At 40.5% G+C, this 288,358-nt stretch overlaps 4 protein-coding genes, 1 long non-coding RNA gene and 1 pseudogene across 9 annotated transcripts; 2 read left to right on the top strand and 4 right to left on the bottom strand.

Moving 5' to 3' along the window:
• Positions 1 to 48,535: 48,535 nt before the first annotated feature.
• cep131.L (centrosomal protein 131kDa L homeolog) lies at positions 48,536 to 113,520 on the bottom strand. 5 transcript variants are annotated; one of them, XM_018235070.2, is made up of 27 exons: positions 112,219 to 113,518; positions 108,105 to 108,284; positions 107,918 to 108,000; positions 85,459 to 85,570; positions 84,048 to 84,169; positions 83,553 to 83,666; positions 83,254 to 83,403; positions 83,022 to 83,139; positions 82,751 to 82,867; positions 81,858 to 82,017; positions 80,297 to 80,394; positions 79,971 to 80,147; positions 79,631 to 79,825; positions 79,383 to 79,520; positions 78,455 to 78,580; positions 74,844 to 74,960; positions 72,296 to 72,325; positions 69,320 to 69,422; positions 63,561 to 63,762; positions 62,768 to 62,875; positions 61,875 to 61,992; positions 60,919 to 60,993; positions 54,552 to 54,694; positions 53,987 to 54,164; positions 53,474 to 53,670; positions 50,710 to 50,770; positions 48,536 to 48,769 (listed from the first exon to the last, which is right to left on the bottom strand). In XM_018235070.2, exons 2-27 carry the CDS (start codon positions 108,276 to 108,278, stop codon positions 48,698 to 48,700), a joined length of 3,288 nt encoding a protein of 1,095 aa, XP_018090559.1. In that variant the 5' UTR covers positions 108,279 to 108,284; positions 112,219 to 113,518; the 3' UTR covers positions 48,536 to 48,697. The 5 variants fall into 5 exon arrangements, with proteins under 5 accessions (XP_018090559.1, XP_041432163.1, XP_018090560.1 ...); XM_041576229.1 differs by lacking the exon at positions 79,383 to 79,520 and having other exon boundaries at positions 112,219 to 113,520; XM_018235071.2 differs by lacking the exon at positions 72,296 to 72,325.
• Positions 89,779 to 93,240, top strand: LOC121397936. The gene is made up of 2 exons (XM_041576231.1): positions 89,779 to 91,743; positions 92,428 to 93,240. The coding sequence occupies exon 1, from the start codon at positions 90,484 to 90,486 to the stop codon at positions 91,534 to 91,536; it is 1,053 nt and encodes a 350-aa protein (XP_041432165.1). The 5' UTR covers positions 89,779 to 90,483; the 3' UTR covers positions 91,537 to 91,743; positions 92,428 to 93,240.
• Positions 113,521 to 122,429: 8,909 nt separating the features above from the next.
• On the bottom strand, positions 122,430 to 144,738 carry LOC121397944 (annotated as a pseudogene).
• A 145-nt stretch (positions 144,739 to 144,883) lies between these two features.
• Positions 144,884 to 158,486, top strand: LOC121398192. The gene is made up of 3 exons (XR_005964171.1): positions 144,884 to 145,007; positions 155,187 to 155,297; positions 158,310 to 158,486. It is a non-coding gene; the product is annotated as an uncharacterized LOC121398192 (long non-coding RNA).
• A 4,144-nt stretch (positions 158,487 to 162,630) lies between these two features.
• Positions 162,631 to 260,056, bottom strand: LOC121398040 (putative sodium-coupled neutral amino acid transporter 10). Its single transcript, XM_041576523.1, has 13 exons — positions 259,928 to 260,056; positions 257,852 to 257,915; positions 246,355 to 246,479; positions 219,842 to 219,944; positions 217,857 to 218,039; positions 217,624 to 217,735; positions 216,199 to 216,305; positions 204,362 to 204,518; positions 193,160 to 193,318; positions 192,250 to 192,696; positions 187,151 to 187,207; positions 171,508 to 171,672; positions 162,631 to 165,691 (listed from the first exon to the last, which is right to left on the bottom strand). Exons 2-13 carry the CDS (start codon positions 257,906 to 257,908, stop codon positions 164,661 to 164,663), a joined length of 2,703 nt encoding a protein of 900 aa, XP_041432457.1. The 5' UTR covers positions 257,909 to 257,915; positions 259,928 to 260,056; the 3' UTR covers positions 162,631 to 164,660.
• Positions 259,471 to 272,130, bottom strand: slc38a10.L (solute carrier family 38 member 10 L homeolog; the record flags this gene model as incomplete). Its single annotated transcript, NM_001093960.1, is given in 5 exon segments — positions 259,471 to 260,071; positions 263,424 to 263,517; positions 266,128 to 266,173; positions 270,557 to 270,674; positions 271,667 to 272,130. Coding segments are annotated over 5 exon segments (516 nt in total). The 5' UTR covers positions 271,757 to 272,130.
• Positions 272,131 to 288,358: the final 16,228 nt, after the last annotated feature.

The raw sequence follows: 288,358 nt of genomic DNA, 5'->3' as shown, positions 1-288,358 counted from the left end.
ACACAAGATAACAGCTGCCTGGTAGATCTAAGAACAACACTCAATAGTAAAAACCCATGTCCCACTGAGACTTCTTCAGTTACATTGAGAAGGAAAAACAGCAGCCTACCAGAAAGCATTTCTCTCCTAAAGTGAAGGCACAAGTCACATGACCAGGGGCAGCTGGGAAATTGACAAAATGTCTAGCCCCATGTCAGATTTCAAAATTGAATATAAAAAAATGTGTTTGCTCTTTTGAGAAATGGATTTCAGTGCAGAATTCTGCTGGAGTAGCACTATTAACTGATGCATTTGGAAAAAACATGTTTTCCAATGACAGGATCCCTTCTTCAGGCCTATTGTAGTTGACATCAGGAGTAGGAAAATATCCTTCATCAAATAGAGCTTCTCCAAAGTCATATATAACAGGAGCAAGACGACTTGCATTTCATATGCGTCCATCAGACAGTTCATATGTGTATGGTCCTCGCTGGCATCTCACTTCAAGTGGTGTAGTAAATTTAGATTTTCCTTGTTTCAGTATTACTGGTTTCTTAATTCTGACCAGGTTGAACGTGCACTTCTCTTGCACCACGTTTTCTGTCAGTATAAGCCTTGCATTTGGCTAGTTGACGTTTCACAATGTCAGCAGTAGTCTTGAGCACAGTGACATCAGGCCATTTGTATAAACACCACATATTCCCCCTATAGTAGGAAAGCATTGGCCAACTATAATAAACAGCAACAATTGAACAGTATGCATTTTAAAACAATATTATACATTCTTCAGATCACAAAGTCCTTGGTCCATGCAGGTTGTTTTCTGATTCTCTCAGTATACCTTATAGGTTCACTTTCTTCAGGCCAATTGCAGTTGACATCAGGAGTAGGAAAATGTCTTTTATCAAATGGAGCTTCTCCAAAGTCATATCTAACAGGAGCAAGACGACTTGCATTCCATATGCGTCCATCAGACAGTTCATATGTGTATGGTCCTCGCTGGCATCTCACTTCAAGTGGTGTAGTAAATTCAAATTGTCCTTGTTTCAGTAGTCCTGGTATTTTGTGGAAGTTTGATGTCTGCAACATGTAAGTTAGTGCACATCTGTCTGCCATGTAATAATTCAGTGGGAGATGATTGGGTTGTTGCATGGCGCGTTACTCTGTAGTTATGTAGGAACTCTGTTGTAAATACTTTCCAAGATTTCCCAGTAAGATTTGCTGTCTGTAGAGCTTCTTTCAGACTTCTGTTGAATCGCTCGATTTCTCCATTTGCTTGTGGGTAATACACTGAAGATTTTCTATGCACAATATTCCTCTCTCTTAGAAAGGATTCAAACTTATATGAGACAAAATGTGGTCCGTTGTCTGATATTAACTCCTTTGGATTACCTTCTCTGCTGAAGACTGTAGACAGAAATGTTATTACTGTAGCTGATGTTATATGAGACACAAATGCAATTTCAGGCCATTTAATGTAATAGTCTATCAAGGTTATAGAAAATCTACAATCTATAGGAGAATCTGTAAAAGGACCAACAATATCAATAGCAAGTTATTCCCATGCTGAAGTTACACAAGAATGAATGGCAGTTACCACATCAGCATCCATTGCTGGCCACCAGTATAGTTCTCGTAGTGTTTGTTTTGTTTGTACAATTCCTTGATGACTCTCACGTGCAAGTTGTATGAGCTTTTCTCGCAAGGTCTCTGGTACCAGTAAACAATGAGCTCCACGGACAACATAGCCATCTACAAAGGACAGTTTGTGTCTAATCCTGTAGTAAGGTTGAAGATCAGGACTGAATTTCTTCTCAGCATTTGGCCATTTGCTTTGTAAGATGTCCCATAGTTTTACTTGAATTGGACATGTGAGGTAAACTTGCTTAAAATCAGCAGCTGTAACTGTAGATGATAGTAAATCAGTAAATGCTACAACTTCTATGTCCTCATCCAGTGTATCAGAAGCTGCAGGTAAAGGTAAACGTGACAAACAATCAGCAGTAACATTTTTCAAACTTGGTTTGTATTGCATTTTGTAGTTGAAATTCAGTAGCCTTGCTGACCATCTAGCTCAGGGGTCAGCAACCTTTACAATCAAAAAAACCATTTTGCCCCTCTTTCACTAAAGAAAAATAGTCTGGAGCCTCAAAACATAAAACAGCTTATAAACTTTTAAAAGTTTTAACCTTTTTTTTACTTGTTACAACAAAGGAATACAACAAACAGAAGTGCAATGTGTATGTGTAGGCCTACTTTGAAATAAATTAAACACTGAATAGCCCTATTAAAGGGGATGTAAAGGCAAAAAAATAAAATCCCACTTTTACGTTCTTTAATGAAAAAGAAATCTATCTTCCATATACTTTAATTAAAAAATGTGTACCGTTTTTACAAAAAACTGTATGCAGTGCAATTCCCCCTTCGTTTTACTTGCTCTGACTGCTGTGGATAGGAAAGGTCAGACGGTCCCTAACTGCTCTGCAGGGAAATGATCACACTTTCAAACAGCAGGGGAAGCTCCTCCAACTTACTTCCCTGACCTTGAGCAGCTTTGTTTGTTTCCCTGTAAAGCAGCCGGTGGAGATTTGTATCCACAGACCCATTGTAATCTGCATATTCGGATTATTAATCAGTCTTGGCTTCTATGGCAGATATTATTTGACTTGTGCTGTTTTGATAATTTATAACGATTCCTAAGCTTAACCTCCCAAATGAAGCCCAAACCACACTGAGCATATGCGTAGTCTTGGTCTTTCAAAAATGTATAACAAAGTTACAAGATGACAGCCCCCTACGTCAACTTTGAAAGCATAAATTATTTGTCTTATTAGGCTTCTGATGCAGTAAGTTCATGTTTATATTTTGTATACAACATACAGCATTTCTAGCATTATTCTATTTTATACTTTAGTTGCCCTTTAAATGTTAGTGTTCTCATCTGTTTAATGTGACTTCTATTTCTGAAGCTCCATGCTGATCTTCCCTCTCTTGTCTTGAGTGTGTGACCGCAGTAAGGACCATGATGAATCATCTTGCTGCAGCTCGGTCTTGCCTGTCACTCCTAGGACGTCTATAAAGCCCTCGCACCTGCTGGCCGCTTCCTGAATGTGTGACCATGGTAAGCTAACGGTTATCTTACCGCAGTTGTACTCTCAAGAAACCGACAGCAGGTGTGAGGGCCGTATAGACGATGTGTCAGGCAAAGCCGCAAGACCGAGGCGCAGCAAGCAGGATGAAGAGCCGCATGAGGCTCCGGAGCCACGGGTTGCCTACCCCTGATCTAGCTATACGCATTCCAACTCTTCCAAGTCCCTTTGTTGTAAGCAGTGTAATTAAAGGGCTATGATCAGTGCATAAGGTAAATGAAGCATAGTTGGGAATAAACTTAGAATACCATGAAGTAAGACCTAAGAAAGCTCGTAAGGTCTGGAAATCAGATGGAGGAGGTGCTTGTGTAACAGCATTGACATGGTCAGGGTCAGGCAGTAATCCATCTTGTGAGATTATATGACCCAGAAATGACATTTGAATTTGTCTGAAGTGGCATTTGGAAAGGTTCAGTTTCAGTCCTGCAGAATCAGTGCATTTCAGAACCTTTTCTAGGTACTTGTCATGAAGATCCATAGTTGGAGCATAGACAATTATATCATCCAAGTATCATTCTACACCAGGTATGCCATGGAGTATAGAAGACATCAGTCTTTGAAAACAACTCGTTGCTGAAGCCAGTCCATAAGGTACACGCTTGAACCGAAACAAACCATCATGGGTGATAAATGCAGTGAGGTATCTGCTTTCCTCGTTACATAGTTACATAGTTAAATAGTTAAATTGGGTTGAAAAAAGAAAAAGTCCATCAAGTTCAACCCCTCCAAATGAAAACCCAGCATCCATACACACACACACCCCTCCCTACTTTTAATTAAATTCTATATACCCATACCTATACTAACTATAGAGCTTAGTATCACAATAGCCTTTGATATTATGTCTGTCTTAAAGGCATTAACTGAATCAGCCATCATGACATCACCCGTCAGTGCAATCCACAACCTCACTGTCCTGACTGCCTTGACAGTCTACCCTCATAATTTAAGTCTTCCATCCCTCTAACCAATTTATTTGCATGTCTCTGCACTCACTCCAGCTCATTTATATCCCTCTTAAGGACTGGAGTCCAAAACTGCACTGCATACTCCAGATGAGTAGATCCTTCTCATTTAAGGAAACTCCTAACCCCCTGCCATTTAGTGTATAACTTACATTTATATTATTTTTGCCAAAGTGCATAACCTTGCATTTATCAACATTGAACCTCATTTTCCAATTTTCTGCCCAGTTTTCCAATTTAGACAAATCACTCTGCAAAGTGGCAGCATCCTGCATGGAACCTATAGTTCTGCACAATTTAGTATCATCTGCAAAAATAGAAACAGTACTTTCAATGCCCATCTCCAGGTCATTAATAAACAAGTTGAAAAGCAAGGGACCTAGTACAGAGCCCTGTGGTACTCCACTAACAACACTGGTCCAATTAGAAAATGTTCCATTTACCACCACTCTTTGTAGTCTATATTTTAGCCAGTTCTCTATCCAGGTACAAATACTATGTTCCAGGCCAACATTCCTTAATTTAACCAGTAACCTTTTGTGTGGCACTATATCAAATGCTTTAGCAAAGTCTAAGTAAATCACGTCCACTGCCATCCCAGAATCGAGGTCTCTACTTATCTTCTCATAAAAAGAAATTAAATACAGCGAAAGCAGTATTTTTTATTTGTATTTGGTGCACAGTTTTGCAGTGTAGGTGAATCCCTTTCCTTAGCACTGTATTTTGCCTGTGACTGTGCATTATTAGGCCACAGTGTTGAATTCACAGTTCTCCCAAGTGACTTGCTTATCTTAAATAGTTACAATTGTATGTTTGCTTATCTTAAATAGTTATAAATGTATCTAAATGCAGGTGCTGAGTATTCTGGGCTCTCTGCCAAAAAGCCTCTTATTTAATTAAGTTTTAGAAAATGTATATCTTTTTCTGGCTGTTCAGTGCAATAGATCAAAAACAAACTAGGGTAATTTCAGTACAGTTCGAAGGTATGAACAAGTTAGGGTGTGCCAGCAGGTGCAGACCACAATAAAGCCCTGTACTTACCAATATTCAGCTTAGAGCAGTGTGAAGAGTGGTAAAAGACATGCCTTTTGCAAGTTTATTTTCTACAAAAACTAAAGATCCTTCTCCATTATGGATTTGTCTAGTGCAGTCCCATTAAGGGTACAATTGACTAGCATATTTTTATATCCAGCTGCAAAAGCTTAAATTTATCTACACTCAATCACATCTGCCACTTAGACACACAAATTGCCAGCAAAAATTCCACTGCAAGGATGCCACATTGCCCACTAAAAAACCTACTCCAATTTAAGAAATCTCACGTGATGAAACTTATTGCTTTATTTTCACTGTTTGGAAAAGGTCACATACAAATAAAGTCAACATACAGTAGGATAATACAGCACACTATTATCCTACTGCACAGTATGGTGTTTGATATGTTCCCACCTTTGTTGATTTTTGCACTACACAGTACATGCTGGTATACTGGGAAGAACTCTTCAAGTCTTGATTTTTGCACTTTTTCCACCTTTGGTAACAAAGGCCCTGTGTCTGTTGAAAAATTGTAACAATCGATATTTTGAATTAGCAGAAAGCAGCTCCAGAACTGCTAGCTGCAGAGACCTGTATACAAGCTCCAAATTTGCTCTATCATTGGATAACAGTAAATAAACTGATAGCTTTACTCCAGCTCCACATCTTAGGGCAGGTATCTACTGTATGTGCATATTTATGCACCGGGCATTTTTAGAGTATATCTTCTCATTAGGTGCTCTATTTCGTTTTTATTGGCTGCACCATCCGAACATTGGAAATTATTTAAGAAAGAAATGTAAGGGGGGAAAATGTTTTCCTCACTTTCCCCACCATTAATGTCTCATGATCTCATTAATTATACATACCCACTTGCTTATTACCTAGTTTTTCCCTTTTTTCTCTCCCGTTCCTTTCATTCCTCCTAGCATTCTCCTCTTTATTGTGCCACCTTCTTTCTAAATCACTCCTTGTGGCATTCATACCTTCTTTTAATCTTATCCATTTCCTCAATTTTCTACTCCTTCTCATCTCCTACTATTCAAGTCTTTATGCCTTCATCTTTGTGCCATTCTTTCCTCCTTTCATTTGACAACCAGATATCCTTATTCCAGATGCCCCATCTTATTCACCTTCATATTACTTTAAAAGTTTTTTTCATCAACAGGAAAGAGGCAAATGGACATTTTTCCTGCACATTGAACTTGCCAGAAGGATTTTCTAAAGACCTGTGCTAGGTAGCCTTTTTAGTCTGTGTAACTATGAATTACCAATAGTTACCTGTCAATGTGTCTATATAGAAAAAAAAACAAGTCGATAGAACCACTACTACTGTTTCTGTATAAGAGTACTGAGTACTTCAGGTGGGGGTTTAGTAACTATTAAGCATTTGATCTGGCTGGCTGACATAGTAAGCACTCTACCTGGTAACAGGTAAACCTAATGTTTCACAATTGACTGTCAGCACATTAGATAAAAGCCTGTGAAAGCTGAGGTTATATAATGGTTTTCACCTGAGTCATCCTGAGTCTGGACAGTGCTGTGTGAAGATCTCCTCCACCTACTTATTATTTAATGTATTCTATTTAAAGTAGTGACATTATATAAAAAAAAAAATTTAATTATATATATAATCCTCCGATGAAGAAGCCGCACTCACAGGTGTTACAAAGGTATAAACGATTTATTCAAGAAGCACTAACGTTTCGGCTGCAACTCAGCCTTTGTCAAAGTTACACAGTGCATTATAAACTACCCCTAAGTGAATGGCGTGAAATTCAAATTCCCTCCCACTGTGACGTGTCTCCCCTCAATCTACATCTTCCCAGATCTATTCATTCAAAAGATCGTTAACCATATATTTATAACGTTGCAAATAAAATCCTTGTCAACTTAGTGACCATATTCTGTATTCGATCAAAGTCCATAACTTTACTGGTCAGTCACATCGTGCATAAGCAACCCATGCGTGTGAACCACCCACCGTGTATATATGCTATTTTCTATGTCAAAGGCAACACCCGTGCCATACTTGTGCGTATTGCCCCAGAGTGTGTCAACCCATCACCATTCGCTGGGCGATCCCTACATCCAGCTTGTGTCAGATCTCTTTCTCACTCGTCACCGTTAGATGTGTACCGTGGTTTATCCCACCTCCCCGTGTATACCGTATTTTCACTCACCTCTCCAAGCCGCATTCCCACCATGTGGGTTCCACCGTGCTCACCCAATGCAACGCTTATAGTTAGGTTTGCCACCTGGCCGGTATTTTACCGGCCAGGCCGGTAAAAATTATGGTTGATCCCAGTTTTATTAAAGTGGACCCGTCACCCAAAAAAATTATTCAAAATCCTATTTTATCACATTAGTCAAGCAAAATGAACTTTAATTACACTATATAAATTATTAGAATCTTGTTTCCTTCAGTCTGGGAATTCATAATTATAACAAGCAGGCAGGAGCCATTTTGTGGACACTGTTATTAAGACAAGCCTTGTATCATCTCAGAATCTTGTTTGTGCACCAGAATAGGGGACCTGAAGTCCATCCCCATGCCCTGGCTACACAATTAAACGGTGAAGAGAACGGGGGAATGTGGGGAGAGCAGTGACATCTAGAAAGTGCTGAATGGAAAGTGAAAGCAGTTGTCTGCCCCGCCTCTATGCCTAGGCATAGAGGTGGGGCAGACAATATTTGATTGACAGCTGAGATTTTTAAATGAGTTTACAACAGTTATGAATGCTTTAATAAAAAATCGAAATTGGATTTCATGTTTAATTTGAAAAGGACTTTTATTATACAGATTTTTGTGTCTGGGTGACGGGTCCACTTTAATAGGGAAAAATGATAAACATATAGGAAAGCCAGTGTTTTTTTCCGGAAAAGGTGGCAACCCTACTTTTAGTATCAGTAGAAATCCTCTGTCCGTGCCCAACACCTGTTCAGTGTCGCTCAAAGCCACATCCCCACCATAGGGTTCCTCCATGCTCACCCAGTGTGCTGTCAGTGCTGATGTTCCATAAGGGTTCCCACCCTCCCGTATACTGGAGACAACATCACTACCCAAAGTATACAATACCCCACATAAAAGTAAAATTAAAATCACACATTATCTATGATGACTAGACTACATGTTATAATAATTTATTATGTCCCAATCTCCCTTAAATTCACTCTAAAGTCCATCAAGGGACTGTGGAACATTGCCTCATATAAATATATAATAAATACATAATGAGTTATGTGAGACATCCTAGTTATATCAACCCACTCCTTCATATCAGAATTATTCACCACTTCTCATTATTGTCAGGATTGCCAAAGACTAAATAGAACCTTATCCGGACAGCCCCAGTAAAGTTAAATAGACAAAGTTATTTGTATCACCCTCCTCCATTCCTGTTGATTTTCATACACTTCTTCCGAATTAGTAGAATGGTGTATAGGAGACCACTTAATTGAGTCCAAACGGGCTGAGGGTATTCATGTATCCACCTAAGTTCAGCTTTCAAAAGTAGTTTTTCCTGATCCCCTCCTCTCACTGGAACAGGTATATGGTCTATAATCATGCAACGAAAACTCGTCAGAGAGTGTTTATTCCTCAAAAGGTTCAGAGCCACAGGGGTATCCACCTTTCCAGTTTCCAATGCCTGGCATATCGAACTCCTATGGTTTGCCATTCGATTCCAAAGATTAGTAATTGTCTTTCCCACATAAAATAAAACACAGGGACATTTAATAAAATAAATCAAAAATTTTGAGGTGCAAGTCAATCTATATTTGATCTCAATCCTCTTCCCTGTGTGTGGGTGGATGTTGGTAGGCCCGAAACGCTGCCTATTTGTATGATATGGTCTTAATAAATTTTTGGTGCACTTTTGCAATTTAACACAGTGTGCTGCTGGTTTCCTTTTTACACTGCTATCAGAACGTGACACCTAATACTTGGCTTTCCACATCTAAGAATGGATGCTATAGGTGTCCTTTGTGCATTACGTGCAGCCACCTAATGGTGGGACCCATCTTCACCTGCCTGGAGCGGTGAGTGAAAATACGGTACACACAGGGAGGTGGGATAAACTGCGGTACACATCTAAGGATGACGAGTTAGAAAGAGATCTGACACAAGCTGGATGTAGGGATCGCCCAGCAAATGGTGATGGGTTGACACACTCTGGGGCAATTTGCACAAGTATGGCACGGGAGTTGCCTTTAACACTTATAATGGGATATATACACGGTGGTTCTAACTCCGATAACACGCACAGGTTGCTTATGCACTATGTGACTGACCAGTGCGTTACAGGCACAGAGTTATGGACTTCAATCGAATACAGAATATGGTCATTAAGTTGACAAGGATGTTATTTGCAACAATGTTATTAATATATGGTTAACAATCTTTTGAATGAATGGATCTGGGAGGATGTGTCCAATTAGATAGATTGAGGGGAGACACCTCACAGTGGGAGGGAATTTACCATTCACTTGGTATTTAGGGGTAGTTTGTAATGCACTGTGTAACTTTGACAAAGGCTGAGTTGCAGCCGAAACGTTAGTGCTTCTTGAATAAATCGTTTATACCTTTGTAAGATCTGTGAGTGTGGCTTCTTCATCTTCATGTTCAATTGGTAGCGTGCACCCAGGCAACAGGTGACGAGTATTCGTGAGTGCTGTGATTTTTGGGATTTGAGATATCAAGGCCTTGAGAAAGGTCCCTGATGGGACCAAAATGTCACGTTGGCTGTACATGCACCTTCTAATACATTTATTTTAACCATAAGAAATCTCGGTGTTGCTTGTCTTCTTTAGTATATATATATATATATATATATATATATATATATATATATATATATATATATATATATATATATATATATATATATAGTTGCAGCTGGTCGGTGTCACCATGAAAAAAAAGTTCATTGTCCAAGAACCTCTTGATCTGAATATGTTCTGTGCAATCGGGAGTGTGCATGAAGATCCTCTGGGAAGCAATTCTCAATGCTAGTCGTTTGTGAGGGGAAGAGTCTTGCATTAAGATGAAGGAAAGGAGGAATAATGCTTACCAGACTAACGGGAGTGAATATTTTGTATGTGGTAGAATGGTTGCACCACCATGTGGTTCTGGAGGTACTCACTCAGTTCCTGTGTCAAGCAGGAGTGACGGAGCTGCAGTCACAGGAGAATCCATCTGAAGCTGCACCCAGTGCGGATCTGGAGAGTTCTGTTACTTGGGCATCAGTTCTTTTTAACACTTTGTTACAAAAGAGCATTCACCACCTCAACTGACTTGTTGCTGTTGCTTCAACTGTGGTCTCTCAAAGAGCCCTAACACATACAGTACCTGCCTCAGAACCTTCTGTTTTTCTGCATGAGGATAAACAGATACCAGACATTCCTTCTAGTTTGCAGCAAGCTGGTAATGTATCTAATGTAAATGGCATTACTATAAATAAGGAAGACATGAAGTCACAGTCTACTACCATTACAAATTACAAAATGCTGTATCCAGTAAAGGCAGGGTAGTACCTGTAGGAATGCCAGAAACATGTTTAAGGTATGTGACATCTTGTGACCCTAACCCATTAGGACTTCACCTCTCAGCATCCATTAAGGGCAACATCATTATAGAGGAGTATATTGATCTGTTGTCTTTGTTACCATCCTACAACAATTTTATAAAATCAGATGAAAAGGTTGACAGTGAGGAAAGCAGAAGGAAGCATGTAACTTCTATAATTGGTTACCAATTTTTGTATTTTTGCTAACTTATTATGCTCTAAACAAAACACCTCTTACCACAATTGTTTAAACACCTGTATATATTGCTAGAAGCATACTGTACATAGTAACATAGTAATATACATAGTAACTTGAAGAAAGTTGAAAAAAGACACACTTCCATCAAGTTCAACCTTTTAACACAATTTTAACCTGCCTAACTGCTAGTTGATCCAGAGGAAGGCAAAAAAACTCATTTGAAGCCTCTCCAGTTTTCCTCAGAGTGGGAATAAATTCCATCCTTACTCCAAAATGGCAATTGGACTAGTCCCTGGGTCAACTTGTTTGATTCCGGGAGAGAATTCCACATATTTACAGCTCTCTGTAAAAAACCCCTTCTGAATATTTAAGTGAAACCTCCTTTCTTCTAATTGGAATGGGTGACCTTACATCAGCTGGAAAGACCTACTGTAAATAAATATAATATTTTTATAATAGTTTTGGAGACCATAATCCCTTTAAGCATAAAATAATATGGGTTTATAGATATATTGATGACTTTATAGGGGTATAGGATGGGGGTGAACTATCCTTGACATCCTTTATAGATTATCATAATCATACTGTGAAGGGAATTCAATTTACCCATGAAACTAATTTATTTGATTTGTCTTTTCTGGACGTGATCTTTCAGGTCCAGGTGTGAGGACTCACCTTAGTGATCAAGTGTGCCAGCGGGGACGCCCACCACTGTGATCCTTCTCCTTCGCTCGCCAGTTCTCCTATGTCGCGCATGAAACACACATCCTGGGTTTTATGCATCGCAAGCGTCATGATGTGATTGTGTTTGGCACAAATTTTGAATATTTAAAGGGGCTTTGAATTCAAACTCATTGCCCATTGGGTGTGATTTCTGTCGTTTGATTCCAGTTTTGACCCTTTACTCTAGGATCTTTGTACCTGTCATTTTGTTCTGGCTTGGGGGTTCAGTTAAAAACTCTGCCTTTGTGGATTCTGGGGTGGTGGAGAATTTCCTGAATGCTGCCTTCGCAGTGAGGTATAATATTCCCCTTTTTCCCCTTATACCTCCTATGAGAATTATGGCAGTTGATAAGAACCCACTCGGGTCAGTTTGTGTACAAACAATATGCATGTTGAGCACGTGGGGATCTTTCTACATCATTGCGGGTTCTTTTTCTTCTCCTCTAATTTTGGGGTTACCCTGGTTATAGGTACACAACCCCCACATAGATTGGGTAACTGGGGAGATTATTCAGTGGTGACCTAAGTGTATAGATTCGTGTCTTATTTCTCCTCAAATGGTGGCAGTTACCTCCTTGGAGGGGTTACCTGCTTCCAATGCTGATTTTGCGGATGTAACTTCGGGTGACTTCGGAAAATGAAGCGCCGCAAGTGCCATGCCACAGGCGATTTCTTATACTAGCAGACGGAAGACAGGGGGAAGCCGTTCGTGGAGATTAGTCGCCCCAAAGAAGAGGCGAATCCGAATCTCCAGGTGTGACCTTACCCTTAGGGTCAGATTTTGCCACATTTTTATCTCAAGCGCAGTCATTGGCTCCAGGTGATACTCCTTCTGTTCCCAAAAAATGAGGGAGCAGGTACTCAGTAAAGCTCACAATTCTAAAATGGTGGGGCATCCAGGTATTACCAAACTACTGATCTTTTTTCTCAAAATTTTGGTTGCCTTCATTTAAACAAGATGTGCAAAATTTGTCAATCCTTGTCCTGTTTGTCAAAGGTTAAAATCATCTAGGAATTTATCACAAGGGTTGCTAAGGTCATTGCCTATTCCTAATAGTCCCTGGTCCATTTGTAAATGGATTTTATAGTGGACCTTCCTTCCTCTCTGGGTAAAACTCTGATTTGGGTGGTGGTTGATAGATTCAGCAAAATTAGTCATTTTATTCCTCTTCCACACCTCCCTTCTGCTAAAACTTTGGCTAAATTGTCTATTTCTAACATTTTCAAATTGCATAGTTTTCCAGTCAATATTGTGTCTGACAGGGGAGTACAATTAATTTCTAAGTTCTGGCAAGCCTTTTGCTCTTTGGTTGGGATCAATTTATTATTTTCCACTGCATACCATCCACAAACCAATGGTCAGACAGAGAGAGAGTTAATCAGTCCTTTTAACTATTCTTAAGATGCTATGTTGCTGATAATCAATCCTCGTGGACTGAGTTTTTGCCTTGGGCAGAATTTGCCTATAATAATGCACCTCATGCATTTTTTATTGTTAATGGTTTGCGTCCTAAGGCATTTTCGTACTGTAGTTGTTTATCCTCTGTATCTTCTGTTAGTTCTTCTGTAACACATTTTTCTAAGATTTGGCTGAGCTCCATTATTACTATTTCCATGTTCTCTTATGGCAGAGACAAACGCTCTGATTCAGGGAGATTAGTTGGCCAGCCACAAATCTCCTCTTCTTCAGGGCGACTAATCTCCAGCTAGAATGCAAATCGCCAACAGGATGGCAATGGGTGCGCTTTGTTTTCCGAAGTCACCCAAAGTTGCCTCACGAAGAAATTTTGGGTGAAAACGAATCGACCCGAGTGCCATGCCGACGATTTGGATTCTAGCCAAGGGAGGCAATTTGTGGTGATTATCGCCGGGTGACTAAATCTCCCGAATCTGAGCGTGTCTCTGCCCTAAGGGAACATGGAAATAGAAATAATGGAGCTCAGTCAACTGTGCTATTTTGTTCTGCATATAGTGTTGATGTTTATTCAGAGGAGCATTTGTAAATACTGGGGGGTACTCCTTCAAGATTCAGTTTTAGGAAAAATACGGGATAAAACTCCATTGTTCATTTTCAATACAGGCAAGGATTTAGCAGCCCATATTTCTGAGAGTCTGTATACCTCGAGAGAGAAGGAGAAGGAAACTTCATGGTTAAAGTTTAACTGTACATATAAATGTGGAAGAACGAGGTGTAAAACCTGTTCCATCATTAGACCCTCTAAAACGTTTCAGAGTTCAGGTACTGGTGTGACATATAATATTAACCAGTATTTCAATTGCACATCTAAAGGTATCATTTACTTTGCAACATGTGTTTGTGGTGCCCAATATGTTGGCAGGACCATACGAATGGCTAGTACATGTTTTTTAGAACATATATCTGCAGTGGATAGCAGGGCCGCCATCAGAAATCACAGGTCCCCATACAACACAATTTCCTGGGCCCCCTGGGCTGCGCCCAGCATAAGCCCCACCCACAAGGCCGCCCTCCACACCCCACAGGTCCACCCCCTACCACACAGTAAAAAAAAAAAAAAAAAAATTGGTGGCTAGGGTCCCCACATGTTAATAAAAAATATTGATGGTCAGGGCCCCCCATAAAAAAATTGTGGTCAGGGCCCCCCATGGTAAAAAAAAAATTGTGTTTAGGGCACCCCCACATTATAAAAACATTGGTGACCAGGGCCCCCCACACAACAGGGACCACAAAGGGTTACCTTTAGGGGGCCCTGCCATGTTATACTTACTTCATTAGTGTGGCCCACCTGCTGTCAGTGAGCTGCTGTGGGGAGCACAGGTGTCTGCATCTTCTTCCAGTGACAGCATATTATTCCCTCAATGGTCACAGAATTTCAAGTCCCGGTAAAGCTGCATGGTGATTGGATGAGCTGGAGGGGAAGTTCAAACCCCTGCTATCCAATCCCTGAGCAGCTGAACCGGGACTTAAAGTCTGTGACCAATAAGGGAAAGGAATGAAAATTACCTCCCCCTGTGCTACCACCCTGCCTTCCCGAAGTCGTCAGAAAGCAGTAGTTGGTGCATTGCGGCCGTGCCCCCCTTACCCTCCGGGCCCCCTACAACTCTCCCCCCTGTCCCCCCCTGATGGCGGTCCTGGTGGATAGTAAAGACTTTAAGTCTGCAATAGCTAAACATATTGTGGAAAAACATTAGCAGAGGCATCCACAGAAAATATTTCAGGGGGGTGCAATTATACCGACTATATATATAAATACTATAGGGGGGGCAGTTATACTGACTTATCAGCAGGAAGACAGGGGCAGCTTCAAGGTCCCTGTATTCCATAAAATATTTGCCATGCCCGCCAGACAGCGACTACACAGGTGCCCACGCTACCTTCCCCCCTTATCATCCTAAGAAGCACACTATACTATATAACAAGGACAGGTCCGGAGTTCCCCCTTTGCCCCTATCTGCGGACGCCCATAAACATCAGAAAAATGTTTTTATAACTTTCCAGATCATTGATAAACCTCCTTGAGACATTAGAGAGGAAACTTAGATAAGAAAAATGATGGTGGCTTCAATAGGGAATAGGAGATTTTGTGCTATTGTTAACTAGTATAACTTCTGTTTTTTATATAATTCATCATTTATATATATTTATCAATTTATTAATTGACTAAATTAATTGATTTACAATTTGATTTACAATATGAATGAATTGCATCAATGATTCATGTACAGCATATACTGTATTGTTATTATATGACAGAACCCTTAATTGTATTGATCATAGTTGGTGTTTACTATGATAATTGGACATTATTTTTTTTATTATCAGATTTTTTTTATATAATTTTCACATTATGTCTATGTGTGGGTTAACTTATAGGGTTACATTTTCTAAATGGGTGGGGCTTGCCATGGTTTAAAAACTGGTGTTAGTGGGTTAATACCATATGCTTCTGTGGAAGTTGTGTGAGGCCACAAAACACATCAATTGTAGGGTATGACACATGTCTTTAATGGATTTAATAAAATTAACTTTTTATGATTCAAGCTGCCTGGTGCTCTGTGAAATCTGCACATTGACTACTGGAAAATAAAGCATTAGAGAGATAATTAAATCAGGGCCTTCCTCAACTTTTATACCTGCATTGATTGTGATGTATGTAACTCCATATGTTCTATGTATGTAATTCATGTGATTTAGTTGTATAAACGCATTTACTTTACAGTGCTACAAAATATGTTGGCGCTATATAAATACATGTTAATATAATATAATAATAATAATAATAATAAATCCTCATATATTTATACATAGTTATCATATAACCCCTTTAAGGAATTGTTCAGTTTAAAAATAAAAACTGGGTAAATAGATAGGCTGTGCAAAATAAAAAATGTTTCTAATATAGTTAGTTAGACAAAAATGTAATGTATAAAGGCTGTAGTGACTGGATGTCTAACATAATAGCCAGAACACAACTTCCTACTTTTCAGCTCTCTTGGTTTACACTGACTGGTTGTAAGGCCAAAGGCCTCAGGAGTAGTGAGGACCAAGGGAGGAAAATAACAATGTCCAAGTTCGCAGTACAGTAGAGGATGAGACAGAAGAATGGTCAAAAACAGGCAACAAGATCAGTCCAGGCAGAAGAGGTTCGAAGTCGAGAATTCCAGGCAAGGGTCGGTACACAATAGACAAGAAGTTCGCAATGAATCACACCCAGGAGTAGAAAACTAAACCTATAATTGGGCACAGGTTACAGTCCGGAGTTCCCTTATAAAGGCCCAAGTTTGGCGCCAATTTCGGACGCATCGGCGTCATGACGTACGCGCGGACGCGCTGACGTCGGCGACTGACGCGCTGACGTGTGCGACGGACGCCGGCGCCCATTTTTGCCGCCGACGTCCATTCCGTCGCCGGCGACCAACCAGGGTGTGGGAAGAAGCTGACATCATCCGTCTGCGTCCGTGAAGACCCAGGGAGCCACCATCTTGGTTATCTGTGCCAGATTCCATTACAGTACCCCCCCCCCCTAGGGGGGGCCTCCGGACCACCTGGGTTGGAAGGAAATTGCCGGTGGAATTTTTGGACCAGGAGAGGGGCGTGGACGTCTGAATTTCTTACCCAGGAGCACTCCTCCGGGCCGAACCCCTTCCACTCAATGAGGTATTGTAGGGTGCCCCTCGAAATTCGGGAATCCAGGATTCTTTTAACCTCGAATTCCTGATGTCCATCCACCAAGACAGGAGCTGAGGAAGAAGAAGAAGAAGAAGTACCTGCAGGTTTGAGCAAGGAGACATGGAATGCATTAGGAATCCGCATCTCTGAGGGAAGTTGTAGACGAACAGCCACCGGGTTGATGATCTCAGAGATGGAGAAGGGACCAATAAATTTGGGACCAAGCTTCGGAGAGGGGACTTTAAGACGGATGTTTCGGGTGGATAGCCAAACCTTATCGCCAGGTGCGTACAAAGGGGAAGGGATTCTTCTTTGATCCGCGAACCTTTTCTGGACCAGGGAACTTTTTTCCAGATTGATGACCGTGGCGTGCCAAATGGCCGACATGTGGGCAGCTTGGTCGTTGGCGGCAGGGACATTGGTAAGTAATAAATCCTGGGGAAAAGCCAAAGGGTTAAGACCGTACATACAGAAAAAAGGGGGCTTTTCGGAAGAAATGTGTAATGCATTGTTATGTGCAAATTCTGCCCATGGAAGCAGGTCCGCCCAGTCATCTTGGCACAGTGATACATGGCATCGAAGAAATTGTTCAAGGGCCTGGTTAACCCTTTCTGCTGCTCCATTAGACTGGGGATGGTATGAAGATGAAAATTGAAGAGAGACACCAAGGGCTTTACACAGGGATCTCCAGAACTTTGAAACAAATTGGGAACCACGATCAGAGACAATTTCGGCAGGGAAACCATGGAGGCGAAAAATGTGTTTAATGAACAATGAAGAAAGTTCAGGAGCAGAGGGAAGTTTTCGAAGAGGAGTAAAGTGTGCAACTTTAGTGAATCTGTCAATCACCACCCAAATAACAGTGTAGCCAGAGGAGATAGGGAGGTCCACGATGAAGTCCATAGATAAATCAGTCCATGGGCGGGAGGGAATGGGTAGTGGTAAGAGTAACCCTTTGGGAGGGGAACGCCCAGATTTGGATACAGCACACACAGAGCAAGAGGAAACAAAGTCTTTAACATCCTTTCTTAGGGACGGCCACCACACAAGACGAGTCAGAAGTTCTGTGGTTTTCTTGACTCCAGGATGCCCGGCCTGCTTGGAGCTGTGGGACTGGACCAACATGGAATGACGGAGTTCAGGAGGAACAAAGGCAACACCAGGAGGGGTTCCTTCAGGAGCAGAAGATTGAACAGACAATAACTGGGAGGCCAAGGATGGAAAAAGAGCAGCGATTTTTTTTGTAGGAGGCACAATGGATTCAGGGTCTTCGGAGATGGGATCTTCAGGAACAAAACTTCTGGAAAGGGCATCCGCTTTCTTGTTTCTTGAACCAGGACGAAAAGTTAAGATGAAGTTAAAACGTGAGAAGAACAATGCCCACCTGGCTTGTCGAGGATTGAGGCGCTTAAGAGTCTGAATATATTCAAGATTTTTGTGGTCAGTGAAGATGGTCACAGGGATCGATGATCCTTCAAGAAGGTGTCTCCACTCGTCCAGAGCAAGTTTGACGGCCAGTAACTCACGGTTTCCAACATCATAATTCCTTTCGGAAGAGGAAAATTTTTTGGAAAAGAATGCACATGGATGCAGTTTACCATCGGCAGAGGATCTTTGGGATAAAATTGCTCCTGCTCCGATATCCGAGGCATCTACTTCAATGAAGAAAGGTTGGAGAGGTTCAGGGTGCCTGAGGATTGGGGCAGATGAAAAGGATTCTTTAAGGGACTTGAAGGCTTCCAAGGCTAGAGGAGGCCAATGTTGTGGTTTACCCCCTTTTTGAATAAGAGCAAGAATTGGAGCAATTTTAGAAGAAAAACCTTTAATAAACTGTCTGTAATAATTAGCAAAGCCGATGAATCTTTGAACAGCCTTGACACTGGTGGGGAGAGGCCAATCTTGAATCGCTGAAACTTTGGCTGGATCCATCCTGAAGCCTCGTTGGGAAATGATGTATCCTAGGAAGGAAATGGAAGAAACCTCAAAGGAACACTTCTCCAACTTGGCAAACAGATTGTTCTTTCGAAGACGAGAAAGTACTTCTTGAACTTGAAGACGATGTTGAGCAAGATTTTTGGAAAAAATGAGAATATCGTCCAGGTACACTACTACATACTGGCCCAGTAAATCTCTGAAAATGTCATTCACAAATTCTTGGAAGACCGCGGGGGCGTTACAGAGACCGAAAGGCATGACAAGATATTCGTAATGCCCGTCCCGAGTGTTAAACGCGGTCTTCCATTCATCTCCCTCTCTGACACAAATTAAATTATAAGCCCCACGAAGATCCAACTTGGTGAAAAGACAAGCCCCCTTTAGTTGATCAAACAGTTCAGAGATGAGAGGAAGGGGATAACGGTTTTTGATTGTGATTTTATTCAGACCTCTATAATCAATGCAGGGCCGCAAACCTCCATCTTTTTTTTCTACAAAGAAGAATCCGGCTCCAGCCGGGGAAGAAGAAGGACGAATAAAGCCTCTTTGCAGATTTTCTTGAATGTACTCCTTCATGGCACCGGTTTCAGAAGGAGACAGTGGATAGATGCGACCCCTGGGAGGCATGGTTCCCGGAAGAAGTTCGATGGGGCAATCATAAGGACGATGAGGAGGCAGGATTTCGGCAGACTTTTTACAGAAGACATCGATGAAGGCTTGATAAACAGGAGGCAAAGAAGAATTAGAAGAAACGGATGAAACTTTAATAATAGACTTGGTAGGTAAACAGTTCTGTTGGCAAAAGAACTCCAGCGGGAGATCTGAGAGGAAGCCCAATCGATGACAGGGTTGTGAATATTCAACCAGGGCAGACCAAGTACAATGGGAGTAGAAGGACAATCGATAAGGAGGAAGGACAATCTTTCCAGGTGCATGGACCCCACAATAACGGAAAGTTCATCGGTGGAGTGGGAAATTGTAGCGGAGGATAGAGGACGATCGTCAATCGCTAATGCTCGAAGAGGAACAGCCAGAGATCGCAGAGGAATGGAATGGCTTTCTGCGAAGACCTTATCGATGAAATTCCCAGCTGCACCGGAGTCAAGAAAAGCCTTAGAAGAGATTGATTGGGTTCCAAAACGAATCTGCACAGGAAGGAGGAAGCGTTGAGCAGAAGAATGGGGAGAGGGACCAATTCCACCCAGGTAAGTCTCCCCAGTCTTACCTAGGTGTTGGCGTTTCCCGGCTTCACTGGACACTCATAGGCGAAGTGGGATTTTCCACCACAGTAGAGGCAAAGTCCAGCAGCCCTTCTCCGAAGCTTTTCCTGTTCGGTCAGACGAGCCCGTCCAATCTGCATTGGTTCTTCCGAAGGCAGGGAAGAGGAAGCAGGAACCGCAGGATTTGGAGAAGACTGGATGGGAGCCGGGTTGGGAAGGAGGGGTCTTTGGAAACGAGGAGCCAGAGTAGGTTGGAACCTGTGGAATCTTTTGGTTGGGGAGCGCTCTCTGTCGAGTTCAGCTTGAAACTCCCTCTGCCGAGTATCCACCTTTATGGCCAGGGCGACTAGATCTTCCAACGGGATGGAATTTCCCTGGACACCAGATCAGACTTTATACGTATCGCCAGGCCGTTGTAAAAGGCAGCGTGATACCCGTCGTTGTTCCACGAAGTCTCTGCAACCAGGGTGCGGAACTCAATGGCATACTCCGAGACTGAGCGAGTTCCCTGTTGAAGGTGGAACAGGCGTGCGGAGGCAGCAGTAGCACGACCCGGAGCATCAAAGACCACTCGAAGTTCCCGGATGAAAGCTCGGGCATTATCAATAATGGGATCCTCCTTTTCCCATAGAGGCGATGCCCACTCTAGTGCCTTCCCTTGCAAACGGGAGAAGATGAAGCCCACCTTAGCACGTTCCGACAGGAATTGGCTGGGTGCGAGTGCAAAGTGGACCTCGCACTGGTTAACAAACCCACGGCAGGCTGTAGGATCACCACTGTAGAGTGGGGGAGCCGGAATGCGGGGTTCGGTGGCGTGAAGCGGAACCACAGGTGCAGGGGCTGGAGTAGGATCGGCAGGTGTTAACGCCGATAACTTGGCAAGAATGGTCTCCAAAGCCTGACCAAAGTGAGACTGCTGTACCTCATAGGACTGCATACAGGATGCCAGACCACGAAGCGCCCCACCGACATCAGGCGGCGCAGGATTCTCCTCCAACGGGTCCATGGCCCAATTATAATGTAAGGCCAAAGGCCTCAGGAGTAGTGAGGACCAAGGGAGGAAAATAACAATGTCCAAGTTCGCAGTACAGTAGAGGATGAGACAGAAGAATGGTCAAAAACAGGCAACAAGATCAGTCCAGGCAGAAGAGGTTCGAAGTCGAGAATTCCAGGCAAGGGTCGGTACACAATAGACAAGAAGTTCGCAATGAATCACACCCAGGAGTAGAAAACTAAACCTATAATTGGGCACAGGTTACAGTCCGGAGTTCCCTTATAAAGGCCCAAGTTTGGCGCCAATTTCGGACGCATCGGCGTCATGACGTACGCGCGGACGCGCTGACGTCGGCGACTGACGCGCTGACGTGTGCGACGGACGCCGGCGCCCATTTTTGCCGCCGACGTCCATTCCGTCGCCGGCGACCAACCAGGGTGTGGGAAGAAGCTGACATCATCCGTCTGCGTCCGTGAAGACCCAGGGAGCCACCATCTTGGTTATCTGTGCCAGATTCCATTACACTGGTTACCCTGGTTAGTAACTCAGAGACTTGAGGGGGGCCACATGGGTCATATCTGTTGCTTTTGAATCTGAGCTGAATGCTGAGAATCAATTCCAAACTCAATAAACAGATATGTACCATGTGGTCCCCCTTCAAGCTGCTGACTAGCTCAGATTTATGGAGCTGAAAAGCAGGAAGTAGTGTTCTGGCTATTATGTTAGACATCCAATCACTCCAGCCTTTATAAATTACATTTTTGCCTAACTTTATTAGAAACATTTTTTATTTTGCACTGCCTGTCTATTACACAGTTTTTATTTTCACACTGAACTGTTCCTTTAAGCGCCTCATGAACAACCCCAATTTGGCCAGTCTTTCCTCATAATTAAGATTTTCCATACCATTTACCAGCTTAGTTGCCCTTCTCTGCACCCTCTCTAATTCAATAATGTACTGTTTGAGCGCTGGAGAGCAAAACTGTATGGACTATTCTAGATGGAGCCTTACCAGTGCTCTACACAGTGGAAGAATGACCCCTTCCTGCCATGAATCAATGCCCCTTTTAATACAGCTCAAGTCTTATTTGTCCTTGATGCTGCTGGCTGGCATTGCTTGCTACAGCCAAGTTTATTATCTACAAGGACTCCAAGGTCCTTTTTCATTATAAATTTACCTAGTGCAGTCCCATTAAAGGATATAGGTATACGTGGCTTGGATATTTTTATATCCCAGTTGCATGACTTTATCAACACTGAATCTCATTTGCCACTTAGCTTCCCAGATTGCCAGTTTGTCAAGATCCCATTGCAAGGATGCCGCTTCCTGGGATTCATTGGAATAGTTTTGTGTCATCTACAAACACTGATACATTACTTACAATACCCTCCCCTAAGTCATTGAACAAGTTAAATAAAAGTAGACCCAATACCAGGCCCCCTAAGAACCTTACTCCAAGTAGAGAATGTACCATTAACAACTACCCTCTGTACCCTATCCTGTAGCCAATTTCCTATCCATATGCAAATGACTTCATTAAGCCCAATAGACCTTAGTTTAGAAAGCAGTCGTTTGTGGGGCATGGTATCAAACACTTTGGCAAAATCCAAATAGATCACATCTACTGCTCCCCCACTGTCCAGCATCTCACTTTCCTCATCATAAAAAGCAATACAATTTGTGTGACATGACCTATCCTTCATAAAGCCATGCTGATTGCTGCTCATAATGCCATTCACTAGGACAACATTTTGAATGTGATCCCTTAATAAGCCTTCAAATAATTTGCCCACCACAGATGTCAAATTTACTGGCCTATAATTGCCAGGCTGAGATTGTAATCCCTTTTTAATTATTGTAAATGGAAAGCTGTGTGCAGATATAAAACAGAATGTGTCCACACAGCATTTTAATGTGTGTGAAAGTTTTCAGCACACAAGCCCAATCCAAAGGAGCAACAGGAAAAATCCAAAATCACCAGTGAATTTAGCAAAAATGTTGCCTTGGCTAAACATGTATCCTGACAAACGGATGGCAGATCTAATCTGATCTGGCTTCCAATTCAGTTTCTGGATAGCAGTGGAAAACATTAGGTCATCAGAAGCCATACAATCTGAAATCCCTATGTCAACACCTGCAGGTATTCAGGGACAAAATTAAAAATTAATCAGGTAGAGTTGGGTCCTGTGAGTTGTTTCTAAAAATTAATTCAAAACATTTAGATAATTCATCAATAGTCATTCCCTTCAGGAGACTCAGTGAATAATGCCATACTGTATATATATATAGAACTTTGTGAGTAGAGTAACAGAAAGTTATCAATGATGATTTGTTAAACTTTATTGTGGAGTTATAGTCTGACAAGAGTTCACTAGATTCCTTGATACTAGGGACTCACACACTGACCGTGACGCACATCACAATGGTAGTTAGAATAACTGTAAAGTAATAATTTATTTAACTCGTCACAAATTCATTATGGACTAATACATTTAAAAAAGGGTTTTTTCTTTTGTGCCCTCTAAATCAACTAAAAATTAAAGATCTATAATTATTTGCACCGAAATTACTTTGTTAGTTACAATGGTCCAACAATAAGGATTGCAACAATTTTTAAATTAACTACCGAAGTGTTTTTTTTAACTATAACTCATTCAATTATATTATCCAATATTATCTAATAGAATCTGGATATAATTACTATAATCGGGTTATACCATGCCAACTCATTTTAGCACTGTATATATGATATGATATATTCTATCATATTAGTTAGTTCTGTTTGACTAAATTATTTTCTAATATGATTATTTTGTTGCAAGACTTTCTGTAGAATAGTATAAAGTTATGTGGTTAATTTGACCTTTAGCTGATTTACTCAAGCTAATTTGGGTCACCACAGTAACCAACTTGAAATCACAGTGCTTTTCTTTTAAGTAATTTTCACTTCCTCCACTTTGGTGGACAAAAATACACTGGGTAGGGAAACGGCTGTTGAGAAGTGAAGACCCCTGTGGAAGGGGGGCCCCTCTCAGATCCTGTGCACAGAACTCTCCCAGGAATTATTTCTCCTCAGGTGCATATTGAGTGAATCTGAGAGATATGTTGCTCATTGGATGTAATAAGCTTAATTGAAGTTACATTGGAATAGTATTATACGGTATAGTTGGCGTTCAATATCAGGTTTATCTATATCACATCTGGGAAGGCGGATAAGTACTGGCACTACATAATTTGATCTGATCCAATAAGCACTGAACTATAACTCACACGTCGCTAGCAAATCCATGCACCTAAGGATAGAAGCAACACACTGTTCTGTGGAAGTTGACTTACATATTTAGTTACATAGTTACATAGTTAAATTTGGTTGAAAAAAGATAAAGTCCATCAAGTTCAACCCCTCCAAATGAAAACCCAGCATCCATACACACACCCCTCTCTACTTTTAATTAAATTCTATATACCCATACCTATACTAACTATAGAGCTTAGTATCACAACAGCCTTTGTTATTATGTCTGTCCAAAAAATCATCCCAGCCATTCTTAAAGGCATTAACTGAATCAGCCATCACAACATCTTCCAGCAGTGCATTCCACAACCTCACTGTCCTGACTGTGAAGAACCCCCTATGTTGCTTCAAATGAAAGTTCTTTTATTCTAGTCTAAAGGGGTGGCCTCTGGTACAGTAATCCACTTTATGGGTATAATGTCCTCTAATGTACTTGTAAAGTGTAATCATGTCCCCTCGCAAGCGCCTTTTATTCCAGAGAAAACAAACCCAACCATGACAGTCTACCCTCATAATTTAAGTCTTCCATCCCTCTAACCAATTTATTTGCACGTATCTGCACTTTCTCTAGCTCATTTATATCCCTCTTAAGGACTGGAGTCCAAAACTGCACTGCATACTCCAGATGAGGCCTCACCAGGGACCTATAAAGAAGCATAATCATGTTTTCATACCTTGAGTTAATGCCCTTTTTTATGCAAGACAGAACTTTATTTGCTTTAGTAGCCACAGAATGACACTGCCCAGAATTGGACAACTTGTTATCTACAAAAACCCCTAGATCCTTCTCATGTAAGGAAACTCCCAACACACTGCAATTTAGTGTATAACTTACATTTATTTTATTTTTGCCTAAGTGTTGCATTTATCAACATTGAACCTATATTGAACATTGAATCTATAGTTGATAATCTCTCCTTGAAATCTTTTATATATATATATATATATATATATATATATATATATATATATATATATATATATATATATATATATATATATATATCTCTCTCTACACGTCAAGGATTCCCACGGTACCAGTCCAGTTCTGCCAACTCCTCTTCATACAACAGCCCAGAGGAGGATGAGTATTTACCTACCAAGCACCCTGCTGATTTTTTAGAGCAACAACAGGCTCGGAACAAACCAGGGTCAGAAAGGAGAAATCCCAGATATCCCATCCTAAGAGAGGCTTACCCCCAGAGGGACTGCTGCCACAACAGCAGGAGGTAACCAGTCTGTTTGTTAATCTTTCCTCCCATTCACCCACCAATTTTGAACTTTCTGTGTTGAATAAAGGTTTGGGTTTTGTTCCAGATTACACCAACAAATTTTTCGATTGGGAACTTGATTTCTTTAAATTCATTAGGTCTGTTAAGCTTAAGATGTGTTTTTTAGGCTCCGCTATGGTACAACCTACATTTAAAAAGAAAAGCAATTTTATGCCTGAGGTCTCTAGCGGTTGCCTTGATACTTTTATACACGATATGACAAATGAGGTGAAAGGAATATGGGATAATGAAACTAAATTACCACAATACCCTAACCTTTCTAAAATGAACTCCTTGCACTAAGGTCATTAAGAAATAACCAAAACATAATAATCAAGAAGGCGGATAAGAGAGGGGCTGTGGTAATTATGGATAGAGACAAATATGATAATGAGGTGATGCAGTTATTAAACATACCAGGCTACTACTGCAATAATGACTCTGACCCTACAAATATCATCAAAAACACTATCGATACCATGGTCAATGATGCCTTTTTTCAGGGCACCATTGATAAAAATGTCAGAGATTTCCTCATCATATTATCCCCAAATTCAACTGCTGTATATATTGCCCATAACCTAAAACAACAGCTGAAGGTAGCATAACCGTTGGTATGATGATAGGCCCAGGTCTTCCAGCCCCCCAAGTAAACATACCTTTGTGTATTGAATGCTGGGGTGGGCCAGACTCTCATTAATATACTTTAACACAGGCAACCAAAAATGATTGATGACTAGACATTCCCAGAAAACATGAATGGAAAGAACCTACCGCAACATTACATTTAGAACATGTATCTGATACTTGGGGGTACAATTTAGCCAGCATGTATGGTATTAGGTAAGCCCAGTTAATGAATTTAATTTGAATGAACCTGTCACTGACTGACTTTGTAAAATCTGGGAATTAGGATGATCTGTAAAAGGAAAATTCAATTCAAGTGTGTTGCCAATAAGTTGGATATTTGAAACTTGCATCTACATTTTTAATTTTTTGTATTTTTTTGCTTCTCTCATAGTTGCTAGGGTCAATGAGCAAATGGAACAGTTTGTGATTGTGATGCATAATATGTTGTACTTCATAAATTTGGATTTCTAAAACTAATAATATCATATTTATCGTATTTATCTTGAATTCTTCTGCTTGGTTCCTAGCAACCAGAAATCATTCTAAACTCCAAACTGGCAAGCTGCTGTGCAAAACAGTTGCATCATTTAAAAGTCATAAAACAGAGACCAAATGTCATTAAATTTTATTGCTTATATTAGAGTCAAAGTTCATTTTAAGATAATGCTTCTCTTTTCATTCCTATTTATAATGTGGTATAATAAAATGTAAATGATTAATAAAAGTGTCTTATGTCTCAGTATTGTTATATTGCGGAACTAGAATCCTTATACCCATCTATAAAGTTAAATACATAGTTACATAGTTAAACCTGGTTGAAAAAAGACAAAGTCCATCAAGTTCAACCCCTCCAAGGATACCCAGCATCCATACACACACCCCTCTCTACTTTCACATAAATTATATACATACCCATATCTATACTAACTATAAAATTTAGTCTATCCAAGAAATCATCCAAGCCACTCTTAAAGGCATTAACTGAATCAGCCATCACAACATCACCCGGCAATGCATTCCACAATCTCACTGACTGACTCACTGTAAAGAACCCCCTACGTTGCTTCAAATGAAAGTTCTTTTTTTCTAGTCTGAAGGGGTGGCCTCTGATACGGTGATCCACTTTATGGGTAAAAAGGTCCCCTGCTATTTGTCTATAAAGTCCTCTAATGTACTTGTATAGTGTAATCATGTCCCCTCGCAAGTGCCTTTTTTCCAGAGAAAACAACCCCAACCATGACAGTCTGCCCTCATAATTTAAGTCTTTCATCCCTCTAACCAGTTTAGTTGCACGTCTCTGCACTCTCTCCAGCTCATTTATATCCCTCTTAAGGTCTGGAGTCCAAAACTGCACTGCATACTCCAGATGAGGCCTTACCAGGGACCTATAAAAAGGCATAATTATGTTTTCATCCCTTAAGTTAATGGCCTTTTTTTGCAACACAGAACTTTATTTGCTTTAGTAGCCACAGAATGACACTGCCCAGAATAAGACATCTACAAAAACCCCAAGATCCTTCTCATTTAAGGAAACGCCCAACACACTGCCATTTTGTGTATAACTTGCATTTATATTATTTTTGCCAAAGTGCATCACCTTGCATTTATCAACATTGAACCTCATTTTCTAGTTTGCTGCCAGTTTCCCAACTTAGACAAATCACTCTGCAAAGTGGCAGCATCCTGCATGGAACCTATAGTTATGCATAGTTTAGTATCATCTGCAAAAATAGAAACAGTACTTTTAATGCCCATCTCCAGGTCATTAATAAACAAGTTGAAAAGCAAGGGACCTAGTACAGAGCCCTGCAGTACTCCACTAACAACACTGGCCCAGTTAGAAAATGTTCCATTTACCACCACTCTTTGTAGTCAATCTTTTAGCCAGTTCTCTATCCAGGTACAAATACTATGTTCCAGGCCAACATTCCTTAATTTAACCATTGACCTTCGGTGTGGCACTGTATCAAATGCTTTAGCAAAGTCTAAGTAAATCACATCCACTGTCATCCCAGAATTGAGGTCCCTACTTACCTTCTCGTAAAAAGAAATTAAGTTCGTCTGGCAAGATCTATTACGTATAAAACCATGCTGGCACAAACTCATAGTATTATGATTTGCTATGAAGTCCAGTATCTTATCCTTTATTAACCCTTTCGAAAAGCTTTCCTACCACTGACGTCAGACAGTAAGACTAACTGGCCTATAGTTTTGAGGCTGAAAACGGGATCCCTTTTTGAATAGCGGTACAGGTATAGGATCCCTTATCCGGAAACCCAATATCCAGAAAGTTCCGAACTACGGAATGGCTGCCTCCCATAGACTCCATTTTATCCAAATAATCCAAATTTTTTAAAAATTATTTCCTTTTTCTCTGTAATAATAAAACAGTAGCTTGTACTTTATCCCAACTAAGATATGATTAATCCTTATTGGAAGAAAAACCAGCCTATTGGGTTTATTTAATGTTTAAATGAATTTCTAGTAGACTTAAGGCATGAAGACCCAAATTATGGAAAGATCCGTTATCCGGAAAACCCCAGGTCCCCAGCATTCTCGATAACGGGTCCCATACCTGTACCACTTTAGCAATTCACCAGTCTCTCTGCACTATGCCAGACCTCAAAGAATCCTGAAAAAATAAGTAAAGAGGTTTGGCAATCATAGAGCTAAGCTTGCTAAGTACCCAGGGATGAGTACCCATCTGGCCCCAGAAGTGCAGTTACCCCTTACATTAAACTTGATAAAGGGCTGGAAAAGCTTGAAACGTCGCTTAGCTTGAGGCACGAATAAAGCTAAAATGTTTTCACCATAATCGGATTGCTGCTGAAATAATTTCTTGTACATGAATCAGACCTGGGCAGACAGAGTTACAGACGGCACACAACGCTGCAAAAAGCAGTGAGAGTGTTTGTGTAGCACTACTTTGTGTTTGTTGGTTACCCCCTTACATTTATATTTTAAATTGACACATTGAAATTAAAGGTGCTGCTGTTTTAGAAGAATCAGTAATGATAAATGATACCCAGCTCTGAAACAACAGAAAATTTAAAAAAGTGCCGGTCGGCCCTGTTCTTTCCAAATATTTGTTGCCGTAACGATCCCTAAAGCTAGGGATCTGGGGCTGGAGCACCTGGACCACATTTACTATTCGGTGAGTCATTTACAATTTATTCTGGTGCACCACCTTCTTCCCTATTTTTGATAAATAGTATCTGTCAGTAAGATACTGGCAATAAATAGTATCTGTGCGTCTTGTTCCGAAGGAAAATAACCTTATTGTTTAAGGTGAGAAGAGGAATCAAATAGCCCTTCATAAATGCAATACATGCTCCAAGAGCATTAGAACAGGATGTATTTGTATGCCTCATGGTACACACATAACACTTCCTTAAAACAAAAATGAGAAGTGTTAACCTTAATTTAAGGAATTTTAGGCCCTGAGTCGGACTGGGCTGGTGGGCCCTGGCCATCATGGGCCCCGCCAGCCCAGACCCACTCCCCGTGCCAGCCTGAAAAGATACAGGTAGAATTCTATTGTTTCTACCTGTATATCTGATGATTTAGCTCTACACATGTGTATTGAAACGAACATTCTTTCTTGGAAAGATTGTAATTGTTACATCCATGGCCACTGTTGTTTTTCCGTCAATGTAGAAGGCCAATAGGACATACAGAACCAAAATCACTAGGTAGATTTAAAGCTACCACCAAACTAATGTTTAAAGCAAAGATGACAGGAATGTTGTGTAGCAATAGCTGAAAGACAACCTTGTTTTTTTATTTAAGGCAATATACTTGAAAGAGCCTTATAGTATAAAGGAAGAAGTAATACAATACTATAATTAAATTCCTACGTACCTCAGTGCAAAATTTCAACCTGAGCTCCCTTCTTTGTCACTCCCAACTTCCACACCCTTCAGAAGCATTTTACTAATCTCAGGTCCTCTACTGTAATTTCACCCTTTAATACAGATTGAATTCTTTGTACCTCTTTGAGGACCACTGAACTACTGTGTGCTGTCACACCGACTTCAGTTATACTTATATAGTATTGTACCTATATAGTTTGGCATGACTTTGTCCTAACTCTTTAAATAATTTTCTTGATGTTGACTGCAAGTTTGAGAAAATATTGCTGTTATCCTTTTTTTTCTACATGGAAGCAACGTTCCCCAGATTATTCATAATCTACTCTAGTAGGTTTTATAATGCAAGGGTCCCTATCACATTGACTAGAATACGTTTTGTCAGGAGCTACAGGAAACCATACAAAACATTTGCAGTGAGTTAAAGCTGAAAACAGTAACCCAGCATTCAAGTAAAGAAAACAAACCACTAAGTCACCATGCCACCCTTTATACAGAATATTCATCAAAATTAAAGGGGTGCTTCATCTTTAAAGTAACTTTTAGTATGTTACAGAATGGACAGTTTTTAAGCAGCTTTACAATTGGTCTTCATTATTATTATTTTTTATAGTTTTTTAATTATTTGACCTTCTCCGATTGTTTACATCTTTAACATAGAAGTCAATGACCTCATCTAAAAAAGAACTGCTCTGTAAAGCTACACATTTATTGTTACTGCTACTTTTGATTACTTTCTTTTCAGGTCCTCTCCTATTCATATTCCAGTCTCTTATATAAATCAAGGCCTGGTTGCTAGGGTAATTTGGACCCTAGCAACCAGATTGCTGAAATTCCAACCTGGAGAGCTACTGAATAAAAATTAAATAACTCGTAAACCCCAAATAATACAAATTGGAAACCATTTGCAAATTGTTGTAGAATATCACTCTCTACACCATAATAAAAATTTAGATCAGAGTTGAACAACTCCTTTAAAATTTAAATAGATACTCTTGGCCAGTGCTGTCTAACGCCCCCCCCCCACATGAAAGGTGGCCTGCTGTGACTGCTTACCTTGTGCAAGATTTGAAATGCATCAGCACGAGATTAACTGGCCCCTGCATTGTTTACACCTCAAATTCAGATTTGTAAACTCTTGCATTGTTCACACCTGTAATACCCCCCTGCCTTGTTCACACTTGTCACACCTCTATTGTGCAAAGCCCTGTACTGTTCACCTCAGACCCAGACTGAAAGTGCCCACTTTGTTCACATCTCATACAAACTGCTGGAGGAGCACCAGCAGCGGCGTTTCAGGGGCTGCTGCCACTTGCTGCACTAGCAAATGGAAATCCAGCTCTTAAATTCACCCCTGGTAACTAGGGTTGCCACCTTTACTGAAAAAGGTTACCGGCCAGTGGGGGGGCGGGCACAAAAAGGGACGGGGCCACATGGCGTGCCACAAAAGGGGCGGAGCGATGTCCACAGCACTGGAAAATAGGTAAGTTCTGCGTGAATTGGGGGCAGGCCAAGGGCTTTTTTTAAGGGGTATTACAAATTACCTGCAACTGCATTGCCGGTAAATTTGTACTACCGGCCCCGGCCTTGGCAGGTGTTTTACCGGCTAGGCCAGTAAAATACCGGCCGGGTGGCAACTCTACTGGTAACTGGCCTGCTCCAAGTTTTCTGAGGAAAAGTTCTCATTGTTACATTGTTGCTAAAACTTAACCTTTAATTAATATTACTCTAAAACATGTTGCCCATTATCACCAGGACACGATGCCCTATAAATACCAGGCAGTGCATGAGCTTGTCCTTAAAAATACATATAATTAAAAACTGCACAAGGTGGAATGGTGGATTCAAAATAGAATGTATTGCGCTGTTATTACAGTGCCAAAGTAGGTTTTGCTTAAAGGGATACTGTCATGGGAAAAAAATGTTTTTCAAAATGAATCAGTTAATAGTGCTGATCCAGCAGAATTCTGCACTGAAATCCATTTCTCAAAAGAGCAAACAGATTTTTTGATATTCAATTTTGAAATCTGACATGGGGCTAGACATATTGTCAATTTCCCAGCTGCCCCAAGTCATGTGACTTGTGCTCTGATAAACTTCAATCACTCTTTACTGCTGTACTGCAAGTTAGCGTGATATCACCCCCCTCCCTTTTTCCCCCCAGCAGCCAAACAACAGAATAATGGGAAGGTAACCAGATAACAGCTCCCTAACACAAGATAACAGCTGCCTGGTAAATCTGAGAACAGCTCTCAATAGTAAAAACCCATGTCCCACTGAGACACATTCAGTTACATTGAGAAGGAAAAACAGCAGCCTGCCAGAAAGCATTTCTCTCCTAAAGTGCAGGCACAAGTCACATGACTGGGGGCAGCTAGAAAATTGATAAAATGTCTAGCGCCATGTCAGATTTCAAAATTGAATATAAAAAAATCTGTTTGCTCTTTTGAGAAATGGATTTCAGTGCAGAATTATGCTGGAGTAGCACTATTAACTGATGCGTATTGAAAAAAAACATGTTTTCCGATGACAGGATCCCTTTAACGCAATAGCGTTTATACCAAAAAGTACCCGAACCATCCCTTCCAAAGTTCCCACATGCGCAAATACTTGCTTATCTATGTGGGGAGCAAGTGGGAGCTACTCTTGCCACCATCCACCTATGCGTTTCGTTGACTGCTCAGCTTCTTCAGGGGCAAAAGTAATGGGCGCAATATAGTTTGAAGTTTAAATAGGCTTTGAACGCCGTCTCATTTGCCGCATTGTTCCGGTTTCTCCTCTCAACGTCACTTCCAGTAAATGGATTGCGTCATCAGTGTCTTCCGGAAGTGCGGTGCCATTCAGTCTCAATATATGTTCTTCACATGATTAGATCTCACATTGCTACTTACAGTTGCCGGACCTGCTGGTGCCTTTAGCGCTTACCCGTATATTTAACCCATACTTCTATGGCAAACTTCATTAGCTACCTTAATATGAGTTAATGCGTACTTATGTTTTATAAATAAACAATTGTTGTAAGCCTAGATTAATTGAATAAATGAATTATTACAATCTGATTTTTTATATATTGTGCTTTTCCTATTTATTATTTGTGTGAATATTAAGTAAAAAATAAATAAATTGACTATTCATTTATATATATATATATATATATATATATATATATATATATATATATATATATATATATATATATATATATAGACAAATACAAGATTCCTCTGCACTCAACCCATTATCAATATATTTAAGACAGAGACATTTCGTGCATCCTGCTACTGAAAAATGCCTTACCCTTTAAACAAAACAGGGATTGTTTGTCCATATATTGCAATATATTTAAGCTGGCCAACTACGTCAAAGTCATCCCATATCTGGCCAGTCCTATGCTCAATTTTCATTTGATTCATTAAGAATTCTATGGTTTCATTATACATTTTATAAAAGGGACGAATACGTTTTACCTGCAACTTACTAGCTGCTTTCAAAGTAAAACTCCCAAACTTGGCTGCCCTTTTATTAGACACCAGTGGGATCACCTGACTATAGTTGGAGGGGGTGGGAGCTACAACATAGAGCTGGTCACTGCTCTTGTAGAACTATAACAAACAAGGGAAAGTTGTGCTCACCACTAGTTTTTAAAATCATTAGGCGGGGGTGCAATGAGGGTGTGACCACAAAATACATATAGACAAATACAAGATTCCTCTGCACTCAACCCATTATCAATATATTTAAGACAGAGACATTTCGTGCATCCTGCTACTGAAAAATGCCTTACCCTTTAAACAAAACAGGGATTGTTTGTCCATATATTGCAATATATTTAAGCTGGCCAACTACGTCAAAGTCATCCCATATCTGGCCAGTCCTATGCTCAATTTTCATTTGATTCATTAAGAATTCTATGGTTTCATTATACATTTTATAAAAGGGACGAATACGTTTTACCTGCAACTTACTAGCTGCTTTCAAAGTAAAACTCCCAAACTTGGCTGCCCTTTTATTAGACACCAGTGGGATCACCTGACTATAGTTGGAGGGGGTGGGAGCTACAACATAGAGCTGGTCACTGCTCTTGTAGAACTATAACAAACAAGGGAAAGTTGTGCTCACCACTAGTTTTTAAAATCATTAGGCGGGGGTGCAATGAGGGTGTGACCACAAAATACATATAGACAAATACAAGATTCCTCTGCACTCAACCCATTATCAATATATTTAAGACAGAGACATTTCGTGCATCCTGCTACTGAAAAATGCCTTACCCTTTAAACAAAACAGGGATTGTTTGTCCATATATTGCAATATATTTAAGCTGGCCAACTACGTCAAAGTCATCCCATATCTGGCCAGTCCTATGCTCAATTTTCATTTGATTCATTAAGAATTCTATGGTTTCATTATACATTTTATAAAAGGGACGAATACGTTTTACCTGCAACTTACTAGCTGCTTTCAAAGTAAAACTCCCAAACTTGGCTGCCCTTTTATTAGACACCAGTGGGATCACCTGACTATAGTTGGAGGGGGTGGGAGCTACAACATAGAGCTGGTCACTGCTCTTGTAGAACTATAACAAACAAGGGAAAGTTGTGCTCACCACTAGTTTTTAAAATCATTAGGCGGGGGTGCAATGAGGGTGTGACCACAAAATACATATAGACAAATACAAGATTCCTCTGCACTCAACCCATTATCAATATATTTAAGACAGAGACATTTCGTGCATCCTGCTACTGAAAAATGCCTTACCCTTTAAACAAAACAGGGATTGTTTGTCCATATATTGCAATATATTTAAGCTGGCCAACTACGTCAAAGTCATCCCATATCTGGCCAGTCCTATGCTCAATTTTCATTTGATTCATTAAGAATTCTATGGTTTCATTATACATTTTATAAAAGGGACGAATACGTTTTACCTGCAACTTACTAGCTGCTTTCAAAGTAAAACTCCCAAACTTGGCTGCCCTTTTATTAGACACCAGTGGGATCACCTGACTATAGTTGGAGGGGGTGGGAGCTACAACATAGAGCTGGTCACTGCTCTTGTAGAACTATAACAAACAAGGGAAAGTTGTGCTCACCACTAGTTTTTAAAATCATTAGGCGGGGGTGCAATGAGGGTGTGACCACAAAATACATATAGACAAATACAAGATTCCTCTGCACTCAACCCATTATCAATATATTTAAGACAGAGACATTTCGTGCATCCTGCTACTGAAAAATGCCTTACCCTTTAAACAAAACAGGGATTGTTTGTCCATATATTGCAATATATTTAAGCTGGCCAACTACGTCAAAGTCATCCCATATCTGGCCAGTCCTATGCTCAATTTTCATTTGATTCATTAAGAATTCTATGGTTTCATTATACATTTTATAAAAGGGACAAACAATCCCTGTTTTGTTTAAAGGGTAAGGCATTTTTCAGTAGCAGGATGCACGAAATGTCTCTGTCTTAAATATATTGATAATGGGTTGAGTGCAGAGGAATCTTGTATTTGTCTATATGTATTTTGTGGTCACACCCTCATTGCACCCCCGCCTAATGATTTTAAAAACTAGTGGTGAGCACAACTTTCCCTTGTATATATATATATATAGTAAATCAATTGTTCTCCATTTTTATAAAACGGCCTGCCTGTACAACTTCGTCAGTAACTTAGAAAGTCTTTTTATTGATGAATTTTAATGCTTATATTTATTATGCGTAAATTCTACAGAAGTTAGACGCCACTGCTCTAGTCTAAACTGGAAGAGTGTTTCCAACTATGTGAGTGTATTTTCTCTTATCTAATGTGTCTGCAAATACTTAAACACCTGCTAAAGTTAGGAACAGATTAATAGCACCCACTCAAAGAAAACCACACCTGTAATCATAATGTTTACATTTGGGGCAGATACACTTTGTGAAAAGAAGCTCTTGGTTTTCTGATCCAAGTGATGAATGTTTTATCTAAATAACAACGCCATAGGGGTACATTACAAAGTGCAGGGCAGAGTGCATATTGCAAAAAATGGCAGAAAACACTGTTTTCTGCATACTTGCTCCCTGCTCTGCACTATTATGGTGCCAGCATGTCTTATGACAAATCTGTTTGTATACGTTGTATACGTTTTTGTGTGTGCCAGGATATGTCAGTGATTTATTATGTCTTCAGTTGTCAATATATGTGCATAAAGATGTATACCTCAGTTTGTGAGGCGATCGCATGCCTCATGCAATACATTTAGTACTCTATTGTGGTACAATAAAATGTAGAACTTAAATAAAAGTATCGTATGTGTCTATGGTTGTATTAGTAGGGCTGTAATCCTTCCAATTACACCCTCCTATAAGATTCAGTTACCCATAAATTTATATTTTATACTCTCACATCGAAATTAAAGGGGTTGTTGTTATTTAATGGAGAATGATAAATGATAACCAGCTCTGAAACATTAGATTTAAGACAGTAGGTTAGCCATGTTCTGGCCAGTGCACAATAGGATCTGTTAATCTTGGACCATATCAAAAGAACCTTATTGGTTAGGGTAAGAAGGGCTCAGAGGGGCCAAAGAGCCCTTCTCAAATGCAAGACAAGCATCAAGAGCCTTTTTATGTCTCATGATGCACACACATAACACTGCAAAAATCAGAGTCTTTAACCTTTACTTAAAGAATTGTAGCAAGATATATAGAAATAACTGTGCCCAACAATGCCTCCACAAGTTTTTGTGTATCATATCAGAAACATGTTATATGCTAAGATTGGGAATGCCTATACACTGAACTATGCATGAAATTTGAGAGAAGTTGTTTTTTTTTATCCTGACCTGTAGTGCCAGCCACACAGAGTCAGTTCCCCTTTTCTAAAGGTCAGATACAAAGCAAAATATTACATTGGTGCATTTTATATTTTGTGTTGTGTGGGCATTGCCCAATATTGAGGAAAAATTGCCCCATGCACATGTATAGCCTGCCCTGCCCACTACCCCACCGTTGAGCCCTAGGCACATGCCTCTTTTCCTAACCTTAGCTTTGGCCCACATTGGATATAACATGTATACTCCAATAATAAGATATGCAGCAAATAACAGAAATATTCTTTTGTTGGCTCAGTTAATGATGTTTAACCCCCATGGGAGAAGCAGCAACTTCAACCAATAATTATGTTTGATTCATATTTGAGAGATACACTGCACATACTGGATTTGCACTTATGTTGAGATATTACCTCCCTGTATAAGGACTGATTTAGTGTGGGCTAGTTATAAGAGGAAAAAACAGATGCAAAGTATCTGTTTTGTTCAGAGGTGTTACGCTTTCAATACCAAGTGAAAGGAGTCGTGCCTCTCTATACAGTGCTGCCTATGCTTGCCAGTGTCGCATCAAGAGGGTACAGTAAGTGAATGTCCCCAGCCTTCCCCCTGAACACATCTTAGAACCATAGCAACTCAACTTTTTTTTAATCCCCCTCTAGTGAACTCTATCTTCACTCTTTGATAAATATGCCTAAGCGTTGCTAGGTGTGGTGAAACAAGATGGAGATTGGATTAAGTCAAGTGTACCTGTCAAACATTTACCCAGACAGCAAAGCTGCACTTATGTGGCATGAGAATAAGTTGTAGATTGCTAAACATTATACCACTCCCTTTAAAAACGAGAGATTGGTTTTTATGAATGCCTCTCCATTTGTAAAGAAAAAAACACCCTCACAATAAATTCCAACAGGACAGAGAAATGTTGAAGTATTTAAAAGCATTTTAAGTGGATTGTCACTGCCCTGTATTTTCATGGAAACCGCATCTGTGCCAATCAAATGGCTGTAGGGTGTATGCAGTATGAGTGCTCACTTTTTTTTCATGTCTCAGTATTGCTGGAATGTCAGCATACATCCATGTTATTAAAATTAAAATGTTTTTATTAACCTATGGAAAAAACAATAACGGCAGTGTTTGACCCAATATGGCCACCTTTGTGATGTTCCAAATAATGTTGATCGATCACTTGGCTTCAAGGGCAATACAGTTCCCACACAATAATATCCGCACAAAAAAAAAATTTGGATAAATACATGGACATTAAGGGACAGATTTATTAAGGATCGAGTTGTGTTTTCCATGAAAATTCAAGTTTTTGAGTTTATGTTTTTGGTCAAAACTCACATTTTCGGGTAAAAAAAACCTAAAATGTTTGGGATTTATTATACCCCGAACCTAGAAATTGCTAAAATCTTTAAATACATCATGTAAAACAGGGGTCCCTAACCTTTTTTACCCATGAGCCACATTCAAATTTTAAAAGATTTGGGGAGCAACACAAGCATGAAAAAGTCCCTTAGGGTGCCAAATAAGGACTGTGATTAGCTATTTGGTAGCCCCTATGTGGACTGGCAGCCTACAAGAGGCTCTACTTGGCACTATACTTATTTTGTATGCAATTAAAACTCGCCTCAAGCCTGGAATTCAAAAAGAAGCCCTGGCTTTGAGGACACTGAGAGCAGCATCCAATGGGTTGGAGAGCAACATGTTGCTCACGGGCTACTGGTTGGGCATCACTGATCTAAAACATATTGAGGTCATATAGGAGTCAATGGCAGAGGTTCATTGAACTATTTGAAGATGGTGATAGCCTGCATGATGCTCGAGTTTTTTTCCCAAGGGGTTTTCCCGAAAACTCCTATAATTCGATCTATTTGCTTTTTTTCCCCACAGAAAACGTAATTAAATCACATTTTCAGATTTTCACAACTCAAACTTGAAGAATCGGGTTTTTTCCATTTGAGTTTTGTCTTAAATAAGACACCATTCGAGTTGCGAGTTCATTTGAGGTATAAAAAAAAAAACTAACATTTGACCTTTGATAGATAACCCCTATTAAACAATTTTCAGGGCCAAATGATTGATTCAAATCATGCTCTTTATAGTCAAACAGACCTAACAGATTCAGGGTTTACAATTGCATAATCCAGGATGCCAGTTGTGTCCCACAATACTCATGAAATTTGAAAGTAGGTAGCAGTGTTTTGCTTAGAATGAGGTGTTATTCTTCCACCATGCAAAGTGCTTTTTATGACCAAATAACTCAATTTATGTCTCATCAGTCCAAAGCACTTTGTTCCAAAATGGCTGTGGCTTGTCTAATTAAGCTTTCGCATACAACAAATGACTCTGTTTGTGTTTACGTGAGTGCAGAAAGGGCCTTTTTCTCATCACCCTGCCATACAGATGTTCTTTGTGCAAATTGCGCTGGATTGTAGAACAATGAACAGATATACCATCTGCAGCAATATGTTCTTGCAGGTCTTTGGAGGTGATCTTTGGGTTGTCTGTAACCATTCTCACAATCCTCTGCATATGCCGCTCCTGTATTTTTCTTGGCCTGCCAGAACTGTGCCTGTGGCCTTCCATTTCCTGATTAAATTCCTTACAGTCGAAACTCACAGTTTTGAACATCAGCCTTCCCCTAAACCATGATACTGAACAATCTTTGTTTTCAGATCTTTTGAGAGTTGCTTTGAGGATCCCATGCTGTCACTCTTCAGAGGAGAGTCAAACAGAAGCACAACTTGCAATTGGCCACCTAAAATACCTTTTCTCATGATTGGACACACCTGCCTATGAAGTTAAAGGCTTAACAAGCTAATCCAACCAATTTGGTGTTGCCAGTAATCAGTATTGAGTAGTTACATGCATTCAGATTAGCAAAATTACAAAGGTACCGACATTTTTGCACAGCCAGTTCACAAAAATCTTTGTTCAGAAAACACCCCAGTACTCAAGATATCCTGTGAAATGAAAGCCATACCACTGTTATCTTGTAGAAAATGGAGTAAATTATTATGCATGCTGAGAGGGTTCCCAAACTTTTTCATATGACTGTATATGTATTGAGTTAAAAAAATTGGATTTTTTGTGGTGATTCACATGGACACAGATGCAAGGGTATTTTTGGTTTTGTCACCTGTGCTGCAGGAGATCTGCAAGGTCTATAACAAATAAGTGACTTTTATGGCTTTGCCCTGTGCTGGATCTTTCATGTGTTCAAGGGAACACAAAGAAATGCAGGCCTAAAACAGGTGGGAGGACGTAACTTGCACCATGATGAGTACAACTTGTTTGAAAAGAAAGGGCAGCATTTAATCCTACATTCCCTTGCGGTGGACCTCATGAAACTACCGTGTGTAAGAACCCTAAATGCCGACGACAAACTGTACCATGTGCCATTACCTGGTAGCTGTCTACCATAAGGGGTGGCTTGAGTGGAGAATAGTGAACATAGAGCACTCTCTGAATGGAGCTGGGTAGCTGTGATTTCAAACCTACTGGTAATGAACAGGGTGCTCATTGATTTGTCCCCTGTGGGGGGATAAGTAAGGAATTCAGATGAAATAGTTAGCTTCTCACAGCTTTCTTAGTTCTAGGAACTACATATCATTATTATTGAACTGGCATATTGGGCCTGTGTATATTGGGCATCATGGTGCAGAGAAAAACTCCAGTTACAAAACTCACTGAGGCAACTTCAGGCGACTATAGAAAACGCATCGCCGCGTGTGCATTAGCGCAGGTGACTTTTCATTCTAGCCTATGGGGGGAAAAAAGCAGAGGCAGTTTGGGGAGATAGTCGCGCAAAAGACGAGACGATTAGTCGCCAGGCGACAAAATCTCCCCGAATCTCCTCGTGTGGCCTTACCCTAAATGAAGTGGGAAAATAATCATTGATGTTTAAGATAAAGTGAAGGTAAAACCATTTGCTGCTCCTGTATAGGTTGGATACACTATGGATGGAAAGAAGTTAATGCACCTCTAAGTTCTGTCCAACAGCAAACAACTGGCAAATCATTTTAACCCTTTCCCTGCCAGCCGCTTTGTCCTAAATGCAAACATCTACTGCCAAGCGGTTTTTAGACTTTTTGTACTCTTTCACTTTATGGGCTTTTCCTGGGGGAGGGGGGGGGGGTAGTTTACCCAGAAAAACAATATATTGGTTTTTTTTCGGGACAACATGAGTTTTCAAAATATACTAGAATTTTGGTGCAATTTCACTTCTGTAAAATGATATAGTCTTCAAAGTGTCTAATAAAATGAAAAAAATAATGTTTCACAAAGTACAATCACATATATCCGAAACATAATTTATTTTATGTATGACAAAACACAGCCGATTTGCAAAGTTTTATGTCTCCTGAACACACCAATACTAAATATTTATAGTTTCATGGAGATTTTTATTCATTAGCAGAAAGTTGTTTCCAAGAGAACAGAAATATTCCACTATAGAAAAGGAATGTTTGGCCATTAAGTGGGCCATAGAGAGTTTACGTTATTATCTGACCGGAAAGGAATTTGTTTTAGTTTCCGATCATCATCCATTATATTGGTTGAACCAAATGAGAAATAACAATGCTCGTTTAGCAAGATGGTACCTGGCGTTACAACCTTACAGTAAATTACAAACCAGGGAGTCAGCATAAAAATGCTGATCACCTATCTAGGTTTGGTACTGAAGTCCAGGAAGAGTTTGTGGAAGAACAAGCTTCTTTCCAACAACTGCTGACTCCTGATACTTGATGAATGCAGGAAGAACTTACATTCCAACAATCTCCCACACATCATTAGGTTCCACTGTAAAATACCCTGAAAATGATTGCCAGGAGTCCACTGAACAGTTTGATGCCCAATATGTATAGGTTTACCTAAGCATGTGGCATATAGGGGGCCCCAAAATGTAGACACCCATTTGAGCTATCAGTTCTGTAATTCCCGATACTGCAAAATCAAAACATCTGCATAGATTTGGGTGGGGCAAAGGTAGAAAAAAGTAAGGTCACCCCAGAAAACCGTATATTATATGTCTTTCTACTCCAAAGCACCAAGCCGCAAACCTTTCCTAAATTTGGCGATTTTGGTGACATTTCCAAAAATCAACTCAAAACTTCTACCCTGCAGCATCTTATTTCCAACATACTATTAGGTATCAAGATAAATCACCCCAAATATGAAAGCCTGGAGTTCTGCTGAACAGTTTTATTTCCAATATGTATAGGTTTACCTAAGCACATGGCATATAGGGGCCCCAAACTGAAGACCCCCATATGTTCTGTTTTTTCAGGTACTGCAAAATCAACGCATTCTATCCAAAGGTAGAAAAAATGGATGTTCACCCCAGAAAACGATATATTTTCGGAAACTACACATTCAGCCAAATCCAAATTGGGTATGCATATCTTTCTACTCCAAAGCACCAAGCCGCAAACCTTTCCTAAGTTTGTTGATTTTGGTGACATTTCCAAAAGTCACCTCAAAACTTCTACCTGCAGCATCTTATTTCCCACATATGATTAGGTATCAAGATAAATCACCCCAAATATGAAAGCCTGCGGTCCTCTGAGCAGTTTGATGCCCATTGTACATAGTTTTATCGAAGTACATGGCATGTAAAGACCCCAGAATCTACCTTGCGCATACTTATTTGATGGTTTACATTTAAACATTTATGCATAGATATACCAAAGCAGGTGGGCATGTTCGGACCCCAAATAAAAATAGCACATATGAGTTTTCTCGGCTGCCAATTCGCCTTCTGTTAACAAAGACTCGTAACTGCGTATTATGCACTGCAAGACCCTGTAACTGTTCAAAGAACCCCCAAACCCATATATTTATGTAAAGTACACATTCTAACTAATCAAAATTGCAAAAAAAAAATTGTACTCCAAATGATCAAAGTGCAAATGATGCTAAAAATACGTAAGGAACAACAATGCAAGCATAAAAACGCAATTGTATCACAAAAATCAAATACAATTAGGCAAATCAATGAAATAACTGATCTGACAGCATGGTTATCTGTTATATGTATGTCCAAAAAATCATCCAAGCCACTCTTAAAAGCATCAGCCATCACAACATCATCCAGCAGTGCATTCCACAGCCTCACAGTCCTCACTGTGAAGAACCACCTATGTTGCTTCAAATGAAAGTTATTTTCTTCTATTCTGAAGAGGTGGCCTCTGGTGCAGTGATCCCGCAACTTGAGAAAGGTTTTATGCCAAAATATCGGGGTAATTCTCATTTTCTGGCAAGGGTATCTGCTTCCTTGTATTGCTTGTATATTCTGGTTACAATTTGGTAGTATGTATTTAAATATCATTATTTATAATGTATGAAGCAAAGTATTTTTGTATAATTAATGAATTATAAAGAGACCTCTTTTGCAGTTCCACCTCCATTTATCTGTTTTTATGTATGTGAATAGGAGGTCCTGAATAGAAAGATGAGTAATAAAAAGTAGCAATGCATACATGCGTAGCCTTACAGAGCAATTTTTTTAGATGGGGTCAGTGACCCCCATTTAAGAGCAGGAAAGAGTCAGATGAAGAAGGCAAATAATTTAAAAAGCACCCTGTCTCACACACACAGAGCAGTTACAAGCAGACCCAGGTGCCAAGACATGCAAGCAAATGTTTTGGTGCCAAGGTCCAACACATCACTGCTGTGTATGTGTTCTACAAGGCCATGTCATTCTGTATTTTTTTTTTTTTTTCAATAATGTTTTTTTTATTTATTTATATGCGTTACATGTTAAATGGCATATTGCAGGTAAAATAATGTAAATAACAACAAAACAAAAAAAGAAAAAACACAAGTAGAACAAAATAAAAGTCAAGTGAGGTAGTAGAGTTGTGACTTCACATGTCATGATTAGGTAAAGATATTAGGTATTACCAGAATGACCAACAATTGTATCTTTGGTTCCCTTATGCAATCATATCATACAACCGTAGTCCTTTTCCATGTAGGTGGCAGTACTAAATCATAAATCGGTATTTTGCAGGTTTGATGGTTGACTCGATAATATTCTATTGAGACGGTGACTCCTGGGGGGTTCCGTTAAGCTTTGACTTACTGAGGTGATGAACAGTTGTTCAGCCTCATGGACAGATGCAGATCCGCATAGCAGTTCAGTTTCATACCAGGTAGTGTGTTGAAAAGTCTGTATTGTTAGTTGTCTGGTGGTTGGTGGTAGTGTGTCTATGTATGTTGACCATGTGTTAATAAATTTTTCTGTGTGTTTTTCTTTGTCCGTGAGGGTTTTCAATCCAATCCATGTGGAAAATGTGTTGCAGCTTTTGTAAAACTAGAGATATGGGTGGGGGGGATTGAGATAGCCAGTTGTGGAGTATGGCCTTTCTGGCTGCTGCGGCTAGGCGTACAGCTAGGATTTTTCCCGGTTTGGGGGATTGTATGTCTGACGGGAATTTGCTGAATATGGCCCATGCGGCTGTGATGGGCATCTTTTTCCCGGATATAGATTCCCAATAGCTGGCGATTTCCTCCCAGAATATTTTGATTTGTGGACAAGACCATAAACAGTGAATTAAATCTGCTCTGTCAGCACCACATTTTAAGCATCTGTCCGAGGTGGCAGTTCCGATGTGGAACCTCTTTACAGGTGTGAGATAAGTTTGATGTAATATTTGTAGTGCCATCTCTTGGTATGTGCTGGCGGGCAGACTTTTCATGACGTGTGTGTGGTAGTTTAAGATGTCTTCATTCTCTGATAGTGGGATTACCGTTTTCCATTTTGTAAAGTTGAAAGTGGATTGGTCAATATCTAGGGCCGTCCTGATTTGTCTGTAGATTTGGGATGTTGATTTAACTGCGTCTTGTCTCAGCCAAAGGGAGTCTAGGGGATTATTTTTGTCTTTTTCAGTGAGTTTGTTCAGGTGCTGAGTAGCGAAGTGGGTTATTTGTAGCAATGCGAATTGATGGGGTTGCAGGAATGGGTATTTTTGTATTAGGTTAGAGGTAGTTAGTAAGGTGAATTTGTCCGTGACCATATCTTTTATGTTTTGTAGGCCACGCGTTTGCCATATGTTAAAGACAGTATTGGAGCGACCAGGAGTGAAGTTTTTATTCCCCATCCAGGTCAAGTGTATGGAGTTGAATTGAGAGATGTTGATTTTTTTCCGAATTTTGTGCCAGGTATTGTATGTGTGGATAAATAGTGGATTATCTTTCATGTTTTTTGGGATATCTTTGAGAGGTGTGTGTAGTAGACAGTTAAGTGATATTCCCTCTGAGAGTGTGTCATCTAAGGAAATAGTGGTGAAAACGTTTCTATGGTGGAGCCAGTCACCTGCAAATCGGAGAAGGGCAGCATCGTTGTATTCTATTACATTTGGGAAATTAAGTCCTCCTTCATGTTTTTGTAGTTGAAGTTTAAAAAGATTGATTCTGGGTCTTTTTTTATTCCATATGAATGTTCTAATTATGTGTTGTAATCTTCTGATATCCGTGGATAGTATCCTATATGGTAGTAGTTGTAGTTTGTAGAGAAGTTTGGGAAATGCAATCATCTTTATTAAGTGGAGTCTGCCCGCGAATGACAAGTTTGTGTTAATCCATTTGCGGGTTTCTTGTTCTATCTGGTCTATTGTATGCCTAATGTTTAGGTTGTAGAGGTCCTGATGGCGTTGTGGTAATTGGATCCCGAGAAATTTAATGTGTGTTTTCGCTTTTTTAAATGGGAAGGAGGTGTTCCAGTCTGCAGGGGAGGTATGTTGTAGACGCAGTGCTTCCGATTTATCTAAGTTGATTTTAAATCCTGCTATAGTGCCAAATGTTTCTATCTTTTTTAGAATATAGGGTAGTTCGGTTTGTGGTTTGTGTATAAATAGAAGGATGTCGTCTGCATATGCCATTAGTTTGAGTCTTTGTGTGCCTAATGGTATACCTTTGAAGATATCACTATTCAATAGATGTTTTAGGAGGGGGTCTAGCGCAATGTTGAAAAGCAATGGTGAAAGAGGGCATCCCTGTCTGGTCCCTCTTTGGATCAGAAATCTAGTTGAGTTAAGGCCATTTGCTGTGATATGTGTGTATGATTGGGAATATAGGGTCTTAAAGAGGTTTAGCATTTGTATGCCAAAATGTTGGAACTTAAGAAGCCTTTTGATATGTGTGTGAGTTATCCTGTCAAATGCTTTGTCTGCATCTAAATTAATTAACATACCGTGTTTTCTTTTTTCCAGGGTACATTGATATATTGCCGCTATGACCTGTCGTATGGCTTGGACCGAGGTTCGTTGTTTAAGGAATCCTACTTGTTGCGCGGTAAGTATTTGCGGGAGAATTAATTGTAATCTGTCAGCCATGATCTTAGTTAGTAATTTTAAGTCCTGATTGAGTAGGGATATTGGTCTATAGGATGAGGGTAAGGTAGGGTCTTTTCCTTCTTTTGGGATGAGTATAATCCTGGCCTCATTGGCTTCATTCCATAGGGGGGAGCCTTGCAAAACGTCATTAAAGATTGTGGTAAGTATGGGGGTGAGTTCTACTATGAGGGTTTTATAGTACTCTGCACTGAGGCCATCAGGGCCTGGTGATTTCCCATTTTTTAGGTGTTTTATTGTTGATATGATTTCTTGCTCCGTTATAGGTGCGTCGAGTATTTCTCTGTCCCGAACTGAGAGCTTGGATAAATGGGCATCGCGTATGAAGAGGAGACCCTCATCTGGATGATCTTGGTTTTCCTCATAAAGTGTTTTAAAATGTGCTTCCATTGTCTTCACTATTTGTTTTGTGTCTAGGGCCCATCCCTCCGCTGTTTTCAGTTTTTGTATAAAACTATGTTTGGTTTGAAGTTTTGATATTTTAGCTAATAATTTCCCAGGTTTGTTTCCCCATCTATAAAATTTGTTCTTCATATGAGATATTTTATATTGTGCATTATCATGTAATAAAGTGTTGAACAAATTCTTGGTGTCGGTGTATTTTTTCTTATCTGCTTCTGAGTTTGTGAGTTTAAATGCCCTATAATGATTAGTGAGTTCTTTTTGCAGGGCTGAGTATTTTTCAGTAAAATGCCTTTTCTGTTTTATTAGATATGCCGAAATATGTCCTCTCAGGACAGGCTTAGATGCGGCCCATAAGAGGTTTTGGTCGTCCCAATGCGACAAATTATCGTCAATATAATTTGCCCATTGTTGTTTTAAGAATGTTTGAAAATCAGCATTATTATTTAAGTAGGAAGGAAATCGCCAGTTATATGATGTTGACCTTGTAGCCAATTGCATCAGGGTTAATGTTACTGGGGCATGATCAGAGACATCAATATTGTTTATGGTGGCCAATAATATCTTAGAGAGTTGTGTGGTTGACAGAAAGAAGTAATCTAATCTGGAGTGTGTGTTATGGGCTCCTGAATAGAAGGTGTAGTCTTTGGGATCTGGGTTTGTGTATCTGAAGGTATCCTGAAGATGTAAAAACTGTCATTCTGTATTTGAGTGCAATGACAGACATGGATCGGCATTTTGTCCCCTGCTGTTCTCCACCTAAATAGTGAGTTTTCGCCTTGGAAGGCTCCGCCACTTGTCAGACATTAATTCACAAGCGCATACAATAATTCATCAGAATGCGAAGTTACGTCTCGGCAGACAAACGTTGGCAAGGTTTCGCCAGTGATACTTCGGGACTGTGAGCATTTCTTAGCATTTGCATAACATTTGCTACCATTCATTTCTGTCCATTTCTGCCTAGGAAACTTTTCTTATGTCAATTTAAATAGGGTGGGTACAAATAGGTCATATATATATGTCTTTATTATGTTGGCGAAATGACTACTTATTATTGAAAATGTGCAAGGAAGCAAAATAAAGACAAAAGAGATCCTCTAATCTCCTAGACATGAGCCCACCCTAAAACAAATGTGGCATGCCCCTCAAATGGTTTAAAAAAAATTAACAGTTACAACTTTTAAACACAAGCCCACTTTAAAATATTAAACGCCAGAGTTTTAACTTTTTTAATGACTTTTCGGCATTTTGTGTAATGATCATTTGCCTGAGCGAAAATTCGCCTGGCCAAAGGGCATGAAACTTCATTAGTATACTCTTTCGCTAGCAAATTGTCCTCTACGCCTGTAAATTGGCCCTGCATATTGGATTTCTGGCGAATTTTCGATAGCGACCGCCACTTCTCCCTTTAGTAAATTTGGCCCCATGTGTTATAGGTTTTAATTTGGAATCTCTCAGAAAAAATTCTTAGCACTTTTGCAAGACACTGTATAGCGATTGGTTTGAGAATCTGTGTACTCCCTGACCTTATGCATTGTGAAACCTTTTACACTTCTCAGTGTATTTATAAAACCTTACTTTCTCTAGAAAAACCTACAATACTAGTGTATCCAGTGTTTGGTGTCTCAGTGGCCTTGAAATGCCTGAAATGTTTTGATCTGATGATAACTGTAGAACATGGGAAGCAGGAGGGAAGTGCACTCCCATCACTTACCCTCAGCGCAGATGAGTTGGTTATAGCCCAGAGTATTTAGCTGTGATCCTATGGGACTATAAAAAGGTTGCTCATAATAGGACCTGCTTCACTATCACCCCAATTGTGGCCAGTTTAGAGACTGATGAAAATGGCAACTTAATGACTCTTGGTTTCCCACCTTATTTATGATATATATTTAAGGCAACCATGTGGACTACTGTATATTACCCTGTTAGTATTCTGTGTAAGTAACTGAAACAAATACACGAGTCACATGGAGGTAAAAAAAGAAAAAATGCTTGTTTTACTGTTAAAAACAATTAGGGGAACATAAACATGAAATCGGATGGAAACAGAAAACCCAGAGAATAAAATCCCGCAAAGTATCACCTTCAGCCACAAGACCCCAACTAGGGAGGGCGCGAGTCCAATTAAAGGGACAGCTATTTTGCCAAAAGCTGTTTCCGTTGCTGATCCAGTAAAGCCTCCAAGTGATCTGCTCTCTTAACAGCTGCCTGTATGACATAAATGATCACAGTTAATGGAAAGCTTGGACATTACCACGAACTCCATTGGGCTGTCTGATCTTTCAGAAAGATGGTCAACCATCCTAGGAACTTGATAATGATTTGAAATTGTACACTAATAAAATGTAAGCACCACAGTAAACTAGCGTTTTGGTTGCCAGGGTCAGATAGTATTTTAAAGGTGTGAAAAAGTTGCTATAGGACGCTTACAGCTGAGATTTCTCAACAGCAGAGCTTAAAGAACAGCAAGAAAACAGAGGGCCCCAGCCTCAGGTTTGGTGTGTGTGCAAACTGGCTGTTATGGATACACCTGCAACTATAGACATAAGAACAAACAGCAGTGAATATAAATATTGAAAGTGTCAATGTTTTCTCAGTAAATATATTTCTAATGGGGGCAATTGACATGAAATGTACTCCAGATGTTGGTAACAATCCAAGTAATCAACACATACAAAGGAATGAAAACAAGTAAATCCATAAATTAAGTTAAGTGTAATAGAAAAAAGTGGAATGACACAGGGAACAAGTATTGAACAGATGAAGAAAAGGAGGTGCAAAAAGGCATGAAAAGCCAAGAAACTTGCTGAAATCTGTCAGTATTTAGAAAGCAATCCTGTCCCCTATCAGTGTCAATAAATATCAGCTGGTTTAGTCCCAATTGATGTCCTATAAAAAGGTTTCTCATTACCAAGGTATCACACAAGAAGCATCTCATGATGGGTAAAAGCAAAGAGCTCTCTCAAGACCATCGCAACCTTATTGTTGCAAAACGTACTGATGGCATTGGTTACTGATGCATTTCTAAACTTCTGAATGTTCCAGTGAGCACCATTGGGGGCCATAATCTGGAAGTGGAAAGAACATCATTTCACCCTAAACCGGTTATGACCAGGTGCTCCTTGCAAGATTTCTGACAGAAGAGTCAAAAGAACAATCAGAAGAGTTGTCCAAGAGCCAAGGATCACTCGCGGAGAGCTTCAGAAAGACCTTTAATTAGCAGGTACAGTTGTTTCAAAGAAAACAATAAGTAATGCACTCAACCGACATGGCCTCTATGCACTCTCACAACACAACACTCTTGCTGAAGAAAAAGCATGTTGAAACTTGTTTAACTTTGCTGCACAACATTTGGACAAGCCAATGAAATATTCTGGTCACAAGCGACCAAAATTGTACTCTTTGGATGTCATTGCACACACCATGTTTGGAGGAGAAATGGCACTGCACATCACCCCAAAACATCATACCAAAAGTGAAGTTTGGAGGTGGGAACATCATGCTGTGGGGCTGTTTCTCAGCATATGGTACTGGCAGACTTCATATAATTGAAGGAAGGATGAATGGAGAAATGTACTGGGACTTCTTGATAAAATCTGCTGCCAACTACCAGGATGCTGAAGATGAACATTTAGAAATACATTGATCCCAAACACACAGCCAATGAAACTCTTAATTGGTTTCAGAGAAAGAAAATAAAGCTGCTAGAATGGCCCAGTCAATCACTCGACTTAAATCCAATTGAAAATCTATGGAAAAAACTGAAGATCAGAGTTCATAGAAGAGGCCCCCAGAACCTTCAAGATTTTAAAACAGTGTTTGTGGAAGAATGGGCTAAAATCGCACCTGAGCAATGTATGTGACTAGTTTCTCCACACAGGAGGTGTCTTGAAGCGGTCATTACCAACAAAGGCTTTTTAAATCAATTTCAGTAAGTGTTCAATACTTATTCCCTGTTTCATTCCAATTTTTACAGACAGCAAATTCCATATTTACAGAGAAAAATGTTGACGTGTTCAATACTTATTTTCCCTGCTGTATGACTAGAAAAGCTATGGTCTACTAAACTATGCAAGATTAGATAACTTGGTGTACTTGAGGATGAGATGTTTGAGGGTGTATAAGATTAATCAGTATGGAAGGCTGACCTCGCATTGCTTTCGTAGACTGTTTACAGTTTCTTCTTTTTTCACTATGGCTGTCTTCACCCTGCATAAGAAGCACAAATCCAGTAAGTTTTATTTTATATTTTCCAGAAAGTCAGAAATTCCTTTTCAGCTAATTACAAAATATATACAGACACCTACCTAAGCTATTCAGAAATACACACCCAAAAGTTAGAAACACAAAAAAAAAAACCCTTCTAAATGTACTAAAATACAACAGAAACACCTGCACATTTCTACAGAAATAATGCACATGAATATACATGGATTGAAAATGTAATATTGCTTTAAGGTTATTTGTAAATGTAACTTCTACTGAATGCAGAGTATGTCTGTCCTTTCTATTCTTTGCACCACAGGTTCTGATTTCTGCTATACTTCAAGAGTCAGAACCAATAGGGAGGAGAAAGGGGCAGATACTGTTTTCAGTAGCAAATACATTTACAAATAACTGTAAAAGCATTAAAATTGCTACTTAAAGGAGAAGGAAAGCTACCGAGGCATTTTATTGCCAATAGATTAGCTGTAATAGTGAAAGCTAGAATGCAATATTTATTCTGTAGAATGTTTTGCTATACCAGAGTAAAAAGCTCTAGAATCTCTCTGTTTGTTTAGGATAGGAGCTGCAGTATTAACATGGTGTGACATCACTTCCTGCCTGAGTCTCTCCCTGCTCTGGGCTCAGATTACAGTAGAGAAGGGGGGGGGGAGAGGAGCAAACTGAGCATGCTCTTGCCCAGGGCAATGAGGTTTAAGCTGAAGGCAGGAAGTCTGTTACAGAAGCCCATGTGTACACAATTGAAGGAAAGAAATGCATTGTTTTTTTTGACAGGGGACTCAGAGCAGCACTACTTTGGGGGTTTACTGGTATATTAAGATGGACCTTTCTTATAAGGCTTACTTAGTTTTAACCTTTCCTTCTCCTTTAAGTGTTTATTATACAGTTGCTTTTTCTTTCATTGGGTAAAAACATCTTGTTGCCAAGGTTATTGGTTTTACAATTAAAATAAAATGTTTTCTTCTGCTGAAAACAACAATCATAGAAGTATGGGAAAAAACTGATGGCCAATTTGCAATTTTTTCCATGGCATGAGCCAGTTATTCCATATGTTTCATATTCATGGACCAAATTATTATATATTAATGTTGTGGGCTGGGGCTAATGAAGTATGCTATTATGATGATTAACATATTCCAGGGTCACACAAGGCTTATGTGTGAGCTTGAATGCTTATTATTGCCACAATATTGGCACAATTCTGCACCCTAAGCTCAATATGAACTCTAACACTGTAGACAGCAATGCACAAGCAAAGGATTGATGATGGCTTTAAACAAAATCTCTACTGTGTTGGGTTTTCCCAGAGAGATATTTTTCTTCTGCAAACTTGCATATAATAATTTGTGAGGGATACCACACTGAATGTGCTACATACATAATGTTGTGTAATCTAAAGACACCAACACAACAGTCCCAAACAGCCATGGAAAATAGCATGCAGCTTGCAATGGATTCTTTATTTTGTCTGATGACAAGGAGGTTAACCCCAGCATAACACAATATAACCCTTCCTGTTAAGCTCTGTGCAATATTGATTATGTACCTAGTGCTGGGTGATTAAAAGACTAAAGGTTGCCAAACGAGCGGATCTTTCCCCAATATGCCATTAACGAGCATGGCTATAATCGGGCCGTACTGCTGAACAATCCGATTATGATGCGCAATGGGCTTCTGGAGGGATCGGTTGGGTCAAAATCAAACCTGTCCGATCGACCAAAGAACCGATCTCCGCCGGACGAAAGATGTTCCGCACTCACCACACACGATCCGAAAATTGTATGAATCCTCGATTCATACTATAGGATCTGTGTGTCTATGGCCAGCTTTACACTCAAGCCTTGAACAAACAAACTCATTCTTCGTTAACTGGGCCATACTTTCAAACCAGCATGACCTGATGCTTTCCCTATGTCACATCATAACCTGAGCTAATTTTAAGCATAAACTAAAAAAGTACATAGCAAGCAGCATAATTACCATATATTGCCCTGAACTAGTCCAATCACAAAGACATGGGTTACTTCCTCCACAGGCACAAAGACCAATATGCAGGGGATGGGCACACAGAGAGCTGCTGCTGCCAATAAAACAACCCCACCACCCACCTAAAATACCCCCTGCGCTCATAGCCGTGTCTGTTTTTGTAAACAAGTATTTAGGATTATGTCAAATACACATAGTAATTTTTTCACATGATACTTTCTCCTGTATGGAAAGAAGCTGGAAGAGCAACTCTATCCATGTGATAGAGGATGTTCCAGCATGTTGTGGTGTGCTTCAGCATCAGACATTACACAGTTCTGTTTTGGAAACAGTGAATTTACATAGGCTTGAACTAGAAAACTACTTTTTAAAATATGAATGTACATTAAAAGTTAGCTATAGGTCATGTTGATCGTTTTATGCTCAGGTATGTTTTTGTAAGCAATTGATAAAGTTCCTAAACCTGACTGTTTTGTCAACCTGACTGTCCTATCTCAATCTGTCAGTTGAAGTTTCTAATGCTACCGAACTCCTGCTGCATAAATATGGCAAGAGAGTTGCTTGCTTTGCTCTGTAAAAGGTTGACAAAAATTCCTCAATTACCGGTCTAATATATACATTATAGCAGAAATGCAAAAACATTTTATCCATAATCTGTTATTTGAAGCTATTATTGAAGACACTAAAACACACACTACTTGCCTCTTATGCACCTCCTCCAGTTCCTCATCTTTCTCACGGTTGACTCTTTCCAGCTCCAGGCGATGTCTGGCTCTTGCTTCTGATGCCTCAGTTTTTAGATGCCTATTCTCTTCCTCTGTCAGTACAAGTCTATCTGCAAACTCCTGACGGATTACTTCAGACAGGCTCTTTCTTTCCTCACTTAGGCGGTCAGTAAACTGGAGAAGGTAGTAAAGAAAATCTGGTGAATGAGATGTTACTGAGATATTACTGATACAGGGACATCTCATGCCACATTTTACCTATAAATCTATCTGAATTACAGCCCTGCAAGAATAGGTGAAAAGTGATACCCCACATGTACTACTTGGAGGCTGAGTAGTAGGTCAACACAGAATAAATGTTTTATGTAAATATTCCCATAGCATATAATCCATTTTGCAGAGTATGGTCACTTGCTCTAACATTACAAATATTTCTCTATCATCCCCTGCAACAGAGAGAGCCCTGTATATTCTCTTTTGCCCCGCTCACCTTCCTGATGTCTTCAACCTCCTGCTCTTTCTGTCTTAGAAGCCCCTGAAGCTGGATCTGTTCTCCCTCTAGCTCCGTAACTCGCTCCTTCAGCTGATTACAGCGTTGCTGCAGCTTCCTCTCTGATCGCTCCAATTCTTGCAGCTCTGAATCATACTTATCTCGTATACGTTTAATCCTGCAAAAGAAGCACAAAGGCTTGTGTAAACAGATACATTTTAATTTAATACCAAAAAGTGCTTCCTTTGCAGATCACTATACAAACAGGGAAGTAAATATGTTGAGGGATGGAAAACAATCAAGATCACAGATGTTATTCTTCTGAAGTTTTTCAAAATGCAGGGCTCTGGTGTGGGGGAATTCATCTTAACTGATTCACATCCACTGATTCCCTTAGTAAGCAAGACGAAGGTCAATAAATTAAGTGCCACTGTTAACAATACCTGTCCTATTGTGGTGAAGTATACATATTATGTTGCAATGAGTCTCCCAGGATGATAATGAACCTCCTTCATAGGGCACTACTAGATTGCTTTGGCTTTATGAGGCAAATTTCTGCTCTCACCTATTTTCACCGGCTCTCTCACATTCTTCTTTGGTTGTCGACATCTCTGACTCCAGGCGCTGGATGACATGTTCAATTTCTTTGTCTCTCCCTTTCCTAACTTCTTCTTTCAGCTCTCTCTCCCGTGACAGCAGCCAAGCTTCCTGAATGCAAGAGAATGCAATGAGTTGTACAGATCTGTTCATGTACTCACATACATAAATCATAACTATTCAAGAATAAAGTTATCTTGTGATTTCTAAATGCTGGTATTGTGGATTTCGAAATGTATGAAGGTGTTAGGCTTTATTTCTTTGCCTTGAAAAGACTGTTTAAGAAAATATTTGATAACATTAATAATACTGATCTGCAATATATAAAATAAATCATTAACATAAAGACTACAAACTGGTCATTCATAGGAAAGCTCAGTTGGCAATCTATCCGTGCATGTAAAGATGCCACTTGGGAATCAGATAGTAACATCACCCTTTTCTTTTTTTAATAATTATTTTATTAATTTTAAATGTACACATTGTTACATTGTATAGCAGGTCATCATTTGCTTATTGTACGGTAAGTTGAATATAAAATAAACATCAACCACAAATCAAAAGAAACATTGCAGTGTCATTAATCTCATACTTGAATACAGTTGCCATTTGTCCTTCATTAGTGTGCCTTCTTAATACTAAGCTCCTGAGTACTTATCCTTTTAGGACCATTTTGTTTGGGGGACATATCTAGAAGAATAGTGGAAGTTTTGTCTCCAGGCTTTTGATTTTGTTAGGGGTCCTAAGAGGTTCAAGATCTTAGGGCATGTGAGCTTATATAGAGGGATGGCCTTGTCAATCACTGCCTCCCAGGTTGTGAACTTTGGACCTGGTTAAGTAAAATTACCATGGGGTCCAGTGGGAGAACCAAACCAGTTTTGTCCTGTATACTTTCCACTACATTCCCCCAAAAGCATCGTGCCCTGGGACAGTTCCACACTAAGTGGAAAAAGTCAACTGGGAAGTGTTGGCATCTGAGGCACTCTTGTCTGATTTCAGGATCAATTTTATGTAACCTATGGGGATGTATTTGCGATGGAGGTATTTTAGTTGAGTTAACCTGTCCCTACTGCAAATGATCCTGTCAAAAATGGCCTCTAGGACATCTTCCCATTGTTCTAGGGTAAGTTGTAGGATGTCTCGCTGCCACTTGGTATATACAGTAGATTTGGTAAAGATGTGCTTCCTGCTAGCAACAGTCTGGTACCGAGAGGGGTTTCTTGAGATCCTCAGTATGCCCAAGAGTTTCAATTTTATTGGGGACGGAAAAGGAGATTTTGTGTACTCACCGTTAAATCTTTTTCTCTTGGTCACTTGGGGGACACAGGGACAGTGGGGTATAGCTGGTACATCCAGGAGGGCAGGACACAACAGTAGGAAAAACTTAGCCCCTCCTCTACTGGCTATACCCCCAGCAGGCGGAGCTTAGATCAGTTTGTTCCAAAGTCAACAGGAAAACTTTAATTAACCGTAAAACTTAGTATTAAACATGTCTAACGGAAAAATGAGGGCCTCAGTCCAGGGAGGGAAGCCCTGTGTCCCCCAAGTGACCAAGAGAAAAAGATTTAACGGTGAGTACACAAAATCTCCTTTTCTCTAAGTCATCTTGGGGGACACAGGGACAGTGGGGACATACCAAAGCTGTCCCCTTAAATCTCCGGGAGGGAGAGTGAGGCCTAGGTGGAAGTAGCCACGGCGGCTTGAAGCACCCTTCTGCCAAAGCGAGTGTCAGAAGCCGCAAAGGTATCGAAATGGTAAAACTTTGAAAAGGAGTGGACAGAGGTCCACGTAGCTGCCTTGCACAGCTGTTCTGCTGATGCTTGGTTCCTGAACGCCCAGGACGTACTCATTCCCCTAGTAGAGTGGGCTGTGAGTCTAGATGGTGGCGTTCTTCCACGTGCCACGTAGGCTCGTTGAATCGCTTGCTTGATCCAGCATGAAATGGATGATTTTGTGGCCGCACCTCCTTGGTGGGGGCCTGAAGAAATGACAAGTAAGGAGTCCACTTTGCGAAAGTCCTGTACTCTGTGCAGGTAAAACTTTAAGGCTCTGACAGGATCCAGGGTATGTAGAGCCCTCTCCTTAGGATTGGAAGGTGAGGGACAAAAGGTCGGTATAGTAATCTCTTGGTTTAAGTGAAATTCAGATACAACTTTAGGCAAAAAAGATGCAATGGTGCGTAGAACCGCCCTATCATGGTGAAAAACGAGGAAAGGTGGTTTGCATGACAGTGCGCTGAGCTCAGAAACACGTCTTGCAGTGGTAATGGCCAGAAGAAAGGTAATTTTCCAGGTAAGCCAGAGAAGCGGTACGGATCCTAATGGCTCGAAAGGAGGGTCTTGGAGAGCTCGTAGAACTAGGGTGAGATCCCATAGGGGAGCTGGTGCTCGAACTGGAGGAGCCAAATGTGATACTCCCTGCATAAAAGTCTTGACGTCAGGTAGGAGAGCAATTTGTTTCTGAAAAAGAACGGATAAGGCAGAGACTTGTGACTTTAGAGAACCGAGGGATAGACCCATGGAAAGGCCCTCTTGCAGGAACTCAAGTATGTTCGGAATAGAGAATCGTTTGAACTGCTTCCTATGACTTACACACCATTGGTGGTAGGTAGACCAGACTCTATGGTAAGTCCTTGCCGAGACAGGCTTTCTAGCTGCGCACATGGTATTAGCCACTGACTTGGAAAACCCTTTTTGGGTCAGGATTTCGATTTCAAGAGCCATGCCGTCAAACTTAGATTTGTTGGATTTGGGTGGCAAATCGGTCCTTGAGATAGAAGATCGGGGACTTGAGGTAGGGTCCAAGGCTCTGCTACGGACATGTTGAGAAGATCTGTGTACCAGGAGCGTCTCGGCCATCTTGGAGCTATGAGGATGAGAGTGGTCTGCTCTCGCTGAAGCTTCCTGAGAGTCCTGGGTACTAGAGGTAGAGGTGGAAATGCATAGGCCAGCTGGAATTGCCACTTGGCTGTTAGAGCATCTGCTGTTATCGCCAGTGGATCTCTGTAACGAGCCATGAACGCTGGTACCCTTCGGTTGTGCCTGGTCGCCATTAGATCCACTTCTGGAGTGCCCCACATCTGTGTTATCTCCTGGAAGATCTCATCCTTCAACGACCACTCTCCTGGGTCTAGGGATTGTCTGCTTAGATAGTCCGCTTCCCAATTTAGCAGGCCTGGGATGTAAACGTCTGACAGATGGGTCTGGTGAGATTCGGCCCATTTGAAAATTAGATTGACTTCGTCTAGTGCACCTCTGCTTCTTGTGCCCCCCTGGTGGTTGATATAGGCAACTGCGGTGGCGTTGTCGGACTGTATCTTTATGGCCTGACTCCGTAGAATTTGTTGCCAATGGATTAGGGCTAGACGGATTGCACAAATCTCGAGCAGGTTGATCTGTAATCTCACTTCCAGTGAGTTCCATTGACCCTGAGCAAAGTGGCCCTCTAGAACTGCCCCCCATCCGAAGAGGCTCGCGTCCGTCGTTAGTATGCGCCATGACAGCTCTCCCATGGGTTTGCCCAGGGATAGATGAGTGCTGTCCAACCACCAGAGGAGAGATGTCCTTGTCCTGCCGGACAGTCGAATCTCTTGAAAAAGGGATTTCCTCTTCCAAAACCTCAGAATATTCCACTGGAGCTCCCGTAGATGGAATTGTGCGAATGGTACTGCTTCTATGGTGGATACCATGACCCCTAACACCCTCATGCAAAACTTGACTGAGTGGTGGGGCCTCTGAAGAAGCGACTTCACTAAGGCTTGGAGATGACTGATCTCTTGAGGTAGGTAAATCCTCTGTGTTTGTGTATTGAATTGCATGCCCAGGAAGACCATGGATTTGCTGGGTGTTAGGGAAGACTTCTCTAGATTTAAGACCCAGCCTAGTTCCTGGAGTTTGTCCATGGATATCTGGAGAGATCTCTGAGCTTCCGAGAAGGAGGGTGCTTTGATTAGCAGGTCGTCCAGATAGGGTGTGATGGAGACTCCGGCATTGCGAATCACTGCAGTTGCTGCTGCCATGATCTTCGTAAAGACCCTCGGAGCGGACATTAACCCGAAGGGAAGGCTTGTGAATTGGTAGTGGCAATTTTGGAAGGCAAATCGCAAATATCTCTGATGCGGAGGGAAAATGGGAACATGAAGGTAGGCATCCTTTATGTCTAGAGAAATCAGAAATTGCCCCGGGGACATGGCCGCAATTACAGATCTGAGAGACTCCATCTTGAATCTTCGATGACGAAGAAATTTGTTTAATTCCTTGAGATCCAAAATGGGTCTTACTGATCCGTCCTTCTTGGGCACTACAAATAGGTTTGAGTAGTAGCCCTTGAAGAGTTCTGTGACTGGTACGGGAATGATCACCTGCGCCTTTGAAAGTGTTGATATTGCACCCAGGAAGGCTGTCTTCTTGTCTAAGTTTTGTGGCAGTCTGGACATGAAGAAACGATTGGGGGGGCTTGAGGCAAATTCTAGATGGTAGCCCTGGGTTACTACCTCGTGGATCCAGGAGTCTTGAATGAGTGCGGTCCATACTTTGGAAAATTTGCTGAGCCTGCCCCCTATCGGACCTGTGACTGCCGAAGTGCAGCTGTAGTCATGCTGAGGCAGTCTTGTCCCCCGCCTTAGGGGGGACTTGTCTTGTTTTGCCAGGAGGATCTCTGTTTACTACTAAAGCGTCCTCTGTTTGCAAAAGACTGTCGAGGTGGAGAAGATCTCGAGTGCTTGGCCTGGGAGCCACGAAAATTTTTTCCCTTGCGGAACGAGGGACGAGCCTTAGGTTGTGGTAGTAGGGTGCTCTTGCCCCCTGTTGCTTGGCTGATAATCTTGTCCAGGTCAGGACCGAACAGAAGCTTGCCTTTAAAGGGAATGGAGGTTAGAGACTTCTTTGAGGAAAGGTCTGCTGACCAGAGTTTCATCCAAAGTGATCTACGGGCTGCTACAGAAAGTGCCGATGATCTGCTGATGACCTGTAGTGCATCCAGTGAAGCCTCACATAGGTAATCATTCGCTTCCTTAATTTGGGAAGCATATTGAGAAAGCTCATGGCGAGGTGTCCCGGAATCAATGGCAGTAAGTAGGGAGTCTGACCAGGACCGGACTGCTCTGCTGACCCATGCCATGGCAAGGACAGGTCGTATCGAAGTGCCTGAAGCTGAGAACACGGAGCGAAGAAGACTTTCCAGTTTCTTATCCATCGAATCTCTGAAAGATGAGGCATCCGGAACAGGAAGAGCGGTGTTTTTGGAGAGCCTGGATACCGGAGGATCCACTGAAGGTGGCATTGACCACCTTTCTATAAGCTCCTTAGGAAATGGATAGAGTCTTTGAAACTTTCGATTTGTCTGAAAACGTCTCTCTGGAGTGTCCCATTCCTGTTGTATGATCTGATCAAGTTGAGCATGAGCAGGAAAAACAGGTGAGGTCTTACTATGACGTTTAAACAGGCTCTTAGTGGTGTCAGATGATGCCCCTGAGTCCTGAAAATGGAGCGTCTCAAGCACAGAGGTAATTAGAGCATCTACAGACTCGGAGGAATTCCTGTGTGAATCCTCATCCTCCCTTTCTGAGTCAGATAAGAGTTCGCCTTCTGATTGTCCAAATTCATCACCGGAATCAGGTAGGAATGGCGAAAAACCTCTAGGAGGAGAATCGCTCTCTTCTTTGGATGGGGAAGGAGCTCTGCGTTTTGAAACTTTCCCCTTTGGCTTATCAAGGCGGGAAAGCAGCTTATCTAGAGACTGTGCCAACAAAGGTATCCCAGAAGCTAACTGTGATGCCCACTCTGGAGTGGAAGGCAATTTATGAGAGGGCCCTGGAGGAGGAGAGCTTGTAAGTGGAGACGCAGGCTCCCCTTGAACACCTTGGTCTACCTGGGGGGGAGCAGGTGCTGGAGATTCAGGACCAACCACAGGTGGCTTGCATTTATTACATAAAGGCTCTTTGTGCCCAGGAGGCAAACGTTTGCGGCAGGTGGCACAGGCTACATATCTGACCTGAGAAGGTGCCCCCCTAGAAAAAGGCCTGTCACCAGTTCCCTCAGACATGATAATAGTAGTGAAATAACACTATAAGTATAATATGGATATATATATCTATATATATATGAAGAAAATCTTAGCTGAACCGTGCTGTGGTAGGGACCAGCAGAGGAGGCTTTCCCTGGGGACTTGCGGTGAGCTACAGCGTCTCCCGCAAAAGCAACACCTCCACCTTTTATTATGGAAATTTAAATATTTCAATATATTTATAGCATCCTAGGCCTTAATACTTTATAGTTGGTAGATAAGCATTACTTGTATACAAGGATATTTTTCCAGGGGTTGGGGTAGAATAATACCTCCTTCTTTATGTAGTTCTGTTCCCAAGCTTGCTTCTCAATATCCAACCGCTCCTTTAGGGCTTTTATCTCAGCCTGAAATATATTAAGCAATCAAAAATTAATGTTTTAGTCAAACTCCAAAAGGAGCAAAAAGCAGGGGCTATTATGAACTAGGCTTGAACCATTTTCGCTGTCACTCGGAAAACAATTTAGATCTAATTCTTGTTGTCGCTCTATTATTAATATAGAGAAAACACAGGATTGTTACAGTAATGCTAGGCTAATTATGTTAAAAATTAAAGCACAGCATGGAGGAATTAACATATTTCTAAAATAAAAAAGAAAGGATTTAAGGGACATTATACTGAACAAGGATTTTAAAAAATAAATGTAAATGACAGTCAAACAAAACAGCCTAGCCAAAATCATTAGACACATTCTGGGGTGGCCATGGATACTGATCTTTCAGATTATCATGTTTACACTATAACTCCTCCTTCTCATCTCCACAGGACAGGACATTCCTCTAAATACACACAAAGAAACAAGCCCAGACACACACAAGAAGCAATAGAATTCTTAATGAATCAGATGCACTTTGAGTGTAGGACTGGCCAGATATGGGATGACTTTGACGTAGTTGGCCAGCTTAAATATATTGCAATATATGGACAAACAATCCCTATTTTGTTTAAGGGTTAAGGCAATTTTTAAGTAGCTGTATGCACAAAATGTCTTAAATATATTGATAATGTGTTGAGTGCAGAGGACCTCTTGTATTTGTCTATATGTATTTTGTGGTCACAGCCTCATTGCACCCCCACCTAATGTTAATGTTAGTATATGTTAGTTAGTCTCTCCACAGTGATGACATCTGTTCTTATCAAAATTGTAACATTATAATATTTTGAACATTCCTGTTACCAAACACAAAGTTTTCTGCAGAGAACTCCACAGATAAAGAGGTTGCTTACCTGGTGCCTTCTCTCCTGCTCATCCTTGCTCTTTTCATATTCTTCCTTTAGTACTCTTGTGGCCAGTGCACAGTTATTCTCCAGCTGCTTTCTTAGTTCATCCAACTCAGCTCTCTGCCTGTATAAGATACCCCGTATCCATCACCACAAAACAGAAGTGTAAAGTACAGAACAAAAACAAGCACACAGCAGTCACTGGTGCAAAAAGATGACAGCTGAACACACTTGTTCTTTCACAGAATACAGCATGCAGTTGTGACAGGATAGATGCAATAGTAGGCCTGTGTAGGTCTGTGTTTGGCAGATGGCCACATACCAAACTTTCCTTTTTAGCCAATTAACTGTGTTCCTGTCCAACCTCATGAGCTCAGCCAGGAAGGACCATGAATGCACTGAAGTGTGTGTGTTGCCAGCTTTACTTGCCTCAATAATGATAAACATATTTAGTTGCACATTTCCTGGACTAGATCATGGAGTAATTGATTTTTCTCGATTTAGTTTAAGTGTTGGACTATACTATCAACAAGGATGTGCTTTTTATTATAGTTTATTATATATTACATGCACTTTATTTACAAGTATATGCTCATTTTCGCTTTTTGTAGCAAACTGCCAAGGGAACCTAGCTCAGTCTCCATGGTAACATGTTACATGAAAAAGAATAGATGGTATTCAATTCATGGTTTCTCTGTTCTACTTCATTTTCTATACTGTAGAAAATGTAGACAATGTTCCAAAATGGCAGAGTTTATCTAAGGACACACAATTTTTATATAAGTACACATCTGAGATCAAAACAAAAGAGCTATTCTTATTATTCGTATGTTGTTATTGTGCTGATCTATTTTGAATACTATAACATTTCCCACCCAATGCTAATGCAACGCACTCACCTGGCTGCCTGCTGGTTGAGCCTCTCCTTCTCTTCCGATACCTCTTGGAACAGACGCCTTCTCTGATCCTGCAGTGATTGCTCTTCCTGAACAAGATGCTTCTCATACCTGTGCACAAACACAAATGGTAACGTCCATGTATGTTGGTTTAGGACAATAAATACAAAAAGTAAAAAAGACAAAGTGCGAAAAATACTGGAACTGATATAATTGTTTTAGTCCCATCTAAATTTTATTTAACAAAGCGTTGTTCACCTTCCAACACTTTTTCAAGTTTAGTTGGTTTCAGATAGTTCACCAGAAATAAAGACTTTTTCAATTACTTTCGATTTCCTATTTGTGAGTTTTTTTTAATATTGCAGTTTAGTTTCATTTTTTTAACAGGGGGGGGTTCAATGACTCTGTAGTAACTGTTCTAAATTGATACATTAATTGATACATTTCTTATCTTTGGCCCTGATGAGCAGCTGTTATAATTGATACAATAGTTGCTAACATGCCACATATCCTGTTTAGAAATGTACTAACTAATCGTAACAGTTCAGAATCTGCATTGGATACCGAGATGCTGGACTGAAACATGAGACAGTAATGTAAACATTTAGACTTCAATTCTGGAAAAATTATGAAAAATAAAAACATGGAAAGTAATTGAAAAAAGTCTGAAAAAAAGTCTGGTGAACAATCTAAAGAATTGAAAAAAAAAAAGTGTTTGGAAGGAGCACAACCCTTTAAGTTGTGGTATAATTGGTTCTACATGGTGCCATGTTACCAGGTGTCCCTGCCAATTCACCTTTGCTTTGCCAGCTCCCGTTCCCTCTGGCTGACTTCCTCTTTCTCACGCTCAAGGTTCTGCCGCATCTCCTCTGCCTGACATACATATCGCTGGGCGGCTCGCTCATCTGATTGCTGTAGTTCTGCCTCGTGCAGTGCTTTTAACTTACGGATTTCTTGTTTATGTTTAGAAATGAGTCGCTGAATTTCAGGTTCCAGCCCTGTAAAGTCAAGGGTAACAAACTTAGCATCCTATTGCTATTAAGTAGAGTTTGTCTCACATATCCTTAGGTATAAATCTGTGTATACAAAACAGTGGGCAGGTATTTACATTTACGGTAATACCATTTATACAAACAGAGCAGAAATAGAAGTGTGTTAATGTTAACAGTCATATCAAAAAAAGAAAGTGTTTTAAAGTAATTAAAATAAAATGTACCGTTACCCTACAGAGGTAAAACTGGTGTGTTTGCTTCAGAAACACTGCATAATCTGCTGTGTAGCCATGGGGCTAGCCATTTAATTTGAAATAGGGCATAATGGCACGGGTTAAATAGCAGATAACAGAAACCCTATAGACAGTGGGTTTAATTCACTTGAATCTGCACCCATTGTATTCTACATATCTTAAAGGACCAGTAACATCAATTTTTTTAAAAAAAAAACCATTTGTTAGTATACATCAAAAAAAAAAAAAAACACCAAGACAAATTAAACTTTGAAATTGCAAAGTCTTCATTAAGAAATAACTTACTGAAACTCCACTTCCTCTCCTCTTCAGAAAAGGCGACAGGGCAACCAATCCATAGTGCGGCGACTGACAGCATGTATCACACTTGATAAAGGGCCAACACCCGAAACATGTTGTGGAGCACTTTTCCCCAATAAAAGCACTTTGCAGTCATAGCTACTGCCTTGGATTTGTCCTGCTTTCTATTATAATACTGAAGGAGCCATGGTCCTTGGTAAGTCGGATGCGCTGGTGGGCCCACAGGCAGTTGTCGCACAAATCCTCCTGGCAGTCCGACAAGTGCGAGCTAGTCCCATTGCCCTCGTCACAAGAGGAATACTTGCAGGGGGTCGTCCTGCGAAGAAGGCTGGAGGAAGAACACGAAGCTGACCTGTCAGTCCTTTCCTCCATGCAGAGCAGCTCTCCAGACGAACCTTTATTCTCCTCATCCCCATCATCAAGCAAGATAATATATATCTGCCGAGCAGTACACACAGAAATCGACACAGGACAGACATCTCGCACTCCTCAGCCTCACTGAAGCCCTTTCCGTAACTCGATCCCTACCAGCTGCCTCTTTGGGAATGAGCTTCTCCCCCAACACAATCATAAGGCTGGCTGGATTTATATCTCCCTGACTGACATTCTCACAACCACTGTGGCTGCGAAGGAGATCTCAGCTTATCCTGGCAGTCAAGCAGCAAATCTAACGCAGAATGAGGAAGGCGACCCCCTTACCCAGTGTCTCAGCCAGGCTCCCTAGACTCCCTGTAACGGGCGCTCACCCGAGGAAATCTATGATTAGTTCGGCAAGATAAAATATCTGCCGAGCAGTGCTGCTTGTCTTTGCGGTAGTAATTGAGCACATAGTAGAAGATGCGCCTACTACAGTCTAGGGAGCCTGGCTGAGATGTTGGGTAAGGGGGTTGCCTTCCTCATTCTGTGTTAGATTTGCTGCTTGACTGCCAGAATAAGCTGGGATCTCCTTTGCAGCCACAGCGGTTTATTCTCCATGCAATTAGCGCAAGATTGTCAATCAGGAAGACTTAAATCCATCCGATAGACATCCAGATATATTGCAAAATATCAATATTATTGACAAGAGAACGAATACAGAAATTCAAACAAATGAGTGATAACAAAAAACATAGAAATTATATTTTGTCAATTAATTAGTTAACTTATTGCTCTGCTTTGAACAAAAAAACAACATACAGTACCAGAGTATTATATATGTGGAAATTTGAAAGGATAGTAATGCAATTATGAAAAAGCAGAGGTTAAAAAAAAATCAAATTGTACATTAAAAATTGTACATACCTAATATTAATACAAATGCAAGAATTTTGATATTTGGCATCAAAAATTACAATAGCTAAACATTGGAAATCACACTTGGTTCCGAGTTCCCACTTTAAGGACAAACTGAACTGGATAATGGTTAATGAAAGTCTAACCAGTATACTTATAGATAAATATGAGAAATTCAAAGAAATATGGGAACCATGGTATCGATATTCTTTCCCGACCACAGGAACCCCCTCGATCCTTTTGTAATTGCTACATGATAGAAATATATGTTGGCATCTATTATGTAACACTTTATACTTTTTCAGATCTGGAATAACTAATACTTAATAGGTGTATTTCAAGTAATTCAGTCAACTGTAAGCCCATAGAATTATTCTCTAACATGGTACTCAAGGGATCTCGCGGAAACCCCCTTAGAGCATGCAATGCTCAATATCAATGATTTATAACACTTAATATGCCATCAAAGTTCATTTTGGTTCTTTTGTTTTGGTTTCTTCTTTAATTGGCCTATCCACCGGATCAAGACAGGACCGATTCCATATTCATTTTTCTCTATCTTCACTCCTTTTCTCCACACAGATCTTTAATGTTATTATACAACTGTTATAACTACAAATTTTTCCTAATACCTATATGTTAAAACTCAAATAAAAAACTATTGAAAAGAATATGAAAAAAAAATTGTACATACATTTTTGAACTTTTTTTTTCTATCAGCAGTTTGTGGATTATCTATGTATATGGACCAACTATCTAAGCATTTTCTCATTTTTAGATCATCACATCTAAATCTAATCACTTCCTGAAAGGCAAAGAGATCTCATGACATATGAGATATGACATAATATCTATATATACAGGAGGTTCCTCTGTAATACAATATAAAAATAAGGATTTCGTCTTTCAAATTTCTGTCAAATTCTTATAGTCTCATAATGTGTTTCCCTTTTAAATCAGGTTTAATTTTACCTTCTTTATATGAATCCAACATAGCAAAATGTGGGAAGACCTGTATTTTAATTTAGGTGACTTTTCTATTAATAAGGGTGATGGCCGATGGGGAGATTTGTCGCCTGTAATAAAAATGCACAACTGTGAGCGACAAATATGTTAGGGAGATTTGTTGCCCACAGTCATGCATCAGACATGACCCTGACACTGAATAGTTTTCTCACATGGCTACACAGCAGCTTATTTATATAAAGTACAGTAATGTTTCTTAAGCAAACACACCAGATTTACAAGTGCAGAGCAACAGTACAAGGTTGGTTTAACCACTTAGGTGCCAGCAGAATTAAAAATTTTGGTTACGCGAAATGCCAGCTGTTTTTGAAACATTTTGTGCTCTCTCACTTTAGAGGGGAAACCTATAGTTTACCTATGAAAACATTGTTTTTTTCGGGAGAAACTAAGCTTTCTAAATCTGCCTGAGTTTTCATGTATTTCCACCTCTGCAAAAAGATTTATAGCGCTAAATACCAAAAATAAATGAAAAATTCCTATTTTTCATTGTATATGAACTTATACCAGAAAAATATTTCATTTTACACATGTAAATCGTCTCTTGAATGTGCCAATACCAGATATGTATAGTTTTATGGAGATTTAAGACTTCTGTACAGCAAAAACTCCCTGCAGTATATTACCGAATTTTGAAAGCACTAAGGCAGAAAACGGCATACTTTAGATTCCAAGGCAAAACAATTCTGAAACAGTAAGTTTACCCCAGGAAACCACATATTTTTGAAAAGTACACATTCTGCGGATTCCAAAATAGGTCTCTCAACTCCTAACTACCAAACATCAAAGCTTGTCTGAACATAGCCTTTTTTATAAAAAAAAAAAATTAAAAATTGGGTACCAATGCCTTTCTGCTCCAAACTATTGAGTGGCAAGGTTTTCCCAAAAATTACAGTTTTGGTGAAATACCTGAAAATTGCCTCATAGATTCAACTTTCCAACATGGTATGTTTTTTTTTTTTAACAATTATTTTTATTGAAAATTTTCCAAGTGCACATACAACAGTTTCATGCTCAATAAACAATGACATATTCAGACAATAGTATCCTTCAATCCCTGACAGTCATTTTACAGATTTCAAAGCATAAGATGTGTATACATTGAAAAAATAACTCAGGTAAACTTTGTTCATGCACATGCATGGTTTCGCCATTAGCCATGAACTTACATACATTGTTTATTCGCCTGTATATGCACTTAAGATCCCTTTTACCCCATTATACCCCACATTTTGTAACGTACCAGCAAAAGTCATCCTAAATATGAATGCCAGGGGTGCACTGAACAGTTTGATGCCTGATATGAAAAGATTGACAAACTAGGTGGCATACAGAGATCCCCAAATGAAAATAGTACATATGAATGTTCACGTATGACACTCTGACTGCTACAATACAAGCACCAGCTATGTGCATTATGCACCATAAGACCCCCTAACAGTATGGAGACCGTAGAAAACCATATATTTTCCGAACGTACACATTCAGACGAATCTAAAATGGCTAAATACGTCTTTCTACTGCAAACTACCAAACTGCAAAGCTATGCTAAACATAACGCTTTTTTTTTTAAATTTCTGAAAATAGTCACAAAGCTTGCATTTTTCCCCAATATAAACCCTGCATTTTGTAACGTACCAGCAAAAGGCATCCTAAGTATGAACGCCAGGGATCTACTATATATATAGCTGACAAAATTTCCATGGCCAAAATCAAGTAACAAAGAACAGAGTGAAATGGTACAAAATCATTAAATCCAACAAAACCACAAAAATCAATGCTTTTTTTTTTGCCTAGTGTAATCAGCAGTCAGAAAGCTGAAAATGTAAAAAAATGGCTAAACATGCAATAAAATGGCTAAATGGCGAAATTGCAGTATAATCCCCAAAATAAAATGCAAAAGGTATTGCGCAGTGCAATTAGCGAATACACTATCCAGCAATGGCAATAAAACAGACGATGCGATAAAAAAAAAACAAAAAAAAAAAAACACGACATAGTGTAAGTGTATGTGTACAATTGGCAGATTGCGTGTTGTGTGCGTGTGACCCCAAAAATTGTGTGTGTGTGTGTGTGTGTGTGTAAGTGGGAATGTAAGTGTGTAAGTGGGAATGTAAGTGTGTAAGTGGGAATGTAAGTGTGTAAGTGGGAATGTAAGTGTGTGTTTGGGGGGGGGCACTAACCTGGGGTTGCAGGGTCCAGATCGTCCAGGAGGGCTGGATGAAGAAATGCCACTGTCCTCTGCGATGATCCGGTAAGTGGGCGGGGCTTGCGGCTTCAGGAATTGGAAGCAGCAGCATGGCACGCAGTTTGCACGTGCCTGCTGCTACCTTTGGGGCCCCTTGGCGATCGTGCTTCAGGGGCCACTCGTTCCCGGCCCCTGCTCATTGCCTGTGGGCTGGGGAACGAGAAGGAACGGAGCATGCGGCTTGAAAACCCGCTTCTCCGTTCCCTAACCCTTTAATATTGCAGAATGTAGAATCTACGTTCTGTGGCATTTAAAAAAACGTTCCCTAACCCTTTAATGCTGCAGAATGTAGAATCTACATTCTGTGGCATTTAAAAAAACGTTTCCACAGAACGTAGATTCTATGATAATTGAGGCAGGAGTTTAATACCTCCCATACTATCAATGTATGAGAGTAACTCACACATGCCAATTCATAAAACAACAGCCGAAATGGGGAAGGAAGAGCAGGAAAACTTAATTTTACCCTTTACAGTGATCTCTTTAATTTTCTTTGTTTTCTCATCAATCCATTTCTCCCGTCGCACTCTCTCGGTGGCAGACATCAGATCCTGCAGCTTCTTCATTTCCTAAGAAAACAAATTAAATTAGTATTGAATTAAGCCTCCTACCTTTTGCATTAGCATACATTCTTCCCTATTAAGCAAGCCATACACTTGGTCAGGATGATCCAATCATTTGTCATTTGTAGAGGACAGCAAGTGACAGCCTGATGAGGTCCTTGCCCATCAAAATGTTCAGCCCTACCTGATATCTACCTAAATTCCAGTCTGTTATCAATGACACAAGCAGTTGCTATGGCCCCCATACATGAGCCCATGCCATTGTTCCCTTCCAGAAACAGGACTGCCATAAAACAAAGTAAAATGGGAACAAAACAAAAAATGTTATAATAAATGGAAAGTTTTCCATGTTTCATATAATGTACACTATTAAGTTTTAAATCCAAAAGCAATTCAAGTGAAGAGAGGTGCCCTCATTAAATAACACACGAAAACCACAACTTTTTTGGATTGTCGTGCAAAAAAAAAATCTAAATTTTTGTTTGGATTATTGTATGAAACCCAGCGCAGACCATAATATCTTCAAATTGCAAATAGGACCTCTGCCACTGACTTCTACAGGACCTTGACAGGTTGAAGGTGGAGTGTTTTTGGATTTGCAGCCTTGGGCTATAATAAATCTTAAAAAATTGGATTTTTTTTTCCACCCATGAAAAATTCAGATTTTATAGTAAAAAAACAAAATTTTTCAATTTTTTAGCATTCAGACTTTTATAAATAACCCCCTTATTATAACCCGATGCTGCAAAAAGCCTGATTCCGAAAATCTGCCTTCTCAAACCTGTTGAGGTCATATAGAAGTCAATAGCAGATGCCCCAATCCCAATTTGAAAATATATATATATTTAAAATAAGCTATTTTAAAGGGATACTGTCATGGGAAAAAAATGTTTTTTCAAAATGAATCACTTAATAGTGCTGCTCCAGCAGAATTTTGCATTGAAACCCATTTCTCAAAAGAGCAAACAGATTTTTTTAAATTCAATTTTGAAATCTGACATGGGGCTAGACATTTTGTCAATTTCCCAGCTGCCCCTGGTCATGTGACTTGTGCCTGCACTTTAGGAGAGAAATGTTTTCTGGCAGGCTGCTGTTTTTTCTTCTCAATGTAACTGAATGTGTCTCAGTGGGAAATGGGTTTTCACTATTGAGTGTTATTCTTATATCTACCACCAGGCAGCTGTTATCTTGTGTTAGGGAGCTGTTATCTGGTTACCTTCCCATTTTTCTTTTGTTTGGCTGCTGGGGGGGGAAGGAAGGGGGGTGATATCACTCCAACTTGCAGTACAGCAGTAAAGAGTTATTGAAGTTTATTAGAGCACAAGTCACATGACTTGGGGCAGCTGGGAAATTGACAAAATGTCTAGCCCCATGTCAGATTTCAAAAATGAATATAAAAAAATCTGTTTGCTCTTTTGAGAAATGGATTTCAGAGCAGAATTCTGCTGGAGCAGCACTATTAACCGATTCATTTTGAAAAAATGTTTTTTCCCATGACAGTATACCATTAATGATAACTAAAAAATAAATAAATAAATAAGTAGGATTTTAGTAAATAACCTCCATATGTTCATTAACTCATATATTTTATGTTTTCTGTTAACCTACAGCATGAAGAAATAAAAGTAATGTGCCTAGGTCATCAGTGTTCCTCAGGAACTATTGAATTGTTAAAGGCACAGAAACACCAAAAAATGTAAGTAAATTTAAAGTAAATAACATAATATACTGTTAGCATGCACTGGTAAAAGCTGTGAGTTTGCTTCAGAGAGATTACTATAGTTTATATAAACAAGCTGCTGTGTAGCCATGTCAGCTGGAAAAAAGGTACAGGTTACATTGCAGAAAACAGATAAGCCCTGTCCAATACAATGGTGTTTTATCTGTTATCTGCTATGCAACCTGTGCCGTTTCTCTTTTTCCCCCCCAACTTCAATTGCAGCCCCCATGGCTATGATCAACACGAGCTATAGGTAACGTTTGACGTACATTAATATTTTGAATAATAATTTTTTTAGTGTCATTATCACTTTAAGACCAAAGACTTCAGCATGGGCGTCCGCAGATAGGAGCAAGGGGGCACTTGTTCTCCCTGTACTTGTAGAGAACACATTTGAGGACATCATCAGGAGAACACAGGCTCCTGCGTGCGCTCTCCTAAAAAAGAAGTATGCAGACTCGCCTCTTACTCACTGATCCAAAGAGGCTGCAATCACACCTCCGTGCTGCCCACACTTGCTGTTGCAATCTCCCCCCTCATGGCTCGGTTCTCCCTCCTTAGCCCTCCCTTCTCAGACCTCTTCGATCATCCCTCCCTCCTCAGCGTTCCGTGTTCTGCGTTCAGCTCGTGAGCTAGGGTTGTCAGCCTTGAGCACGGAGGCAGGCTGAGGGCTGAGGAGGGAAGGCTAAGGAGGGAGGACCGAGCCACGAGGGGGTAGTTTGCAACAGCAAGTGTGGGCAGCAAGGAAGTGTGACTGCACTTCAGTGAGTAAGAGGGGAGTCTGCATACTTCTTTGTAAGGAGAGCGCACGCAAAACTGTGTGTTCTCCTGATGATGTCCTCAAATGCGTTCCGTAAATGCGGGCCCCTCATGGCCCCCCCCTCCCGGAAAAATTATCTGTGGATGCCTCTGAGCTTAAGCATTCTTAAATTGGCCCAAGTGTATAAAGAATCAGTACAAAAGTGACTGTGTCCTATCGAGTGCCCTTTATTTTCACAAGGCTGTTCTATTCAGCTCCCATGAGCTACTTCTCTATGCAAAATGCTGGATTGTACAATATACAAGCAAACCAGAACCTATTAGAGCTGGGGTCAGCAGTGAAGATGAAAAGTTATAGGAGTGAGCCAGTGTAAAAAGAAAGCATGCAGAGGTGTGTTACCTCACACAGGGGGCCCAAAGTTTGCCAAATCTGGAAAAAGGAAAAAAAAGAAGAAAAAAAAACAAAAGAAAAGTAAAAATTCAACAGAGAAAAGAAGAAGGAAAAAAATTCAGCAGCTATCATCTACTGTGCAAGTTGATTTACTTTATGATTCACATGATCATAGGCTCTCTAGTGCCTCACACTGGCAAGACTGTATAATCATATGGGAGACAAAATTCTACTGATTCTGTCAGTTTCAGGTTTTAAAAAACTTGAGCATTAAAACAAATATTCACCTATGTAGCCAAACTATACTGTTACAATTGGAAATGTTTCTGATTTCTGTTGGATATGTTGGATACTAAGCAATTAAGTATGATGCACGATGTATGGCCATACATGGGCAGATCCGCTTGTTTGGAGCGGTTGCCAAACAAATGTATCTTGTCTTGGATATGCCCATCCAAATTGTGGGCCCAACTATTGGGTCCTCAGGATTTTTAAACCTGTCCAATCGACATCTGGACGATTTTCGCGGCCAGAGGTCCCATATACCGGCCAATAAGTCCGTTGGCAGCTTTTAGAGAACACAAATTAAATCAATGTATTAAAGTATTAAATCAAAGTACCGTATATACTCGAGTATAAGCCGACCCGAGTATAAGCCGAGGTACCTAATTTTACCTACATAACCTGGGAAACCTTGTTGACTCGAGTATAAGCCTAGGGTGCTGGTTAGAGAGGTGTGCAAAATTTTCCTTAATAATAAATAGCAACCCCTGAATGTTAATGGGTAGTTTCTGAACCAGTAGTGCTTAGCGTCACTGCTAGGACGAGAGAGAGAGAGAGAGATTTATATTATGTTTGCTAAATTAGGGCAAGATTGAATCCACACTAACACATATATAGTATATATATATATATATATATATATATATATATATATATATATATATATATATAGTATATATATATATAGTATATATATATATATATATATATATATATATATATATATATATATATATATATATATATATATATATATATATATATATATATATATATATAAATAATAAAGCAATAGAAGGATCAGTTGGGATGTTTTTCATTTACTTGAATGGTGACAGATAAACAGCATTTTTTCTAACTCCCTCTCATCAATGTGTGACTGGGGCTACAAATCTCCCAATAGGCCATTACTTTTAAAGGGAAATGCTGTTTATTCGTGACCATTCAAATAAATGAAAAACATCCCAACTGATCCTTCTATTGCTTTATTATATATGTATATATACCGTATATGTAGCATTGATGTCTCTCTTCAGTATAGGGGCCACATGAAGTTGTGCCCGTTATGTGTAGGGGAGAGAGCAGTGAGATGAGCTGAGATTGACTTATGTGGGAGCTGCCTCTACTCACAGAAAGTAGTGTCGTATTCTCCATTTGCTTAAGAGCAGCCAGGGGGGAGGGAGACAGCGAGAGAGACTGGATCGCATGTTAATTTACAGCATCTGAAAACCGGCACAATCAACCTGCGTCTGCACCGGAATATGCGGAAGGGGCCATGTGATCTTTTCTTCCATGAAGGCTCTGCCGCCCCAGGTCCTAAAGCCCCCCTGGATCGCATGCCAATATACAGCAGGTGCTGGACGCCCCTGCAGTAACAATAATTACGGTAATGCATCGAAAATAGCTTCCGGCTGAGCTAATGCATACAGCCAGGAACTAGGCAGCTGTGTGGGCCACAGGAGGAACTTTCATGGGCACAAATTGATGCGGTTTTGGTAATGACTCCAGTATAAGCCGAGGTAGACTTTTTCAGCACATTTTGGGTGCTGAAAAACTCGGCTTATACTCGAGTATATACAGATTATAGACATGAAGTTAAATTTACCATAAATTTTAAGAATTTATTTTTAAAGTTTTATACATTTGTTTGCCTTAAAATATGTGACATAATATGTCATCGTTGAACATTCCTTCTCTGGAAAATTGCATTTCTTTTTTTAACAGAAGAAAGTTATCAGTGCTTGTGCTTAAGCTGCTTTCAGTGTCACAGTCCCAGCCACGGCGAGCACCACAGAATATCTGTATAGTGATATTTTAGTCAATGCAGTAAGGATGCATCAAATTCAGAATTTTTTGATTTGCCAGAATACCAAATTCTCCACAAAAGATTTGGCCAAATACCAAACCAAATCTGAACATTAATTTGGATATTCAAATCTAAGAAAAAAAAAATTACACTTACTATTTACAAAAAATTGTTGTGCTCAGTTATCCCAAGTCACGTGACTTGTAAGGTTTGGCTTCAGCTGAAAACATAGTGGACATTTTAGACTGAGATTGAATATAGGCCCAGTCATTTCAGGTTACCAGCCCCAGCCTGCATTTAGGATTCAGACAATTTGGACTAGTCCTGATCCGAATACTGGATTTGGTGGATACCTCCTTTAAAGAAGGGCTGATGCTTTTGAGAACCACAATAACCAATTGCTAGCTTAATCTGAGGCTCTAAAAACAACAAATATCACAACGCTTTCTATTGTGGTCCCAAACTCACCATTTCATGCTGTTCCTGCATTTGGCTGATCTTGCTTGAGTATTTTTGATCCACCTGCTTTAGCTCTCTTACTAGAGATTCACATCTTTCACTTAGAGCTTTCTTGTCATCAATAAGCTGCCAGAAGAGAAATAGTATAGAGTATAATGGACACAAAGGCAGGCACAATTCAGGATTCATATATCCGAAATACAACACTGCAAGAACTCTCTTTGGCTTCTTGGCACATGACAAACTCCATTTTAAGAATCAATGAAAACCTACAATTACTGTGAACTCAAAAAAATAAGCTGGCCTTACACCTAAATATTGGCTCATCTGGCAAGGTTGCCAATCGACCATATAATTAGCCTATGAGCTTTCAGGATAAGACTTACAGGCCTGATGGGATTTTTAAACAATTCCTTTAGATGTTTGCACAATTTTCAGACAGATATTGGTCATGCAGGCTGTACGCATGGAAGTATACTAAATATCATATTGTGTATGGTCAGCTTTTGAACCCAGATGGATGGATCAAATTAACTAGTTGTCATACTTGATAGCTAGTTTAATCGTTGTCAATCGCAGCATACGTGGCAATACAAGGATCCTCCTAAAGCTTAACATCTTGTGCTCCTGCCCAATGCACCAAGGGGATAATCCAAAAATGAAAAAAAGAGGAAGCAGAGGAGCATAACTATGCTGCAGTGTTTATTTACTTGTAATGCACCATTATGGTGCATTATAAATAAATGAACACTACAGCATAGTCATACTTGATAGGATAACTATGTTTATCCAATCAAAGAATCATCTCTTTGATCTCAACATAATCTCTTTGTCCTCACAACAACATATACAGATGGGATGGGCTGAAAAACAGAATCACAGTGATTCTGAAAACAGCTGTCCCTACAATTATAGTTGCAACAAGTGTTTTTGACTATTACAAAGGTGAGCGATGCAATGAAAGGCAAAGACTAAGAACAAAGATAGCCATGTCATTTTGTTGGTAATGCAGCAAAAGTTACATTACCGACAACATTACAGCTTGGTATAATAATCCATGCCTGCCATTATTCAGGTAACATTTACTGGTCACTATATATTAAATAAATATCGGATAGGTCTTTATGAAATCAAAACAGGGCCGAACCAGCCCGGGTAGGAGCCCCAGACAACCCGGCCTCGTCGCCCCCCTCCACTGAGCGCGCGTATGCGCAAACAGAAGCAACATTGCGTGCCACACTCCTGTCACATAGGAGCGCGCGCATGCACACACAGAGCAGGACTGAAGACCGGACAGGGGTAGGCAGCAGTTAAATGTATGTGCCGGGCGCCCCCCAAACTTTGCGCCCTAGGCACGTGCATACTCTGCCTACCCCGAGTTCCGGCCCGGAGTCAAAATGTTTTGATATGTTGCGTGTGAGGTATTTACTCATATTTTGCAAACTTAACTCTAAACTTAAGTCTTCAAGTTAAATAAAAATGTATTTCGTCATTTTCTATTTTCTCCTCAAATCCTTACCCTCTTTGCATGTTATACTTTTTTAAAAGTATGTTTGTGTCAGTAAACTCAAACATTTTGTTTCAGGCTGCATTAAATAAGGATCTAATGATTGGGAAGAGGAGAGAGTACAGTTTGGCAATATTTTTTTGGTGGTCCCAAAGGGCAAGTTCTGCATTGGTATGAGAACTAGGGGAACATTTCTTGGGTTTGGAAATGCCTAATTTGGTCTCTGGACAACAGTTCCATCCCCAACCTTTTTTTTACCTGTGAGCCACATTCAAATGTAAAAAGAGTTGGGGAGCAACAGAGTCATGAAATACGTGCTGTGATTGGCTATTTGGTAGCCCCTATGTGGACTGGCAGCCTACAAGAGGCTCTACTTGGCACTATAGTTCCAAGCCAAGAACTCAAAAATAAGCACCTGCTTTGAGGACACTGAGAGCAACATCCAAGGGGTTGGAGAGCAACATGTTGCTCATGAGCTACTGGTTGGGGATCACTGCCCTAGGGCGTGGGTTGACATTCAATAACATTTTTAACAATTCAGTGATTCTTCATTTGTGGCAGTAGTTTGGGGAAGACGACTCTATTCTGTTTCAGAACAATAATGTCCCATTGCAAAAAGGTCTGTACATTATGGGTTTGCTGAGATGGGAGTGGAAAAATAACCTTACTGCACAGAGCTTTGACCTCAACCCAACTTAAAACCTGTGGGGAATTCCAACCTTAGTCAGGCTTGGTGATCGCAGTGACCCGCCTCACTAAGGCTCTTGTGGCTGACATTCTGCCAATAATGTTCCAACATCTAGTGAAAAGTCTGCCCAAAAAGTGTAGAGGCAAAGATAGAACCAACTTCCTTCTACCATTGGTTTGGGAATAAGGTCTTGGACAGGCAAATTTCCAGATACTTTTATTAATGTTTGTTTTACCTACCTACATCCTACCAGATTTAGCAATGACTTTACACAGTTGATTTCACCTCTCTCGAATAAAAAACACATTCTTATTTCAGCTTTCATGAATTCCATTTCATGAGTTCCTATATAGATTTTTCACTGAACACAGATATTAATTTAGTAGCTCCCATTTTGGCTCTGCTTCATTTCACTTTTGCACAGCACTCTACCACTGTAAAAACGACAGTCTCCTGCAGAAATGTAATAATTAATGCTGACTTCAAAGCATCCTTTTTGTTTTTCACTAAAATCAGCCACATGTGCCTGCACCCAGGTCAAAGCAGTGGCTCCAGGTGCAGGCAATGAAGAAGGCTGATGCCCAGAGTGAGCCCCATGTAGCATTAGTCTAAAGAATCACAGTCTTAACCAAACAAGACAATAGATCCAGTCAGCCACCATCAGAATGACATTAACAAGTCTATTAGTTACAGAACTTTTAGAACAGTCTGCATTTGCTGTAAATATTGCAGGCATTCACAAGAGCAAAATAAGCCTACCAATGATCCCTCTAAGCTGTCCACTCATGTGTGCGCACACAACAAATTGTGGTGTGCACAAAGAATTTTGTGTGAAAATAACAACATTATGGGGGTAATATAATAAAAGACACTGGGGCTCATTTATCCACACTGGGCAAATTTGCCCATGGGCAGTTACCTATAGCAACCAATCAGCGATTAGCTTTTTAAAGCCAGCTGCAAGTAGAACAATGAATGCAGCAATCTGATTGGTTGCCATGGGTTACTGCCCATGGGCAAATTTGCCCAGTGTTGATAAATGACCCCCACTAAGTTTGTCCAGGAGCAGTAACCGATATCAACCAATCAGCAGGTAGAATTTACTGGTCACCAACATCCTATTGGTTGCTATGGGTACTGCTCATGCCCAAACTTAGTGCCTTTTATTACATGGGGTTTGTTTTCACAGTTTTATACATACCACTTTTAAAAATACTAATACGTTTATGAGATATGTTTGTTTTTTTTTGCCGACATAGCCAAGAAGAAATTAGAGGGAGCATTGACTTACATAATGGACATTTAACAAGACTGAACATAACCAACATTTAATTGAGCCATTTTGAGTTAGTTTTATTGTTGCAGAATGAAGAGCTGTTTTACCCCCTTTAGTTGGAATTGGAAAGGCAAGACCAAATACACTACCTGATCAATAAATGACAGATGTCTCTGGATAGTGGCCTCATACTGCTCACTCTGCTGTTTCAGCTGTTGCCCTAGTTCTTTCTCAGTCTGTTTCACATGTCGTACTGTTAGCTCTCGCTGCTGGACCTGTGAAAAGTAGAGGCAAAGACATTTTTCAGTTAAGATAACCCAGCCTGTCAGCAAACCTCCTTCTCTATGTTAATCTGGCCATACACTATGAGATCCACTCATTTGGCAAGCTGGACGATATCAGACTAATCAGATCATTTGGCCCTAGGGTGGGAATTCGAGCTGTCGAAGCAAGGACTGCATCAATGAGCTGATGCCATCCTTGATCCAACATGGAAATTAAAGCCATGTGATCTACATCTGCCCAATTTACAGGCAGATATTTGTCAGGTGGGTTCATCGGAGGACGCCATATGAGGTCAGATAAGCTACCAAATCGGTCTGAAGAGCCCAAATTGGCCAGTGTATGGACACCTTAACTCTTCTGCCCTCCCAAAATTAGTGGATACTGAGGCAGACTGTGGTCATTCTTTCAGCCCTCATTCCAGGTACTGCTCCAGTATTTGTATATAGTGTGTTTACATTTAGGCCTCCTGTTACCTGCCAGTAATTCATGTAATAGGTGACTGTAACAATAGGTGACAAGGAGAAAATGGAGGGAATGGAAAGGAGACATTTTAAAGAAGAAATATATATTTTTATACACACAGATCTATTTATTTATATGTAAAAAGTGGAGGCGGGAAGGTAGGTGTATAGAACATAGTTATTAAACTCATGTACCTAGGCCTCTTAACGGCCTGTGGCACCTCAGTCTACCATGGTACAGAAACACATCTGTGGATAAAATTCTGCCTAGCATCCTACTGTGCACATAGATGGCACATAAAACTGAAGTCACAGATATATTAGCCCTTACTAGAGCTGTCTGTAATAGGTTCAAGGCTCTTGTTTTCTCCTGCACTTCCAGGCGCAGCTTTAACATGGAACTTGTCACCTCCGTGGCAACAGCAGAGGCTTGTTCCAGATGTGTGAGCTCTTCTTCAGAAAGCAAGGCCTAGTGACAGGAAAACCACAGGGAGGATGTAAGTATAATCAAAGCTTCAGTGAAAGATAAACTCTATGTATGTGCACACATTCACAAAAGAGAAATATATATACACATACCCCCTTCTGAGTGTTAGAGGCTGCTGACTGTGGTCTTTCCTGTTCAGATTGTTCCATCTCATCCAGAAAGCTAATAATGCTCTGTAGTTTTGCTTCCGATAATAAAACACCATTGATCTCCTCCTTCTTCTCCCCGTTATGTGTAAGCTGACCAAGACGTTCCAGGTTGTCAACTGTAAGTGAATTGTCTGTATCCTAAGGGAAACAAACATTTAAATGTTACACCATTTAGGAGAAAGAAATCCATCTACAATCCCATAAGCATATATACCAGTATATAAGACAAAGAGTACATAAACTATAGTTGGACAGTTCCTCTACTTTGTTAAGCTTTTCTCACCCCATCAATCCATTGATATTTGTCCTTGGGTTCAGTCTTGATTTCTGGCAAAAGCTCAGGCTCTTCGAGCTGTCTCAGGGTATCTAGCAACTCTGTCAGTGTGGTTTTAGATTGGGCTCTGCTGGCAGACAACTCAATATCCAAATCTCTAAATGTCTGTTCAGCAGTTGAGGATCCCTAAAGGGTGGGTAAGTAAATAAATGAGGGAAAAAGGAAAACTGGTTAAAACGAATAAATAATCGTTGAAAATAATTATATAAAAATAAGGCTTACACCAGTCTAAGAGGCCAGTGGTTCAAAAACAGGGTATTACAACAGAAACCTACCTGTATTTTTTGTTCCTCGTCCCTGTTACTTTCTGGAACTGGACTGAACATTAGAACTACAGCATCTTCATGGTTTATGTCTGTCTGAAGCCTGGACTCTACAAGATTTGGGAAACAAAATTTCTAAATGGATAGTTTCAGGAGGTGGCTTAGTTAACATGTACTGGACCTTGCAGTCCTTGTATATAATGAACTTGGCATTAATTACTCAAGAAAAATGTATCCCGGAAGCTGGTACATACTGACCCTCCAAAAATCCACCTTACGTGTTTCTTACCCGCCGGTACTTAGTCCAAGACACTTATGACTAAGTACTGGCGGGTACGAAATGCGTAAAGTGAATTTTTGGAGGGTCAGTATGTACCATTTTTTTTACTGTGTGAATTTAATACATTTTTGACTTTTATATATTGCAGCTTCTGGGATACATTTTTCTTGAGTAATTATTCCATAGGAACTTGGGTAAAATCTTGGAGCTACTGTTGCCCTATATGGACTGGCAGACTATGGAATTCCTATGGAATAATTACTCAAGAAAAATGTATCCCAGAAGCTGCAATGTATAAGTCAAAAATGTATTAAATTCACACAGTAAAAAAAATGGTACATACTGACCCTCCAAAAATCCACTTTACGCATTTCGTACCCGCCAGTACTTAGTCATAAGTGTCTTGGACTAAGTACCGGCGGGTAAGAAACACGTAAGGTGGATTTTTGGAGGGTCAGTATGTACCAGCTTCCGGGATACATTTTTCTTGAGTAATTATTACATAGAACCTTGGGAAATGGGGCAAAATCTTGAAGCTACTGTTGCCCTATATGGACTGGCAGACTGAACTCCTCCCAATTTAATATTTTTTAAATTTGGAAAAGACTGGCCAAATTGGGGTTGTTCATGCTGGAGAAGAGGCGCTTATGGGGTGATATGATAACTATGTATAAATATATATATAAGGGGATCATATAATAATCTCTCTAATGCTGTATTTACCAGTAGGTCTTTCCAGCTGACAAGGTCACCCATTCCAATTAGAAGAAAGGAGGTTCCGCCTTTGCCATATTGAACAGATAATCTTTAGGCAGAATAACTCATGTCCTTGTTTGATTAAAAATGTATATTTCTTTTCCTTCCTCTGAATCAACTGGCAGTTAGGCATGATATAAAAGTTAAAAGGTTGAACTTGATGTAATGTGTATTTTTTCAACCTAACTTACTATGTTACTTACTATGTTACTATGTATAGAGCCTTAATGTGAACCTTAAGTGTGGATAAATTACATTTTACTTATCGATGAGAAATAGCATGATAAATACTGATCATTGCTGCCAATTACTTACCAATAGGTTTAATGAGAACTGTGGCTGTGGGTTTATTGCTTAAAGAATCTCAAACTGTCTGAGATGCATCTTAAGAATACCTAAACAGAATTGTTCCTGAGATCCCTGCACTTTAGCATGAACTGAAAGGTAACTAGCACCTCACCTGAGGGTTGGTTTTCTGGGCCCTGTAATTGAAAGAGGTGAGATACTGGTGGTAATTAATCCATACACTATTCGCACCTGTGTTATTGGCTTTTGTTCTGTTCCCTAGTGGTGATGATACAGGATTCTTCACAGTCTTTTTCCGTCCAACTTTACCACTCTGCACCAATCGCTGTGTCTCCTCTTCTGCTAGCCGTTGGGTTTCTAATGCCTTCTGTGATCTCTTTTGCTGCAACTCCTACAAAAACATTACAGGAAGGTAACAAACAAAACTATAACATAACTGAAGGAGGAACAGCACATTCACAGGATCATAATCCATGTAACATATTATATATGTTTAGAGTGCTAAATCAGAAACCTTTGAATAAGGTGTATCAACAAGAGGTATATTTCAACAGTACTTCAAAAATGAGTGGTACTAGTAGTGGAGACCAATGATACAAAATGGACAGTGACAGTAGAGTGACAGTAATTAAATTCAGCCAACATGCCTGACTATACATACACACCACCCCTCTTTCAGAGCAAACATGTTATTCTTGCAGTGAGACATTGATTTGTCTATCTAAAAGAACTTACTCATTAACTAAGATCAGAACAGAAAACATCTAACTACTATGCAACAGAACAATGCGGGCTATGTATCCACATGGCATAGGAGTTACCTAGCATAAGTGCTTTCATTTTATTTTATATTCTTTCCCACTTATTTATACCATATACAATTGTTCTTGAACGTTTGTGAACACTTTACAATTTTCTCTATTTTTATATGATGGCAACCACTTCTGTGTAGGGAACAAAAGTCATACCAGACATACCAGAGGATTTGATTTATATTTCCCCAGTACACAGAAAGTTAGTTTAAAGCCCTTCCTGCCTTCTGTCAACCTGAAAAAACCTTTTGCTATCCCACCAGTATCCAATTTAAAGTGCTAACGGGACATTTGCTACTTGGCAGTATGTACCTGGATCGCTGCCCGTCTAGCTTGACGAGCTTTCTCTTCACGGACTCGCCGGCGTTCCTCTTCTTTGCTTTGCTGAGGAGTTAAAATATTACCCTCCTCCATCTTTTGTTGCCTCTCCTTTAGAAAGCAATGGGACATACTGTAAGAGTTTAACTACTAAAAGCCACCTGATTTTCAAATCTGGTTGAATTGTACAGAGCAGCTCAGTATACACATTTTCAAAATTGAATGTATATTCATTTTGTACACAGTGCTACAAATCGATACCTACCTCCTTTTTAGAAGCCAGCAGATGCTTCAGAGTTTCTTCCCCAGATCTGCGCTTCTGCCACAGGCGTCTGTACCATCTCTGGATAGTAACAGCTGCATTATTCACTTGCTGGATAAATCTGCAGAGATTTTATACATGCATTGTAACTTGCTTGAAAATGGTTTCTATTTACTGCCAAATAGTGCACAAATGAAAAAAATAAAACACGAATAAAGGTTTTATTGCCACTGACATCTCTGCCTCCTCAGCAGTCACTTCTTTCCTCTTTTGGGGATTACCACCTCCAGCATTATTACGTCCCAAATTATTTGCATTTGATAAATTCTTCTGGAATTTCTGGAAGTTGCTCCCAGAATCTTCCACACCAGGGCTTCTCAGGTTACTAAAGAAATAGCATAAAGAAAATAAAATGTTTACCAGTCAGCTTGCATAAAATCTAGCCACTATGTTGTGTTATGAATAAAAAATAATTGAAATTAAATATTGCACATCACTGAAAGTAGAAATATTTTCTACTGCATAGTTTCTTACTTAAGTGATGCTGGACGCTGGTTGGAGCTCTTGTTGCTCAGTCCTCTCTCTCCAGCTCCATAGTTATTGTGCACCATTGTGGTTACCATATTACCAACTGCTCCTTTGTTGCTTCTAAAAGAGAAAAGTAGACTAGGTTGGGGTCTTGATCTGAATACAGAAAATATCAGCTTGTTATCTGGCTAAGCAGCTAAAGAGCTTTTTTCCTAGCAGTATCAGAGGAGATGCAATAAAAATGTAACTATGCTAGTTGGCATTGCAACTTATAAAGCAAACAGAGTAACTAGGAATGATAAAGGGTTACAGCAGCCAAAAAGCCCTCTGTTATAAAGAATTATAGTTAAAACCATTATGAAACACAATGTATTCCTATCACCCAATAACTGCCACAATCAACTTAGAGAAAAGATCTCTGCTCTCTGGAGCTAGAGTAGCACATAAACATTTTAATCACTAAAATGATACTGGAAAATTCCACCTGATAATGCACTATACCTGTTGTTGGCTGTAAAACTTGGCGCCAGAGCGAGGGTGTCTCTTTTCTTCAGACTTAAGCTTTGTGCTGAATTGGAGCTTTGGGCAGTAGAGGGCACAGGGAATACCCTGGTCTGTTCATCCTGAGACAGTGGCAGAAGAATAATGAGCCCAAATATTGTAGATAGATCATAGGACTAGAACAACCAGAGGCAGAGTAGCCAACTCCCTGCATTCCTGGCTTTTCCACCTCTTGACAACATTGTGAATTTCTAGTTTCTTCTGGGACACAAAACAGACTAAACATAAACAAGCTTCACAACTACAAACCCTATTATCCTTGTATCCACTGTTGAATGAAAACACAGCTTACCTAGGCTACTAAATTAAGCTGCAGGCAAAACCCAGGTAGAAGGCACTATGCAAGGTAATGCACTTTGGCAAAGATAATATAAATGCAAGTTATACACTAAATGGCAGTGTGTTGGGAATTTCCTTAACTGAAAAGGATCTAAGGGTTTTGTAGTTGTCTAATTCTAGGCAGTGTCATTCTGTGGCCACTAAAGCAAATAAAGTACTGTTTTGCATTAAAAAGGGAATTAACTCAAGGGGACAGGATTATACTTTACAAGTACATTTGAGGACATTATAGACAAATAGCAGGGGATCACTGTACCAGAGGACAGCCCCTTCAGACTAGAAGAAAAGAACTTTCATTTGGAGCAGCGTAGGTGGTTCTTCACAGTGGATAGTGAGGTTGTGATAGCTGATTCTGTTAATGCTTTTAAGAGTGGCTTGGATTATTTCTTGGACAGACATAATATCAAGGCTATTGTAATACTTAATTGTATAGTTAGTATAGATATGGGTATATATAATGGATGTGAGGGTATGGAGGGGTGTGTGTATGGAAGCTGGGTTAATTTGAAGGGGTTGAACTTGATGGACTTTGTCTTTTTTCAAACCGATTTAACTATATAAATATATGTTGGCCAGCTCCCCAATATCCTATGACTTATTATTTACATACATACACCTTCAAAGGTGCTTATTTTGCAGTTTAGGACTGCAGTGACTACCACTCCATTATATAATCCGAATAACCAAGGTGCACCTAAAAAATGAGGGCATCGCCCAAATAAAATGCATGCCAATTTACCTACCCAGGCCCGGATTTGTGGAAAGGCCACCTAGGCCTGGGCCTAGGGCAGCAGGATTTTAGTGGGCGGCATGCTGCCCAAACACACGCACATTGATTCAAAAACACTGGGGATGCGCTGGAGATACAATTTTTTTTACATTTCCTGTGTACCAATCCCCATTGCTCCAGTCCAGATGAAGAAAATTTGCACTAATAAAGAAGAGGGTACAGGGGCGACGAATGGCAGTGGGCCTAGAGGCGCCCACTATGTAAATCCGGCCCTGTACCTACCAATACATTCCATGTGGTTTTCTTCTCAGGTGAAGCTTTAACGAGACTGTCGAGTTTCTTTCTTCCAATGGAGCTGCTCTCAAAAAAGGCCAGGAACTCATCTTGCGGATCCCTGCTCATAAAAAAAACAACAAATCAGCTCCATATACACAGATGTTTACGGTTTTATTTGATTTGATTTAGGGTGTTAAACAGGACTTTCACATTACTGTCATAGAAGCAATGGAGGTGCCACGTTTGAACTACAAAAAACTGTTGCGGGCAAAATGTCCAAATCAGATACAAATAAGAACATACCTGACCCAGCCACAATTTATTCTTGGCACTACATATTCTCCCTGGGAAACTCTAAGCAAATCTGTCACAGTCTGTCATATTAATCCTGGCCCCTTCTGGTTTTGTCATAAATGAATTCTTTACTTCACCTGGTGACTTCATAAAAGCCAGGTTTTGAGGATGCTATATCCATAAAGCATGTTACAGGTTATATTACATTCTTTTTATTATTTGCCTCCATTCCCCACATCAAACAGTCCCATTCCATTTAAAAAAGACCTGGTGATTTGCACCACCTACCTTATTATTCTATGTCGCCCAGATCATTTCTAATTATAGGTCTCAGCATACACATAGGGCACTGCCTAAGGGGGACAGGGGCAGGTGCAGTACACCCTTTATCAACATGAGCTAAATGAATAAGGCTTGCACTGAACAGTGGTATAACAACTACAATAAATACAGTGAAGCAGTAGGAAATTTAGCCCCAGATACATGAAATACAAAAAGTACATTGAGTAGGAGCAACGATAGCTGCTTGAAAGTAGTTATATTGTGTAATGCTGACTCCTTCTGAAAGCTCTGAATTAGGCACAATGCATTGAGATGACTGCCTGCACACAAATATTACAGCTAAAAACTACATTTGTTGGTGTAAGAATAACTTTTTAAATGGTAGGGTGAATTTTTTGCAATGTAAACAGTGTAATTTAGAAATAAAAAAATACAACATAAAAATCATGATAGAATCCATTTAAGCACTGTCACTTCCTGTTTCTGATGAGCAGAGGAGAAGTAGATATAACTAATTAACAGTCCGAAAAGAAGTCCTCTTTATAATGATCTGCCCTATATTTAAATGCCTAACAAATGTGTCGGCTTAGTATATGTTTGCTTGTTCATTCTCATCTACTTATCCACTTAGAAATCATCTTAGTAAATTAGTTTTTTCTTCAGTGCTTTATACAAAATACATTTCAAAACAAAATACATTCCAAAACAAAAAAAAAGTCCCATTTATTGTGCTCATTCTTAGCAAAGGTGGCTTTAAGTATGTACGGCCCCTTTAATACTCAGCAGTATGGCACACTGTGCAAAGGGGTTTAACACATGCACTCTGCCCAAGTATTGGCCAAGAAGGTGGCCGTACACAGTCTGACATTAGGCAATGACTATCACCCTGGCAGCTTATTGGCTCATCCATAAGGCCATCCATACTATAGTATGCCACCAATATCTTTCCAGGAATTGACCAGATATAGTATATATTGGTCAATTCCTAACGGTTTTTCACTAGTCTCATATTTGGTTAGACTAATGACCTGGTGGACAAACAAATAGTTATAGCCTGATTTGGTCCAGTACATGGGTCAGGGCTGCAAGCAGGCCCAGGACCAATGTTCACACACACAAATTTTGAGGCTGGTGAACACAACAAAGTGTGAAACACAACATTTTGTATTTATTCTGACCTGCACAAACAAGTTTAAAATATGGGCACAAAATATTTTTTTGTGCAAATTGCTGAGAAGGATTTAAAGGGGACATTGCCCAGGGCAAAGATCTCATCAATGGGGCTGCTCCAATAAATTTGTGATAGTGTTATCCTCATGCAGGTGAACTTGAATATAATAGGGCAAGCAATACAGAAACAGTATGGCTACCCAAAAAAAAACTGGGTTCAGGTGCACTGTCCTGGACCAACAGTCATGGTGGCAGATGAAACATAATTACAAAGTAGTGAAACATAATAAAACGTGGAAATTTCAAAACTAGACTGCCTAGAAGACTCCTCTTATTTTAATTTGAGACTGAACAGGGGGGTTTTCTCCCTTAAATTGTTACATATTGGAGAGGGGGATCTCTATCATTTGATTCATTTTATTTTTGCATACAGATAAATACTGAGCACTTTAGGGAAATTATGTTATTCCACCTGTATCTGGGTACATAGGACCAGAGATTTAGGAGGGCATTTGCTATTTATCCCTTTTGCATGTCTTTTTAAAATTGTGTTTATTTATAATCTAAGGCAGGGATCCCCAACCTTTTGAACCCGTGAGCAACATTCAGAAGGAAAAGGAGTTGGGGAGCAACACTAGCATGAAAAATGTTCCTGGGGTGCCAAATAAGTGCTGTGATTGGCCATTTAGTAGCCCCTATGTGCATTGTCAACCTAAATTGAAGCTCTTTTTGTCAGTACACCTGGTTTTTATGCAACTAAAACGTGCCTCCAAGCCTGGAATTCAAAAATAGGCACCTGCTTTGAGGCCACTGGGAGCAACATCCAAGGGGTTGGAGAGCAACATGTTGCTCACAAGCTACTGGTTGGGGATCACTGATCTAAGGTGTTGTAAGAAAGTGTGTCCATTTTTGATTACCATTACTCCTACGTGAGCCCTCATTCCGGGATTTCTTCCGTTCTTGTGCTGGTGTCACTCATGGATAGCCTTTTGCCATAGGCTGTCATAACTATTTCTTTTCCAAATTTTTCTTAGGATTCAGCACAAAAAATAACTTACTGAATGGGGAGAGACTTAACCTCCCCTACCATGGGAGTGCGGCAGCTCCCCCCCTTTTTTCTGTATCGTTTTTTTTTACTTACCTCGTGTATTTTCTTCTGTTTAAAACGTACTTCACTTCCGATTGGTCAATTTTCAATCCCAGGCTTCTGATTGGTCGATTCAAAAAAAAAAGGGTGTGGCTTCGCGGGAAAAGCCGCGAAAGCCGGCTATAAAAGGACAAGCCGGCGAACGCTCTTCATTCTTCATCGGCAGCCGACGCGAGAGGATCGTCTGGAAAATGGCTGAAGAGAACCCCGACGGCAGACTTCGCGACATCCTTCGTTGGATCCAGGCGGAGGCGGGACATGAAGACATCCAGACGCTCCTTCAGCAGTGCCAGCTTGCATCATCGTCGACGACAGCGGTGACATCACTTCCGACTGCAGAGCCTCCAGGATCGCCGTCAGAGGAAGCTGCGTCATCTTCAGGAGCTGACGTCGCCATCCAGCGCACCCCAGCTTCGCGCGGACCAGGAAAGAAGCGGATCGTCGCCGTCAAGAGGAACACCAGAGGGAAACAAGCGGCGAAGAAAATAACCCAGGTGACGTCAGCGGTCTCCGCCAAGAAGAGGATCGTCGCTGACCCGCCACAAACAGGAGTTTGGCCGTCGGCTTCCCCCCCTTCATCGCGAGTGAGTTCCGCCGCTGTTGCAAGTGGTGGGCCGCTCCAGCAAAAGCGCTGTAACGCTTTAGGGCCCTTTCCTTCCACAGGGTCCGGGGGAGGTCCGGCAGCCGGCAGCTCCTATGTGGGGCACCAGGTCGGCAGGGGACCCCAAAGCCGCCCAGAACCGGGGCCCTCCAGCTGTAACACTATAGGGCACCCGGTTCTGCCACCTGCCAGCGTGGGTCATGCATTGCCATCATCTGCCATTCACAGCGCACCCCAGCCTGCTGGTTTTACCCCTCAGGAGGAGAGTCAACCCATCCAAGTGATTGGTAACTATTCTGCCAATGATGTCATAAAATCTTTGTTAGCTTTGTTAACCCCTGGTGCGGCGTCAACGCATATAAGCACAGGGCTGTGTCTTCTCAAGTAGCTGAAACTGCTTTTAGAGATTCAATACTCTGTGATGCTACACCTTTGGGTTTGCACTTGCCACAGGCCATAAAGGAAAAAATCACAAAAGGAGAGTATATTGACATGCTCTCACTGTTGCCATCATCAAAAGATTTTTTAAGCAAGCAAGTTAAGCAGTCAGATCCTGAAATGGACAGACGTCGGCCTGTGGCAAGGACATTCACTAACTGGTTACAGGCATTTTGTATTTATTCAAATGTATTGTGTGAGAAACACCCACAATTAGGTCCAGGCCTATTTAAACATATTGACATTATTCTTGAAGCATATAAAGCCTATCAGAAGATGTCCATTCAGAAGTCAATATCTTGGGGTTCCAAGGATATTGACCTTTGGATGGGAATGCTTATTCCTAAACAACCATCAGTTCCATTACCTGGGAACAAAACTCCTGTGAAATATAATGCTTGCTGGGCATTCAATGAGTCAACTTGCCGCTTCCAGGCAAGCTGTAGATATAAACATGAATGTGCTCATTGTGCTGGCAACCATCCTGCCTTTCGTTGTATCAAACGATTTGTCACAAAACCCAGTGGTAGGGACTCCAGTAAGTCGGATAACCCCGGTGAAGTTACCAGAAATGCGCCACTACCTAGAGCTATATCCAAAGCGCCAGATGGCGTGCCTCTTAGAGAGGGGTTTTGAAGTTGGCTTTTGGATACCATCAGCAGATCCTGTAACCCTCATATAATTTCCAAAGAATTTAAAATCAATAGATCTAAACCCAAAGGTAGTTAAAGAAAAAATTGAGAAGGAACTTAAATTGGGCAGAATTGATGGCCCCTTCGATGATCCTCCATTCGAGGATTTCAGAGTTTCACCGTTAGGACTTGTACCCAAGAAGGAGCCAGGAAGCTATCGCTTGATTCACCATTTATCATATCCTTTGGGGGCATCTGTCAATGATGGAATTGGTCCGGAGTTATCTTCAGTTTCATATACGACTTTCGACCAGGCAATATCGATAATTCAAGAATTTGGTCAAGGTTCATTATTGGCTAAAAGTGACATCCAATCTGCTTTCAGGCTACTGCCCATACACCCTGACTGTTATAAGCTTTTAGGCTTTCATTATGAAGGCAGTTTCTATTTTGACAGATGCCTCCCAATGGGCTGTTCCCTTTCGTGCTTTTATTTTGAAGCCTTTGCATCCTTTTTGCAATGGGTAGTTCAATGGGAAACTGGTTCTAAAGGGGTTATTCATTATTTAGATGATTTCCTATTTGTCGGTCCTGCAGGTTCTAGTTCATTTGGAATTTTGTTAAGTACTTTTACGTGGTTTGCTAGGAAATTTGCCATTCCACTAGCTCTTGAAAAAACGATACCCCCTACTACAACCTTGGAATTCCTTGGTATTCAGATAGACACTGTAAATCGTGAATTTCGTTTACCCGAAGAGAAAGTAGCTAAGCTGAGAAGCATTCTAAACTCAACTTTAAAATCCAAGAAGGTTAAATTAAAACACATACAATCCTTGATTGGACATCTGAATTTCGCTACACGGGTTATTCCTATTGGTCGGGTTTTTAACAGAAGACTCATTGCACTAACGTCGGGTCTAGATAATCCTAACTGGCACATAAGAATCCCTCAGGTAGTTAAAGATGATCTGATTGTTTGGCAGGAGTTTCTAGAGAATTTCAATGGCATTACTTATTGGCAAGGAGAATTGTTTGAGAATGCAGCGTTGAATCTGTATACAGACGCAGCTGCTTCAGCAGGGTTTGGCGCTATCTTTGGCACACATTGGATTGCGGATGCATGGCCATCTTTCTGGGTTGAACTCAAGCTTACCAAAAATCTAGTGTTACTGGAATTTTTTCCACTGTTAGTTGTTTTGGAAGTGTGGGGCCCTCAATTGGCTAACAAACGTATTGTTTGGCACTGCGATAATATGGGGGTGGTTCAAGTAGTTAATAATCTCTCTTCTAACTCCCCCCCAGTACTGAGATTACTTAGACAGGCAGTATTCCGAGCTCTTAAATTTAACATTTTGATTCAAGCAAAACATATCCCTGGTTGTACCAATGTTGTGGCTGACGCATTATCTCGATTTCAGTTCAACGAGCTCTGGGAAATCGCCAATTATTTGGACAAAGAAGGAACACCATGCCCCCAACATCTGTGGAATTTAGTATTGCCAGAATTTCAAAATGGTTAAGTATGTCATTGGCAGACAAAACCTGGCATGCTTACATCGCAAGCTGGAATGAGTGGATGAAGTTCAAAACAAGTTTTCCCAAAGATCATTATCAAGGGGACAGTGACGTCTTATTGTCTTTTGTACTGGAGCAAGTTGAGGCTCAGTACTCTCTTTCAGCTATAACAAAAAAGTTAGCAGGCATATCCTTCTTTTTAAAGGTTCAAGGTGAGGCAGACATAACTAAATCCTTTTTGGTCAAACAAATCCTTCGGGGTGTTGGTAGGATTACACAATCTGTTGACATTAGGAGACCCATCACATTATCATTGTTGAAAGATTTAGTTTCGGTCCTACCTCATATATGCTATTCTCAGTTTGAAGCAATGTTATTTACTTTGTTATTTTCGGTGTCTTTCTTTGGTGCCCTTCGGGTAAGTGAGTCGGTCTCTCATAGTAAGAGATCCCCAGGGGGTATTGGGAGTGAAGACATTCATCTGGTTGAGGGCAAATTAAAAATTATATTAAAAAAATCAAAAACGGATAAAGTAGGAAGAGGGACAACCCTTTGGCTTGGTAATAGCACGGAACAGTCAATATGCCCAGTATTAGCTTTTAGCCGTTATCAGCAAGTCAGACCCTGCCTTCCTGGCCCTTTCTTTATACACAGTGATGGCTCTTTTGTTACAAGATTTCAATTTGTGAAAATTCTCAAAGGAGCTGTCAGTAAGTTAGGTATACCACCTGACCATTATAACACACATTCTTTCCGCATTGGAGCTGCCACACAAGCCTCATTGATGGGTTTAGGAGAAGAGTTCATCAAAAGGCTTGGCAGATGGAACTCCTCTAGGTATCAACTTTATGTTAGACCTACCCTTGTTTAGTAAGTCTTATCTTTTTTCGTTACAGTTTCTCCTCCTTTGGTCTGGATTATTGGACACTCTTTCGTCCACAGAGCAAGAGCTAGAGCAGAACAGCGAACCTACACAACTAATTTAGGCATTAAAGATGTTAGAATTGTTTGGATGGGCATTCGAGGCCTTAAATGGCCAGATTTATTGCCAATAATTTTGCAAATGAAATCTCGTTGGGGTTTCCCAGCAATTATTCTGATCCATCTAGCTGGAAATGACATTGGAAAGGGTAGAAACATTGATTTAATTCGTAATATAAAAAGAGACCTTGCTCAGATCAGATTTATTTTTCCCAATACTGTGATAATGTGGTCGGAAGTTGTGCCCAGATTAGTCTGGCTTCAAGATGCAGGCTTTCACCCCCTTGAGAGATGCCGTAAAAAACTTAATTTCGCTATCTCAAAATTTTCCAAGACAGTTAATATTTTGGTTTATAGGCACTACGAGTTGGAACAAGGTTTTGAAGGCCTGTATCGCGCGGACAGGGTACATTTGTCAGATATCGGTTTTGACATTCTGAACATGGGATTCCAAAGTGCAATAGAGAGAGCTTTACATGTGTGGGGAATGGCCAAGGCCAATGTAATGGTTTAATTGGCCTTGACGTGGAGGTATGCTCCTGGCTAGGTGGAAAATTGGCGGGGCTTAAGGATATTTGTTGTTAATCTTTAAGGCGGTCCGCTGCAGAGATCTGATGCAGAGGCTGGCTGGGAATATATGTATGAGCAGGTATTAGTATCATTAGCAATGGTTAATGTTCTGATTGATATGATATTTAATAAACAACAGCTGCGGCCATTCTCCACCATGCATGTGTCCGTGTCTATAATTGGTTGTTATAATTGGGTTGTGTTAAGTAAGTAATGCTGTCTGCAACTCCCATGAAACTATGCTGCTGCTCCTCTTCAGAAAAGGCGACAGGGCGACAATCCATCGCACGACGCTCGATTTATCCTCCCTGTATATCTCCTATAAGGAAGACAGGGAGGAGAAATAGAGCGCCGCACGATGGATCGCATCTCTGAAGAAGAGTTTCGGTAAGTTATTTCTTAATAAAAACTTTTTAAAGTTTCATTTGTCTAGCTGTTTTTTTTTCAATGTATACTATCAAATTTTTTAAAACATTTTTTTTGGTGTTACTGGCAGGCTCGGATTTGTGGAAAGGCCACCTAGACCCGGGCCTAGGACGACAGGATTTTATGGGGGCAGCATGCTGCCCAACCACTCCCATATTGGTTCAAAAACACTGGGGATGCGCTGGTCATACAATCATTTATTTATTCAATTTTCTGTGCGCTAATCCCCATTGCTCCAGTCCAGATGATGAAAATTTGCACGAATATAGGGGAGAGGACAGGGGCGACAGACGGCAATGGGCCTAGGGGCGCCCACTATGTAAATCCGGCCCTGGTTACTGGTCCTTTAACTCAAAGGTGCACAACCCCATTTAAAAAGAAATGTTATTATCACACAAAGAATTTGTTATGTGTAAAACTTTATTATCTAGAAATACTTTTTTTTCCTTTTTTTTTTTTTTTTTTAAATGTGGAGGACTATTTATTAAAGGATGCATTTTAGTGGTTTTAGAGGTTTTTGAAAGAAGGTCTAAACTAGCTTTCTCAAATTTATTTAATAAATTAAAAGATGCAAATAAAAAAAGTACAAATGGAAAATAACGCTGAATTATGCAAAAAAAATAAAAATAAATACTACTACCTCTAAAAATGCCAGTTTTTTGGACAAAAAATAAATAAAAAATGTGTTAAATGTTCAAACTGATTTAAAATGGTCCAATAGGATTGACTTCTATAAAACCGTGACAACTTTTACCTGTCGCGTGACGACTTTTACCTGTCAAAGTTTTACTGTGTATTGGAGGTTTTTTTTTTATACAAATAATAAATCTCGAATTTAAGAGCTTTTTTAAAAAAAAAAAATAGAAAAACCACTAATTTTTTGAGATTCGTGGAATAAAAATCTAAATTCGATTGTTAGTAAATGGGCTCCTTAGTCTGCATTTTATTAAAAAAGGATAATAGTACCTGAATTAAACCAAACAAAGGGGAAAAAAGTTTTTTGAAGGTTTGCTCTGCTATTCATATGCAGTAACATCTGGTGAATGGGCTGTTCTGCACAGAATGGAAAGAAAAATAGATTTTTGTACTTACAATTAAATAATTTTCTCCACCATGGGGGTGAAGATCCTGTTGCTTGGAGAAAGGACACTACAGGGTTAAAGTGGCTCCTCCTCCTGCTCTGGGCTTCATCCCCTGCCTATTTCCTCAATCCTCAGTTTTTTGGCAGAAGAAGGATGACTAGCCCTACATCGTAGCCCAAAGTAACTGGAGAAGGAGCTCCACCCCACGGCAAGCTAAACACACATGTTTTACACCATTTACGGTTAAATTGCCCTGCTGGCAACGCCAGCTAGGATGTAACTTGTAACTGAACTATAAAATAATTTGTATAGTCTTAGATATGATACAGGGAGGGAAGGCCTGTATCCCCCAATGTAGGACAAGATAAAAGGATTTAACGGTAAATCCTACCTATGGATTTCGACGAGGCCCTTGCGATTAGCTTTATATATATATCTATATATCTATCTATATATCTATATCTATATCTATATATATATGCATTTGCGTCTGCGATTTGTGCAAGAATAATGTCTGTGGTGAGATCCTCCGAGTCAATGAGTTAGGCTACCTGCTCCACCCATACTTCCATTGCTCTGGAAACCCAGGTTGTGGCAAAAATGGGGCGTACTGCCCCCCACCGCTATGAAAATTGCCTTGCAGAAAACCTCTAGTCGCTTATCTATGGGATGCTTGAAGGATGCCGAATTGGCGACTAAGATAGTGGTCGTTTTGGAAAGTCTAGAGACCGGCGGGTCTACCACCAGGGGTGAAGACCAGAGATCCGTGCATTCTTGAGGAAAGGGAGATTTTGTGTGCTCAACGTTAAATCTCTTTCTCTTCAGTCTCTTGGGGGACACAGGAACAGTGGGGTTAGCTGGTACCACTAGTAGGCAGGACACAACAAAGTAAAACTAGAACTAGCTCTTCCCCTGCCAGCTATACCCCCCCCAGCAGGTGGAGCCCCAGTTCAGTTTGTACCAAAGTCATCATAATGTTACTAATAATCAGAACTTTTATCATGAAATATTTTAAATTAACTTAATGACAGAATACTGAATATAGAATATTGAACAGATCACATCTGACTGGTAGAGAAACCCCCTATCCAGGGAGGGAAGTCCTGAGAAAGAGATTTAACGGTGAGTACACAAAATCTCCTTTTCTCCATTGTCATCTTGGAGAACACAGGGACAGTGGGGACGTACCAAAGCTTACATGTAACTAGCTACTGCAGCCTGAAACACCTTCCTCCCAAAGCGTGTGTCAAAGGTCGCAAAGGTGTCAAAATGGTAAAATTTTGTGAATGAGTGGACAGATATCCATGTTGCTGCCTTGCACAGCTGTTCGGCTGAGGCTTGGTTCCGGAAGGCCCAGGAAGTGCTCATCCCTTTGGTAGAGTGTCCCTTGAGTCACCGTGGGGTAGAATGTCCCTGTGCTGTGTATGCTCGTTCTATGGTCTGTTTTATCCAGCGTGAGATGGTAGCCTTAGAAGCTTGAGTGCCACGTTGAGGCCCCGATGGAAGGACGAAAAGGGAGTCCATCTTTTGAATATCGAGCACCCTGTGAAGGTAGAATTTGAGGGCTCGGACCGGGTCCAGGGAGCGAGAGCCACTTCTTTAGGATTAGAAGGTAAAGGACAGAAAGTAGGAATGGTAATTTCCTGGTTCAAGTGAAAAGAGGAGATCACCTTCGGGAGGAAAGAAGGCACTGTGCGTAAGTACTGCTCTATCATGGTGGAAGACCAGAAATGGAACTTTGCATGATCCCCATGGACAGCCCATTCTGCAAGAATTCAAGCAGATTTGGAATGTGAAAACGTTCGGGATCCTTGTTGTTCTGATAACACCAATTCGGGTAAGTTTTCCACACCCTATGATAATTCTTGGCCGAGACGGGCTTCGGGCTGTTCACATAGTTTTGACCACTGCGTCAGAGAACCCCTTGTTCTTTAGAATTTGTGTCTCAATAGCCACGCCGTCAAGTTGAGACTTGCTGGCTTTGGATGATGGGACCTTGCGAGAGTAGGTCTGGTAGAGGAGGAAGAGACAAAGGTTTGTCGATGTAAAGATTTAATAGCTCGGAAAACCAAGTTGTTCTAGGCCACTTGGGAGCAATGAGGATGAGAGTACTCTGTTCCCTCTGCAGCTTCCTGATCATTCTCGGAACAAGTGGAAGTGGAGAAAATGCGTAGTCGAGTGTAAAGTTCCACTCTGATGTTAGGGCATCCACACTCTGTAGAGTGATCCCTGTACCTGGCGAAGAAGTTTGGCACCTTTCGATTCTGACGGGCGGCCATGAGATCCACCTCCAGTAATCCCCATCTGTCTCTTCGAATATTTCCTCTTTTAGTGATCATTCTCCCGGGTCCAGGGACTGCCTGCTTAGGAAGTCTGCTTCCCAGTTTTCGATTCCTGGTATGTATATGGCGGACAGCATTGTCTGATTGCTTTCTGCCCAGTGTAAAACGAGCTTGACCTCGTTCGGTGCCTTTCTGCTCCTTGCTCCGCCCTGGTGGATTATGTAAGCGACTGCCGTGACATTGTATGATTGGACCTTTTCGGCTTGGCCTGTGAGTTTGCGTTGCCAGTGAACTAGTCCCAGACAGATTGCCCGAATCTCGAGTACGTTGATGGATAGTTTGCTCTCTTTCATCGACCAAAGGCCGTGGCCTGTTCTGCTTTCCAGTATCGCTCCCCATCCGAATAGGCTTGCATCTGTTGTTAGAACGCACCATTGAGGATTTCTGAGTGTTCTGCCCTTGTTGAGGTTGCTTATTTTCAACCACCAAAGTAGGGCTGTTTGGGCCCTTGAGGAGATTTGGATCATCTGAAAAAGAAATTTATTTTTCCATGAAGATAGTATGTTCCACTATAGTTCCCTGAGATGAACTGTGTGAGAGGCACCGCTTCTATTGTCGGCACCATAACCCCTAGAACCTTCTCTTGACCAGAGATTGTAGGTGGGGGATCTTCTCGTGAACTAAGGACATCCTCTGCGTCAGTGTATTAAATTGCATCCCTAGAAAAATTGTCGACTGAACCAGAGAGGACTTGTTCCTGTTAATACACCATCCCAGGTCTTGTCGTGTCATGACTGTGACCTGAAGGGCCTGCTGTGTTTCCGTGACTGATGGAGCCTTGATGAGAAGATCGGGGTGATTGAGAATGCCCCTCTTGCGGATAACCTCTGTGGCCACCGCCATGAACTTCTTGAACACCTGTGGAGCCAATGTCAGACCGAACGGAAGTGCTGTGAATTGGAAGTGTAGATTTTTGTAGGCAAATCGCAAAAATCTCTAATAGGGAGAGAAAATAGGAACATGCAGGTATGCATCCTTTATGTCCAGACATACCAGGAATTCCCTTGGAGACATCATTGCGATGAATGAGTGAAGAGATTCCATCTTGAACTTGAGTGGGTGAATAAACTTGTTCAGTTCTTTGAGATCTAGAACTGGACAAAATGATCCATCCTTTTTGGGCACTATGAAAAGGTTTGAATAATAGCCCTTGAATCTTTCCTCGGATGGAATGATCACCTCCTTTTGGAGCAGTTTGGAGATGACTTCCTGGAATGCCACGCACTTGGAAGTCTGGACATGAAGAAATGCCGAGGGGGAGGAGCGGAGAACTTCAGGTTATAGCCCGGAGTCAATATCTCGTGTACCCAGGGGTCCTGGGTGAGAGAAAACCAGGAGCTTGAAAAGTGGTGCAGTCTTCCCCCCTATGGCCCGATATTGGGCCGTCATGCTGAAGAGGTCTTATCTGTGGTCTTGGTAAAGGGTTTGCAGCTTTGCCAGGAGGATCTGGTCTTGCCCCCCCCCAAGGGCCTCTCCCTGAGGCCGTATGACGAGCGGCTGATGATCGTGATGTCTGGTTCAGGGTGCCTCGAAAAAACTTCCCTCTACGAAAGGAAGGACGTGTTCTGGGTTGCGGGAATAAGGTGCTCTTGCCACCTGTTGCTTGGCTTATGAGTTTGTCGAGGTCTGGACCAAAAGCAAGTTTTCCATTAAATGGAATGGAAGTCAGGGATTTCTTGGAAGACATATCAGCGGACCACAGTTTGAGCCACAAGGACCGCCTAGCAGCCGCCGTCAATGCGGAAGTGCAGCTGATGACCTGGACGGTGTCCAGAGATGCTTCAAAAATGTATTCGTTTGCTTCCTTGATTTGTGAGGCCAGAAAAGATAGTTCATGGCCCCAATAGTCCCCCGGAAGTCTGAGTGATTTGAGGATGAGCAGTCAGTCCCTGGGAGATCCGAACTAACAGCCGATCGAGCAAAGGGGTTCCTTGTGACCACTAGTTAAACGTTTGTGACATTTAGCACAGATGTGGCCCCCCTAGTTAAAAAGGGTCTCACTAGCCCCTTCAGACACGGTAACACAATACCTGGAAAGCCTAAATGGCTTGAAGTGAACAAGCCTTATACTCCGAGAGGAGTGATGGACTGCTCTGAAACCTTCCTGTAACAGAGGGTAGAGGAGGCAGGCAGGAGGAGAAGTGTTCCTGCAGAGTATATAGAAGCAGCTACCCCACTGATGCACTCTTTATTCTTCCCGAGCAACGTGGTGACTTTTGTCGCCAGCTGGAGTGTGCAGTGAAGGAAGTGCCCGAACCCGGAAGAATCGGCTCTTCATGATAGGTGCGCAATTTTGAGAAGCGCGACTCAGTTCCGGGTGCCGGTATCGGTATGCCCTTGCGGCGCGAACAACCAGGGGCTAGAAAGTACTCTCCCTGATCCACCGTCCACCATAAATGCACCCCTAACAAGGATGTTCCCTCTGCACTGCAGAAGTACCATGCCCTCACTGCAGGTGCAGTGATTAGGGCTACGGTCTGCCAGAATCTGGGAGATAGAGCTAGCTGCTCATACTTACATGCTGCAGTTCTGTAGCTCCCCTCCTTGTCATCCGACCAGTCGTATACATTCCATCGGTGGAGGAATACACAAGATAAGCAGACTGGGGGGTTGGTGGCAGAATAATCACATAGTACCCCGGAGACATTCCGACGTTGGAAGAGTGCCTACAGTGACCAACTACTCAGTGAAGGGGACCTGAGCCTCTCCAAGTAGAAGTTACAGAGTTACATAGTTAAATTGGGTTGAAAAAAAACAAAGTCCATCAAGTTCAACCCCTCCAAATGAAAACCCAGCATCCATACACACACCCCTCTCTACTTTTAATTAAATTCTATACACCCATACCTATACTAACTATTCCACAAACTCACTGTCCTGACTGTGAAGAACCCCCTACGTTGCTTCAAATGAAAGTTCTTTTATTCTAGTATAAAGGGGTGGCCTCTGGTACGGTGATCCACTTTATGGGTAAAAAGGTCCACTGCTATTTGTCTATAATGTCCTCTAATGTACTTGTAAAGTGTAATCATGTCCCCTCTCAAGAGCCTTTTTTTTTCAGAGAAAACAACCCCAACCTTGACAGTCTACCCTCATAATTTAAGTCTTCCATCCCTCTAATCAATTTAGTTGCACGTCTCTGCACTCTCTCCAGCTCATTTATATCCCTCTTAAGGACTGGAGTCCAAAACTGCACTGCATACTCCAGATGAGGCCTTACCAGGGACCTATAAAAAGGCATAATTATGTTTTCATCCCTTGAGTTAATGCCCTTTTTTATGCAAGACAGAACTTTATTTGCTTTAGTAGCCACAGAATGACACTGCCCAGAATTAGACAACTTGTTATCTACAAAAACCCCTAGATCCTTCTCATTTAAGGAAACTCCCAACACACTGCCATAAAGTGCATAACTTGCATTTAGATTATTTTTGCCAAATAATATTTTTGCATTTATCAACATTGAACCTCATTTTCCAGTTTGCTGCCCAGTTTTCCAACTTATACAAATCACTCTGCAAAGTGGCAGCATCCTGCATGGAACCTATAGTTCTGCACAATTTAGTATCATCTGTAAAAATAGAAACAGTACTTTCAATGCCCACTTTCAGGTCATTAATAAACAAGTCGAAAAGCAAGGGACCTAGTACAGAGCCCTGCGGTACTCCACTAACAACACTGGTCCAATTAGAAAATGTTCCATTTACAACCACTCTTTGTAGTCTATCTTTTAGCCAGTTCTCTATACAGGTAAAAATACTATGCTCCAGGCCGACATTCCTTAATTTAACCAGTAACCTTTTGTGCAGCACTGTATCAAATGCTTTAGCAAAGTCTAAGTAAATCACATCCACTGCCATCCCAGAATCGAGGTCTCTACTTACCTTCTCATAAAAAGAAATTAAGTTAGACTGGCAAGATCTATTTCGCATAAAACCATGCTGGCACAAACTCATAGTATTATGATTTGCTATGAAGTCCAGTATTTAACCCTTCGAAAAGCTTTCCTACGACTGATGTCAGACTAACTGGCCTATAGTTTTGAGGCTGAGAACGGGATCCTTTTTTGAATAGAGGCACCACATTAACAATTCGCCAGTCTCTCGGCACTATGCCAGATCTCAATGAATCATGAAAAATTAAGTAAAAAGATTTGGCAATCACAGAGCTAAGCTTGCTAAGTACCATGGGATGAATACCATCTGGCCCTGGACCTTTGTTAATCTTAACATGTTCTAGTCTCTTTTGAATTTCATCATGTGTGAACCATGCATCATTAGTTGTATTACTAGAATTGGGACTATTAAGAAGGAAACCTTCACTTACAGGTTCCTCATTTGTGTAGACAGATGAAAAATAGGAGTTCAGAACCTGCGTTTTTATTTTGTTTCTGATAGTAAGGGTCCGACTCCTTCCTGCTTTATTTTTTACTATTAACATATTTAAGAAATAATTTTGGATTTTTTTTACTGCTTGCTGCAATGTCCTTTTCTATATCAATTTTAGCTTGCCTTATAGCTTCTTTGCATGATTTATTGGCCTCTTTGTACCTTATAAATGATTCGGCTGTCCCAGCTAACTTGAAAGCCTTAAAAGCACGTCTTTTCTTACCCACCTCAACACCAACGCTTCTACTGAACCAAAAAGGTTTTGTTTTGCAACGACGTTCCTTTCTTACAAGTGGAATATACTGACAAGTATATTTATTAACCAATGTGTAAAAGAAACGGATCCGCACACACGCCGATTAGTGCAGTTGGGGATTATCCCCTTTTATTCAGCCACCAAACATCAGAAGCAATTCTATAAGGGAGTAACTAAAACACTAAATTTCAGACGTGCAAACTTTGACAGTATAAGGGCATCTCTGCAAAATATTAAGTGGGAAAGACTTCCCATTTTTGTTCTGTGTTTAACCCTGTGAAACGCATTTCCCACTTAATATGTTGCAGAGATGCCCTTATACTGTCAAAGTTTGCACGTCTGAAATTTAGTGTTTTAGTTACTCCCTTATAGAATTGCTTCTGCAACAGAATCTCAAAGGAGACCATGTTATGATCACTATTCCCTCAATGCTCACCCACACAAATGTTAGAGATGAGTTCAGTATTATTAGTTATTACAAGGTCCAAAAGAGAGTTATTCCTAGTAGGTTTTTGAACGAGCTGGAATAAAAAGTTGTCATTCAGCAAACCTACTAGCTTTTTCTGTTTTAGCAACCCCATTACCCCAGTCAATGTCTGGATAATTGAAGTCACCCATACCAACAACTTGACCCAGCTATGAAGACGATTGTATCTGCAAAAGTAGCTGGGCTTCATACTCGACATTTATACGAGGTGGTTTATAGCATACACCAATGATAATTCTTTTTATAACTTTTTGCCCAGTCAAAATCTCTACCCAGAGGGATTCTACACCCTCACCAGTGCCAGCTGTGGTTATTTCTATGGCTTTAATTCAGGCTTTACATACAATCACACTCATCCACCCTTTTTAATCCCCCTGTCCCTCCTAAAAAGGGTGTAACCATTTAAATTCACAATCCAGTCACATGTTTCATCCCATCAGGGTTCAGTGATACCAATTATATCATAATTTTTAGAGCATGCAATTAATTCTAGGTCTCCCATTTTACCTGGCAAACTCCGTGCATTTGCCAGCATACAGCGTAGGTTACTACTTTCACTTTTGAAATTTGCATCACTTGGTGGAGAATTATATGTTAAGTTAGTATTTCTCTGTTTTCCTTGTAACAGAGGGACCTCCTTAGCTGGTTAACTGTATGCCCCTCTCACTCCATCCTCATGACCCCTTACTAACCCCACTGCCCCGTCTACCCTAGCTTCCCCATAATTCTTTATCTCACCCAGCTAGCTGCCTCAACATCCTGCTGCTGTTCTGTTCCCCCCAAACTATATGACCCCGCTAGGTCCTGCTCAGTGAGCAAAAGACTCCTTTCAATATTGTCAATCGACCGCATTGTCGATCTAGTGCTCTAACTCGAGCCTCCAAAGTGGGAATTTTTTCACAACCACCACAGAGGTAAGCATTTTGGATCTCTTGTTCCAAATCTGCATACATATGGCAGACTGTGCACTGAGTCAGACCTTCAATCTTGCTAGCACTCATTATCCCAGTTACAAATTAAAACAGGAATAATAAATAAATAAAAATTAGGTTTTAGAACAAACTTTTGACCTAGTTTGAACCTCCTTTAGTTTGAAACTCCTGTATTTGTAACTCCACTTACAGATCCCCCACTAACTCCTGTATTTGTAACAGATCCCCCAATTAAAGAGCAAACACTTAAGAGAAGCTAACACTAGAGCAAGCTCCACTTGAGTCCCAGGGGTTCTATTTATACAGTCTGTTCAGGTGCAACTAATTAAACCCCACCCCCCTCAAACGGAGGGAAAACTAACTGCAAAGTAAAGCAGGTTGTGACAAACTTGCTGTAAGCACACTAGCACACCAAACTTTGCTGTTTAGCACCCAAGACAGAAAAAAAACTTTAAAAAATAAACCACAGTAGTTAAATATAAACCTTAATATAAAATATCAGTTAATAACAAATACTTATTTTCAGTTGATTTGTTTGCTTTAAGTTGCTTTTTTCCAGTCAGCAGCCTGTTTCAAAAACAAGTTGATTGTAGAAAAAATAAATATTATGTCCTCCCTCCTGAGGACACAACAAAAAACTGAACTGGGGCTCCGCCTGTTGGGGGACATAGCTGAAGGGTAGGAGCTACTTCTAGTTATACTTTGTTGTGTCCTGCCTCCTAGTGGTACCAGCTAACCCCACTGTTCCCCCAAGACGACAATGGAGAAAGGGTTAGTTCTGAGTGAAGCGTTTAGAAAATTGGACTCTGTGGTCCAGTGATTTTCAATGTGTCTTCACAACGTCATCCAGCTGTTCATATGCTGGAAAGACGCAAGAGGACTTCTTTTGTCTCTTAAAAATGTTCTTGCTTGGTTCCGCCATAGCCAGCACGTCCTCTAAGCTTAGAGTCTGAAGGACCGCCTGAATGAGGCTTTCCACCTCCCTTTGTGATCTAGGAGCATCCTGCTCCTGATCAGAATCCTTTCCAGAGAGGATCTGCCCTTCTTCCCCAGAGTCTTCCTCCTGCAGGGCAGGGGACACTGGTGGGAAGATAGGTGGGCGCTTGGGGCCCCATTCTGAGGGGGTGTGAGGACAGGTGTTCTAGCACTTTGTTCAGCACTTCTGTTCTGAGCTCATTTGGTAAGCTGTAGCAGAGCTGGTTGGTAGGGCTGCATGCGTTTGGTAAAATGCAGGGCATGGTGTGGGGGCAGAATTGCAGGAAGCACACAGTGGCTCAGTCGAAGCACTAGGTAATTTTGCCTTGTAAGAGGCTCATGCAAGGTAGGATACTATTGGAGTAGTGCGTGCTGTTGCCTGTGCCTTGGGAAGGGACTGTTCCCCTGCCCTGTCTGTTATGGTAAGGAATTAACAGGGTATCCTGAGAATGAGGGACCCTCCTATTAGCCTTATATGCCCCTGGGAGTAGGAAGGTAGAGGCCCAGTATATATATATATATATATATATAAGTGAGCTAGTGGTCATATAAATACAAAAAAATTTAAAAAAAAAAAGGCACCAGGATGATGTCATTAATGACATAGTTGATGTGATTGGTGAAAATCAGTACAATGTAAACTTAAGTGCATGTCATAATAAAATTCAACCACTAGATGTCACTAGTGTGTCATTGTGTTATCTCTGTGTTAGTGCTTTATAATAAAACAATGTGTTTAACCATAATAATAAACAAAAAGATACATATTGTACAAGGTAATAAAATTCACGTCAAAAAGTTCTGGTTGTTGCTTACTTTATCTCGAAAAAAGCAGATACATTGTATTATCCCCTAGAGTAAAGAAAAATGATTATATGTTACTATATATATATATATATATATATATATATATATTTTCCACCAGGGTGTCGGCACTCACGAAAAAGGATGGATGTTAGTGTGCCTGGGTGCAGAAACAATAACTTCATCCATAACGCTCCAAAGGAATCCGCACTCACAGGTCTTATATTAAATAAAATTATTTATTTAGAACAAATGTAACGTTTCGGCCTCTCCGAGGCCTTTCTCAAAGTGATCATTTTACAATAAACATGCCTTATATACACACAATCTGGCGGGAAACAATAGTAGCTATGACGTCTCAATAAATCCAATGTGTATATAACTGCTCCGCTGTTGGTATACATACCGAAAATAGGTCTGGATAAACGCTGATTGACTTTATTACACGGACTTGAACACTGGGAGGGGTTTTGGTTTTTCGTATTTTGTTTTTCTTTTTGGATCTTTACTTTTTTTCACACTGCAGAATTGTGCTGTTCATTATTAAATGAAATTGCCTTCTGTTGATAATAAGGGAAGTTATTTAGAGTCATGAGAGGGGAGGTGATTATTGACACATGTAACTAATTTTGGGGGATGACAGCTAACACGATGTGTTTTTATTTATTTATATATATTTTCTATTAAATATGAGTGTTTATATAAGGGTACACTTGAGTACTGTCACGTGAGGGGATACATATGGGACATAATAAGCATGATTTATATGAGTAGTGCACCTCAGTGGACAGCTAAATTGAGCAGCACTCATGAGGTTAATGTTAACACAACCAGAATTATATATACAGTAGAGCTAGTGGGAGGAACTATTATTGAGGATAACGTATGGTAGGTTAGTAGTAAGTGTTGTAGCAGGTAGCGTTTAAGTCAGGACCTTTTTGACATCCTCAAAGTATGTTAAATCAGTGACACTAGAAACAGAGTTACAAATTTGAGCTTAAGTAGCCGTTATATGGTTACTAAATTGATACAAAGAAATAGTGTCTTGATATATTGATTTTAACTTGTTTTTAACTTGTTTTTAGGTAAAAAATATATACTGTTAGATTTAAATGTAATGCATATCTTATAATGAAATACAAATGATTCTGTGGTTTCTATCAGAAGGGAGTCGCTCTGTTCTTGACGAGCATTAGACGTCATAGCTACTATTGTTTCCCGCCAGATTGTGTGTATATAAGGCATGTTTATTGTAAAATGATCACTTTGAGAAAGGCCTCGGAGAGGCCGAAACGTTACATTTGTTCTAAATAAATAATTTTATTTAATATAAGACCTGTGAGTGCGGATTCCTTTGGAGCGTTATATATATATATATATATATATATATATATATATATATATATATATATATATATATATATATATATATATATATATATATATATATAGTCAGCCCTACGTGGGACAAAACATACTTGTGTCCTCGATCGGAGTGTTCAGCATTTGAGTGCAGGAGCTGTAGCAGTCGCGTCTTGGTTATGGCGCAAACAAAATGGCCGCCAGACGAGAAGAGGAATGAGCGTGGTAAGAAGGGGACGGTTACCAGTAGGGCGCCTAAGATGGAGCGCTGCCAGAGTCTGCTGTAATACTGCGCGCCCGGCAAAAAGGTAGTTGAGCAAGTGGATGTGTTTGTTGGATCTCGGTTGTTCTACCCACCTTGCCAGAAGATTGTGGGGAATAGCCTCCCACCCGAATACCCTTGGAAGCGTCAGAGGGAGCTGGGAAAGAAGAGTAAGAGAGAGAGATGTGGGGGGGGGAGGGGGCAATATTAGCGCCTCAGCCAGCCATGAAAGCTTATTAAGTTGGGACCCTTTTCTGACCACTGGTGCAGCCTCTGGGGAGCGGGAACCAGTTGCCCAGAGTGAAGAGGGGGAGCCCCCGAGCCTGCAACCTCCGTAGAGCTGAAAGGTAATGAGCTGCAGGAAAAATTCTTGGATGGAGAAGCTCTGGAATATTATACACTGGCCCCTATTGTGGCATGGCTCTGACCAGTGCTCCCAGCCAGGTAGTGTCTGGACATTAAAAGAAAACTGGGGATTGAGGAAGTAGGCAGGGGATGAAGCTCAGAGAAGGAGGAGGAGCCACTTTAACTTTTTAGTGTCCTTTCTCCAAGCAACAGTATCTTCATCACCATGGTGCGTGTGTCCAATCTAGGCAAGATAAAGAAGTAAAGGATATTTTAAAGGAAGGGTTCTAGACAACACCCCCTTCCTCAAAGACAAAGAAAACAAAGTGACATGAAAGGGAGCTAATCCAATATGGAGTGGACAAGATTCTGCAAGTCTAACTCCCACCCCCAGCAGAACACCTGTTACATTCCATCAGAAGAGTAAGACTTGGATTTTCCCTCCCTTCTCCCCAAGGAACAGCATCTGGCTATAGAAAATTCAAATGCAAGCCAACATACCTGTTGTGCTATTTACCCCAGAATCAGTACGACATTTGTTTACTCCCTCTCTTTGAGAATAAAAATACCATATCAAAAAGACACATTTCGCTCAAATTGCATCGAGGATAACTGTGCTAACCAGCATTTTGTTCAATTGAATCCAGCATACTTTGGGTTTCTTATTGGTTATAGATGGTGTAGCGTGGCACTCTAGACGTTTTCTCTGAAATCTCAAGGAAAATAGCCATGTTCAAAATGTACGTTGTATATATATATATATATTTTTTTTTTTTTAATTGTTTTTTTAATTATTTGCCTTATTCTTTCTGACTTTCAAATGGGGTCATTAACCCCATATTTCTGTTTAGGCTATCTTCTATTCATATTCCAGTCTTTTATTCAAATCAATTTGTGGTTGCTAGGGTAGTCTGGACCCTAGCAATTGCTAGGGTCCAGACTAACCTAGCAACTACACACTGATTGCTGAAATTGCAAACTGGAGAGCTCCTGAATAAAAAGTTAAGTAACCACAAGTAGTGAAAAATAAAAACCAATTGCAAATTGTCTCAGAGTATCACTCTACATAATACTTAAAAGTTAATTTAAAGATTAATAACATGCAACCCTTTTTACAGTGCTGGTTTCAGCTTATGCTTAAGGCAAGTTGTTTCCTGAATATTCCATGTGATACCTGAAAGCAGAGCTGTTCTCTGGTGGCACCTGTGTAGTACTATTAGATCTACGAAGGTTGTTGATAGCCCTTGGGGAGTCTTTCTGTAAATGACATACAAAGAAAGCAGGGAATATTAAAATAAGGAATATACACAACCACACATTTATTTTTAATGTGCAGGTACAGCATCACCATTTGTTCTCACCAGTGAGTTTCCCTTGCTCCGACAATCAGTTATGACGGAGACTGAGCGAGTGATGTGCTTGGTACTGCCAGCACTGCTGGGGCGTCGGGTCACAGAGACCTGAGAGCCTGTGAGAGCAAGATCACGGTTATTCCCCCCATCCTGAGGAAGTATGGGACCAAATGAACTCTGCATGGGGACCTGCATGGGACAGAAAGAAGGTTGTTAGCTTTAACTGCATTTAAATTTTATCACTACTAGTAACATAGTAAGTTAGGTTTACAAAAGACACATGTCCATCAAGTTCAACCTTTGAACTTACCAGTGCTCTATAAAGTGGAAGAATGACCCCCTCCTCCCGTGAATCTATGCCCGTTTTAATACAGCTCAATACCTTATTTGCCTTTGATGCTGCTGACTGGCATTGCTTGCTACAGCCAAGTTTATTATCTACAAGGACTCCAATGTCGGTTTCCAAAATGGATTTGCCTAGAGCAGTCCCAATTAAGGGTATAAGTGGCTTGAATATTTTTACATCCCAGGTAAATTAATTTATATTTCTCAACATTGAATCTCATTTGTCACTTAGCTGCCCAGATCTTGTTGCAAGGTTGCCGCATCCTGGATGGAATTAATTGGGCTGGATAGTTTTGTGTCATCTGCAAACACTGATACATTACATACAATAACCTCCCCTAAGTCATTAATGAACAAGTTAAATACAAGTGGACGCAATGCTGAGACCTGAGGGACCACACTAAGAACCTTACTCCAAGCAGAGAATGTACCATTAACAATCACCCTCTGTATCCAATCCTGTAGCCAGTTTCCTGTCCATGTGCAAACAACTTCATTAAGCCCAAAAGACCTTAGTTTAGAAAGCAGCCGTTTGTGGGGCACGATATCAAACGCTTTGTCAAAATCCAAAAACCCCCGCTGTCCAGCATCTTAATTATCTCATCATAAAAAGCAATCTAATTTGTCTGACATGACCTATCCTTCATAAAGCCATGCTCATAATGCCATTCACTAGGACAAAATTTTGAATGTGATCCCTTAAAGTGGTGGTTCACCTTTATGGTAACTGTTAGTATGTCATAGAATGTCCAATTCCTAGCAACTTTGCAATTGGTCTTCATTATTTATATTTTATAGTTTTGGAATTATTTGCCTTGTTCTTCTGGCTCTTAACAGCATTCAAACTGGGGGTCACTGACCCTATCTAAAAACCAAATGCTCTGTAAGGTTACAAATGTATTGATATTGCTGCTTTTTATTACTCGTCTTTCTATTCAGGCCTCTCCTATTCATATTGCAGTCTCTTATTCAAATCAGTGCATGGTTGCTAGGGTAATTTGGACCCTAGCAACCATACTGCTGAAATTGTAAACCCGGAGAGCTACTGAATAAAAATATAAATAACTCAATAACCACAAATAATAAGAAATAAAAAACATTTAAAAGTGAACAACCCCTTTAACAACCCTTCAAATAATTTGCCCACCACGGATATCAAATTTACTGGCCTATAATTGCCAGGCTGAGATAGTAATCCATTTTTAAATATTGGAATGACATCAGCTTTTCTCCAATCCATAGATAAGCTCACTTAGAAACCGGGGTGTATGCCATCAGGCCCTGGGGCCTTGTCTACATTCATTTTTATTAAAGCTTTATGAATCATATCCTAAGCCAGCCACTGACTAGATTGAGCTGAGTCATCAGTGCAGCTATGAAGTGAGCCTGAGCTATTTCGTATACACTGAAGAAAATAGCAAATATGCCTCTTTAGTATCTGTTACAGCCATATCAGTACCATTATTTAATGGAGCAACACTTTCAACATGCATCTTTTTACTATTAATATATTTGAAAAACTTTTTGGGTACTACTACTAAAAAAATCTCGTAAACATTAAATAAATCCAATAGGAGTTTTTTGCCTCCAATAAGGATTAATTATATATCAAACAATGAAGATGAAGAGTTTTGTTATTATAGAGGAAAAGGAAAGACACTTTCAAAATTGATTAAAATATAGTCTATGGGAAATGGCTTTCCCTTAATTCAGAACATTCTGGATAACCTGTTACAGGATAACTGAAAACTGTTTATTCACAGCATATTCATCTCAATGAATGGGAAAAAGAACGCTCTCAGAGCTGACAGCACTGGGAGGAAGCAAATAATACTGTTACTGGTGGAGGAAGCCAATAGATGAAGATAAATTACACAATGTGTATCTATGGAAGCAATATCCTAGGCAACAGAACAACACACCAAAGGACACCATAATGAACACACATAAGTATTATACTTCTGAAAACACATAAAAACAGCATTCTCAGCCTAACAACTTTGGACAATTAATCCAAATGACTCTTTTGCTCTAACTGTTTCTCCAAATTACAAGCGCACACCCTGGCCCTCCTGAAACTAGAGTACCTGGTGCCCAGCGAAATAGGGGATCGGCCACCCCCTCAAAATTCCAAACGAAGAAAAATTCACTGGCACTCAAGTAGTACTTGCAGGGTGAAACCCTTGCTTTAAATTTATTCAATGCGGCATGCAACGTTTCGGGGACAACCCCTTTATCAAGCTCGAACTGTTCCCAGCTGGGTAACAGAAAACATATTTTAATGGCTCCAACATGGGTGTTTTGAAAATCATACTGATATGCTGCGCAGCATTTTCAGTTTACCAATCCTCTAGAAGATTAAAATAACACTTGGCTTGGTTTGGCTTCCTTGACATCCCTATGTACAATTATAAGGGCTACATAAAAATAAAGGTAACATCATATACAGTTTTAAAGCTGTTTGAAAGAGAATATATGTGTGTTTGAAAGGAATATACACAGCCACACATTTAACACATCTGTCAAAGTGAGAATTTCACCTACTTGCATTTGACTAAGTATTCACACGATAGTGGTTTCCAAAAAACAACTACAAAAAGAACAATAACTATCCTCTGGGCAGCTAAGGCAACAATGCAATACCCTGCTGATATTGTCCAGTACTGACTACATTATGAGTATCCTCTGGTCATCTTTGTACCCTAATGCTCAAGAGAACAGACTCCTGTGCCTTTATATTTCAATGTGTAAAGGTTGGTAGAAATTGCAGAAATTGTGACTTTATTATAGGGGAAAATAAACTGAGATGGAATGAATACTGGTGGTTGAAGTTTTACTGGAAACTAATTTACAATATGAAATTATTAGTATTAGTTAGTAGTTCTTGTTAAAGGGGTTGTTCACCTTTAAATTAACTTTTAGTATGATAGTATTCTGAGACATTGTGCAAGAGGGTTTTCATTTTTTTTTTTATGTGTGGCTTTTGAGTTATTTATTTTTATTTAACAGCTCTCCAGTTTGAAATTTCAGCCATGTGGTTGCCAGGGTCCAAATTACCCTAGCAACCATGTATTGATTGTAATAAGAGACTGAAATATGAATAGGAGAGCTTCTAAAAAGAAAGATGAGTAATATAAAGAAGCAATAGCAATACATTCAGAAGAGTCAAAAGAAGGCAAATAATTCAAAAACGATAAAAAAAAATGAAGGCAAATTTAAAAGTTGTATAAAAGCAGCAGTGCATGCAACATTCTCATACTACAGCAGCAGTGCATGCAGCAAAGTATTCATGTTATATGTGTAGTGTTCAAGTAACCGTTGGTAGCTTTTAAAATGGGTAGTTCACCTTTATGTGAACTATTAGTATGTTATAGAACGCTATAGACGTAAAGGTCAACTACCCATTTTAAAAGCTACCAATGCTGACTTGCACAGTACACATATAACATGAATACTTTGCTGTATGAACTACTGCTATAGTATGAGAATGTTGCAGACACTGCTGCTGTGGTATGAGAATGTTGCCTACAATGCTGCTCTTGGATGAGAATGTTGCAAACAGTGCTGCTGTAGGATGAGAATGTTGCATACAATGCTGCTGTAGTATGGGAATAGGATGACTGAGGTAGTAGAAAGCACAGGTGGTACATGATTGCGCTTCCTCCCTTGTGTATTTAGCGCAAGGAGTCCTTTTGTTCTATCTATGAATTATCTATGAATTGTAAAGTGAAAGTGAGAATATTGTAGTTGAGCAGATGAAGAGCTCTAGCTGCCGTACCGTATGTCTGGGGCAGCTCTCGGGAAAAGTCTCCTGGGAATCCTACACGGAGCGAGCAGCACAGCACAGCGCTCTAAAGTTGGACAGCAAGTTTCCCGGTATCAACACATCACAGTCCAGCAATCAAGCCCCGTGTTCCTGCTGCTTCTCCACACTCCACAGACCGAAATTCCTAAATCCTAATGTCACAGCTCTCCACGGATACCACAGTTCCCTACGGATACTATTGTTTTTACTGGAAGCTTTTGTTCGATGTCATACAGCGCTTTGCGCAGACTCTGTGCGCTCCCTCTCAGCGTGGGGAAACACTCCGCACCCAGCCTCTGTATGTCACCACAGTATTCCTGTGCCCAGCGAGGCACTCACGACTTCCTTAGCAAATCCAAACAATCAACTAAATAACTGACAACACTGCATGTAATAGACACCCTGTAGCAACCCACTGCAATCTAACTAGATGGCTGCTCGGGCTTGACGCTAATTGGTCTATGGTAGAGGTCTCTGTTGCTATTGGTCTTTGAAACTGTTGGTCATATTACTAAGGCGGTGCTACGCTTTGCAGTTCGGTAGTATTCACACAAAATAGGCGGGGAATATTGGCTTCTAAATTCCAAACTCGTTCATACTGGGATAGGTGGCGGGGCAGGTAGTGACCCATAGGCGTCTGACCCCCCCCCCCTCCAGAATTTTCCTCCTCCTGTTTTATTTTTTTACAACTTTGTTTTTGCGGGTTTTTTTCTCTTGTCTGTAATGGAAGAAGCCCCGCCTGCCTAGAGGGAGCCCGGAAGAGGAGCCGAACTTTGCTGTGGCGGAGCAGGCGGTGCCATTAACCGGGACCCGACCCCCCCCCCCGCCGCGGCCCGACGGAGATCGTGCCACTGTAAAAACAAAGCGTGTCTAGAGGGGTGAGGGGCCGGTGCACATGCAGCACATCCCTCGCCGGAATCAAATATTTTCACTTCGGAGCAGCATGGCATTTGTCACGTCACACGCGGCTCTGTGTTGGCCTCTGCCTGCTCCTGCTGCATTGAGACTCCTCCGGATCTGCGCCGACTGGCCTCTCTTCCACAACAACCTGCACAGTGAGGTCAGAGATTCTCAGTCAGCACAGTTATTTTCGTCACACAGTTGTTCAGGCCAGGGATGTGCCTTCGTCAAAGAGACCAAACCCTCAACAGTAGTTTATACATGCAAGCTAAAGGATGAAACATAACATACTCCTACTTTAACAACATGCAAACATAAGCAGAGTAAACTCAATGCTGGACTTGGTCTTCTGGGGGTATTTATACATGGCATTGTGCCTGTGCCATCCTACTATGAATTCTGGGGGCATTTATACATGGTATTGCGTCTGTGCCATCCTACTATGAATTCTGGGGGCATTTATACATGGAATTGCGTCTGTGCCATCCTAATATGAATTCTGGGGGCATTTATTATTATTATTATTAACATATATTTATATAGCGCCTAAATATTACGTAGCACTGTATATACATGGTATTGCGCCTGTGCCATCCTAATATGAATTCTGGGGGCATTTATACATGGTATTGCGCCTGTGCCATCCTAATATGAATTCTGGGGGCATTTATACATGGTATTGCGTCTGTGCCATCCTAATATGAATTCTGGGGGCATTTATACATGGTATTGCGTCTGTGCCATCCTAATATGAATTCTGGGGGCATTTATACATGGTATTGCGTCTGTGCCATCCTAATATGAATTCTGGGGGCATTTATACATGGAATTGCACCGTGCCATCCTGCCATGAATTCTGGATGTATTTATACATCGATTTGCCACCATGCCATCTTGATATAAGTTCTGCATGTAATGTACTTTAGGTGCCAAAATCTTTTTCCCCATAATGTGCTTGTAGTGCAGCATTCACAGCTCTCAGTTAAAATTGTACATGTGATGTTAATATCCCCTTCCTGCAGTGCAAGACTTTTACACAAGTTTTGCCCCCACTGCTATAGTTTGATTTTGCTGAAAAATCAGTGAAAACACATGGGAAAGTGGGTGGAGTCCATGGGGAGTGGCCAAAAGGGGTGTGACCAAAATTCCACAGCAATACGCACGCCGCCTGTGCTCTCCTTGGGCCCCCCCTGCCAAACCATTTTCACCATCTTTTTACTTACCAACTGCATAGGAATTGTTTGTGCTTTAATTATTTTGTTGGTAAAGTGAAGATTTCGATAAAATTAATAAATAAGTAAATACCTCCCAACTGTCCCGTTTAGAGCAGGATAGTCCCACTTTTGATGGCTCAACCCGCATTCCCATATTCGTCTTTGATCTGCTGCACTGAACATCCAGAAAAATATACACTGTTTCTAACTTAATTGGCTCTTGGCAGAGTGCCCAGAACATGTATTTAAGATACTTTTGTAACTGTTTTAGATAAGAATGAAGACACAGCTTAAAGGGCAATTCACCTTCATTAGCAAAACTGTAATAACATATAAAAACCATAAAAATGTGTTAAAAGTTTCATAACCTGCCAAATTTTGTAAAATGGACATGTCCTTTCTGTTTCCAAAATGTTGGGAGGTATCATACCGAACACCAACCAACCAACTAAGTGTTTTGGGGGGGGTTTTGGGTGCAAGTACCTTTATTAATTGTTTCAATATTTGATCTCCATTGTGTCCATTTTTTTTTTAACAAAGCTTTATTCAAATAAAATACATGGCCATGGTTGATGTGCAGGTTTTACAGCATTTTCATAAATCACAATCAATGTTTCTCTTGACAGTAACAGTTTGCATCTACATATTACAGATTAATTCCATGTTTGTACTGTTATTCGTTTTGTGGATTCACTTTATTAACTTGCTAATAAAGAACTTAAAGAAACATGAACTTATGCATTGCTTCTTTGTGAATGTACCAAGCTCTACTTATAGTGGTGAGGGTTTGAGGGGAGCAGGTATTTACTTTCCCTCCCTTTTTCCAGGGTTCGTTAGGGGTAATGCCTTGGCTTTCAGTTCTGACCATCATATCATGTATGTCTATCCAAGGGGACCATATTTTTGCAAATTTCACAGGGCATCCCCTTCTTGTATAGAGAAGTTTATACATCGGTACTGCATTTATGATCTGAGTTTCCCAAAAACTTATACTTGGGGTTGTTTGTGCCTTCCATTTCATAGTAATGGATTTACGGGCATAAGCAAACATTATGGAAATTAGTGCCTTCTTTGCAACTGTTGGTGCTAGGTCCGTTACTTGGTTCAGTAACATTCCCAGGGGTTCAGCTATAATTGGAATGTCCATCATATCAGATATATATTGTGCTACTGCCCCCCCAAAACCTTTGTACCTTAGTACATGACCATACCATATGAATGAAATTTGCTGGGGAGAGGTGACATTGGGGGCATTCATCCACCTGGGTTGGGGACATTTTAGCCAGCACACTTGGGGTCAAATATGCTCTGTGTAAGAACTTATATTGTACCATTCTGTCTCTGGATGCAACTATATTATATGGTCAATTATTGAGTCAAGGACCTCCTTCCACACCTCTATGTCCAATTCAGGTATGTCATTAAGCCATTTCTCAAATAATTTACCCAATGGAGATTTCCCATCCCGTTATTAGGATGCCATAGAAGCTTGACAAGCTTTTAGTATGTGCGCTGGCGTGGGCTCTTTCTTCTATCTGGGTGGGCAAGGTTGCCACAGTTGCCCCTTTTTAAATTGGGATTGTATGGCATGTCTGAGCTGAATATACCGAAAAAACATTTTGTTGGGTAAATTGTATTTATTTTTTAGGGTTTGAAAATCCATGAGTTTACCTTCTGCCATTATATCTTGGATATACTTCATACTGGCCCAAGCTTGAGGGTCTGGTATAGTTTGCAAGTGTGGTAGTTTGGGATTACACCAGACTGGAGTGAGCCCTGAGCAGTGATCTGTTTGGGAAGGAGACCATGGACTGTGTTCCATGCCCACACCATGGGCTCCTCGTATGAACCTATAGCTTGAGCCTCTAGGCTGTGGCTGGGTTGTCTAGAGATGGGGTTGTCCTCCACTTTGCAATAGCCAGTCTCGCTACGGCCAACCCCCCTGCTTGTGTTGGTAGCTGGAGTTTTGCCATGGATATTTTTGGTGTAGAAGGGTGTCAGTATTGTTGCGTGAGAAGGCTCCTAATTTTCCCAAAGAAGCTTTTTGGTACCTTTACAGGAGATTGCCTGAATATGTAAGAAAATTTAGGAAGCATTACCATTTTAAATAGATTAATGCACCCTATCAGGGATAGTGGTAGACGGGTCCATATTTTAATTCTCTGTTCCAATCCCTTCTACAAATTTACATGGGTCTTTATGGATGTTGATACCTAAATATTTAAATTTGTCTGTCCATTTTAAGCCTTCGGGTAGTATCGGCAGAGGGACTGGCAGGAGGTCTATTGGGAAAAGTGCGGATTTGCTCCAGTTGACCTTTAGGCCTGAATATGTGGTGTGTACGTTTATAACATTCAATACCACACCCAGATCTTGATCTGGGTTATCTAGGTATAGCAGCGTGTCATCTGCAAACATGGATATTTTTTCAGTTACCTCTCTCATCTTAAGCTCTTCTATCATAGGCGATTGTCGTATCATGCATGCCAGAGGTTCCATGGCTGGAGAGAGAGGGCACCCCTGGCTAGTCCCCCTGTGCAGCCTAAAGGGTTGTGAGGAGTTTTGGTTTGTGCGAATAGAGACTTCTAGAGCCTTATACAACATTTGTACCCATTTCATGAATTTATCGGGAAAACCCATACAATTCATCGCCACTCTAAATGCCTTTTCATTATCTAAGGTAGCTATAACTGTTAATATTGGGATTGTCGTGGGTCACCATGAGATTTGTGTATAGCTGTCTAATATTGATGTCTGTGGTTCTCAGCGGAATAAACCCCAACCGATCGATATCAATTATTTGCGTGATACCTGTATTAAGACGCCTAGCTAGAACCTTCGCAAGTATTTTGGCATCGCAGTTCATTAGAGATATCGGTCTGTAGGATGCACATTTTTGAGGTCTTTGGCTTTGGAAGTACTATAATCAGGGCCTTGTTCATGGACTCAGGCAGGGTCTCACCCTCTCTAGCATCATTAAATAGAATGGGGGTCAATACTTTTTGGTATGTCCTATACCATTCCATAGGGAGGCCGTCTGCCCCTGGTGTTTTGCCCCTCGGAAAGGATTCAGTGTCTTCAGTAATTTCTTGGGCTGTTACAAATAGTAGACACCCCTGTATGTCTAATGTTGACATGTCTGCCTTTCCTATGTAGTTTAATATATCCTTATAGTCAAATTCGAATTTTGAGTCATATAGAACTGAGTAATATTGCTTAAAGGTATCATTTATCTCCCTGGGGTCTGATGTAGAGATCCCTGACCTAGTTTTTATTACAGGTATCGATGTTTGCTGGTTGGGGTCTCTGTTGAGGTACCCTAGTAATTTATGAAATTTATCCCCAGACTCCAGGACATTTGTTTTTTGGTATAAAATACTTTTTTTGACTGCCTCTGTTTGGGCTAGGAGGAGTGCTGCTTGTGCATGTTGCCATGGTATCTGGGTTTGGATTGGCTATGTATTGGGCTTCTTCAGCTTCTGTCTCCCTCTATATGGGACAGGGCCTGTGTTTTGCAATGTCATATCAACGTGGAGTATTCACCCCTAACGTATGCTTTTAGGGCATCCCAGACTATTGGGTCGCTTGCTGTTCCTACGTTTAGCGATAAGAATTCCGTGATTGAGGTGGTTATAGGTGTTACCAGTTCTGGATGGTTTATCCAGTGTTGGCTCAGACGCCATATGTTGTCCTGGGGTTCGGGGTGGTCAGAGATTCCCCTGGTCAGTATATGAATTCCCGTAGTAGCACGGGCAACCTCTGGTCAGTGCTAGGTCAATGCGAGATAAGGTGTTATGGGCAGAATTAAAGCAAGTAACGGGCTCTCATAGATCTGTTAAGTGAAATGTGTCCATTTTAGCAGTGCCTGATCGGACCTGTTGGGTATTGGTAGCCTGTCGAGATCTTTGTTGATTACATTGTTAAAGTCCAGTGGCAGTGTGGATATTTTGTTCATTACTGTATATAGTATATTATCTGCAAAGGGGGGTGGGATGTACATATTGGCAATAGTTACCCATAAAAGAGAGATGTATTATTAAAAAAACGTCCCCCAGGGTCCGATATTACATTGTGCAGGGTATATGAACAGGTTTTTGCTATAAGAATGGAAACCCCTCTAGAGTAACTGGAGTATGGCGCATGGTATGCTCCCACCACCCACGTTTTTTATTAAGCATCATGAGTTTACTCCCACCTAAATGCGTCTCCTGAAGCAGTATAATTTGTGGGTTTCCGCAAGAATTTGTTAACCAGACCCCTTTTTATTGGGCCCCCTAGGCCTCTAACATTCCAAGACATTAACTTAATGCTATACATTTAAAAACATGCAAATTATGGCCTGCTGTGCATCTTCCCTTACCCCTCTCGTCCTTCCATATATTGGTACCATCCTTGTTAGTACCATTTGTGGTTATTTGTACAGTGTGTAGAGTCTTTCTTGGTGTTTTGAAAACAAGTTCCACGGAGCAATGCTTAACTCTCCCTTCCCCCACCCTATCCACCACCCACCCCAACTTGTAGTGGATCTGACTCCCAAAAACTGTTTGAATTAGTAAAAGTGACAAGACCACAGTCTCAGTAGGTAAAGACATGTTCTCCGATGTCGGTTTTGGGTGTTGGCCCCTTGCCAGCACCCTCACAGGAGAATGTGCATCTTAAGGTAGTGATTTGCAAGTACAGTGATATATAGTTGTCTGTATTGCGATTCATCTTATACTTCTCTGCGTGGAGATGTCCTGAATCTATTTTCCAGCCATGCGTCCACCTCTTGGGCTGATGTGAAGAAGTGGGTTTGGCTGTTGTCTACCACCCGCAGTTTAGCTGGATATAGCATTGCATATAGTAGCTGAAGTTGTAGTAACCGATTTTTTAAATCTGTGAACTTCATACGTTGTTTGCGGATTTCGATTGAGGGTAGATGGAGATTCTGGAGTTTTCGTGCATGATGTCTCCTTTGTTCTTTGCCTCTTGTAGTATTTTGTCTCTGTAGTTGAGGAGTCGTGCAATCATAGATCGTGGTTGGGCTCCTGGTGGAGGGGGTCTACCTGGCACCCTATGGGTGCGTTCAATTGCAAAGGTAGCTATCATTAGGAAAGCCTCAGGGCGCCCCCCTCCACTCTCTGGCAGGCCAAGCAGTCTGATATTGTTGCGTCTCAGCCTGTTCTCCAAGTCATCTGCTTTCGCCTCTGTGCTAGCCAGTCTTTGTTCCATGGATTGGATCTGCACTTGGATGGGGTTAAAGGTGTCCTTGAGGTCACTAACCCGTCTTTCCACTTCTTGAGTGCGTTCCCTAATATTCTGGAAGTCATGTTGGAGTATAGTGAAGTCCGATCGGAGTTCATCTATTTTGCCAATAGTGGTAGCATAATTGCTGTTCAATAGGGATACTATCTCTGCCAAAGTGTTGTGGTCCAGCAGGGTAGAGGTGCTTTCTGTGCCTTCAGTTTCTATTCTCCCTGGCTGTTGTTGGCTCCTGCTTTCCCCCATTTCCACTGAATTTGGGGGCCCCTGCCTGCTATCGCTGACTGTGTCTAGTTCAGGGGAGTCAGCTCTGGTTCTGCTGTCCCTACCTCTGGGCTCTGGCAAAGCGTTCGAGTGTTTGCGCAGCTTGAGCGCTTCTATTATGGCTGCACGGCTCACCTTGATGCTGCCGTTCTGTTACTGCAGCGCGGCTGCCATCTTGACTTTCTCCCTCTGCTTGCTTGTGCCTTGGTTTTGGTGTCTGTGCTCGACTTCTACCCATTTCTTCGGCGCAAATTGATGCTAGGCAGTCAGCGGAGTGTAAGGGGGCCCCAAAAATTTTGTTGTATGGGGCCCTGTGATTTCTAATGGTGGCCCTGGCTAAAAGTTTATTGGTAGATCCCAATCTACCTTTTGGGAACCCCATTCTCTACACGGTTTGTGTGAAAACCCAATGCTCTCAAACAGTCGAGTCATTAGTACAGAGAGGCACTTGGTTTCACTGGAAAATATACATTGTTTATAAGATTTATGCACCCGTTGTTCACCTTTGAGTTAAAGGGTGGTTCACCTTTCACTTGACTTTTAGGGGCACTCCCTAACACCACTAAAATGCGGATTTTACTGAACGTTACCTCTTGCGCCAGACTTGCCTTCGCCACCTCAGACCAGGCGAAGTGCAATTGAGTAGATCAGAGTTCCTCAAAAAATAGTTGAAAATTTTCCCCCCAAGTCCCAAAAAACGCTAGCGTATTTTCCTTTTTCAGGGTGATAGGCTTAAAAAGAGCGTAATTTTTTTGGGGGGGTAACCAGCTTCCCCCCTAAATTTCCTAACATATGGCACATAAACTATACACTGGGCTCATGTGTAGGGCAATATAACAACTTAATAAAAGAAAATAAAGGTTTCCCCGGATTGTGCTGCAACAAATACGTCCATTGAAATTTAACTTCCTGCCGTATGCAAATTAGCCAACACTAGTGGAACTTCGCTTTGCTTGGCACAGTAACCCTAGCGCTACTTCGCCAGCATTCGTCACCCTGGACGCAACTTCGGATTTTAGTGAATTAGCGTTGTCCTGGCGAATCTACGCATGGCGAAGTGTTGCGCTGTGAGCGAAGCCATCGCTGGTGAATTTTCGGAGGTTAGTGAATTTACTATCTTATAGAATGGCTAATTCTAAGCAACTTTTCAACTGGTCTTCGTTATTTATTTTTAATAGTTTTCTAATTATTTGGCTTTTTCTCCTAACTCTTTCCAGCTTTCAAACAGGGGTCACTGATCCCATCAAAAAACAAATGCTCTGTAAATCTACAAATGTATTGTTGTTGTTGTTAGTTTTTATTGCTCATATTTTTATTCTGGTCCTCTCCCATTTATATTCTGGTATCTTGTTCAAATCAGGGCATGGTTGCTAGGTTAATTTGGATCATAGCAACCAGATTGCTTGAATAGCAATTTGGAGAGCTGTTGAATAAAAAGCTAAATAACACAAAAAACACAAATAATAAAAAATTATAACCAATTGCAAATTGTCTCAGACTATCACTCTCTACATCATACTAAATGTTAACTCATTCATTTTGTATTATTTGTGGGTTTTTTTTTAGTTATTTAACTTTTTTCATTTTTCAGCAGCTCAAAAGTTTCTATTTTCGGCAATCTGGTTGTTAGGGTACAAATAACCTGATGAACCATGCATTGATTTGAATATGAGAGACCTAAATAGAAAGTTGAATAATATAAAGTAGCATTAACAATACATTTGTAGTTGTACAGAGCATTTGTTTTTTTTTTTTTTTACAAGGTGACCCTCATTTGAAAACTGGAAAGAGTAAAAAAAAAAAAAAGAAGGCAAATAATTAAAAATAAATAATGAGGACCAATTGAAAAGTTCAAAAAAGGGGGGTTGTGGGTGAAACTAATGACTATGAGACACTCATAGTCATGTACTTATGCTCATTCTCACACACACAAAAGTGCACATATATATATATATATATATATATATATATATATATATATATATATATATATATATATATATATATATATATATATATATAACTTTACTTTGCCTTTATTATAGTCTCTTCATTATCACATTTTTTTTTAAAAATGGGCATTGGTTTGGGCAGTCTCCCTTTTAAAAGACCCATATGCAGGTGGCAGGGGAGGATCTAGTCCACAGATTGAAACCAAGCCTCAGGAGATTTTTACTCCAAGTAATGCTGTTAAGCAGAGAGGTATATGACCTTTTATATTGTATGGCGGCTTATCAACTTTATGATCATAACTTTGTAACAAAGTTCTTTTTTAAATACACGCACTTGCATATTCATTGAATTATTTAGACAGGGGATTATTATACTGAAATATGTTTTTATATGGCCTTAGGAGTGCACCCACAACCCCCCTTTTTGGTACCAATTGAAAAGTTGCTTAGAACTGGGCCTTCTATAACATACTAAAAGTTAAATTAAAGGCAGGGCCAGAACTAGGAGCTGCTACTGGGGCATCTTTACTGCTTAAAGGAGAACTAAAGCTTAACTAAAGAAGTAGGCTAGAAATGTTGTACATTATGTTTTGGGCTTCTGTACCAGCCCAAGGCAACCACAGCCCTTAAACTCCCTGGAAAAATACCCCTAACTCTTTACTTATCCCTCTGTGCAGATTCTGTAAAGCGGCGTTCACGGGTGTAATCTTCACAATAAGACCGGCTTTGGCAATTTTCATGAGTTTCGGCGCATGCGAAGTTGTTGCAAAACAGAAAATTGCTCCAACTGCGCATGCGCCGCTTTGCCCTTCTCATTCAGACGATTACCAGAGAAGAAGATGGCAACCGTGAACTCCGCTGGACAGAATCTGCACAGAGGGATAAGTTCTGTATATAAAGAGCACCCAAGGTATCTAATACTGCACCTTAACGTTTCTGTAAAATGGGGCAATAACAGTAACAGTTCAGCCAGTGCCGGGCCAACGCAAGCAGGCGCCCTAGGCAGCCTGGCCCGGCAAAGCGCCCAATATGCTAGTGCGCATGCGCGAAAAGACACAAGTGCGTTTGCGCACTAGTATTTTTCGCGCAAACACGCACGTCGGCCACAGCAGGGACCGGACTAGGGGATAGCAGAGGCAGAGAAGGTGCGTGCCTGGCGCCCCTCCAGCATTGCGCCCGAGGCACGTGCCTACTCTGCCTACCCCTAGTTCCGGCCCTGAGTACAGCATACACTCTGGTCAGGTAGCCCCACAGACCAGTATGATACCAGAAAAAAAGAAAAATATAGTCCAACTATCGGCACTCAGGTCAATTACAAAAATACTAATTATTCAACTTACAAATAATGGTGGCCCTTGGTGACATGGTCTGTTAATCACAATCTGCAATTGCATAAATAAAAATATTTATTTATACAAAAAACTTTACATAAAATCATTAGTATAGCTAGTATCTTAGCATGCGTAGTGGCCATCTTACAGTCCTGTAATTGGAAGGATTTGATGTGGGATCATAAATAATTCAATCGAATAAATCCTTCATAATGTAGGCAAGTACAAGTAATTTAAGCAAGGCTAGCTGAAATGATCTGAGGTGTCTAAACTAAGTATGTGCGAGCCGTAAATGTCCTACCCATGCTCCTGCAATGCTTACATCCCCAATGTCTGTATGAATAAAGGAACTTGCCTAACTGCGGACCAAGCCACTTGTTGCAAACTTATATATAAGTATGAAGAGGATCAGCTGCCAACTACTCACGGAGCTGTCGCTTTATCTAGATCCCCGGGTGTACCACCAGTATGGAATGAACTGCCTAAACGGTGCTAAAGAAACTACTGGGCTTTTTAGTGTGGGACCCCCTAAAACAGAACATAACTCAGGTTCTATCAATAGGTGGAAACCTTTATATTTAAATGCGCTAATGCTTAAACAATACCAATATTTTTTAATTTGTCCAATGTTCCATAGAATTCCTTCTTAGCTATGTGTGCAAAAAATGATTTTGTGTGCACATTTTAAACCCCTGTGTGAATTTTTAAAAACTACATGTTCACTTCAGAATATATAAAAATCTGTTGTGTGTACTGGCCTAAATACATGTATGTGTGTGAACACAAGAGCACAGCTTAGAGGGAACATTGCTACTGTCTCTTTAAATAACTAATAACATCAAAGACTACATACATTATATATGATTTACTATTGCCTTGCACTGGAACAAAGTATGAGTTTGCAACAAAGGCATCAATATAGTTTATATAAATATGCTGCTGAGCCATTCAAGTAAAAACTGGGCTTTTAGAGCCCACATTTACATAACAGATAATAGATAAATTCTGTAAAACACAATGGGAGATATACAGGAGTCTAATGATATTCATGGTTTACCACTGGACCACAGAATGAAAACTTTTCAAGTGCAAACTAGTTTATTTGCAAATACTGAATGAGCATTTGCAAACTGTAAGGCTCCTTGGCACATTGTGCATATTCACAGCTGGGGAGAAGCCCTGAAAATGGTCTTGCAACCTGTCATTTAATTGAATGGAATAGTAAAGAAGAAAATTGCCAGCCATATTCAGACACTTCTGGTGGATAATATGTTCTATGCCAAAAGCCTACATATACCAGTGCAGCACAACAGTACAGTATGTACTTTAAAACACTTTAATTTTTTGGTGTTACTGTTCCTTTAAATAAAGAAAAAAATGCCATTACTGGTTCTTGACCTGACTTGCTCTCTGTCTTTGTGCAGCTCCACATGCAGATATTCATTCGCACAGACAATATATTTATTTATATTAAACCAGGCTTGGGTGGCTTTCTGTGAGTGCTTGGGGAAAGCCTACCTGGTAAATGCTACATGTTGCATCAAGAGGACATGGTCGGCTGACTCGGCTTAGATGATTCTTCATTTGCAGGTTCAACAGGAAGCCCTCGAGCTCTGTATACTATAGTATCTTCATTGTGACTGCATCTCATTGGTCCTACCAGTTCCATGCCTTCAAATCGAGACATTTGTATTGGTGCTTATTTGATCACCAGTCTCTTCACATTCTAGCTTCCTTGATTCTTCAACTGAATCACTCTTCTCAGAGCTCCCAGTGTGATCTTGGTGATCTCTGGTTTGCAGCCCCATTCGGTAGAGAACAGACCGTGTTTTGGATGTCTAAAGTAGGTGATGAGGGGACACTTAGCGGTGTCAGAAAGCCACCCCCCACAGAATAAGGAATAACATCGGTGAATACATCCAAAGAGCAGTTTGTGGTGGGGGAAGCTAAAGTCCCAAGATGAACAGCTCCTCTTTCAGAAAAATTCTGAGTAAGTGCTTGAAACTGGCACAAAATCTTGAAAATAAAAATATTCAGATCTTATTAACTCTGCATTATAAATAGATACTAAACTAACTTAAACATATGAAGTGTATCTTGTAATGAATAAAGCATTGATATCCAAAAAGTGACTTGTGATGTTGCTCCCAGTTGCCTCAAAGCAGTTGATTATTATTGATTTCCAGGCTTGGAGTTTTGGTTTAAAAAAAACAAAAAAAAAACGGGTGTATTGCCAAGCAACTGCCTGTCCACACAAGAGATACCAAATGGCCAATCACAGCCCTTATTTGGCACCATCCAGGAACATTTATCATGCTCGTGCTGCACCCTCCCCACCAACTCTTTTCTGAATGTTGCTCATGGGTTAAAAAGTTTGTGGACCCTAAAGGAATATCATGAACATGTGGCCAGTGTACCACCGCAACTTTTGCATGTGAGAGACACGTGTTAAACATAATAATTTCTACATCTACCTGCAGAATGGCTTTCAGGGAAATGGTCACCATAGCTATTTTTATGCCTGCAGGGGTAATCGGTGTCCCCTTAGTAATATATCATTCGCACCCCAGAATTCTTTTTTCTGAAAAAAGACATCTGCAGTGTCACCAAGAAACGCAACAGCATGGTATCTCTTCACCTTGGTGGTATCTCCTCACCTTGATGTGACAGGAGGTCAGAGGCCATGAGGGAGGATATTGCACACATGGAGCGCTGCAGGTAGAAAACACTGTTAAGGCCTAGCTATATACAATCTAATGCTCAATTATTCTGCATTTGCATTAGCAAAAAGTTAGCCTTCTCCAGAAGCTTGGATGGGAGCACATATTGAGTCCCTTATTAAGATGAATGATGGGGAATATGTAGCAGGATATTAATCTCCTGTTGCATTTTTTTTAAAGATTGTGTGCACAGGCCTGTGATGGATGCCAGCAAGGCCAGAATAATGTGTGAGGAAACAACAGTTGTTGTTATAACTTGTGTGCATACACATATCTTCGAGAAAAACACTGATTGCAGCAACATGTGCAGTAGTCAATGAGAAGCCCATCTAGCAAAGGACTTACCAATTTGATGCAGTTATTGTCATCCGTTAGCGAGCAGTTTAACATCTCAAACACCACTTCGCAGTTCAACATGGTACATCTAAAACAGAAATTGTAATCATTTCAGAAACAAAGCATAAGATAGAAGATAACCAGGATCAATAAACACTAAGGCACATTATTACTTCACCTTACTTAACAAGAGGATAGGTCAGGGAACGGGTGGGTGGAAAAACTGAAACAATTCTTTTTTTTTATAAATTCTTTATTTTTCATTTTAGTAAAGAAAACGACCGGGGGGGATACAGATATAAGAAAAGGGAAGTAGGGAGTAGACAATAGTAATATCCAATACAAGCAGATGTAATCTGAAAATTAGAAAGCTGAGAATATAGTAAATCCATGGTATATAAGACTCTTCTGCAATTTCTACAGCAAAACACAGCAGTATTGTTGAATACAACTATAGAGTGCGGTATAAGAATAGAAATTCCTATTGTCCATGTTATCCAAACTCGCAACATTTGAGTCCGGCAAAATACCGCATAACATACATCACAATCTGTATAGATATCCTTGCGACTTCACATATTGCTATCTAGTAGTAGAACAAGAACATATGAATCCGCTATTATTGTAAAGCTGGTATGCCTAAAAGGGGAAAGGGAAGAAAAAAAAAAAAGGGGGGGGGGAGAGGAAAGGGGAGTGAAGAAAAATCCGAAAAGACACAGAGTAACTTCAACAGGATCAGAGTGAAGCTGACGTTCGTTATCTATATATTTTATGCCGTTTTATTGCTTGAGCTGCCTAGCTGTTCGGTATGAAGGCAAAGTGAGAGGTGTAACTATCTGCAACCTAAGATTACAGGTATGGCATCGAATCTAGAACGCTTAGAACCTGAGGTTGTATGAAATGCATGGTAGGAGGGAGGAACGCCAAGAGCACCCGAGTGCGCACGGACACTGAACCCAACTCTCCACTAGTGATCTCATGCCTAAGAATTATTATGTTGTTGAGGAAAGCAATGCCTTATATTCCGGAGTTTCTGTATAAAGCAGCCAGTGACACCATTTTAGTCTGCATCGAGTCCCATTCGTTTGCCCTCCAGTGTCCTTCAGTTTTTCAAAAAGATACAATTCTTGTACCTTCTGTGCCCATTCTTTAATAGTGGGAATCCTCTCCGATCTCCAATATCTGGGTATGAGTGCTTTCGCAGCATTGATCATCGTTGAAATACAAGAACGTCTATATTGTGCCGTAGGCATGTGGTTGTTATGTAATAAAAAAAAGGATGCCGAGTCAGTGATCAATAGATCGGTAAATTGAGGTAAAAGCTGCATAATGGCCGTCCAGTATGGTTTTATCTTAGGACAATCCCATAAGATGTGAGTGAGTGTCCCACTCCCTTGGTTACATCTCCAACAGGTATCAGGTAGATTTGGGAATATCTTGGACAACTTGGTAGGGACTCTATACCACTGTGAAAAAATCTTGTAGTTGAGCTCCTGTAGTTTTGTGCACTGAGCTGATCGAAACGTTTTCTCTTGGATAAGGGACCATTCAACATCAGTAAAGGTAGTACCAAGTTCAGTTTCCCAAATATGGCGAAATTTACTCGCAGGGGATTGGTTTGTGTCCATGATGATTTTGTACAATAGAGATATTTCGTGGGGGAATAGAGTATGACTAACAAAGAGTTGTTCAAAAGGTGTATCCGCTGGTTCTTGTGGCTGCAGAGTTCCCTCTGAGAGAAGAAAATGTCGGATTTGACAGAATCTGAGGCGATCCATGGATGTGATTGAATCTGGTTCTAGTATCTCTTCCAGTGGTTTGAGTTGTCTCCCATTCATAAGTTGAAAAGCCCATAGGGAATCTGATTGGGACCAGCGTTGGAAGTTAGCTATTCTCAGCCCCGGAGGGAAATCCGCATTATGGAAAATTGGAGTCATTCTGGAGTGGATGTTAGTCAAAGATAGTTTAAATTTCGCCTTGTCCCAAACCTTGAAGATGGTGGAAGCAATTGGGTTAGACGAAATGTTCTGCGGACGATGATGCCGTAATATCCAAGGAAGTATTTCTAAGGGCGCACTGGAATCGTATTGTACTATAGGGACCCATAGTTTCGTAAATGGAGCATGTTTAAAGTCCAGCATCCGCTGTAGTATTGCTGCTCTATAATAAGTGAAGAGGTCGGGGAGTCCTGTTCCACCTCTGTCTCTGGATTGAGTTAGAAAGGTATATTTTTGTCGGGCCTTTTTCTTTTGCCAGATAAATTGAGTAATCATCTTCTGGAGCGTACGGAAAATGTGAATTGGAATTTGGAATGGAATAGTTTGAAAAAGGTAAAGGAAACGGGGTAAAATATCCATTTTAACAATATTAATGCGACCGAACCAGGAAAACACAGGTCTATCCCACTGAGTCAGGTCTTTCTCAATAGAGGGAGAATGTTATCCGACACACAGTTCTCCAGTCTTGCAGATATTTTCAAACCTAAGTATGTAAAGGACCTTTCTTCCACTGTGAATGCAAATGAGTGTTTCAAAAGGTCGATTTGATCCGGAGTTAGAGATATGCTCAACAAACTAGATTTCTGATAGTTAATTTTAAGATTGCTAACTGTTCCATAAAGCTCAAGTTCTCGCATCAGATTCGGTAGGGATATATGAGGTTTCGTTATAAAGAACAGCATATCATCAGCGTACGCCGCAGTTTTGTGTTGGAAGTCTGCTACGCTCACTCCACTTATATCAGGGTTCAGACGAACTCTGTGCAAGAAGGGTTCCAAGGAGATTATAAAGAGAAGGGGAGATAAAGGACAACCCAGGCGGGTCCCATTATTGATCGTGAAGGAATCTGACAGTTGGCCATTCACTCTGATGCTAGCTTGAGGATTGGAGTATAAACTTTGAATGCTGCGAATGATATTTGGCCCCAACCCCAACCAAGATAGACATTTGAAGAGAAAGACCCAAGAAACGAGGTCGAAGGCCTTTTCGGCATCAGTTGATAAAAGGGCCAATGGGATTTTATGCTTCCTGCAATGGTGTATAACACTAAAGACTCGCAAGGTATTATCACGAGCTTCTCGTTTTGGAACGAAACCCACTTGTTCTGGATGAATAAAGTTACTAATCAAGTTGCGTAACCTGTTCGCCAAAATTTTAGAATATAATTTTGTGTCAACGTTTATCAAAGAGATTGGGCGATAACTTTTAACGTCCAGTGGGTCTTTCCCTTTCTTGTGAAGTAAGGTGATATGAGCCATACTAGCATCGGATGGTAAGGTACCTAGTTGCTGAGTGGTCTGGAAGCAGGCTAGCATGTGGGGTAATAAAGGCTCTCTGAGCTTTTTATAGTACTGGCCTGTAAAGCCATCCGGACCGGTTCCTCTGTTGTAATAGGAGCTTCTAAGCGTGCATAGACTGCTTCGTCCAGTGGTGCCTGCGGTACACTTTGAAGATAGGTTGTTAGAGTCTCCATATGCAGATCAGCACTTTGGGCACGGGGTTGAAGGTTGTATAGAGATTGATAACATTTTCTAAAGGAGCCAGCTATTGTTTGAGAATCGGTCGAAATTTCTCCTTTACATGTTCTAATCTTTGTGATTTGGTTACGTCTTTGTTTACACTTCAATGCATTGGCCAACATCCGCCCGCATTTATTTCCATGTTCATGGTAGCGGTGTTTCTGGTAGAAGATCGCCTTCTCCGTATAGGCAGTGAGCAGGGATTTAATCTGGTTTCTCGTTTCTGTTAATTGTCTCAGTAAGTCTGGGGAAGGGGATTGTTTATGTTGAGAATCTAATTGTTTCAGAGTGTCCAAAAGTTTGTTGTAGGTAGCAGTTTTTTTTTTTTTTTTTTGGGAGCCCAATTTAATAAGCTCACCCCGCACCACACACTTGTGAGCCTCCCAGACCATCTGAGGATTAGAGTCGGGGGTAACGTTCTCTGTGATATAGTTCTGTAGCACCGTCTGCAGTTGAGTTAGCGTAGAGTTCTCTTCAAGCAAGGATTCGTTAAGTTTCCAGTGCCATCTCTCAAATTTAGGTTGCGCGGTGGAAATTTGGAGAAAGACAGGGGCATGGTCAGACCATGTAATGGAACCTATAGACACCTGGCAAATTGCCTGTAAACATGAGTGAGGTACAAAATAATAGTCGATACGGGAATACTGTTGATATGCATTCGAGTAAAAAGAGTAATCCTTGGTTTCTGGGTGAAATATCCTCCATGCGTCCATTAGATGACGTGAGTTAAGGAGAGTTCTAAGTTGAGAAAGATATTTAGACGGGATGGATGAGGTTCCGGTGGAACAATCCAGAATTGGTTCTATTGTAAAGTTAAAATCCCCTCCGATTAACAAGGTGCCTTCTGCAAAATGGTCTATGGTTTGTAAAAAACATTTGAGAGTGTGGAGCTGCCCTTTATTCGGAAGATATATTGAGGCTATCGTGTAATGCTTCCCATGTATGAGGCCTTTTACAGCGGTGTAGAAGCCCTGTTTATCTGAGATATGGCCCAGTGGAATCCAGTTTGTGGTATCAGCTATTAGGATTGCTGTGCCTCTCACTTTAGACGTTTGAGGTAAGCTTGTATAGACATTGCTAAAGCCTTTGTAAAGCATCCTGGATTTATCTTACAATGGGTCTCTTGTAATAGGGCAATTTGAATATTATGGCGTTTCAGCTCAAGCTTAAGGCAGTTACGTTTGTAGAGGGTGTTGAGGCCATTTACATTCAGTGACATCAACTTTAGTTTGCAATCAGCCATGGTAGATCAGAACAAAATGGGATGTGTACGTCATTGCAAAGGCCCCTGCACTCCAGCGCTCTCCCTCCCACCATGCATCGTTAAAGGCAGCATCAGTAGTTTGGTTATTACATATCACTCTGAAAACAGTAAAAAACATCTCGAACTGGTAAAACTCAAAAACAAAAAAGCCCTGAGGGCAGATTCGGCAAGAAATACAAGCACAATGGGTTGTCGTGCCCCTGGGGCCAACCCGGGCAAAAGTCACGGGCATTCAACTGTCCGCAGATCTCCTACCCGCGAGGAGAGAAACACAATGCGGATATCTGTAAACGTGATATGGGGTACGTGGTATGAATAATGAAACCGTCTAAGAGTACTAAACTATAGGTGGGGTAAGGTATAACCGTGTGTCCCCATATTCCGGCTCCCGTGTCTTTCCAAAGCGGAAAGAGAAGCCGACTTATGCTGACTACGTGGGTATACCGAAATGTGTAGAAGTAACTTTTGTAGGCATGATACGTGGGAGGGAACAATGTGGTAGAGAAAGAGAGACAGAGATATGGAGGTAAAACAGCAATCAGCACAATATGACAGCATAATAACATCCCCCAGTCCCTCGCTCCCCCATAATGCCCGTGTCTCATACATCACCCTCCACTACGGTCCTGAATGGTAAATAACCGTATAAGAAAAATGAAGTCCATGAGCCGCCATTTGCTTCTGGCTCCAACGGTTCTTCAGTCTTGCTTGGAGTTGGGCCTTCGGTTCATCGACTCTTTCTTGGACGAGGTCGTCCAATTCTGTGCATCCGGAATGGGCAGGTCATCCCCATTGTACGCCAGGTCTCTCCATTCCTTCAGGTCCATTGTTGGAATGCCAATGTTAATGCAGAATTGGTGTAGATCATCCGGTTCTATAAGGCTATGGAAGCGACCGTCTCTTTGCACTGTCAGAGCGAATGGATATCCCCATCTGTACCTAATGCCTCTCTCTTGCAGCATCGTGGTAAGTGGGCGCATAGTGCGTCGTTGTTGTAGGGTGAGCCAGGCCAGGTCCTGAAACACTTCTATTTTAGAGCCTGCAAACATCAATGGACCTGCTGTGCGGGCTTTTTGCATGATAAGTTCTTTGAGTTTATGGCTGTGTAGACAGCAAATAATATCACGGGGTTGTTCACTCCGCCGTGATCCTCCTAGAGCTCTATGCGCACGATCAAATTCAATGGCCGTGTCTTTGGGCCTATCAAGCGCCACGTTGAAAATTTCTTGCAGTGCGGATTCAATCTCAGGTGGTTTCACTGTTTCGGAGACCCCTCGTATGCGGATCTTATTTCGGCGACCACGATTATCTAGGTCTTCCATATGTCGCCGTAATAGGTAAATATATTTATGGTGATCGTTGACCCGCTCCGTGGATCTCTTGGCCGCTAGCGTGATTGCGATGGTCTGGGCCTCCATTTCGCCTAGTTTCTCACCTATGTCTTTAAGCGTGTCGCGTATGCTGACCAAATCGGATCTATGCGCCGCTTTAATCGAGCTTGCCATGTCTTTTAAATCCGACTTTGTCGGTAGTGAAGATAGCAGCTCCTGAAGATCCGTGTGGGCTGGGGATCTCGGTGCAGAATTCAGAGATGACGTCGGTCTAGGGCTCCGGGCGGGGGCCCCCGCCATTTTGTTGTGCACAGGTAGGCCCTCATCGTCGTCTGCTCTCTCAAAGAATTTGGACACCGATGGGGTTTTTGCCTGCGTGGAACCGGTTTGGCTCGGCGTCTGAAGTTTCTTCTTGTTGTCCTTGCCCATCTTGGGTGGCTGTGTCAAGTTTGCTTATGGAGAAGGCTGAATAATGTAGCTCAGACACGGGAGCTCAGAGAGGGTACGTCTTATCAGGTCGCCATTCAGCCACGCCCCCCAAACTGAAACAATTCTATTCTTTCTCTCTTACACTTATAAGGTTTGCAAAGACCTGTATTGCTGGCACAGCATACAGCTTAAGCCTTGCGTTAGTAGCCACTATTTCAGTGCAGGCTGGATCCAATATTGCTGTCACCTCTCACAAAGCTTCTATTGGTTCTATAACCCCATTATAAGAAGTCAATTGTGGATGTGTGGCCAGTTAAATAAGGCTCTAAATTGCATTTTCCTTTTAAGGAATAAGTAAATCCAAATGAAGACCCGAGACGTAAAAGGGATAAGTTCTTCAGGCGCAGACTGCGGGTTCTGGCAAATGCCAGAGGGGCTGCTGTAGGTTGCCATAGACAGTCACTATTTATTGGGCTGGTCGGTGGCTGCTTGGGCCTCTGTGTACTTGGAATGCCAGGTTCTATTGTAAATCCCAGTCAGGACCTGAATATTTTATGGTTTTCAACCTGTGAGTTTTTCCAGACAAAATTATTATTTTAACAAAATGCAGGCCCCACTACATGTGCTATAACAATTTAGCCCACTAAATAAAAAACAATGGGCTGCACTCCATCAAATGTGTGTTCATCAAGCCCCTCAGCTTCTGCCTATGTATAGCATACCACCCTTTTCAGGGCCCACAAGCCTTACTGCATAGTCCAGTTTCCTGTATGAGATATAACCTGTAAGAAGTATAAGTGACTGAAATATCACAGCCTGCAATGATAAAGGACAGTATGCTAAAAACATACAGAAGGTGAGACTCTACACAGCAGTCCAGTAGCTGGATGCTGAGTGCCTGTGCTCCTATGAATTTGTGAGTATAAAAAAAGTGTTAATACATATGCCTTACTAGTTACACAATACCTAATCCAGTGGAAAAATGCAGTCCGTTTATAAGTAATGTTGATTTTTTTATGTAATTTTTCTTGAAAAGGCTACTTTTTATTTTCTTTTTGTTTACGTAGATAGGAAGGTTTGGAGTAGAAGGGGTCCTGATATATTTACATAGCAAGATCTTGAGTATAGGGGACCCTGGATTGGGATTCAAAACAGGCCTTGGCATTTCAAGTACACAGAGGTCCAAACCCCCGCCACAGGCCCAATAAATAGTGACTGTCTATGGCATCTTACAGCAGCCCCTCTGGCATTGGCCAGAATCCACAGACTGCCAGTCTGGTCCTGCCTGGCATTGTTATCCCCTGGGGGTAGGAAAAGAATTATATAAATTGGGGGAATCCTGCAAGGCCTTTGTCCACTGAGTGGCTTTTGCTGTTCTGAGAACACAGATTATCATAAACGTTTATTTAAATTTTCTGGGAAATGCTACATACAATATCACTTTCTTATAATGTTTCAGGTATATTTTTCATATCAATAATCTTCACTCATATTTTTACTCCCCCTCTGACAAACTGCTGACTTTCCTCCTGGGTGAGAAAAACTCTCTTCCCCCGAGTCACTTCCTGCACCAATCGTGCCTCTTGCTAGCAATCACTCAGTGGATGATGAGTGGATTCTACCCTAAAAAGTCACAAAATAGCCACATAGAAAGCTTAAATGGGTTAATTTCTCATAAGCATGTATTAAGTGCATTTTACAGTAAATAAAGTACCCCCTATTGTAAAAAATAGGATAGTATACGTTTCCAAGGAGTTCCATGACCATATAAAAGCACAAGGCCGAAGGTAAAGTGCTTTTGTACAGGTCAAGGAACTCCAATGTGACTTCTAATATCCTCATATTTTGCAACAGGGGGTACTTTATTTGTTATACACCAGTTTCAGTGAGTCATGTGAAATTACATTACTAAGCTCCGATTATTACCGATAACATCACTAAGCACCATTTATAAGCATATCATTTACAGGATATTCATGGCTCATGGCAAGGAAGGACACTACAGAAACCTGTTCTTTTGTGCATGTAACTGAATATGTGGCGCATGTAAAAGCTCTTTGCATGTGAATTTACGTGTGAAGTTTAAAAGTTCTGTGCAAGTGAATATTATTGTATATATAAGAATATAATAATTGTCAAGGAAACCTCTGTGAACAGGTATATGCTGGTCATTGTACAAGTAAGAAGATAAAGAAGAAGGGCTGACCGGCACTCAAACGGATCCACAAGACCAAAGATGCTCAGTTAAAAGATAAATTTATTGATAGAAAAAATCCACCCTACGCGTTTCACACCCTTCAGGGTGCTTAGTCATGAGCCCATGACTAAGCACCCTGAAGGGTGTGAAACGCGTAGGGTGGATGGAGATGAAGCTTTATTTTTAATTTATCTACCAATAAATGTATCTTTTAACTGAGCATCTTTGGTCTTGTGGATCCGTTTGAGTGCCGGTCAGCCCTGCTTCTTTATCTTCTGCTGTACCGCTCCCCGAAGATGGGGGTCTGGGGCTGGTGCATCCGGACCACTTTCAATGTTTGGTTAGTAACCTTACAATAAATTCTGGAGCACCTTGTAGTCCTATAACCATTTGTATTTTACAAGTAAAACACTCTCTACAGATAATTATTCTGTTAATTTGGTGAATGTTTGGCCCAGTGGCATCTCTCTTTCAGGAGATATAGCCCACCTTGAAGGCCACATCACCACTTCATTTACCTGTCTGTAATCTCCAAGCTCGTTGGCTGCTCCGAGACAATCCATCACTGCCAGATTTACTACCAACATCAGATGAACGACTGAGGGGGGACTTGTTGTGAGGAGATTCCTGGGAACTGTTGACACTGTCACTTTCATCCCAGCCACCCCCAGGTATACCTGATCGATGACAGCCTGCAATGAATGGCGGGAAAAATAATTTTCTAGTAGTATCTGTCTGTCCCTTTGCTATTTTCTGCTCTGGTGGTTCTAACTATTGAATAGTGTAAACAAAACCAGATGATAACAGACCTGTGAAGAAGCATGCAAGGCATTGTAAGAAATGGAAGCTCAGCGGTAGGAGAGGTGACTTCTGCTGCATTGTTTGAAAGGTTAGAACCAAGTGCACAGACATCAGACAAATACTGATTACAACAGCATTGAAAGTTATAAAATCCCTCTCAGTCATTACTAGAAGTATACCTTGATTTACATCTCCCTACTCATTAATTTTATTTTGGGCAGTAAAGTAAAATGATTCTTGGGGTATGAAGAAAAGCCATTTATTCATAACAATGATATAAGGAGTGGGGATATATAAAGAAAAAATAACATATTACACATATTTAACACACTTGAAAATATAAACAGAAGAGCTGCACCTCTGTGAAGCCTGTGCATGCCATTAAGATGATAAAATAAAAATGACATAGCAATAATGCAATGTCTCGTCAAGCCTGTCTTACACCTACAGTATGTAGCCTTAATATCGACATTTCTACACAAAGCTGTACAAAATGGCAAGGATAATGTGACAAGTTACTTAATGGTGCAAAGGTGAGTATGACATTCTTTTGTAGAGCTTACAATCCAGTTTCATAAAGCAAGGATGAAATTAGATAATTGGACCTGTACTTGAACGATGGCTGCAGGGTCACTGGTTGCAGTAACATTTTCCCATTTTGATATGTATACACTTTATTAACTTGGAAAATAAGTACATGCAACCTTTACATATCTGGAATACTAAAGGGCAAGACGAGGAATGGAAAATAGGTTTTACATTCAAATGCAGACAGTGCAGAAATTTTACCATTGGAGTAATGGGATGTGTAGACCTAGCTAAAATAATTAATCTGGCTGCAAATTATCTAAAGCTACTGTCAAACCAGGCAGATTCCCAGCTGGAGAATAAATTCAAGCCGGGAACCAGACCATACGCTCCTATGAGTTTTCTGATGTGCCTGCACCCAGATCCACTGTCTTGGCTTGGGTGCAGGCACTTGGAGAGGATTTCAGTGCCAAAACGCACAGGTATGCATTTTGGTACCGAAATCCACTCCATGTGCCAGCACCCGGGCCAACGCAGTCCGAGATTCTGCCTAGTGTGGCAGTAGCCTAAGAGCCCCCAGGCTTCAATAATAAAATCACCTTTACTACTGGTGGAACTTAAAGGACTAGAAAAAGGAAATGAATCATAGACAGTGAAATGGTCAGTACATACCTCTGTGTGCACTTGTAGACAGTGGTGGGCGCCTACCAGTGGACAGTATGGCCACTGGCTTATATGCATCATCTGCTTGTTCACATGCATGTGTATGATATGATCCTGCCCCAGATAGCACAGGATGAGTCCCAGCTACCGCCACGCTGTATACCACCAAGAATCATGACCCTAGAGGTACCTGAGACAAACGAAGACTTAATTTTATTTTACAAAGCGCAAATATGGTTATTTATCAAATACTAAGGGGCATATTTTCTAAGCTCGAGTGAAGGATTAGAATGAATTTTTGGCTACTTCGATCTTCGAATCGAACAATTCGAACTAAAAATCGTTCGACTATTCGACCATTCGATAGTCTCTGTGTAGGGGCACATTTACTAAGGGTCGAATTTTGATGGTTAATTAACCCTCGATATTCGACCATCGAAGTAAAATACTTCGAATATCGAAGTCGAAGGATTTACCGCATTTACTTAGATCGAAGGAAAAACGTTCGATATGTGGAATAAATCCTTAGAATCGTTTGATTCGAAGGATTTAATCGATTAAAGTAAATGCGGTAAATCTTTTTTACTTCGATGGTCGAATATCGAGGGTTAATTAACCCTCGAAATTCGACCCTTAGTAAATGTGCCCCTAAGTGTTATGAATCTAATTAAGAATTGGGGCAACTTTGTAACTACACTGGTTATACTTTACACTGGGATAAAGTGACATTTTAGGGTGTTTTCACTAACTCCTGAGTTCTCTCTTAAGTACTTTCAGTCTTGTGTTGACAGCTTACATTGTAAATGGCACCTTTTGCCTCATTCCAGTAACACCATTCAACAACAAGATTCCAACTGCTCTAGACTAAATATTGCTGCATGATTGCTATGAGTTACTGAGAGGGGCATATTTTTTCTCAGCTAAGCTTCAGATAAATCCTAAGCTCACAAAATGAAGTTAATGAGCAGAGAGGAATTATACATAGTTTACTATGCAGAACATCATCAGAAGCCTTTTTTTCACTAACAATTTTCCACTGACTGTGTCAAGGATTAGTGTAAGAATTCTTGTCTTGAACATTAGATAATGTATGTAAATTGCAAAAGTGCTCAGAAGAGCAATTTTACATTAATCTGTTTACATTTCCTTTCCATGTAAACAATGCAGAACTAGCAAGAACAGACCAGGTGTCCATTATGGATACATTTAATTGGGACAATTTCAACTTTTTTTCTGCTAGTGGCCCTCAATAGATTTTCAAAAGTGGAGAGGTGGCAGAAAGATTTACATTTGCTAAAATATGACCCAAAAAGTTAAACACTGATTTAAGATGGGAAGAGCTCACCCAAATTCTTCTGTTCTTGTGAATATCCAAACCCCTGCAGAGCTTGAGCACTGGAAGCCTGAGATCCCATTCCTATTGAAAGCATACCATTAGAAAGAATACTACCAGAGTTTCTATTTATCAATCTAAAAATCTGCAAACCATTCAAAAGAATGATTTATGAAATATCAAACTGTGGAAGCACAAAGAACTCTGAGTAGTTTGATACTTTTCCCATTTATCACAACTTTCCAGACTGCTGTCAGGTGGATTGAGAATAATGCATTTTATATTACCTGACTGGGATCTTTCTTTTGCTGACACTGTATTTAAGGGACAGGGAATGCTATCCGAGAATAAGTTGCCAATAACTTCCTGATGAAATTCAAAACAACAAAGAAACCAGTGGTGAAGTAGCATAACAACAATCAACACAAAAAACAACATAAAGAGCACACTCACCTGTGCTGTGGCTCAAACTTTCTGGTACAGACTGATAACATGAAGGGGGTCTTGAGGTCAACTAACTGCTGCAAAGTGAAATGAACTGAGTTGTAAAATGTAAGCTCCTTCACCAATGACCTCAACAGCAAACTTGCCCCCCTTAATACTGCAAAACATCCTCTGTTTTACTTTGTTTTAGTATGCATGGGTTTATTATTCCTGTATATATGTATGGGATGCCCCCTTAGGAGATTAAAACTGAAACTCAATTAAATAAAATGCATCATGATGCTAAGAAGGTCAGACATCTCTGTCCAAGACTAGAGAATACACATTACATTTAAAACAGGCCAGAACTGGCAATTTGTGGATTCTTTGAAATGCTAAAGGGGCTGTTGTAATGTGCCACATGCAGTCATTATATATTGGGTAAGTGGTGGGCTATTTGGGCCCTCTGTGTACCTGAAATGCCAAGGCCTATTTTAAATCCCAGATCTGTTCAAATGTTACCTGGTGATCACTCATTTTTGGCTCCTTGCAATGCACTAAACTTTTCGACTGAGATGGGCAAAGCCAGCAGGGCACCCTAGGAAACCACACTGGCCACCTCGTCCCCTCCCTAACATCCAGGCCCGGACTGGCAATCTGCGGGTTCTGGCAAATGCCAGAGGGGCTATTATAAGGTCCCATAGAAAGTCAGTTTTTAGTGGGCTGGTGGGCCTCTGCGTACCTGAAATGCCAGGGCCTATTTTAATTCTCAGTCTGGACCTGCTAACATCGCATGGTGGCACCAGAGAGTGCACATAGTGTGCGGAAGAGGGCCCAGACTAGGGGTAAGTGGTTGGTACGTGTCCGGCGCCCTCTTCAACTTTGTGCCCTAGGCAAGTGCCTCTTCTGCCTACTCCTAGTTCCGGCCCTGCTTTGTGAGATTCTACAGTACAGCATTATGTATTGGTAACTCTCCTGTGATCTGTCTGCAAGCATGGTTAGATCAGTCATACCTGCAGCCTCCTGGATATAAGAAGAATTACATCTGAGGTCTTGGATGAACTGTGGAGATCCATGGAAGCACAGTGACAGGAGTTTTCAGTACCTGGTGGGGTGGAAGAGTGTGAGATTGAGACAACCCCTGGGACCACAAAATTACATCTATATACTCAACTCTGTTAAAACTCACCTTTAGCTTTAAGTGACAAGAGTTGGTCTGCAGGCGGTTTAGCAGATATTCCAGAAGACACTGACAACTTCCTACAGACTCGTATCTGCAGAGCAGTATTAACACATACATAATCAAGCATACAATTCTAGCAATATCAAGACACATATCCAAGACATGACTAACAAACATACATGAAATGCTGAAATCAGATATCTCATAACTTTTCCTATTACTGCAGTCCCCTGGCTTTCTATACATATGAGATCCCTCGTATCTATAGACACAGACACACATACTGTATAAAGAGAGATGGAAGAAGCAATAAGTGGGTCATAACAACGTCGCAAGTGGGATGGTCGATGGCCCTCATCTGACTGTGACTAGCCATAAATGTGCATTAGTTGGCCCCAACTCAAGCAAATCCATGGTCCTGCACATCACTAGTACTTTGTACTTGAAGTTAACATGAATCCATAAAAAGGGCAGAAAATTACTATTGGGTTTATTTCATGTTTAAATTATTTTTAACAGACTAAAAGGGGTGGTTTACCTTCATATTAACTTTTATGATGATATAGACATTCATATTCAAAGACTATTTTCAAATAATATTCATTAGGGCACAGTTTACCCTAGCAACCAGGCAGATATTTGAACGAGATACTGGACTATGAATAGGAGAAGCCTGAATGGATAGAGATTTTATACAAAGTAACAAAATTGTAGCCTTACAGAGCAATAGTTTTTTTGGCTGCTGGGGTCAGTGACCCCCATTGGAAAGCTGTAAAGATGTAGAAGAAGAAGACGATGACAAATGTTTCAAAAACTATAGGAAAAGGAAGACTGACTGAAAAATTGCAGATAATTAGCCATTCTAGAACTGACTAAAAGTTAACATAAAGGTGAAACCCCCTTTAAGGTATGGTGATAACAACATTACATAACAATTATTTGGAGATTCTATACATTTCAGATAATAGATCCTATACCAGTACAGATAAGGGACATGTTATATGGGGGTTTGTAGATAATGGATATTTCCAACATTTGGAGTTTTATACCTTAAGTCTAATAAAAAAGTATTAAACCCAATAGGATTGTTTTGCCAATTAGGATCAATTATATCTTAGTTGGGATCAAGTACAAGATACTGGTTTACTATTACAGAGAAAAAGAAAATAACTTTTAAAATGTTGGCCCTTTATCAAGGTGGTGTGGGTTACCTACGCCAAAGGAATGTAGTAGGAAGCCAAAGGAGGGTAGAGGTATGGGACCTGTTATCCAGAATGCTAGAAAATAATTTAAACATAAAATAAATTAAATAGGCTGTTTTTGCTTCCATTAAAGATTAATTATATCTTAGTTTGGATCAAGTACAACATACTGTTTAATTATTACAGAGAAAAAGGAAATTCTTTTATTAAATTTGGATTATTTGATTAAAATTGAGTCTATGGCAGATGGGGTTCCCATAATTTGGAGCTTTCTGGATGAGGGGTTTCTGAATAACAGATCCATTTAATCCTTTGGTTTTTCTACTAATACAGGCATGGGACCCGTTTTCTGGAAACCCATTATCCAGAAAGCTAGAATTACGGAAAGGTCATCGCCCATAGACAACAACATAGTGTTGCTCCAGTAGAATTCTGCGCTGAAATCCGACAGATTTCTTTACATTTAATTTTGAAATTTGGCATGGGGCCCCCATGTCCCTTCCTATTGCATTTTAATCACAACATAGGTTGTGGTACTATGTTGCAATGCAGACAAATCCTTCAGCAGAGATGTCAGGTAGCTGCTTTCTGGTTAGCTGTTTATAGGCTGCTCATGGGCTGCTGGGAAGGGAGTGTCAGTTTCCCAGGTACCTTCAGGTCATGTGACTTGTGCTCTTATAAACGTTGGTCACTCTTTACTGCTACACTGCAAGTTGGAGTGATATCATCCACTCCCTTCCCAGCAGCCCATCAGTTTCCCAGGTGCCCTCAGGTCATGTGACTTGTGCTCTTATAAACGTTAGTCACTCTTTACTGCTACACTGCAAGTTGGAGTAATATCACCCACTCCCTTCCCAGCAGCCCATGAGCAGCCTATAAACAGAGCAATAGGCAGCTAACCAGACAGCAGCTACCTGACATCTCTGCTGAAGGATTTGTTTACATTACTAAAGCCCCTAGCCTATTGGTAGACATAGCACCACAACCTATGTTGTGATTAAAATGCAATAGGAAGGGGAGAAACAATAGCTGTCTCAAATCAGTTCCATTCTGAAGTGCTGGCTCCTTCTCAAAGCTCAGAATCAGGCACAAAGCACTGAGATGGTTGCCTCCACACCAATATTACAGCTAAAAAAAATAAATTTGTTGGTTCAAGAATAAAATTTTAAATGGTAGACTGAATTATTTGCAATGTAAACAGTGTAATTCATAAATAAGAATTAAACCATAAAAATCATGACACAATCCCTTTAAATACCCTAGAAATTAGAAAAAGGATACTGGCAAATTGATCATACAGGTACCCAGGACAGGGAGTGTCGTCATCTGAAGCCCCCAAGGTGTGTTAAGGAGCGATCTGTCGCCATGTGATGACACGCATGCGACATGTCAGATGTCCAGAGGATAAAGGAATTGAATGAAAAATTGCAGGTAGGAACTACATATATCCGACTGTCGGATGAAAACGATGCACGCTGCCTTCATCCGACAGTTTGATTCATAAAAAGGAGCAATGATAATAAATGTGTAGCCTTACAAAGCATTTGTTTTTGGATGGAATCAGTGACCCCCATTAACAAGCTGGAAAAAATCAGAAGGCAAATAATTAAAAACTATAAAAAAAATAGATAATGAAGACCAGATGAAATGTTGCTTAGAACTGACGATTCTATAACATGCTAAAAGTTAACTTAAAGGTGAACCATCCCTTTAAAATATGTGTGGCTTCATGCATGGTCATTTATTCTAATATTCAGTGTCGAACTGGGATCATGCATTCTCCAAGTGAATTTTCTTCTGCTTCTCATTCAATCTTTTTAATGATATACTCTATTTTCCTTCTATTTGCTCCCTTTGTTGCGATATAGAATTAGGAAATGAACATGAAATTGTTAGAAATGCCTAGAAACAGGAGGGCCCACTGGCACCGGGAGTTATCCTGGTGGGACAGTCCGACACTGCTAATATTTGTATGTATTTGTGGGGTACTTATTCCTTATATGCTGGATTCAGCTATACATTCAAACTTCATGTATCCTTTACCCATGTGAGAGCAATTTGAAGATGGAGTTTAACATCTGTTGGGCCACATGCTCTTTACTCGAAAAAGGCCGCTAAGAGTTCGCTCTTTATCGCATTAACCAAAGTGCACTGATTTGTAATTGCTATTCTACTCCTGGGAGCCGATATCAGTCTGGAACTATGGCTGAGTGACTGATTTAACTATGTTTTCATATATCTGTAACCTTGTCATAAGCTGAGGGGCCCTAAAGGTGGCCATACATGGGCAGATAAAGCTGCCAATATCGGTCGTTTGGACCAATTTGACAGCTTATCTGCCCGTGTATGGGGGCTTCCGACAGGTCTTCCCAATCGATATCTGGCCACGATATCGATGGGGAAGGTTTGATTTTTAACCGACTGACCTGTCGGAGCCCTTTGGCGCATCGTAATTCAATCGTTCGGCCATACAGCCGAACGTTCTAATTACCCCCGATATAGCCATGCCGTTAGCAGTGATCCCCAACCAGTAGCTCGTGAGCAACAAGTTGCTCCCCAACCCCTTGGATGTTGCCCTCATGGGTCTCAAAGCAGGTGATTATTTTTTAATTCCTGGCTTGGAGGCAAGTTTTGGCTTCATAAAAACCAGGTGTTCTACCAAACAGAACCTCCTGTAGGCTGCCAGTCTACATAGTGGCTACCAATAGTCAATCACAGCCCTTATTTGGCACCACCCAGGAACATTTTTCATGCTTGTGTTGCTCCCCAACTCTTTTTACATCTGAATGTTGCTCACGGGTGGAAAAAGGTTGGGGACCTCTGCGTTAGTGGCATATCGGGGAAAGATCCGCTCGTTTGGCGATGTCGCCAAACGAGTGGATCTTTGAGTCTATGGCCAGCTTAACTGACCAAGCAAATGGGGCATCTCAAGAAGCGGAGCCCAAAAAAGTCCAATCTATAGACTTAAAAGGTTGAACTTGATGGACGCGTCTTTTTTCAACCTAACTTACTATGTTACTTAGTATTATTATTAATAAAACATATTAATAAAGTAACAACATATTCTGCAGTGATGTACAATAAACAGGTGTATACACTGAACACACAAGATTACATACAAAAACAACCAATAGAGGAGATAAAGGGGGCAGTGCCTAAGGTTGCCACCTTTTCTGGAACAAATACCAGAATATAACAAATATTTTTGCCTTTTCCCCTATTTATAACATTCACATCAAGCATAATTTTTACCCGCAGATGGCAATCCTAATAGTGCCTAATCCTGACATTATTCGACATACAGCAAAAGGCCCATATGGTGAAAGTGAACCACTTCACAGTGACACAAAAAAACCATAAAGCCCAATTTGTGGCCATCAAACTATTGTTTAACTACAACTCATAGCATAATAATAATAAACTGACCATGTGTTGTTGCAGTCCCATTAAAGCTGCTGGTTTGTACTCCTGGATTTTACATTTTCCCAGAATGTACATTCCTCTGATTGGGAAGTAGCATTTTAACTGTGACTTTATCCGCAACAAGGCACTCTGTGTGTATCATGTAAATAACACTAGCATGTGGCAGCGAACGCATCACTAAAATAACACCCAGAACCCCTGGTACCTGCTGAAGGAATGCCAGTCTATCCAGCATTGCCATTCTCGTCTTGCAGCTTCAATGACTTCACACCACCCGGAAACCATCCCTACCAATCACTGCCAGACTTCCAGCCACTCTGCGCACTTTGCCCGCCGCTTATCTCAAGTAAATGACAAGCGTCAGGAAACTGATAGGCTGAAAAAAACCTGTGATGTAAATACGGCAGCAGCAGCCTGGGAAACGATGCTGTGATGTCCGGAAAGCCTACAGCTCCGGGGAAAGGGGCGCTAGACGGGATACCCCAGTTGTTGGCAAAGTGCAGGGTGCAGGTGAGGGACTCACAGTTGAACGTTTTTCCTGAAAACTGGGTCTTTCTTTCTGCGGAATATTTTATTTAAATGTTATAGCACCTATTCTAGAAGTAGATGTGCTGTACACAGACTGACTTTACTAAAGCTGTCCTTCAGCTTCCCTAATGGGTGGTGACTGGTGAAAGACAACGTGATTTATCACTGACTCTTTCTCATAGGACAATACTGTTAGAACTAGGGATAGGAAGCACTGCAGAAGCACCAAGCTGGGGTGTACCATTTTGGGAGAATATAGTTGTGCGACTATGAACAAAATTATATTTCTGTTTGGCAAGTGTATTATCCAAATCCAACTAACTATCGCTAACAGGTTCACACATCTTTACATTTAAAGGAAAGGTTCACCTTAATGTTAACTTTTGTATGTTATAGAATGGCTAATTCTAAGCAACTTTTTCATTGGTCTTCGTGGTTTATTTTTTATAGTTTTCAAATTATTTGCCTTCTTCTGACTCTTTCAAGCTTTCATTTGGGAGTCACTGACCCCATTTAAAAACAAATGCTCAGTAAGGTTACACATTTATTGTTATTGCTACTTTTTATTACTTTTCTTTCAGTTCAGTTCTCTCCTATTCATATTCCAGTCTCATTCAAATCAGTGCATGTTTGCTTGGGTAACTTGGACCCCAGCAACCAAATTGCTGAAATTTCAAACTGGAGAGCTGCTGAATAAAGAGTGAAATAACTCAAAAACCACAAATGAAAACCAAATGCAAACTGTCTATCTCTCTCTACGTCATACCAAAAGTTCATTTAAAGGTGAACAACATCTTTAAAGGGGTTGTTCACCTTTCAAACACTTTTTTCTGTTCCGTTGTTTTCAAACTGTTACCCAGGAATGAAGATTATTTTTTACTGTTTTTCCAAAATCTAAGTTTAAAGTTTAATGTCCCTGTCTCTGGTGTTTGAGTTTGGTGGCTCAATAATTTAGGTGCAGACTGTAAACTGTTACAATTTTGCAACATTTACTTGATACATTTCCCAGCCTCATCTCTGTATTAGCAACAATTATATCAATTGTAACAGCTGCCTGTAATAAAACCCAGAGATTCTGCTCAGCAAGGACAAAGATAAGAAACGTATCAATTTAGAACAGTTTACCGGGTCGACTAACCCCCTCCCCCCCAGAGCTGCTTTAGAAGGTGAAAATTGGCACTTTACACTTCAATATTAGAAAAACTGACAATTTAACAGCCCATGTCATAAAAAAACTTTTTGTAATTTCTCTTTATAACTTAAAATGTTTGCTTTCAGAGATACATACCATAGAAGTGGATCATCTCTGCAAAAACTCTCTCAGTTTTCTCCTCTGTTAGGGCAGGACTCGATGATGCTTTTTGACCTGACCGCATGCGACGTGTCGGATGTTTTACTGAAAACGGAAGTGAAGGAGAAATCGCATTTTACAACTACATTGATCCCACTGTCGGATGAATTCAACCTGTGGGGGGGAAAAACCTGTACCCAACCCCAGGTAGACCCCCCTCCCTCCAGGCTAACTACCGCCCCAGGGGAAATCCCCATACTCCATACTTACCCCTCTGCGCAGATTCTTCCAGCAGAGTTCCACGCATCCATCTTCCGTGTCCTCTGTAAGCTGACTGGGAGATCGGTATTTCTGCGCATGAGCAGTTGGAGCAGTTGGAGCAGTTTGCGGAATTACACGGAAATTGCCAATCTCTCCGAGGACTCGGAAGATGGATGCGTGCAACTCCGCTGGAAGAATCTGCGGCGAGGGGTAAGTATGGAGTATGGGGCATTTCCCCAGGGGGGGGTAGTTAGCCTGGAGGGAGGGGGGTGGTTAGTAGGGATGCACCAAATCCAGGATTTGGTCCGGGATTCGGCCTTTTTCAGCAGGATTCGGATTCGGCCGAATCCTTCTGCCCGGCTGAACCTAATCCTAATTTGCATATGCAAATGAGGGGTGTGGAGGGAAATCGTGTGACTTTTTGTCACAAAACAAGGAAGTAAAAAATGTTTTCCCCTTCCCACCAGATTCGGTTTGGTATTCGGCCGAATCTTTTGCGAAGGATTCGGGGGTTCGGCCGAATCCAAAATAGTGGATTCGGTGCATTCCTAGTAGTTAGCCTGGGGGTCTACCTAGGGTGGGGGGTACGGGCAGGTCCGGACTGAGAATTAAAATAGACCTTGGCATTTTAGCTACACAGAGGCCCAATCAGCCCACATAGAGGCCCAAACAGCCCCCACCAGCCCACAAAATATTGACTTTCTATGGGACCTTATAGCAGCCCCTCTGGCATTTGCCATAACCCACAGATTGCCGGTATGGGTTTTTTCCCCCACAGGTTGAATTCTCCTTTAAGTGATTGTGGGACACACTCTGTGTTAGGGCTCTTACTGACGAGCATTTTTACCTGCGCAGGGGAGCGCAGGAATAGACACATTACATTTTTTCCAATGGGGCTGTACTCACACTAGCGCGTGTAGGTGCTGAACACAGGTTGAGACGCAACATGCCGCATTTTTCCTGCATTCAGCACCTACACGCGCCTGTGTGAGTACAGCGCCACTGGAAAAAATGTAATGCATCTATTCCTGCGCTCCCCTGCGGCTGAACGCAGAAAAACGGAACGCAGGGGAGCGCAGGTAAAAACGCTCTTCAGTAAGAGCCCTAAGAGATGCAGGCTGCCAAAAAAGGAAGTTCACTACTGAATCCAGGGCCGGAACTAGGGGTAGGCAGAGTAGGCACGTGCCTAGGGCGCAAAGCTGAGGGGGCACCAGGCACATACCTGCTCTGTCGCCTACCCCGTGTCCGGTCCTGTGTCTCCCTGACTGGCGTCGGTAACTTCTGTTTCAAATGCGCTTGCGCACACTAAGCCGGCGCCGTGCCCGGCCAGGTTGCCTAGGGCGCCTGGCCGGGTTGGCCCGGCTCTGACTGAATCTGCACTCCGCATGCTCGTTTTCTCTCCTGCTTCATTTGCATATCTTTGATCTGATTGGCTGAATCTTCCCAGTCAATGGAATTGAAGATATGCATATGAAGCAGGAGAGAGCGAGCATGTGCAGAACCCATATAAAATATATGCTCTGTAAAGCTACAAATTATTGCTTCATTTTTCTATTCAGGCCCTCCCCTATTCAGAGTCTCTCATTCAAATCAGTGCATGGTTGGACTCTGGCAATTTGAAAACTTGACAGCTGCTAAATAAAATGTTAAAAACCACAAATAAAAATGAAAACCAATTGCAGTGTCACTTTCTAGATCACATTAAAAGTTAATTTAAAGATGAACAACTCCTTTAAAGACATTTCTCTTCTCATACTTCCCATGTTAGAAACCATTCTTACAATTATTTTATATATTTCCCAGATATCCTGCAGCGCCATATATAAGGTTACATATTTGAAAAAAAAAACAGATATTAGATCATGAGGGCTCTACCTTGTTTGGACTGCTTCTATGAGTGTCAAAAGAGTTAAAGAACAAATTATAAGTAGATTTCCCATTCCATTTCTTCATGGGAAGGATCAGCTAATGAGAGACAGTCTGGACTGAAGTGGTCATTGGCAAGGTCACTATTGCACAGCGTTTATTCACTTGTGGAGGCAGGACATTTGATAAGATGGACGGGGACACACTAGGACTCCTCTACTAACACTGGGCAAATTATTCTGTCTGCGATAACCCGTAGTTGGGCTGCTATTGAAACAATGTACTGATAAATAGGTCTCCTAGACAATGTAGTATTTTCTTCAATGAGTATAACACATAACAGTGGTATGTCTTTACTTGGGTGTTTTCTGAACAAAGATTTTAGTGAAGCAGTATTCAGTTGTATGAAATTAAATCAAATGTGAAAAACTGGCTGTGCAAAAAAATGTGGGTACTCTTGTAAGTTTGCTTATTTGAATGCATCAATATTGTTCAATACTGATTACTGGCAACACCAAATTGGTTGGTTTGGCTTGTTAAGCTTTGAACGTCATAGGCAGGTGTGTCCAATCATGAGAAAAGGTATTAAAGGTGGCCAATTGCAAGTTGTGCTTCTGTTTGACTCTCCTCTGAAGAGTGACAGCATGGGATTCTCAAAGCAACTCTCAAAACATCTGAAAACAAAGATTGTATAGTATCATGGTTTAGTGGAAGGCTACAAAAAAACACCTGCTACCTACTGTCAAATTTGGTGGAGGTTCCATCATGCTGTGGGCCGTGTGGTTAGTTCAGGGACTGGGGTCCTTGTTTAAGTCGAGGGTCAGGTGAATTAAACCCAATATCGGTCACAAAGTTGAAGTTACACAGGGGTTGGATATTCCAACAAGACAATGACCTTAAACACACTTCAAAATCAACAAAGGCATTTATCGAGAGGGAGAAGTACAATATTCTGGAATGGCCACACAGTCCCCCAACTTGAATATCATCAAAAATCTATGGGATGATTTGAAGCAGGCTGTCCATGCTTGGCAGCCATCAAATTTAACTGAACTAGAAAGATTTTGTATGGACGAATGGTAAAAAATACTGCCATCCAAAATCCAGACACTTCTCAGGAGGCGTCTAGAGGCTGTTACATTTGCAAAAGGTGGCTCAACTAAGTATTGAAGTAATATCTCTGTTGGGTGCCCAAATGTATGCACCTGTCTAATTTTGTTATGATGCATATTGCATATCTTTTATTAATCCAATAAAATGTGTCACTGCTGAAATACTACTGAAATACTACTGTTCCATAAGGCATGTTATATATTAAAATGATAAACAAAAGAGGGAGGAGGGTGTGTCCACATACTAAGGCACTTCTACATTCCCTGTCTCTATTTTCTTGGTTTGTGGCATATATATATATATATATATATATATATATTCTCTAAACTGCAGGCTATGAATTACTAGCATTATAACTGATTGAGGCTCTTATTTCATATTTCTTGTGTATCTTGGAGTTTAATCTCTTTCTAGAGCCAAAAACACTTTATTTTTACTTAAAATGGCTGGGTTTCTTTCCAATCCCTCGCATTTTAACAAATGGAGGGAAGAAGCTGAACTTCTGTTCAGTAGTAGTGCTGATAATACCTGCACTGCTATTAATGATCCCAAGATTGAGGATGCGTTTAACATTTTAAAACACTTCATGATTAAACAAACAAAACTGTGGTGGGAAATTACCTCCACTGAAAAATATATAGCACAATCTATTATTCCCAGAGGGCTCAGGATTAAATTGAATCCAGCTGGTCATCTTGATAATCCAGACTTTAATAAGAAATGGGATGCTATTCTTTCTAAATGCTCTTTAGAATTGATGACCCTGATACGTGACACAGAAATATCTATGTTGGAGAAAGTGAATGGTGAGGTAGATGAAAATCTGAAGGTGTTAAAAAACTTTAATGAGGATGAGACTTTTAAGAAGTTAGAGGAAGACTTGCAGTTCAATATTAATAAACTAGCAACAGAGCTCAAGTCCAGAAAGTGGAAGAAATTTTGTAGAGACAAAGGTGACTTTGCTACAGGCAACATACTGTATATCTTAGAGAATCTATTCTGTTTAAAAGCACAAGTCCCAAGTCCACCTCAATTAGTGGATCAGATTTTAATATAGATACGTCTGACAATGATGGCAGTGACTCCACCTCCTCTATCCCTAGGACAACCAACAAGAATAGAACTAAGTATAGAGACACTGCTCCTAGAAAACAATCTCCTTTTTTAGGGGTTCCCCATCAGGGACAACGGGACAAGGACAGATTGAGGGACAGACAGAAATGGGGCTACCGGATGAACAAATAAACAACACTGAATCTCTACAAATTTTCAATCTTTCCACATTAACACTTAATATTCATCAACTCAAAGCACTACATAAAGGGTTATCCTTTGCTCCAACTGATACATTCAGAGTATTCAGCTGGATCAAAGATCTACACTATACTATTGCTTCACAAATATTTTGCCAAAAACACCATTCAATCTGAATGGACAGTGGAGGAGAGTAGGGCTCTGGAAAACCTATGCCAACTATTGGATGAGAATGAAACTAGCAAGGACCAGTTTGAGGGTCCATTTACCAATTTAAAACCGAAAAGTAAATTTACACCCCCTAACTCCTTATATCCGAGGGTGGAAATCTACATCAAAGCCTGTATACGGGACCTTAGGGAGTTATATAAAAAATCTAAAAGGTCTACATATAATGACAGTAACCTATCAAGAAAGGAAAGAAATGGTTTGAAAGAATTACAGTCCAACAATGATATTGTCATTAAACCAATGATAAAGGGGGCAATATTGTTATCCAAAATAAAACAGCTTATATCAACGAATGTAGGCGCTTATTAAGCGACAAAGGTTGCTATATACAATTACCGGGTGACCCGACAAAAGCCTTTCAATTGGCCCTAGCATCCATTCTTAAAAAAGTTCTGGACAATAGAGCAATCAACCAAGACGAGTTTGACTTTATGACTGTTAAATCTCCAGTAATTCCTACGTTTTATACTATCCCAAAAATTCACAAAAACCCCTTACACCCACCAGGGCGTCCAATTGCCTCTGGAATAGGAAGCCTTACTGAACCTACCAGTGTATATGTGGATGAGATTTTAAAACCTTTTGTCAAGTGTCTTCCTTCCTTTATACAAGATACCACTGATGCGTTAAGGCATCTGGAGGGCATCTATTTAGACAAAGACCACTACATTGCCAGCTTAGACGTGGAGTCTCTCTACACTAGCATTCCACACAAGATAGGTCTAACTGCAGTTAGAGACATGCTTGCACAAAGAGGACAACAATTCACAGCACATAATAACTGTGTTTTAGAACTATTGGAATTTGTCCTCACGCATAATTATTTCACCTTTAACAATAAGTACCATCAACAGCAAGGAACCGCGATGGGAAGTACCTGCGCCCCGACATATGCAAATTTGTATCTCGGGTGGTGGGAAAGAAATTGGGTTTTTGGTGATAACATGGCCGAATATACACAACATATACCGCTTTGGGCCCGGTATATCTATGATTTAGTCCTGATTTGGACGAGTACGGCCAGCAAATTTGAGTCATTTGTTAATATGCTGAACACCAATGACATAAATCTTAAGGTCACATCGGTAATTGACAAAAACACCATTAATTTTCTCGACATTCGCGTCTACCGTAATCCCACTAATGACAATTTATCAACCACAGTTTATCGCAAAGAAACAGCAACCAATAGCCTCTTGCACACAAAGAGTCAACACCCTAGAAACACCATTTTGGGTATCCCTGTGGGTCAGTATTTGAGAGTCAAAAGATTATGCAGCTCAGCTAATGAGTTTAAGATAGAAGCAAAGAAACTGTACTGGAGGTTTAAAGAAAGGGGTTACAGCCACAACTCATTAAAAAAGGCATACAATAGAGCACTTAGTACGGAAAGGAAATCACTCCTCACGGCTAAGAAAAAATTATCATCCCCACATCAAGTGAAACCAGTAGAAAATATAGGTGACTATAGCAAACAACATAATGAAATTACTGACATTCTTAATAAGCACTGGCATATTTTACAACAGGATACCGACCTCTCAAAAGTATTGGAAGTGAGACCCCAGGTAACATATCGACGAAGTCGCAATCTACGTGACCAACTAACACGAAGCCACTTTGTCCAGTCCAACAATGACACCTGGCTGAGTAACAAATATAAAGGCTGTTATAAATGTGGTGACTGTGTTGCTTGTCCGTTTGTACTAAAAAGTACTTCGATCTTTTGAAAAACGGACAATATACATCACAATCTAGCACACTTTATCAGTTGTAAGACACAAGGTATCATTTATGTAATGCAATGTGCCTGTGGTATCGAATATGTCGGTAAAACCATTAGAGAATTCCGACGAAGAATATTGGAGCATGTGGGAGATGTCAGGCATAAAAGGAATACCTCAATAGCTAATCACATCAACATATGTCATAATGGCAACACCAATATGATGCATTTTATTGGTGTTGAAAAGTATTGAGCACTACCCGTATAGGTGATCTTGATAGGAAACTCTTACAAAAAGAAGCCGAGTGGATTTATTCCATGGAAACTAAGTCACCTCATGGACTAAATGAAGGCTTCACTTTTTCGCCTTTTTTATGAAACCTGGTTACTCAGTAAACACCCCCCCCTCCTTTTTCAATATTATTTATTACTAAGTTTTTGTGCTAACATTATCTTGGGATCTGAGAAAAGATTGCAAAAAAATCCATGTTATTTGTATCGTTATTAACTTGATAACGGTGGTAGCTTTAAAATATTAAGTTCATACACTTGAAATTTTACTTTTTGTTTCTACTTCTGTGAATGTCCTATTAGGGACAATACAGATGCGCATGGGCGCATTTGCGCAACTAAGGGCATTCCTTTTTTGGCACATGCGCATTGTCGCATTTACGCAACTAAGGGCATACGTCTATAGTCAAGAGAAGGAAGGTGAGGCAGAGCACACTCCTAAAGCTTAAAAAACGAGAACACCTGGTGCACAGTGTTAGCATCCTCCAATGAATCCTCAAGTAGTAAAACACTGGCACTCAAGGAACTTCATGCAGGGTTACCCCTTGCTAGTTTATTAGGTGCGGACGTGCAACGTTTCCGGGCGAACCCCTTTATCAAGCATACTACAATGATCATTGTGCAGACAATTTAAGGAGTGACTCATTACAATAAATTAGCATACAAAATTGAAGATCACGCCTTTCAGCTTGCATTTACATATAGTGTCATAAAACATAATATTAAAAAAAGCAACAAAAAATATACCAAAAATGTCCATGTGTAACATCCATAGACAAGCTGTAATGATGCAAGGTCAAACTGTGCAAAGTAGATTTAATCATTCCAAGTGTTAAGAAACAATGTATCTAAAAAAGATAAAAAGATTACACAATCTTCAGGCAAAAGCCTGTTCAATAAAAGGATAGAATGTAACATATCTAAAACACCCTACTAACTCTAATAAAGATAAGAGTAATTTACCTGTCCCTGGAGTATACAAAAAGATTTTTCTTATCTGTAGAGACAGGAAAAATGTAATATTATTTGTAACAAATCTATTGACACAACGTCTACATATTTGCTTAAACAAAACAGGATAAGTTATATTCCTCATTAAGGCCTTTCGGACTTCTGGTCTGAAGCAGCCAGATCCAGTAGCACTCTCTTTGGAGTAGCTTACATTTTTTCTTCTGCCCTTGATTTACTATTACTTTTTCACAATTACGATGGCAGATTTTAGATGATGACGTTTTTGCGCAGGCGTATTTCGCGCATTGACATAATTACGCTCGACGCTCGGATATTACGTCATCATACAGCACGGCCACGAGGGACGCCGATGGGAGTCTATTTAAGACAGTCCTAGCCACACAGTCAGCACCTATGCCCCTGAAGAGGCTGGCAACAGCGAAACGCGTAGGACAGCATAGGTGGACGGTGGGGGATATAGCCCCTATCCGTTCCCCACGTAGACAGGCAGAATTGGGCACAGGGGAGAGGGGGGTTCTTTTTGGCTTAAAGGCTATGGGATATTTATTTGCATTATCCCCATTTGTGCAAAACTTTGGTGCACATGATCATTGAGCTATATATTTTTTGCTTGATGTATCCCCCACCTGCCACCTTTTGCATCAGTTTTTAATATATGTTTTTATGGCGACTGTCCAGCACTATCCACAGGTTGTGGAGTAGTGAATCTGTCTAAACGGTGTTTGGTGTGGTGTGTGGGCATGGCCAAGTGCAGTGTGTACTAATTTTTAATTGTCTGTATTAAAGGTGAAGTTTTAACGTTATGCTATTAACTTACATTGTATCCTTGCCTGAACTGGTTAGCATTAGAGAGGGAGGAGGGTGTGTCCACATACTAAAACTTCTACATTCCCTGTCTCTATTTTTCTTGGTTTGTGGCATATATATATTCTCTAACCTGCAGGCTATGTATTACTAGCATTATAACTGATTGAGACTCTTATTTCATATTTCTTGGATAAACAAAACTCCAAAGAATTAAGAGGGGTTCCCAAACTTTTTTCCAGAGTGTTGGTTGATATATAACACTGACAAATGCAGCGACCCTACTTGTGTATTGCAAAGAAGAATTTTTTTTTGAGCAACCTCATAATTTGCATTTTTCTTACCATTTCAGGCCTTGGAATATGGCAAGTGTGTATCAGCTGCAGCTGCTGGGAGGGATGAACTGTGCAGAGGGGCTTGTGCAAAGGAGTTTGAAGATCTGAAGCAGCGTATAATAATGACTGTATGTCTGAACTTTGTTATTTTATATGAATTATCTGACTTTCTCCAGTTATATCTATAACACACAATCATGGTTTATCAGCAAAAATAACCCACTTGTTTATGACTAACTCAGTGGCCGGTGCTGTCACCATTGCACCACACAGCAGAGGCCATTAGAAGCAACGTATCAGAGCTGTATTATATGAGGGCCCTCTTCATTTCTCTGTTATGAAAATCAAGGGGGAACACAAGTATTGCTTCCTTGACATCTATGGTTTAATTAGTGAATAAACATATGAGGTGCTAAAAAAGCCTGGGTAGCATCAATCACACCATTATCACGTACAGCGAACAAGGGATACAACTTAAACTGGTGGTTCAATGTTAAGTGACCTTTTAGTATGTTATAGAATTGCCCATTCTAAGCAACTTTTCAACTGTTCTTCACTGTTTATTTTTTTATAGTTTTTAATTATTTGCCTTCTTCTGATTCTTTCCATATTTCAAATAGGGGTCACTGACTCCATCTAAAAACAAATGCTCTGTAATTTTGATTATTCATCTTTCTTTTCAGTCCCATTCTGTTTCATATTCCATTCTTTTATTCAAATCAATGCATGATTGCTAGGGTAATTTGGACTGTAGCAACCAGATAGCTAAAATGGCAAACTGGAAAATGAAAACCTATTGTGAATGGTCTATGAATACATCTATCTACAGTACATAATAAAAGTTAACTCAAAGGTGAACAACCCCTTTAAACAAAACAATGCTCGCACTGTCAAATCTAGGTCACACCTTGTCTCACTTTTATTATTACTGTTACTTGCAGTTGGGGACACCTCCCCAAACCCTGGTCCCACTCACTCATTCCTCCCCTCCCCTATTCCCACTCTCAGGCATTTCACAATGTTTCCAGTCTCTAAAACTTTACACACTTCTAATCCTGCAAACCTTATTCACATAAAGCCATCACCCTCTCTGCCTTTCTCATGTGCCCTCTGGAATGCACAGTCAATCTGCAATAAACTCACAGTAGTCCATGATTTCTTTATATCCAAATCCCTTCATCTTCTGGCTATCACTGAAACATGGCCCTCTCCCACATACACTGCTTCACCTGCTGCCCTCTGCTATGGAGGCTTCTCACTTAGTCACACCCCAAGACCGGATGCCATCATGGCGGTGGGGTAGGATTTCTTCTCTCCCCCAAATGTAGGTTTCAAAATCTAACCACACCGACTTCTCTCTCCTTTCCTTCTTTTGAAGTCCACAGCATACGTTTGTTTTCTCCAATCTCTCTGTGTATTTTGCTGTCATATATCGCCCCCCTCTGCTCCCTACTCTACTTTCTTGGATCACTTTGCTGCTTGGCTTCCATACTATCTCTCCAGCGAGACACCTGCTCTCATTTTAGGTGACTTCAACATTCCCATTGACTATTCTGCTTCTCCTGCCACCTCTAAACTCCTCTCTCTAACAACTTAATGCGGTCTCTCTCAGTGGACTGACTCACCTACCCACATCGAGGGTCATGCTCTGGATCTTATACTCTGCCACTCGTGCCGCCCATCCAACCATACTAACTCTCTTTACCCCCTATCTGACCATCACCTACTCTCCTTTCAGATAACACTTTCACTGGGTAAATAGATAGGCTGTGCAAAATAAAAAATGTTTCTAATATAGTTAGTTAGCCAAAAATGTAATGTATAAAGGCTGGAGTGATTTGATGTATAACATGTCATTCAGAACACTACTTCCTTCTTTTCAGCTCTCTTGATTTACACTGACTGGTTACCCTGGCTACCAGGCAGTAACCAATCAGAGACTTTAGGGAGGGGGGCACATGGATCATATCTGTTACTTTTGAATCTGAGCTGAATGCAGAGGATCAATTGCAAACTCACTGAACAGAAATGTACCATGTGGCCCCCCTTCAAGTCGCTGACTAACTCAGAGTTCTAGAGCTGAAAAGCAGGAAGTTGGATTCTGGCTGTTTTATTAGACATCTGTTCACTCCAGCCTTTATATATTACATTTTTGGCTAACTATATAAGAAACATTTTTTATTTTGCATAGCCTATCTATTTACCCAGTTTTTATTTTCACACTGAACTATTCCTTTAATCTCCACTCTGTTCTAAATGCTTGACTCATTCATGTATCTCACCGCTCAACATCAGCTGCTCCCATAAGCATGTCCCTTCACTGGCTTCCAATTTCCTCTAGAATCAAATTCAAATTACTAACACTCACTTTCAAGGCCCTTAATAATGAAGCTCCTCCCTATATTTCATCTGATCTCCAAATACACTCCTTCACGCAACCTTCGCTCTACTTCTGATCTTCACCTCTCATCACTTCTGCCCATTCTCATCTACAAGACTTCTCTCTGGCTTCTGCTTTTCTCTGGGACTCGCTGCCTCGAGCTGTCAGACTTTCTCCTTCTTTCCAAACCTTCAAGCACTCATTAAAGACTCACCTGTTTAAAGAAGCTTATTCAATGTACCTTAATTAATTAATCATTGCTGTATCAAAATCACAATTGTTTCTAAAATCCTAAAGTCTCAATTGTACCCTAGCGTTTACTTTGTAAACTCTAATTTGTAATCCTATTGTACTCTGTATCCCTTGTTTGTTAACCTCCATTTATTCAGTTTGTTATAACTAAGGTAAAGCACTACGTATCTTGTTGTCGCTATATAAATAAATGATGATGATGATCTACAGTACGTAATAAAGGTTAACTCAAAGGTGAACAACCCCTTTAACTGCATCAGAATGCAACGCTGATATATACAAGGTCACCACATAAACACAATATTTATGTGGAACACTGGATTTTGCCAGTCTTGTCAATAATTATTGGAGGTAATTGTCAAAGCATTATCAGCTTAAAGAGCAATATACACATGTATTCAATACACTCAATGGATATTGCTCCCTATTATATTATATGTATCCCTGCTTTTATGATTTTTAATTGCAATAGAGGAAATTGTAGACCATAGCATTTTTTTCCCTCCAGGCAAAGAGGAAGATGAAGTGAGGACTGGAAGCTACATGCAACAGAATACACAACATGGATCTTTATGTGGACTCCCTGACTTATTTTGTTTGCTCTCATTTAAAACTGTGAAATGTATCTACGGTTGCAAAGGATCGGACAGAAGAAGAAATAATAAAATATAGATCTCTATTTGTGTATCTTGTTTCCAGTCTGTTTCATGTAAGTGCTGCATTTCTATACACAGAAGCCACAGTGCTGGTATGCTAGTCGTGCCTGGCATTCACTGTGCCAGGCTGAGTAATGTTGAAGAGCACGTCTAATGCTTTTGTTGATTATTAAAGGACACAGAGGTCTGCAATAATACATTTTCTTCATAGTTACATTGTTAAATTGGGTTGAAAAAAGACAAAGTCCATCAAGTTCAACCCCTCCAAATGAAAACCCAGCATCCATACACACACCCCTCCCTACTTTTACATACATTCTATATACCCATACCTATACTAACTATAGAGCTTAGTGTCACAATAGCCTTTGATATTATGTCTGTCCAAAAAATCATCCAAGCCATTCTTAAAGGCATTAACTGAATCAGCCATCACAACATCACCCGGCAATGCATCCCACAACCTCACTGTCCTAACTGTGAAGAACCCCCTGCGTTGCTTCAAATGAAAGTTCTTTTCTTCTAGTCTAAAGGGGTGGCCTCTGGTACGGTGATTCACTTTATGGGTAAAAAGGTCCCCTGCTATTTGTCTATAATGTCCTCTAATGTACTTGTAAAGTGTAATCATGTCCGCTGCAAGCGCCTTTTTTCCAGAGAAAACAACCCCAACCTTTACAGTCTACCCTCATAATTTAAGTCTTCCATCCACTAACCAATTTAGTTGCACGTCTCTGCACTCTCTCCAGCTCATTTATATCCCTCTTAAGGACTGGAGTCCAAAACTGCACTGCATACTCCAGATGAGGCCTCACCAGGGACCTATAAAGAGGCATAATTATGTTTTCACAACTTGTTATCTACAAAAACCGCTAGATCCTTCTCATTTAAGGAAACTCCCAACACACTGCCATTTAGTGTAATAACTTTTTGTAGTCTAAAAGCCAGTTCTCTATTCAAATACTATGTTCCAGGCCAACATTCCTTAATTTAACCAGTAACCTTTTGTGTGGCACTGTATCAAAAGCTTTAGCAAAGTAAATCACATCCACTGAGATCCCAGAATCGAGGTCTCTACTTATCTTCTCATAAAAAGAAATTAAGTTAGTCTGGCAAGATCTATTACGCATAAAACCATGCTAGCACAAACTCATAGTATTATGATTTGCTATGAAGTCCAGTATCTTATCCTTTATTAACCCTTCAAAAAGCTTTCCTACCATTGACGTCAGACTAACTGGCCTATAGTTTTGAGGCTGAGAACGGGATCCTTTTTTGAATAGAGCCACCACATTAGCAATTCGCCAGTCTCTCTGCACTATGCCAGATCTCAATGAAGCCTTAAAAATTAAGTAAAGAGGTTTGGCAACCACAGAGATAAGCTCGCTAAGTACCGTGGGATGAATACCATCTGGCCCCGGACCTTTGTTAATCTTAACATGTTCTAGTCTCTTTTGAATTTCCTCATGTGTGAACCATACATCATTAGTTGTATTACTAGAATTGGGACTATTAAGAAGAAAACCTTCACTTACTGGTTCCTCATTTGTGTAGACAGATGAAAAATATGAGTTGTTTTCATCAACCAGCTGACCCCCCTCTGATAGTAAGGTTCCCACCCCTTCCTGCTTCATTTTTTTCACTATTAACATATTTAAAAAATAATTTTGGATTTTTTTTTACTGCTTGCTGCAATATCCTTTTCTATATCAATTTTAGCTTGCATGATTTATTGGCCTCCTTGTACCTTATAAATGATTCGGCTGTCCCAGCTTGAAAGCCTTAAAAGCATGTCTTTTCTTACCCACTTCAACACCAACGCTTCTATTGAACCAAAAAGGTTTTGCTTTGCAACGACGTTCCTTGCTTACAAGTGGAATATACTGACAAGTATATTTATTAAGCAGTATTTTAAAGACTTCCCATTTTGTTCTGTGTTTAACCCTGTGAAAAGAATTTCCCTCTTAATATGTTGCAGAGATGCCCTTATACTGTCAAAGTTTGCACGTCTGAAATTTAGTCTTTTAGTTACTCCATTATAGAATTGCTTCTGCAACAGAATCTCAAATCAGACCATGTTATGATCATTATTCCCTAAATGCTCACCCACACAAATGTTAGAGATGAGTTCAGTATTATTAGTTATTACAAGGTCCAAAAGAGAGTTATTTCTAGTAGGTTCTTGAACGAGCTGGAATAAAAAGTTGTCATTCAGCATATTTACAAACCTACTAGCTTTTTCTTTCTTAGCAACCCCATGAGTAAGTGCCCCAGCAGGCACCAAATGCGTTAGGTCTTGCTCTTATGTCCTAATAAATTTTTCAATTTTTTAACTGATTGATTCATTATTGTTGGAGATACTCACACTTTTCTTTTGAAATGTTGTCTTAGCAACCCCATTACCCCAGTCAATGTCTGGATTATTGAAGTCACCCATAGCAACAACCTGACCCAGCTGTGAAGCTTCTTGTATCTGCAAGAGTAGCTGGGTTTCATACTCGACACTTATACGAGGTGGTTTATAGCATACACCAATGATAATTCTACACCCTCACCAGTGCCAGCTATGGTTATTTCTTTAGCGCATGGCTTTAATTCGGGCTTTACATACAAACACACTCCTCCACCCTTTTTAATCCCTCTGTCCCTCCTAAAAAGGGTGTAACCATTTAAATTCACAATCCAGTAACGTGTTTCATCCCACCAGGTCTCAGTGATACCAATTATATCATAATTTTTAGAGCATGCAATTAATTGTAGGCCTCCCATTTTACCTGACAAACTTCGTGCATTTGCCAGCATACAGCGTAGGTTACTACTTTTACTTATGAAATTTGCATTACTTAGTGGAGAATTAAATGTTAAGTTAGTATTATTCTGTTTTCCTTGTAACATTTCATTTCATGTTCTACACATAAATAATAATTGTTTAACTTTGTGCCCAACAAGATTTTCACTTCATTTTGTTAAAGGGGTGATTCGTCTTTAAGTTAACTTTTAGTATGTTGTAGAATGGATAATTCTAAACAACTTTTCAGTTGGTCTTAATTTTCTTTTTATAGTTTTTTAATTATTTGCCTTCTTCTGACTGTTTTTAACTTTCAAATGGAGGTCACTGACCCCATCTAAAAACAAATGCTCTGTAAGCCTATACATTTATTGTTATTGCTACTTTGTATTACTCATCTTTCTATTTAGGCCCTCTCCAATTCATATGTCAGCCTCTTATTCAAATCAATGCATGGTTGCTAGGGTACTGTGGACCCTAGCAACCAGATTGCTGAAATTGCAAACTGCAGAGCTGCTGAATAAAAAGCTTAATAACTCACAAATAATAGAAAATGAAAACCAACTTTGAGTAACAGATAATAAAATAAGAAAACCAACTTCAAATAACACTCTCTACATCATACTAGTTCTTTTAAAGGTGAACAACCCCTTTAATGTAATTCTTTTCCCAAGACAGATGGGACCACAATGTCTGACAATGCTCATTTTGCCACCCAATAATAAAGAAGCAGGCTTCTCTGTTGATCTTTCCCTGCTCCTTTCAACCCTCACTTTGCAGTGATTTTGCCAGCAATGGTCAACCAACTTGAAACATGTAGCAAAGTGCACAAAGTGATATAGATATGACATAAGTTGATTTAGCGGTGTAGAATATGAAATTGGGTTCTTGCATTTTGTTTACAAAATAACTGAAGTAAATAATGATCATAGAAACCAGAATACTGGTTGTTTTGCTTAACAGATTTTAGCTAACGGATATGGGGGACATCCTACAATTAATTTGGAGTCATTTGGTGGACTTTTGAAAAAAAAAAAATTGTTACTTTGGGTGAATTAGATTCGAATTTGCAGCTCAATCCTATTCACCCGTTTTTAAAAATTTTTATTTTTTTTTTAATAAATTTCGATTGGTCTTTTTTTCTGAATTTCGAGTTTATGGGAGTTTTTATAAACTCCCATAAACTTGAAATTCGACCCTTGATAAATCTGCCCCTTAGTCTTTAATTTAAATTAAAAATAGAGGATCCATTTTATTTGACATTGTCCAAGCAAGGTGTAAGTTAAATGTCAGTTCACACATGCAGTCAAAAGTCTGGTGAGGTTTATGAACTGGTATGTTTATGGGATGCACCTTTTCAAAGAATGAGATAAAAACATAAACTGGTCTTTGAGAATACAAAATATTGGCAGGGTTTATTGGTCCAGTGTGCATTATACAAACATTAAGGCACAGAGTAGCAGAGATTGCACAGATGTATGCAGTTCATACAGGGTAATATCAGTATCATGAGTGAGTAGACCAGCCAGAAGCACATGTGAAAGGCAAAAATCCTCAGGTATTGGAGGGAAAAAAATCGGACATGTAAAATGCCAGAGTTGGTCCTAGTAGAGTAAAAGAAGGTGACTGCAGGGTCAAACCACACTCTGAAATTAGAAATAGATTAAAAATTTGATTATTCTGAAAAATAAGGGGGTTATTTATTAAGGTTCGAGTAGTGTTTTCCAATGAGATTCAAGTTTTCGTGGTTATTTTTTGGTTAAAAAAATTCACATTTCAAGATTTTGTATACCCCGACCCTAAAAATAGCTAGAATCTGAAAACACAGCATCTAAAACCTGTACATGTAGGAGTCAATGGCAGAGGTCCCTTGAACAATTTGAAGATGTTAATAGCCTTCAAGATATTCGGGTTTATTTCGGAGGGTATTCTCGAGCAATGAGTTTTTTTCCACTGAAAACTTGATTCGAGTTTTCTGGTTTGGCAACTCGAACTTGGTGATTTGAGTTTTTTCCATTCCAGTTTTCTCTTAAATAAGAAATCATTTGAGTTGCGAGTTCATTCGAGGTATAAAAATTTCTAACATTTGACCTTAGTTAAATAACCCCCTTAATATACAAAACTCTGGGAGGTGCCAATTTGTAAGGCACCCACCAGTGCCTAAAATCATATACCTTTTACCTGGAGCTCACATACCTGTAACTTCTTGCTGTGCGTACAGAGCAAGGGGGAACTAGCGTGAAAAATGTAAACTATGAAAATGTATTACAAGCTTCATCATAATGAAATATGATTCTCTTTTTCAATATAATTAAAATTCGGACTAATTTCTGAAATAATTACTCTTCGCTATACCCCCTTAGCATCTGTCTGTCTTTATGCAGGAGTCAGGAGTCCGATTTTGATTGACAGTTACGCCTAATACAGACTATTGGGGGGGGGGGCTCCCTTTGCCTAAAGAGATATATTAAAAATCACCAAAAATCCTCACTCTACATGCAGGATTTGTGCCATAGTCAGTTGTTTGTTAGACTTTGTGTTGGAATCAGTTGATTTAGCATTAATACATGTGCTGGAAAAGAGGTCCCCCCCAAACAAGATATATTAGATCTAAATATCAATCAAAATCTGACACCCAAGTCCTGCATGAAGAAAGAATGGAGACAGGTGCTGATAGGGGGGATAGTGAAAAGAACCTTCATTATTTTAGAAACCGTACAGAATCTTTTATTGATCATATTTAGAAAGTTTCTTATGAATGATGAAGCTTACATTAAAAGTTTCATTTTTTGTAATAGTTCTCCTTTGAATCAACTTTAAATTGGGGGTTATGCCCAAAAACATTTTGTTTTTTCAAAAATGTATAGTCAAATTGAGGTTTCTCAATTTTTTTTTTTTTAATATATTAGCAGTCACCTATCTTTCAGGTCTGCCAACCAGCCACAGTTGTCAGATATGGTTCTAAATGCTGACAAGCCACAATCAGCAGAAAATCTTTATAGCTCCAAACCCAAGGACCACGTTTATGTATAGAATACTATTTCTGACCTGTTATGACTGAAGCATATTAATGGTTGTTCCTTTCACTGTCTATGATACTGTGCTTTCCCATAACGGCCCCTTGGCTGCAAACTGATCTCCACCCCAAGGATAATATTCTGGCTGGCAGCAATTGCAGCCACCTCTGCAATACCAGACAATTGCAGTACTGATTTAACAGGACATTTTTAAAGGGAGGACGAGTATTTTCAAAAGATCCTGTAACAAATACAATTAATACAGTTCCAGTCATAGTTTGTTTCTTAGTTCCGTTTGTACAATAAACGGCTGTTATACAGAAACTTTATACATTTCAGGCATTTTTGCAATGTGGTACAGGGGTCTCTGGTAAAATTATTCCAAGCAGTTTTCTTTGTGCTCATCTCTTCTTTTGCTCATTTAACAACTGTTTGATTTGCCGGCTCTGAACAACCTGTAACCCTCCATCAACCATCTGATTGAGCCGCGCCTCAAGGGCACCACGCAGATCGTTTACTTTTAGGTTGGGTACAGGATGGAAACTTATGATCTGTGCACCATCATTTTCTTGCTCTACCTTAGACACATCTCTCTTTTTTCTTCTCAAATCCATATCATTCTGTGCTTTCAGATCTCGGTTTTGCTTACCCTCATCATGCTCTAGGGCAGCCCCATCGTTTGGCTTTTCAATGTGTTCTTTCTTGGATTCAACCTTAATGTCATTGGCTTGGTTTAGGCCTAATACAGGTGCATCAGCTTCCTCTTTATTTTCATGCAGCCCATGGTCTGGTACTGGCTTATGATCCAGTATCAACTTATCAGCTTTCACTTCCTGTATTTGTTTTCCTTTCTGAACCAGTATTTTTTCTTCTTGCACAGCACTAAGCAGTTTCTCTCCTGCACCAGCCATTTTAAAAGGTTTCTGTTTTGGCTCAGTCTGCAGTGCTACCTTTCCCACCTTTTCCTGTAGGCCTGGTACTGCTACAGGAGCTTTGTGGATTGCAGTTTCCTGCAGAATGATGTGCCCAACATTTGGGAGAACATTATCTATATTTGCAGCCACAGCTTTCTCCTGCTGCTTATGGTTATCACTAGCATACCGGTCAACACTTTGTTGGTGAACAAAGTTTTCCTGGACAGATTGTTTTTTTGTGTACTGGGGCTGTTTGGCAGCTGAAACTGCCATTTTCACTTCCTCTACATTGATTTTATTGTCATTCATTTTGACATCTGGCACATTTCCCTTAACCTCTTCATTCACATCAGGATTTTGTTCTTTGTCCATCACAACCACAGGCTCCTCTACTGCAGATTTATCCACTTCAGCTTTCACTTCTTCTGCATTCTCCCCCTCTAGTGGCTTCTGTGCCACTCTGGCTTCTGCTTTCAGCTCCTCCTTATTTTTGTCTGCTATATTGCCTTCAAGTTTATCTGTAGTAAAAGACAAATAATTATCCTTCCTTGAATACTGTCTATGCAATACACTCATGAGTTTTCTAGAACTGCTATTGATATCCCTCATCAAAAGATTACATGTTTTACTTAAATACATTTGTATTTGTCTTCTAAGGAAAAGATTACATTTTTATTTAATGAAGTCTCTTAAACTAGACCACATTCAATGAAAGCTTGATTCATGATGGCAAAAACATATACTACACACCCTACAATTTAGCTAGGAATAAATATATTTAAATTTGCAGCACAATGTCACAATTGTAAATATATAAAAAAGACAAAAGTCAATAAGTCTGCATTGTGGTATACAAACACTGTTAGATTTATAAGTGGGTAATTTAAAAGAAGGACAATCCTATAAAGATCTTCACATTTTGCATTGAAATGGATGATAAGTAGGCATATTTATTTTCCCATTGAAAAGAAAACATAGTAACATAGTAAGTAAGGATGAAAAAAGACACACGTCCATCAAGTCCAACTTTTTTTTTTTTTTTTATATCTGCCTAAATGCCAGTTGATCCAGAGAAAGGCAAAAAAATCCATCTGAAGCCTCACCAATTTGTCTCAGAGGGGGAAAAAATTCCTTCCTGACTCCAAAATGGCAATCGGACTAGTCTCTGGATCAACTTGTACTATGAGCTATCTCCCATAACCCTGTATTCCCTCACTTGCTAAAAAGCTATCCATCCCCTTCTTACAGCTTTCTAATGTATAAGCCTGTACAACTGATTAAGGAAGAGAATTCCACATCTTCACAGCTCTCACTGTAAAAAACCCCTTCCGAATATTTAGGCGTAACCTCTTTTCTTCTAATCGGAATGGGTGACCTTGTGTCAGCTGGAAAGACCTACTGGTAAATAAAGCATTAGAGAGATTATTATATGATCCCCTTATATATTTATACATAGTTATCATATCACCCCTTAAGCGCCTCTTCTCCAGCGTAAACATCCCCAATTTGGCCAGTCTTTCCTCATAGCTATGATTTTCCATACCTTTTACCAGCTTTTTTGCCTTTCTCTGTCCCCCCTCTAATACAATAATGTCCTGTTTGATTGATGGAGACCAAAACTGAACAGCATATTCTAGATGGGGCCTTACAAGTGCTCTATACAGTGGAAGAATGACCCCTTCCTCCCATGACTCTAAGCCCCTTTTAATACAGCTCAAGACCTTATTTGCCCTTGATGCTGCTGACTGGCATTGCTTGCTACGGCCAAGTTTATCATCTACAAGGACTATAATGTCCTTTTCCATAATGGATTTGCCTAGTGCAGTCCCATTAAGGGTATAAGTGGCTTGGATATTTTTACATCCCAGGTGCATGACTTTACATTTATCAACATTGAATCTCATTTGCCACTTAGCTGCCCAGATTGCCAGTTTGTCAAGATCGTGTTGCAAGAATGCCACATCCTGGATGGAATTAATTGGGCTGGATAGTTTTGTGTCACCTGCAAACACTGATACATTACTTACAACACTCTCCCCTAAGTCATTAATGAACAAGTTAAATAAAATTGGACCTAATACGGAAGAAATGGGGTACCCCACTAAGAACCTTACTCCAAGTAAAGAATGTACCATTAACAACCACCCTCTGTACCCGATCCTGTAGCCAGTTTCCTATCCATGTGCAAACAACTTCATTAAGCCCAACAGACCTTAGTTTAGAAAGTAGTAGTTTGTGGGGCACAGCATCAAACACTTTGGCAAAATCCAAATAAATCACATCTACTGCCCCCCCCACTGTCCAGCATCTTACTTACCTCATCATAAAAAGCAATCAAATTTGTCTGACATGACCTATCCTTCATAAAGCCATGTGATTGCTGCTCATAATGCCATTCACTAGGACAAAATTTTCAATGCGATCCCTTAACAAGCCTTCAAATAATTGCCCACCACAGATGTCAAGCTTACTGGCCTATAATTGCCAGGCTGAGATCGTAATCCCTTTTTAAATATTGAAATAACATCAGCTTTTCTCCAGTCCATAGGCACCATACCAGATGAAAGTGAATCTGAGAAAATCAGAAATAGGGGCTGGTCTAAAACTGAACTAAGCTCTCTTAGAACCCGGGGGTGTATGCCATCAGGCCCTGGAGCCTTGTTTACGTTAATTTTTATTAAAGCTTTATGAATCATATCCTATAAATATAGGATATATAAATATATTTATGGTACTGGCTATTAGTGCAGAGCATTTATGACATTGGTTTTTTATACAACAGTAATTTATATACAAATCTTTCTGGTTGACTTTGAGAGATATGCTTTTCTAATGGATTGTGCTAAACTATAATAGATTAGATTTGTTGAAACTAATATGAAATTTGAACTGTTGATGCATGCTGTGAAAGATATGATATGATACAAATGCCCCATAGAGGCTAAACTGTGATTAGATGTAGAGCAAGCGGGGTTAACCCCCTTTGACTCTTGACTGGTTTTTAGGGCAATCCCCCTCTAATATATGATTGGTTTTAAATGAAAATAGGAGGAATTATCAGGGTTTAAATTCTATGTGGAACATGCTGTTGATAGAGACACCTATGACTAAGTGCCGGAGGGTATGAAACGCATAAGGTGGGCCATGTGGGGTAAGTATGTATCTATCTTTAATAAATAAATTATTTTTACTAAATACAAGCTTTGGGACATATATCTTTTGATATAAAACATTTTTCTTCTTTGGCTGTGATGAAAGATATACAGAAATCAGATGCATAGGGGCAAATTCACTAAGATGCGAAGTTGCGCCAGGCGTAGTTTCGCCAGCGCTCCGCAAATTCACTAAAATCCGAAGTTGCGCTCAGGGGTAGCGTAAGGTTGCGAAGTTGCACTAGCGTTGATTCGCTATGTAAAGCGAAGTTATGCTAGCGAAGGCTAATTTGCATACGGCGCCAAATTCAAATTTCAATGGAGGAATACGTATCAGCACTACAAATGCCAAGAAAACCTTCAAATCATCAAGTAAAAATTTTATTTTGCCCTATACATGTGCCCACTGTCTAGGTAAGTTGCCATGAGTCAGGAAATGTAGGGGGGAAGGAGGGGAGCCCCAAAAAGATTTTCGATCTTTTTCAGCATATCACCCATAATGTAGAAGACACGCCAGCGTTTTTTGGGACTTAGAAAAAATGTTGACTTTTTTGAAACAATCCACAATCCAATCTACTCTATCTATTGCGCTTCACCAGGTCTGAGGTGGCGAAGGAAGTCTAGCGTAAAAGGTAGCGTTCAGTACACTGCGCAAGTTAGTGAATTTGCGTAGTTACGTCACTAGCGAAAATTCGCCTGGTGTAAGGGTGCGAAGTAACACTAGCGAAACTACGCCAGCGTTCGTTAGTGAATTTGCGCAGTAACGAAAATGCCAAACGCTAGTGCATTAACGCTAGCGTTCGGCGCTTAGTGAATTTGCCCCATAGACTCCCAATTATGTAATGATTCATATCCTGAGTCAGCCACTGACTAGATTGAGCTGAGCCATTAGTGCAGCTATAAAGTGTGCCTGGGAACTCAGACTCCTCTATTGTATATACTGAAGAAAATAACTGATTTAACACATTTGCCTTTTCTGTATCTGTTACAACCATACTGTTACCATAATGGATCAACACTCTCAACCTGCATCTTTTTACTATTAATATATTTTTAAAAAAACTTTTTAGGGTTAGTCCTCCATCGCAATTAACTCTTCATTTCCTTTCTTTGCCTTCCGGATTGCTGATTTACAACATTTATTACAGTGTTTATATTCATTAAATGCAGCTTCTGTCCCAACAGATTTGTAGTTTTTAAATGCCTTTCTCTTCTTTCCTATTAACTTCTTTACTTCTGTATTAAGCCACATGGGATGATTCTTAAAACAGCTTTCAGAATTAGTCTGCTTAACTTTTAATACAAATTGATAAAGAATGCTGCATCTTTAATAGCCTTGCTGTGACATGATGACAAAGCTATCTTCTAGGCTCGCAGTGTTACCTTGCCTCCTGTGTACCTAAGGGGATCTAGTTATTTAAGTAGAGATATAGCAAAACTAAGATTCTGTTAAGGATTCTAGAAAATACCAAGTTTTTAGGGAGACAACCTTCCTGTTATGTGGAGCTTTATGGATTCACTGGCATTCACTTGAGGGATGAAACCATAATTTCGCCTCTTTATAGCTCCGTGGTAAAGCTTCATCTTGAGTATGCAATACAATTTTGGGCTCCAGTTCTTAATGCACTGGGTTTCTTTTGGAGAAGTTGAACTTGATGGAATTTGGTCTTTTTTTAGCCCAACTTAACTATGTAATTATATGTAACTATGTAAGATACTGCAGCACTAAACATGCTGAGCCAGAAAATTGAATGTATGCAGTGGAACATAAGAATGCACTGCCTATGTGCAGACCTAAAATAAAATTGTATTTTTGATACCGATACCTATAATGTTACATGCAAATAAAGCATTTGAAAAACTAAAGCTATACTGCCTGGTAATAACACTGCAGAGAACTGGACTATGCTCACTGCTATGATAATTACCACAAGGTATAGGATCTATTATGTGGAATGCTTGGGATAAGGGATCTTTCTGTATTGGATCACAATAGTTTAAATCTGCTAAAAATAATTTAAACATTAAATAAGCCATATGATTGGTTTGCCAACAATATGGATTCATGCAACTTAGTTAGGATTGAGTACAGGTATGGGATCCGTTATTCGGAAACCCATTATCCAGTAAGTTCCGAATTAGGAAAGGCTGTCTCCCATACACTCCATATAATCAAATTATTCAGATTTTTTAAAAATGATTTCCTTTTTCTCTGCAATAATAAAATAGTACCTTGTACTTGACCCATACTAAGCTATAATTAATCTTTATTGGAAGCTGAACCAGCCAGTTGGGTTTAATTAATATTTACATGATTTTCTAGTAGACTTAAGGTATGAAGATCCAAATTACAGCTTTATCATTACAGAGAAATAGGTAACATAGTAAGTTAGGTTGAAAAAAGACACATGTCCATTAACTTTTTTAACCTGCCTAACTGCTAGTTGATCCAGAGGAAAGCAACAAACCCTATCTGAAGCCTCTCCAATTTGCCTAAGAGGGGGAAAAATTCTTTCCTGACTCCAAAATGGCAATCGGTCTAGTCCCTGGATCAACTTGTACTATGAGCTATCTTCCATAAACCTGTATTCCCTAACTTGCTAAAAAGCCATCCAGGTAATTATTTTTAAAATTAGAATTATTTGCTTAAATTGTACTATTGTATATGTGGGATAGCTTACATGTAATTCACAGCATTCTGGATAATTTTCCACTTAAGGGATCCCATACCTCTATATAATTTTCAAGGGCTTTAACTAAACTTCAAAAGCCACCATGGTATGCCCAACCCCCTCCTTCATGTTGAAGACCTGTTTTGGGGATGGGCATAGAATTGCCTGTGGTCCCAGTCTAGGAGTTGGTGGGGTGCCTTTGTCTGAACAAAATACTTGCAGCCCCTATTGTTTTTACCATACACATGCAAAGCTTGCTTTGTAAACATACTTATATAGTTGCATATATTTAAACCTTGTGACACACATACAGTACCTGCTCCTTGTAAGTCTTTTTCAGGCAGCACCCTAATTACCTACTGTATTATCCTATGACAGTTATTTACTGTATAGTGCTGCGGAACATGTTGGTGTTTTATAAATAAATGTAATAACAATGCAACCTCTCTTATCTTATCTGGCCTTTTCCACTTTGTTTTATATCCGGCCTCCTTTACACTTGCTGCCCACCTTGCTGATCTTCATCCTCCTTCTGTTGGTGAATTTCCATGTGCTGTTCTTTTATTACTTCCAGGAGTTTTTCCTGCTGATCCAACAAACGCTTTTGCTGCACCTGCTGCTCCTTGATGACTTGTAGTAAAAAAGCATGGTCCAGCAGCTCTGCCTTCCCAGCTTCTGATGGAACAAAACAATATGAAATGTCATTCACTTAAAAATAGAAGTCAACAGGATCATCTAATCCAGGGCTGTCCAACTGGCGACCCCCCCCCCCTTATATGGCCCTCCACATCAAAGTCTGCCTGCTGTGTCTGTATGTAAACCTTAAAAGGTATCACTACAGAGATTGACTGGCCCCTGCATTGTTTAAGCCTCAAATTCACACTGAAATCCCCTGTATTGTTCACACCTGTGATCCCCCTGCATTGTTCACACCTGTGATCCCCCTGTATTGTTCACACCTGTGACACCTCTATTGTTTACATCCTAAAGTCCTGTACTGATCATACCCGAGACCCATACTGAAACTGCCCACATTGTTCTCCTGTTCACACTTTATTCAAAATGCTAATGAGGCACCAGCACTGTGTCACTGTATGTAGTACATATTAGACTGGTCCTGATTCCTGTCTCCTGCTCTGTTCTGTCTTCCCTATGCTCCTGTGTGTGTCATACTTTGGTATTTGTTCTGGGGGTTTGTTAGCAATTGAAAATTATTGTTAGTGGCCCCTAAGGTGTTTAATCATATGCTGGGGTACTGTATTATACACAGGGGAGGAGGAGGCATATGGATTTAAGGGTATGTCTTAATATGACTTAGCTTTTTTCACATATGAGTGACATCCTTGCCAGGGCAGGCACAAGGTAGTTTGGCACCCTAGGCAAGAGCTTTACTCAGAGCCCCCCTGTCCTGCATTACCATTTCCCTTCTTACCATGATGGTTTTTAAATAAAGAGCAAACAAGAAACGGATCCGCACACACACTATTATCAGCAGTTGGGGGGACACCCCTCTTTATTATATCACCTCGTGATCAACGTTTCGGGGGATAAACCTCCCTTCCTGATGAAGGGAGGTTTATCCCCCCGAAACGTTGATCACGAGGTGATATAATAAAGAGGGGTGTCCCCCCAACTGCTGATAATAGTGTGTGTGCGGATCCGTTTCTTGTTTGCTGTTGCTAAGGGACCTGGCCGGGGTCAACGGAGAAACCAGCACCACCAACGCAGTGAGAGGAAAGGCGAGTGTGCGGTAGGAACATTTATTACAGAATCTATTTTAAATAAAGAGAGCAAGAAAGTGTACAACATTTTTTCATTTATATTACTGCTCCCTATACCAGTACCAGTAAGCCCAGCAGCCATCCATAATACACCCCACCCGTACCTGTGCCAGCAAGCTCAGCAGCCATTCATCATACAGCCCTCCTGCAGCCATCATATTGCCCCCAATCTTTACCTGTGCCAGCAGCAGCCAAAAATAAATATGATCACATCATATTGCCCCCAAGTATTTATGTACCTGTGCCAGTGCCCAGACCAGCAGCAAACATCTGTCCCCCAAATCCGTACCTGGCTGTGCCAGCAGGAAGCTTCACACTTTCACAGTAACAGAAAGAATGTCTTCAGTTCAGTGCAACTGTGCAAGGCTGAGAGCAGCGAGAGCCACACCAAGCAGGCCGGCAGCTCTCTGCTTCTCTCTGTCACCCAACATATCAGTGATGTCATTGACTTGTGTACACATGTCCACGTACAGAAGGAGCTATTACTTGCTGGCAAGAGGGAGAAGGTGAAGGAGATGGATTCCACCCAACTGGGTGACCATGATTACTGAAACAAATTATTAAATAAACGCTTTAAAAAAAATGAAAAAATTAAAAAACTAAAAAATATCCCCTTAAAAGCGCGCCCCTCAATAATGGCGCCCAAGACAGCTGCCTACTCTGCCTACCTCTAGTTCCGGCCCTGATCCCTGCAGTGAACACCAACCATTTGGGTTTTTGTGTGCTATTAATATGGACATGGTTTTGCGGTAACATGGGTGTGGTTTAAAGTGGGTGTGGTCTAAAAACAGGAAGTGTCTAACACTGGCTTCCGTTATCGGCCCTCCACCAAGTAGATTAGAAATATTCCGGCCCTCTGTACCATAGAAGTTGGACAGCACTGATAATCTATGCTTATTAATATGTAATTTACAGGTATACACATCCTCTTATTTACAGAGAACATTAAATGGGTAGTTCAGCTTCAAGTTAACATTTAAGATGTTATGCATTGTTCTATTCTTTGCAAATTGGAGTTCAGACGAACATGTCAGAAATGCTTTAAACCTTCATTTTACTGAGCTGATGAATTTATGCTCTCTGAACAAACTTTATTGGGGATGCTAGCCAACCCAGCAGCACCTGAAGTTGAACATGATGCTGCTGGGGGCATATAAGTATATTAGTACAGAATAGGTCAGAGATAACACACTAACAGTTTATATTAACTCAGTTTATAACACTAATATGTTACCTCCCCTTTCATTAATCTGTAATTTGTACAACTTTATACTTTATTTGTTTTGGGAGTTTGTGCTAATTAATAATTATTGATGTGTTTTAGAGTAAGTTATCTCGTTTAAAGCCAAATGACTATACTAGTATATCCTGACACATACAAGGTTCAAATGAATCAACTACAAAACAAAGATCACAAAGCCAACATACAGGAAGGCCTGTGGTACACTAGATTTTTCTCTCCACCTGCATTTCACCACCCCGCAAATTTTCTCACCAAAATGCATACGTTAGCATTTTCATGGTGAAATCTGCTCTGCGTGTCCCCTGATGCACATGTGTGTCAATGCATTAAGAACACATAGCAGGCAGACCTTTCTATGAAGGTAGAGAAAAAGTCTAGTGTACCAATGGCCTAGGGCCAATGGCATAAGCGGTGTCTTGATTGGCAATATCTACACAGGGAGACTTTTGCAACTTTTTGCATGGATAATATATTGGGGTTTTGTATTTCAAACAACAACAATTTTTATAGCCGCTATCAGCCAATCAGCGGGTAGCATTTACTGGTCACTTGTTTAAAAGCATCCATCTTACAGATTGCTATGGGATACTGCTTTTCTGCCTTTTTTATCAAATATGGGGGTTAGTGCCTTAAGTACTGGTCGGAAATGCTGACCTCTGCATTCCAAAGTGACACACTTGGCCAGCACTATAGTGCAGCAAATAACATTGTCTTCCATTGTCTTCAGTAGGTTGACAGAGAGGAAGGGCCCATTTATCTCCACAGTTCTCCATGAGAAAAAAAAAACATTCATCAAAACATCACACTTGCCTTCATCCTAAAGCAATAGTGCGTATTCATTAGAAGTACTGCTCACACAAATCTACAGCTACAGTACAGGCGTGCTTACGTTCTGCAAGCCTTCTAAGCTCAGCTGCAAGGTCCCAGAGTAGCGTGTAAGGAAGAGAGACAAGTCAGGCAAAGAAGCAGTAAGAACAAATAGTTGGCTAAGGTAAATTACAGATATGAGGGCTCATTTACAAAAGGACAGGGGCAATTGCTAGAGTGCTAAGTGATACAAAAGTCCTGGTATTGCTATTAGGGTTGCCATCTTTTTCTCCCAGTTTTACTGGTCTGTTTTCCAGGGAGGCCAGTGGTGACGTCACAGGGTTGAAGTGTGGGTGGATAGAGAACGAAATAAGGGTGGATTAAGGGTGGAATATGGGAAGATTGGGGGGCAGGAAGAGAGTTGCTGCTTAGGAAGAGCTGATGTGAGAGCTAAAAAATGAGAAGCACAGGGAGAAATCTTTAAGAGAGGAGGGATTACAAATTTACCGGCAATTATTATTATTATTTACCGAACTAGTGTTTTACAAGCTAGGCTGGTGAATTACCGGCTGGGTGGAGACCCTAATTGCAATATATTAATCAATTCTAGCCCCTGTACAGTACAAGCTCTGCTCTGTTCCAATTTGTGCCTTGACCTTAATTGTTGAATGGGCCCTGCTGTCTGTCATATAATGTTTGTCTTCGTCTCTGAAGCTGTTTTGCATTAAGGATATACTAAATCGAAGCTTTGGTTTAAGATTCATCAAATCCTAGCACTCTCAGAATCAGCTGAATCTTAAGTGTTTAGCAGAACCAAATCTGAATCCTAAAAGTCATGTGACCATAACCCTTTAAGTGCCACAGAACGTAGAATCTACGTTCTGTGGAAAAGTAACTTGAAATAACACAGAACGTAGATTCTACGTTCTGCAGCACTTCCGGGTTCTGGAGCGGAGGAGCAGCTGTTAGAGCCGCTCGCTCCGTTCCTCTTCGATCCCCTGCCCCTAGGCAACGAGCAGAGTAGGGGATCAAGTGGCCCCTGGGGCGCGATCGCCCAGGGGCCCCAAAGCAGTAGCAGGCACGTGTTACTTACGTGTCCTGCTGCTGCAGCCTGCAATGCGCCGTTCAGCTCCGCCCCCACAGCACAGTGACACAGATCACAACGCAGATCTCTTCCTGGGGCCCTTCCAGATCGCCTGCAACAGTCTCCAGCGACTTTTTCAGGTTAGTGCAACAATTACACACACAAACACACCAACACACACTTATTACAGTAATACACACTTAGATTCACACTTACACATACTTACACATACATTTTTGGGGATTGGGGGGGTCACTTACACTCACTGCACTCAAACACACGTGCACACGCACACACGCGCACATAACATGTAATTTACCAATTGTACACACGCACACGCACATACATGGCATTGTGGCTTTTTTTTTCTTATCGCATCGTCTCTTTTTTTGGCTGAAAAAAATGTTTTTTGCCATTACGAATAGCGTATTCGCTAACCGTACTGTGCAATACCTTTTGTATGTTATTTCGGTGATTATATTGCAATTTTGAGTATTTTGGTGCATTTTTAGCCATTTTATTGAATTTTTAGTCATTTTATTGCATTTTCAGCTCTGCATATGTTGTGTTCACTTGTTTCTAGCCGTATAACCTATTTGGCCCAGCTAAAATATTCAAACTGTGATTCTGACGGCCGATAACACTAGTCTGGAAAAAAAAACATTGTTTTTTTGTGGTTTTATTGGATTTTTTTGCATTTCACTCTTTACTGCCTTATTTTGTTTTGCCTTGTAAATTTTATCTACTATATATCCATTTGGGGGTCTCTGTGCGCCACATAGTTTGGTATATCTATGCATATTGGGCATCAAAGTGTTCAGTAGACCCCTGGCGTTCATATTTAGGATGTTTTATGCTGATATGTTACGAAATGTGGGGCATATAATGGGGTAAAATTCAAGCTTTCTGACGATTTTCTGAAATTTGATAAAAACCGTTATGTTCAGCATTGCTTTGCAGTTTGGCAGTTTGCAGTAGAAACACATATTTACCCATATTGGATTTGTCAGAATGTGTACTTTCTGAAAATATATGGTTTTCTGGGGTCTCTGTACTGTTAGGGGGGTCTAATGTCGCATAATACACACACCAGGTGCTTATATTGCAGCAGCCAGCGCGCGTCAGCCGTGAAAATGTATATACACTATTGTCATTTGGTGGTCTCTGTGCGCCACATAGTTTGGTATATCTATGCATATTGGGCATCAAAGTGTTCAGTAGACCCCTGGCATTCATATGTAGGATGTTTTATGCCGATAAGTTACGAAATGTGGGGCATATAATGGGGTAAAATTCAAGCTTTGTGACGATTTTCAGAAATTTGATAAAAACCGTTACGTTCAGCATTGATTTGCAGTTTGGCAGTTTGCAGTAGAAACACTTATTTACCCATATTGGATTCGTCAGAATGTGTACTTTCTGAAAATATATGGTTTTCTGGGGTCTCTGTACCGTTAGGGGGGTCTAACGTCGCATAATACACACACCAGGTGCTTATATTGCAGCAGCCAGCGCGTCAGCCGTGAAAATGTATATACACTATTGTCATTTAGGGGTCTCTGTGCGCCACATAGTTTGGTATATCTATGCATATTGGGCATCAAAGTGTTCAGTAGACCCCTGGCGTTCATATTTAGGATGTTTTATGCTGATAAGTTACGAAATGTGGGGCATATAATGGGGTAAACTTCAAGCTTTGTGACGATTTTCAGAAATTTGATAAGAACCGTTACGTTCAGCATTGATTTGCAGTTTGCAGTAGAAACACTTATTTACCCATATTGGATTCGTCAGAATGTGTACTTTCTGAAAATATATGGTTTTCTGGGGTCTCTGTACTGTTAGGGGGGTCTAATGTCGCATAATACACACACCAGGTGCTTATATTGCAGCAGCCAGCGCGTCAGCCGTGAAAATATATATACACTATTGTCATTTGGTGGTCTCTGTGCACCACATAGTTTGGTATATCTATGCATATTGGGCATCGAAGTGTTCAGTAGACCCCTGGCATTCATATGTAGGATGTTTTATGCTGATAAGTTACGAAATGTGGGGCATATAATGGGGTAAAATTCAAGCTTTGTGACGATTTTCAGAAATTTGATAAAAACCGTTACGTTCAGCATTGATTTGCAGTTTGGCAGTTTGCAGTAGAAACACTTATTTACCCATATTGGATTCGTCAGAATGTGTACTTTCTGAAAATATATGGTTTTCTGGGGTCTCTGTACCGTTAGGGGGGTCTAACGTCGCATAATACACACACCAGGTGCTTATATTGCAGCAGCCAGCGCGTCAGCCGTGAAAATGTATATACACTATTGTCATTTGGGGGTCTCTGTGCGCCACATAGTTTGGTATATTTATGCATATTGGGCATCAAAGTGTTCAGTAGACCCCTGGCGTTCATATTTAGGATGTTTTATGCTGATAAGTTACGAAATGTGGGGCATATAATGGGGTAAACTTCAAGCTTTGTGACGATTTTCAGAAATTTGATAAGAACCGTTACGTTCAGCATTGATTTGCAGTTTGCAGTAGAAACACTTATTTACCCATATTGGATTCGTCAGAATGTGTACTTTCTGAAAATATATGGTTTTCTGGGGTCTCTGTACTGTTAGGGGGGTCTAATGTCGCATAATACACACACCAGGTGCTTATATTGCAGCAGCCAGCGCGTCAGCCGTGAAAATATATATACACTATTGTCATTTGGTGGTCTCTGTGCACCACATAGTTTGGTATATCTATGCATATTGGGCATCAAAGTGTTCAGTAGACCCCTGGCATTCATATTTAGGATGTTTTATGCTGATACGTTATGAAATGTGGGGCATATAATGGGGTAAAATTCAAGCTTTGTGACGATTTTCAGAAATTTGATAAAAACCGTTATGTTCAGCATTGCTTTGCAGTTTGGCAGTTTGCAGTAGAAACACTTATTTACCCATATTGGATTCGTCAGAATGTGTACTTTCTGAAAATATATGGTTTTATGGGGTCTCTGTACTGTTAGGGGGGTCTAATGTCGCATAATACACACACCAGGTGCTTCTATTGCAGCAGCCAGCGCGTCAGCCGTGAAAATGTATATACACTATTGTCATTTGGGGGTCTCTGTGCGCCACATAGTTTGGTATATCTATGCATATTGGGCATCAAAGTGTTCAGTAGACCCCTGGCGTTCAGATTTAGGATGTTTTATGCTGATAAGTTACGAAATGTGGGGCATATAATGGGGTAAAATTCAAGCTTTGTGACGATTTTCCGAAATTTGATAAAAACCGTTATGTTCAGCATTGCTTTGCAGTTTGGCAGTTTGCAGTAGAAACACTTATTTACCCATATTGGATTCGTCAGAATGTGTACTTTCTGAAAATATATGGTTTTCTAGGGTCTCTGTACTGTTAGGGGGGTCTAATGTCGCATAATACACACACCAGGTGCTTATATTGCAGCAGCCAGAGCGTCAGCTGTGAAAATGTATATACACTATTGTCATTTGGGGGTCTCTGTGCACCACATTGTTTGGTATATCTATGCATATTGGGCATCAAAGTGTTTAGTAGACCCCTGGCATTCATATGTAGGATGTTTTATGCTGATAAGTTACGAAATGTGGGGCATATAATGGGCTAAAATTCAAGCTTTGTGACGATTTTCAGAAATTTGATAAAAACCGTTACGTTCAGCATTGCTTTGCAGTTTGGCAGTTTGCAGTAGAAACACTTATTCACCCATATTGGATTAGTCAGAATGTGTACTTTCTGAAAATATATGGTTTTCTGGGGTCTCTGTACTGTTAGGGGGTCTAATGTCGCATAATACACACACCGGGTGGTTATATTGCTGCAGCCAGCGCGTCAGCCGTGAAAATGTCTATACATATTGTAATTTGGGGGTCTCTGTGCGCCACATAGTTTGGTATATCTACTGTATGCACATTGGGCATCAAACTGTTTAGTAGACCCCTATGTTTATATTTACGGTATGTATGGTTTTCTGGGGTAAACCTACGGTTTCAGGATTTTTTGCCTTGGAATCTAAAGCATGCCGTTTTCTGCCTTAGTGCTTTCAAAATTCGGTAATATACTGCCGGGAGTTTTTGCTGAACAGAAGTCTTAAATCTCCCTAAAACTATACATATCTGGTATTGGCACGTTCGAGAGACATAAGGCTTTCCAAATCAGTTGGATTTTCATCCGTAAAATGAAATATTTTTCTGGTATAAATTGATATACGATGAAAAATGGTGATTTTTTTTGGTATTTAGCACTATAAATTTTTTTGCACAGGTGGAAATACATGAAAACTCAGGCAGATTTAGAAAGCTCAGTTTCTACCGAAAAAAACAATGTATAGTTTTCCTAGGTAAACTATAGGTTTCCCACAGAAAATGCCCCTAAAGTGAGAGCACAAAATGTTTCAAAAACGGCTGGCATTTCGCATAACCAAAATGTGAAATTCTGATGGCACTTAAAGGGTTAAAGCTCTGGACAATTGAATACAATTTATTTTGCTATTGTTTGATTTAGAGGTCAGACTTGGTTTGCTATCTGGCTGAATCTTCTCTGAAGGATTTGATGTTCATTCAAAAATTATGGATTAGATGCATCTCTATCTTGTAACTGCAGCCTAGGGGCACCCAAGCTGAAATATTGGGCCTAAAAGGAAATGTTGGGTTTCATATTAATAAAAATGAACAAAGCATTACTTAAAATAGGGACACCTAATATAAGGACTGCAATTTGTACAAAAAGAGGATTTTGTGATACTTGCAGTTAAATCCCCAGGAACCTTGGGTTATAGCATCCACTACTAGGAGCCAGAACTAGAGCAGAGGCAGGAGCACCTTTTTGCCCAGAGTGCACGAACAGTGATGAGAATGTACAAATCTCTTTCGTATGATCCGGGTAAAATTTGATGCTCGCACTGGGTCAAGAGAATGGAGGGCAACCTCTTGGGGAGACTGTGGGTGCGGGCAGAATGATGGAATAGTGATGTCCTGATTGATATGAAATTCCGATACTACCTTGGGTAGAAAGGAGGGAACTGTTCACAGGACAGCCCGATCGGAGTGTGACACCAGAAAAGGTGATTGGCTCAGCTCTGACACCATGCGCGCAGATGCCATGGCAAACAGCAAAACCACTTTCCCTGTTACCGATTGTATGGGTATTGACACAAGTGGTTCAAATGGTGGTGCTTGTAGAGCCATAAGAACAAGGTTGAGGTCCCATGGTGGTAGAAGTTCACGGTATGGGGGAACCGTACAAACTGCTCCCTATAGAAAGGTACGAATGTCTAGTAGGATCGCAAGCTTCCATTGGAATAAGATGGAGAGAGCTGATAACTGGGATTTTAGAGACGCTGGGAAGAGACCATTTTCCAGCCCATCCTGGAGGAATTCCAGGAGGTGAGGGACCGTAAAGGTAGGAAACAAAATCTTATGTTGAAAACACCAGTCCCTACAGCAGCGCCAGACACGGTGATAGGTTGCTGACGATACTGGTTTTCTTGCAGCGATCATGGTTCGAATGACTGTTGCAGAGAATCCCTTACATTTGAGAACTAAGGTCTCAAGAGCCATGGCGTCAAATTGAGCATCCTGGGATTGGGATGGAGAATGGGACCCTGGGATAGAATATCTGGGCGAGACGGCAGGGTTCACCTGTTAAGACTGACCAGCTCTGAAAACCACGGTCTGCGTTGCCAGCAAGGTGCTACGAGAACAACAGAGTATCTTCCGTATTACCATGGGAAGAAGAGGTAACGGAGGGAATACGTGTCCGAGTTGGAAGTTCCAGTGGTTAATGCGTCGACCATGATGACGAGAGGATCCCTGTAACGAGCCAAGAACTGTGGGATCTATCTGTTTGATAGTAATGCCATAAGGTTGATGTCCGGGGTGCCCCACCTTTGAGTGATGGCTAGAAAAACTTCCTTGTGTAGCGACCACTCCCCCCGGGTCTAAGGTCTGCCGGCTGAGATAATCGGCTTGCCAATTTTCCAGCCCCAGTATGTATACCACTGACAGGATTGTGTTGTTTTTCTCTGCCCAAGATAAGATGCTCCCCTTTTCCCGCAGAACTTGTCAGCTGCGGGTGCCCCCTTGATGATTAGGTAAGCCACTGCGGTGGCATTGTTGGACTGGATTTGTATGGCTTGGCCCCCCGTTTGAAGTTGCTAGTGTAGTAGTGCCACTGCTCTTGGGTCCAGGATGTTGATTGGCAGGAGAGCTTCCGATGCTCCCCATCCCTTTAGGCTTGCGTTCTGTGGTTAGTACCTTCCTCTGCAGTTCTGAGAGAGGCACAGCCACCAAGTGAGGGATACTCTCGTTTGGGGGGAAAGGAATATCCACTATGAGAGGCTGGTACGGTTCCATTGAGATAGAATGTTCGATTGTAATTCCCGTAGTTAAAATTGAGCGAATGGTAACGCCTCCATGGAAGCAACCGTGGAGCCCAGCATTCTCATGGAGAAGCCATGATGTGTCTTTCCCTCAGAAGCTGTCGTTGCAATTATTTTTGTGAATACTCTTGTCGCCGACGTGAGGCCAAAGGGTAGTGCCACAAACTGAAAATGTTTACCGCAATATGCAAACCTTAAGAACTTCTGATGGTGAGGGAAAATTGGAATGTGTAAGTACTCATCCCAAATGTCTAGGGAGTCGAGCAACTCGTTTGGTTTCATTGCAGCGATCATCGAAGAGATTCCATCTTGAAATGTGCTGGTCGGATAAATGTCTTGAGCCTTTTTAGGTCTGTAGAATTTTTCTCTTGTTGGTACCAGAGCGATTACTTTTTCTTGAAGGAGGTCGGAGACCACGGAGTGAAAGGCCCTCTGCTTCTGAGGCTCATCTGGGACCACTGACATGAAGAAGCGAGGAGAGGGAATGGAGGAAAACTGCAGATGATATCCCTGGGAAACTGAAATAGTCATGCTGAGGAGGACTTGTCAGATGACTTGGCCTGGGTGCTCCAATTTTGCCAGTTGGATTTGAATTTTCCCTGAAACCGGTGCTTGCCAGCCGAGGGATGAGAGTTGTAGTCCCTGGGGTCATGCTCGAGGAATGAAAAAAGCGGCCCCTCCTGAAGGTAGAACGTGGTTTGGATTGTGGGAGGGGAGTATATTTACCTGTTGCCTGACTGATGATCCTATCAAGGTCAGGTCCAAACAAGAGTTTTTCCTTAAAGGGGATGGTAGTCAGAGACTTCTTGGATGACAGATCCGTCAACCACAGTTTCAGTGATCGTCTCGCTGCAACAGCCAGTCTAAGGTAGCCTCCCCAATATAGTCTGAGGCCTCCTCGATTTGTAATGTGGTATTCAGAATTTCATGTCTGGACTTGCCTGCCGAGATATCCTCTACCAGCGAAATGGCCCATGACTGAAGGGCCCTACTAACCCATGCCGCAGCCAGGGTGGGACGTAAAGCCTCCCCTGCGTCTGTGATAACGGAACAGAGACCTTCCAATTTTTTATCCATTGAGTCCTTATATGAGGAAGCATCTGGGACTGGAAGTGCAGTGTTTTAGAGAGGCGCAATACAGGCACATCCACTGAGAGAGGGTTAACCTATTTTTCAGTGCTCTCTTTAGGAAAAGGATATAGTTGTTGGAAACAACGATTGTCTTGGAATCTCTTCTCAGGATGATCCAACTCAGCTTGGATAATGTAGTCTAACTAAGAATGGGCAGGGAAAATGGGCAATGACTGCTTTTAATGCTTAAATAGGGATTGGGAGGATTCTGTCGATGTCTTAGATTATCTAAGGCCAGGGGCGTAACTACAGAGGAAGCAGACCCTGCGGCTGCAGGGGGGCCCAGGAGTAGAGATGTCGCGAACTGTTCGCCGGCGAACTTGTTCGCGCGAACATCGGGTGTTCGCGCTCGCCGGAAGTTCGCGAACGTCGCGCGACGTTCGCCATTTTGGGTTCGCCATTGTTGGCGCTTTTTTTTGCCCTCTCACCCCAGACCAGCAGGTACATGGCAGCCAATCAGGAAGCTCTCCCCTGGACCACTCCCCTTCCCTATAAAACCGAAGCCCTGCAGCGTTTTTTCACTCTGCCTGTGTGTGCTGAAGAGATAGTGTAGGGAGAGAGCTGCTGCCTGTTAGTGATTTCAGGGACAGTTGAAAGTTTGCTGGCTAGTAATCGTTTTGATACTGCTCTGTTATTGGAGGGACAGAAGTCTGCAGGGGTTTGAGGGACATTTAAGCTTAGGAACCTTTGCTGGCTAGTAATCTACCTTCTACTGCAGTGCTCTGTATGTAGCTGCAGTGGGCAGCTGTCCTGCTTCTGATCTCATCTGCTGACTGCTGCAATAACAGTAGTCCTTGTAAGGACTGCTTTTATTTATTTTTTTGTTGTTTTACTACTACTACTACTACTACTACTATAAGAGCCCAGTGCTATTAGTCTAGCAGTGTTGGGGAGTGGGACTGGTGTGCTAATCTGCTGCTCCTAGTAGTTCAGCAGCACCAACTTTAATTTTTTTTTTTAATATTCATTTTTTTTTTATTTTACTTTTTTTTATTTTACTACCGCTGTAGTAGTGTATAAGTTGACCTTTTAGGCATTATTTGCCCTGTAGGCATTATTTGCACACTGTTTTCTTCAACCCGCCATCGAGCTGTGTGACCTTGTTCACATTCTGTCTAAATATCCATAATATTACCGTCTCCAGAAAAAACACCGGAGTCACTTTTTTCAAGCAGCATTCATATATTTTACGTAATCCGTATCCACCGCTGTAGTAGTGTATACGTTGGCCTTGTAGGCATTATTTGCACAGTGTTTTCTTCAACCCGCCATCGAGCTGTGTGAGCTTGTTCACATTTTGTCTAAATATTGATAATATTATCGTCTCTAGAAAAACCACTTGAGTTACTTTTTTTCAAGCAGCATTCATATATTTTACGTAATCCGTATCCACCGCTGTAGTAGTGTATACGTTGACCTTGTAGGCATTATTTGCACAGTGTTTTCTTCAACCCGCCATCGAGCTGTGTGAGCTTGTTCACATTTTGTCTAAATATTGATAATATTATCGTCTCTAGAAAAACCACTTGAGTTACTTTTTTTCAAGCAGCATTCATATATTTTACGTAATCCGTATCCACCGCTGTAGTAGTGTATACGTTGACCTTGTAGGCATTGTTTGCCCAGTTTTTTTGGCCGCAGCCACTGAAGCACAGAGGCCAGAAAAAATATGCCATATAAATGCTGAAAATAGTAATTTTTTGCCATACGTTGACTCAACGTATATGGCAAAAAATGACTATTTTCAGCATTTATATGGCATATTTTTTCTGGCAACTGTGCTTCAGTGGCTGCGACCAAAAAAATGCATATTTTCTGCATTTATATGGCATAATTTTTCTGGCCTCTGTGCTTCAGTGGCTGCGACCAAAAAAATGCATATTTTCTGCATTTATATGGCATAATTTTTCTGGCCTCTGTGCTTCAGTGGCTGCAACCAAAAAATTTATATTTTCAGCATTTATATGGCATAATTTTTCTGGCAACTGTGCTTCAGTGGCTGCGTCCAAAAAAACTGGGCAAACAATGTCTACAAGGTCAACGTATGGCGAAAAATTACTATTTTCAGCATTTATATGGCATATTTTTTCTGGCAACTGTGCTTCAGTGGCTGCGTCCAAAAAAACTGGGCAAACAATGCCTACAAGGTCAACGTATGGCAGTTGTTTAAAGAGAACAGTAGATTACTAGCCAGCAAAGCTACCTAAGCTAAAATGTCCCTCAAATCCCTGCAGACTTCTGTCCCTCCAATACAGAGCAGTATCAAGCAGATTACTAGCCAGCAAGCTTACTATCATCTGTCCCTGAAATCACTAACAGCTCTCCCCCTACACTATCTCTTCCAAGCACACACAGGCAGATTTTTCAGATACATTTTTGCCCTTGATCCCCCTCTGGCATGCCACTGTCCAGGTCGTTGCACCCTTTAAACAACTTTAAAATCATTTTTCTGGCCAGAAATGTCTTTTCTAGATGTTAAAGTTCGCCTTCCCATTGAAGTCTATGGGGTTCGCGAACCGTTCGCGAACCGCTCGCATTTTTGCGCAAGTTCGCGAATATGTTCGCGAACTTTTTTTCCGACGTTCGCTACATCCCTACCCAGGAGTTACAGGGGGCCCCATGAGGCTCTCATTGATGAGCAATTTGAACATATATTGGTAAAACAGGACAAACACTGGATATGTTGGGGGCCCTAAAATTAATTTGCTGTGGGGCCCAGTAACATCTAGTTACGCCACTGTCTAAGGCCTCTGAAGATGACTCTGGAAAGTCTTCTTCCTTTTACCATTGGTCTGAAGGGATCTCTCCCTCACTGAGCGATTGTTCATCACTAACAGGCACACTAGTAAGAGACTCACACTCGCCGTCCTCCTTTAAGGAGGGTGGAGGTGGTCTTTTTTGCGTTCTGACTTTTGGGTCAGTGTGGCTCTGCTCCAGCTTGTCCAAGAGTTTGTCAAGGCAAGCTGCTAATTTTAAAAAAAAAACGCGTCTTCCAATGGAGCCCCACTGAAGTGACGTCACGCTGTTTCGGCACGAGTTAGAAGGAAGGCGCGCATCTCAGACGAAGGGCACCTGTGTTCTGCCTTGGAGCATATAGCGGTGATGGCACACAGATGTTCTGCATGAAGCCAGCACTATGGGGAAAAAAAGCAACTGCACCCAGAAGCAGCATGAGGCAGGCGAGCGGTTTGGCCAGGGAGGGGGGCGGCTGGTGCTGTCAGACCCTTAAGCCCTTGAGTAGACACCAGGTCATTTTTGGTGCTGGCGATAATCACGGTTCCTTGAGTAGGTACAAGCATGCACTTCTCAGCAGGGATCAGTTAGGAGCGGAGATCCTAGTGCTGTGTGGCTTGCTCTCATTGGAAAAAAAGATGAAATACGTCCTGTCTCCTTGAGGACACTAGAAAAACTGAAGCCTCCAATACTCTCGGGGGGTATAGCATGAGGGGGAGGAGTCAGCTTCTGCTATAGTAGTGGATGCTATAACCCAAGGTCCCTATTGTCCTACAGAACTTTGGGTCCCTGGATGTTGCTGGCCTACAACTTCCAACATGCTCTCTTTATTTTATATTGAGAAATGCTGGCAGCTGTAGTCCAGAAACATCTAAGGGACCCAAGACACATGGTCCTACAGTATGCATAGGTTTCATTATGTTCACAGCAATATGCTTAATGTCTGAAGTGGCTCACCTGCTTGGTTATCTCCTGCTTTAGGTTCTTCATGGGGTTCTTGCTCATTCTTCTCATCTGGAAATAAGAAAATGAGGTCCATTGCTATTTTTAAAACAACTTGTCTTACTTTGCAGACACATTTTAAAATATACTGTAAGCCCATGCATAATTTGCAACATCTTAGCAGGTGAGGACAATGTTGGATATCTTTAGTGGTAGATAAAGAGTAAATGACTGAACATTGCTCTAACCCTGGAAATCATCTGTTGGTGATTAATGCCAGACAACTTAAAACGGGGGGCAAAATCTGTTTATTCTGAGATGTATACAATGGCTTGTGCCTATATTTGGACCATTGATAAGTTTTTCCTCATTTAGGTTGTTTTCTGTCATATTTTTATCTAAAAGCAATAAATGTCAAAATGTGCTTGGTTTAATGTAAAATTGTTCTATTCTCGAAAAAAAATGCAAGAACATATGTATTGTCTCTGTCAATTCACCTTCCCTTCTAATCGGTCAGATACCATAGTGATCAAATACACCTTCCTGTTTTTGAGCCACTCCTTTTTTTGGGATTATTGTCCTGATGAAAGATTAATTAATTTAAATGAAATTAATTAAGTCATACTACAGTGAAAAGTCTTTAAAGTAAAGTGAAGTGATTGTGTTACAAAAACACAGCCCTGATCTATTGACTTCAATAACCTGGAGCAAGTTTGAGATTTTACATAAAAAGACTGTTCTTGCTGCAAAAGGTGGCAGTAAGGAAGGATTATTTCACCCTCTGAGGCAATTTAGAAAGGCTCAATATGTTTTTTCCCGCCATCTTCTTTCTTATTGCAACTAGTAGTTAAGTAAGTTTAGGCAAAGTGGTTGAACTTGAATGTAAATGCCCTATGTTAGGCGATGCTTGCCTATTTGCCACTCTTTAATAGAGGGTTAGGTGGGGCCTAAAACATTGTCTGTTTTGCCCACTAAACAACCTTTCAGTTGAGTGCAGTCTTCAGTTATTCAGTAAGTTTCAGTAATTGTTGTTCTTGACAGGGGATATGACTGTGATGCCCCCAACCAAACTTGGGTTTTATACAATGGTAAATACAGCCTAGACTGAAGGGTAATTTTTCCAAACTGTCAGTGCAATTCTGAGGTGCATTTGACAGAAAGAGCTTCATTAGGACTTTTTAATGTAAAGTTAACTTTTTAACCCTTTAAGACAGTTCTGTACAATTTCTGTGGTACCAAGGGCCAAAATTTTACTGGTCTATGTGGTGGAGGGCCGATAATAGAGTTGGCCACTCCCCCTTTTAAACCACACCCACTGTAAACCACACCCATGTTACCTCAAGAACTTTTAATATCACATCCACATTAACGGTGGTAGCACACCAAAAAACCAAATGGTTGGTGCTCACTGCAGGGAAATCCCTCATCACTCATATGTGAAAAATTGAACTCATGTTAATACATACCCGTAAATTCATATGCCTCATCCTCCCCTGTGGATAATACAACAGCCCCCCAACACATGACTAAACACCTTAGGGCCCTTAACAACTATTTCCAAATGCTAACAAACCCCTAATAAGCTTACATTCCACAGTTAGCGTATGGCAAGCAGAGAATGGCACACACAGGCAGCACTGGGCAAGCAGAACATGGCACACACAAGCAGCTCTGGGCAAGCAGAGAATAGCACACACAAGCAGCACTGGGCAAGCAGAGCATGGCACACAGGCAGCACTGGGCAAGCAGAGCATGGCACACACAGGCAGCACTGGGCAAGCAAAGCATGGCACACACAAGCAGCACTGGGCAAGCAGAGAATGGCACACACAAGCAGCACTGGGCAAGCAGAGAATGGCACACACAAGCAGCACTGGGCAAGCAGAGAATGGCACACACAAGCAGCACTGGGCAAGCAGAGAATGGCACACACAAGCAGGACTGGGCAAGCAGAGAATGGCACACACATGCAGCACTGGGCAAGCAGAGCATGGCACACACAGGCAGCACTGGGCAAGCAGAGCATGGCACACACAAGCAGCACTGGGCAAGCAGAGAATGGCACACACAAGCAGCACTGAGTAAGCAGAGAATGGCACACACAAGCAGCACTGGGCAAGCAGAGAATGGCACACACAAGCAGGACTGAGGAAGCAGAGAATGGCACACACAAGCAGCACTGGGCAAGCAGAGAATGGCACACACAAGCAGCTCCAGGCAAGCAGAGAATGGCACACCCAAGCAGCTCCAGGCAAGCAGAGAATGGCACACCCAAGCAGCACTGAGTAAGCAGAGAATGGCACACACAAGCAGCACTGGGCAAGCAGAGAATGGCACACACAAGCAGCACTGGGCAAGCAGAGTATGGCACACACAAGCAGCACTGGGCAAGCAGAGAATGACACACACAAGCAGCAGTGGGCAAGCAGAGAATGGCACACACAAGCAGCACTGGGCAAGCAGAGAATGGCACACACAAGCAGCACTGGGCAAGCAGAGAATGGCACACAGGGAGGGAAGGCAGAACATAGCAGGAGACAGGGAAAGCTATCATTCTAATATGTACTACATACAGTGACACAGTGCTGGTGCCCCATTAGCATTTTGTATAAAGTGTGAACAGGTGAACAATGTTACATAGTAGTTAGTTACATAGTTAAATTGGGTTGAAAAAAGACAAAGTCCATCAAGTCCAACCCCTCCAAATGAAAACCCAGCATCCACACACACACCCCTCCCTACTTTCACACAAATTATATATACCCATACCTATACTAACTATAGAGTTTAGTATCACAATAGCCTTTTATATTCTGTCTGTCCAAAAAAATCATCCAAGCCATTCTTAAAGGCATTAACTGAATCAGCCACCACAACATCACCGGGCAGTGCATTCCACAACCTCACTGTCCTGACTGTGAAGAACCCCCTACGTTGCTTCAAATGAAAGTTCTTTTCTTCTAGTCTAAAGGGGTGGCCTCTGGTACAGTGATTCTCTTTATGGGTAAAAAGGTCCCCGCTATTTGTCTATAATGTCCTCTAATGTACTTGTAAAGTGTAATCATGTCCCCTCGCAGGAGCCTTTTTTCCAGAGAAAACAACCCCAACCTTGACAGTCTACCCTCATAATTTAAGTCTTCCACACCTCTAACCAGTTTACTTGCATGTCTCTGCACTCTCTCCAGCTCATTTATATCCCTCTTAAAGGATTACCGTCATGGGAAAACATTTTTTTTTTCAAAATGAATCAGTTAATAGTGCTGCTCCTGCAAAATTCTGCACTGAAATCCATTTCTCAAAAGAGCAAACATATTTTTTTTTATATTCAATTTTGAAATCTGACATGGGGCTAGACATATTGTTAATTTCCCAGCTGCCCCTGGTCATGTGACTTGTGCTCTGATAAACTTCAGTCACTCTTTGTTGCTGTACTGCAAGTTGGAGTGATATCACCCCTCCCTTCCCCCCCCCCAGCAGCCAAACAAAAGAACAATGGGAAGGTAACCAGATAGCAGCTCCCTAACACAAGATAACAGCTGCCTGGTAGATCTAAGAACAACACTCAATAGTAAAAACCCATGTCCCACTGAGACACATTCAGTTACATTGAGAAAGAAAAACAGCAGCAAGCCAGAAAGCATTTCTCTCCTAAAGTGCAGGCACAACTCACATGACCAGGGGTAGCTGGGAAATTGACAAAATGTCTAGCCCCATGTCAGATTTCAAAATTGAATATAAAAAAATCAGTTTGCTCTTTTGAGAAATGGATTTCAGTGCATAATTCTGCTGGAGCAGCACTATTAACTGATTCATTTTGAAAAAATGTTTTTTTTCCAATGAAAGTATTCCTTTAAGGACTAGAGTCCAAAACTGCACTGCATACTCCAGATGAGGCCTTACCAGGAACCTATGAAGAGGCATAATTATGTTTTCATCCCTTGAGTTAATGCCCTTTTTTCTTCTACACTAGAATGGAGTGCTCAAACCTCCTGTGTTGAATCCCTTAGGATCAGGTGCTTAAACCAGCGACCTGCCACGGGTCAAAACTTATGCAATAGTCCAATATACTGTAGCACACTGAAGTGAAGTACTTTTCAGCAGGTGATTTTATTGGCAACGTTTCGGCCTCACAGGCTTGATAAAGGGCCCTGTGAGGCCCGAAACATTGTCACTTATCTGCATGATTTGAGCCAATAAAATCACCTGCTGAAAAGTACTTCACTTCAGTGTGCTACAGTATATTGGACTATTGTTTTTTTCTTCTGACTCTTTCCAGCTTTCAAATGGGGGCAGGGCCGCTCCTGCCATGAGGCAGGCCAGTTACAAGGGGTGGCAAAAAGCTGCCTCTTGTGACTTTAAGAGCCGAATTTCCGTGTTTTAACCCGGAAATTCGGCTCAGCTAGTGCAAAGAGAACAATTGTGCTCAATGCACTAGCGATGCTGCCCCCTTTTGACCCGATCCAACGCTGATTTTTAAGTGCGGATCGGGAGAGGGGGGGCGGCATCTGGGCTGCTGCCTCAGTCAGCAGCAGCCCCAGAATAGCGCTGAATGAGGGTCACTGACCCCATCAAAAAACAAATGCTCTGTGCTCTTTGTAAGGCTACAAATGTTTTAATTGCTATATTTTATTACTAATATTTCTATTTAGGCCCTCTCCAATTAATATTCCAGACTCTTATTCAAATTAATGCATAGTTACTAGGGTATTTTGGACCCTAGCAACCAGATTGCTGATTGCTGCAAACTGGAGAACTGCTGAATAAAAAGTTAAACTCAAAAGAATACAAATGAAAAGCAATTGTAAATTGTCTCACAATATCACTCTTTACATCATACTAAAAGTTACTCAAAGGTGAACAGCCCCATTAAGGCAGGTGTTGAGGACATGATTATGGGCAATTTTTTAAAAGGACCAAAAAAAAATTGCAATGGTTGGTGCTCTACTGTGTGTGAAGGGACCTTAGAATGTAAGCTCCATTGGAGCAGGGACTGATGCGAGTGATGCATAATTTCTATAAAGTGCTGCCGAGATGTGTCAGTGATATATAAACACCATATATATATATATATATATACAGTAAGCTATATCAGCATAGCTTGCCCACTTACATACCTTTAATGGGTGGATTCTCTATGGCCTTTGCAGGATTGGCAAAATTATTGTCTCTCTTTTCTGCAATCTCTGTATTTTTCTTGATTTCCACGGGAACATCCACAATCTTCCTGATGCCTTCCAGGTCCTTGAATTGAGGCTGCTCCTTTAATCTTGGGGTGGGAGGATTTTCCAGCTGCTGCTTATTTGGATCATCCACCTCTTTTGGTGGGTTCTGTGGCAAAGGCTCATTTATTCTCTTGTTGACCTCAGCCTGGTCCTTCATTTCTAGCTCGTTTTCCAATTTTATCTGTTGCTTATCCTTCTTTTCAGTACTGTCAATGTCCACCACTGATTCTTTTTTCTCCTCTCTTTCTTCCTGGTCTTTATTCTCATCTACAGCTACCTCATCTCGGGGCACTGGTGGCTCGTGTCTATGGGCCTCTCCCACAGGTACTGCAATGTCCCCTGAACAATACAGAGAGGGAAAATGATCACTTAAAAGAAAGACAAAATAAAACATAAGACGTTTGTACATACATAATCTTCTTGGGTTGCAAATCCATGCAGAAGCATAAGGAAATATTATTTAATAAAAATCCTGGATGTCTTTTCACCCAAGAAAATTAACATGAAAAATAATAACCGCAAGGAGGTTTGAGAAACATAAGCATGATACACATTCTTGGGATTTTTCATTAGTGGGATCCAGTGAGAAATGGTTACTGATTTTCTTGACTTTAAAAATAAATTTACCTTCTGAAACTGTACTGCTAATAACCTCCATTTCAATCATTTACAGAAAGATTTCTTCAATAAACCCAACTGATCTGAGAATGGTCTCTGATTTACTGAAAGAAAGCATATTCTTAGAGATCCGTCTTATCCGGCTTATTCTAGCCTCGTCAGAATTCTATTTTGCATTATGTACCTTGATCAGGCCGATCTAGCTGCACTTCCTCTTGCTTCTTTGTGTCTTTTTTTTGAGGAACCTCTATGGGTCCCTTAATTTGCTCTTCTTCTGGCTTCTTGGGAGGCAATTTGGGTTTATCCCTGTCATCGCCTGGTTGTTCCATTGCTGGCTTTTTATCTGAAAATAAAGAATAAGACCACAGATATATTCAACAGGTTGCTGAGCAATGTCCTGATAGCACCAGAGTACAGCAGGGAATGATCTCGAGCAAAAGTAGGGCTGGTGTTGCTTGGCCAAAGTTGACAAACAAGAAAAATTCCAAAGAAAAAAAAAAAAATATATATATATATATTGTATTTGTATATATATATATATATATATATATACAAATACAAGAGTCCTCTGCACTCAACCCATTATCAATATATTTAAGACAGAGACATTTTGTGCATACTGCTACTAAAAAATGCCTTACCCTTTAAACAAAACGGGGATTGTTTGTCCATATATTGCAATATATTTATACAGGAGCAGTGACCAGCTGTCTTGCATAAAAAAGGGCATTAACGCAAGGGATGAAAACATAATTATGCCTCTTTATAGGTCCCTGGTAAGGCCTCATCTGGAGTACTCCAGTCCTTAAGAGGGATATAAATGAGCTGGAGAGAGTGCAGAGACATGCAACTAAATTGGTTAGAGGGATGGAAGACTTAAATTATGAGGGTAGACTGCCAAGGTTGGGGTTGTTTTCTGTGGAAAAAAGGCACTTGCAAGGGGACATGATTACACTTTACAAGTACATTAGAGGACATTATAGACAAATAGCAGGGGACCTTTTTACCCATAAAGTGGATCACCGTACCAGAGGCCACCCCTTTAGACTAGAAGAAAAGAACTTTCATTTGAAGCAACGTAGGGGGTTCTTCACAGTCAGGACAGTGAGGTTGTGGAATGCACTGCCGGGTGATGTTGTGATGGCTGATTCAGTTAATGCCTTTAAGAATGGCTTGGATGATTTTTTGGACAGACATATCAAAGGCTATTGTGATACTAAACTCTATAGTTAATATAGGTATGGGTATATAGAATTTATATGAAAGTAGGGAGGGGTGTGTGTATGGATGCTGGGTTTTTATTTGGAGGGGTTGGACTTGATGGACTTTGTCTTTTTTCAACCCGATTTAACTATGTAACTATGTTGTAGCTCCAACCCTTCCCAGCTATAGTCAGGTGATCCCCTGGTGTTTAAAAAAAGGGCAGCCAAGTTTGGGAGTTTTACTTTGAAAGCAGCTAGTAAGTTGCAGGTAAAACGTAGTCCCTTTGTAAAATGTATAATGAAGCAATAGAATTCTTAATGAATCAGATAAAATTGAGCATAGGACTGGCCAGATATGGGATGACTGACGTAGCTGGCCAGCTTAAATATATTGCAATTTATGGACAAACAATCCCTGTTTTGTTTAAAGGGTAAGGCATTTTTTAGTAGCAGTATGCACAAAATGTCTCTGTCTTAAATATATTGATAATGGGTTGAGTGCAGAGGACTCTTGTATTTGTCTATATGTATTTTGTGGTCACAGCCTCATTGCACCCCTGCCTAATGTTTTTAAAAAAATAGTGGTGAGCACAAATTTCCCTTGTTTGTTATAGTTTATACAGGAGCAGTGACCAGCTCCATGTTGTAGCTCCCACCCTTGCCAGCTATAGTCAGGTGATCCCACTGGTGTCTAATAAAAGGGCAGCCAAGTTTGGGAGTTTTACTTTGAAAGCAGCTAGTAAGTTGCAGGTAAAACGTAGTCCCTTTGTAAAATGTATAATGAAGCAATAGAATTCTTAATGAATCAGATAAAATTGAGCACTGCCGGGTGATGTTGTGATGGCTGATTCAGTTAATGCCTTTAAGAATGGCTTGGATGATTTTTTGGACAGACATAATATCAAAGGCTATTGTGATACTAAACTCTATAGTTAATATAGGTATGGGTATATAGAATTTATATGAAAGTAGGGAGGGGTGTGTGTATGGATGCTGGGTTTTTATTTGGAGGGGTTGGACTTGATGGACTTTGTCTTTTTTCAACCCGATTTAACTATGTAACTATGTTGTAGCTCCAACCCTTCCCAGCTATAGTCAGGTGATCCCCTGGTGTTTAAAAAAAGGGCAGCCAAGTTTGGGAGTTTTACTTTGAAAGCAGCTAGTAAGTTGCAGGTAAAACGTAGTCCCTTTGTAAAATGTATAATGAAGCAATAGAATTCTTAATGAATCAGATAAAATTGAGCATAGGACTGGCCAGATATGGGATGACTGACGTAGCTGGCCAGCTTAAATATATTGCAATTTATGGACAAACAATCCCTGTTTTGTTTAAAGGGTAAGGCATTTTTTAGTAGCAGTATGCACAAAATGTCTCTGTCTTAAATATATTGATAATGGGTTGAGTGCAGAGGACTCTTGTATTTGTCTATATGTATTTTGTGGTCACAGCCTCATTGCACCCCTGCCTAATGTTTTTAAAAAAATAGTGGTGAGCACAAATTTCCCTTGTTTGTTATAGTTTATACAGGAGCAGTGACCAGCTCCATGTTGTAGCTCCCACCCTTGCCAGCTATAGTCAGGTGATCCCACTGGTGTCTAATAAAAGGGCAGCCAAGTTTGGGAGTTTTACTTTGAAAGCAGCTAGTAAGTTGCAGGTAAAACGTAGTCCCTTTGTAAAATGTATAATGAAGCAATAGAATTCTTAATGAATCAGATAAAATTGAGCATAGGACTGGCCAGATATGGGATGACTTTGACATAGTTGGCCAGCTTAAATATATTGCAATATATGGACAAACAATCCTTGTTTTGTTTAAAGGGTAAGGCATTTTTTAGTAGCAGTATGTGTAAAATGTCTCTGTCTTAACTATATTGATAATGGGTTGAGTGCAGAGGAATCTTGTATTTGTCTATAGGTATTTTGTGGTCACAGCCTCATTGTACCCCTGCTTAATGTTTTTAAAAAATAGTGGTGAGCACAACTTTCCCTTGTTTGTTATAGTTTATACAGGAGCAGTGACCAGCTCCATGTTGTAGCTCCCACCCTTCCCAGCTATAGTCAGGTGATCCCACTGGTGTCTAATAAAAGGTGATCCCACTGGTGTCTAATAAAAGGGCAGCCAAGTTTGGGAGTTTTACTTTGAAAGCAGCTAGTAAGTTGCAGGTAAAACGTAGTCCCTTTGTAAAATGTATAATGAAGCAATAGAATTTTTAATGAATCAGATAAAATTGAGTATAGGACTGGCCGGATATGGGATGACTTTGATGTAGTTGGCCAGCTTAAATATATTGCAATATATGGACAAACAATCCCTGTTTTGTTTAAAGGGTAAGGCATTTTTTAGTAGCAGTATGCACAAAATGTCTCTGTCTTAAATATATTGATAATGGGTTGAGTGCAGAGGACTCTTGTATTTGTCTATATGAATTTTGTGGTCACAGCCTCATTGCAACCCCGCCTAATGTTTTTAAAAAATAGTGGTGAGCACAACTTTCCCTTGTTTGGAACCCAGCTTGATCCAAGGATGGAAGTCCACACTGCTTCTTATAAAACAAACTTGAAATGTTTATTTGGTACACTTCCCTTACATCAGTTGGACTCTTTCACACATCAGGGCATACAGTTATTCACTCCACGGCAATAATCCACTTCTCCTTTGCTGGCTAAGCAATGTACAGAGGTTTTACCCAAAAACCCTTTTGAAGGACATCCCTTTGGGGATGATGCGGTGCAAACGTGCACGCTGGGCGGAACTCCGCCGACTGCAGTGGATCATCGGGCAGACACAGCTCCTCTTTTTTTAGGATCACCTCCTCAGCTGACAGACCGGCCTCCGTCCGGGAGAGGTCGAGGAAAAGGTATCCTACGAGGAGGGGGAAGAGGCTATCTTTAACCTCTCCCAGCACTCTTTGACACCGGCCGAACTTCGGTTACTGCAGAAAGGCTTATCTTTCGTGCCGGTTAACTACTTCAATGCCTTTCAATGGAAAGTGGATTGTTTCAAGTTCTGCCGCAAATTAACACTGCGAGACCACTTCAAAGATGGGGTGAGTAGTGACTTTAGCAGTTCCACCTTAAAACTAAAAAGTACTTTTGTGCCACCACTGATTAATCCGGCCATTAAACTGTTTAATAAAGCCTTGGAACGGGAGGGTTCTAAAATGGCAGGTGGCTCCCCTGGGCCCAATAATTTGACTAAAGCTGAACGGGCAGCGATCAAAACACTATCAGAGGACTCCAACATCGTTATTCGCCCTGCCGACAAGGGCGGTGGAATTGTATTGATGAATTATGTTGATTACCAGCAGGAAATACAGAGACAGTTGGGGGATACAAATGTTTATAAACATCTGAGAGGAGACCCCATAGTGTTGTTTAAATCTAAAGTGGACGCTCTGATTAAATCAGCAAGAGATGGCATGATGATTAACGATACACTATGTGACTTTTTGACTAATGAGTTTCCGATATGTCCTATACTGTATACGCTACCTAAGATTCACAAGAATTTATTACAACCCCCAGGTAGACCTATAGTGTCGAGCAGGGATTCTTTACTGCATCCAATAGGCCTTTATTTAGATACTCTTCTTCAGCCAGTGGTACGGGAAACCCCAACATACTTACGTGATACACCCCATCTGCTAGATAACCTTAAACAAGTGTGCCTACCAAGCGATGTACCATGTTTTCTAGTTACCATGGACGTGGTGAGCTTGTATACGATAATTCCTCACGAGGCAGGCATTGCAGCAGTTAGACGCTCATTACTAGATTCACAAGTATATGCTGGCCCACCGATACAGCTAGTGTTGGAGCTGTTGAATCTGGCTTTAACACTAAATTATTTTCGCTTTGAGAATGATTTTTACTTGCAGGTGGCGGGGACCGCCATGGGGGCAGCCATGGCGCCCGCCTATGCAAATTTATACATGCACCAGTATGAGCAACATAACATATTACCACGGTGTAGGGGCAAATTGTTGTTCCTACGTAGGTTTATCGATGACATGTTCTTAATTTGGCAGGGTACTGAAGAGGAGTTCACCACAATGGTGGAGGAGCTCAATAACATGGATAGCCCTGTTCGTTTTACTTTTGAAATACAGTCTTCAGCGATTCATTTTTTGGATATTGAGATCTTTTTGAAATCTAACCATGTTGAATATACATTGTTTAGGAAGCCTACGGACAAGAATGTCCTGCTGCACTATAAAAGTTGCCATCCATGTCACATGAAAAAGTCTATCCCTACATCTCAATTTTGTAGGGTATTACGCAACAATTCGGTCCAACAGCTGGCTAACCAACAGCTAGATGAGATGTGGGCTCGGTTTAAGGAGAGGGGATGCCCTGAGGTTGTTCTCCAAGGTGCTCTTGACGCAGCCGTGTCCCGCTGTACAGGGGGTGAGAGTAGAGGTGACAAAAAAACTACTAAGATGTCCTTTACTACAACTTACAATGGACACACAAGTCAGGTCAGCAAAGAAATTATGGATCAGTGGAAGATTATTGAAGCTGACACTGAATTGAGACGAGTAATACCTGATCCCCCTAGAATGTGTTTTAAAAGAGGTGTAAACCTGAGGGACTTATTAGTAAAAAATGACCCAATCCACTGTTATCAGAAGAAGTCAACTACTTGGCTGAGCGGTCTTAAATCAGGATCATTTCGTTGCCCAAGCTGCACATCCTGCAGGTACATGAACCCGGGCACCTCATTTAATCACCCCCAGACAGGGAAGCGTTTCCTAATCCGTCATCACATAACCTGTACTACTACTCATGTGGTATATTTGATTACGTGCCCATGTGGCCTCTCATATGTTGGCAAAACTGAACAGACGTTGCGCCTTAGAATGGATGGCCATCGTTCAGCCATCAGTACTGCATTTAGAGATGGCAAAACTAATAAGCCAGTGGCCAAACACTTCCTAGAAAAGGGACATAGACTGCCTACATTTAAGTATACAGCTATAGATCATATACCACCACTTAGGAGAGGGGGAGATAGAGCTAGATTACTCCTCCAGAGGGAATCTTTCTGGATAGATAAATTAAACACTGTAACACCTTTGGGCTTAAACGAATTTTGCCCATTCAACTGTTTCTTAAACCAGAGATAATTACCTGCATAAAGGTTATATGTGAGTTACAATGTTGCAATTCCTACAACTATGTTTCTGCATTGGATGATTTGGTTATACTGTCTGACACGGTCCAATCTTTCTATTTATTATTGTTTTTAACATATGTCACTTTTTGGTGATAATTAACTATTTATGTTATATGACAATCAATTTTTTACCTTCGGTGCAGGTGTCTTCTAGTCACATGATTCGGTGGGAGTGGTTTGAGGGGTGAGTGTCATATCTTTTATCTATTTTTTTTAGAGTCTCACTCCAAGAAGTTTGTGAATCAAATAATTTTTATTAGCATTGGTGTCCAACGTTTCGGCCTCTCTTGGGGCCGAAACGTTGGACACCAATGCTAATAAAAATTATTTGATTCACAAACATCTTGGAGTGCTGCTCTATCCAATTGATTATATATATATATAGACCAGCGGTGTCCAAACTTTTTGCATGGTATATACCATGCACAAATAAATGACTTTTTGATACACGCTTTGATAGCGACTGCTGTGAGTGCTTTCATGGACTGCTACAATTACTTTTGGTTAGCACCCGGCAAATGATTATGTGAATGGCGAGTGCCGATAAACTCAACATATAAATATACACACACACAAATGAGGACCGAAATGTTGGACTTTGAAACAACAAAAATAAAAAAAATTGTCTGATATTAGTGTATATACATATATTATAACCGTGCATCCCAGCTGCATATGAAAAATTGCCTTGGAGTGCGGATACTCAGCCTCTAGACCAGCGGTGTCCAAACTTTTTGCAGCAAGGGCCAGATTTAGTGAGGTGAAAATGTGTGAGGGCCAACCATTCAGCCTGACATCCATTTCGAGGTAGCTAGCTTGTGATCAGGATCATTCACTCCTGGAGATGGACACGTACACGCTGTTTAGGAAGTAGAGAAATGGAGTCTGCGCCTCATTTAAATAAGAAATCGCGTAGCTGTAATATTTGGGCACATGATTAGTGAAATGATCTGCCACTTGGTCTATACTGCTGCCCATGTGCTGAAGGTGTTAGCAATAGACACTTAACGGCACTTTGTGACGCACCGCTCTCGCATACGTCTTTAGTTCACTGTACTGGCACGTCAGTACGTCTATTGCACCTTCAGCCCTAAAGAAGTATGCAAGGGCGGCGCGTCAGTACGTGTCTATTACTAACACTGTCAGCACACAGGCAGCAGTATAGACCAAGTGGCAGATCATTTCACTAATGTGCCCAAATATTACTGCTACGGCTACAGGATTCCAGATTGCACTGTGCTGGGGGACCACATTATTATTAATTTCATAATGGAGGCTGAGGGCTGGTGTAAATTTGAAAATGGGCCGTAATTGGCCAGCGGGCCTGACTTTGGACATGCCTGCTCTAGACCTTTACGAAAGGTCAAATTGCCGAAACGTCAGATCTCCCTTCACTTGAATAAAACACCATTTACTGATTTTAAAGTCCTGTGTGTGCGGACCCTTCTTCTCTGCTACGTATTGATTTTTTGGACACTGCACCCAGGCACGGAGAACTCTATTTGAAGTGAATGCTGAGTACTGAGGTGTTTTCTGAACAAAGATTTTTAGTGAAGCAGTATTTATTTGTATGAAATTATATCAAATGTGAAAAACTGGCTGTGCAAAAATTTGTAAGTTTGCCAATTTGAATGCATGTAACTGCTCAATACTGATTACTGGCAATACCAATTTTTTTGGATTAGCTCGTTAAGCCTTGAAATTCATAGGCAGGTGTGCCCAATCATGAGAAAAGGTACTTAAGGTGGCCAATTGCAAGTTGTGCTTATGTTTGACTCTCCTCTGAAGAGTGACAGCACGGGATCCTCAAAGCAACTCTCAAAAAATCTGAAAACAAAGATTGTTCAGTATCATGGTTTAGGGGAAGGCTACAAAAAGCTATCTCAGAGGTTTAAACTGTCAGTTTCAATCAGGAAATGGAAGGCCACAGGCTCAGTTGCTGTAAAACCCAGGTCTGGCAGGATAAGAAAAATACAGGGGCAGCATATGTGGAGGATTGTGAGACACTTAGAAATCTATAAAGGCTGTTATGCAGAGGGAGAAGTGCAATATTCTGGAATGGCCATCACAGTCCCCCGACTTGAATATCATCGAAAATCTATGGGATGATTTGAAGCATGCTGTCCACACTTGGCAGCCATCGAATTTAAATGAACTGGAGAGATTTGGTGTGGTTTTTTGGTTTAGAACTATTTTGATTCTTTTCTCTCAATGCTTTATTGTTTATGATATCTAGTGTCCATCTGCTTCCTACCATTGTTATCTAGTAGAATGAATGGACATTGGTCAGTTGATTCCTGTTCTACTTTTCTATAAGTACCAAAGTGTTATCATACTGAAGTTTAGCGTAAGAAAATATATGTATAAATGTCTCCCCTGAAATACCAGCTTCTCTATATTGTATATACTGTATACTGTATTGTATATATTATATGGTCATATGTGTGTTACACAACAGCCATGAATATGCTTTAAATTTTGTCCTTATAAACAATGATCCATTATAACTGGTGCTTAGCAGTTTAGTGATGTAATCACTTGTGTATTATAATAAATAAAGTACCTCCTGTTGTAAAATGAGGATATTAGAAGTAACCTCGGAGGCCTTCAGCCTTGTGCTTTTGTATGATCATAGAAATTCTAATCCTAATATCCTTGTATTTTACTATGGGGGGGGCTTCCATTTTTCCTTTAATAAAGAATAATATAGATACAATATGTATGTTACTATGTATGTTTCATATTCCCACCATATTTGCAGCCAAAATACTTTGTTTTTTTGACCACTGCAATGAAAGTGCATTGAGAAGTATGCACCACCAGAGAGTGCTGCCACACTTCTATAGGAAAAAGATGACATTGCCCCATCATACTAAAATATTGTACTGAAGATAAGCAACTGAACAAGTAGTAGTAACAGAATATAAAATTAAGTCTACGCGCTTACATGCTACAATTTTATTTCAGTTCAGTGTTAGTGATCCTCTCACTATATAGAAGTCATGAAAACAAGGTAGTTACACATGACAAACCGATCACACCCATAGCGTTAAATTATTTTGTTCCATGTAATATTACCTTCATGTTTAACTGTATGTTCCCAATGTTGGCTGCACAATCCAGTAACCAATTTAAAGAGCATTCAATTTTCTTTACTGTGCATAGTACAGGCAAGACCTAGGGGGTTATTTACTAAACTCCAGTCACGCTTTTTGAGGCAAAACTTCAATTTTTTTTTTAACTCAAATTTATTCAGGATTTATAAAAGACCGATGTTGCAAAATGTCTGAATCCGAAAATCCGCCATCTCAGACCTGCCGAGGCTGTATATAAGTCAATGGGAGAGGTCCCTATACTACTTGGAAGTTCCTGTGGTCTGCTCTGGAATTAGCCCAAAAATCAGACTATTTCAGACAAAAATCTGAAAAATTCAGGCTTTTTGGGAAAAAGCCCAAAAAAATCTGATAAAAAATTGTACAATTCGGGTTTTCACTCAATTTTATTGTGTTACCCCAATTCCCAAATGAAATCTAGCTTTTTTAATAATAAATAAGGTCAAACTGTGGATTTTAGTTTGGTTGGACTTTTTTTAAATAACAAATCTGAAAAATTTGGATTTTGATAAATAACCCCCCTAGTGTTATGATCATGCTGTTAGGCAAGTAGTCTTAACCCCAAATACCTTTAATTTGTAAAATATTTAATCATGACTGAGAGTGGGCTTTAGGAATATAAAGGGTGAAAGAGGAAACAGACAAGAACATATTTATTTGCCTATGGATTTATACACCATAAAATGGAACACCCTTCCACAGGGCTGCCCAATATCTGTTCAAATGATTACTTTTCAATTGTGCTGTGAAACCAAGTAACTTCCAGCTATGCCACCAGGGACCAGCCTTATTTGTTTAATCACTTGCGAACAAGATTAAGCCAAACTCCTGACTAGATTTTAAACTCAAATTGTAAATGCAAAAAATTATTTTTTGCTTCTATGAAAAAAAGTTGCATTCCAATCATTCTACAAAGTGTGTCCCTTCTGTAAAGGCAGCTTTTCAGCTAATATTAACCATACACTTTTTTTACATGATGCAAAATGCCAACTTTTATTCTTGAACTCTGAAAGTCCAGTCTTTTTAAAAGGAAACATATACCATTCAGAGGGTGTAAGGGTGTAAAAGATGAAAAACATAATGGCATGTGCCACTGAAGGGACATGCAGTAGAATGAACCATAACTGTAAATTCTGACTTTGTGGCTGAACTAGCAATTATTCTAAGTAAAACAAACATTTTCATGCACTCCAGTATCTTTAATATATTTTATTTACTACTATATAATTTAAGGGAAAGTGGCAGATTATTATAAAAATGGTTTGCATGAATTATTCCTATACAAGGGCACATTTATTTACTCCAATGCAGTAAGCTAAGTGCAATTTGGATGCAATTTTTTAACCCCACAATGCACCATTTTCCCCAGAATTCATACGTCATTGCTCTCCCAATGTGGGCACTGAATCTTGCACAACTGCTTTGTGACTGGCTCTTGTGAGCCGTGTCCGGCGCAACTGCATCTGATTCTCCAAAATAACCAACTATGCATATGCTTTGTTGTAAATCGGCCGCTGTTGGGCTTAATATTTTCAAGTCTGCCTGGCATAATTTACGGTGTTTACCATGTGAACGAGATCTGATGTAGGGTGCTGAGGAAACCCTGGAGCTACAGTCTGGTCAGGAGGTGATTATAACTTAAGGGTTTGGAGCAGATGACTGCGTTTATACGAAATGCAGTCACATCACTAGTGCCCCCTGCAGGGCTTTACTATCCATCTGCTACCAAAATATACAAGCCCTGACTCAAGGTAATAAAACATAAAAGGAATATCCTAGCAAATGCGTAAGTGGCACTAATGCACATTGTGGCAGGTTTGTGCACAGTGTATCCATCCATGTAATACATGGACGCAGCGCACATCAGTACATTATGAAGCATTCCATGATCTACCTGATATTTCAGAATGAATTTGCTCAAGTTCAACCATTTCCTCTTTTAGATCCTCTCTCTCCTGCAGCTCCGATTTGATTTTTGTTGGCTCCTCAGTCACTGTCAATGTAGCATATGTGCTGATAACCAGAATCACAAGTCCTACTCCCAGGATAAACTGTGCAAAGAAAACAGATTGAAGTTTTTTTTGTTTTTTAATGTATTTATATCCCTTATATAGCTTGCCAGAACTTTATAAAGATTGTTCAAATCAGTCCCTGCTTTAGCATCAGTAGTTTAAGCACAATATATTACAATGCAACCATTTGCCCATGTTTTGACTTAAACAATATTACTGATATTACACAGCGTGACATTCCAGTGGCAGATAAATGGGATATAAGTTGCAAAACACAATATTTTTGCATAATGTTGGAAAATGTAACTAAGCAACTTTACAGTTTACATTTATTAAGTTGTCAATGTGATCGCAACCAGGTACATCCCCTGGTAAAATCCCTATCATGGCTTCCTGTTAAGCAAAAGATAGCATGCAAAATCCTTCTAACATTCAAAGCCTTTTTCAAAGCTTCCTTTGCTCCTTATTACATTTCCTCAATTGTCTCCCTGTATATTCCTAGCCAACTTCTCTGCTAATCTCAGAGCCACTGCCTTTTCACTGTTCTCACCCAGTGGAAACTCTGGTCTGAAAGCTTTCTACCTTGTCGAACCTTACCCCTAGAAATCCCGTAAAATACAGGCCAGGTGGCAACCCTAATTGTTACCCCACACTGGTAAAAACAGCGTATTTGCTTCAGAGACACGCAGGCCCGGATTTGTGGAAAGGCCATACCTAGGCCCAGACCTAGGGCAGCAGGATTAGGGGGGCAGCATGCTGCCCAATCACACCCACATTGGTTCAAAAACACAGGTGATGTGCTGGAGATACAATAAATTTTTTAAATTTCCCATGCACCAATCCCCATTGCTCCGGTCCAGATGATGAAAATAGGGCGATGAACGGCAGTGGGTCTAGGGGTGCCCACTATGTAAATCCGGCCCTGGAGACACTACTATAGTTTACATAAATAAACTGCTGTGTAGCCATGGGGGCAACCACTCAAACTGAACAGGGTAAAAGGGCACATGGTTACACAGCAAATAACAGATAAGCTCTGTACAATACAATGGTTTTAATTTCTATGATTAAGAGCTGAAAATGCTGAAATGCATTAGGCATCCATTCCACAGTGGCCATCTGTGTTTTTTAATGTTTTAATAAGCAGTGGTTTTTACTTTACTTTACAGTATAAGGAAGTGTGCCCTACATTTTTATTTTTCTAGTCTTGGTTTTAGTTCTTACACAAGAAGATAAACATGGTTTCACGTGCCATTCACGGCTCTCGCCTTCAGAAAAAAAACTCTCATATAAAATAAAACTCCAAGAAAGAGTTTCTCTTTAGGCAAATGCCACACCAAGCTGTTTCCCTGCCTGTGTTTTATAAAAAAAACTGATCCATTCCTATCCAATCTGTGGTCTAAATGCACTGCATACTGTGCACAGTGTATTTTGCTTTTATACACCAAAATCCTCTGTGTGCACACAGGCCAACCATCACAGAGCAGATGGGACTGGATCAGCATATTCTCTGCCTGCAGTTATAGGCAGGTAGAAAAACAGCCTTGTGTGGCTTTAGGCACAGATGCTAGGTGAACAGTGTTGGAAAACAACAGACAGAGATCATTCCAGTGGATGTTACTTAATGCAGGGTCTATTGTTGCTTAGCGATGTGATGTCATGTTTGACCTGTAACCCTGTGTGATTTTCTTCCTGTGTATATACTCTCTATGGAAAGTTCCTGTTGCACACATGTTATGCTGAGTTCTATAAAGCAACCAAGTTACTGTTCACACAGAAGTTGGTGTGTCTGTCCTCACTTACAGAGAAGCTGCACATGCAGTTCAGATCAGCTCTCTGCTAACAAACAGATGCTAACATTACATGTCAAAAACATATTTTCACCCTATAAGGACCAAAGCTCAAACTGTTGCACACTTTTGCCCTCCTATTTGTGCCTGTATTTTATCCAGCCAGACTGAATGATCTATAGGCCAGAAACTTGATTCCAACAGTCTTACAACATGGCACTTCTCTGTACATTCATACTTATTTATGTAGTTATTTCTATAGCTTTGTCCTTCCTGTGAGTACTTTTCTAAATTGCAAAATGCATAGCAATGTGTATCCCATTAGTGTTTTATTAATAAAGTTATACATAATGTATATTGAAACGATGCTTAAAATGAAAGTTTTGTTTACAGGTATGGGACGTGTTATCCCGAATGCTTGGGACCTGGATTTTTTTTAGTAAGGGGTCTTTCCGTAATTTGGATCTCTACGCTAAAGTCTACTTAAAAATTATTTATCCATTAAATAAACCCCAAAGTATTGTTAAGCCTCCAATAAGGAGTACTTTTATCTTAGATGGTGTAACACCTATTTGGGCTGCATAGCACACAAATAGTTAAACTGTCCAGCTAGCAGTAGAAGCACGGGTTACACGCGACTTCACACAACAGGGTCAGGGCCTTCGCCATGTGGAAGTGTTCCCTCTATGGTGTAGTGCAACTACATCCCCCCCAGGCTACTGTGCATACAACAAAAGATGGGCGCCAGGAGGTTCTTGCAGTAAAACAGAAACGGTTTATTAACTATGCACAAGGCAAGTGACCACAGGTTTAGTACTCACGCAGGAGCTGAGGCAATAGCACATTTCTCACACAGAGCTGCAGGCATAAGGCATTTCTCACAGAGGAAAGGTCTCCATTAGGCATTTGCAGTATTCACACACATTCCCTCCTGGAAGTTGTCAGGAAAGCAGCTTCTACCCTTACAGTCCCTCTTCACTGAGGTCCCTGACTGGAGGCAACACATAAAGCCTCTGGGAAGCTACTCCCTTACTGCAAATCCTTGTTGGAGCTTCAGCTGCTCTTTCTCTCTCACCTCTCTGCCTTTCTCTCCTAGAGAGACTACCAGTAAACCCCCGATTCTCTAAAGAATCGTTAATGAAAGAATGGTAACAACAGTGAGGCAGCAAAATGCGATGGGTGCTGATTCACTCTCCATCCCCAGGCAGCAACTGGCGACGCTAATTTGTGGGGATGTAGAGTGAATCTGTGCCGATTGCTTGTTGTTACCTATCTGCTATTAGAATTCTTAAATTTTGAGTTTATTGGTAGTAAAGTGTTACTGAAAAATTTCTTTATAAACAACATTTTTGGTGAAAATGTTCTCCTGTCCTTGAATGAGTTCTCCCTGGTGAGGTGTACTTAAAATCTTGACTTTAACATCAGATGAACGCTGCACTCTTGAAAATGCAACATAAAGTTGACCATGACCAAACACAGGCTCAGATAGGTAAATGCCGACTTTATCCAATGTTTGTCCTTGTGATTTGTTGATTGTCATGGCAAATGCAGCCTTAATGGGGAATTGTCGTCGTTTAAGTTTAAAAGGTAATTCCTGGTCAGAACTGGTAAGGTCAATTCTGGGAATCAAAATGGTATCACCGCTATGGGATCCTGTAAGCACTTCTGCCTTGATAACATTTTGTCTCATGGTCTTCACAACCAACCGTGTACCGTTACATAAACCTTGCTTAGTGTTAAGGTTTCTTAACAGCATGACTATTGTTCCTACTTTGAGTATTAGATTGTGTTGTGGTAATCCAGCAGGGTTGATAGTGTTTAAATATTGTAATGGGAAATTAAGTTTCTCACTTTCGTCTTCAGAATCAATACAGTCTGTACTCAGAAAGACACAGCTTTGTCCAGGAAGTAATGCAATCACTTGGTTGTTTATCATGTCAACATCAATATTTTTTGGAGATAATATAGCCCGTTTTGCTAATAATGGTATCTGGTCTAATGACAGTTTATTAACTGGTGTGACAGAGGCAGTGGAGTAGCTGCCGGCACTGGTGACAGAGGCAGACAGTTTATTAACTGGTGTGACAGAGGCAGTGGAGTAGCTGCCGGCACTGGTGACAGAGGCAGTGGAGTAGCTGCTGGCAGTCGGCACTGGTGACAGAGGCAGTGGAGTAGCTGCCGGCACTGGTGACAGAGGCAGACAGTTTATTAACTGGTGTGACAGAGGCAGTGGAGTAGCTGCCGGCACTGGTGACAGAGGCAGTGGAGTAGCTGCTGGCAGTCGGCACTGGTGACAGAGGCAGTGGAGTAGCTGCCGGCACTGGTGACAGAGGCAGACAGTTTATTAACTGGTGTGACAGAGGCAGTGGAGTAGCTGGTGGCACTGGTGACAGCGGCAGTGGAGTAGCTGCTGGCAGTCGGCACTGGTGACAGAGGCAGTGGAGTAGCTGCCGGCACTGGTGACAGAGGCAGACAGTTTATTAACTGGTGTGACAGAGGCAGTGGAGTAGCTGGTGGCACTGGTGACAGAGGCAGTGGAGTAGCTGCTGGCAGTCTGCACTGGTGACAGAGGCAGTGGAGTAGCTGCCGGCACTGGTGACAGAGGCAGACAGTTTATTAACTGGTGTGACAGAGGCAGTGGAGTAGCTGCCGGCACTGGTGACAGAGGCAGTGGAGTAGCTGCTGGCAGTCTGCACTGGTGACAGAGGCAGTGGAGTAGCTGCCGGCACTGGTGACAGAGGCAGACAGTTTATTAACTGGTGTGACAGAGGTAGTGGAGTAGCTGCCGGCACTGGTGACAGAGGCAGTGGAGTAGCTGCTGGCAGTCGGCACTGGTGACAGAGGCAGTGGAGTAGCTGCCGGCACTGGTGACAGAGGCAGACAGTTTATTAACTGGTGTGACAGAGGCAGAGGAGTAGCTGGTGGCACTGGTGACAGCGGCAGTGGAGTAGCTGCTGGCAGTCGGCTGGTGACAGAGGCAGTGGAGTAGCTGCTGGCAGTCGGCACTGGTGACAGAGGCAGTGGAGTAGCTGCCAGCACTGGTGACAGAGGCAGACAGCTTATTAACTGGTGTGACAGAGGCAGTGGAGTAGCTGCCGGCACTGGTGGTGTGACAGAGGCAGAGGAGCGCCGCCATTACACAAACTCACAGAGGAGTAGCAACATGGCCGATGGTGCGTGCTGATTGGGCAGTGCGGTGCCGCCCACTCTCCCAGCAAAGAAGAGGTGGCGGGAGGCAGAAGGAGACAGCGGTAAGAGTGAGGGGGACGGTGTCTGGGGAGCCTGAATCTGCCGCCAGCACAGCGCATATGCCTCCTTCCTAACCTATGTCCGGCGTGTCTTTCAGCTGACACGCCGGGCACTCACAGAGGAGTAGCAACATGGCCGCCCAGCAAAGAAGAGGCGGCGGGAGGCAGAAGGAGACAGCGGTAAGAGTGAGGGGGATGATCTTATGCCAGCAACCTATGTCCGGCGTGTCTTTCTGCGCGCGCATCTTTCCTAGCCTTTCAGCTGAAGATGCGCGCGCCGGGCATGAGTGAGGGGCCTCCCCGACACGCCGGGCATGAGTGAGGGGGACGGTGTCTGCCTGAATCTTCTGGCAGCTGGCAGCAACCTATGTCCGGCGTGTCTTTCTGCGCGCGCATCTTTGCTAACCTTTCAGCTGAAGATGCGCGCGCATCTGCCTCCCCGACACGCCGGGCATAGAAACAACCTTCGTTTAGTATATAGGATGACAAGTCTGCCCTAGTGTAACTATTCCTCATTCACGGGGTTACCTGGTCCCCGACTTCTTCTTCCAAAGCACATGGGCCTTTCTGGGCCTAGCTGTGCCCAGGCTCCCCTGAGCACACCCAGCTGGATCACCATCCACAGGCCAAAGAGGAAGTGGCCACTCCCTACACTCACTATATAGCAGTGTAGCAGGGGAGTGTCATTCTCTCCTGGCAGATCACTCTAAGAAAAAGGTGGGGGCCTTAAAGCTGCAGGGCAGATTACCCAGAAGGGGTCCCTACAATGGTATCAAGTACAAGGTATTATTGTGTTATTATAATGAAAAAGGAAATCATTTTTAAAAATTTGAATTCTACCCATTAAAATGGATTCCATGGGAGGTGGTCTTACTATAATTTGGAGCTTTATGAATAAAGGGTCCAATAGCTGTATTACACAGAACTGTATACAGGTATGGGACCTGTTATCAGAATGCTTGGGACCTCAGGTTTTCCGGATAACGGCTCTTTGGTAATTTGGATCTGCTTGCCTTAAGTCTACTAGAAAATCATGTGAATATTAAATAAACCCAATAGGCTGGTTTTGCTTTCAATACACATTAATTACGGTTAGGTCCATAAATATTTGGACAGACTTTTTTTTTCTAATTTTGGTACTGTACATTACCACAAATAATCATACCTCCCAACATTTTGTAAATAAAAAGAGGGACAAAAAGATTATTTGGCCACTCCCATTTTGTGGCCACACCCCCTGATTATCATATTCATTTTACAACATTTGTCAGGTTATGAAAGTTTGAACATATTTCTGTGTTTTTTTCCCAGTTATTACAGTTTTGTTAATGAAGGTGAATAGCCCTTTAAGCTGTGAGTCTAACTTTTCCCAAGGGACCTCCTTTTCTAAATTGTATAAATTAATTAACAGTATAAATAGTATAGTATATATTAATAGTATATAGTAATAGTATTAATTAATACTAGAGATAAAGGGGCAAACACACCAAATAGATAGGAAGGATCATAAAGCATTGGCAACCAATTGCAGTATCACTTTAAACGGGCAGGGAGAGCTGTATGGCAGTCCCTACTAAGGGGATTTAGAAAGTCGTAGTGCAACTGGCTTCCATGCACTGGTTATTGAACTACAACTCACAGAACCCAACACCCAGAGAGCTACAGCCTTGGCCCAGGGCTAGGGGAGAGAGCAGGGGAAATAACCTGCGCCTGGAACTTTGATGTCAGACAGAGTGAGTTTATTTATTGTGCACTGTGTGAATAGAGTTGGGATAAGGGGCATGAGTGTCGGCACAGCTGGCATCATATACACAACAGCAAACTTACCAATCACTCACACACACAGTAACACAGTCAGTCACATTACCACAATGAAGTCAGTCAGTACATTACCACAATTGATTTTAAATGAAACAACTCAGATGCAGTTGAACTGCAGACTTTCAGCTTTAATTCAGTGGGTTGAACAAAAAGATTACATACAAATGTGAGGAACTAAAGCCTTTTTTTTTAAAAAAACCAATCACTTCATTTCAGGAGCTCAAAAGTAAATGGACCAGGGGTTCAAAAGTAATTGGACAATTAACTCAAAGGCTATTTCATGGGCAGGTATGGCAATTCCTTTGTTATGTCTATCAATGAAGCAGATAAAAGCCCTGGAGTTGATTTGAGGGGGGGGGGGTGTGCTTGTATGTGGAAGATTTTGCTGTGAACAGACAACATACGGTCAAAGGAGCTCTCCATGCAGGTGAAACAAGCTATCCTTAAGCTGCAAAAACAGAAACAACCCATCCGAGAAATTGCTACAATATTAGGAGTGGCAAAATCTACAGTTTGGTACATCCGGAGAAAGAAAGCACTGGTGAACTAAGCAACACAAAAAGACCTGGACGTCCACGGAAGAAAACAGTGGTGGATAATCGCAGAATCATTTCCATGGTGAAGAGAAACCGCTTCACAACAGCCAACCAAGTGAACACCACTCTCCAGGAGGTAGGCGTATTGATATCCAAGTCTACCATAAAGAGAAGACTGCATGAAAGTAAATACAGAGGGTGCACTGCAAGGTGCAAGCCACGTATAAGCATCAAAAATTGAAAGGCTAGATTGGACTCTGCTAAAAAACATCTAGAAAAGTCAGCACAGTTCTGGAAAAACATTCTTTGGACAGATGAAACCAAGATCAGAATGATGGCAAGATAAAAGTATGGAGAAGGCGTGGAACAGCTCATGATCCAAAGCATACAACATCATCTGTAAAACGGAAGAGGCAGTGTGATGGCTTGGGCCTGCATGGCTGCCAGTGGCACTGGGACACTAGTGTTTATCGATGATGTGATACAGGACAGAAGCAGCCAAATGAATTTTGAGGTGTTCAGAGACGTACTGTCTGCTCAAATCCAGCTAAGTGCAGTCAAATTGATTGGGAGGCGTTTCATAATACAGATGGACAATGACCCAAAACATACAGCCAAAGCAACCCAAGAGTTTATTAAAGCAAAGAAGTAGAATATTCTTGAATGGCCAAGTCAGTCACCTGATCTGAACCCAATTGAGCTTGCATTTCACTTGTTGTTCGGACAGAAAGGCCGACAAACAAACAGCAAATGAAAGCCGCTGCAGTAAAGGCCTGGCAAATCATTAAAAAGGAGAAAAACCCAGAATCTGGTGATGTCCATGAGTTCAAGACTTCAGGCTGTCATTGCCAGCAAAGGGTTTTCAACCAAGTATTAGAAATGAACATTTTATTTTCAGTTTTTTAATTTGTCCGATTACCTTTGAGCCCCTGAAATGAAGCGATTGTGTTAAAAAAGTTCCTCACATTTTTATGTAATGTTTTTGTTCAACGCACTGAATTAAAGCTGAAAGTCTGCAGTTCAACTGAGTTGAGTTCAACATCTGAGTTGTTTCATTTAAAATTTATTGTGGTAATGTACAGAACAAAAATAAGAATAAAAAGTTGTCTGTCCAAATATTTATGGACCTAACTGTATATTTTAGTTGGGATCTGTTTTTTTATTACAGAGAAATAGGAAATAATTTTTTAAAAAAATGGATTATTTGATAAAAATGGAGTCAGCGCCTCTATAATTTGGAGCTTTCTGGATAAAAGGTTTCCGGATAATTGATCCCATACCTGCATTTGGATTTCCATCCTCCTTTAAACACAGATGGTATGACTCTTTGACCAAATGGAACAAGCCACATGAGTGAATGCCATCCTCATTACTTGTTTGTTGCTCTCAGCTCTATAAACAGGAAGCAGCACTTCCCATACATTTCCTGGACCATGGCTAAACTTGCACAGGATGTACATTGACAATGCTGGTCCTCAGATTGCTGTTGGCTTCTCTTTGGCTCAACAACCTTGAATGATCATACATTTTCACTACTTGTGCTAAAACAGAATGAAGGGGTTAACAGAATGCTTTAATTGCCTTTCATTTAAACCCCAGTATAAGGGTGGACAGAGAACTGGGAGGCACTCCGTGCCCTGTGGTATAACCTGGAAATGCTCCTCTAGCTGTGAACTGACCTAGATTTCCAAACACTTTGTAATATTTCCCTTTTGCCTTTTTCTGTGAGTCCTACAGTCTGAGCTCAGCTGCTCTTGGGTCTATGTGTGTGTGTGTATAGAGGGAAATTAAGGTCACTGTAGCACAAAGGCACTTTCAGCTCCAAAGGCTGCGCCTGCTGGGAGAACCACATTAGCTGCCTTTTGACCAGGACATGTTGCTTGGAGTAATCTGCATTATAAACCCTACACTCTAAGCAATTGTGACATGCTCTCACAGCCTGCAGTTACAGCATTGTCACTCGAAACAGCACACAGAGACAACTAAATTCCCTTAGATACCACTTCATTAATTTATACCATCATATTATATGGCATGTATTTATATGTCAGCATGAAAGATTAAACACAGATCAGGCTTCTCTTCCCCATCCTCCCAGATGCAATCAGTGTAAAGCTGGCCATACACACACCAATATTATCATACAAAAAAAAATTTTGTACGATATTCAGTGTGTGTATGGCAGGAGATGAGTCGACCAATATCGACAGAAGACTTGGATATTGGTCAGCTTGTCGATCGACCCAGTCAGAAAATTTTGATCGGGTGCCTTTGAAGGCACCTGAACATAGTGCTGAATCGTCAGATACAGGTAGAATTCTATTGTTTCTACCTGTATATCTGATGATTCAGCTCTACACATGTGTGTGTGTGTGTTGAAACAAATGATCTTTCTTGAAATTATCTTTTCCAGGAAAGATCATAATTGTTACGTCTATGGCTACCTTAAAGCGATCCTGACATTTTTTCAAAACACATCAGTTAATAGTGCTACCCCAGCAGAATTCTGCACTGAAATCCATATATATATATATTTTTTTTTTTTTTTTTATTATTATTATTATTATTATTGGCCCTTGTAGAGTTTGGGTGCTTGTCAGGGAACACCTATACTGTGGATTTCATTTTTGTTAGGATTCTTAGTCTAAGAGCCTGCCATAAAGTTACGGGATAACTGCTTTTATTTTGCAAGGAAGGAATGTTATCACATTAGTACATGGAATTGTATTTCCCTATGGAACCACAAAAACCGACTATATTGCTTAAAGGAGAAGGAAAGGTTAAAACTAAGTAAGCTTTATCAGAAAGGTCGACCTAAATATACCAGTAAACCCAAGTAGTGCTGCTCTGAGTCCTCTGTCAATAGAAACACTGCATTTCTTTCCTTCTATTGTGTACACATGGGCTTCTGTATCAGACTTCCTGCCTTCAGCTTAAACCTCCTTGCCCCAGGCATGAGCATGCTCAGTTTGCTCCTCTTCCCCCCTCCCTTTTCTGCTGTGAGCTGAGCCCAGAGCTATAAGTGAGCAGGGAGAAACTCAGGCAGGAATTGGTGTCACACCAAGCTAATACTGCAGCTGCTATCCTAAACAAACAGAGAACTCAGGAATGGTCTACAGAATAAATATAGCATTCTAGCTTGCACTATTCCAGCTAATCTCTTGGAAATAAAATGCCTCCGTAGCTTTCTGTCTCCTTTAAAAAAAAAACATTTTTATTAAAAACAAACCTACACTAAACATAGGCAACAAAATATATTTTACAATATATATTTTACAACTGCTGGACAAACAGTGTTAATGTATATTCACTGGAATGATCACAAGGACAAAAAGAAACACCCTGGGCACCTTGTTTACCTAGACACTTGTTTCAATATGTTAGATATCATATAAATATAGATGCAAGGATTATACAGTCAACTCAGATATAAACAAAAGGACGTTTCATTTTGTTACTTAAACCCTGAGTAAATAGAAGGCAAATCCATGACAAGGAAATGAAGCATATAAGGAAATATAGCTTTACCAGCCAGATGAAAAACAGCTCATATCTAATCTTGTATTAACACATTAAAGCATTCATGTATTTTGAAGCACCACCTCTTTCAATTGCCAGGAAACCCATTTGTTCCAGTAGACTGGGACCACACTATAGAAGAATACAATGACAATACAGAATTATCCTTTAATCATTCTGGGACAGGAAACTTTGTTAAGTATTGGTTTCCTGTACTGTATACTTTAAAGAATATTCAGATCTGCATTTCTTTTGCCTATACATTAGCAAGTCAGTGCAAAAATCAGGACTGTTCTTACATGGAAACAAATATCACGAGTTACTAATTGCATTACTGAAAAAAGTAACTGGACAATTCATTGCAGATCAAGACACAAGAGAGCAGTCTCTCTCCAAGTGACAGAATGAACAGTAAATCAGGATAGTCTATGAATGAGAGAGCTTTTATAGGGGCACATTTCCTCTCCACACTGGACATTTGCACTTTTCAACTTCCGTTTGCCTGCAAGGATTCTCACTTCCCTCCTCCTCACTCAGCTTCCTTACTGAGGCAGCTGAGAAACAGGGCTTCCTGCCTGCCATAATTAACAACTCGTTGGCAGAATTATAAGGCGTATAACATCTGGCCGAAAAAGGTTCCAGAGTCGTTTGTTTGTTTTAAGAATGCTACTCTGCATTGTTATAATGCTCCACTTTGTTTTGCTATTGGAAGTTGCTGAGGTATTTATAATCCAAATACAAACTTCCAATAACAAAATATACAAGGTAATTGAAAGGGCAAGGTCTGGAGGTGATTGTGTTTTACCTGAGAATTAAGGCCTTTATTGTGGATCTTCTTATAGATGAGAGCTGGGCAAATTAAGCAAATCAGACTTCCCATGGTCGCACCCGTGAGACCCAGAATTGTCTCCACTGAGTAAGAAATGAAATAGTTATGTTATTATAGTTTTTGCTGTTAGTTTAATCATTAATGGTCAGGCATTCAACAAAGTCTGCTAAGATTATTTAGTTCCTAATTCTAGTTATAATGTGAGATTTTAAGTGAAAATGCAAACTTCTTTGGTTTGAAGTACAAGTCCTTGTTTTTATTGAAGTGTGCTTTGTTATCAGCTCTGGTATGCTCAGCCATGTGTGAATGCTTTTAGAGCACCTCCATTTTCTGGTGTCATTGGTCTTGTAAAGGGGACCTGACAACCTGAGAAATAATTCCAAATAATATTTTATCATTTTAAATAACCCTTATTTAACTATATAAATTATTTAAATATTGTTTCCTTCATTACTTTTGAATCCACAATTTGAGCATACAGCCAGATGACATTTTGTGGAAACTGTTATTAAGTTAAACTTTGCTTTAACTTTGCAAATCTTGTGTCAGAATGGTGGGGGCACGATACCCATGTCCATCCACAGGCTACTACACCATCAGACAGTGAGGCGAAAAGGGGCATGTACAGAGGTCAGTGACATCAAGGAACTGCAGAAATTAAAGTGAAAGTAATTGCTATGGCTAATAGAGGCGTAGAAGCAAAATTTAATCGACAGCTGATATTTTTAAATTAGTTTATTTAAGGCATGGAAGCTTTAGGCCAATACCACATGGGGAAGCTGTCAGCGTAAGAGTTGATTCTAAGCCAGCACTAGGTATGTGCAGTTCAAGAAAAGCTCGACCCGCAACCAACCCAAACCCTCACCCGGCTTCCCTCCTCCTTTTATAGGCCCACGCCGCCTGCTGATGACGTCACAAAAGGTTGCGTGTGGGAGAGCAGGCAGAAGAACTCAACCCGTAACCCTACCGTGACCAGCGAACGGTGCTGCGGGTATTGGGCCAGCCTGCACATTACTAGCCAGCACATAAACACAAATATACATGAACACATTAACACAAATAATAAAAGATAAAAAAATACAGTTATAAGCAGATATAAGTAGAGGAAACAAACTTACAAATAAGACTTCTATGTCTATGTTTGCCTTGAAATTAGTTATTAGTTTTACACTGTATTTGTTCACAATTTATGCTATGACACATGCATAAAATGTGTTTGCCAAATGACTGGCTCAGCAGATGTAAATGAATAGCCTGCTAAAATAACAAATCTGGCCTGTATCAGCCACGTGTGTAGCCAATAGCCAGTGATCTGACTAGTTATCCTTTGACTGGTACGCAACCAGCTTCAACAACATCTTCTCCTTACAATCTTTCTAAATATTTTGTTATTTTACCTACCATTTGGTATGAGTATGCCACAAAGCATAGTACCAAACACTACAACCAGTGTAAGGACTTTAAATCGTAATGGTGGCATATATCCTCCTGCAGTAAATGTCCCATCTTTTTGCTGTAAAAAAACAAAATGAAATGTAAACTTTGCGGACAGAACATTTGAAGAAAGTGGGGTTCTTTAATTGTCATTGTTTTTTGCAACACTGTGTTATATTTATGTTAATGCCATAACTCACCTGCTGCTCAAATAAAAGTGTGTTCAGAGCTTGCCTACATGGCAGGATCATCATTGGAAAACCAACTGCTACAGACATCATGAAGCCCACTCTGATCATCTCTGTCACCAGATTGGAAGGGAAGTTCACAAGCACATTCCCAGCAATGCTTTCAGTAAAGCTTACATAGCCAAAGAAGCCAACCTAAGAAAAAGAACCAAATCAAACTTTCACTCAGGGAAAGAAATTTTAAGGCCCAAGTCAGTTCCAGAGCTACTGAGAATTCCATAAATTCAGCTGTTTGATAGGACACCCTTAGACAGCAGGAAATATTACCATCACATGAAAGCTTTAAACACAGCTGTCAGGCCTAAATATACTGTGGTGTCATAATTTTTTTGTTCTAATACAATTCTAATAACAGGGTTCTCTACCAGCTGCACTAGGTCCTCAAAACTTTATAATAGCCCCTTATGTTTTGAAATATATTAAATCATTTTACAATTAGTCAATTGCATGTGTCTGTTAAAATTATTGTGATATTATGTTATATTAGTTTAGGGTCGGGACCATCGGCCTTGGGTTCCCAGCCAGACGGAAACTTAGGGTGAATTTGGGAAAAATACCTAATTACTGTAAGCCCAGCATGAAGCCAAAGATTTGTGGAGAGTGATTAACTGATGTACATATTCATGAAACTGTGGGCTGAATGACCGATAAAAGTGGTTTACTGTACCGTATCTGTAACTTTGCGATCTAAAGGGGGCCCAGCATTTTTTCACAGCGGGGAAAGATTTTATGTATGTATTTAAAAAATGTGTGTGTATGTGTGTATATATATAGTAATCCAAGGGTTACACGCACACCGTTTCTTTTATGAGAATTTAATTGGAAAAAATATTAAACTTACATCGCATCAACGTTTCGGTTCATTGTTTAGAACCTTTCTTTTATATATATATATATATATATATATATATATATATATATATATATATATATATATATATATATATATATATATATATAAATAAAACATTCCCTTTATTCATCATCTTTTTAACTTTCTATTGCAGATAGTGGCTTATTCTGTACTTATGTCATGTTATGTCTTTAGCCTTTACTGAACATTTCTAATAAAAGATGAAGATAATTATAAACAGGACACTGTTATGAAGGTACTCATACTCGATCCTTGCACCTGCCCCTTGGATTTGACAAATGTGTGCAGTTTATGGACAAAACTTGCATCTGGGCAATGACTTCTGAGAATATGATAACAAGCAGCAGTTAGAAAACAGAATTTAGTTATAATTCTAAATTAACCATGATTGTTTCCTAAAAATGTTATTTCTATAGTTTGTATCTTTGAAATGAGAACTATAGTCATAGTATGACTGCAAATATATTTTAAAGCTAATTAGGTCATAGATTTTCAAAATTTCTATTAAAGGGCCTAGAATACGAGATTTACTGAAATCATAGGTTACTGGCACACATATGGGCCTGTTTATCAAAGGTCGGTTTTTGAAACCACAACTAAACACACAAACTCAAACTACGAAGGTCATGAGATTTATTAAAAAATCTGAATTAAAAAAGTTAATGAAAAATGACGCTGAACAATGAGCTAAACAATCAGAATACCTTAACTTCCTAGCGAAAACTCCCCAAAAACCTCTAAAAGTCCATCCATTTAAAGAGGTCTTATAGGATCACTGCTGCTCCCATTGACTTCTATAGGCCCTCAACAACTTTAACTTGCCGAAGTTTTGTGTTAGTGGTTTTTACACTAAATTAATCTCGAATTTTTAGAGCTTTTTTAAAAAATGAGAAACCCACAAAGTTTTAGAGATTTGTGGATAAAAAAATCAAAATTCAATTGTTAGTAAATGGGCCCCTAAATGTTATCCAATCAGCATCAGAAGAGACAAAGGAGTAGTGTCGTAATTAGTCATTTGAATGCCTTGTACAGTACTGTTATTTTCTCTTTTTAAAGCTCTTACCGTTATATAGAATGTGGTCACCACGTTCAGGGATAGAGCAAAGATGGAACTCATTATTTTAACTGATGGGTCATCTAGGCTGTCGTACGTGGGCAGAACTTGGCTGGATGAAATCAAAACACGTCTTAATGCAGTATAGGTAAAGCAAACTAAGCATGAGTTACAGAAAGTACAATGCTAAATGCTTTTGTGTTATGTTGTGAATTAACAAGGAGAGGGGTCTGCTCTTTTAAAGATTTCATATGCAGCAGCACCTGGAACAAACAAGGGTTGTGCAACAAGTCCAGATATTAATCTCCATAGTTTTATTTTAAGGACTTAGTTGGGTTACTTTGCTAATATCCACTGTACATCATAACATTGAGCTCTACAGTTTGCTGAAAGCAGAGGAATCATATCCAGTATCTATAAGCAACAAAGACCTATAACTGGGCACTGAGCAATGTGAAGCTTCTAGTACCAACTAAAGGTGGCCATACATGAGCCGTTAAAAGCTGCTGACAGACTGAGTTGACAGCTTATTGGCCCGTGTATGGGGCCCTCCGTCTGGCTTCCCCGATCGATATCTGGCTGAAAGTCAGGCAGATGTTGATAAGGCAGGGTTAAAAATTCTGTTGGATCATGGACCGCATCTGTTCGTTGATGCGGCTCTGCATTATTATCCGATCGCTGGGCCCTCAAGGTTTGAAAATTGCAGCTCCATAATGTGTCTGGCAGCTGGACTGTCTTCTTGGCAGCCAAGGGGCTTAGGCACCCAGCTTGAAATACTGGGCACACAAATAAGCAGCAATTCTCTGTTTGGGGTAAACTGGTAGATAAATTTAGTGCATTTATTTTCTTTTTGTGTTTTATCCTGAGATAGTTTCTAAAGGGGGACATTTTTAAAAGTTATTAAGGGGTTGTTTTTTTACTGCTTGTAGCCAACAGCATTTCTTTTTCTCTTTCCCTCTGCCTGCTAATTAAGGGGGAGGAGTTAATCAGGTAAATTCTGATCAGGCTTTGTGTTCTGTGGTTTGAAACCTTAACTCTGTGACTTCAAAGCGAGTGTGGGAGCTGCTATGGGAGTGTTGCATGTGATCCAAGTGTTGTATGTGAATTAAGTGTTAAGCAGCATTAAAAACCTTAAGGCGTTGGTGTTTGCTATGCATGCTGGGAGTGCTGGGTGCAAGAAGGGAATAAGTGCAAATAACTGCTGTGTGCTCTGAGAGTATCTGACTGAAACACAGTTTTTTTCTTTTCTCTGTTTGGGGTAAACTGGTAGATACATATAGTGCATTTATTTTCTTTTTCTGTTTTATCCTGATATCGTTTCTAAGGGGAACATTTTTTAAAAAGTTAATAAGGGGTTGTGTTTTACTGCTGGTAGCAAACAGTCAGGAGGGGGAGTAGGGGACAGAAGGGTAGGGGGGCTGGTCCACAGCTTATTCACCTTGCTGAAGATGCTGGGGAGGCAGTGGCTCTAATATGGGTGGTGGGGGATGCAAGGAAGGAAAGGCAGGTTTTAGTTATAGGGGATTCAATTATTAGAAAGGTGGATAGGGTAATCTGCCGCAAGGACCCTTCATCCCGAACAGTCTGCTGCTTGCCTGGGTTTGGCATGTGGTTGAACGAGTGGACAGATTATTGGGAACGGCTGGGCAATCTTGGTACACCTAGGTAGCAATGACAAAGTTAGAGGAGTTGGTGAAGTCCTCAAGAACAATTTAAAAAAACTAGGTTTAAAGTTGAGGGTGAGGACTTCCAAGGTATTTTTTTCAGAGATATTACCTGTGCCACGAGCAATGCTAAGAAGACAGAGGGAGCTTAGGGAGATTAATGCATGGCTGAGAGATTGATGTAGAGAGGAGGATTTTGGGTTTTTGGAGAACGTTGCTGATTTCTCAGTCGGCTACAGGCTCTTTACTAGGGATGGGCTGCACCTAGTGTTGCCACCCGGCCGGTATTTTACCGGCATAGCAATGTAGCTCCCGTTAATTTGTAATACCATTTACAAAATCCCTTGCCCGCCAGTGAAAACGTACATTTTCTTCGGCTTCTGGCGATGTGGCTCCACCCCTTTTTGTGGTACAGCCTGCCGGATCCGCACTTTTGAGTCACGGTCCGCCCCTTTAGTTCCCGCTCCCATCACTAGCCGGTAATTCGTTTTTTTTTTTTTTAAAGGGGGCAACCCTAGCTGCACCTCAATGATGATGGTGCAGCTGTTTTGGGGGAGAAAATGGCTAGACGGTTGGAGATTTTAAACTAGTAGTGGGGGGGGGTTCGGTAAAAGATTCAGTGGAAGACAGGTTAGATGAGATAATGGGCAAAGGAAGGGAAAATGGGGGAGGAGATTTGGTTGGGGGTACTGTTAAGGATAGGGAGGACCACATGTCATTTGTTCAATATGGTACCAGTATTAAATGTATGTTTGCAAATGCAAGGAGTCTGACTGGTAAAATGGGAGAGCTGGAGGGAAAATATGATGTGATTGATGTGGCCGAAACATGGCTTAATGAGTCGCATGACGAGGCAGTTAATATGTCGGAGGGACAGAGGCAATAAAAAGGAGGAAGGGTATGTTAGAAAATGAGGGGGCAGAAGTCTTATGGGTAGAGTCCAGTAAATTAATTGTAGGAGTATGCTATAGACCCCCTAATGTACGTGAGGAGGAGTAGGCTAAGATTCTGATGCAAATAGAAAAGGCTGCTAGTTTGGGTAAAGTAATGATAATGGGGGATTTTAATTACCCAGATATCGACTGGAGCAACAGTACTGCCAGATCAGTTAATATGAACAAGTTTATAAACTTGTTGCATGACAATTTTTTGGCACAGGTTGTTGAGGAGCCAACCAGAAAAAATGCTATTTTGGATCTAGTGATCTCAAATTACCAAGAACTAATAGCAAATATGCACGTCATTGAACCCCTGGGTAATAGTGACCATAATGTTATATCATTCAATGTCTGGTGCAAAAACAAATATACACTGGGGCAACAAAAACCATAAATTTCAAAAAAGTAATTTTAGTGCCTTGAGGGCTGCCCTTCAGAATATTGATTGGGGCATTGAGTTTTCAGCTAAAAACACAGAACAGAAATATTTGTCATTTAAAATATTAAATTGTTACTGTTCTCAATTTATTCCCTTAATAAGTAAATGTAGAAGCTCTAAGAATCACCCTATGTGGCTTAATATAGAAGTAAAGAAGTTAATAGGAAAGAAGAGAAAGGCATTTAAAAACTACAAGTCTGTTGGGACAGAAGCTGCATTTAATGAATACAAACACTATAATAAATGTTGGAAATCATCAAAACAAGATGCATATTGGTTGGATTCCCCATTTACGAAAGAGGAATTAATAAAAATTATACAGGAAATACCTACAAAAAAAGTCCAGGCCCTGATGGATTTGGAGCAATTTACTATAAGACATTTCAACATATCATATTGGAACCCCTCCTACACTATTATAATTCTCTAGGACTTGACTGTACAATACCCAAACACGCACAGGAGGCTCATATAACGATTATCCCCAAACCTAATAAGGACTCTAATTTATGTAGCAACTATAGACCAATCTCACTTATTAATGTTGATAACAAACTATACGCTAAACTTATAGCACATAGACTGAAAAAATTTCTCCCACAATTAATTCACCCAGAACAGACTGGCTTCGTTCCAAAAAGAGAGGGAAAAGACAACACCACCAAGGTCATTTCTTTAATACATTACGTTAAAACCAAATGCATCCCAACTATGATATTGACAACTGATGCGGAGAAGGCATTTGACAGGATTTCCTGGAATTTTTTGAAAAACACGTTATATGGATTTGGCCTGAATGACACAATAATATATAGGATTATGGCTCTCTATGAATCCCCAACAGCAAAAGTAAGAGTTAATGGCATGTTATCGCCGCAAATTAAAATAAATAATGGTACACGTCAAGGTTGCCCCTTATCTCCAATTCTCTTTGTAATGGTCATGGAAACACTCTTGAATACTATACGGAACAACCCAGACATAGCTGGCTTGATAGTAAACAATAGAGAACATAAAGCAGCAGCTTTTGCTGATGATTTACTGTTGTTTATTACAAAGCCATTAACTTCGCTTCCAAACCTGATGGCTGTATTCAAACAGAAACACGGGTGGTGAAAGATTAAAGCGGAGCTCACCCTTCCTTGTGGCGTCTCGGCCGCAGCTCTCGCGATACTCCGGCAACTCCAAGCCGGCATCTGCAGGACAAAACTGTGTATCGCTGTTCAGCGCTGGCCAGTCCACATCAAGACTCGCCACACTTGTTCTTTGAAAAAGCGGCTTTATTCGAATTGCAATGAGTGATAACAGGCAGTGGGTAAGTGGTGCGAACGAACGCGTTTCGTGCCCTCTCTATTGGCACTTCATCAGAGTTCAAAGTGTGTCACGTGATAAACCATTATATAGAGTGTTAAGTGTTAAACACCTGTGTGTATAAATTAATTAACATAAATCCAATCCCTTCAAATGTATCAAAACATCCTATTGGACACTAGTGAATCCTAAATTATAATACTAGATGAATTCCTCTCAATAGATTGTCATACACATTAAGGGAATAAAAGCAGTGGATAAAAACCAAAAAAATAAAAAATAAAGGCATAAATACAAATATAGACTTAAAATATTTCTGTGAAATTATATATTTAAATAGTGATATTTGTGAATAAACCTATTTAATACCAATACACTATAAGACCAATACTTTCATTTGTTCACATCACATATGAATTAATTGTATATATATGTAGAATCTCAATTGAATAAATATAATAAATACAGTGTAAATATAGTGTAACAATTAAAACCACCAAGCTTTTAAATAGGTGTTAAAAAGTATATATATGCATGTAACAGCATTAGTATTTCATATATAGTTGATTAATATTTACTTAAATTAATATAGCTGTGTCATGCATATATAACCACATACATTATTCATTTCTGACACACGTGAAGCATATATAAATTCCAAATGTTACTTAACAACTTTATTCATTTATCTTATTGTATTTTATTATATATTATTTTATATAGGAAGGGACACGAAGGAATTGTAGTCTCACCCTTGTCCTCCATAGGGCTCAGAAAACTACAGCACTATCAAGCGGGGTTGTAATTGTTAACACTCTCATCACTGCTTTTGATTACATCTATGTTCTACCTAGATAATACTTCCTTTTTGTATCTCTTTTATTCTATATAGGACTTAACATCACACTCTCTATTCAATCCTTCAGGTGATACTGTTTCTAATAAAAGTATCCACTTGATTTCCTTTTTGGACAACAGTTTATCAATATCTCCTTTTCTTTTCCCCAGACTGACAGTTTCAATTGCCTGGAATGATACAAAGTATTCGTTAGCATTGTGTTCACTTACTACATGAGCAGCTATTGCTGAGGTTAAATCGTTCCTATTTATACATGCTATGTGTTCTAATGCTCTGTCTTTTAATCTTCTAGTCGTTTTCCCTACGTATTGTTTTCCACAACGACACGTGGCCAAATATATGACATTCCCAGTACGACAATTGGCATACGTGTTGTATATTTTTTTTAAGTCTATATTTGTATTTATGCCTTTATTTTTTTTTTTTTTGGTTTTTATCCACTGCTTTTATTCCCTTAATGTGTATGACAATCTATTGAGAGGAATTCATCTAGTATTATAATTTAGGATTCACTAGTGTCCAATAGGATGTTTTGATACATTTGAAGGGATTGGATTTATGTTAATTAATTTATACACACAGGTGTTTAACACTTAACACTCTATATCAGGGATCCCCAACCTTTTGAACCCGTGAGCAACATTCAGAAGTATTAGGAGTTGGGGAGCAACACCAGCATGAAAAATGTTCTTTGGGTGCCAAACAAGGGCCGTGATTGGCTATTTGGTAGCCCCTATGTGGTTTGTCAACCTACATTGACGCTCTGTTTGGCAGTACAATTGTTTTTTTATGCAACTTAAACTTGCCTCCAAGCCTTGAATTGAAAAATAAGCTCCTGCTTTGAGGCCACTGGGAGCAACATCCAAGGGGTTGGAGAGCAACATGTTGCTCACAAGCTACTGGTTGGGGATCACTGCTCTATATAATGGTTTATCACGTGACACACTTTGAACTCTGATGAAGTGCCAATAGAGAGGGCACGAAACGCGTTAGTTCGCACCACTTACCCACTGCCTGTTATCACTCATTGCAATTCGAATAAAGCCGCTTTTTCAAAGAACAAGTGTGTCGAGTCTTGATGTGGACTGGCCAGCGCTGAACAGCGATACACAGTTTTGTCCGGCTGTATTCAAACAATTTGGAGAAGTTTCCAACTTTAAAATCAATTTTGCTAAATCGGAAGCACTGAATGTCAACCTGCCTTCCAAAATAGTATCTTCTCTTGCTGAATCCTTCCCATTCCAGTGGACTAAAAAGACAATTTCGTATTTAGGGATTAAAATATCAAATGATCTATCGTCACTATATAAAGATAACTTTGGTCCCCTATTGGACTCAATCCCGTTACTTTTGGATAAATGGAACAAATTGTGTCTGTCTTGGATGGGAAGGATCCAAGCGATCAAAATGATAGCAGTACCCAAGATATTATTCTTTTTACAGAATATTCCAATATATATCCCAAAAATGTTTTTTACGAAGATGAGATAAATCATTTCCAAATTTATCTGGGGTGGAAAAAACCCGAGAATTCGTCATCATATTTTAGCATGAAATAAGTTAAAAGGAGGGCTATCAGTACCAGATGTATATCTTTACTATGTAGCAACCCATCTATCTAGAATATTACAATGGAAACCAACAGGTACAGACAAATTATGGCTAGAAGTGGAACAAGCAGAAGTCAGTATACCCTTACCAAATTTAATTGGAGCAAAAGAAAGTAACATCCCAAGAAATATCAGACAACATCCAACAATTGGGGCAACTTTGCAACTGTGGAGCAATGCACATAAAAAATATCAGTTGCAAAGCTCCCCTTACACTATGCAAACTTTGGTGCAGAATTTAAATTTTCCCCCAAGCCTAGATAAACAAGCTTTCCGTCATTGGGGAATATATAAAAATAGACCAACTATGATAACGGACTTCATAAGGAATAAAAGAGTTTTACCCTTAGCTAAGATTCAAAAGAGATGGGGTATCCACCCAAGGGACTCTTGGTGTTATAATCAACTGCATCACTACATCAATAGCTTAGAACATATACAGGATAATCTACACAAGTCGTGGTGGGAGAAACTTCAAACCTAACCCTCAGTTATCAATAAACCTATGTCTACCATATATAAACTTTTAAGCTCAGAGAGTTTACCAAAGAATGTGAGTCACAGAATGGCATGGGAAAATGAACTAAAAGTGTCCCTAACAGAAGAGAATTGGACGGCTATATATAGATCCATCCATAAGACTTCGATAGCAACTAAGACACAAGAAATGAACTACAAGTTATTATCTAGGTGGTATTATACGCCTGAAAAAATTAAGAAAATATTTCCAAATGCACCTAGTGTATGCTGGAGATGCCAATCTGAGGTGGGGACTTATTCACACATTTGGTACACTTGTAAGAATTTGAAAAGATTTTGGGATGACATTCAGGAAAAAATAGAGACCATTATACAGGAAAAGATTGGGTTAGATTTTTTACCTAAATTAATTCTGCATTACGACATAAAGACAGGGAAAGTGATCCAAAATAGGTTGCTGATACATATGTTACAGGCTGCAAAGGCCCTGATTCCGAAAAATTGGAAAAAGGAAAAACCTCCTACGTATCGGGATTGGGTTAAACTAGTAGAAGAGACTAGAAAGATGGAGGAATTGACAGCAATTAGTATGAATAAAAGTCCAGTCTATTGGAAGGTATGGAACCCATGGATAAATTTCTTCCAACTAGACAATTAAGCAAAGGTTAAATTTGTCACATGGACAATACATATGATATTCACTCGGGCACGTGCTAATGCTAAAGAAAAGTGTTTTAATCTCTTACATAACATAGGAACGGTAGACCATTAGTAATGATAGTTACCACCATATTATGAGTAAGATGGGATTATACTACTCTCCTCTCCCCCTGTACCAGCTTAATAGATGTGGAAGTTATGACAATGAGTATATAGCTGCATGTATGTATATACAAAAATGCTGTGATGACTTATGCTGGAACTTTCTTGTCACTTTATTCCCCCATCCCTATTCCCACCCCCCCCTTTTTTTCTTCTGTACCCCTCCCTTTCAGAAAAATTAATAAATAAAGAATTGATAAAAAAAAAAATAAATGTTGGAAATCAGCAATCTGGAAGGCAATGAAAGGAAATGAAGAGTGCATTGCGGCGGAGGCTAAGACTAACCCAAAAACGTTTTTTTTTAAAATTTATTAACAGTAAAAATATGCAGGTCAAGAGTGTTGCTCCATTAAATAATGGTACGAGATAAGTTGTAACAGATACAGAAAAGGCAAGTGTGCTAAATCAGTGCATTTCTTCAGTGTTTACAATAGAGGAGTCTGAGTTCCCAGGCTCACTTATAGCTGCACTGATGGATCAGCTCAATCAGTTGAGTTTTAGACTAACCCCTATTTCTGATTTTCTCAGATTCGCTTTCATCTGGTATGGTGCCTATGGATTAGAGAAAAGCTGATGTCATTCCAATATTTAAAAAGGGATTACGATCTCAGCCTGGTAATTATAGGCCAGTAAGTTTGACTTCTGTGGTGGGCAAATTATTTGAAGGCTTGTTAAGGGATCACATTTAAAATGTTATCCTGGTAAATAGCATTATGAGCAGCAATCAGCATGGCTTTATGAAGGATAGGTCATGTCAGACAAATCTGATTGCTTTTTATGATGAGGTAAGTAGGATGCTGGACAGTGGGGGGGGGGGCAATATATGTGGTCTATTTGGATTTTGCCAAAGCGTTTGATACTGTTCCCCACAAACAACTGCTTTCTCAACTAAGGTCTGTTGGGCTTAATGAAGTCGTTTGAACATGGATAGGACTACAGGATCAGGTACACAGAGTGGTTGTTAAAGGGCATGTAAAGGCAAAAAAATAAAATCCAATTTTTACTTTAATGAAAAAGAAACCTATATCCAATATACTTTAATTAACAAATGTGTACCGTTTTTATATGAAACCTGACTGTATGCAGTGAAATTCTCCCTTCATTTCCTGCTGTGGATAAGAATTGTCAGACAGTCCCTAACTGCTCTGCAGGGAAACAATCATACTTATGAACCGCAGGGGGAGCCCCGTCTTACTTCCCAGCCATGCAGAACTCAAGCAGCTTTGTTTGTTTCCCTGAAGAGCAGTCGGCAACTGTGTAAAGATTATTTTTGCCTTTGCATCCCCTTTACTGTTTCCAACTCCAGCTGCAGGGACAAAGATCATGGAGCCAGATTTAAACAGATAAACTGAGATTCTATTTGGAGGATTATTTTGCTGCAGCCACTGGTTCTGCAGAGTTGAAGAGAGTTTATATTAAACAATACAAAAACTAGACTACATGACAACACAGGACCCAGTGCAGTCTGCATATTCTGATTATTAATCAAGTCTTGCTGTATCGGCTTCTGGCAGATATTATTTGACTTGAAAGCATAAATCGTTTGTTTGATTAGGCTTGTGGTGCAGTAAGTTCATGTTTAGTATGCAAAATACATTTGTAGCCGTTTTCTATTTTAGACTTTAGTTGCCCTTTAATGGTACATTCTCCAGCCCAATAAATTCCATCCAGGATGTGGCATCCTTGCAACAGGATCTTGAAAACTGGCAATCTGGGCAGCTAAGTGGCAAATGAGATTCAATGTTGTTAAATGTAAAGTCATGTACATGGTATGTTAAAATATCCAAGCCACTTATACCATTAATGGGACTGCACTAGGCAAATCCATTATGGAAAAGGACCTTGGAGTGCTTGTAGATGATAAACTTGGCTGTAGCAAGCAATGCCAGTCAGCAGCATCAAGGGCAAATAAGGTCTTGAGCTGTATTAAAAGGGGCATTGATTCACGGCAAGAAGCAGTCATTCTTCCACTTTATAGAGCACTGGTAAGGCTCCATCTAGAATATGACGTACAGTTTTGGTCTCTATCACTCAAACAGGACATTATTGTACTAGAGAGGGTACAGAGAAGGACAACTAAGCAGGTCAAAGGTATGGGAAATCTTAGCTATGAGGAAAGACTGGCCAAATTGGGGATGTTCACGCTGGAGAAGAGGCGCTTAAAGGGTGATAAGATAACTATGTATAAATATATAAGGGGATCATATAATAATCTCTCTAATGCTTTATTTACCAGTAGGTCTTTCCAGCTGACACAAGGTCATCCATTTTTTACAGTGAGAGCTGTGAAGATGTGGAATTCTCTCCCTGAATCAGTTGTACTTGCTGATACATTAGATAGCTTTAAGAAGGGGTTGGATGGCTTTTTAGCAAGTGAGGGAATACAGGGTTATGGAAGACAACTCATAGTACAAGTTGATCCAGGGACTATTCTGATTCCATTTTGGAGTCTGGAAGGATTTTTTTCCCCCTCTGAGGCAAATTGGAGAGGCTTCAGATGGGGGTTTTTTTTTGCGTTCTTCTTCTTCTGTTTGTATATGGCAATAAGCTTTGTTCTTATTGGTTCAGGAATGTGACTGACAGTGTTGCTTCACAGAATGGTTATTTTATCTGTTTTGTGAAACAAAACTGTCATTTTGTGGAAAGAATGAATCCTGTACTATAAAATCTTGCTTTCTGTCACAAATATCTATTTTGTCAGTCAAATCTAGCTTTACAATCACTAGTAAGTTACACTATTATATATTATGTCCAACTTTGTTTTTACATAATTCATTCTGTAAGTAACTTTGCACATAAGTGTGTCCGTTACATGGAGGTTATACATTTGTGCGACAGATTGCTTGTTAAACTGTACAGAATGGAGTTTGTGATATAATGACATCCTTTTGTGCACTAACCAGATTTTGTTTTCATTCTTTAATAGAAATAAGACTTTTGTATATTTTTTCTCTGTGTATGGTCACAAATACTTATATAACATGAGAGACATTCATTCTGTGTATTAGGGATAGTTTTGTATACAGAATGTATTTGGGACAAACGGCACCCCATATCCGAGGTCCTTTTCCATAATGGATTTGCCTAGTGCAGTCCCATTAAGGGTATAAGTGGCTTGGATATTTTTACAGCCCAGGTGCATGACTTTACATTTATCAACATTGAATCTCATTTGCCACTTAGCTGCCCAGATTACCAGTTTGTCAAGATCATGTTGCAAGGATGCCACATACTGGATGGAATTAATTGGGCTGGATAATTTTGTGTCATCTGCAAACACATACATTACTTACAACACCCTCTCCTAAGTCATTAATGAACAAGTTAAATAAAAGTGGACCCAATACTGAGCCCTGGGGGACCCCACTAAGAACCTTACTCCAAGTAGAGTATGTCCCATTAACAACCACCCTCTGTACCCGATCCTGTAGCCAGTTTCCTATCCACGTGCAAACGACTTCATTAAGCCCAACAAACCTTAGTTTAGAAAGCAGTCGTTTGTTGGGCACAGTATCAAACGCTTTGGCAAAATCCAAATAGATCACATCTACTGCCCCCCCCCCACTGTCCAGAATCTTACTTACCTCATCATAAAATGCAATCAAATTTGTCTGACATAGTTACATAGTTAACTTGGGTTGAAAAAAGACAAAGTCCATTAAGTTCAACCCCTCCAAATGAAAACCCAGCATCCATACATACACCCCTCCCTACTTTTAATTAAATTCTATATACCCATACCTATACTAACTATAGAGCTTAGTATCACAATAGCCTTTGATATTATGTCTGTCCAAAAAATCATCCAAGCCATTCTTAAAGGCATTAACTGAATTAGCCATCACAACATCACCCGGCAGTGCATTCCACAACCTCATCCCCTGACTGTGAAGAACCCCCTACGTTGCTTCAAATGAAAGTTCTTTTCTTCTAGTCTAAAGGGGTGGCCTCTGGTATGGTGATCCTCTTTATGGGTAAAAAGGTCCCCTGCCATTTGTCTATAATGTCCTCTAATGTACTTGTAAAGTGTAATCATGTCCCCTCGCAAGCGCATTTTTCCAGAGAAAACAACCCCAACCTTGACAGTCTACCCTCATAATTTAAGTCTTCCATCCCTCTAACCAATTTAGTTGCACGTCTCTGCACTCTCTCCAGCTCATTTACATCCCTCTTAAGGACTGGAGTCCAAAACTGAACTGCATACTCCAGATGAGACCTTACCAGGGACCTATAAAGAGGCATAATTATGTTTTCATCCCTTGAGTTAATGCCCTTTTTTATGCAAGACAGAACTTTATTTGCTTTAGAAGCCACAGAATGACACTGCCCAGAATTACACAACGTGTTATCTACAAAGACCCCTAGATCCTTCTCATTTAAGGAAACTCCCAACACACTGCCATTTAGTGTATAACTTGCATTTATATTATTTTTTCCAAAGTGCATAACCTTGCATTTATCAACATTGAACCTCATTTTCCAGTTTGCTGCCCAGTTTTCCAGTATAGACAAATCACTCTGCAAAGTGGCAGCAACATGACCTATCCTTCATAAAGCCATGCTGATTGTTGCTCATAATGGCATTCATTAGGACAAAATTTTGAATGTGATCCCTTAACAAGCCTTCAAATAATTTGCCCACCACAGATGTCAAGTTTACTGGCCTATAATTGCCAGGCTGAGATCGTAATCCCTTTTTAAATATTGGAACAACATCAGCTTTTCTCCAATCCATAGGCACCATACCAGATGACTCTGAGAATCTGAGAAAATCAGAAATATGGGCTGGTCTACAACTGAACTAAGCTCTCTTAGAACCCGGTTGTGTATGCCTTCAGGCCCTGGAGCCTTGTTTACTTGTTAACATTAATTTGTATTAAAGCTTTTTGAATCATATCCTGAGTCAGCCACTGACTGAATTGAGCTGAACCATTCGTGCAGTTATAAAGTGAGCCTGTGAACCCAGACTCCTCTATTGTATACACTGAAGAAAAGAACTGATTTAACACATTTGCCTTTTCTGTATCTGTTACAACCCTACTGGTACCATTATTTAATGGAGCAACACTCTCAACCTGCATCTTTTTACTATTAATATTTAAAAAACTTTTTAGGGTTAGTTTTCACCTCCACCGCAATTAACTCTTCATTTCTTTTCTTAACCTTCCGGATTGCTGATTTACAACATTTATTACAGTGTTTATATTCATTAAATGCAGCTTCTGTCCCTACAGATTTGTAGTTTTTAAATGCCGTTCTCTTCTTTCCCATTAACTTCTTTACTTCTGTATTAAGCCACACAGGATGATTCTTAGAGCTTCTACGTTTAGTCCTTAAGGGAATAAATTGAGAACAGTAATGATTTAATATCATTTTAAAGGACAACCATTTCTGTTCTGTGTTTTTAGCTGAAAACCTAATGCCCCAATCAATGCTCTGTAGGGCAGCCCTCAAGGCACTAAAATTAGCTTTTCCAAAATTCATGGTTTTTGTTGCCCCAGTATATTTTTGTTTTTTGTACCAGACATTAAAAGATATAACATTATGGTCACTATTACCCAGGGGTTCAATGACTTGCACATTTGCTTCTGATACCCAGGTTCAATGATTTGCACATGTAATGCTTCTGATACCCAGCTTAAGCCACCTATAGATGATTTATTTATTTTGAGTGTAGCTATAAATAAAGACTTTGTTTACTTTTTGTGGTCTGTTATGGAATCCTTGGAGTACCTGAATGCCCATGTCAAAAATGTGGTCAGGGTGCACCAGCCCCGAACCCTCAGACTAGGGGACAGTGTGCACCCTGACCACATTTTTGATTTGGCGAGTGCTTCTCTATCTGCTCTATACTCCTATAGATCTTCCCATATTTCCATTATGTATTTATGATTCGTAAATAGCTAATCAAAAGTATATTAAAAGAATATACCACAGAAATTAGGATTGTAGAAGGTTTGTTTGTTTGCCAGCTGATGTAAGTTATTTAAACGCTTTACTGCTTTTGAGCATATGGTGGAATAATGTCCCCTTGGCTAGATTCAGATGAGTTCTAAGTATAAACCACAGAATGAAAAAACAAAATTAGTTCAACTGCACTAGTGCTGGTATATGCAGAATATTTTCAATGGGAATATCAAGTGCAAATCAACATGTGTGCAGAATAGGGAACATTTGTACAGGTATAGGATCCCTTATCCGGAAACCCGATATCCAGAAAGCTCCGAATTACGGAATGGCTGTCTCCCATAGACTCCATTTTATCCACATAATCCAAATTTTTAAAAATGATTTCCTTTTTCTCTGTAATAATAAAACAGTAGCTTGTACTTGATCCCAACTAAGATATAATTAATCCTTATTGGAAGCAAAACCAGCCTATAGGGTTTATTTAATGTTTAAATGAATTTCTGGTAGACTTAAGGCATGAAGATCCAAATTACGGAAAGATCCGTTATCCGGAAAACTCCAGGTCCCGAGCATTCTGGATAACAGGTCCCATACCTGTACCAATAAGAGTTCAATTCAAACATAAAAATATTTAGGCTTCCACTGACGGAAAGGAAGACTTTGTACTTGAGCTGGCAGTAGACAGATTCTAATATGCACCAACTCCTTTTATTTACTTCATGGGATGAAACCAAGTGTGAGAGCTGGGATGCACTGAAAGAAAAGAAAAAAAAAACGGCTGGCAATGCTCATGACCCTTTAATCCTCCCACTAAAGCAACATCTTGCTTGGTAATTTATACTGCTGAAACTCTTCCACAACACTACATTTATTTTGTGTGCCCTCCTCCCCTACTATTCTTCTGGCCTTTAAAGCAGCACGTAAATTACTTCATTATCAAAGTGTTAGAAAATCTATGAGCTGCTCGCTGATGTAAGTGACCAGAGCAGAAGCTGACATGTCCCAGGATGTTTAAAGCAGCTCATTTAAAAGGAAAATTTCTACCAAATCTAAAGAATTACAATAAAAATGCACTTTAATATATGAATGTAAATTTTTATATGTTATGTGTATTATTCCCCATTCCAATCCCCATGACATTCTGAAAGCTGTTGCATTCTCTCCTGCAATACTTATTGGAATCCTACAGCTGAGTTTAGTGATACCATAGTGATGTCACTATGGTGTGCTTAGCCCATTGTAATTGTAAGGACCAGGTTTATTTATTCTGAACTCTTTAACCAAAAAAGATTGCAGTCGGGGATGCAGTTTCTAAGAATGACGTTTCATCCAAAGGATGGTGCTTAGGATTCAAAGCAAATTCATCCAAATTTATCCATTTGTAAGCAAATTGAGAATTAGTGGAAAACTAGGAATGGAAAACAAAATAACAGAACAGGAAAAGTCAAAGCAGCCTTCAAATGGGTTTTTCTAGCCCCAGAATTCTCTTGTGCTTTATATACTTATCAGGCCACTGCACAGCAGGTTAGACATAGTTTAGTGGATCAGGGTAGAATTAGACTTCATCCTAAATAAAGCTAGAAAACCTGGCATAGACTACAGAAACATTTAAAAGGATAGCAATACTTGCCATATTTTAGGAACATATCACTATTAAATATTTTTAAATATTATATAATTAAAATATCTGGCATTAATCCTAACTTAAAATGTAGTCTTGCTGCCTCACCACAGGACCCCAATCCAGACATATGTTGCTCTCCAACACAGGTGTTGTCCATTAAGTTATAGTATGCCATAAGAGCATGAGAGTGACTTGTTCCTGGAACAAGTGTTGTGAAAATTTAAGAACCGGTTCCAAATTCTTAGCCTGACATGAATAAAAATGGATTCCACTATTTTCTTTTGAGAAAAAGAATCTTTACCAACTTATCTTTTTATAAGTGGCAAAAGCAGTCACATTTGGATGTTCAAGAAAACTTTTCAGACTGTACAGAAAATATTCTGGATTCCTCAGTTCAATATTAAATGCCCCTAGGAGATGACAGCAAGGTTCCCAGAATTGTGTTTATTAGTGAAGGTGCTGTAAGACAAGTGCTGCCTCCGCCTTCCGACACAGAGCCACTAATGTAATCACACGAAATGTGCAGGATTCCTGCAGTGGGATTCAAATGTTCACTAGAGGGAGTCTAATGAGCATTGTGATGCAACCCACACTTCCTGACAGGGCAGGAAGAAATGCCTTTAACTGGCTGGAATAATGCAAAGAGAAAGAGAGGGGTGCCCAGGAAGAAAGTTGCAGTGGTTGCATTCCACCACAGAATCCCATACGGTCAGGCTGGAAATAATTATAGTGCTAACCCTTGTGCTGCATAATGTGGAAATACACAGGGTCCTTTGTTTGAAAATGTCATTAGAATGTTGCATTATACATTAGATGGGTTTCTTTTTCTAAAATATCCTTAGACTGAGCATATGTGATTTTTTTGTTGGGTATTGTATATTTTGCCCCTAACCAGTACTACACAGGCTGTGCTGGATTAGAGGCTAGGGGTGCCCAGAAGGAAGTAATGTGCAAGGGAATAAGATCAAAGGCGGATTTTCATTAATGCTTGGAGAGGCAACTCCTCCCCAAACCTGTTTGCCTAAAAGACTAGTGTCTTTAGAAAAAAAATCCCTACTTGGTAACATAGTAACATATTAAGTTAGGTTAAAAAAAGAGACATGTCCATCAAGTTCAATCTTTTAACTCTATTTTAACCTGCCTAACTGCTAGTTGATCCAGAGGTTGGCACAGAACCCCATCTGAAGCCTGTGTTGCCTCCAAAATGGAAATCTGACTAATCCCTGGAGCTATCTTTCATAACCCTGTATTAACTCCTTTGCTAAAAAGCAATCCAACCCTCCATCCCTTCTTAAAGTTAGTTAGGTCCATAAATATTTGGACAGACAACTTTTTTTCTAATTTTGGTTCTGTACATTACCACAATGAATTTTAAATGAAACAACTCAGATGCAGTTAAACTGCAGACTTTCAGCTTTAATTCAGTGGGTTGAACAAAAAGATTGCATAAAAATGTGAGGAACTAAAGCCAATTTTTAAACACAATCACTTAATTTCAGGGGCTCAAAAGTAATTGGACAAATTAAAAAATAAAATGTTAATTTCTAATACCTGATTGAAAACCCTTTGCTGGCAATGACTGCCTGAAGTCTTGAACACATGGACATCACCAGATTTTGGGTTTCCTCCTTTTTAATGCTCTGCCAGTTCTTTACTGCAGCTGCTTTCTGTTGCTGTTTGTTGTGGGCCTTTCTGTCTGAAGTTTAGTCTTCAGCAAGTGAAATGCATGCTCAATTGGGTTCAGATCAGATGGCTGACTTGGCCATTCAAGAATATTTCACTTCTTTGCTTTAATAAACTCCTGGGTTGCTTTGGCTGTATGTTTTGGGTCATTGTCCATCTGTATTATGAAACACCAATCAATTTGACTGCATTTAGCTGGATTTGAGCAGACAGTATGATCTAGCTGCTTCTGTACTGTGGCACATCATCGATAAACACTAGTGTCCCAGTGCCACTGGCAGCCATGCACGCCCAAGCCATCACACTGCCTTCGCCGTGTTTTATAGATGATGGGGTATGCTTTGGATCATGAGCTGTTCCACGCCTTCTCCATACTTTTTTTCTTGCCATTATTCTGGTATAGATTGATCTTGGTTTCATCTGTCCAAAAAATGTTTTTCCAGAACTGTGCTGGCTTTTCTAGATGTTTTTTTTAGCAAAGTCCAATCTAGCCTTTCTATTGTTGATGCTTATTGCAGTGCACCCTCTGTATTTACTTTCATGCAGTCTTCTCTTTATGGTAGACTTGTATACAAGTTACACTTGTAGACTTGTACACAACGTTACACAGCCACTGTACGCCATTGTATAAATAAATAGCCATTGGATACATTTGTTCTCTATGAGCACATCTGCACTTTATCATGTTCTTACTACTATCATATCACAATGATACACCCATCATGTCTGAAGTTTAGCATTATTTACTTAATATATTACATCTGCTGAGTGTGCACTGTCTTGTCCTCTCCCTGCACTATGCTGTCTGTACAGACGTATATGGATGAAATGGCAATAAACTCACTGTTGACTTGACGTTATAACGATACGCCTACCTCCTGGAGAGTGATGTTCACTTGTTTGGCTGTTGTGAAGAGGTTTCTCTTCACCATGGAAATGATTCTGCAATCATCCACCACTATTGTCTTCCGTGGACGTCTAGGTCTTTTTGCGTTGCTGAGTTCACCAGTGCTTTATTTCTTTCTCACTGTTGTCTTCCGTGGTCGTCCAGGTCTTTTTGCATTGCTGAGTTCACCGGTGCTTTCTTTCTTTCTCAGGATGTACCAACCTGTAGATTTTGCCACTTCTAATATTGTAGCAATTTCTCAGATGGATTGTTTCTGTTTTTGCAGCTTTAGGATGGCTTGTTTCACCTGCATGGAGAGCTCCTTTGACCACAAGCTGTCTGTTCACAGCAAAATCTTCCACATACAAGCACCCCCCTCAAATCAACTCCAGGGCTTTTATCTGCTTCATTGATAATGACATAACGAAAACCTGCCCATGAAATAGCCTTTGAGTCAATTGTCCAATTGCTTTTGAGCTGACAAAGTGATTGTGTTAAAAAAAGACCTTAGTTCCTCACATTTTATGCAATCTTTCTGTTTAACCCACTGAATTAAAGCTGAAAGTCTGCAGTTCAACTGCATCTGAGTTGTTTCATTTAAAATTCATTGTGTTAATGTACAGAATAAAATTAGAAAAAAGTCAAAGCAGTTGTTTATGGGGCATGGTTTCAAATGCTTGGTATCAACTGCTTCCCCCAATGTCCAGCATCTTACTTACCTCATCATAAATAGCAATCAAATTTGTCTGTCATGACCTATCCTTCATAAAGCCATGCTGATTGCTGCTCATAATGCCATTAACTAGGACAAATTTTGAATGTGATCTCTCAACAAAACCTTCAAATAATTTGCCCACCATAGATGTCGAACTTACTGGCCTATGATTGCCAGGCTGAGATCGTAATCCCTTTTTAAATATTGGAATGACATCATCTTTTTTCCAATCCAAGATGAAAGCGAATCTGAGAAAATCAGAAATTTGGTTACATGGTTTTGGAAGGAGTTATTGCAAGGGGTTACTGGCACAAAACATAATGGTCACTGGCATTGAACTATTCAAGTAGGCGTTAGCTGAAACTGTGATGGTGTGAGAGCAGTTTAAAGTAGTGAAGTTAAGTGAGAAATTAGAGTCTGTGAATAAGAGGAGAATTGAGAGAAAGACAATGTAAGGAAAAATAAATGTTTACAAAACAACTGCAAAAGGAAAACTTTTTAGGGTAATAAATGTGACCCAGCTGTCTTAGTGCATATCGGTACTAATGACAAAATAAATGGTAGACGGAAGACCTTAAAGAATGATTTCAGGGATCTAGGCTCTAAGATCAAGGAAAGGTCTTCCAATGTCATCTTTTCTGAAATTTTGCCTGTGCCACGTGCAAATTTAGGAAAACAGCGGGATTTTAGGGAGCTAAATGCGTGGCTCAAGTCTTGGTGCAGGAAGGAAGGGCTTGGGTTCCTAGAGCACTGGGCTGATTTTTCGTTGGGGTACAACCTATACAGTCGTAACGGTTTGCACTTCAATGGAAGGGGGTCCGCGGTGCTAGGGGAAAGAATGGAAAGAGGTTGGAGGAGTGTTTAAACTAGGCAAGGGGGGGTGGGTGAGAAAGAATTATGGGGAAGCTAGGGTAGACGGGGCAGTGGGGTTAGTAAGGGGTCAAGGTGAAGGAGTGAGGGGGGCATACAGTTTACCAGCTAAGGAGGTCCCTCTGTTACAAGGAAAACAGAATAATACTAACTTATCATATAATTCTCCACTAAGTAATGCAAATTTCAAAAGTAAAAGTAGTAACCTCCGCTGTATGCTGGCAAATGCACGGAGTTTGTCAGGTAAAATGGGAGACTTAGAATTAATTGCATGCTCTAAAAATTATGATATAATTGGTATCACTGAGACCTGGTGGGATGAAACATGTGACTGGATTGTGAATTTAAATGGTTACACCCTTTTTAGGAGGGACAGAGGGATTAAAAAGGGTGGAGGAGTGTGTTTGTATGTAAAGCCTGAATTAAAGCCATGCGCTAAAGAAATAACAATAGCTGGCACTGGTGAGGGTGTAGAATCACTCTGGGTAGAGATTTTGACTGGGCAAAAGGTAACAAAAAGAATTATCATTGGTGTATGCTATAAACCACCTCGTATAAGTGTCGAGTATGAAGCCCAGCTACTCTTGCAGATACACATGGGCGGATTTTAATGAAGGCTAGAGGAGGCTAAGCCTCCCCAAACCAGCACAGTAAATGTCATTTCAACTTTGGGATTTGAAAGACCGATTCTAGCAATACCTTGCAATAGAAAGCAGTAACTTTGTTTCACTTGCAGCTCCCGTAGTCTCACACAGGCTGAGAGATCAGCTGACTGAGGAATGGGAGGGGAGTGGGCGGGACCTGCACAGATCAGAGCTGATCTCCCTGGAAGAAGTGGCAGTGCTGTATGCTAAATGGAAGCTCAGGTTTAGCTATGTGCAGCATCTCCAGGACTACAGTGAGTTAAAAAGATGCCAAGTAGTTATAGATATTTATTTATTCCACAAACCAGGTTGCCAGTTGCTCATATATATTTATTTATTTTATCACTGAAAGATTGCATATACATTCAGAGACTTAGGCAATGAGAAGGGAACAATTATTTGTGTATTGTGTATAACTATTTGTAGCTCCCTTTATCCCATGGTTAGAATTAATTTAATCTGAGTTAGTTTGCTGCACTTTTACCCCTTCCGGCCCTGACTGACATGCCAAGATGTGCTTCTCACATGGAATCCTGGTGACAAAACTAGAGTACAGGGAGGAGGACAGTGGGTGAAATTGAGCAAGGAAACACTTTTGTGTGTGTGTTTTTATTTAGAGAGACTAGTCTCTGTATCTGTCTGTCTGTCTGTATCTGTTCCATTTAATCACATGACCTTACATTTTGGGGAAATATATTTTCTGAGGTGAAGGCTTCCACTAGATTCACAAAATGTATTTCTGACATACTAAGTTATTATACTTGATGTTTACTCTGCATTTATTTTGCTGTGTTTGTCAGGGATGTTATACACTATACATGACACTATTTTATCTCGGCTCTTACTGGATTGTATAATGTATAAAAGTTGGTATACAAAACACACACACATATATATATATATATATATATATATATATATATATATATATATATATATATATATATACTGTTCAAGAGGGTATTCAAAAAAATTTATTGCAGCATCACTGTGCTTTTGTGGAAGCACAGTGATGTTGCAATAAATATTTGGTGAATTTAAAAAGATCGGTGTGCTGGTCCCTCTTCAACAATTATATACATTTACTTGGCCAAGCACCCCGTAAAGTGGAAGTCAGAGACAGAGTGCGGGTACCTTCCGTATTAATATATAATACACAAAAGCCATTAATATCTTGTAAATGATATCCTTATAAATGGTGAGTTCTGATATCATCAGTTATAAATGGTGAGTTCTGATGTAATTTCTGTCACATGACTCTGAAACTGAAACGGAGAGAGAGTAAGAGAATTCATGCAGGGATACTATTGACCATAGCTTTGGTTTAAAGGATGCCTATAATCTAAAAAATGTTTCACCAACTATAGATACATTCCAGATGGGGCACACAATAATAATTGTTTTAAAGGAGAACTAACACTTAACTAAAGAAGTTGGGCAGAAATTTTGTACATTATATTTTGGGCTTCTGTACCAGCCGAAGGCAACCACAGCCCTTTAATGGGGAAGATCTGTGTCTTCAAAGATGCCCCAGTTCCCCGTCATCTTTGTTTATTCACTGCACATGCTTTGGGCTTAGGGAAAGACACACAATATACTATAATTATATGTAATATATATATATATATATTTATATTACAATATAAGGCTGATTAGTACGTAATTCGGATTATTGGTACATAGCAGCACAGAAACCAGCACAATTAGCATCATAATTTATTCACCAGCTTCGTAATATCAGTTAACAGTCTTACCTATTTTCTGATTTGTGAAAACTCCTACGTTTAGCTTCTAAACAGCTGCTCAAAGCTCACTGAGCATGTGCGTGTAAAAGACTTTTAACAAAATCAAAGATAGGGAGTTCCTGTGACAAGTTTGAAATCACTGCTATAGAGATGCTGAACTTTTAGGCTGGTTCAATAAGTTCAGCATATAAAATATGGCATTTTTAGCCATATTTTGTTTTAGGGTTCAGTTCTCTTTTAAGAAATCTATCAAGCACTGTGGCTTGTTCACTGGGAGGGACCTCCTGGTATGGAAGGCCTCATTGGGGCACACACATTTTCTTAATAAGGTGACTATAGCACTCTATAGGGGACTTTGCTTTAAAAAATGCTATTGTTTCCCCCAACTGCTCTGAAGGCCTGCACCTCCGGTAGGTGAAATTTTTTTTGCTGATCTTTGATTAGCCTTCCCAAACTCAAAAGTCACCCTCCGCCTATGCAGATACAAGCGGGTTCACAGCTGGGTCAAGTTGTTGCTATGGGTGACTTCAATTATCCAGACATTGACTGGGGTAATGGGGTTGCTAAGACAGAAAAAGCTAGTAGGTTTGTAAATATGCTGAATGACAACTTTTTATTCCAGTTCGTTCAAGAACCTACTAGGAATAACTCTTTTGGACCTTGTAATAATTAACAATACTGAACTCATCTCTAACATTTGTGTGGGTGAGCATTTAGGCAATAGTGATCATAACATGGTCTCCTTTGAGATTCTGTTGCAGAAGCAATTCTATAAGGGAGTAACTAAAACACTAAATTTCAGACGTGCAAACTTTGACAGTATAAGGGCATCTCTGCAACATATTAAGTGGGAAATGCTTTTCACAGGGTTAAACACAGAACAGAAATGGGAAGTCTTTAAAATGCTGCTTAATAAATATACTTGTCAGTATATTCCACTTGTAAGCAAGGAACGTCGTTGCAAAGCAAAACCTTTTTGGTTCAATAGAAGGGTTGGTGTTGAGTTAGGTTTTAAGGCTTTCAAGTTAGCTGGTACAGCCGAAACATTTATAAGGTACAAGGAGGCCAATAAATCATGCAAAGAAGTTATAAGGCAAGCTAAAATTGACATAGAAAAGGATATTGCAGCAAGCAGTAAAAAAAATCCAAAATTATTTTTTAAATATGTTAATAGTAAAAACATGAAGCAGGAAGGGTGGGACCCTTACTATCAGAGGGGGGTCAGTTGGTTGATGAAAACAAAATAAAAGCGCAGATTCTGAACTCATATTTTTCATCTGTCTACACAAATGAGGAACCAGTAAGTGAAGGTTTCCTTCTTAACAGTCCCAATTCTAGTAATACAACTAATGATGCATGGTTCACACATGAAGAAATTCAAAAGAGACTAGAACATGTTAAGATTAACAAAGGTCCAGGGCCAGATGGTATTCATCCTAGGGTAATTAGCGAGCTTAGCACTGTGATTACAAAACCTCTTTACTTAATTTTTCATGATTCATTGAGATCTGGCATAGTGCCGAGAGACTGGCGAATTGCTAATGTGGTGCCTCTATTCAAAAAAGGATCCCGTTCTCAGCTTCAAAACTATAGGCCAGTTAGTCTGACGTCAGTGGTAGGAAAGCTTTTCGAAGGGTTAATAAATTATAAGATACTGGACTTCATAGTAAATCATAATACTATGAGTTTGTGCCAGCATGGTTTTATGCGTAATAGATCTTGCCAGACTAACTTAATTTCTTTTTATGAGAATGTAAGTAGAGACCTCGATTCTGGGATGGCAGTGGATGTGATTTACTTAGACTTTGCTAAAGAATTTGATACAGTGCCACACAAAAGGTTACTGGTTAAATTAAGGAATGTTGGCCTGGAACATAGTATTTGTACCTGGATAGAGAACTGGCTAAAAGATAGACTACAAAGAGTGGTGGTAAATGGAACATTTTCTAATCGGACCAGTGTTGTTATTGGAGTACTGCAGGGCTCTGTGCTAGGTCCCTTGCTTTTCAACTTGTTTATTAATGACCTGGAGGTGGGCATTAAAAGTACTGTTTCTATTTTTGCAGATGATACTAAATTGTGCAGAACTATAGGTTCCATGCAGGATGCTGCCACTTTGCAGAGTGATTTGTCTAAACTGGAAAACTGGGCAGCAAACTGGAAAATGAGGTTCAATGTTGATAAATGCAAGGTTATGCACTTTGGCAAAAATAATATAAATGCAAGTTATACACTAAATGGCAGTGTGTTGGGAGTTTCCTTAAATGAGAAGGATCTAGGGGTCTTTGTAGATAACACGTTGTCTAATTCTGGGCAGTGTCATTCTGTGGCTACTAAAGCAAATAAAGTTCTGTCTTGCATAAAAAAGGGCATTAACTCAAGGGATGAAAACATAATTATGCCTCTTTATAGGTCCCTGGTAAGGCCTCATCTGGAGTATGCCGTGCAGTTTTGGACTCCAGTCCTTAAGAGGGATATAAACGAGCTGGAGAGAGTGCAGAGACGTGCAACTAAATTGGTTAGAGGGATGGAAGACTTAAATTATGAGGGTAGACTGTCAAGGTTGGGGTTGTTTTCTCTGGAAAAAAGGCGCTTGCGAGGGGACATGATTACACTTTACAAGTACATTAGAGGACATTATAGACAAATAGCAGGGGACCTTTTTACCCAAAAAGTGGATCACCGTACCAGAGGTCACCTCTTTAGACTAGAAGAAAAGAACTTTCATTTGAAGCAACATAGGGGGTTCTTCACAGTCAGGACAGTGAGGTTGTGGAATGCACTGCCGGGTGATGTTGTGATGGCTGTTAATGCCTTTAAGAATGGCTTGGATGATTTTTTGGACAGACATAATATCAAAGGCTATTGTGATACTAAGCTCTATAGTTAGTATAGGTATGGGTATATAGAATTTAATTAAAAGTAGGGAGGGGTGTGTGTATGGATGCTGGGTTTTCATTTGGAGGGGTTGAACTTGATGGACTTTGTCTTTTTTCAACCCAATTTAACTATGTAACTATGTAACTATGTGGGTAGAAGAGTGTGTACAAATTACATATTAACATATACATTTTTCTTAACATCCACATTCTATGTAGGGCTGACATGTTTTATAGTACAAAAATTTTTGGAAATATTGAGAATAGGTTATTCACATAGGGAGCCTGGGTCATTCGAGATCACTAGATCCAGAATAGCATTTTTTCTGGTTGGCTTCTCAACAACAGCCATAAAATTGTCATGCAAGAAGTTTATAAACTTGTTCCCATAAACTGACCTGGCAGTACTCCAGTCAATATCAGGGTAATGAAAATCCCCCATTATTAGTACTTTCCCCAAACTAGCAGCCTTTTCTATTTGCATCAGGAGCTTAGCCTCCTCCTTCTCATTTACATTAAAGGGTCTATAGCATACTCCTACAATTCATTTGCTGGACTCTTTACAATCAGTGAAGGGCTCCACTTCTGCCCCCTCATTTTCAAACATCACCCCCCCTTTATATTAGCTTTTAAATCCTGCCTAACAAACAGACATACCCCTCCTCCTTTTCTATTGCCACTGTCCCTCCAAAACAACGTATAGCCGCTGATATCAACTGCTCAGTCACACCAATCACATTATATTTTTCCTCCAGCTCTCATATTGTACCAGTCCATACATTTAATACTGGTACCATATTGACTCTAGTGATGTCATCTTGAGATTTTGCACTGAAAATCCTATGAGATTTCGGATAGTAAAGCTGAAGAGCTGATTTTTGTGCCAAGCACAGTTACTAGGTGAGACTTAGCTTTACCCAGGATGGCTGTTTGTGCTGGGGCCAAGAGACAAAGCAGCTCTTTATCCTCCACCTGCTTCTCTGGTATGTGAAATTTACATTGCTCAGGTGTAAAAAAAAGGACCCTCTTTTTGTCCTCACTGTGTCAGGTTCCTCAAACAGAGCATAGGAGCCGCCACTTCTCCTTGTCTTCATAAATCAAAATCAACCACTCTGGAGAACCAATATCATCAAACAAGTGATCGTTTATTTGGTAGCACTACATGTTTCAGATCTATCTGATCCTTCCTCCGGTGAACACTGGCACCTGAGGAAGGATCAGATAGATCCGAAACATGTAGTGCTACCAAATAAACGATCACTTGTTTGATGATATTGGTTCTCCAGAGTGGTTGATTTGAAATTTACATTGCATCTGAACTCATCCTTGTTACATGGTTTTGGAAGGAGAAGGAATCCTTGGTTCATGTTTTTATGGTAAATAGCTGGTTAGAATTACATCCCTTTGACCAATCAAACAATAGCAGAAAGAGAATATACTTACGACTGGCAGGCAAATGACATTCCATAGATTGGAATGCAGCGAAAAACACCTTCCCAGCGAATGTAACTAACATGCTTCCACCACTGCCCACTGAAAAGTCCATGTTTAAAAGAGGACAGCACAATCTGCAGACAGAACATAGCAAAGATACTCAAAAGATAAGGGGACTTTGAAACTGGACAAAAACAGAAATACTAATATGTGTTATACAGCATTTGCTAATTTATTGGACTTTGACAGTATAAGGGCATCTCTGCAACATAACGGAAAATCATATCAAACTTACCAAGATTTTCGTTTCATGGGCTAGAACATGGCAGTGGGCACACAAAGGGTTAATCCCCCCTGCCGTGAGGAAGGCACAGGAAATGATGACTACAAAAGGACTTTCCACAATCGTGGCGCCCATTCTATCTGACTGAGTACAATACCCCTGGGAGGGAAGCCCCTGCCCACTGCCATGTTCCAGTCCAGGAAACGAAAATCTCGGTAAGTATGATATGATTGTCTGTTTTCCTGTTCCTTACACATGGCAGTGGGCACACGAAGGGACTTAACAAGCTTACAATGGGGTGGGAAAGAAGAGATTAAGCCTATTAACATGAAATTATTTATTATTGGTAGTTGCAGCCAGAACGGAATGCCCAAAACAGGCCAAATCTTAGGAGCAATTGTCAAATATGTAGTGCTTAGAGAAGGTACAGAACAAGGACCAGGTTGCTGCTCTGCAGATTTCTTCCAAAGATACCTGGGCTCAGAGTGCACAGGATGCTGCCATCCCTCTGATGGAGAGCACTTTTAGTGCTGGTTCAGGTGTTTCCTGTAATGCTCCATTAATGTTTCCAGTATGCTGTATGGATGCACGGTTTTATCTATTTTGCAATTGCTCATTTTCCTGCACAGTTGCCTCCTATGGTTACTAGAAGGTATTCCGTCTTCCTGAAAGTTGCCACTTTTTCAAGATAAGCGTGGAGACACCTGACTACATCCAAAGTGTGTAATTTTTCTTTATTCTGATTTTGTGGATCAGGATAAAAGGTAGGTAGAATCTATTGTTGACACTGATGAAACTTGGATGATTCTTTAGGTAGAAAACCATCAGCTGTTTTGAGAATGACTTTGTCTGAGAAAAAAAGATCTTGGAAGGTTTAATTGATAATGCATGTAGCTCACCCACACGTCTGGCAGATGTGATCGCTAGGAGGAACACTGTCTTGAGGCATAAATATTTTAGTGATGCTTCTTTCGAAAGGGGCCTCCATCAATGCTCTTAGAACCAGTGATAAATCCCAAGACGGCACTTCAGATGTGATAATTGGGTGTCATTTTTTCAACCCCTGGAAGAAGTTCCTGATCAGGTCACTTGAAGCCCATTGGACCCCTGTGTGGAATGAAACTGCAGTCACTTGGCCTTTCAAGGTGAAAATGCTTAATTTGCGATCTGCTCCTGTATGGAGGAATTTCATCAAAGTGATGTCTGAAATTTTTAGTGGATCTTGATTTCTTTTTACACCACTTTAGAAAGATTCCCCAAGTTTTTGCGTACTTGAGATGTGTCAGATTCTTTTTTGAGGCAAGCACCATGGTAATAGTGGAATTGACTCAACTAGAGCCTTTCACTCTCCAGGCCACTAAGGCCCAACTGCCCGGGTCTGGGTGTAGTATGGCTCCCTGGTGAAGTATTGTTGTTGAAAAAGGCAGGTGAAACGGCTTCTCCTGCTTCATTTGCATTAGTAGAGGGAACCAAGTCCTTCTGGGCCACCAGGGAGTGACTATGGCCACACTTGCTTTGTCTGTCCTGCTCTTTTTGATGACTTTCGGGATAACTGCTACAGGAGGGAAAATGTAAGCCCTGTGAAATTTCCAAGGGAAGGAGAATGCATCCCAAAACGTTGTTCAACTGTCCTGTTTCTTGAGTTGGGGTTAGGAGAGATTTGTCCCAATTGATCAACCACCCCCACTCCTCTAAAGTGGTTACCACTATCTGAATGTGTTTGGAGAAGATTTGACCGGAGGGGGCTTTGATGAATAGATAGTCTAGATACCCGAATATTTGAATTCCCTATACTTGGAGATGAGCCAAAAGGGGTGCAAGGATCTTGGTGAATACTCTTGGTCCTGTTGCCAGACCAAAGGGAATGGCCCGATACTGGAAGTGTCTTCCTAGTATGAAGAATCGGAAAAAAAACTGGGATATGGAGGTACGCATCTAGCAAGTCTATCTATGCCATCCAATTTCCAGGGCTGATGTGCATAGTGGTCGTCCTGATTAATTCCACTTTGAAGGATCGGACATGTACGTTTTTATTGAGGCTCTTTAAGTTGAGGATGACGCGAAGCAACCCGTTGTGTTTCTCTCTCAATAACAGATGGGAGTATATCCCTGCGAAATGTTCCTGTTTCAGGGCTTCTTCTATAACTTCCTTGTTCAGGAGGTCTGAAAGAATGGAGTGTAGGACCTTCCAGACCTTTTCTGATCTCCGTTTGTCTGATGATACAAATTTTCTTTTTGGGGCAGTTTTCAGTTCTAAAGCGTAGCCTTTTTGAGATGGTTTTGACCACCCAAGAGTCTGTGACTTGTTGAGCCCACACTGTCCCAAAGGTCATTAACCTCCCTCCTACTAAGGGCAGAGGGGCTAGGGCACCTTCATGCTGATTTATTTTGCTGTTCTGTAGCTTGGTCACTTTTTGCTCAGTTATGAAACCTGGACCTCCAAGGCTGAAGGGCAAAGGGCTGTCCTGATTTGAATTGCTTGGAGTCTCCAAAGGAAGGCCTTTGGTTTCTGAAAGGCTGCCCAGCAGGTTTTCTGTCTTTTCTGGAAGAAATGCCGATTTGGCAGATGACGCTTTTGAAATTATTTGATCCAGTCGATCACCGAAAAAAAAATTTCCCTGGAAAGGTAATGAACATAAATTATGCTTGGATTGGGAGTCTGCGTGCCAGTGCCATAGCCACAGTGCTCTCCTGGCTGCCACTGTCAGTCCCATGGACTTGGCGGCCATTCTGGCCCCTTCCAGAGAAGCTTCAGATGTATAATTATTGGTTGTTTTAATGTCCTGGGTCATATCCAAGATCTTTTCCTTGTCAGCTCCTTCTCTAACTGCCTTTTCCATATCTGAAATCCAAATGTTGTTGGCTCTCACCAATGATGTGGTTGCTACAGCGATCTTGCAAGACTTGCCGCCTATCATGTATAGCTTCTTCAGACTGGCATCCTGTCTTCTTTCCATAGCATCTTTAAGGGACAACCCTTCATCTACTGGTAATGTAGTTTGCCTAGCTACCCGTGTGATCGCAGCGTCCACCTTAGGCACAGAGATCCATTCTTCTACATCTTTATCAGGAAAAAGAAACATTGTGTTAAATTGTTTAGATTCTCCCAGCTTCTTGTCCGGGATTTCCCATTCAGCATCTATCATTTTGGAAATCACTTCATGTACCGGGACAATAACATTTTGTCTTGTTTCGGGTGAGGGTTTTCTTCATCTAGATCCAATGTGGTTCTCATATGCATTATGAGTGGCTCATTAAATTTAATATTGAACATAGTATCTTCCAAATCTTCTATTGCTGATTCAGAATTTGGAATTTCTCCTTCTGAGTTTCTAGAATATCCAAACTCCTCTGATTCTCTAGCTGATATACCTGCACTGGCGGTGGAGACGTGAAGGTGAGAGCGTGCATAGGTGTGCTCATTTAAGTTGTGCATAACTTTTCCTGTAACCTCTTCCACCATGGAGGCCATGAACTGTTTAAAGGTTGATTGAATCCAGTCCATCATGTTAGCCATTTGGTCAGTAGCCGGGATGCCCACTTCAGACAAGCATGTTTTGCATAGTCTCTTATCCATCATAGCTGGGCCCCACACGCCATACATTCACGTCTGTGGCTTTTGGTGCTAGTGGATCCGTGTTCATGTGAACAACTCCTGTAAAACAAGGGGATAAGTTACTTGCATATATCCTACTCCCAGCTGCAAAGTTAGTCCAAAGCTCTCTCCTTATACTTACCCCCTGGAGCCTGAGTATGAACGTCTGTGACTCATTACAAGACAGCATGAAAAAAAACATATGCACACAACAGGGTAAAATCTTTTAACAACCTGAGCTCCAAGCGTAAAAGTATTCCTATAGGTAACTACTTACACCTGGGATCAATATGTGCACTTGTTCGCACAATTCTGCTTCTTTTTCATAGCAGTAGAAGTCACATACAATTTCAGTAGTAGCATGCGAGGTTTAAACGACTAACCGCACTGAGGGCCACAAGCCCGCCGGCATATCCTGCAGCACACACATAAGTTACAGATCTCGGCCCAGGAGCTTCAGACAGAGGAGAGCAGCTCTGCTGGTACACTAAGGGGTATTGTCACGACAGGAAGAAAAAGAATGGACACCATGATTGGGAGAAGTCCTTTTGTAGTCATCATTTCCTATGCCTTCCTCACGGCAGGGGGATTAACCCTTTGTGTACCCACTACCATGTGTAAGGAACAGGAAATTGGGAAAAATGGGAAATGCTTTTCACAGGTTAAACACAGAACAAGAATGGGAAGTCTTTAAAATGCTGCTTAAATATACATGTCAGTAAATTCCCCTTGTAAGCAAGGAACGTCGTTGCAAAGCAAAACCTTTTTGGTTCAATAGAAGTGTTGGTGTTGAGTTGAGTAAGAAAAGGCGTGCTTTTAAGGCTTTAAAGTTAGCTGGGACAGCAAAATCATTTATAAGGAAAAAAGAGACCAATAAATCATGTAAAAAAGCTATAAGGCAAGCTAAAAAAAAGCTAAGGAAAAGGATATTGCAGCAAGCAGTAAAAATAATCCAAAATTATTTTTTAAATATGTTAATAGTAAGAAAATGAAGCAGGAAAGGGTGGGACTTTTAATATCAGAGGGGGTCAGTTGGTTGATGAAAACAAAAAGAGCAGATTCTGAACATATAATTTTCATCTGTCTACACAAATGAGGAACCAGTTAATGAAGGTTTCCTTCTTGATGGTCCCAGTTCTGGTAGTGCAACTAGTGATGCATGGTTCACAAACGAGGAAATTCAAAAGAGACTAGAATATGTTAAGATAAACAAAGGTCCGGGGCCAGATGGTATTCATCCCAGGGTACTTAGTGAGCTTAGATCTGTGATTGCCAAACCTCTATATTTAATTTTTCAGGATTCTTTGAGGTCTGGTATGGTGCCGAGAGACAGGCAAATTGTGAATGTGGTGCCGCTATTCAAAAAGGGATCCCGTTCTCAGCCTCAAAACTATAGGCCAGTTAGTCTGATGTCAGTGGTAGGAAAGCCTTTTGAAGGGTTAATAAAGGATAAGGTACCGAACTTCATAGCAAATCATAATACTGAGTTTGTGCCAGCATGGTTTTATGCATAATAGATCTTGCCAGACCAACAATTTCTTTTTATAAGAAGTTAAGTAGGGACCTCGATTCTGGGATGGCAGTGGATGTGATTTACTTTGCTAAAGAATTTGATGCAGTGCCACACAAAAGATTACTGGTTAAATTAAGGAATGTTGGCCTGGAACATAGTATTTGTACCTGGATAGAGAACTGGCTAAAAGATAAGACTACAAAGAGTGGTGGTGGTAAATTGAACATTTGCTAATTGGACCAGTGTTGTTAGTGGAGTACCGCAGTGCTCTGTACTAGGGGTTCTTGCTTTTCACCTTGTTTATTAATGACCTGGAGGTGGGCATTGAAAGTACAGTTTCTATTTTTGCAGATGATACTAAATTGTGCAGAACTATAGGTTCCATGCAGGATGCTGCCACTTTGCAGAGTGATTTGTCTAAGTTGGGAAACTGGGCAGCAAACTGGAAAATGAGGTTCAATATTGATAAATACAAGGTTATGCACTTTGACAAAAATAATATAAATGTAAGTTATACACTAAGGGGCCGATTCACTGAGGGCCGAATATCGAGGGTTAATCAACCCTCGATATTCGACTAGGAATTAAAATCCTTCGACTTCGAATATCGAAGTCGAAGGATTTAGCGCAGATAGTTCGATCGAACGATCGAAGGATAATTCCTTCGATCGAACGTTAAAATCGAAGGATTTTAAACCAACGATCGAAGGAATATCCTTTGATCAAAAAAAGTTAGCCAAGCCTATGGGGACCTTCCCCATAGGCTAACATTGACTTCGGTAGCTTTTAGATGGCGAACTAGGGGGTCGAAGTTTTTTTTAAAGAGACAGTACTTCGACTATCGAATGGTCGAATAGTCGAATGATTTTTACTTCGAATCCTTCAATTCGAAGTCGTAGTCGAAGGTCGAAGTAGCCCATTCGACGATCGAAGTAGCCCAAAAAAAACTTTGAAATTCGAAGTTTTTTACCTTCGAATCCTTCACTCGAAGTTAGTGAATCGGCCCCCAAATGGCAGTAAGTTGGGAGTTTTCTTAAATGAGAAGGATCTTGGGGTTTTTGTAGATAACATGTTGTCTAATTCTGTGCAGTTTCATTCTGTGGCTACTAAAGCAAAGTTCTGTGTTGCATAAAAAAGGGCATTAACTCAAGGGATGAAAACATAATTATGCCTCTTTATAGGTCCCTGGTAAGGCCTCATCTGGAGTATGCAGTGCAGTTTTGGACTCCAGTCCTTAAGAGGAATATAAATGAGCTGGAGAGAGTGCAGAGATGAGCAACTAAACTGGTTAGATGGATGGAAAACTTAATGGTGATGTTGTGATGGCTGATTCTGTTAATGCCTTTAAGAGTGGCTTGGAAGATTTCTTGGATAGACATAATGTCAAAGGCTATTGTGATAAATTCTATAGTAAGTATAGATATATATAATTTATGTGAAAGTATGGAGGGGTGTGTGTATGGATGCTGGATTTTCATTTGGAGGGGTTGAACTTGATGGACTTTGTCTTTTTTCAGCCCGATTTAACTATGTAACTATGTGCCAAATCCATAATATTTGGATTTGGCTGAATACTTAATACCCCAAAAAGATTTGGTTGAATAGCCAACCAAAGAATATATACAAAATGTTATTGCTGATTTATGTATACTTTATGACGTTTGCTAATAATGATTTAGGCACAAGTCTGCTGAACCTATTTTTACAGCACTTAGTGGGAAACCTGGAGTTACCATCACCCTGTACTTCAGGGTTCCCCAGCATCTATAGGCACACTTTAATGCGATTCATCAGAGCAGAACGGGCAGGAGCATTGTTGCTTTATGCAAACACAGAAGAGCAAAAAGCATGCTTGGACACAATTACTTTTAAAAAACCCTACCCCCCTACCCTACATAGACCCCCCTCCCTTCTCCCCCCAGCCTAAGTGTTACCCCGGGCAAATGCCCCTAACGTTTTACTTACCCCTCGGTGCAGATTCAGGCATCCGAGTTCACGGGCGCCATCTTGAGCCGTTTAGATAATCTTCGTAATTTTCCGTGCGTTTCGTCGCAGTTGACTTGAAACAGAAAATTGCTCCAACTGCGCATTTGCTGCCACGGGGGTCTTATTCTGAGGATTTCCAAAGAGAAGAAGATGGCGCCTGTGCACTCCAATGCCTGAATCTGCACGAGGGGTAAGTAAAATGTTAGGGTCATTTGCCTGGGGTAACACTAAAGGTCCGCATAGACACAAAGATTTTTCTTTGGTGAACAACCGATTTTAGTGCAATCCAACCAATCTGTCACGATAACTAAAATACCTTTTAAAAATCTTTAGATCTATGGCCAGCTTTAGGCTGGGAGGGAGAAGGGAGGGGCATATATGGTTTTTTTTTTTTAACTTTAGGGTTGAATTCTCCTTGAATGAATACTGTAAAATACAGGCAAAATTTGGCTCCATCTTACCTCAGATGTAACTTAACTTTGATAATAAATGAGCCCTTATAGGTATGTCTGCTGTATTCTGTTCATAAACCTGCAAACTAATGTGGATTTTTAAACTCCTACATACATTTAGAAAAACTAGTTGATACACGAGTTGTTAATCAATAGGGATTACATTTCACTTTGGTTCTTGTGAGACACAGGTGGCTTTTGAGAAGGGTGCAGGTTGCATAGTTCACTTTATTAATTTGGTGAACAAAACTTGAAAACTTCTGTTGTTGGCAAAAAAGTGGAGTTGTCACTATCAAATACCGGTTTACTGACCATAATAAAATAGAAATTCAGGAGGCAATAGACTCATTCCCCCTAGGCAAAGCCTCTGGATCAGATGGTATCCCAATTGAAATTTATAAAAGGCATCCTGGGACCCTAACCCCCTGCTTCTTCGCCTCTATGAGGAAGCGATCAGGGCTGGCCACTTCCCCACTTCTTCTATGAAGCAGCGATTGTACTCCTACTAAAGCCAGGGAAGGATCCCCAGCAGTGTGAATCCTTGACTTATCACACTATTGATGGCTGATGTAAAAATATACGCAAAAGTACTGGCTCGGAGACTGGGGAAGGTTATAACCCATCTAATCAACCCAGACAAGATAGGTTCATACCTGTCAAAACCACTGCCCTAAACACTAGACGCCTGTACCTTAACCTATTGGCCCCTCACGAGAACAAAGGAAATAGAGATATCTTGGCCCTTGATATAGCTAAGGCCTTCAACACAGTTGAATGGTCTTATATTTGGCAGGTCCTATCTAAGGTCAATTTCAGAGAGAGGTTTATCAGCATGGTGCAAATGCTGTACAAACACCCCAGGGCAACTTTCCGCATAAACTCAATATGCACAGAAGGCTTCATCCTAACAAGGGGCACGTGGCAGGGTTGTCCTGTATCCCCTCTTCTGTTTGCACTGGCCATAGAGACCTTTGCCCATGCAGTCCGCTTAAACTCACAAATACTGGGGTTCAAAATAGCAGGACAATGTGAAAAATAGGATTTATATATGCACCACAGGAAACCTATGGGGTAAAGCTTCATCCTCTAGGAGGCAGGACACTTGATTAACAGTTAAAAAGGTGGCGTGCCAGGACTACGCCAGCTTTACCTCCAGCACTTCCTCTTTTGCCTCAGTTGGTACCAAAGACTGGACACCAGGAAGAAAACAGAACCTGAACAGCATTGTACCATTAAACTATATACATGCATGAACCGGGTGGGATGTCTTGTGTCCCCCTGTCGACCTCAGAGAAGCAGATTTAACGGCGAGTACATAAATCCTATTTTCTCTGACGTCTCCAGGGGACACAGTAGACCTATGGGGACTTACAAGCAACAGGGTGGGAAGAAGCAGTGTATGTGAATGCTAGACATTTAGGCCTGCACCACTGCTTGCAGCACTTCCGCCGATGGTATCTAGGCAGTAGAATTTCATAAACCTATGAATGGATGACCAGGTGGAGGAATGGTGCATCCAAACCTCCTGAAACCGCAGTAACCTGCCCCCTAGGGTTAACTGCAGCTCCAATTGAACTGTCCAGCCATGCGGAATTGGGCTTGTCCTGGGAGGACTTACCCTGGGCTTTATTTGGCTTTCAACTCGGTCGAAACTTGTCAGAGAATCTGTGGCGAAAGGTAGTTCTGCGTGGGGAATTACTGCGCTTTGTTGTTCTGTTAATTTGGCCTTGAAAAAATTTCCCCCTGCAAAATGTGTTGACTGACCTAGAATTGGACTGGGGAACGAAGGTACTCTTGCTTGAGATATCTTTTCCAGTTCCTCCACGAAAAGGCGTGATCCCTTGAATGGCAACGCAATCAGCGACTTTTTAGAGCTAAGATCAGCCAACTCGTTTTTAAGCCATAGGGTGTGACATGCGGCTAATGCCAGGGCTGAGGTACGTGCTGCCAGTTGAGCTGTGTCTAGTGCCGCTTCACTAAGATAAGCGCTTGCATCTGCCATTTCTTGAGCCAATTCTAGAAGGTTTGCTCTGGAAGAACCATCTTGAAGTCATGATATCAGAGACGTAGACCAGGTCTCCATGGCTTTACTGACCCATGCAGCTATCAAGAACCCTTCCATCCGCTTAGCCGTTGGATCTTTGAATGCTGCCGTATCCGTACCCGGTAATGTGGTATTCATAGATAACCTTGAAGCTGGTGCGACCACAACTGGAGGTACCATCCATTGACCAATAAGTTCTTTTGGAAATGGATACATTTTAGAAAATTTGCAGCTGCGTTGAAATTTTCTCTCTGGTGTATGCCATTCAGCCTGAATGACTGCTCGTAGTTGGTCATGAGAAGGAAAATCAGTTTTTCATTGTTTCTTAAAAAGACCTTTGGACTGATTGTTGAGCTTTAGTTGGATCAAGCTTCAGTGTTTCTATAACTTTCTCATCTCTACATCATGAGACATTTCCTTGTCTGTGCCCCCATCTTCCTCGTCCCCAGAGGGGGAGCTAGAAGAGGAGATTTCGCCCTCCTGTTCTGAAGAGTCGGAAGCATCAAGGGCCCTGGTTGGGGGAGAAGGCGATTTGTGGCTAGGATTTGTCCGCTTACGTTTTTCCCCAGACCCTTCCTGTATCTTGAACATAGCCTTTCCAATAGAGTGAGAAATTGTTCCCGTAATGGAATCAGCTAGAGAGGGTATATTCTGGAAAAATGCCAGCAACTGAGACAACTGAATAGCCCACGCTGGTGCTGACATGTCTGTATTCGTTGTGGGGTTAGAATTCTGGGAGGATTCTAATTGAGCTCCTTGTACCTGTGGAGAATCCATTGGTACTGGTGGTGCCCCTTCCCCTGGTGCGCAAGACTTGCAGAGTGGTTCTACTTGACCACTTAAAAATTTGAAATGACACTTAGTGCAGGCAAAATAGATAACCTGCATTTCCCCTGCTGCTGGTGCAGCTCGTCCTCCACCCCGGGTAAATGGCCCCCCTGTCCTACCTTTGTCAGGCACTGAGGGTAAGGCTGGAGAACTCCGGTAGCAGGCTGACTTTTGCAGCCCTTTATATATTTATTTATTAGCCTCTCCGCTAAGTGTAGGAGGCAAGGAACAGTCTCTCTCTCCGGTATTGCCCCTCTCAGGTGCACCGACAGATTTGGCACTCACTTTGAAATGGGGCCCATCCAGCCGGTTGTCGGAAGATAACAGTTTTCCGCAGTCAACCAGGGAAGACCAGGTAACCGGCTCCCTGCAGAAACCTTCCATCTGCTGCCAGGCTATTCGGGAGCCAGTAGAGAGTACGGAGCAGTGCGGGCTTGCGTGTAGAGGGAGGGAGATGAGCAGGGATGGAGACGGGTGGGGGGTACGCTGTTGTTTGCTGTGGTTCCCCAGGAGCAGAGACATATATAGAAAAAAAGGTCTCCTTACCACCATTTCTTCACGTTTCCCGGCCAGAGTCCCTAGTCCCCCTCAGGAGAGGTCCATCCTTCTGTGGACAGGACACTTGAAAAACTGAGGAAAGAGGAAGTGCTGGGGGTAAAGCTGGAGTAGTCCTGGCACGCTCCCTTTTCAACTGTCAGTCAAGTGTCCTGCCTCCTGGAGGATGGAGCTTTACCCCACAGGTCTCCTGTGTCCCCCGGAGACGTCAGAGAAAATACAATTATATGTGGATGATACCCTGGTTTACCTGGGAGGATAGAGGAATCGCAGTCCTGAACGAACTCACATTGGTATTTGGCTCCATCTCAGGCCTAAAAAAGAAAGCAACTAAATTGAATCGATTACCGCTGGATGAGATGAAACGAGGGGAGTCCATAACAGCGTGTCCATGACGAGTCACCAACAAGTTCACGTACTTGGGGGTTCAAATCTCTCTACCTATCTCAAAGTTCAAAACACTCAACCTGGATCCACTGGTACAGTAGGTGCAGGATAAATGTATAAATTGGGGTCGTTTGCCAATTGACCCAGCTGGTAGGATACATCTGGTTAATATAACCTAAGTTGTTGGACATTTTATGGCATTCCCCCACTCACATACCCAAAACAGTGTTTACTAAATTAAACAAATTTGGCAAATTTATATGGAGAATCTCCAGAGCTAGACTGCTTTTATCCACTCTAATGAGACCAAGGGACAGGTGGGGAATCCTTCCCGGATACCTCTTTATATATTATACTGCAGCCCAACTAATGCATATCTCCCCAATGATCCACCAAGAGTTATCCCCGCCATTGTATCACCTGTGGGGGGACTATAACTGGGTATACAAATTCTCAGTGGCAGGCCATATTAGTTAGGAAACCCCAAAATCATGCTGCAATCAAAAGTTATAAATCAAGCACAAAAGATATCACAATATAAACACCATCTACCACAGACACCCATATGGGGTAATGCAGACTTATCGCATCTGGCCTTACTTAACCCCCTGGGAGTCTGGGATATGTATTTCAGAGGCTAAACCAATAAAGATTACTTAGTATTTCCTTCTTAAATGGGTTGTTTCACCTTTGAATTAACTTTTAGTATGATTTAGAGAGTGATGTTCCAAGACAATTTTCAATTGGTTTTAATTTTTTATTATTTGTGGTTTTTCAGTTATTTAGCTTTTTATTCAGCAGCTCTCCAGTTTTGCATTTCGGCAATCTAGTTGATAGGGTCCAACTTACCCTAGCAACCATGCATTGATTTGATTAAGAGACTGGAATATGAATATGAGAGTGCCTGAATAGAAAGATGAGTAATAAAAAGTAGCAATAACAATACATTTGCAGCCTTACAGAGCATTTGTTGCTTGATGGGTACTGGCACACCTTGCAGGGGTTATTGGCTTTTAAGCAACACAATTCTACCAGAGCTTCAGGTTTGAAAAATGAATAAGGAATCATGTACACAACTGACCAGCTGAAACAATTGATGAATATCTGCATCTGAAATGCTATTCAAATGCAATAATATTCTATTTAAAGGAGAAACAAACCCTTAATAAAAAAACTCTACCCCCCCCACCATACACAGACCCCCGCCCCCAGCCTAGCTGCCCCCCCCCCCCCGGGAAAATGCCCCTCCGTGCAGATTCTGTCCAGCGGAATTCACGGCAGCCATCTTCTCCTCTTCGGTAAACTTCGGATTATGCAGGGTGGGGGGTAGGGTTTTTTTTTTTATTAAGGGTTTGTTTGTCCTTTAAGGCTAATGCCACAGCTGATACAATGTGTTTTGTTTTCCAATTAGGAGAAATGAAATATTCTTTTGAATGTCACAGTAAGCTCAATGTAGTATACTTAACTGCCACCAGCCAATCACTGTTGTAATTATCTCTCTTTTTTTTGGAGGGTTATAAACTGCAGGCAAGATAGTGCTGTCCTTATCTACCTAAAAAGGTATCAGTGGGCAAACAGATTGATTTAATATCTCAGTGGGTACTGGCACACCTTTCAGGTCAATAAGGGGTTATTGGCTTTTAGATTGCAAGCTAGTCAGAGACATGCCTGCAATCAGCTACAAAGGTTTATGATGTTTCTAAGTTGACAAGCTTGCTGCCAAATGCTGTTGCAAACCATAGTTTGCTAGTAAGAAATAATAAACCTTTTAAAAAGACAATATATCCCAATGTCCAGTATAAGCCAAATAAATAAAGGTTCTGATGAAAATAAGGAGTGGGATACATTGAATAATAAATATTAGGTTCAGACAACCATTTTCTGTCTAATTACTAAAAATCTCTCAATCCTATATTCATAAGTACTCATTATTACTTACCACAAACATGAACACCGTGTAGAACATAAGAGCCATAGCACTGAAGGATTGAATGGAAGCCATCATGTTCCTTTGCAAGCTGAGGGGGAGCACAATACATAAGGAAACTGAAAATAGAAGGAACATGCGAAATCCTTCGCTCACCTTAAAAAAAAAAAAAAAAAAAAAAAAAAAAAAGGATGTAAGCACTGATAATGAATGTGGTTTTCCCAAAATGTGGTCTACATAATCATAAGCCAGAGTATTCAGTTTCATGTCTGCAATTTACAACAGGCCACACAGGGGCCAAAATCAATTAGCCAGCCAGCCCGCTGTAGGGCTGATATCAGCTAGTGTATTTTGGCCCTTGTGGCCCTAGCCTTACGCTATAGGCATACAGGCTGAAGGCTCTGGCTGTTGTCAGCCTGCGTATTCTTGCAGGCTGAGAAAAGCAAATATGTTCCCTGCCCTTTTGATTTGAATCCCATCAGCCTGTGTGTGCTCACTGTGTGAGTGAGAGCGAAGCTGAGCGAAAGCTGAACCTAGAACTGACAAGAGACTCCTGAATGCGAACAGAATAGAGGACTTTGTTAGCAGTCAGGGGCTAAATTCTGCCTGTGGATTTCAGCAGGCCGATTTCTGCCCCATCTGGCCCTAGCCTTGTTAAGGACAGCGCACCAGGTTGGTTTAGTTTTGAGGTGGGTGAGGGCGGTTTTAGAACCGTACGCAGGGCAACTTTTTGTCTAACAGCACATCAATAAACAAAAGGTATAATCTCTGAGAAGGGGGGCCAATTTGTTTGGCACGCCCAAGCAGAGGCGGGCCAGGCAAGCCAGGCGCCCAAGGCAGCTCAGCTGCCACCTTGCCCCCTCCCTTCCCCCGTCACATGCGCAGTAACAATGCTGGTGCGCATGCGCGGTAACGATGTTGGGTTGCACATTATCGATGCTAGCACATGCACAGTAACACTGCTCGCGCACATGCGCAATAGCGTTAGGGGCCCAAATTGTACGCCGAATTCCAGGTGAGTCTGGTCTAGGGGTAGGCAGAAGAGATAGCTGCCCAGCGCCCCAATTGTTGCGCCCTAGGCAGCTGCCTTTTCTGCCTACCCCTAGTTCCGGCCCTGCGCCCAAGATATTATAATGTCATATCGGAGACCCCAGGTCAGCTTGCTGAATCCACAAAGAGTAAGACGGTAACATAGTAATCCAAGAGTGGTGCCTCAGGTCGGTGCTGGTTTTAACAAACAAGCCCAGGGTCTCAGGAAAGCAATTATACTCACTAGGTCTAACAAATTGACACGTCCAAGCAGGGGTGATTCTGGCCTTTCTGCTGCCTGAGGCGAAAGTATGGCAATGCGCCCCCTGTGCCACGCCCCTGTGCCACGCCCCTGTGCCATGTTAGGAAATGTAGGAGGGAAGGAGGGTACCCCCAAAAAATGTAAACGTCGCCTGGTCTGAGCTGGCGAAGTCAAGTCTGGCTCAAGAGGTAACGTTCAGTAAAATCTGCAAATTAGCGTAGTTACGTCACTTTTTCAGAGCGCAACTTCACCTGGCGAATTTACGCCAGCACCCGTTAAATAGGCAAAGTGCAAAAATTACATTATGCTGGCGAATTTTCACTAGCGTTAGCCACTTTGCCTTTTAGTAAATTTCCCCCTTAATTTCCACAAAAACGTTGAATTTCGTCTTTATGTATTAACCAGGGAACATACATCTTTTTTTTTTTTTTTTTTTTAAATCTAATTTTTTTTTTATTTTTTAACTTTTCTATACTTTTTTTAACTTAAGCCTTGACTTTTTTATGACACACACACAGTGGGAGTGGAACAGACAGGGGTAGTACAACTATTATTTATTACAAATATTTGTTATTAACTTTTCTGTAAGTACAGTCAGTACAGTACCTGGTACTTCTTGTGAACAAACTCAGGCCCTAGACAGATGCAGCAACAGCCAGCCAGCCGCCCCAGGCACTAGTCCAAAAACAAATCCAGGCACTGCTGCAGCCTGCAGTCGAAACTCCAAAAGCCAGCGACCCAGCCAGCGACCCTGGAGATAGTGACGTCACCGGCGTCACGTGAGCAGGGACAGGGAGCAGGCAGCGGAGCGCAGCGCCAGCACGTAACAACGTCACGTGACGCATGCGCACTGGCCTGACTCCGTCTCCGCACTCCGCACAGGCACATCATAGGAGGAGTTAAGGGCGGCACTGAGGCAGCCGCCCGTCAGCAGCAGTAGAAGAGGGGATGGAACAACTGTCAACTGACATGACAAGGTGAAAGTCGCCGGTGCAGGCACATTACACGCAGCGCACATTTAAATTTTTTCTAACTTCACAGCACGCCAGGCCAGCACAGCAGTCCAAATGCCGCCCCTTCAACTAACCGACATTTTGCCGCCTGAGGCGAGATTCTCAGGCGGCCTCATTATAGAAGCGCCCCTGCGTCCAAGTCATTGTGACATCTAATATTTTTCTGATATAGCTTATTATAGTACAGCAGAGGATTGCAAAATAACAAAAAAAATTGACAAAATAACCTAGGGGTCATAGCATAGGAAGCACAATCCAAGGCCATTAGTACAGACTCACACACAATGGTCAGTTTCATCAGAAGGGAATTAACCTGCTGCTATGTTTTTGGAATGTGGGAGGAAACAGGAGAACACGGAGGAAACCAATACAAACATGTGGGGAACATAAAATCTAGAATCAAAATCGGGACCCCAGCTTTACACACAAATTATTGCTTTGTTATTGTAACCAGTATATTTGAATTGTATATATAAACCATTTTTCATCCACTCACAAACATATAATATAAATTACAAAACAAAGGTAGTCTTGCAAAAAATATATTATACATCAGGTAATATAGAATACTTGGGACCCGAGATTTCCAGGTTAGGAAAGTTTTGCCACCAATATCGATTCATAAAGCTTAGTTAGGTTTTATACGATAAAATGCAAAACATTTCTAGTGTGAATTCTAAATTCAGTGTTAAAAAATAAATAAAGGTGTTGTTAGAAGGATATCAGTTTCTTGGTTCCTGCTGGTACCTGTAGGATACATCTAATGCATGCAGAATCTCCAGTCCATGAAACTAACTTTTGGCCCAAGATTACTGCCTATATCTCAGAGTAAATGATCAAGTAAATGGGAGTCAGGCTGCGTACAGTGCTGAAGGAAACTATCTGAACACTGATTGGAGGACAATGTTCAATATCTTGACTGGGAGGCAGATAATTCAGATAGATTGGCTGTCTGGTGTTACCAAAACAGCAAGAGTTGTACATATTACTTTGCCATAAACTGCCCCTTTGACACTTAAAGTGAATGGGGAAAAATTGGGCAGCTTACTAAGGGACATTTACTACAAACCAAAACCAGATGTGGAGAGCACTAAGGGCATTATCATGTTTAAATGATGCAGGAGGGACATGGGTAGAGGGGCCAACAATGTAGAGGAGCAAACAATGGGCATATTGACCCCTTCTAAGTCTCAAACCAACTTACCTGCAGCCCAAGTAATCGAGCGAAGAATGAGGAGCCAAGATCTCCAATCACAACGTAGAAAGCAATACAGGTTCCTAACATTAGCCCAATCATACTGCAAAATAAATGCAAAAGTATCAAAAGAATGCCATATGGCATAAATAAATGCTACTTTAAAAAGGAGGGTTAGGGCTGGTAATTCATAAATTCATCAGATGAAGTTTAAGCCTGCATATGAAAAAACGGTCTTCTTTCGAAACCCAAGTTTAGCAAAATACGCTCATTTTAGTTTTGGGGCAGATCAAATACCTGAAATTACAAATATTTTACTTGTGGTGGATTGTACAAATAGATGTCAAATATTATTCATAACCGCCTACATCATATGATAAACATCATCGTACAAAACAGTTCTTCTCCAAAGAAAGGCTCTTCTCACTGAATGATAGAACAAAGTGCGAGGTTGATTTACTAACAAATGTAACAAATTTCACCACTGCAGTTACCCACACTAACCAGATCAGATTTTTATGTTCATTTCTAACCTCTTTTTTTTTTTATTCATCATTATCCCTGTGGGTACAGACCGGCAAGGAATGAGACCAACTAATGAATATCTTGTCATGCAGTTGAATGCACAGAAAACATTCCTTGATGAGCTTAAGGACTGTAGTTAGAATTGATTCAAATAGGGAGTTTAACACGTTTTCAGTATGCAAGACTTGTGCTGAACAGACTTTTTACATAGTGTTTTAAGCACAATTGTTCTTGTTTTTGTTATTTCTTGAGTCAAAAATGGCAAACAAGAAAACTGGATGTAATCCATGTTTGGTTCTTGCAAGGTAGATAATTAGATAACCAGTTCTTAGCTCAAGAAATAACTCGGCTATAAGAACAGCTTGGGTATGTTAGAGGAGCCATTTTTCTGGCACAAGACAATAACGCATTTTGTTAGCTACCTGAAGTTTGCTGGAAGGAAAGCATTCTTGTCATGCTAAAAAGGTTTTTTGGAGTACTGTGTATTGGCAAGGATTCTTACCATATCAATCATGACCCAAATTGGCCTATGCCTATTTAGGGTGGGTCTTCATGATCCTGTGATATTTCTTTCTATAAGATTCTAATCAAAACAAGATACATAAATGGTTCTAGACCAATTTTTAGCTTTCCCTAAAGTGTGATTGTTATGTTAGGAGTACAAATTAAAGCATCTTAGTAGCCTTTTTATAAATTTAATAAAAGTAAAATTAGTAAAAAAAATAAAATAAATAAGAATTATTGGTTTATATTTAAAGCCTTGGGAAACAGCACTGCTGAATTTCCCAATATTCTAGGTAACAGGTTTCTGGATAACAGATCCCATTCTTGCTTTACAAATACTTGTCATATGTACAACAACTTCAAAAACAGTGAAATCAATATGTTCAACGGCCTTCAAATAAACACAATACAACATGGTTCAGAATGAGATAGTACACAAGCAATTTAATATTTCTAATACAGGCATCAATGATTAGTATGCCTTTAAAAACTGGTGCGTTCTGGAGACAATGACTGTAGGACCACAATTTGTCCATCAGACTGGAGTCTAGCAATCCACTGAATGCAATACACCCTGAACTTTGGCCATAAAAACAAAAAACTGATATAACCAAAATATTTACCCTGAGAAAACAAATATTTTAACCGGGCCCCCTTGGCAATGGAAACAATAAGCAGGTAATTATTTTTTGATAAATAAGGCCAAATATTTGGAAAATGCACGTTTAATATGTGTGTGATAAGAGCAAAAATATTTCTAAATATAATCCATACATACATTAATATGGAGTAGGTATGCCTCAAGTAACCCCTAGCAACCAATCAGTTATTTGTTTGTTCAGTGTAACCAGAATAACATAATCACATTTCAGGTTGCTACAGGTTACTGTGCTGAAGCAACTATGAAATTAAGAAAATACTGTAAATAAAGACATCAAGCTGATATATACAGAATCTGAAAATGAATTATGAGTAACAGTCGGCTCTATATAATTATTTTAATATAAATGAAAAAAATCTTGTAAAATCTATTTTAGCTAGTGGAGAAAGGCAAGAAGAATCTTGTTACTGCTGCAGAGGTACACTTGGTGCACTGACTTTAATGTTAATTTTAGTATAATAAAGACAAACATTTTAAAACTTCTATCATACTTAATACTAAATGTTATAAGACTGATCGCACATTAGTTCCCATATTTATTCTCCTTTAGTGCAAGATTGTACCCCTTGAGTGTAGGAAAACAATATGACTAACCGGAATGAAGCTGCAACCAGGTCCAGACTCAAAAATGGCCCCTGGCATTATTTTCAAGTACACAGGGTCCCAAAGAGGCCCCCCCCCCAATGGGTCCATAAACAGTGAATGCCTACAGCATCTTACAGCAGTGGCATAACTAGATATTACCGGGACGCACAGAAAATTAAATTGTGAGTTCCAAAACATTGGCATGTAGACCTATTACAGAAAGATGTATTGAAATTGCTCATAAGGCTACACTCCTGGACCCCCCCGAACCGCAGGGCCTTTATCCTCTTTAGCCAAGCCCTTTCTTACAACAGCCCCTCTGGCATCTGCAGAATCTTCAGATTGCCAGTTCCAGCCTGATAGCAACAATGGTTTAGCTGTAAGATTAAAGTTCAACCATTCAAAGCCAAATAGCAACATAAAAATATTTAGCATTACCTGGTTTCCACCATCATTTTCCCGGCTTTTCCATAGGCATGAAAAGCTGAAGGAAGGAAAGAAACAGTGTTACTGGCTGTGGGACAGGAGGCTGAAAGAAAACAGGGCTCAAAGTTTGATGGTTTGAAGAAAATGGATATGTCCGATTAATTGGGAAGATGAAATTAGCATATAAAGGAATGATAAAGCTTTAAAAGCATGTCTATCACTTTCCTATACTATAAAGGTTATTTAAAGGAACAGTAACACCAAAAATTTAAAGCGTATTAAAGTAATGAAAATATCATGTACTGTTGCCCTGCACTAGCAAAACAGATGTGTTTGCTTTAGAAACACTACTATACTTCATATAAACAAGCTGCTGTGTAGCAATGGCGGCAATTGAAAAAAGGCTATATGGCACAGGTTAAATAGTGGATAACAGATAACACCATAATGTTCTACGGAGCTTATCTGCTATTTCTTTGTAACCTGAGCCTTTTCTCCTTTGCATTGCTGCCCCTTTGCTACACAGCAGCTTGTTTATATAAACTATAGTAGAGATTCTGAAGCAAACACACCAGTTTTACCAGTGCAGGGCAAGAGTATATTATATTTGTATTACTTTACAACACTCATTTGTTTATGTTACTGTTCCTGTTAAAAAGAACTGCTGCTGCAAGTGTGGTCATGCTAAAATGGTCAAAAATTTTGCACTTATTGATGCCATTTATTAAAGGTACTTGCACCCACACTTCTTGCACATCTTCTACTGAATCATGGACAAGCGCATTTATTACCACTTGGAAAACAAGGAGATACCACTACTCTAAACATTACACACTAATACCATTTTAATGCTATGCACCAGAAGTGACCAAATCTTTACTCTGAAAATGATAACATGAACTTTTATCTAATCTGCAGACACGCACACATGCAATTGCATTTTTTTAATGCATTGGGGTAAAAAATATTGCTGTGCCCACAGAGTGTCATTTTATATTAAAATAATGCATACTGGCACATAGAAATATACTTTTTATTGTGGACTTAGAATGGGGTGTCCACAAAAACTACATAATAACTTAAAATATTTAGTAATTTAGAGAGCATATAACAGGCACACTTTCAATTGAAATTACATTTACCAATAACTTAAAAGCCTTTACATTTTTTTACTTCAATTTTACTTCACTTGCTCCATTGCTTTCTAGGTTTCATTTGTTACTGTTTAATAAAATGTAAACTTTAGGCATTAATATATTTATTTTTCTCCCTAACTCGTGTCTCCTGAAGCTGTTCAATAATCCAGACAGCTGACACTCCAATCAGTAAAAATGACATACATTTGTTAATACATCTCTCAGTAGCAGCAGCACCAGCTTCCATACTGATCATGCTCTATGACTTTAAGAAACGTTGAATTTGATCTTTCACTTGCTGTTTCTTTGCTGCTTCTGAACAGTTAGAAACAAATGTATTAAAGGTGTCCACAAGGGCACACAATAACAACAAATTCAGGGATGCAAATCAAGCTTTGCACATCATTATCCAGGAAATAGGATTATGATTAATTTCAGATTTACTTGTACCTCTGAATTTGTTGTTTACTGTTGGTTGGCATTTGGAACACAATTAAGGTGTACTGATATTCTACCATGGGCCAGTGCACAGGATTGTCATAGGCACAGCCATATATTCTTGTTGTGATTAGCTGCTGCGTGGCAGTTCCAAAATTACCAGTGACTTAGCCAGGCAGAGACGTGGCTGTGGAGACACATCACCATGGTAACCCAGTATAGACAAGATCTCTCACACTCGCAATTTACAATGTAACATGCTGGCAGGAATGTTCTTCATACAAGAGGAACACTTTTAATGCTACAGCTGGACCTCTATATTATTTAATGCATAATTTGGTTATCCTGCACTGAAATATGGAGTATTAATTTGGGGTTATAGGGGGTTAGGGGTTATGGTACATCTTCATATAGGTCTTTATGAAAACTGGAACAACAACTACACTAACACATCAACATTCTTTGTTGTGTTTAATCTGAACTACAATTTGGCAGTTGGCACCCCTGCGGTCATTATTATTAATCTCATGTTATGTTGGTATGCAAACATTTAATGTAAATATTCACCCAACTGCTGCTTTTAAATGGGCAGTATACCCTCTTGTTTAACTTGAGCTCAATAAACGAGGTTTGTGCTAAATTTTGCATGTGGTCTTAATCACAAAATCTTTGTTTTTTTTATTTTTTAAGATATACAGGCCAAAAAGGGAAGCCCCTGTCTTTACCTTTTATTGTGACTGTTTTGTTATCAGGAGTCCATTATGCAAGAGGGTTATCTGTGCACTGTTAATATAATTATCTAACTTGCAAGGACCAAACATGGAGAAGCTTCAGTTTCCCCTGTTTTCCTCGAATAAAAAAAAAATCATATTTAATAAAAGAAAAAAATAGGCAAAAATACATTCAGTACAAGCTCTTTTTGCTGAACTGATGTTGAAAATGGGGTGCACTGATGCTAATAAACGCGTGAGGTATTCATTAAACACATGAAATCCATAATGAACGGACAGCACCTAAAAGTCATAATGCTAGTTAATGCCTGGTAAAAAAACATAACACAGGTTTGCAGAAGGCCTGGGAATCAGACAGATGCTACTAGTGCTTTGGCACCAAAATTAGATTGTACAGATAGCCCAATAACTGACACAAGGCATCATATTATATATGACAGTTTCAGATGCAGGGAATTGAGCATACTACACACGTGCAAGCCTAACACTTAACACAGTTGTAAAAAAACAAGAATATAAACTTCAATGCAGTATAAAAGTGAATATAAAAATATTGCCAGGGAAGGGGTTATGAGCAGAAAGGAATAGCTTTTGGATGTGATGCATACATGTGGCACTACAGCTTAGTACAGTGATCGCAATGTGGACCAAATGCAAAGGGTAACAAAAGGTAATTACAGAATTCAATCTACATCAGAGCAAATGAAAAGCAGAAGGGACAACACACTACATTTTAACAGCTTGCTTCCCATAGTAAACATGGCAATCATTTTATTTCTTGACAATGATCATGGGCACTGCCTATTTGCAGAATTTAGCATTGTAATGATCCTGAGTGGGAAGTTACATATAATAGTAAGTAAGGTTGAAAAAAGACACACGTCCATCAAGTTCAACCTTTTAGTTTTTGTTTTAATCTGCCTAACTGCTAGTAGATCCAGAGGAAGGCAAAAAAAAAAAAAACATCTGAAGCCTCTCCAATTTGCCTCAGAGGGGGAAAAAAATCCTTCCTGACTCCAAAATGGTAATCGGACTAGTCCCTGGATCAACTTGCACTATGAGCTATCTCCCATAACCCTGTATTCCCTCACTTGCTAAAAAGCAATCCAACCCCTTCTTAAAGCTATTTAATGTATCAGCCTGTACAACTGATTCAGGGAGAGAATTCCACATCTTCACAGCTCTCACAGCTCTCCCCTTCCGAATATTTAGGCGGAACCTCTTTTATTCTAATCGGAATGGGTGAACTCGTGTCAGCTAGAAAGACCTACTGGTAAATAAAGCATTAGAGAGATTATTATATGATCCCCTTATATATTTATACATAGTTATCATATCTCCCCTTAAGTGCCTCTTCTCCAGTCTTTCCTCATAGCTAAGATTTTCCATACCTTTTAACAGCTTAGTTGTCCTTCTCTGTACCCTCTCTAATACAATAATGTCCTGTTTGAGTGATGGAGACCAAAACTGTATGGCATATTCTAGATGGGGTCCATTAATAGTTTTGTGAGCTTATCTGGGCCATTAACTGCAATGACCCCCAAGTCTCAAATGACACACATACCCCTTGCCTGCCACCACAGCCCATGAACTGTGCTTTATATGGAATTATAATATCCTTATTTTTGTAAACATTAGGCAAGGCTGTTTTTGATTTACTTTCTTTAGTACCATCTGATCTGTAGCTTTCACTACAGCTACTTTGTAACATCCTCTCATTACTATGCTGCAAGAAACTTGCTTCAAATAGCTGAATATAAAATCTATATTTACTTTGTACCTTAGTCACAATTAACAGTTGCAAAATTATATGCATGCTTGTCCCAAGTGCTTTCTCTATGAGCTATATACAGAAAAAACAAGACCTAGCAGTAAGTCTACAGTAACTAAATGAGGTCCTGTGATGGTAAATGGTGAGGGGAAAATGCAGGCATTGGCTGTAAGAAGAATGTTGCACTTTTAACTTCAGTCACAATGACAGCAGTTGCAGCTACCTGTGTGAACTATCCATAAATCTGTAGTGACTTTTTGGAGCAGTGACAGAGTGAAGTATCCCTAATTCATTATGGAATTGTTTCCAATAGAATGAACCCAATGACAACACGGGTAAATCACTGAGCATATTTTGGTTCTCACCAAGGCCAGCATATGTTCGACGTTTGCTAACACTGGCCGATTTCACAAGGAACATGCAGGACTGATGGGTCATCCAAGCGCATAACATAAGAAGTAAAATGCCCAGGAGTATGCCACACTGTAGAGAAACAAGAACAAAAAAACATATTATTCAGCATTCTGTCGTAGGCTTTGCCCTCCCCAAATTTGAAAGATCAAGCTTCATACTTAGATGATGCCCAAATGCTGGGAAATTACCCATAGTAAGTTAAGCTGGATCAAATAATTAAACTCTACTTAGCAACATATGGTGCTTGGTGACTGTAGCATAATACATATACTAAAGCAGGGGTAGGGAACCTGCGGCTCCAGAGCCTCATGTGGCTCTTCATCCTGCTTGCTGCGGCTTAGTATACAGTTTTTTATGTCTGGATGTTGTTCACCAACCCTTTTTTCGCTTCACTTGGTAGTACATTGTTCACCAGAAATAAAAAGTGTTTGGAAGGTTAACAAAATGGTACAAAGAAAACCGCTGGCACACGGGGGTAATGCTGGCAGGGTGAACCCTTGCTTTAAATTTATTGCAGCATGCAACGCTTCGGGGGTAAACCGCTTTATCAAGAATGCCAGAAGCTTTCTGGAAGCCAGTAAAACACTGCACACACATATAAGCACTGAACGCAGGTAAAATGCAATATGCACAAAATACAAACTGTATCTCAACCTGCGTTTGGCGCTGTGTGAGTACAGCCCCATTGACAATAATTCAGTGTGTTTACTCCTGCGCTCCCCTGTGGCTGAACAAAAGAAAGCGCAACGCAGGGGAGCACAGGTAAAATTGCTTGTGTGTAAGAGCCCTAAGAGTTGCATAAAAGCAAGCCTACAATAGCTGGGGAGGACAGGCTTTACATACATTCTACACACTATATAGTCATAGATATTTGACTACATGATATTTATAGATATAAAATACATAAAAAAAACTGAATAACCTGTAAAAGCTGTCAAGTTTGTGACCTGCATAAATAGCACTTGGTCTGCAGCGCTGTACCTTTATATGACCATGGAATACCCTTATTTTACAAGAACACAAATATACACAATACATAAATATGAATATGTCACACTTACCTGTTGGAAACAGAATGGCATTGTCAACACACTAACCCCCACAATGCTGTTGACTATGTTCATTATAAGTCCCCAGTTGGACGCTGCCATGGCTGCTTCACTGCTGAGTAAGCCAGATATAAAGTATATTTAAAGTTTGGTTAATACTGTGTTACATGAATGCCACGAAAATAAAGACGTACAAGAGTCTTATTCCTTATTATAATCGTCCATCCACACACACACACACGCTCTGAGTGTAATTTGGTCCCAGAATTATGGCTTAGATTTGTATATAAATAAAAGGACTATGGGTTTAGGAAAGGTTCCATGGGGTACAGGAGGAATGGCTGATAAAAGGAGACGCTTTCAAAGAATCAAATTGTTAAAAAGTTCAATAAAAAGTCCGGAACTGAAATCTGGAGCCACATACGCTAACACTCTTAGCAGCCGCGTACTTCCCTGTCAGTCGTATTCGGTAAGCGTTCCTAACCAAAAAGATTAAAATCTGTGTGATAGAATGTACTATTGCGCTGGCAGTTGTAGCCGCGCAGACACCGAAGCAACACGTAGCACCACAGAGCGGTCGGAGGACAGATCAGACTTGCGGTATAACAGGCAGCAAATGTCCTTCCTGGGAAAAGAATTACAGTGTTGGGTATTATAATTTCAAGTGCTACTGGCTACTGCTACGTGTGTTTAAAGTATTACTATTATTTCTAAGATGGGAAACCATTGTTGTTGAATTGTTGTTACAGTTGAATATATATCTCTATCTATCTATCTATCTATCTATCTATATAGCAAATAGTAGATGCACTTAATTTTCCAGATGTAATTGCTTTACATAAATGACATTCCATACCTCCCAACTGTCCCTTTTTCGGAGGGACAGTCCCTCTTTTGACAGCTCAACCTGCAGTCCCTCATTTGTACTGGAAAGTCCCTATTTTCTCTGCACTGAACAGCCAGAAAAAGAAACAAAGTTTCTCACTTAATTGGCTTTTAGCAGAGAGCCCAGAACAGCTAACAGGTGCAAATAAGATACTTTGTAACAATTTTGAGACACAAAAACACAGTTTAGATAAGGAGAAATATTCAAACTTTCATAACCTACCAAATTTTGTAAAACAAACATGGTAATTAGGGGGTGTGGCCACAGAAAGGGGTGTGGTCAAACAATTGCTGCACTACATGCGGAAAAAAAATTTTTGTCCCTCTTTTTACTTCCAAAATGTTGGGAGGTATGCATTTCGTTTTCACCATACTTTAAGTCTTGTGATTTAAAGGAAAACTATACCCCCAAAATGAATACTTAAGCAACAGATAGTTTATATCAAATTAAATGACATATTAAAGAATCTTACCAAACTGGAATATATATTTACATAAATATTGCCCTTTTACATCTCTTGCCTTGAACCACGATTTCGTGACTCTATCTGTGCTGCCTCAGAGATCACCTGACCAGAAATACTACAACACTAACTGTAACAGGAAGAAGTGAGGAAGCAAAAGGCAGAACTCTGTCTGTTAATTGGCTCATGTGACCTAACATGTGGTTTGTATGTGTATACAGTGAATCTTACGATCCCAGGGGGCGGCCCTTATTTTTTAAAATGGTAATTTTCTATTTATGATTACCCAATGGCACATACTACTAAAAAAGTATATTATTATGATAATGGTTCATTTACATGAAGCAGGGTTTTACACATGAGCTGTTTTACTCAGTTTCTTTTAATAGAGACCTACATTGTTTGGGGGGTATAGTTTTCCTTTAATTGCAAAAAGTCAGTGAGTATAAGAAGAGTGAGAGTGTGTGTGAGAGAGAGTAAGTCAGGGTGTGTGTGAAAGAGAGTAAATGTGTGTGAGCGAAAGGTTAAGAATGTGTGTGAGAGAGAGTTAAGCTGGCCATATACACTATAAAATCAGTTTGTTTGGCGACATCGCCAAACGAGTGGATCTTTCCCCGATATGCCCACCAATGCAAGGCTATATTAAGAACGTTTGGCCTAATAGAGAGAAAGTAGGTGTGTGTGAGAGACAGTAAGAGCTTGTGAGAGAGAGTGCGCTTGTCAGAGAGAGTAAGAGTGTGTGATTGAAAAAGTGTGTGTGTGAGAGAAAGAGTGTGTGAGACAGGGCCGGAACTAGGGGTAGGCAGAGTAGGCACGTGCCTAGGGCGCAAAGCTGGGGGGGCACCAGGCACGTACCTGCTCTGACGCCTACCCCATTGACCGGTCTCGTCTCTCCCTGACTGGCATGAATATTTTGTGGTAATAATGCGCTTTTGCGCATGTGTGCTCGAGCGCGCACTCAGCCGGCGCCGTGCCCAGCCAGGTTGCCTAGGGCACCTGGCTGGGTTGGCCCGGCTCTGGTGTGAGATAGAAAGTGTGTGTGTGAGAGAGAAAGTGTGTGTGAGAGAGAGTAAGTTTGTGAGAGAGAGAGTGTGTTAGAGTTAGTAAGATAATGTCAGAGAGAGTGAGTGTGTGTGGAGAGCTTAAGAGTGTGAGAGAGAGTAAGGTAATGTCAGAGAGAGTGAGTGCGTGTGGAGAGAGTAAGAGTGTGAGAGAGAGAGTAAGAGCAGGGCCGGAACTAGGGGTAGGCAGAGTAGGCACGTGCCTAGGGCGCAAAGCTGGGAGGGCGCCAGGCACGTACCTTCTCTGTCACCTACCCCAAGTCCGGTTCCCTTCTCTTGCCGACTTTTCGCACTTAGTGCACTTCTGCGCATGGGCAAATTCGCGCATGCGCACGCGAGCGCAAATTTGTGCACATGCATACTAAACAGGCGCTGCGACTGCCGGGCCTGCCTAGGGCGCCTGCCCAGCGTGGCCCAGCACTGAGTAAAAGTATATGAGCGAGAAAGAGTGTTTGAGAGAGAAAGTGTGTATATGAGAGAGAGTGTGTGCGTGTGAGAGAGAAAGAGAGTAGGTGTATGTGAGAGAGAGTAGGTATGTGTGAGAGACAGTAAGAGTGTGTGAGAGACAGTAAGAGTGTGTGACAGAGAGCTAGGCGAGTGTGTTAGAGAAAGTGTGTGTGTGTGTGTGTGAGAGAGAGAGAGAGAGAGAGAGAGAGAGAGAGAGAGAGAGAGAGAGAGAGAGAGAGAGAGAGAGAGAAAGTGTGTATGAGAGAGAGAGAGAGTAAGTGTTTGAGACTAGTCCGATTGCCATTTTGGAGTCAGGAAGGAATTCTTTCCACTTTTAGGCAAATTGGAGAGGCTTCAGTTGTTTTTTTTTGCTTTCCTCTGGATCAACTAGTAGTTAGGCAGGTTAAAAAAAGTTAAAATGTTGACCTTGATGGACGTGTGTCTTTTTTCAACCTAACTTACCATGTTACAAATATATAGCAGTAGTGATGTGTGGATCGATAAAACGTCGACACACCCAATCCTAACCTGTCCGCTCCCAACCTAGCATGGTACCTCTATTTATAGACCCACACCAGACCTACCCATCAGTGACATCACAAAAGGGCAGGCACATGCCTATAAATAGAGCCTGCCAGAGGCAGAAGCTGGCAATGTCATGTTGCTGGTGGGGAGAGTGGAGGGAAGAGCTCAACTAACCTCACCCACAACACAGAAGTACTGTGTGAATGGCATATGAGTTTTGGAGTGCCATCAGTCTATATTATTTATAGTTATGATCTGATGCCCCCCGCCAAAAATCTTTGAAGGGGCCCGGCGCAGTCCTTCACTCTTCCGCCCTCTGTCGCTTGAGGCGTGCACGCAAATTTTTTTTAAGACAGCGTCTGATGGAGGTTTTTGGTGCTGCAGACCCCACGATCCAGACCTCCCCGCGACCGTGGGGTCTGCTTCCTCACTTTAGTTAACAGTTACCTGAGCTATAGCAAACACTTTGAACACTTGAAAAAGAGCTTGGCTCGAAACATGTTGTGACACAATACAGCACCTATATCTTTTGCAGCAACGACCTGCGTCAGACCTATGATTGACCACAATCTCTTTTGTTGGATATTATGCTTCATTGGACGGAAGCGGTGGTTAAAGGTCAACTACACTGAATCTACTCTCATCTTGTTGTTATAGCAAACACATTCCCATCATACCGTACATAGCCTGTTCTTTTGCCCACATACCCTAGCTGTTAGTCATGTGTGGGCCGGCCAGAAACAGGTTAACCTGTGGGTTGGGCAGGTCTGTACATCACTAATAGCTAGGCTATGTGGGCTAAAGAACAGGATATGTATGATGAGTATGTGTTTGTTATAGCTACAAAACATATCAAACGAATTTACTTAAAGATAAAGTATCAGATCATAAGTAGAAATAATTTAAAGTCATACTGTCATGGGAAAATCTTTTTTTTCAAAATTAATGAGTTAATTGGGCTGCTCCAGCAGAATTCTGCACTGAAATCCATTTCTCAAAAGAGCAAACAGATTTTTTTTTATATTTAATTTTGAAATCTGACATGGGGCTAGACATATTGTCAATTTCCCAGCGGCCCCAAGTCATGTGACTTGTGCTCTGATAAACTTCAATCACTCTTTACTGCTGTACTGCAAGTTGGAGTGATATCACCCCTCTCCCTTTCCCCCCCCCCCCAGCAGCCAAACAAAAGAACAATGGGAAGGTAACCAGATAGCAGCTCCCTAACACAAGATAACAGCTGCCTGGTAGATCGAAGAACAGCACTCAATAGTAAAAACCCATGTCGCACTGAGACACATTCAGTTACATTGAGAAGGAAAAAAATCAGCCTGCCAGAAAGCATTTCTCTCCTAAAGTGCAGGCGCAAGTCACATGACTGGGGGCAGCTGGGAAATTGACAAAATGTCTAGCCCCATGTCAGATTTCAAAATTGAATATAAAAGAATCTGTTTGCTCTTTTGAGAAATGGATTTCAGTGCAGAATTCTGCTGGAGTAGCACTATTAACTGATGTGTTTTGAAAAAAACATGTTTTCCGATGATTGGATCCCTTTAAGTCTGACAGTAGTCCAAAACTCTTATCCCCCAAATTATGTAATTTTTGTATATTTTAGTGATGTGCTGGCCGGCCTGGGACCCAAGGGTCGTCGGGTTTTGGCTGGCACCTGCATATTGAGTTTGGGCTGTGGGCAGGATCGGGCCAAGCTCTTCCTGCCGCCCATCCCACCCGCGACCTAAGTATGCACCGCTTCTGGCGGCGTCTATTTCTAAATGCACGCCTGTCTGCCCCCTACGTATCGTCAGAGACAGGGGGATGGAGAGGTGGGTTAGGGTGCGGGTGCAGAGAGGCAGATTCGGATCTTGAATGGTTTCTTATTTAAGAAAAAACTAGAATGAAAAAAACTAGAATCAGCGAGTTCAGCGTTAACAACCCAAAAACTCGAATAGATCAAGCAATCTTTCAGCAAAAAAAAAAAACTTGAATCTCTCAAAGTGATTGAGTTTTCTAGCAAAAACCCACCGAAAAAAACTCGAACATCATGAAGGCTATTAATATCTTCAAATGGTTCAAGGGACCTCTGCCATTGACTCCTGCATGACCTCAACCAGGCCCCAATTTGTGGAAATGCTGCCAAGGCCCAGGCCTTGGGCGGCAGGATTTTAGGGCAACATGCTGCCCACACACATTCGTTCAGAAACACTGTGGATGCGCAAGAGATAAAATGGTTTATTAAATTTCCCATGTGCCAATCCCCATTTCTCCAGTCTTAATGATAACATTTGTTAGAATAAAATTTGCTAGAATAAAAGGCCACTATGTAAATCCGACCCTGACCTCGACAGGTTTTAGATGGCGTATTTTCGGATATGAGCTATTTCCAGGGTCTGGGTATAAAAAATCTCATAAAATTTAAGTTTTTCATTTAACCTGAAAAATCGATCTGTGGCTCATACATAACCTCGTAAACTCAAATTTTTTTGTGGAAAACACAACTCGAAACTTAATAAATCTGCCCTAAGGGATTTGTCACCCGTGCTCTACTGCAGTCAGAAAATCTCCCCAAGATTCTTTCCCATTGGCAGTAAAGTAAAATAATGGCAAAACATGCGTGGCACTGCCTTCAGAAAATGAAGCACCGTGTATGTTTTCCCCATCAGCAAATTACTTTATTGCCGATGGGAAAGCATTTCAGGGAGATCTGTTGTCCGCCGTAGCACAAATGTAAAACCGGTCAACAAATCTCCTGTGAGTCACTACCGTGAACGGATACATTTCTCAGCAGTCAGACTGGGACGGACGGACACTGGGAAAAAACCCTATGGGCCCGGGCCTCATGGGCCCCTGTCGGCTCAGATCTGGCCCCCCATTGCTGACCTGCGTGTGCACTTTTACTTTACAGTTTTTCGCGCATGTGCATCGGCGCACTTTTTTGCGCATGTGCATGCTGGAGGGTGCCCCCAGGGACTGCCAGGAGGGCCCGTCATTGTGCAGCCCTGGTGGGCCCCGAAGGCTACAGTCCGACCCTGTCAGCAGCATTGCGGGATGTTAACAACTGTTGTAGATATCAAAGGTATCTGGCAATCAGCAGTTTGAGTATTCAAAGCAACATAAGGCAACCATCAGAGCTCTAGAGAGGTCATCTGGCCAGTGACAATATCAGGTGTATTTGTAACTAACTGCTAAATAATATCTTTGTGCTTTATAAATGTATGTTAATAATAGTGCAAGCTAATTATGGGGGTTACTGTGTTTGTGACATCACTCAGGGACCTTATTTACGCAAATGAACACTTTAATGTTGCACATTTTTGGTTAAAGGGTGTCCTGCTTTTAAGTTAACTTTTAGTATGTTTTAGAGTGGCAACTTTTCAATTGGTCTTCATTGTTTATTTTTTTCTATTATAATTTAATTATTTGCCTCCTTCTTCTGATGCTTTCAAATAGGGGGCCTCTAACCATATAACCATATCTAAATAAGACACTTTTTTAGTTACATTGTTTTGAGATTGTTCATCAGAAATAAAGGCTTTTTTCAGTTGCAGTCTCTGGTGTTTGAGTCTGCCTGCTCAGTAATTCAGGTGCAGATTCTGTTACAATTTTGCTTCATTAGTTGATACATTTCTCAGCAGCATGTAACTATGTAACTATGTAGTGTATCAATTATAACAGTTGCCTTTATTGAAACTCATGGATTCTGCTCAGCAGGTACAAAGATAAGAAATGTATCAACTAGGGGGCAGATTTATCAATGGTCGAATTTCAAATTTAATTAAAAAAGACCAAACGAACTCTATTAAAAAAAATCAAAGGTTTTTTTTTTGTGTGTGAATTGGCCATTTTCAATCGAATTCGAATCATACGAAATTAAGTAACAGTGTAATCGATTGAATTCAATTCAAAGTTTTTCCAAAAAAACCTTTTGATTTTTCAAAGTCCACCAATTGACTCTAGGTTCTAGGAGGTCCTCCATAGGTGAAAACAGCAATACGGCAGGTTTTAGATGGTCGAAGTCGAATTTTTAAAGAGACAGTACATGATAAATTTCGATATTCGAATTTTCGATTTTTTTTTTCAAATCGAATTTGGACTATTCCCTAGTCAAAGTACACAAAAATTAGCTCAAAATTCGAATTTTTTTTAATTTGAATTTTCACTAGACCTTTGATAAATCTGCCCCTAGATGTATCAATTTAGATACATTTAGCGTTCACATGGTTTAAAATAAAAACACCTTGATAAATTCACCATTTATTTTACACAGCTTTTTACACAGTTTTTTCTGTGAATTTAGTTTTACGCAACATAATAAATAGGCCCCAAAATATTTTTACAAATTAACCACTGGATATTATAGTGAACAACTTCAAACCTAGAAATCAACAAAAATATGTTTTTGGCCATGGTTTCATTGAGTAATTACTGGTTGCTTTTTCATAATCTTTATTAGAAAAATATTTAAATGTTTTCTGATATGATCAAATCACTTTACTGGCTGTGAGATCTATGTTCTTCTTCTGTTAAATAGTATGTTTGTTCTATAAGGACCTAGTACCAATGTCTTATAAACTTTATTATTCTAGGTGGCACATGGAGGTGAAAGGGTTTCATGTCAACAAATCAACAGCTCAGCAACTCTTTCAAATTCCTGAGCCCTAATGAGCCTGATAACACAGTTTCATGATTTATCATTGGTGCTTTCAGAAATTGCTGCAGAATGATCTGACTTCTAAGGAGAAATCAATAGGAGACAAATGGTACGTATGCAAATGACACAGTGACAAAAGCAGTCATCTGTATAATGAACACTTAGACTTCATTTACTCAATTATGTTTCTCAAAAGGCTTTCTCTCCCCCAAAGATTTCACTTCACATCGCTTCTACATCAACTTCCAGCCATTTCCTTGCATAAAATTATTTGTTCGATGTGAAATTGAGCTTTTGCTAATGATGTGCTTACCTCTTCTCCCTGACTTTCTGAGAATCTGCTAGAAATCTTGTCTTGTGGATTCCCCTGTGTGTAACCAGGAAGGGACAAAGTAAAAAGCAGATCCTAACTGTGAAACTAGCATTTTCAGATAGTCTGGCTAGAGGATACAGAAGCAACGATTCACATGAAAATAGAAGGGAGAGATGATTAAAAAATGCAGGGGCTGAGTAAGAATAAGCAGACTGGTATGGAGGGGGGAAATATACAGGTAGAGCTGACTTTGCAACATTTGGAAAAGGTGAATGGACTTTTTCTTCAACATATCACTTGCTGTTCATACCTGCTGGCCTATGCCTGAGGTTTATGTTGTGGGTCTCACTGAGCTCATTAATTTGAAATGTGTTTTTTATAATTCTGCTCTGGTGGGAAATATAATAAAACATAATTACATGTGGGGTTTTTTTATACTATTTTCTTGCATTTTTTGCAAGACTGCAATTTTTGCATTACTGCTATAGATGTACACAGCATGGGATATATTTGAATTCTCTTTTTTGATGAAATGTAATAAGACATAGCCTAGCCTACTTTCTGACAATGCCTGCAATGGTTTTCTATGCCATATGTATCTAGAACAGTGCTGTCCAACTTATATGGTACAGAGGGCGGGAATTTTTCTATTTTACATGATGGAGGACCGATAATAGAAGTGTTAGCCATTCCCTGTTCTAGACCCCACCCACTTTAAACCACACCTATGTTACCGCAAGACCATGTATGTCTGGCAAACACAGGGTGCAAAGTGCAGGCAAAGTATGACACACACAGGGAGCATAGAGAAGACAAAACAGAGCAGGAGACAGGAAAATCAGGACCACTTTAATGTGTAATACATACAGTGACACAGTGCTGCTACGTCATTAGCATTTTGTATAAGGTGTGAACAGGTGAACAATGTGGGCAGTTTCAGTCTGTGTCTCAGGTGTGAACAGTACAGGGCTTTAGGTTGTGAACAATAGATGTGTCACAAGTGTGAACAATGCAGGGGGGGTCACAGGAGGTTTCAGGAGGCTCTTGCAACAAGCAATATACCTTATACATATTAGTGGTGATAGTATATAGGGTAGTTGAAACAATGGCATCATATTTAAAGGAATACTGTCATGGGAAAAAAAAAAAATTTCAAAGGCTGCTCCAGCAGACTTCTGCACTGAAATCCATTTCTCAAAAGAGCAAACAGGTTTATTTATATTCAATTTTGAAATCTGACATGGGGCTAGACATTTTGTTAATTTCCTAGCTTCCCCTGGTCAAGTGACTTGTGCCTGCACTTTAGGAGAGAAATGCTTTCTGGCAGGCTGTTGTTTTTCTTTCCTTCTCAATGTAACTAAAGGAGTCTCAGTGGGACATGGGTTTTCACTATTGAGTGTTGTTCTTAGATCTACCAGGCAGCTGTTATCTTGTCTTAGGGAGCTGTTTTCTGGTTACCTTCCCATTGTTCTTTTGTTTGGCTCCTGGGGGAAAGGGAGGGGGTGGATATCACTCCAACCTGCAGTACAGCAGTAAAGAGTGATTGAAGTTTATCAGATCACAAGTCACATGACTTGGGGCAGCTGGGAAATTGACAATATGTCTAGACCCATGTCAGATTTCAAAATTGAATATAAAAAAATCTGTTTGCTCTTTTGAGAAATGGATTTCAGTGCAGACTTTTGCTGGAGCAGCACTATTAACTGATTCATTCAAAGCTGGAAGCCAGCTGCGGAAGGTCGCAGGCAAGGAGTGCAGGCAGAAAAGCTCAACATGAACCAGCCTTCGACCTGCAAATGGTGTGCCGAGGATGGCCAAAACACGCACGATCTGTGGGTATTAGGCTGCCCCGCATATCACTAATGCAAACACATATAATATGTAAATACAACATATTTATCTTTTTCGTTTTCTTGTGTACCATTTAGGTCATTTAACCCATTTGGTGTGTGTAATTCTTACTTCTACAGTCATATGAAAAAGTTTGGGAACCCCTCTTAATTCTTTGGAGTTTTGTTTATCATTGGCTGAGCTTTCAAAGTAGCAACTTCCTTTTAATATATAACGTGCCTTATGGAAACAGTAGTATTTCAGCAGTGCCATAAAGTTAACTGGATTAACAGAAAATATGCATCATAACAAAATTAGACAGGTGCATACATTTGGGCACCCCAACAGAGATATTATATCAATACTTAGTTGAGCCTCTTTTTGCAAATGTAACAGCCTCTAGACGACTCCTATAGCCTTTGATGAGTGACTGGATTCTGGATGGTGGTATTTTTGATCATTCGCCCATACAAAATCTCTCCAGTTCAGTTAAATTTGATGGCTGCCGAGCATGGACAGCCTGCTTCAAATCATGCCATAGATTTTCGATGATATTCAAAGCAAGAGACTGTGAGGGCAATTCCAGAATATTGTACTTCTACCTTTGCATAAATGCCTATGTAGATTTTGAGGTGTGCTTAGGGTCTTAGTGTCTTGTTGGAATATATAACCCTGGGTCTTAGTGTCTTGTTGGAATATATAACCCTGCATTAACTTCAAATTTATGACTGATGCTTGAACATTATCCTGAAGAATTTGTGGATATTGAGTTGAATTCATCTGACCCTTGACTTTAACAAGGGCCCCAGTCCCTGAACTAGCCACACAGCTTCACAGCATGATGGAACCTCCACCAAATTTGACAGTAGGTAGCAGGTCTCTTTCTTGAAATGCGGTGTTCTTCTTCCATCATGCAAAGCGTTTTTTTTATGACCAAATAACAATTTTTGTCTCATCAGTCCAAAGCACTTTATTCCAAAATGACTGTGGTTTGTCTAAATGAGTTTTTGCATACAACAAGCAACTCTGTTTGTGGCGTGAGTGCAGAAAGGGCTTCTTTCTCATCACCCTGCCATACAGATGTTATTTTTTCAAATTGTGCTGAATTGTAGAACAATGATACACCATCTGCAGCAAGATGTTCTTGCAGGTCTTTGGAGGTGATCTTTGGATTTTCTGTAACCATTCTTACAATCCTCCGCATATGCCGCTCATGTATTTTTCTGGCTTGCCAGACCTATGTTTTACAGCAACTGTGTCTATGGTCTTCCATTTCCTGAATACATTCCTTACAGTTTAAACTGACATTTTAAACTTCTGAGATAGTGTTTTGTAGCCTTCCCCTAAACCAGTGCTATCAAACATCTGTGGTACCAAGGGCCAGAATTTTTATGGCCTACATAATGTAAGCCAGTAATGACCACTCCCTGTTTTTAAACAACACCCACTTTTAACTACACCCATGTTACCACAAGACCATGTCCACATTAATGGTGATAGCATATCAATTTCAAACTCACTGAACAGTTATGTCCCATGTTGCACTCCTTATAGTCACTGATTAAATCAGCATTAGAGATCTGAAAAGCAGGAAGTATTGTTCTGTTATGTTAGACATCCACTCACTCCAGCCTTTATACATTACATTTTGGCTAACTAACTATATTAGAAACATTTGTTATTTTGCACAGCCTATTTTCCCTGTTTTTATTTTTACATTGAACTGTTCCTTTAAGACCTACCCTTAAATCCATATGGCTCCTCCCCTGTGGATAACACAACAACCCCTAACAATAATTTTCAAATGCTAGCAAACCCCCAAAACAAATAGGCTTATGTTTCACAGACAGAGCAGGGCACAGACAGGCAGAGTATGGCACACACAGGGAGCATATGGCAGACAGAGTATGGCACACACAGACAGAGTAGGACAGGCAAAGATTATGGCACACACAGGGAGCATAGGGAAGGCAGAACAGAGCAGGAGACAGTTTCCACTGATCAGGACCACTCTAAGATGTGCTACATACAGTGACACAGTACTGATGCCCCTATCGCTCTCTGTAGTGATACCTTTTAAAGTTTACACCTGGTAAGCAGACACGCAGGTAGATTTTGATGTGGGGGGCCACACACGGAGGGGTCATGGGTCGCCATTTGTACAGCCCTGCCCTAAACCATGATACTGAACACTCTTTGTACCCAAATCTTTGCACAGCCAGTTTTTCACATTTGATATAATTTCATACAACTGTATACTGCTTCACTAAAAATCTTTGTTCAGAAAACACCCCAGTGCTCAGATGTACCTGGGAAATAAAAGACATACCACTGTTATCTTTTTTGTTGAAAGTGGAGTAAATTATTTGGCAGGCTGAGAGGGGTTCCCAAACTTTTTCATATGACTGCACATTATTTATCAAACAAAGGAAAGTTGTGCTCACCACTATTTTTTAAAACCATTTGGCGAGGGTGCAATGAGGCTGTGACCACAAAATACATATAGTCAAACACAAGAGTCCTCTGCACTCAACCCATTATCAATATATTTAAGACAGCGACATTTTCTGCATACTGCTACTAAAAAATTTTACTTTGAAAGCAGCCAGTAAGTAAAACCTAGTCCCTTTGTAAAATGTATAATGAAGCAATAGAATTCTTAATGAATCAGATGAAAATTAAGCGTAGGACTGGCCAGATATGGGATGACTTTGACGTAGTTGGCCAGCTTAAATATATTGCAATATATGGACAAACAATCCCTGTTTTGTTTAAAGGGTAAGGCATTTTTTAGTAGCAGTATGCACAAAATGTCGCTGTCTTAAATATATTGATAATGGGTTGAGTGCAGAGGACTCTTGTGTTAGACTATATGTATTTTGTGGTCACAGCCTCATTGCACCCCCCGCCAAATGGTTTTAAAAAATAGTGGTGAGCACAACTTTCCTTTGTTTGTTATAGTTTATACAGGAGCAGTGACCAGCTCCATGTTGTAGCTCCCACCCTTCCCAGCTATAGTCAGGTGATCCCACTGGTGTCTAATAAAAGGGCAGCCAAGTATGGAGGTTTACTTTGAAAGCAGCTAGTAAGTTGCAGGTAAAACCTAGTCCCTTTGTAAAATGTATAATGAAGCAATAGAATTCTTAATGAATCAGATGAAAATTAAGCGTAGGACTGGCCAGATATGGGATGACTTTGACGTAGTTGGCCAGCTTAAATATATTGCAATATATGGACAAACAATCCCTGTTTTGTTTAAAGGGTAAGGCATTTTTTTAGTAGCAGTATGCACAAAATGTCGCTGTCTTAAATATATTGATAATGGGTTGAGTGCAGAGGACTCTTGTGTTTGACTATATGTATTTTGTGGTCACAGCCTCATTGCACCCCCGGCCAAATGGTTTTAAAAAATAGTGGTGAGCACAACTTTCCTTTGTTTGTTATAGTTTATACAGGAGCAGTGACCAGCTCCATGTTGTAGCTCCCACCCTTCCCAGCTATAGTCAGGTGATCCCACTGGTGTCTAATAAAAGGGCAGCCAAGTATGGAGGTTTACTTTGAAAGCAGCTAGTAAGTTGCAGGTAAAACCTAGTCCCTTTGTAAAATGTATAATGAAGCAATAGAATTCTTAATGAATCAGATGAAAATTAAGCGTAGGACTGGCCAGATATGGGATGACTTTGACGTAGTTGGCCAGCTTAAATATATTGCAATATATGGACAAACAATCCCTGTTTTGTTTAAAGGGTAAGGCATTTTTTAGTAGCAGTATGCACAAAATGTCGCTGTCTTAAATATATTGATAATGGGTTGAGTGCAGAGGACTCTTGTGTTTGACTATATGTATTTTGTGGTCACAGCCTCATTGCACCCCCGCCAAATGGTTTTAAAAAATATTGGTGAGCACAACTTTCCTTTGTTTGTTATAGTTTATACAGGAGCAGTGACCAGCTCCATGTTGTAGCTCCCACCCTTCCCAGCTATAGTCAGGTGATCCCACTGGTGTCTAATAAAAGGGCAGCCAAGTATGGAGGTTTACTTTGAAAGCAGCTAGTAAGTTGCAGGTAAAACCTAGTCCCTTTGTAAAATGTATAATGAAGCAATAGAATTCTTAATGAATCAGATGAAAATTAAGTGTAGGACTGGCCAGATATGGGATGACTTTGACGTAGTTGGCCAGCTTAAATATATTGCAATATATGGACAAACAATCCCTGTTTTGTTTAAAGGGTAAGGCATTTTTTAGTAGCAGTATGCACAAAATGTCGCTGTCTTAAATATATTGATAATGGGTTGAGTGCAGAGGACTCTTGTGTTTGACTATATGCACATTATTTATCATTTAAACCCACCCAGCAGCTTTGTGCAATTATAATTGACAAGAGAATTTTTTTTGAATGTGACAGCAATCACTTACAAACAAACAATCGACACAACATGTAGGCAACATGTAGAGACCTGTATTTACCTGCAGCTGTTACAGTGCCTTTAAAACATCCTTTCAGTTTTGGTTCCCAAGGCAGAAGAAATACATGCATACAGCAAACAGATGATAGATGGCTTTGGATAGGCAGTTGAAACCACTTAAAGGAGGATAAGGGAGATAAGGGCCTTAAACAATGCTATCTAACCAAAGTGAACCTGTACCACATTCTGCCAAGAGGTTTCCTTCCTTCCAGGTTCTCAGTATTTGTATAGTTAATTATTGTAGGCTTTGACCTTACATGTGCTTTGCTATATTCAATATATCCCATTATGTCATTATATAAAGTGATAAAAGATTTTGCTTTGCTTTGATCTGTTAAAAAGAACAGATCATAAATCTGCTCCTTTTATAGGAGTAAATGAGTTTCACAAATCACAGCAACACTTCCCCCACACTGCTGTATTTAAACTCAGATGATGCAGTTAGGTCAGGTTAGCTTTTTTAAGCTAGAGGTGGCAGTTTTACCCCTAGGCTGTGTCTTACAAAATTAAGGGTGGATACCAGTGAAGGCTTATGTCAGACTGTTAAATCCTTTCAGCACAAGCTGATTTGTCAGGCAGCTCTGCCTCAGCTGACAGTAATTATTACTCATACCTGTTTCTAAAGCAAATAAAGAGCCAAAATTGTCCCTTTAGTATGACTCAAACTAAAAAACTGAAAATTCAATAAAAAATAAGCAAAGCTGCAGGTATAGTTATAATGCAGAAATGTTTTGCCTCATGTAAAACATCATTACACTGCATTGTTTAATTAGTCATGGTTATAGTTTTTGTAATTAATAAACATGGTATTGGTAAGGAGGCACATCAGAGTAACAAAATTTATAATGTCCCTCCCCCTCAACTATATTCACATTCTCATAGAGACATTCTATTTAGCCATTAGGGGGCAGTATAGGCTTAAGGTTTTCCTAGATAACACCTTAGCTACTGACTGGAAAGACCCCTTTCTTTTTTGCTGTTTAATCGATTATGCGCCTTTCTCATTCTGACATATTAGGAAAAGAAAAAAATACAGACCATTGTTGTGACCAAATTATTTTCTTTCATTATTTTATGGAAAATTGGGCTGCTTTTTTTTCTGGGTCAGCAGTCTAATTTGTGTTTAGGACAAAAGCTGACAACCTACAGGCCAACCAGGCTATCACATATGGTAATCTGTAAGGTAATAGGGTAACTGCTGTCTCATGAATGGGAAACCCAAAAGAACCTTTTGAAGCTAAAGGGCATATTTCGAAGCTAAAGGTAAGGACATAATCTCCACTTTTGGACTCTAAGTGGTAGGCAGAAGGCCCACGTGCCCTGCTCCCTATAAGTGACTCTGGTCGTTGAAACCAGTTGTGAGAGCATGTCAAGTCTAGCAAGGTATCATCTGCCTTATGGGGAATTTTATTTAGTCCCATGTCAGTTTTCATGTATTTATATATAAATTACAATTAATAGACTAGAGGTACAAGACAAAATGCAGGTTAGGAAAAAGGGCAGAATGGAGAGAATAGGTCAAGTCATCTTGCATTATGCATAGTTCCAAGGTAACAATAGTGGAGGCAGATATGAAGGGAGAGAGATCTGTATGTAAAGATTCACTCGCTCCGCTGCCCCATTAGTCTGAGGGTGATAGGCAGAGGAGAACTGAAGAGAAACCCCCAAAGACTTACATAGGGAACGCCAAAATCTGGAGACAAACTGGGAACCCCTATCGGAGACAATTTCCACAGGGAAGCCATGTAGACGGAATATATGCTGTATGAAGAGAAGAGACAGTTCCACAGCAGAGGGGAGTTTCTTTAAGGGAATGAAGTGCGCCATCTTGCTGAAACGGTCTATTACCACCCAAATGACAGTGTTCCCACAAGAGGGCGGCAACTCCACAATGAACTCCATACCCAAATGAGTCCATGGACGAGAGGGTACTGGTAGTGGTCGTAGAAGACCGCAGGGTCGAGAGTGGCTGGCCTTAGTGGTGGCACATACAGTACAAGCTGCGACAAAGTCTCTGACATCCTTGCGGATGGTCGGCCACCAAACTAGGCGCCGAAGGAGCTC

The sequence above is a fragment of the Xenopus laevis genome, chromosome 9_10L, assembly GCF_017654675.1.
Source record: "Xenopus laevis strain J_2021 chromosome 9_10L, Xenopus_laevis_v10.1, whole genome shotgun sequence".
NCBI classification, from domain to species: Eukaryota; Metazoa; Chordata; class Amphibia; order Anura; family Pipidae; genus Xenopus; species Xenopus laevis.
Note: the sequence above shows the minus strand (reverse complement) of the source record. Positions and strands in the feature narration are given on the sequence as shown.

What these genes read in the sequence shown, in the direction of transcription:
- cep131.L (XM_018235070.2), bottom strand. Translation starts at nt 108,278, where the DNA reads ATGCAGAGTTCATTTGGTCCCATACTTCCTCAGGATGGGGGGAATAAC. An exon ending in GGAGCAAGGGAAACTCACTG is followed by an intron (nt 108,001 to 108,104) that starts GTGAGAACAAAT and finishes TGTCATTTACAG; the next exon opens with AAAGACTCCCCAAGGGCTAT. An exon ending in AGCAGGAGAGAAGGCACCAG is followed by an intron (nt 60,994 to 61,874) that starts GTAAGCAACCTC and finishes AATATATTTCAG; the next exon opens with GCTGAGATAAAAGCCCTAAA.
- LOC121398040 (XM_041576523.1), bottom strand. Translation starts at nt 257,908, where the DNA reads ATGGAGCCAAATACCAATGTGAGTTCGTTCAGGACTGCGATTCCTCTA. An exon ending in ATAAAGGCCTTAATTCTCAG is followed by an intron (nt 204,519 to 216,198) that starts GTAAAACACAAT and finishes TTCTTTGCACAG; the next exon opens with TTTATCCTGGGAGTAGGACT. An exon ending in GCTAGATCGGCCTGATCAAG is followed by an intron (nt 192,697 to 193,159) that starts GTACATAATGCA and finishes TGTATTGTTCAG; the next exon opens with GGGACATTGCAGTACCTGTG.
- LOC121397936 (XM_041576231.1), top strand. Translation starts at nt 90,484, where the DNA reads ATGGGCTGTTCCCTTTCGTGCTTTTATTTTGAAGCCTTTGCATCCTTT.